General features: G+C 41.7%; 7 protein-coding genes and 1 long non-coding RNA gene across 19 annotated transcripts in view; 3 read left to right on the top strand and 5 right to left on the bottom strand.

Moving 5' to 3' along the window:
• The window catches only part of LOC107377205 (sodium/potassium-transporting ATPase subunit alpha-1), a 21,856-nt gene extending 18,684 nt beyond the window's left edge, over positions 1-3,172 (bottom strand). Inside the window, exons 1-2 of the mRNA XM_015946674.3 lie at positions 3,031-3,172; positions 2,620-2,730 (exon numbers count right to left, since the gene is read on the bottom strand). Of these exons, the coding sequence (XP_015802160.1) occupies positions 2,620-2,730; positions 3,031-3,042 (123 nt within the window). The 5' untranslated portion in view covers positions 3,043-3,172. The remainder of the gene's footprint in view (positions 1-2,619; positions 2,731-3,030) is intronic.
• Positions 3,156-4,618, top strand: LOC139064157 (uncharacterized). Its single transcript, XR_011517296.1, has 2 exons — positions 3,156-3,290; positions 4,194-4,618. It is a non-coding gene; the product is annotated as an uncharacterized lncRNA (long non-coding RNA).
• Positions 4,619-62,661: 58,043 nt separating this feature from the next.
• obsl1a (obscurin like cytoskeletal adaptor 1a) lies at positions 62,662-89,705 on the top strand. Its single transcript, XM_015946676.3, has 25 exons — positions 62,662-62,895; positions 64,961-66,248; positions 66,994-67,263; positions 70,071-70,331; positions 72,454-72,759; positions 72,850-73,116; positions 73,195-73,470; positions 78,216-78,330; positions 80,727-80,887; positions 80,966-81,238; positions 81,322-81,597; positions 81,681-81,956; positions 82,035-82,310; positions 82,399-82,674; positions 82,760-83,029; positions 83,131-83,397; positions 83,482-83,751; positions 83,846-84,112; positions 86,002-86,268; positions 86,375-86,487; positions 86,595-86,748; positions 86,906-87,067; positions 88,616-88,720; positions 88,797-89,063; positions 89,145-89,705. Exons 2-25 carry the CDS (start codon positions 65,066-65,068, stop codon positions 89,420-89,422), a joined length of 6,636 nt encoding a protein of 2,211 aa, XP_015802162.3. The 5' UTR covers positions 62,662-62,895; positions 64,961-65,065; the 3' UTR covers positions 89,423-89,705.
• Positions 89,706-94,068: 4,363 nt separating this feature from the next.
• LOC107377208 (carboxy-terminal domain RNA polymerase II polypeptide A small phosphatase 1) lies at positions 94,069-131,186 on the bottom strand. Of its 2 annotated transcripts, none has more exons than XM_015946677.3 (7): positions 130,890-131,186; positions 110,792-110,940; positions 107,737-107,838; positions 107,582-107,638; positions 107,012-107,104; positions 94,548-94,733; positions 94,069-94,430 (listed from the first exon to the last, which is right to left on the bottom strand). In XM_015946677.3, the coding sequence occupies exons 1-7, from the start codon at positions 130,963-130,965 to the stop codon at positions 94,302-94,304; spliced, it is 792 nt and encodes a 263-aa protein (XP_015802163.1). In that variant the 5' UTR covers positions 130,966-131,186; the 3' UTR covers positions 94,069-94,301. The 2 variants fall into 2 exon arrangements, with proteins under 2 accessions (XP_015802163.1, XP_070403357.1); XM_070547256.1 differs by lacking the exons at positions 94,069-94,430; positions 94,548-94,733 and adding exons at positions 97,294-97,914; positions 98,357-98,482.
• Positions 131,187-134,937: 3,751 nt separating this feature from the next.
• On the bottom strand, positions 134,938-210,059 carry spega (striated muscle enriched protein kinase a). 9 transcript variants are annotated; one of them, XM_054747615.2, is made up of 43 exons: positions 209,827-210,059; positions 206,825-207,055; positions 206,540-206,743; positions 183,441-183,539; positions 174,506-174,656; positions 172,867-173,625; positions 172,458-172,771; positions 172,197-172,343; positions 171,761-171,943; positions 164,475-164,638; positions 163,126-163,214; positions 162,834-163,009; positions 162,573-162,750; positions 161,441-161,514; positions 161,197-161,355; positions 160,920-161,109; positions 160,602-160,831; positions 160,392-160,511; positions 159,394-159,498; positions 158,980-159,186; positions 158,789-158,912; positions 158,151-158,323; positions 157,629-157,741; positions 156,939-157,107; positions 156,578-156,677; positions 154,050-154,250; positions 153,693-153,750; positions 153,528-153,605; positions 153,242-153,414; positions 153,081-153,107; positions 152,842-152,994; positions 152,717-152,759; positions 152,557-152,622; positions 143,382-145,878; positions 143,140-143,310; positions 139,460-139,582; positions 138,410-138,574; positions 136,596-137,205; positions 136,223-136,462; positions 135,911-136,134; positions 135,725-135,800; positions 135,496-135,645; positions 134,938-135,408 (listed from the first exon to the last, which is right to left on the bottom strand). In XM_054747615.2, exons 2-43 carry the CDS (start codon positions 206,913-206,915, stop codon positions 135,171-135,173), a joined length of 9,612 nt encoding a protein of 3,203 aa, XP_054603590.2. In that variant the 5' UTR covers positions 206,916-207,055; positions 209,827-210,059; the 3' UTR covers positions 134,938-135,170. The 9 variants fall into 9 exon arrangements, with proteins under 9 accessions (XP_054603590.2, XP_054603593.2, XP_054603591.2 ...); XM_054747618.2 differs by lacking the exons at positions 206,540-206,743; positions 206,825-207,055; positions 209,827-210,059 and adding exons at positions 185,985-186,014; positions 186,614-186,656; positions 189,852-190,051; XM_054747616.2 differs by lacking the exons at positions 206,540-206,743; positions 206,825-207,055; positions 209,827-210,059 and adding exons at positions 185,985-186,182; positions 186,614-186,656; positions 189,852-189,947.
• A 2,194-nt stretch (positions 210,060-212,253) lies between these two features.
• Positions 212,254-213,753, top strand: inha (inhibin subunit alpha). Its single transcript, XM_015946683.3, has 2 exons — positions 212,254-212,655; positions 212,752-213,753. Exons 1-2 carry the CDS (start codon positions 212,358-212,360, stop codon positions 213,483-213,485), a joined length of 1,032 nt encoding a protein of 343 aa, XP_015802169.3. The 5' UTR covers positions 212,254-212,357; the 3' UTR covers positions 213,486-213,753.
• Positions 213,754-216,393: 2,640 nt separating this feature from the next.
• LOC107377212 (gap junction gamma-1 protein) lies at positions 216,394-230,531 on the bottom strand. 2 transcript variants are annotated; one of them, XM_015946684.3, is made up of 5 exons: positions 230,389-230,531; positions 222,018-222,289; positions 221,711-221,933; positions 220,953-221,633; positions 216,394-216,591 (listed from the first exon to the last, which is right to left on the bottom strand). In XM_015946684.3, exons 2-5 carry the CDS (start codon positions 222,255-222,257, stop codon positions 216,578-216,580), a joined length of 1,158 nt encoding a protein of 385 aa, XP_015802170.1. In that variant the 5' UTR covers positions 222,258-222,289; positions 230,389-230,531; the 3' UTR covers positions 216,394-216,577. The 2 variants fall into 2 exon arrangements, with proteins under 2 accessions (XP_015802170.1, XP_015802171.1); XM_015946685.3 differs by having other exon boundaries at positions 230,265-230,396.
• A 5,484-nt stretch (positions 230,532-236,015) lies between these two features.
• On the bottom strand, positions 236,016-286,083 carry stk11ip (serine/threonine kinase 11 interacting protein). 2 transcript variants are annotated; one of them, XM_015946686.3, is made up of 26 exons: positions 285,938-286,083; positions 285,592-285,659; positions 285,051-285,253; positions 283,862-283,936; positions 283,691-283,786; positions 283,515-283,622; positions 283,365-283,436; positions 283,162-283,291; positions 282,977-283,080; positions 282,811-282,900; positions 282,550-282,591; positions 281,335-281,505; positions 281,180-281,261; positions 280,278-280,709; positions 280,001-280,209; positions 279,678-279,788; positions 276,756-276,978; positions 275,705-275,835; positions 275,379-275,619; positions 259,231-259,340; positions 258,601-258,698; positions 256,108-256,289; positions 243,816-243,900; positions 242,900-242,982; positions 236,667-236,881; positions 236,016-236,386 (listed from the first exon to the last, which is right to left on the bottom strand). In XM_015946686.3, the coding sequence occupies exons 2-26, from the start codon at positions 285,656-285,658 to the stop codon at positions 236,246-236,248; spliced, it is 3,501 nt and encodes a 1,166-aa protein (XP_015802172.3). In that variant the 5' UTR covers position 285,659; positions 285,938-286,083; the 3' UTR covers positions 236,016-236,245. The 2 variants fall into 2 exon arrangements, with proteins under 2 accessions (XP_015802172.3, XP_054603596.2); XM_054747621.2 differs by having other exon boundaries at positions 256,108-256,286.
• Between the last annotated feature and the right edge of the window lie 2,275 nt (positions 286,084-288,358).

Raw genomic sequence — 288,358 nt, 5'->3', positions numbered from 1 at the left:
TGCTTTAAAGGTGCGGTTCACTAATTTACTCAATACATTTACAGTGGTCTCTAGTAGGAATGAATGTCTCAAGTTGTACTCTGGGGAAAAAAAGGCTCTGGTGCGCCATTTTCAGCACAGAGAATTCATCCTGAGGAGAAAGTAGCTTCAGATGACAGGAGTTAGTCATATTTTCTGATATTTGGACATCTGATTGGAGGACATTTCTGCAACGCTGATGTTTTATCTCCACAAATAACACAGGCCTGGAGGAGTTCTGCTGTGTGGTGGAGTTGCTAATGCTAATGGTTAGCTTCTACTAGTAGAGACGTTCTCTGCTGTTTCCTGGATGCTAATCCAACAACAGCATTCCCCATCACGAGTCATGATGGGGGAATCCGTGAACGTTAACTGACATCGTGACGTAGATCTGTCAGGCTTTTCAAATCCTAGAGCAGGGGTCATCCACTCCGGTCCTCGAGGGCTATCATCCTGCACATGTTAGCAGTTTCTTTGCTCCTACACACCAGATTGAAATGAATGAGTAATTAACAGGCCTGTGCAGAGTTAAGGAGAGGATAAAATCCCTCCATTCAGGTGTGGTGCCTGGCAGGATGATGCCCCCGAGGACTGAAGTTGGTGGCACCTGCCCAAGATTTTCCCTCTATTTTCTATCTAAAGCTAATGTAGGAGACTATTTTCATGTTCAGCCTGCATGAAAAACTCAGAGTGACTGATTATAATCGGAAATAATCAGTCAAATGTTTTTTCATTGTTCTACGCCTTTAAGCCAAATAAAAAAAAAATTGTATTTTTTAACATTGTGTTTATTAAACGTGCATTTCTGTTACAACTATTGTGGCCATGCGTGCAGCATTCTCTTTGAAAGTTAGCTCTAGTGCTTATTTCCATTAGCATTAGCACCTTGAACAAATGACGTAAAAAATTACAGATTGGAAATGAACTCATCCACTGTCCTACAAGCACTCAGACAAAATATGTGTTATTACGGTGGTGCTGGCCCCCACAACGGACTGTTATTGCAAAAGGCATGCATACCAAATGTTCCATGAATAATATGTTATCACACGCCCTAAACCAGAATGGCTCCTTAAAACTGGTAGCTCTTTTGAAGCTTGCAGAGGACACTCACTGCTTTGCTTTCATATTACGATTGTTTCTAGTTGGAGCTGAACATGGACTATTCTTAGCATTTACTTAAAAAAGTTTTGCACATATAATAAAATATCTGAGTGTTAGATGTTACTATGGGAATATTAAGTAAGTCAAAGTTTATTTATACAGCACTTACTGTGGAAAACAGCTCTTACTGTTGTCATCTGGACCTTGAGGTTAAGACTTAATCGTGTAATTGGACATTTATCATTAATGAGTCAGCTAAATTTGTTCACTTTTACTATCGTTTTTCCACGGTTCAAAGGGCCACCATCGTTCAAGCTACAGCCGAAGGCTCATCAGTATTTGGTAGTAACCAGTCATGGTATTTAAAAAATATTTTTTTCTGAATTGTAAAGCTTTTATGGAGAAACATATGAACCAAATTGGTGCAAATGATATAAGTATAAGTAGATTGGCGATATGGTTGCCATGGCATTGAGATGTCCTTCAGCAGCGGCAGGACTTTGAGATCAAGTTAAAACATTCAAAGGACAATAATCATTAATATGTCACCAAGGGATGAGTTTTATCACCCAAGGGACGTTCAAAGCTATGCGACCTGCAGGATGACATTGGGCAAAGTTAAGTGTTTGGTCTTTCCAAAAATACCAAGAAAGCAAAGATTTAATGCCATTTTTTGACATTTAATAACAGTATAGTGAACTTGTTGTAAGGGAAAACATGTTAGCAACTATATGAGCTGAAATTCAGGAAAGAAATCGGAAATATCAGGTCAGAAATGAATGCTAAAATGGCGTCTTCACTTGGTCACTGGTAATGTGAGATGAAGGTGAGACTTCCACCTGGCAAACTGACCTTGTGAAGGACACTGCCATTCACATTGCTGCAGAAATCCTCCCCATCTCAGGAACAAACACTTTCTTTGTCCTTGAAATTCCAACCGTTACATTTAAAGGCAGAACGGGATCCGGGAAGTCTTTTCAAGTGGTCATGAACTTAAACCAGTTTCTCTCTGACCTTGAGGAAATGCCTTTGAGTCACGTCACATTGAGAAAAAAGCTGACTCCAGTGGAAATCGGCCAAATACACATCCACTCATTCGATTGACACGCCCATTTAAACTCTACTGAGTCCAAACCTGCAGCTTTGTATGCATTAAAGCATGTGAATGCAATGCTAAAAGTTCTAGATGTGTCATTAGAAATGAAGAACAATAACAGCAATCTGATGAGGAAATATGATGATATTGTTGGTGGAGGAATGGAAACCAACCAACATCAGCATGTCTTAGGAGGAAATTACAGCTGTGAACTATTTAATAACATGTGACTGCATATGCAGCAGTGTGAGTAGCAATCTTTATGAAATGTGGGGCAGACAGCTACATCTCATGTGACTATCCATGAGGTTTGGTACTGTATAATTGCTGCGACCAAACACAGTTAACGCAAACTGAACTGGAATTCAGGCTGAAGCAATTTACAAAAGTGTTTGACTCACCAGATCGACTTCCTTCTTAAGTTCGTCCATGTCCTTCTTCTGTTTCCCTTTCTTGTGCTTCTTGCCATTGCCTTCTGACGTTGCAGCCAGTTTGTACTCATCTTTCCCTTTCTGGGTTTGGAGAGAGTGAGACAAAACAAGCCTCTGAATAAGATCGAACACGTGGGGGAAGACTGCTCTGTCACAAGGAAGTGCAGAAAGCGGTGCCCTCTCTGCTGATCAGACACGATCTGATACCCACGTTAATCATTACAGGAAGAACGGTTTCTGCCACCAAAGTTGACACAATGCGGATTCCGAAAGGACACAGAAATTTGCGGGGAGATCTAGACAATGTTGAGCCTAACTCAATCTGTGACAGAAAGCTTGCCTTAGACAGCTCAAATCATGTGACAAAGGTCCAATACTTACTCCTAACCCCATGGTTGCAGTGCAGGTCTGAGAGCAGTCAATCCAATTGTCGATTTTAAAAACTTCCCCACTCCGCCTCTTTCTTTTTCACACGCACATATACACACACACACACACTCTCAGCCCTGTTGTCTTCCTCACTCCCAGAGCGGAGAGGATAGTTTGCTTTGCATTAGCATTCCTTTATATCTACAGCTGGAGGCCTACCTGCCCTGCGGAGGAGGAGCTTGGGGGAGGGGAAGGAAGGTGAAACTCAACAGGTGAGTTGAATGGTGGGTTACTCAGAAAGTAGGAGTATGGGAGTGACTTGCTCTGCACTTCCCTGTTATGTTCCTTCTGCTTCCCACATTCTGCCCTTTCTTTCGCCTTGAAGCTTCCCTTTTAGTTTCTCTGATTTAGTCCTCTCTTACAGATTTAGTGCTGTGCATCGTGAAATCTCACATTGGTGAGTTTACACAGCCAACAGGAACAATCAGAAAGAAAAAAAACCCAGTCAAGATAGCTGAGCTGCGAATGTGAGATAAAGACAAAGCCAGAAATGCGAAAGTCCACTTTTGAGAGGCGACTGATAAGTGTGCTGCATTTCAAAAACAAAGAAGGTGGGAAGCTGGTGGAAAAAGAGCTTTTTAACGGTGTGAGAGTGAGAACGTTAGAAGTAGGCCGGACAAAACTGTTACTCATAGCAGAGATAGCATGTGGAATGTTGAGGGAGTAATTCACTGAGCGCTTAGCTAAGGTCAGTGTGTCCTGCTAAGTAAAAAAAAAAAAAAAAACGGCATTGGCTTTTTTTTTAAACTCAGAAACATGTTCATAACGCTACAAAAATGTCCCTGGCTTTGTCGAGGATTAGTATTTGTTAACCATTTGTAGAAAAGACAGAAAAAGGTCAAGTTTAGCTGAGTTTGTGGCTGAGTTCAAGTTCTGCATTAATAGTCGGCTGGAGAAGAAGGTCCCGCCTCGGTGCTCTTACGGTTACCAGAAATCTACAGCAAGGACATAAAGTTTAACCGAGACGATATTAATGATTGATTGAGCAAAACGATTTCTTCACTGTGAACAAGTGAAAAGGTCTCTGACTGCCGGCTTCCTTTAGAAAGCCTAAAATGCAAAACATTTTGTTCGGAGAAATGCAAATGTAGATATTTCTGTTCTTTTTTTTCAAGAACAAATCAGCGTTCCCATGAGGCAAGACCAAAGGACGCCGATGACCCTGAAGAAATCAAGAAGTGCTCTTCCTGTTCGCTCAAACTCCCAAGGAGGAAGGATTACCCTTGGAGGCTGGGAGGTGGGGGTTGTAGGGATTGTTTGGAGTAAACTTCCAACTGTTTGTGCTCTGCTATGCAGGGAGGAGGAGGAGGAGGGTTGTATGTGATGTAAAAAAACGGGAAGGAAGTGCATGAGATGAATGGGAGGAATGTGAAATAGCAGAATTAATGTGGATGAAATGTGAAAATGTACCAGAAAAAAGTACATTCAGCCTACCTACTGCGTTTTTCTATAAGTACAGTTAAGTCCTTGGGAAGTTTGCCTCCCACGCTGAAAAGGTGTCATTTTTTTTCACAAATAAAACCAAACAGCAAATTATGAATAAGCCTAAGTGAATTCCTTAAGCCTCTTCATGTGACTGACAAAGTATTAGTTCCTGTCATTAGGACCATATAGGTGTTTGTTTAACCCCAAACAGAGTTTTGCCGCATATAAACAGCGTGGGAGCTGAGAAGGTAAAACGTGGCCTTAGCAATGTCACCGTAGTGGAAGGTACAAGGAGTAATAGTGATGTTAGTAGAGGAAACATTACGAGCATGTGACACGCTGTTGATGTCGTGTCATAGTCACAGTGGTGTGAGATTTAGCACTAGTAGTAGAAGAAACGGTTGATTCATTGCCTCTTTCAGGTCAGACCAGTTGCTTGAATATACAGTTGTGATGCATTTAACACATCCATCCATTTTCTGAACCCGCTTGTCCACTTGGGGTTGCGGGGTGGTGGTGGTGGGGGGGGGGGGGGGGGGGGGGGGCTGGTGCCTATCTCCAGCGGTCAATGGGCAATCAGGCGGGGTAACCCCTGCACAGAGAGAGCCAGTCCATCGCAGGGCAACACAGGGACACACAGGACAATCAAGCGCACACACACACACACACACACACACACACACACACACACACACACACACAAGGACAATTTAGACAGACCAATTAACCTAACAGTCATGTTTTTGGAATGTGGGAGGAAGCCGGGGTAGCTGGAGAGAACCCACGCATGCACAGGGAGAACATGCAAACGCCATGCAGAAAGATCCCAGGCAACAGCTCTAACCACTGCGTCACCCATTTAATACATTTGAGAAACAAAATCCAAAATTAACTAAGTAAACATCTAAGTCGAGACTTTAGGTTTTGTTGTACAAACTGTACAAGTTGAAAGAGAACCAAAACTGAAAAGGAATGATACAGCTGCTGCCATTGGCTCATGAAGGTCACCATGGGAACCAGACACCTCCCTCTCTCACCCACTGACAGAAAACGTAGTATGTGACAGGCAGGAACACTGACTATAAAGTCAGCCTTAGACATATTATTGTGTGAAAACCGGAAGTTGTTTTTGAAAAATCCTGGAACTATGAGCAGGAAAAGTCTCAACGACCTTTGACGACTGCAGAGTCCTGCAGTTTTCACTACAGCCTAAAAGGGGCATTTCCTTTTATTATTATTATTATTATTATTATTATTATCATTTTAAAAAACAACAGTTACTAAGGGCCTCCCCACTGGTTGAAAGTAATATTATAAAAGTGGTAAACAACCCTGATTGCAGCCTTTTATAGCTACAGCTAACAACAAGATATTGCTAACACTAGCCAATTGATACTGAATAAACAACGAAGTAAGAAGATTCACACTGTTGGACAAAAAAATTAATGCTTCCAAGTCCGGTACCAACAAAGCCAGGTCACCATCAGTCCATGATTTCGTAGCTTTATTTAGCTTCCTCAAATGAGTGTAGGCGGCACTGATTTTCACTCTGGTTTTAGCTCTTTACTTTGCCTCCAAAGACATTACTGTCCTACTTTGTCTTCCAGGCTCTGACATGATACCAAAAAAACTACAACTTATTTTTCTTGTGCTTTTTATTGATAGTCAGCAAACTGAAAAAGCTAACTGCTAGCCTTTATATTAGCTACTGGCACAGTAAACAGCTATTATCATAAAGCAGGTAGAGGCCTTCCAGTAGTGTGCCTACCGATACCACAAATCTGTTGAGTGCAATTTCTGGTTGGCTGTCCAATGTGAAGTTGCGCAAGTTTATAGCTAAAGACCACTGAAGCCTGGGTTTTAAACAGCAACCCACCGATTACAGGGCAAACTCCCAACCCCTGAGCCACCGTTGCTCTGGAAGTATGAACAAGTATGTTTCTAAACCTGAGAGACACAAAAGATAAAAATGTTCTATATTTTGACATATTATTTGCTTTTCAATTAAAAAATGGTGGTCAGAAGGGTTTGTTTGCAAAAGATCTAAAAATCTTTCGACAGTTTCATAGTTTGCGCACGGCATCACTGACTGTCATCTCAGAGAGATCAGTAAAGTAGGTATCACTCCAAAAATAAGAAAAGATTTCTGAACTGAATAGTAATGAATGGTCTTTGATGCTGACGTAAAGGAATAACTATTTCAGAACAACAAATTTTGGCAACCTATTGCTACAATTAGAAGAATTTACCGTATTTTCCGGACTATAAGTTGCACTTTTTTTCATAGTAGGGCTGGTCCTGCGACTTATATACCAAATTATGTATACCGCGCTGCTCCGGACCAGGAATAAGCTCCTCTGCTCTGCCATCACCTGCAGGAGCCTGTGGCAAGCTGCTGCAGGCTGGTTGTTTATTCTGTTATTGTTACCGGTACTTGTCTTGCAATGTGAAACGCTTGGTCTCAGATTTTGTAAGAAAAATAATAAAATCCCCCCCCAAAATGCGACTTATAGTCCAGTGTGACTTATATATGTTTTTTTTCTTCTTCATTATACATTTTATGGCTGGTGCGACTTATACTCCGGAGCGACTTATAGACCGGAAAATATGGTACTTTGAACTGTGGAGGCCAACGTCAAGGTGAGTTGATTCAAACACCAGGAAAACTTATTTTCACTGAAAACCCAATTTTTAAGGATTTTTTTTCTGATTACGATCCCACCATGAAACAATCTGAATGTGAAAATAGTCTCCTACACCTATCTCCTGCATTAACTTCTGATAGAAAATCGATGGTCAAACTCTAGGATTAGAAAATCCTGATGGATCTAAATCACACTGTCACTTAACAATAATGGACTCATCCATCTTGAATCAAGACGGGGAAGGCTGTAGTTGGTTTAGCGGCCTGGAAACAGAAGAGAAAGTCTCAGCTAGTAGAAGCTAACAATTAGCATTAGCAACTTCACCACATAGCAAAAATCACCCAGGCTTGTGTTATTTGTGGAGATAAAACATCAACGTTGAAGAGAAAACAGAGTCAGTGGTGGAGTCACGTCATGTTGTTGTTACCCAATCAGAGGTGAGATGTCCAAATATCAGGAAATAAGACTCCAAAACCTGCCGTCTGAAGCTCAGCTATGATGTGGGCCACTGCTAGTTTCTAGACGCACTGGTGTATTTTTTTTCCAAATAACGACTTAAGGCCTTTAATCCTACTAGAAACCACTGCAAATGTATTGATTAAAGAGCAAGTCACCCCAAATCAACATTTTTTACTGACAAACTATATCAATGAGTGTTCAATCACACTGTAGACATATGCAGTCAATAATTTGGCACTTTAGTGTATCTTAGTTAAAATTTAAGTATTCTGCCTAAAACTGTCAGTGTTGCGCCCTCTTCAGGTAAAAATTCTGCACTACATTTACATTTAAATCCACCATCACTATTGGCTAAGAGGTACACTATGACGTTAGCTGGTACATTATGATGTCACAATGTTGTTGTGAGCCTGTGTGTTTGTGTGTATTCGTTAATGGCTCCGCCCTCTCGGTCTGCCAGGCAACAGAATTTGTTGCATTTTTCAAACAATAAGTGGGAGTGGAGTATGATTAAGGGGTAATTTGCTCTTTAAAGAGCAAGTCACCCCCAAATCAACTATTTTTTTCTGATAAACTATATAAATGCGTGTCTAATCGTGCTGCAGACATGTGTAGTCAATAGTTTTGCACTTTAGTGCATTTTAGTTAAAATTTAAATTTTCTGCCTGAAACTGTCAGTGTTGTGCCGTTGTCAGGTAAAAACTCTTCACTGCATTTGAATTTAAATCTGCCACCGCTATTGGCTAAGAGGTATGCTATGATGTAAACTGGTACATTATGATGTCAAAATGCCGTGAGTGTGTGTATTTGTTAGTGGCTCCACCCTCTCGGTCTGCTAGGCAACAACATTTGTTGCATTTTTCAAACATGAAGTGGGAGTGAAGTACGCTTCTTGTAAAGGGTGACTTGCTCTTTAAACAAGTGATCCACACCTTTAACCTTTTCTGTTTCATTTTAACTCCTCCAATCACTGTTTAATTTAAAAATCTACACTAAACATTCAATAAAAGTATGTTTTTCTAATTAAAAAGCTAGCTGTGACCATTCTTGCTTCTCCTAGCGCTGCTCAAAGCAGTTGCTGTAATGGAAAATGTATTGGAATGTTGCCAGTAAAAACATTCATGGGGAAATTCCTTTCAAGAGCTTCAATAAAATGTGTGAAAAAATGAAAATATTTAAAGGGTTTAAAAACCTCAGAGATGTAGACCAAAACCAGATTTTCCTTGGTTGTAATTTTCCAAAACCAACTCTTTAACAAACAAGGACGGTAATTTTAGGGTGAAGAGTAGCACAATGTGTTCATTGTTTCCACAGGAAATATACAAAGTCCTTTGGCTAGTTAAAAAGTCTATACAAAAGAACATAAATGTTTCACCATGCTGCAGGTTGTACTTGTGCTAAAACCGGTACGAACTTTGGACCAGGTGTGATGCTGAAGCATTTCAAATGCTTAATAATAACCGTAAGCTTCCGGGATTCATAAATATTAGTTTGATTCTGACCCACAGCTGATTGAGGAAGAGACAGAAAAACAGCATTCATTCAAACAAATGATGAATCATTCCAACACTACTAACTCAGGTTACATGTACACTCTGACCCCGATGAGCTGTGAGGTTTATTTGACAAAGATATAAAAGCCAGACTACAGAGCTTGCCTGATTTATGCAACAGTATTTTGTCAGTCTAGTATTTAACAATGTTATAATGTGCAGTGCTGAGTTCTCAAAAAATGAGAATCATTTCAACAGATGATGGTAAAAAAGGCTTGGGGCCTCATTTATGAAGCTTGCTTACGCACAAAACGGGGTCGTAAAACTGCGTAAGCAACTTTCCACGCAAACTTTGGGATTTATGAAAGAAAACTTAGCGGAAAAATGTGCACAACTTTACGTTGACTAAGGACCTGGCTTACGCACATTTTGGACATGGAGAGCACCTGCAGTGCTGCTGCTGAGAAGGGTAAAATTATGAAATCCTGCAGCATTATCACTTGTACCGCTTCGTTTTCACACAGAACAAGACCCCCCACACGCACGTACACACACATGCGCGCACACTCACACACACAGCCTGAAGCGCAGAATATGGACGGGGGACAGATTGAGACAGAATGTCATGCGTCTGTGACAGTGTGTGTCATGTCACTGTGACTTGATTGATCATGCACCCTCGCTACTTGCACAAGGGAGATATCCGTTTGGGTGACTGGTTAGTGCGTGTGACTTTCACCTGGGAGTCTGGGGATCGAATCCTGATTGGACCTTTTTTTATATCTGCCACAGATCTCTCTGAAGAATTCACAACATTGACGGCTTCAGCAACGCTATGCCACTCCGTGGATTTTCTCTTATTTGATTTGCAAAAGCACTTCCTTTCATTTCTCCACCTCACCCACAGGCACCTCAACTTCTATGAAATTGAGCTTCCTTGATCTGCCTTGATCTACGTTCGCCATGTCATTGGCGGAGCGCTGCAACAGCTGGCTTATCTATATGCATGAGATGCACAAGGCACTTTTCATTGACTATTTATGGCAGTAAGTGGGCGTGGTGAGGGCGGGATGTGATTAAAAAGCAGCTGAGAACCTTTCTCGTTGGTTTCTGATTTATGAAGCGGAGATTGCGTGCAGCTGTGCATACTCCATGTTTGATAGATCACAAACCTACTTGGCGTGAGTACATTTCTTTTACTGAGCTTGAGTACGGTTTTAGTAAAGATTCTATGCAATGTTTGATAAATGAGACCCCTGGCAATGTGTGGCTCTTGGAGCGAAAATTTGTCTCTCCAGTAGATGGTTTATGTAGTTCGCCACTTTCTAACAAGTTTATGGTCAGATCTTTACCAATATACCCATTTTGGATTTGAGGAGTTAAAAAAATGATTTAAATCACCATAAAACCAATTTAGCAATTTTTAAAAGACCAACTTCACAATTATTTTTGAAAATGATCAGTCTGTCTGAGTTTAACAAGCAGGCTGAACATGAAAAAAGTCTTCCACACATACCTACATTAACCTCCAATAGAAAATAGACAGAAAAATGATTGATTCAGAAATTCCTGACAGATTTACGTCACACTGTCACTTAAAGTTCATGGACTCACCCATCTTGGCTCACAATGAAGAAGGCTGTTGATGATTTAGCATCCAGGAAACAACAGAAAATGTCTTAACTAGCAGAAGCTAACCATTACCACATGGCAGAACTCCTCCAAACTTGTGTTATTTGTGTGGATAAAACATCAAAGTTGCAAAACAGAGTCAGTGGTGGAGTAGCATCGCTATTAACTCATTCACTGCCAGCCGTTTCCTGATAAGTAAAGCCCTTCGCTGCCAGCGTTTTTAAGCGTTTTCACAGTTTTTTTAAGAGTCACAGAACGTTGCGCGCTACCAAAACAAGAGGAGACTCACCTCTTACATCAGGAAGAATCTGTGCATATCCAGTGTTATCTGTTCTTTCATAATCCATTGTCAAATTGTGAGAAGCTTTTCTGGTTCGCGCCTCACTTTTTTTTACAGCAACAGCCCAAAACGATCTCCTAACACATGGATTTTCTGCTTCCTGATCATGTGACGTGTGACGTATGAGGATGAAGATTGGCTTTAGAGCTGAGATGTTTGTTCTCACGATGCGGGGGCTCGTTCTGATGCCCCCGCACACAGTAAAAAAAATGCAAATGACGACTTTAGTCGTCATTGACAGTGAACGGTTGGATTTAAAATGACGACTTTTGTCGTCAATGGTAGTTAATGAGTTAACCAAGTGAGATGTCCAAATTTCAGGAAATAAGTCAAATCCTCTGCCACTTGCTCCTTCTACTTCTTCAAACAGGAGCATCTGAGCATTTGTTCCTCAAAGAACAACTTACAAATGATAAATGCCTTGGTTTCAAAACAATATTAGACACATGTGGTCTAAAACATTGGTGTTTCCTAGCAAAGCTATACATTTCTTTAGAAAAATACAGGTATGGGTATTTCTGAACACAGACATTTTGTTTATTTAGGTTTTAGATGACAACGAAACCTGAGGCCATAAATTGAAAATTCACCTTGTAAAGTCATCCCTCCTTTGATGAGCCCGGAAGGACAAAGAACTACAGTTTCATGGAGTTGGCTTCACAAGATTTCAACAAAAATGATGACCTATATGGTGTTAATGTCAAATCATGGTCTAAAACCAACAATACTTACATACTTACTTTGGATTCATAGCAGACTTCATCCAAAAATGGTGGCTTCTTTAAATCTCCTACCTTTTACTGTTTCTCAACTGCCAAGTTTTCTTCTTAGCCTTAAAACTACAGACGGTAAATCTGTCAGGAGGGTAGCACATCCCGAAGCAGGCATAGCTATTTGGTGTGACATATTTTAGGCTGAATTAGCAGCGAATCTGTTCTTCTGCAGCTCTGTGCAGATTTTCAAAAGTAAGCCTTTTTTTGTTCTTTGTTTGGAACAGTCTGTCCACACTTAACATGTGAGCAGCACTCTGTGACCAGCTTTGGCACCCTCAGCTGTTCTGAGTTGGCTTCTCTCTAGAGTTGGATTGGATTCTCCTAAATGTTGAAGCTTGTTTCAAAAACACATTGATGCGACAAACTAGTTCAGGGGTAGGCAACCCTGGCCCTAGAGAGCCGCAGTCCGGCATTTTTTCCAGCCATGCATGAACTTGTAGCTTCTGATTGGCTGAAAACACCTGACCCAGGTGATCAAGAGAAAGAACAATAAAGATAGTTGGAAAACAAGCAGGACCAGAGTTGCCTACCCCTGGACTAGTTTAACCAACTGAACAAACAAATGTTTGGATAATTGTGTGTTAAACCAAACTGCGTAAAACAGTTTAAACCACATGTAGTGTGAATATGAAGTTTGTGTTTTGCTCTATTGAGGCCAATGGGTTTGTTTAAGAAATCCTCAAGATGTCAACTAAAAATGATTGGAAAAGTACTGGTACTCATCATACCCTGGAAAAAAACGTCCCAGCACGCTGAGAGGTCAAAATAAAAGTGTCGGTACTGCGTACCAGTGTGTACTGGCCCACTTAAAGCACCAAGCAGGTGTGAAAAAATGCTGTAAACAAAGAACATTTTCAGAAATATAAATATTGATTCTGTTTAATCTATCTACAAAATGCAAAGTGAGTGAGCCCAAACATCCAGCATAAAGAAGAACAAGAAGTTCTGAAGGCGATGGTCTGGCCTCCACAGAGCCCTGATCCCAACATCACGGAATGTGCCTGGGATTACTAGCTATAGTGAACTAGACCAAATTCTTGCTTTGCAAAGTAATAATACATAATATAAATAATATAATAAATAATACATTTATTTAGTCTGGCTTGCCAGGCTATGGGATTACAGGAAGAGACAGAAGGATGAGAGGAAGCCGACTTAGTCCTCCCAGATTTGAAGGCAGAGGATGGTCAGACCAAATATTGATTTGATTTAGTTCATTCATTGTTTTTGTTGATTGATGAAAATAAATGATAAACACTTGAAAGCATTCTTTGTCTATAGCATTTTTCACACCTGCCTACAACTTTTACTGTAGGTATTTCTGTCTTCATTCACTTGTAAGACGACGGATGTTTTCCTCTCAAATTCTCTTTTTATTTTTTATTTTTTCCATGTCCTGTCTGGCTGTGAAGCAAACAGAATTAATGTCTGAATGCTGGTGACAAACCTTACAGATTTACTCTCAAGTGGAGCATCAAAGCTTCTGCTTTAATGTCACGCCTGATACTTAAAACTTAATTGTTATTGTTTTTTGAATGCTTTGTAATTGCGACCAGACACGGAGACAGAGGTGAAAGAGAAAGGAAAAGAAAAGGTGGGGGTGGGGGGGGGGGGGTTGGTCCACAAAAATAGACAATCAATGATGAACAAGATTAGGCTTCTAGACCTGCAGAAAGAGAAAAACAACACAACAATACAACAAGAGCAAACAATCACTGCATCAACCTGATGAGGAAATATAAAATCAACATTGTTTTACTGAACAATCACGATAATAAATCACAGTGTATTAAGTGCCAACCACAGCCTTAAGACATGTGTTGAACGTGCCCAAGTCCATACTTATGAGAGCACCAGGTGAGCACCTGTGTGTGTACACACGCTTGTAAATGTAAGGTTTCTCTATAGAGGGTGTGAGGGGCCACAGATCTGCCCCCAAAGATGTGTAAGAGATGGAGGGAGCTCCATGCCCCAGAGATCTAGAAGCTGCCCCAGAGCGCAGGGACCCCGGGGAGACTGCAACCAGAAAAGCCCCTGCCCCCTCTCGAGAGGCACAGAGGATTGCCCCGGGGGGCCTCAAACAGCAGCCGGCAGAGTCCCGGGAGATATCAGCGGCAAGCCCACTGGCCCGCCCGCAGCCTCCCACCCCCTAGCCGGCCGAGCCCGGAACCCAGCAACACGGGACCCAGATTCCACCAGGCAGCCACCGGGATTGATCAGGCAGAAGCCAAAAATTATAAAACCCCCTGACCCGGGAGCCACGAACACTCAGGCAAACCAAGGCACCGCACTCCAGACCAGTTGTGACAGGGGGAGGGGAGACGAAGATGTATAGCATCAAAAGAAGCCCCATGAGAAGGGAGGAGTCAAAGGCCCCATCTGACATATACAGTCATACACAGACACAGTCACACACTCCCTGCCTCATGCTCACACATACACATATAACCTAAGACTTACAAAAATGCATACCGGACACCCACTCATGCTCCCCATACACACCCTATTCCCTCTGTTCCCAGTACTGCTGCACATGGGGTACAACCATTACCGGTTCCCAGAGTTCGACCCTTTCTGCTGGGGTGCTGATGAGCAGGCTCCCCCGCCCAACGCTGAGCAAAGCAACCCACCACCCCAAACCCCAACATGACGGCCAGCTCCCCTCCTAGCCTCGAGCCCCGGGAAGCCAAGTGACAACAGAGGTGTGCTAAGACCAGAAGTTCTGGTCAAAGCTGACTGATAGATCCACCTCCCATTTTTCAATAGGGATTGCTATTCTATCGTCTATTTTGGACAGTGTCTTGTATACTTTAGACAGTAGTTTGGGGGGTTTTAGATTATAAAAGTCTAATACCCTTGGTGGTGTTTGTAATTCTATTTCACTGAGCTTAAATTTTTGTTTAACTACAGATTTAATTTGGTGGTATTCTAAAAAGCTAATCTTATCTATTCCAAATTGGGAGACTATTCTGTTAAATGGGATGAAGTCCAATTCTTCATATATGTGTTCCAGGTATAGGATTCCTTTATTTTTCCAGTCCGGAAGGTTCATCATTTTGCTATTTAGCAAAATATCAGGATTATTCCAGATAGGTGTGCATCTGCATGGTACTAGTGAAGACTGTCATTTTTAGATACTCCCACCATGCTGTCAGAGAGGTGCTGATACTAATACTTTTGAAGCCTTCGTGTTTTCTTATGCTTGAGCTAATAAATGGTAAGTCTGAAAGCTCTATCGTATTACTGTTCTATATCTAACCAGGACTCATCTAGTGGGTTGTCTTGCAACCATCTTGGTATATATTGCAGCCTGTTGGCTAAGAAATAATTTCCCCTCAAATTCTCAGCAGAGTGAAGAGAGTTAACACCCACGCTTTCACAAACTTTAGCTATTTAATTCTGATTCTCAAGGTTCAAGAATTTATCTAAGAAATCAAGTTTTTACCCAGCCATTGTTTTTCCTTACGTTTGAATTTTGGTCTGCATCCTTGTCTGGCTTTTGTTATTCTTTTACATTTCTAACACATTTTATACATCAAAAAGACATTTTCTATACATCCATCTATTGTCATCCGCTTATGCAGGCTTATGTCGTGGCGGCAGCAGCCTAAGCAGGGAGACCCAGACTTCCCTCTCCCCAGCCACTTGGGCCAGCTCCTCCGGGTGAATCCTAAGGCGTTCCCTGGCCAGCCGAGAGACATAGTCCCTCCAGGGTGTCCTGGGTCTACCTTTAGGTTATCTTCAAGTTGGACGTGCCCGGAAAACCTCACCAGGTATCCAGGAGGCATCCTGACCAAATGCCCGAACCACCTCAACTGGCTCCTCTCGACGTAGAAAAGCAACAGATCTACTCCGAGCCCCTCCCAGATGACCGAGCTTCTCACCCTATCTCTAAAGGGGAGCCTAGCCACTGTGCGGAGAAATCTCATTTTGGTCGCTTGTATCTGCAATCTTGTTCTTTCGGTCACTACCCAAAGCTTGTGACCATAGATGAGGGTAGGAAAGTAGATCGACTGTTAAAGCTTTGCCTTCTGGCTCAGCTCTCTCTTCACCACCACAGATCAGTACAACGCCCACCTCACGATCTCACACTCCATCTTTCCCTCACTAGTGAACAAGACCCCGAGATACTTAAACTCCTCCATCTAAGACAACTTAGATAGTCTTAGCAAGAGATTATTACAAAGTTGATGTTGAATTATTAGGCAGTAGCTGCTTTGGCACCCGGACACACACGTCATAAAAAACAAGCTATAACCTATTTATAACTACATTGCACAGAGATAAGTTCAGATGTGAGCATTAATCCAAAACAATAAATAAATCTATGAATGAAGGCCAACAGTAGAGAGTCAGATTAGGCAGTGGAAAAAGAGGAAACGGCTCTGGTACTTATAGATCTAGACATCAACAAGGAGCTCCACCCTCAAGAGATGAACCTATATTTAGGGGAATACAAGCAGGATTTCAAGTTTCTGGTTTTCTTAATAGACAAATTGTTTAATAACAGAAATCCGATGACAGTTCCCATTTTAGCTAAGATAAAACACCACATGCTGGATCTGTGCCTGTTAGTGGTTTGGTGTCACTGCTCTGCTGTTTCATGGATCACATTCTGTGTACATATAGATGTTGGTGGAAGGTAAACTGGATTTGGACTCTTGTTAGTTTCAACGCGTGAGATGATGACACGGGATGAATAATCTCAGCAGCGTTAGTTCAGACCACACAGAAACCCCCGCAGACCCCTGTAATCATACTCAAGGGTGCAATTAGAAGAATGAGAAAGAGAGACCGCGTAGACAGAGAGTGCAAGAGGTGTTGATTTTTATTCTGATTGTTGTTATTGTTTCTATTTGAACAGAAATTTATCCTAGACACAATGAAACATTTTGCTGAATAGAAATAGAAAGCACCGCCATGTCCCATTTTAGACATGTCTGTACACAATATTCTTTTCCGCTTGTATCTGACTTGCACCTATGTTGGAGCTGTTTAACACTACCCATAAATGTCCCATGAACTCTATAACTTTACGGCAAAACCTCAAGAAAAGAACAACTTAATAATCTATAAGAACAACGACCAAGTTTGGAGGTAACACATCAAAACCACAAGGAGTCTGTGCAAACACACTGTGTGTGAAATGCTAAAATGGTCATCTTTGAGCCAATATGGGCTGGTTTTCTGTTACGTTTCCATCACACACAACCACAACAAACATCCTAGATGTAGGCAGTGGTCTTCAGAACAGCGTTATTTATACAGCACACTTCATACAGTTCTGTGTGCTTTGAACTTTTCCCTTGCAAACCTAAACTGAGATGCTTGCAAAGTTTCTTGGCCTCTCAAAAAGACACATCTTTGTGTAACGGAAGGAGAATAACCACTTGCCTGATAAAATTTGCAGTCTCAATAGACTTTTGCATCGCCTAAAAAAAAGCACTATGCAAGAATAAAGAGAGTCACTGTGACACTGCTGGTCCGACCCAGTGAAAACCCTGGCAACTGCAACAAAGAGCTACTGTTTCTGCTCACTCAGACACACACACTGAGACGTGTAAACCCCAGTATGGTTGCAAGCAAGCTTGCTGACAGACTCGCACCAAAATGGTCACTGAAGGAAAGAAACAAAACCAGAAGAAAGTGTTGGGATTCTTCACAGTGTGCAGATGATCCGACACAAGAGCTGCTCCATCAGAAAAACCTGCTGGCTTGTGACACAATCTGTGAATTTCACGATCCCTCGTGAACACAATTATGAGACGTCTGGCTGACTCTCCTTTGTAAAGGTTGTCGGTCATAGACATGTTAGGAATTGTACAGTTTTATTGGTTTTACTGCGAATTATTGGTCTATTTTATGCTTTAAATGGATTTTGTTCCGATTAATACGCTTCATGTGCAGATCACACAATGGTGGAAGTGAACCAGCACATGATTTGTTGCCAGACTTAAAGAATTGCTGATGCATCAACCAGTCATGTTCTTCACATGTCTCAGTGGGAGTCCAGTCAGGGTCAAAATGAGAATGAATGATAAGAAACTATCAAAAGTCTAAAGCAGGGTGCTCAATTATAACGGTCCGAGGGGCACTCACAAAAAAGACCCAGAAGCAAGAGGGCCGGACGGGGATGGGCGGGGGGGGTTGCCGCTGCTGCTGCTGTTTGGATCGCTGGCTGTAATGCACATAACACACAAGCTTGCAATATAAAGAAGAACAACACCTGTCCCCCTCCAGCTCGGCTGAGTGACTGCACTAACCTGTTCTGTGGGACCCTCACCATGTAACCCTCATGTCCATGCTGTCTCTGGAGGAGCAGATAGGAAACAGGATCTCCTGTAACTAATCAAGGCTTCCTCCCAGTTTCTCTTTAAGCTGAATTTAACATCAGTTTATCATCATGAAACAAAAGAATAAAGTGGAAAAGAGAACTTCTATCTTCTACTTCTCTCTCCTTTTAACTTCTCCGTGTCCCTAAATAAAAGAGACACGCTGCAGCCGCCGTCACTGACCCCACCCCCTCCTGAAGACTGGATCTCCCGACATCCCAACACTCGGTCTGACTGAGCGCTCCCAGGAGAAATAATAATGAAATTATGAAAATAATAACGCGTTTGGAGGAGCATCCTCCGATCCTCTCTCTGGTGTGAGTAGACAATCTCTCTCTCTCTCGCAGTCGCTGATCGAGCGAGCGGAGTGCGCCGCGCAACAACCTGCTCAATTAACATAATTCACGGCCCAAATCCAACAGAACCAATCGGGCTGATTCGGTTCGGTCTCAGGTTACAACTCCAGTGCTCAGCCCTGCAGTACCACATAAAGGTGGACCAAAGTTTCCTACCCGGTAAATGTGGAGAACACCGCTCTGACAGATCTGGATGCTACGCTGGTGCCGCCGTTAAAACAACAAAACTATATTCCACTATAAATGATTATGGTACTCTTCTATGATACAGAATCGTTTATGCCCGCATCTCATGCATTGATTATTTGATTATTTGCCTCAACTCTATCTATCCTACACCTCCCAGTCAGCCGTCGGGGGTGGGGGGTGCGCACGGGGTTTGGGGGCCACAAATAGAGGGCTCTGGCCCGCGGGCCGCCATTTGCAGATCACTGGTCTAAAGTCTATTGCGTACTGGAAGCATCAGCGGCGCGGAATGGCGCTGCTTCAGATAGAATTAATTATAGTCTATGGGGTGATCATGCAGCAATTTTCAGGCATGTCCCAGAAGTGGCACGCCACGCCGCTGAAGATAGGGTCGGTTCTATTTTTGTCACGGGTCGCTTCTGGGACGTGATCATTTCTGCAGTTAACATAGAGCTAGACAGGAACTCACACACGGATTCAGTGTAAAAACCAATAATTTTCAAAATAAAAGTCTATTGCCGCAATGCGATTTTATATCTATTTAGATTACATCAACACAAGTGACCTAACAACTTATTTACTCCCAGTATTGTTACAGAAGTGCAGCGGTGTGTTTTCATGACTTTAATTCTGGCAGTGGAGAGGAACAACATCATCGATGGCACCAAACAGCGATATCAAACGTGATTTCCTTCTTTTTGGTTTAATGGCGGTTGGCATTAACTCAAGGGATTTTGTGATCTTGCAAGTCAAGCAAGCAGCACAGCGGAGGAGCCACTTTGAGGCTGAGACTCTCCCAGTGTGCACTGGAGTGCAGCGATAGTCACAAGTAAAACGTTCTGTGCCGCTGACGCTTCCTGTGTGCAGTAGGGGGTAATGCTTGGAAATGTGGTGCTTTAACACGCAAATCTAGATCCAAAACTCAGCACGTGTCTTTTTCACACCAAGAATTTGTTTTTACCAAATGTTTTAAAGAGGCCCCACAATTCACAACAAACACAAAACATTATTATTAATTTCAGTGAGTTTAATCAAAGGTTTAATCAATCAAAAAGTTGTTTATTTTATGACAACATAATTTGTTATAATGGATAAAACAACTCTCGTGTTAATAAATTTGAATTATTACAGTTGTCAGACTGGAAGCAGACATCGTTTTGTTTATACGTCAACATTTCAGAACATTAAATCTTTGCAACCTGAAAGTTTTTTGTAATAATTTCCTTGAAAAGATGTGTTCATAATGCTTGAAGCACTGACTCCACTGTTTTGTCCGAGGGGCAGCCATTTTCTGAAGCTTGTGAAGCCAACACGGAAGTGGCAAAAATTGCCGTTCAACCCTCATTCACTAGGGGCAGGTGCCATCCATCCATCCACTTTCTGAACCCGCCTGCCCATGTAGGGTCGCGCGGGGGGGGGGGGGGGGGGGAGATGGGGGGTGCCTATCTGCAGCGGTCAATGGGCAATCAGGTGGGGTACACCCTGGACAGAGAGCCAGTCCATCGCAGGGCAACATAGAGACACACAAGACAAACAATCATGCACACACACTCGCACCTAAGTACAATTTAGACAGACCAATCAACGTAACAGTCATGTTTTTGGACTGTGGGAGGAAGCCGGAGTACCCGGAGAGAACCCACACATGCACAGGGAGAACATGCAAACTCCATTCAGAAAGATCCCAGGCCGGGAAGCAAACCCAGGACCTTCTCGCTGCAAGGCGACCGCTCTAACCACTGCGCAGCCCGGGCTGGTACCAGAAGAGAGCAAATCCTCATTGACTCCAATGTTAAAGTGAGGGTCAAGGCCTGGGTGGAGACGTGTTTCATCCAGACTTCCTGTTAGGAAAATGCGTCTGAAAGAGGCGTCTCCTGGCAGACCGAGAGAGCGGCACTGAGGCAGTGATAGACCCCCCCCCCCCCCAACCCCCCGACCCCCACGTGTGCTGTCGGAGTTTGTCAATCTCAAAACGAGTTGTTAACGAACGTGTGCACGCAAGCACTCACACAAGACTTACTGCTCAGGAGAAAAACAAACTCTGCAGCGAAAGAGGGGAGGGCATTTTTTTCAAGGAGGTGAGCGGCTCAAAGTGCCAATGTGTCATATCGGCAAGTGAGTGGCTGAGCCAGGTGGAGGTGCGGCTGCCTCACCTGGAGACCAGTGCAGTGCAGCCACGCAGTACTTTGCTGACGTCACATTTTTCAGCTTAGCCATCAACCACAGCTGGTTCTACATAAATGTGGAGCAGAGTTTTAACCTGAAGATGGAGATATTATGGTTTTGGGCTGAAATATTACATTTAGAGTAAGTTGCACTACACTGCCACACTAATGATTACACGTGTACAGCACCATTAGACACTCATCTATACAGGTTATCAGCAAAAAAAAGTAAATTTAGGCGTTACTTGCTCTTTAAAAATGCCCCTTTCAGAGCGGAAATAAACACATTCACAGCCTGGTTCAAAAACCCATTTTAGGTTTAATAGATCTAGTTTACAGTCATGATAACTCTGAGGGGGGAGGGGGGGGGGGTTATCTTTTTGCAACTCTTCTGTTCAAGTTGAATTAAATGCCTAAAATTCTGAATAACTAATGAGCATCAGAGCCACGTGACTTCAGAGGTTGTCACGTTAAGAGCAGGAGGTTTGGATCCAAAATGCAGAAACCCAGACAACTCAGGCAGGAGCGGTTGAATAAATGAAAAGTCCTTTTATTAGGATGATGAGTAAATATCCAAAGGGGCAGGAAGCCAAACCTAAAATCTAGAAAAACTGAATTACAAAAACAAAGCTCATTTATGAGCAAGAACCTGGAGTTTCTAGAGGAGCACAGAACAACGCTGACAAAGACAATGGACCGACAAACACTGAGAGACAAGACAGGGTTTTATACACAGAGGCTGGGTGATTAAGGGAATTGGGCAGGCAGGTGAGGAAACCAGACCTAAAATCTGTAAGACAAAGCTACTGAACGTAAATAAACCTAAACACTGTAGAAATAAGACCCTGTCCACACGTAGCCGGGGATCTGCCAAAACGTAGATATTTTTCTACGTTTTGGCCTGTCATCCACACAAAAACGGAGTTTTTTCACACGAAAACGGATCTTTTTAAAAACTCCGGCCAAAGTGAAGATATGCGTTTTCTCCGTTTTGGGTGTCTGCGTGTGGACAGACAAAACCGGAGTTTTAAGCTCTGCAACGTCACTTTCCACGACAAAAAATGCTGACATCACGTGTGCGACCTGTGTTTACACTAGCCGGCATCATGGATGCCCTCAGAGCTGCGCTCGCTTTATGAATTGTCCAAACGCTTTTTGCTTGTTTGTTTTTGCAAGCGGAATTACTGCTCCTTGCGGAAGACCACAGAAGGACGAGGTTAAGAACGGGGGAAGTGCTGCCGCCTACAGGTCTGGCATGTCCTTAACAACGTATTTATCCGGGTACGTGTGGACAGAGTTTTTTTTTTAAACGAGGTGGTGTGGATGCAAGTTTTTGGAGGGGCGGATATTCATTTTTTTAAAAACCCGGCTACGTGTGGACTAGGCCTAAGACTAAAGGTAACTAAACTAATGACCTCAGAGTGACAGAACGAATTATACTGGAAGGCAGGAGAGGATCATACGTAATTGGGGAAGGAACACAATACACTAAAGGGAGATATGAACTAGATAATCTAAAATAACAGAAAACTAATGATAAGTGAAGTGACTAGAGGGAAACCTGGAGAAGCTGGGGACCAAAAGGGGCACAGAAGATTAGGGGACACATGAGGGGAACCAGGAGGGGGCTGGGGACCACAGGGACACAAAACATGACAGAGGTAGCTCAGCGGAAAGGCCTCAGCCTCAGGTTAATAGATGTTTGGCCATTTCAAATTTCTGAACTTTAGTTTTGTCTGTGTGTTCGTGTTTGGATGTTAATCATGGAGCTGTGGTTATTGGCTGCACTAACAGAAGCAGTTTCTGCTTCTTTTTATCAGTAAGTAAATTTATATTTCTATACTATTTGCTGGTTGAATTGGGGGAAGTGCTGTGTCAATTAACTGCTTGGTCAAACATGTTAGTGGGGCTGCATAAGAAACTTGAGCGGGTGCCCAGCTTCAACTGTCTCCTGCCTGGTAACCAGTGGCGGCTGGTGAAAAATATTTTTGGTGGGGCTGTGCTATTTTTTTATTTTTAAACAAACTTGTGCTTTCTGAGCTTTGTGCACAACTTCACTATTTCCTGAATTAAGCACAGCTCTTTTATTTCCTGTCTTACATCATTGGACAAACTGATTAATCCAGGTGTGTGACTATTGGCACGCTGCCTTGCAGACCAAGGTTGAAAAATACTGCATTAAATTGCACATAAAATAGCACGACCATAAATGGTAAATAGGCAATGCAAGAGGCAAGGAACAAAAACATTTTGTATAATTTCAACATTTGAGTGAACACCAAAAATTATGAGCAGGTCACTGTTACAGTAATGGTAGTAAACACCACTTAGACAAAATGCCAGAAATTTACACTGTTAAATATTTCTGGAGTGTAGTGCCAAGGTCAACTTTATACAAAGATCAAGTGGATGCATTTGTGTGTGTGTGATACCTCATTTGTACAGAAATTTTGCCCTTCTGTCATTCTGAGTGGCAAAGCTCTCGATTAGCTTTTTATTGAAGTCAGGAATGTTTGTGACAAGTTTTTTTTCCATGGAGAGCATGGCAAGAGCATTCAGCCCATCCTGTGTCATGGTGTTCCTCAAGGAAAGTCTTAATCCTCTTTGAAGTAGAAAAGCACCTTTCTGATTCGACTGTGGTCATGGGTGTGGTGACAAGAATCTTCTTTTGCATGGCTCAGGATGGTGTGAAAAACCTGTCATATGATAAATAAAAAACAACAGATAAGTACATAGGAAACACTTTCATAGGAAATAATGTCATCAGTATCCTCTTACAAATGTCATATTTCCCAGTTTTTGGGACAATAAAACATTTCTGATTCTCAATCAGATGTTTTTACATTTGAGGTAAAAACATCTGATTGAGAATCAGAAATGTTTAATTGTCCCAAAAGCTGGGAAATTTGTTTGCTGCAGCAGAAGTGTAACAAGTAAAATGGAATCAGATTGATGTATGTACAAATTTACTTGAAATACACATTTACGTGATTAAATATGTATCATAAGTATGTGTGTTGAAATTAGTTTTTACAGTTATTGCACATTAAACATGTTATTAAACAAATGTCCCGGTTTGTGGGACAACCAAGGATTTCTGATTCTGATTGTCTTGTTCACAGAAATGCAATGTACAGCTTACCTCTGCACCCAGCTGCTGTTGTTCCCTGCATGGCAACGTTAGCTCTGCTGCCTAGCATGGCTAGCTTCACCGTGTTGTTGTCCATGTGTGCCCGGGATGACTCGTGTTTCTTCACCTTCTCAGAAAAATGTTTCATGTCTGTAACTCCTGACTCATCCATGCCTTATCTGTCCCAGCCGTTTTGAATAACAAACACGGAAAGCAAAATAACGCATTAGCGTGATTGCATCCAGCTAGCCAAGCCTTCCTGGTGTACCAATTTTGGGAGAAGCCTCGTGTGTACAGTTTACCTCTCTCCTTCTCCTGCTGGCTTATCTTTACGTCGGGCTGATCTGGTCCAAGCTCTTTGACATTAAGTTTTTCCACCATAGTTCTCCTCTCGAACGGATACTGAAGAAGAGACCGAACTGAATTCAGTGGCTGCTGAGATCCGGTATCCATGCTGGTTGTAGTCACCGGCGGCGTCCATGTTACATCTGCGTCACGACCAAAAACGACTCTGCCGAGTTCTACCGAACACCAACAATCCTTTGGCGGTAGCTCCATCGCCCATCATGCTTCTGAAACGTTCTGAAACAACGTCGACGCTGATTGGATACATTCCCATTCCTACCCTTTGATATTCTTGTCAGCAATTGGACAGCTGGTCTCGTCCTGTTTGGGCGATTGAAAAACAGCACACAGCCTCCACCGCTCGGCAGAGACCGGCAGAGACCAATATATATATATATATATATATATATATATATATATATATATATATGATTTATTTTTGTTACAAAACACACAATTAACTTAGAATATGTGATTATTGTTAATTTTATTTATTTATTTTTTAAAATAAAAATTAAAAACACGGAAAAACTGGGAGGGCGGCGCCCTATCGCCCTCTACTGGCCAGCCGCCACTGCTGGTAACAGAGCTGGGACTGGTGGACCAGCTCTGATTCGAGGCTGTCATCATGCTGTCACCTGTGAATCTCTGAGGGAGATCGCAGAAACAACACAGCTCTTTTAGTTGATGTTGCTACACTTTTGAGTCGCTCAACCACATTTTTCTCGCTAATAGTTTGCTGGTTGAATGGGGGGAAATTCTATGCGTTTACACTGCTTGGCCATTCGACTCCCGGTTCCGTGTCGACAGAGCTGGGACCGTCAACAATAGTGATCTTTCACTGCGGTGGACCAGCGCAGCCCAATATCCTCAGTAAGTTTACCTAGTTAGGATTTTGTTAATAAGCAGGCCGGAGGTGCCTTCATGTTGGAGTCGCTCTACTGCATTTTTCTTGCTAAAAACGCCCGGAAAACCCCTTTTAGTTTTGGGTTAGCATGCAGCTAGTGCCCCACTGATCTCCGACAGTGGAACATATTCTGATGTAAAACACCATGGCACCCGGCTACGATCGCAGCGCTCTGAGGCTCTTTAACAGTCCCCGTCCATATTAGATCTCCACAGGCGACCAGCATGACTACAGTCTTTCACGGAAGCCAGTTTCTAATTCCGCTTGTTATGTGCCACGGATTTCACATATGATGTCCGTGAATTTTAAAGAAGCTTTTTGATACCAAGAACTTGCTTATTTTCGAATGGGGGGAGGAACACTATTTTAGTTTTTGTGTGAAAATAAGTCCAGGACTACAAATGCGCTTCACGACATTTACGTAATCAAACCAGACACGAAGAAAACAGAGGGAAAAGGGCTGTAGGTTCAGCAAAATTCAAATCCTTCCTACAGGAGAAGAGCCACCATAAATCTGGTCATGTGGTAAGTAGCAGCTACGCTACGGGAGAGGAGATTATGTGGTGACGTCACATATGTGACGTGCTGATGTAGTCATGCTAATTACGAACTTTTACAAGCTAATAAATCTCAAAGTATGTGACAAGCGTGGTTCCAAACAACCATCATTACTTTTCATTTAAATTGCAGTACAACATATGGGTGATCCAGGTAGTAAGGCACAGCGGATTAGAAAATAGTTCTTTTAGCCCCGTTGACTTGCACTCATTATTTCGTTCTTCCGGGGACCTGTGAGCTGACCGAAAAGGAAAGAGACTTAAGCCGGGCGTCCACCGTGCAACTTTTTCAATTTTTTGAGCCGATTTTCCACTCGTGCGAGAATCCACAAGATCGGGGCGAGTTTTGCGCTGAGCGTCGTGTAGTGTACAGGGGGTTACGAGAGGCGATTATCACCACGTGACCAGCTACCGATCAGCAATCGTGAGCTCGCACAGACTTCTGGTGTGTTTGATATTTTGCTCGTCCCTCGTGAGGGTATCGCACTGTTGAAGCGGCGCTGCGAGCCGCTGCGACCCAAAATGTATCAGAACCGCTCACGGCGCATGCGCAATCATGCATCAACGCCGCTCACCCGCTATTTCCCTAATAACTCACGTTGTTCGTTATTATTTCTACATGTTTTTTTTTTACTCACAAAGATTGTCAAGAAAGCGTGTTTGTCGTGTTCATGTCAAATTAAACTGATCACAAAACACAGATTTACTTTCTTTACTTTGTCTTCCTCATCCAACCCCCATAAATCCCTGTGTGTCCTCCTGCAGCGCTCCCGAAGGACAACAGGCATGACAAAAAAGTCTGACGTGTTGTGTAAAAACTGCTATTTTTAGCATATTTTTAGGTCCGACGTGTTGCTACCAGACGTACAGTGTGAGCAGTCAGGTTGCATCCGAGAACTGGGTCGTACAGTGTGAACACATGACTTGTGAGATCTGCCCTGCGAGGAAGTCGTACAGTTTGAGCTGAAGCTGAGTGCTACGAGTGAAAAAGTCGCACAGTGTCCGCCCGGCTTTAGGCTGTAACAGGTGAGCATCAGAGTGGAGCAAACTCAGCTTGAATTATTGTGGTTTTTATGCACTTTTTCTACTCTAAATGATGAATGTTAATAACTGAGATATTGCATTTTCATAGAAGAAAATGACTTTTTTTTGTTGTTGGCCTGTGAAAAAGGATTTAACTTCCAGTAAGAAAGAAACTTGAAAGGCTACAAAAGAACAGAATATAAATAGAATAGAAACCCCTTCATTGCCCCTCAGTGGCGAGCGTTTGGTGTCACAAAAGCAATTACATACATTACAGAAGCAAAAAAACCAACAAAAAAAGAGTAAATAACATGAAAAGATAAAACAAATACTTAGAAGAGTCTAAATACTCAGTGAAAAAACTCCTAAATGATTAATATATACACATTTGAAGCATTAAAAAGAAAACAAATTAGGACATAAGTAACAAATACCGGTGATGTGTATTTTATTTAAAATGTACTTGCTTGTGAGTAATTTGGTTATTCTAAATTCGGTGTTTATGCAAAAATAAGTTAGTTTTTCTGGGTAACAGCGCCCAAAAACCTCTGTTAGCTTTGCGTTAGCTCAGGTAGCTCGTAGCTACCCCCGTTAGCTCCAAGCTTCGTGTAACTCTGGGTTAGCTCGTGGCTACACTGGTTCAGACTTGAATCATTTGCTCCCACCCTCACAGCTGCACCTCTTTTCCCAGTTTTAGATTATCTGGGTATGATGTAACACGGCCAAGATGGTGGTGATCGGAACCGCCCATTTGGCTTCAAAAAGGCCCCACAGAAAGCCGTGGGTGGGGCTTGTCCAGTGTTTTTATTAATTAATAGTTTTATCTTACTGATTTATCCTCTGTTGTTGTTGGGCTTCTTGTTTGTATGGTTAAGGAAACACAGAGGATGAACTGGTGCTGTTAAGGTTGATGTCCTGATCTGAAGGTATGTGATTTAATGCAACATGCAATTGCAATAAGATGCAGAAAATTTCAAAAGGAATCTTGTTTTTCTTACAAAAATACATTTCTGACTTTTTTCCAGGAATTTCTTGATTTGTAGCACTTATCAAAGTACTTTTCATTCAAGATAGATTTTTTCTCTACTATATTTGGCAATATTTAGTAATTTTATGATTGAAAAGGCAGTGGGGAAGTGTACTTTGTGTTTAGCAAAAACACAACAAGGCTACATCTGGTAATGAGTTTCATGGCTTTACAAGGTGATTAAAATTGCAATAAAAAAGCAGAAATCAGAAACAAACGCAGAAGAAAACCTCAACATCTCAACCAGAATAAAAAAAATCACTGTCAAAACTGTTCCTTCTCAGGGGTTTCTACCAACTTTCGACTTGTTTTTCCTCACCAGTTGTGCTGCAGTCAGCTCTTTCACCTTCTCATTCACCTCTGCTTCACTAGACTGAAAAAAGAAGCTGAACAAGTTAACAGAAGTCAGGAGACGCACGGAAAGTCAGACAAGGGGCAAGAGGAAGTTGTGTAGGGAGGAGCTGAGCAGACTGAGGAGGAGGAGACTCACATGATGGCGGAGGCATGTCAGCTTGTCCTTGGAAAGGACAACCGCGTCTCACAACAAGCGGTCTCATTGTCTACTTCACCTCCGCTGTCATGGTGTATCTCTCCTCCTTATGCCTCATCTGCCCCTTCTATTGCTGTTGCACACACGCACAGGCAGACACACACACGCACACACACATTATAACAGAGACATCCACAGAATTCCTTTGCTGACTCCGCCCCCGTGAAGACTTTCCCCTGGGGCCTTACAACCTTCCCTCATGGAAAACTAGAGCATGCCCCCCCCCCAAACACACACACCCACACACACCCACACACACACACACACACACACACACACACACACACACACACACACACACACACAAAAGTTTATGTTAACGCTGGACAGCTGAAGTATGGGAGGCATTAAAGGGTGGGTGGGGGGTCAGGGGGTGGGGGTGGCAAGAGATTATCTGATATTAATAGAATCTGATAAGCTGCTGATTATAAGATCAGAAACTCCTACATCAGAATCAGAAGGTTTTATTGCCATATGTGTGAGAATTACAACCTTAGGAAGTTGCTGCAGGACTTGGTGCAAAAAAGGATGATAAAAATAAGAGATGAGAAAAAATAGGAAGTAATAATATAATCATGAGAAAACAATAATATAAAGTGGCTGCTAAATACAAGACAGTGTAGGTTCTGATCAGAGCAGATCGGTTCAGCTACAGACACAACACCGGGTCATGTGGCTGGAACCAAGCGACTGGAGTGAGCAGCCGTAGGATTGTCGTTGATGAGTCCAACTGCTGAGGGGAAGAAACTGTTGTAGGTTCTGGTCCGAATGGATCTGAGCCTCCTGCCAGATGGGAGCGAGTCAAGAAGACTGTGCCCAGGGTGACACGGGTCTGCTGTGATCCAACCTGCACGCCTCAGGGTCCTGGAAGTGTACAGGTGCTGTATGGAGGGGAGTTTGCAGCCAACGACCTTCTCAGCAGAGCGCACGACACGCTGCAGTCTCTACAATCATGTGATGGAAGAAATATTTAACAGACTCCTGAAAACCTTGACAGGCCTTGAGGGAACAGATACAGTCCCCACGGAGAAAGGGTGGAGTTATGGTAGTTTTGGTCAAATCTGTTCATTTTATATCAGCATTGTGTGTCGGGGAATCGCTTCTCAATCGCATCAAATTTTAACTCAATATATTTAAAACTTTCAAAATTTTAATCATTTTTATTGACCCTTTGCACGTGACGTCACGCCACTCATGTGACCACCCCCTTCGCCATGATGGAGGCAAAAAGACCGTTTACACCCATAGAAACTCCAGTGAAGGTAGTCTAAACAAGCCAGTTTGTAGCTTTTTATCGCTTTTATTTAGTTGATTTGACAGTAAAATGGTTTTAGCTTGCTGTGTGGTTGGTTGCACTAACAGACAAGGACGTAACTCAACTCGTTTAGTCTTTTTGATAACTTTGAAGGAGACTGAGGACGGAGATGAACTGCAGCGATCAATCAAGCGGACTAGCCCCCAAATTCCACTACCTCCACTCCGCTCCGCTCCGGTCCGCCCCCGCCTTCTGCAGCCGCTCGCTTCCGAACTCAATTTTTACTGGGACCCGCTCTACAACGGCTCCGCTCCGGTGCGGAGACCTGAGGGGGGCAAACAAGCATGCGCGGGATTTTCGAGATCTTGCGATACAGTCCGAGCAGTAAACGCAGAAGTTAGATCCAAACACCCGTTGTGTGGGAGGAACATCGAAACGAACTGTTTAATCTGCCCATCATTTGTATTGAGAGATCAGCAGTGTTTGGATCAACAAAGTGTGTCTACTTTGATAGTGGAAACTGTATTTATGGCTTAATTTTGTGCATTTAAACTTCAGCCGCCATTGATAGTTGTTAAAAGTTGTTAAACCTGTGCATATGAAACAAAAAACGCCTTTTGTTTATCGATTTATTGTGAAAAACGGAAGTTGTGCTTGCTCCTTTTCCTGTTTGGCCGCTGTGATTTCTGTCCATTTACTGCGGAGGTGCTCCGGCGTCCGGCGAAAATAGGATCGATTCTATTTTTGCCGGACGCCGGAACAGAGGGCGGCGCATGGCGCCGCACTGCCGGAGCACGGCCGCAGTAGTGGAATTGCTCTGATTGACTACAACGGGACCGATTTTGCTCCGGCGTTCGTGTCGGAGCGGAGGTAGTGGAATTTGGGGGTAACAGGCGTCAGATTTGCAGCGAACATGTTTTTGCCGGGTAAGATTAACGTTCATTTATTTCACGAGGAAGACAGGGACAGGGTAAATGTGATGTGTTTATACTAGTTATTGATAATCCTGATGGATGGACGGGTATTTCACCACGGAGGCTGCGCTCCGTCCACTGTAGTGTAAAGCGAGACAATTATTAACAATATTAAAGCTCCGATGTATGGTTACGTGTGTTGAAATTACGTTATTTATTTATATGAGCGTCGGCGTTCAGAGATCTTCTCATTCCGGTGTGAGAGCAGCAGCTGAACCCGGTAACACCACCAGCAACAGAAGCTGGTAGGGATCCGGACTTTTTAACAATCAGCTTTGGTGTAAAGTGAAACGCTGTTTATAACATAATGTTATAAATCCAGAGGGGTGAATTTAGGCAAAGTCAGCAACATGTTTACATCGGTGAACAGCTGCAGAGAGAACGTAAGCTAACGTTGGTAAGCTAGTTAACACACCGCTCTCTATGAGCCCCCGCTAGGTGCACTACTTCTTCTGATAACTGAACTGGGCATGAACTAGTTGAAGGAATGCTGGAGGAGTTTTGCTTTTGTTTTGATCGCAAAAACAATTTCAGGCTCTACTTTTCCCTTTGTTTAGTAATCGTGTCGCTCACTGTTTACATGCTTTTGCCGTCCAGCATGGTGGACCCATGTGATTAGGTGACGTCGGTGCAAAGGGTCAATATCAGCTAAGTTTAAAGGTGCAGTATGTAAGAATATAGTGAGAACTTTACAGTGAGAGAATCCCAAGAGTCTAATGTTTCAGTCCGCCAGGCGACGCCTCTTTCAGAAGAGTTTTCTAGCAGGAAGTGTGGATGAAATACGTCTCACCCAGGCCTTGACACTCACTAGAACTCCCAGAGAGCCGCCAGTCGGCACCGTTGTTTTCACCTAGCATTCTTAATCGCTTGTGAACGTTCGCCTTTGTTCTGTAAATCACTTCAGGAGATGCTGGTGCTCCCCTCACCTCCCCCTCTTGCCTGTTTTTTTCTAGCAGTCAGGTAAAGAGGCAGCTAGAGAAAAAACAGAAACACAAGACTCCTCAACAAGTGTCTTCAGTCTAGGCTACATGCAGGAAATAATGACAGAGCATACAGGCATCTGTAAAACGTTTTTTTTATTACTATGTTTGTAGCCTTTATAGCTTATGTTGCATTCACAACTTGTGAGCTTATCTGAAGTCTTCACAAAGTCCGTCATAAGTTATTTTGGGTGGGCAAGTTCAGTTGACCAGATTCAACAGAAGCCCTTTTTACAAAAGGGCCACAAAATGCTCAGGCAATCCAAGAAAGCATTGTGGTTTTATTAGAACAATAAACCTTCCTTCAAATGCACAAGCCTTTTGTGAATGCTCTGTATTGCAACTCAAACAGTTGTGGGGGAATAATGCAGATTAACTGCAGTGCAGGCTTCGATTGTCCAGGTTCCAAAAGAAGGTTCATAACAGCTGTGATGAAGCTGCTTTTCATGTGTTTACGTGGTTTAAATACTCTTCCCGGTCGGGGGTCGCCGCACATTTGCTATGTCATTTGACATCTTCCTCTGCTGTACCAAGGCGCAATCATTGTTTATAGGACAGACAATTACCGCAATATTACTACCAAACGAGGCGCAACAAATGCAGCAAAATTCGCACAACGCCATGCCAACATGGCGTGTTTGTAAAACACACTGTTACGGTAATGTTACGCTGATTTGCCGGCACAGTGTGTCTTGTAAAAAGTTAGCCTAGTGAACTAGACCAAATTCTTGCTTTGCAAAGTTTAAATAATACATTTATTTAGTCTGGCTTGCCAGGCTAGTAAAAAGGGGTTGTGAGTCATTTTCTACCAGGGCTAAAAGGGCTAAAGAGGCAAATAAAATGAGGCTGACCTAAATGACTGAGAATTTAAGTTCCCCAACCTTCCTCCACATTCCAATGGGCCATTGTCTGTGCTCTGCACAGACAATGGCTACATTTACAAATGAAAGGCAGCTAATTGTCAGTGATTGAGTTGTGATTTATGTTTATGTATTTAGCAGACGCTTTTGTCCAAAGCGACCTACAAGTGATAATCGGCATGTTGCCCTTGAGGCTAACAACAACAATAACAACAACAACAACCAATTTCCAGTCAGTCGTAGGTGGCAGTGAGATAGCATGATGAATCATGGAGAGGACAGTAGAGAGGGGGACGGGTGCAGGGAGGGTGCTAGTTTAGAAGATGCTTTTCAAACCAAGGAGCCATTTGGCTACCTCTGGTAGAGCTGAGGGGGTCAGAAACCTAGATGACTCATCCCCGCTGTTCGCCAATGGGATGCAACGTAGCAACGTGGCAGCCATCTTACCTCAGACAGCTGCCCCCTTTCTTGACATTGGGGTGTACGGTGCATGCACTATTTAAATAACTAACTTGCTCAATTTTCAACAGATTTTCAAAAGGTCTGATTTGTTATAAACACCAGAGATGTGTCTATGAAATAGGATGGGTTTGGCCCAAAAATTCCTGTTATTTAACCTCACAAAGCATTTAATATTTCATAGATAACACATTTAAATGTAAGCGACTGTAACTTAAAGTATACATAGCCTATTATTACATCGATCTATCTATATCTATATCTATATATATATATTCCTGGTTTGTGAAATAAGATTTGTTTAGAGGTGAGACTTCAAGGTTCTTCTGAGGTAAAGCCACATAAACAGAACACAGATACAAAATGTGCATCCCAACAAATAACCGACACCCAGATCACATGCCAGCCAGAACCGGCCCGCCAGCAATACAATTTCACCCAGCAAATTTTTTTGTATTTTCACTATTTCTTAACTTTTGCTTTTTTATTTATTGACTTTCATTTATTAATTATAAGTTCTTTGGAAATGCTTTCTGAAAAAGTTAGAAAATAATCAAAAGATAGATTAGGTTAACAAATAAGATGGATTACAGTAATAAGATAGATGGATAATGGACTGATCTTGTGAAGGAGATTTTCAACATTCATGAAACCAGATAAACAATGTATAGAAGAAGGTAGCAGCAGCAATGGAACAGCAGTTTCTAATTATTTTATTGACATAAAAACAATTAACAGACTGAAAAATGTACAAGCATGGGTTTTCTTTGCAACAGTTACAGATGAAAGGTGATCCCACATTGTCTCAGTTTGTCACAGCGGCGATTCGAGCATCCGTAGGCTGCACAAAGTCAGCCATGTTGACCCTCAAGCTTCACAATTAAAAAAGGTGTATTTCTGCAAACATAAATCCAGAAATGTCCTTTTTTAATATATCCCAATATAAGTTTTGTGTAACAAAACAAGATGCTTAAAAATCCTGGGCAATACAGCATTCATTTATTTAAATAAAGGAGCGACTCCCACTGAGGTAAATAGTCAACTTTGTTTTGCTAAGCAGTGCACGCACCTCGTCATCTATAAGCCAAGTTAGACAGCTAATAAATACAAAAACATCCACAAACAGCCATTTACACAACAATTGAGCTGTCGTAAAGTCGTTATTGGTTTTGTAGAACCACATAAAATATGGATTGTGGTCTCAACCTGAATAACATGCAGATAGCCTAGGCGGGACCCATGGTTCACAATTAAGCCACTTTCAAAAGCAAAGCATTAATTTCAGCATGTGCAAGTATGTTGCCCATTGTTCTAAGGTTCGTAACAAGGCAAACCGCTTGTACATCTGTTAATATTTCACCGAGTTAAGAGTGTTTTTGTTTAAGCTGATCACTCACCTTCCAGCTGCTACCATTGAGAGCGGAGGGGGTCTGTTGTCTGAGGTAAGATGGCTGCTGTTTAGCTACGCCGTCGACTCCCGCATTCGCCATCTAGTGTTTATATACAGTGGTGCGAAAAAGTATTTGCCCCCTTCCTGATTTCTTACTCTTTTGCATGTTTGTCACACAAAATGTTTCTGATCATCACACAAAAACTATACACAACCCTTATTTATTCTACAGAAAAGAGCTCTGAGAATCATCAATTATAGTGGCTGTAGAGATCCATCGAACCCATTGTTTATTAAATGTAAATTACTGAAATTTCATGATTTAAAAGACTGGAAAATCTTACAAACCATGTATAAAGCCAATTTAGGTACTCTGCCAACAAACATTCAGGGGATATTTGAAAAGAGATCTAGTAATTACATGGTGAAAGAAACTGATGTGTTTACAAAACCTAGATTTAGAACTAAAATAAAGGAATGGAACATATCTGTAAATGGTGTTAAATTATGGAATAACATTAAAAAGGAAATTTAAAAAAACTCTGTCCTTTAATATATTCAAAAAAATGTACCAAATTGAGTGTACTAAATAATTATGAAAATGTAAATTAAATCAATGATCATGATCGCTCTGGAATTAAGAACAGGAAAAAGTTTAAAATGAATCTGTATGTGTGTCTGACAAATGGAAATTGTATATAAATATATTATTTCTTCTGGAAAAGGGGACAGAAATTATAAGATGTTTTTCTTCCTGCTGCTCCTTTTTGTTCAAATTTGATTTGTTGTTATGCATATCTTATTGTTTATATGTTTTATTTGTTTTTATTTTGAATGAAATAAACAAACAAACAAAAAAAAGAAGATGTGGCGGACATCTTTTATATGGCTCTAAATTTGATCTGCCAAATAGTTTGTGAGATACAGTGGTGTGAAAACTATTTGCCCCCTTCCTGATTTCTTATTCTTTTGCATGTTTGTCACACAAAATGTTTCTGATCATCAAACACATTTAACCGTTAGTCAAAGATAACACAAGTAAACACAAAATGCAGTTTTGAAATAATGGTTTTTATTATTTAGGGAGAGAACTAAATCCAAACCTACATTGCCCTGTGTGAAAAAGTAATTGCCCCCTCCTTAAAAAATAACCCAACTGTGGTGTTTCACACCTGAGTTCAATTTCTGTAACCACCCCCACACCTGATTACTGCCACACCTGTTTCATTCAAGAAATCACTTAAATATGAGCTGCCTGATACAGAGAAGAAGACCAAAATCACCTCAAAAGCTAGACATCATGCCAAGATCCAAAGAAATTCAAGAACAAATGAGAACAAAAGTAACTGAGATCTATCAGTCTGGTAAAGGTTATAAAGCCATTTCTAAAGCTTTGGGACTCCAGCGAACCACAATGAGAGTCATTATCCACAAATGGCAACAACATGGAACAGTGGTGAACCTTCCCAGGAGTGGGCGGCCGATCAAAATGACCCCAAGAGCGCAGAGAACACTCATCCGAGAGGTCACAAAAGACCCCAGGACAACTTCTAAAGAACTGCAGGCCTCACTTGCCTCAATTAAGGTCAGTGTTCACGACTCCACCATAAGAAAGAGACTGAGCAAAAATGGCCTGCATGGCAGATTTCCAAGACGCAAACCACTGTTAAGCATAAACCACATCAGGGTTCCTTTTAGTTTTGCTAAGAAACATCTCAATGATTGCCAAGATTTTGGGTAAATACCTTGTGGACGGATGAGACAAAAGTTGAACTTTTTGGAAGGCAAATGTCTCGTTACATCTGGCGTAGAAATAACACAGCATTTCATAGCGCTTTCTTAGGGTTCTACAACCCCACAAGGCGCTTCACAACACAATCAGTCATTCACCCATTCACACACACATTCACACGCTGGTGGTGATGAGCTGGGGCGCATAGACGGAGGTGGGACTGCCGAAGGCGCCACTGGTTCCTCTGATCACCGCCAGCAGGCAAGGCAAGTGTCTTGCCCAAGGACACAACAGCAGAATTCTCTGGTGGGACCTAGGATCGAACCTACAACCTTCCGATAACAGGACAACCCGCTCTACCTCTTGAGCTACTGCTGCCCCCTGTAATATAAGTTACCAATTCAAACAATGGATCTGCACTCTAGGCGATCTTGGGAGACCTGTTTTGTACCATCATCACCTCTTCGTTCATCTATGAATGTCAAAAAACAACTTCTCACAGTTTCAGCTGTCACCAAGAGAATAATCATGATGGAAATAAAATCATCAAAAGTGATGTTTTCATCTGCCTTTGAGTGATTGCTTCTTATGCAGTACCTTCTCCACTGTACTTTCTCAGTCTTTGTCTTTTCCTCTTTAAATATAACTTTATTTCTTTAACATTTCATTTTAAAATGTAAAGTTATTTGTTTAAGTTGCTTCTGTTTTCATTCTTGCTCATCATTTGCACTGTTCATTGCACCTCTGATAGTGTTATTATTTTACTATATCGTAGGGAGGCTCATTAATGGACTCTTTTTTATTTTATTTTTTTTACCAATTTCTGATATCCGAATATTGTCTAACTCTTTATTTCTGATATAGATATAAACTGTCCCCCTCTCATGAAAAAAGAACAACTAAAACATTTTAGTTTACCAACAACACACAGCTGACGTCATACATGCTTAAATTTTAAACAGTTTCTTAACAACATGACTATTTCATTTTAAGTTAGTAATAGGAAAAGTGCAATATTTATTTTGTCTCCAACAGCAGCCGAATCTCTATCTCCCTAAGTGTGATGCTACAGTGTGTGCATTATTAATGTATTTTTTTCTTTTTCTGTATATTGCAGTTAAAGTGATTAAACATTTATAAAGAACTTCAGATAAGAAAAACAAGCCTCGGGGGAATTTTCCTGTTTTTGCTTCAGTCGTTTGCTAGCTGTCTAGCTACACATAGCCACGTACTGTGAGGAAAGCGTTCATTCACTACACAGAGCACATTTCTATTTGCCAAATAAGCTAAAACATTTCAATAACTTTATTTCACATCTGTCATAATTTGAGATTCTGAGAGGAGAAGCAGCTGAAGAGTTTGATGCATATGTATGGGATTTAAAAGTTAGGTCTGATATTTTTGGATATTACATTTACACTGATAATAACGGTAGAGCGTTTATATCGGACATACATACTATAGGGAGCCTAAGTCACGCCGCACCACGAGTCCCTGGAAGAATGAAAAAATGAATGCAAGTCAACGGGGCTAAAAACGCTATTTTCTAATTCCGCTTGTTATGTGCCACGGATTACACATATGATGTCCATGAATTTTAAAGACACATTTTGATACCAAGAACGCGCTTATTTTCGAACAGGGGAAATGCTATTTTAGGTTTTGTGTGAAAATGAGTCCAGGACGCTTCATGAAAGTGACGTCATCGAACCAGACACGGAGAAAACTGAGGGAAAAGGGCTGTAAGTTCAGCAAACTTCCCACAGGAGGAAATAACCACCATAAATTTGGTCATGTGGTAAGTAGCAGCTACGCTAGGGGGAGGAGCTTAAGTGGTGATGTCACATATGCAACATGCTGATTTCTTGTTTGTAGTCATGCTAATTATGAACTTTTACAAGCTGATAAATCTCAAAGTACGTGACTGGCATGGTTGAAACACCCATCATTACTTTTCATTTAAATTGCTGTACAACATAAATGTGATCCAGGGTGTAAGGCAAAGAAAATGAGAAAATAGCGTTTTTAGCCCCGTTGGCCTGCATTCATTTTTTCGTTCTTCCGGGGACCCATGATGCGAAGTGACTTAGGCTCCCTATAGGTATTGATACTGTGCTTCTCATATTATATTCTATTTAAGGTTTACTCTATTACTGTATGTTTAAGGAGTTTAAGGCACCAGTTTACGGAGTAGTTGTTCATTGTTAATGAACAAAACTAAAAAAGGTAATTCTGATTATTATTATTATTCACAGTTTTTTTCTTGCTCTTGGAAAGCACATTGAATTGCCTGAAATATGTTATAAATAAAGCTGCCTTGCTTTATAGAACACCTCTTTGTCAGTCGCTTCTGTTTGACCACCTGTCGTTACTTAAACAGAGCCTCCATAAAATCTGTATTGACTGGCTGACTTCTCTTATCTAAATGAGTTCAACAAGACGCTGACCGCCACAAAAGGAGCTCCATTTGGAGTGGTCTTACTGGATTTACTGCTGATGAGGCTAAATGGAAAGATGTAAATTTATAAACTTCATCAGAGTTTGCAGAGGCATCATTGTGACGTCTCATGTAGATCGAGAGCTTGTGAAGGAATGCATGTTTGCTGCTGCAGAGCTGTCAGCTCCGGACAAAAGTGAAAATACAAATATTCCCTAACTGACTTTAAAATCTTCAAAACACACAAAAGCAAAACGGAATCATTTGCTTTCCATAAACAAATAATCAGCTTTTTGCAAATGAGGGTGTGAATAAATTTCAATGTTGGAACAGTTCCTCCCTTTCCACTCAGCTGTGTACAACTAAACACTCAGCAAACTTTCAAACTAGAGCAGGAGAAATTTTCAATAAATTTAGGGTGGGACACATTTAAACCAATACTTTTGCAGTGGACTCTAGTAGAATGAATGCCTTGTCAGTTGTACTCTGGGGAAAAAGCTCAGATGTGATGGTTCCAGGAAGTACAATTCAGCCGGAAGCCTGGATGAGTTCTGCTGTGTGGCGGAGTCGCTAACGCTAATAATGCTAATAGTTAGCATCATTTGGATTAACTTTAAACTGATATCAATGCCTAGTCACACATAGACAATCTAAGACAAAAGGTCAAGAATATATTCTCACTTTTCAGACTATTTTTAGAGGTCATACTTTGACATCTGTTTTCCTAAAGAATTCATTTAACTTTCATTTTTGTCACTTGTGAAGTTGGCTGTCACAAAATCCAGAAGTTAAGACATGTGGTGCTTTGATCTCTGCTGTGCAGCTTAACATGAGGGATTAGACGAGTCACTGCTTTTACGATATAAAGTACTAACACCACTCTCTCCCATCCCCCAACTATCTCCGACAGGATTGCATTATGTAATCATATACACTACAAAGAAGTTACACATTTATGTCATACCAACTTGTATTATTCTGTAGAAAAAAGGTAATATGACATGTAATAATTTAGTTTTGGTTTTTAGCCACAAACACAATAAGAATGCAGTACTTAGCCAGTGTTTTGTCCAATCACCATACATTATGATCTATGGTCTGTCAGACAGGCATACACTGTCAGATTATAATTTTTAAGTTGAATGACACTTTGATGGGCCAGTTTACCTGCCAGATCATCATACACTTTAAGAACAACCTCATGACATCCTGATGTACCCAATAACTTTGTCTTTTTCCTTTAATTTTTAAATCAAATTTAAATTTTTGTGTACTTTTTGTCATGTTGACTTTTAATGTTCTTGCTATACTTGCTAATTGAAAGCATATCGAATTGCCTTTGTGTATGAAATGTGCAATCTAAATTAGGCTGCCTTGCTTTAATGTGCTAATTTTATCTGTCAGGTCATCATACACTTTGTTCTTAATAAAAGTATGACACCCTGATGGGCCAGTTTACCTTTCAGATCATCATACACTTCGTTTAGAACAGGGGTGTCAAACATGCGGCCCGCGGGCCGCATCCGGCCCGCAAACGGGTTAAATCCGGCCCACGAGATGGTTGTGTAAACTTTATTTTCATACTTTACAATGTAGAGTGAAAATAAACTTATCTTTGTGAGCAAGTTTCCTCTGCAATGAGTATAAATGCAACAAAGCTGCGCTCAAGGCTCACACAAGAACTTGAATCACATCCTGAAGTTGGCCGCCACTCAGGATGTGACTTCTGATATTGATGTGCTGGTGAAAGCTAAAAGATGTAAAGTAAAATGAGTCAAATATACTTTAAGTGCTGCATGAAACTGATCTTGCCATGTGATCTGTAAGCTCTTTGAATCACCAAGGAATGTTTATTATTTATTTATTATTATTATTATTATTTTTTTTCAAATTTTCAAGTACACTTCAGGTGTTGTACTATTTTGGATACACTGTCCTCAGGCTCCAGCTTTGTTTTATATTGATTGTATTAAAACAAAGAAAACAATCTGAAGTTTTTTTTAATTTACCGGTCCAGCCCACTTGGGACTAGATTTCCCTCAATGTGGCCCCTGAGCTAAAATGAGTTTGACACCCCTGGTTTAGAACAAATGTAGGACACCCTGAAGGGCCATTTCACAAGTCAGATTGTCATGCACTTTTCTAATGACCATATGACACCCGGGCTTGTCAAATTGATATATTTTAAAGCTTTATTTAAAAAATATATATATATATCAGAAATAGGTGGTAAAATAAAAGTTGGAATAAACATGCATCAGTGCATTTTTGTGGATGGTCCATCAACTGTCAAAACATATCAATGAATATGTAGCCACTCAGTTATTAAATATTTCATGAAATTACTTAATTTTTCTTGTGTTGCTGTCCGTATGCTGAGCTGACGGCTCTTTCGAATGTAGCAGAGGTTTAGATGAACTTGCATGTGCATGAATGCGCATAAACTGCATGTATGCTGCACTGATATGTATGGTGTTCTGTCAGATGTTTTAAAAGTCATTCACTTGTTTTTGTTTTTCAATACACTTGCTGTGGTCTGTATTATGAATAAAAGCTTTGGGAGTCCTTTTTTTCCAGAAAAAAAGCTCTGGTGTTCCTGTTTCAGGAGGTAGACGTTTGTCATGGGAGTGGTGGCCGGACAATAAAAATTCCTTTTAAAGTCAACTTTCCTCAACTTCAAAAACTTCCGCTTTCTGACCTGCATGAAAGGTAATACGGTTTGTATGCTGATGTTGCTTCTAAAATGGTGACATATGAGATGATCGGTGCAAATGTCCTTATAATCCCAAAACGTTTGCTCACCTAGATCTGAATAAATCAAAATAAGAAGTCGTTATCATATCTTTAATGAAAATGACATTATTTCATAATGAGGTCATGAATTATAATGAAAAACACAAATTGGACAACGATAAATAATTCAAGCTTCTGAAATAATTGAACTATATTTAAATAAAACACCAATGCAACACACTTGCTTGTTTAAAGGTGATGAGATATTTTTTGATTAGCTCAAATTAGAAACAAAGTTAATCTAATCAAATTTAACTAATAAATGTATTATAAAATAAACAAAATCATGTCATTTTGTTTGCAGGGACTGACATGAGGTCTGAGCTGTAAATGTCAAACAGAAACAAGTACTACACAACACCGATGGGAGACAAATGTTTAATATTATAGATTTCTGGGTACAAATTAATCAACACTTAGCAATGACACTGCATAAGTGGACTTTTATACACTATGAACAGGTACACTAACCAATCACTTCAATGTAAAAAAAAAAAAAAAACATACAGCTAGATTAATTATTTTATCCATGACCCCAATCCTTACCCAGACAAGGATTGGTTTTAACACCAAATAAATTATCAAATTCCCCAAAAACAGAGCAAAGGTTTTGTTTTGAAAAGCTTAGCACAGTCTAATCCTATATATGCAGACACTATAATACAGGCTGCTGTTGCCTGGCAACAGCGTCTCAATCACAAAGTGCAAGAGTGTTGATAGTGATGTTTACACGGTCTGCATGGTGATCTGTATGTGGAATAAGGTAGTAATTATTCCTCGATGACAACAGCCACGGTTAAAGACGCAGCCAAAGCAGAAGTTGCTGAGTGAATGGTGATGTAATGAAAGTTTGAGCCACTAAATTATTCAGCAGTATTGTCAAGATGAATGGATATTTATTCTAAGAAATCACAACTTTCGAAACCTCCAAATACAAAATCTTACAGAATTAGATTATTGTGAAACGGTTCAATATGTGAGACATGAGAGACATGTTCAGGGACGAGGTCCTGCCCCAAGTGGAGGAGTTTAAGTATCTCGGGGTCTTGTTCATGAGTGAGGGAAAGATGGAGCGTGAGATCGATAGGGGGATTGCTCCATCTGCAGTAATGCGGGCGTTGTACCAGTCTGTTGTGGTGAAGAGAGAGCTGAGCCAGAGGGCAAAGCTCTGGATTTACCGGTCGATCTACGTTCCTACCCTCACCTATGGTCATGAGCTTTGGGTAGTGGCCGAAAGAACGAGATCATGGATACAAGCGGCCTAAACGAGTTTTCTCTGCAGGGTGGCTGGGCTCTCCCTTAGAGATAGGGTGAGAAGCTCAGTCATCTGGGAGGGGCTTGGAGTAGATTCGCTGCTCCTCCACATCCAGAGGAGCCAATTGAGGTGGCTCGAGCATCTGGTCAGGATGCCAGCTGGATGCCTCCCTGGTGAGGTTTTCTGGCCACATCCAACCGGGAGGAGGCCTAAAGGTAGACCCAGGACACGGAGGGACTATGTCTCTCACCTGGCCAGGGAACGCCTTGGGATTCCCCCGGAAGAGCTGGCCCAAGTGGCTGGTGAAAGGGAAGTCTGGGTCTCTCGACTTAGGCTACTGCCCCCGTGACCCGACTCCGGATAAGCAGAAGAAAATGGATGGATGGTTCAATATTCTAGATTCAAAGCATCACTCTCTAATCAGCTAACGAATCCAAAACACCTGTGAAGTGTTCCAGCGCCTTTAGATGGTCTTTTAGTTAAAGAGTTTATAACCTTTTGTACCCTTTTTTTTTGTTGCGGTTCAAAATGGCCCAGGAGCCATGCAAAATGTACATAATATAATATAATATAATATAATATAATATAATAGTGTTTTTCTGTGGTTTGCCGCACAATGACATGGTGCATTACCACTACCAACATTTATATATTGCAGATGTTGAAATGGGTCGAGACATAATCCATTACTTTGTTCTTATTTTTACAAAGCTTAGTTAAAAAAAATGACTTTTTACCTCACATATTTCAGCTAATGACTCTAGCCATCATCGGAGATCGCCAGCATTGGTGGCGTCACTTCCGTTTATCCGCGGGCAGCAGAGGACAGTGCCGCCCTCTACAACCCGCGACCTCCTTGCTATCTGCAAATACCAAATCTTACTTACTTACACTTGCACTATTTGGTAGGGCTGTAGCGAAGCCTCGACGAAGTCGACGGCTCGATTCTAAAAATTTGTCGACGTCAGATCCGGAAGTCGACGCACCGCGCCCACTTGTTGCATCCCCAGGAGTTTGTAAATAGAGGAGGAATCTGCCTGTTTTTCCTGTAGTTCGCCCTCTTCTCCGCCTTCACTAACATCTCCGCCAAATACCGAAGACCCGGAACAACGTCCGTCCACTACTAGATTATTTTCCTGTTTTGCCCCTTCGTCTCCCGGCAACGGACAACAACTTCCGGGGTCAGACGCGCTGCTTCGTGTCTATCGCAGATGTAGAAAATCACCGGGAGCGTTTCTCCCTTCATTAAGGAGCTTCTTTCAGACATGAGGAGAGCTGTTTTGGTGGTAGCAGTCTCTCCTCCGTGCTGGTCTGTTTGCTGCTGGGTGTTTTTGGTTTATTTAAACTTGGTAACTTGAACTTAATGTTGGTAAAGCTACTGTTAGCATATTCGCTAACAGCTTCTTGCGTTGGGATAAGCTGTTACGTTTTGGTTTAGAGTTAATCTTTTTTGTGGTGTAGATCTCCCTTTTATTACATTTAGAGTGTTGTGGGTTTTCGGTTTAGTTTAAAATATCACCTTGAGTTTGGTTTAACCCGTAAGACCACTCGCCTCACGCACATAAGTGACCAAAACAAAGCAGCATGGAGACACTCCATCTTCTACCACCTCTCAGGCAGCAGCCTGCACTCCCAAGTTCTACACGTCACCAGAACATAACCAACCGCAACACAATAAAAGCAGTGTTATACAAAATGGAAGGCCTGTAGTGTTTATTCTCTTACAGTAAGAATTTATCAATTTTTTTGAGGAATTTATTTGAGATTTTCTGGTTTTTGTTAATTGTGCAATAGAAAAATAATCATTAGATTAATTTTCTAAATAGTCATTAGAATAGTCGACTATTCGATAAAATAATCGTCAGAATAATCGTTTTAAAAATAATCGTTTACCCCCAGCCCTACTATTTGGCTTTTTTTACAGCCCAGACATGCAGACAGAAACCCAGGGATGGTGATTTGCTAATTGAACGTGTTGAAAATCTGCCTAAGGAGAGAGAGATGATAGAATTGTCACTTATCTGTTAGGAAGGTTGAAGACTGACAACAGTTTCTACCCTGACAACATTATAGTGGTGCTGAGGGTATTTAAATTCTCTCCTACCAATTAGTACAGATGGATGCATTGCTATGGTATTACATCACTACCAGATACTACTCATTTAGTTTCCACTTTAGGAACCTTCCCCAGGAACAAGAGTAGCTTTCTGGGGCCACATTGTGGTTTCACTGCAGAAACCAGGGCCAGCGCAGATTAACAGAGGATTAAATTCAGCTCAGCATACAGTCTCGGCGAGTCGGTCGGGAGGAAGAACTTTCACAAGTTCTGTAGCACACACTGTTCTTGGAAGAGGATTTCTAGAGGTACGTGGGAAATAAGACTGGTTCCACAGTTAACCTTACAGGAGAGAAAGCTTTTAAAGAGAATGGACCAAATGTTTCAGTGGGACATTAACACTGATTGGGTTTGGTGGAGCATAAACTTTTTAAAATGCAATTAAGGGGGAACAATTTTCTCCACAGTGATGTACTTTTCTTTACTGTGTTCCAGCTCCCAAAATAACGTAGCCTCTTCAAACAGTTCATGTGTTAGTATTAGAGCTGAAACAACTAATCGATTTAATCGATTATAATCGATTATTAAAATAGTTAACAACTTTTTTAGTCATCGATTAGTTGTTTAATAATCATATTTTACCGCATAAAGTCTATTTTTAACCACAATCTGACATCGGTTACAATCTGTTAAATTTGCCGCCAGTGTGTGGCAGTAATGAGCCACTGATCTACCAGTGGAGCCGTAGAAGAAGAAATGAGCCAATAAGTGCCCTCGGTTTTCATGACGTATCACGTTACTGACGCTCATCTTGCTGTGAGAGATGGCGGATCAACAAGAAATACGGAAGAAAAATAGAAGCGACAAAACAAGAGAAACCCCGGACAAAAACCTCACGAGTATGGGAGCACTTCACTAGATGCCTTGAAAAGACCGGTGACCTGCAAAATATGCAAAAACCATGGCACGACGGAAGCACGACGTCCCTAAGTGAACATTTGAGACGAAAACGTGGGGGCTGATGCAGCAGAGGAATGTCCGGTAAGTAACAGAAAATAAACAAGCTAACGCAGATCACATTTGGGACTTAGTGTTAGCTGAGTTCGTTATAGTGGATGTTAAACATGTTTTTTTTTGCCGCTCAGTTTACGGTGTTCTACTTCTGATTGACTAGATGCAATCGTGAATCTCCTCCGTGTTGTGAATCATGCGCTTGCCAAATTCAGCACGTCTGTTTATAAGAATGTTCTCGTTAAGAGAAAAACGGCACAAACCCATAACTATGTTCCTCATTCAAAAAAGGACAACTCCGCGGTGAAAAATATACAGACGAGCTGTGTCCAGGTGAATATAACGCGGCATAGTTGTACGCTTTCAATTTTTAAATACAGGAGAAATTCAGAAAGTCCTTTTTTTAACTATTAAAAGGCTGTTTTACTATCTAACGCCGTAAAACGCCTCACAACACATTTTTGTCAAATTAAATGATCACTGTATATTGTTAATTAATTCAAATAATGTAATATTGATTTAGTGTTGTAGTGTGTGTGCTGCTTTATTTTATATGTGTACTTAATTCAGTTTATTTGTGTTTCTTATGCAGAAAAAAACAAGCAACGATGGACAACTACATGGGGAACAAGACACTCACCCCCAGCAATGCATACCACTTACAAACTCTATTCCAGATTCTACATTATTTTTTATGGAATTTACCTCTTATATTTTGATGCCAAAAAATTATTCTGGACTGATATTTTGCACTGTTTAGCTCATTTTACACCGCTGACTGTGTTCATGTGCCATAAAATAGATTGCAGTCAACTGCACAATTCTCTTATGTTTTTCTTTTTCTTAACTGAAATGTATTCATCTTTTGTATAGGTTAAATAGCTAAACAATAACAAACCGATTAATCGATTAATCGAAAAAATAATCGACAGATTAATCGATTATGAAAATAATCGTTAGTTGCAGCCCTAGTTAGTATAAAGTCCGTTTGTGTTGACTTTTCACACTTGTTCTTCCACAAATGACACCATCACACGAATTTCCATCGTCTAATAAAAATATAAATACCCAAACTATGTTAGTTGTAGGTCACACTCAGCCCATTTTCCCTTAGAGTTACAAATGGGATTTTGTTCTACAGGGGGCCTTGGGGTCTGATCTTGATTTAAACACACACACACACACACACACACACACACACACACACACACACACACACACACACACACACACACACACACAACAGGATGGATTTGACTGAAACATGGAGGCACACACAGACAGAAGCATGGATTTCTCTTTTTGGGCCTTAGGGACCGATCTTAGCCTCTTAATGATGACAGCGCCAGAAAGATGGATTTACTGTGGTGAGGAGAGATGGGAACGCCAGCCATGGGAGACATGTTCAACACACACAAACACAGCCAGCTGAAAATGATAAAAATCAATAAATAGTTTTCCTCAAACGAATCCATCATTCCAACAGGGAAGAGTAAAACTGTAATACAGCCAAAAAAGAGAAAAGTCGGCTTGAAAATGGGTCAAATGCACCAATAACAGAGACACACTCTTAGCCTCATTACTAAAGCCTGATTCATGCTTCTCCATCTGTGTCAGTGCGGACACACGCAACGTCCTTGCGGGCCTGCTGGAGAGCTCCACAAGGATGGACGGAGTCGAGCTCTCTTTTCTAAACATCCGTCCGTCGAGATGGAGAATGCAAGCTTGTGACTGGTCAGGACGCCGCTGTTGTCGACAGCGCCGCCATTGCGCCCTCAAAAACATAAAGAGAGCTGATGATATCTAGCGGCAGACACGGAGCAGCTTGAATACCTTGCGAAAAAAACTCTAAAAATATGAACGTTTAATTCCCCCGTTACTGGAGGAGTGAAAATATGCTTAGCAAGCATTTTATTTGTGGACGGAAATGACAGGAAATGTGGGTTTAGAGGTGGCGAGCGCATGAAGAGGCGGAGGAGGATGAGAGACAAATTTGTCTGTGTTAAAAAGTCTCTTATATACAAAAAACACAATATAAACACACTATCTTGGACCGATACGACAGGATACCACAGAACAGCGCTACGCCCTCTGCTGTCCTGGAGGGGAATTGCTTTGCAACACTCTCCAGCAGACGGAGAAGTATGAGAGCAAAACGCTTCCGTCAATCCGTGCGTGTCTGTCCCTTGCGGAGCTGACAGAGAAGCATGAAACAGGCTTTAGTTGCCATGATGACAATCCCCACCCCGATAACCAAAGCAGTCCGCTCAGTGACCACTGAATATTTACTGCAGAGCCTGCATTATTAGCATAAGAATATAACCGGATTTTTTAAAAGTGTATTAATCATTCCTTTTCCATTAGCCTATAAAGTTAATTCAATACAAATTGCCTATGTGAGGGTGTTTTTCAGTACAGCTGCAAATGTTCCCAAATATTTCCATTCAACCAAGTTCACCCAAATGTCGAAACTGCCAAAAATATTGGTAAAAACCTAAAAAGATTACGGCAAAAACTACAGGCTTTAATTGGCAAGTTAATTCATGAACATCTGGGAGAAAGAAAAGACAGAAAATATGTGGCAGTTGTGCCGGGAAAGGCTTCTTTCTGTGCATTAGTGTGATTGATGAATCATTTTGTTTAAATGAGTACATTTTGTTCTCATTCAAAGACACCTCTTGTTCTTTTAGAAAATACTTTCTTTATCCTCTATAGTTCAGACACTGTAGCTAAAGCATGCCTAGAGCCTTTGAGGTATTCCATTTAAAGTTCTTAAGATTTATCCTGAGTTGTTCTCAAACTCGTTGGTACAGGGCTGCCAACTTTTGAACATTTCAAAGAGTGAGACGGGGTCATGGGGTTGGGAGCGGACAATTTGCCGACCTTTTGGGGGGGGGGGGGGGGGGGGGGTAATATTGAGACTTTTTGTGCTCTACATTTTATGTATTTATTTCTACTCTGTATGGAAGAAGATTAGAGCCACTGACAAGAAAAGAAAAGAAAAGAAAGAATTCTTACCGTATTTTCACGACCATAAGGCGCACCTGAAAGTCTTAAATTTTCTCCAAAATGTACGCCGCGCCCTATGGTGCGGTGCGCCTATTGTGTTGTTGTGAGATGCGAACGTAGTAGAAGACAAGGGGCGTGGCGTGAACGTGCGGACGTGGGCGAAGACAGACCTGTGGATCTGCCACATTGTCATCAACATCCTCGCTATTTGCCTCAGACTCCGGTTGTGAGTCTTCGTCCACTTCCTCTGCTTCCAGTTAAAAAAACAGCCGTACTATCTGAATTGCCTGGTGGACATTTATCCTTCTCATCATCCTTTATTAAAGCCTAATAAAAGCCTACTAAACTGCAGAGACAATATATCTGTCCGGATCGCAGTTGGCAGCCTTGTTGGTACTTTTGTAATAATAATGGAAACTGACAGAACAAATATGGCTTTTGAAGTGGTTTAATCCATCATGGCATTTATCACTCATGTCTGGTCATAAACATTCATTAAAAAACAAGCAAAGTTGTTTATTTGTATTTTTTGTTACTCATTTTGTGCAGTAAGAGTTATAAGATAATTTAAAAAAAATGAGCCACATTGCCTGGCAGACTGAGAGGGTGGAGCCGCTAACAAATACACACACACTAGACTCACAGTGGCATTGTGAACATCATATGGTACCAGCTAACTTCATAGGATACCCCTGAGCCAATAGCGATGGCAAATTTAAATTCGAATGTAGTGCAGGGTGTTTACCTGAAGAAGGCGCACTGACAGTTTGAGGCAGAATATTTAAACTTTAACTAAGATGGGCTAAAGTGCCATATTAATGAGTACATGTGTCTACAGCATGAATAAACACGCATTTATATAAATTATCAGCAAATAAATTCTTGGGGATGATTTGACTTTAAAGCCACACTTGGCAGTTTTGCTTGCTTTTAGCACACCCTAGTGTCCATTATTAATTATCCGTGGTTAAACCAAAAGTGAAACATATCTCCTCGCTGTGCTTTCGTCATTATAACACCTTAATCTAACAACTGAAATGTCTCCTTGGCCTTTATTAGATTCTACAGGAGTGATTCATCACTAAAGATACAAATCAGCTGTTTTCATGATCTAAAACAGCGGTTCCCAAACTTATTTAGCTGCGCACCCCCTTCTATGTCCCGACCATGTCGACGCACCCCCCAGCCCCCACATCAGGGCATATATACACATATATATATATATATATATATATATATATATATATATATATATATATATATATATATATATATATATATATGAATGAAGTGGTCACACACACACACACACACACACACACACACACACACACACAGGAATAGCATGCCAAATGGTGAGGGCAGCTGACATTTTCCTGAGCACCCAGCTGCTTAGAGTTCACTCACACTACAGTAATCACACACACACACACACACACACACACACACACACACACACACACACACACACACACACACACACACACACACACACACATGAAAATCACATCAATGAATGAGAGTTTTTCTTCTTCTTTTGCCTCATTTATTAAACTGAGTACACGTGAACCGCGATCCTGTTACATAACGTTTCATTCCCTTTCCTGACTTACAGCCATTTAGTTATCCACGTGTGCCGTGAATCACAGAGCGGCATTGGGGCTTTACTACAGCACACACGTGCGAGGTGTTAGGTAACGGTCGTGCAAACTGGCGGAAAATGATGGTTGTGATATGATCTCATTCACACGTACATGAAAGAACTCTACCCTCTCGTAACAAGGACGTTCATACGTCTCTAAGCTAAGTTCAACAGGTACAAATCTTTATGGTTATACCAGAGAAAAAATATTAATAATAGAAAAATAAAGGTATCCAGTTTTATACTACAGCTAATAGTTTTGTTCTATCTAGGAATTTCTACAAGTTATAACAATAAATCTACTATGCTGGCTACAGGAACACCTAGACATATTAAAATGAAGTCGTTTCTAAACCTTAATGTCAGCTGAATTTCAACAGTTTGTTACTAATAATCTTACATAATTCACAAATTGACCAATTAAATCAAATGCAATAGCTTACAGTTGTTTTACCTTTTCAGATACACTCTGTGTATATTTAACAGGAATGCACCAATGTGAAAATGTTGGCCAATATCAATATTAATATCACTGTTACATCTTTACTGATTTTACATTAAAATAAGTAGGGGTGTAAGAAAATAAAGATCCACTCAAATATTGCAATATTTTATGTACAGATGTTGATTCGATAAATGAAAGCAGTGTGTAGATTTTTTATTGAGGATTTACGTGCAAAAAGATTTACTTTATTTCTTTTGCATAATGCAATTCAAAGTACAACTTCTAGGTGGCAGCAGTTTTTACCACCTTCGTTGTGACGGAACAACAAGATCTCGTGATAACACTAGATGTGTTTTACAAGCATCTGACCTGAGTTATTCAATTAAGTTCAGTCAAAAACTTCTATAATATTGTCTGAATTTTAGTATCGCAATAAATAATATCTTCTCTCTTGTTTTGAGTATTATCTATCTATCTAACGTTCTATCTATCATCTATCTATCTATCTATCTATCTATCTATCTATCTATCTATCTATCTATCTATCTATCTATCTATCTATCTATCTATCTATCTATCTATCCATCCATCCATCTATCTATCTATCTATCTATCTATCTATCTATCTATCTATCTATCCATCTATCCATCTATCCGTCTATACAACCCGCAACTACAGGGGGTCAGGGTTGGTTCGCTGGAGTTTTTGACAATTAAAACTTGCGCCCACATTTTCTAAGTTAATGCACATCTCTTTTAACAACAGCAGTTTTTGCATCTTTACTGTTCCCCTGCTTCAGACCTCAAACTCACTGATGCTCCTGCAGAGTTGCTGCTGCTCTAAACATTGAAAGGATATTTTCATTTTCTGTTCCTCACTTCTGATTATTTTCAATCGTGTCTGTTAGTTGCAACCACCAGGTACAAAAAGGAACTTGTTTTTTATTACTAATTTTCTGTCCTGTCTGTTTATTATCTTCCTGCATCTCCTCTCAATCCTAAAGAAAATCTGCTACCTGGCTTCATATATTTTCACCTCAAGAGTTACTGTTGAAATGCAGCTCTAAAAGATCTACCAACCGCGAAAACAGCGGAGTGCGCGCCGGCTGCACCGGTGAGGTGAAATTACCGGAGGACGAAACAGGTCATGCGCTCCGCAGCAGCAAAACGCATCAGGCACAAATAAAAGACAGAAATCATAAAAGGATATGAGCCGACATAAACGACCGCGTGTTAAGTTTGTTTTTGAGGTGGCGACACTTTGATAATGTTACTGTGGCCGTGCTCAGGACGCATCTGTCTGGAGCGTGTAAGAGCTCTGCGCCTCTCAGCTCTAAATAATCCCCGGAGAGTCAACATAGATAATGTAAGTAGAACCAGAATCGTTTTTGGGCTCCCCCTGGGTGTGTAAGCTGAGGGCTTCCAGGGGGGCCTGTCATCCTTTGGGGTGAGCCAGGCTTCCTTCAACTCACCTGCAATTCAAACCCTGTGTAGCACAAGTTGATTGCGTGAGTTGCCGGATCCAAGCAGACATTTGCCGGAACGGTCCTTTCAAAATAAGACAGTTCCCGGATCTTGTTCCGGCAAGATCTGGCTCAAATTAGGCCCTAATCACAGCCCTCAACCTCTGAAACATCAACAAACAGCAACAAACAGAAAAAAAATTGCTTGTTAATATCGACCCAGTTTCACTAATTGGACCGATACCGATATATTTCTAAATGACCAACATCACCCGATACCGATATTGATGCCGATTAATCATGCATCTCTAATGTTTAAATTCTATATTTTATTTATTGAGTATTTCTTGAACTCCAGGGACATTCTGCATGGAGTTAGCACATGCTTGCTATGCACACATGGGTTTTCTCTGGTTACTCTGGTTTTCCATCACAAACCAAAGCATGCATGTTTAGTTAATTGTGCCTAGGTGTGTGTGTGTCTCTGGCCCTTTTTATAAGACACACCATGCCGACAAATCAGCGTAATATAACCACAATGGTATGTCTATAAACGCGCCATGCCGGCATGGCGTTGTGCGAATTTTGCGGCATTCGTTCCGCATCGCTTGGTAGTAATATTGCGGTAATGGTCTGTCGTATGCGCCCTGGCGCAGCAGAGGCAGATGTCGTGATAACGTGGGGAGTTATTGTTGAGCTCCGGCTGGCAAATGTATTGAAAATGAAAGTAAACACAGGCAATAAGGTTTGCTTTTTGAACAAAATCAGCTGAGATGGCAAACTGGAGTGCTGCAGCTCTCCATGAGCCTCTCTGTTAGAGCTGAAGCTCAGATCACCAGAGACTGCACAGGGACTGATGGGGACAGACACCTTTAGGAGCTGCTTGTTAAAAAAAAAACAATGATCACGACTTCAGTCGCAATAAAAAGCATGTGATGTCAAGGATAAACGGAAAACTGCGGCAGAGCAGAGACCGCCCCACACCCCCTTTATGCCGCCATCACCTAATCTTTTATAAAATTGCCACGATTGCGCCACAGTACCACCACGGTCTGATCTTATAAACGACCTTTATCCTCACCAGGGAGCCGCGGCAAATCCCGTTTTGCAAACGCTCTGGTCCTGTAAAAACAGCTTCTATGAAGGACTGGAGACCTGTCCAGGAGGTCCACTGTCTCACCAGCTCTCTGTCACCCCACTAAGAGCGGTTGAGAAAATGAGTGTGTGGAATTGGTGGTTCTGTTGCTCACTTCTACACTAAATTATAATCATCCCTCACTGAAAAAGCACTTAAAGTGGATCTTGGCAGTTTCGGCTTGCTTTTAGCACCCCTAGTGTCAGTTAGTAGAACCGAAAGCAAAACCTATCTCCTCGCTGTGTGTTTGTCTTGTTAACACCTTGATGTAACAGCTGTAATGTCTCCTCTGCATTCCTAAGTGTCTACAGGAGTGATTCATCACTAAATTAAACAAATCAGCTGTGTTCATGATCCAAAACATGCAGGAAACGTGCTGGAAGCAGACTGCAGCGTCAGGTGTGTCAGTATGTAAGTCCCAGCAGTGCGGCCCACCAGTCTGAAGTTGCAAGTGGAATATTATGACCACAGGGGGCGATAGAGGCTGGATGGCTTTTCATTAACCCTGTAAAGGGTCACTTTAGCACTGACTCAAGAAAATTATTTAAAAAATATGAAAAGTTGCATAATTTGACTTTAATCTTTACACAGGTGCAAATCTTCACCACTATGTTTACCTGTAATAGAAAGTGTTTTGTCTTTGGTAAAAAAAAAAAAGTAATTCATTCACCAGATAAAACAGCATGAATGAATGAATCTGGTAGCCACAGCTGTACAATCGCTCAGAGACAGGATTTAGAGCCTGTCGGTTTGAAAATGAGCTGATAATGTAGGCTTAAGAAATTTAATGGAGCTTAGAGAAAGTTCAAACAGGAATTAGTACGTCTTTCAGTCACCAAACACCCTTAATTCAGTCCTCCCTGCAGCAATGCCACTGTAATCTCTGCATTCATAGTTTTAAAGCTTTTAAGAAATGACTTAGCTGCTCATTTCACCTGATCAAACAGAAGTAGCACAACTTCAGCCAATCACGAAGCTAAGCAAACTACTGCCAATGGTTTCGCCACAGTTTCAACCACGTCTACAGTAAGTAGGGAATGTTGAACAGGTGTCTGTGTTTGTGACAGATGTGAGGTGAATCACTAACAGCTGAGGGTTGTCATTCAACACATGAGCACATGTGGCAAGATCTGAAGCATTAAGGAAGGGAATCACTGTTGGAATATGGTGTCTACGACCAAAAGAGAAAGCGCTGCTGAAGAAACTCAACACTCGGAGTTTCCAGCTGGTGACTGGATGTAATGCGGTGTATGTCTAAAAAAACAGGACATATTTTCTGTTCTCCAAGATTTAAACATGATGGGATTTAGCCTTTTTTTCGGTTGAAGGGCCGAACTTTCTTTTCGATTGCATCATTATACTTCCTGCACAAGTTTTTGTGTTTATTTATTCCACAAGTGCTATGAGCAATAACGATGACAGCAGGTTGTAAGCAGGTATTGTTAGTGTGTTTCCACCTGTCAGTGTGTGTGTGTGTGTGTGTGTGTGTGTGTGTGTGTGTGTGTGTGTGTGTGTGTGAATCATTGCCTTGGGGAAGGAACAGTTGCAAACTATCATTATCTCTCCTCACTGCAATTGCAAGCCACTGAAAACTGGGCCAGTGTCGTTTTGTTTTTAAGAAAAGAAAAAGTGGAAAACTACAGAGAACATTTTAATGTGCAGGCGAGCATAACGTCTTAAACTTCAAAACAAATGGAAGTTTGAAATGAAAAGTGCAATAGTTCCATTGTTTTATGTGGCATAGAGCTTATTTAAGCTGCTCGCGATGTTTGCTTTTCTCACTTTCTGTTTTTCTCTATATTTTCTTACAGATTTTATTGAAGTTGTTTTTAGCAACGCTGCTTTTGTTGATGTTGTCTCAGCGAAAGACTGACTTGCTTTGTCTTTGAGCATCGTATTCAGTGGCAGCTAACAAAATCTCTAAAATGGTAGAATGCTAATTGACACTTTTACAATGCATCCACAACTTTCACGGTGCAGTACCTTACCCAGGGATACTTCGATATGTGGACTCCAGAGTCTGGGATTAAACCGCTCACTTTCTGGTAGGTGTACTACCGCCGTCCCATTTTACCTACAGCTGTGTTTTATTTATTATTTATGAAAAGAACAACTAGGAGAAGTTTAAAGGACACTAGTTTAATCAATACATTTGCAGTGGTCTCTGGTTGGAATGAAAGCCTTACAAGTCGTACTCAGGGGGAAAAAGGCCCAGAAGCACCTGGATCAGCATGGACAAGTCTGCTGCAGCAGGATTTTATTTATTTTCTTATTTCCTGATATTTGGACATCTCGCCTCAGATTGAATAACAACAATACGACTCTACCACTGACTGTTTGCTCTGTGACATTCATGTTTTATCTCCACAAACAACACAAGTCTGGAGGAGCTTCTGTTGTCTGGTGGAGTTGCTAATGCTGATTTTTAGCTTCTGCTAACCGAGATGATCAATGCTGTTTTCTGGACGCTAAAACAACAACAGTCTTCCCCGCCACGAGCCAAGATGGGTGAATCACGTGACTAATTGATGTAGATCTATCGTCTTTTTTCCATCAGAAGCTAAGGCAGGAGATAGATGTAGGAGACTATTTTCATGTTCAGCCTGCATGAAAAACTCAGTGACTGATTATAATCAGAAAAAAATCATTAAAACAATTTTTTCAGTGTTCCACACCTTTAAAGGGAAAGCAGACAATGCTTACCTTTCAGCAGCAACATGTCAACTCAGCTTTGCTTTAGTGATCTCATTCAGAAGAGGAAAGCAACTATGGAGAGTGGTGGTGGGGGGGGGGGGGGTACGTGTAGGCACTCACTCACAAACTGGTAGCCATAGTTACAGTAGCCCTAGCATCAGGGTGCTGTCTTTAAATAACTCTTCTAATTCTGTCTCAGTGTCCATCACCTGTGAGCTATGCATATATTTCAACCCGTTTTTAACCCTCACAGGCTCAACATAAGTTTTGATAAAAGGACGAACAACGAAGTCCTTCAAGGAAACTTCTGAGTTGGAAAATGCTCATGAAATACGTGTGTGGAGTAACCAGGTAGGTAGGTTTTACCGTTGCTAATCTGCAACTCCTGCCTCCAGAGGGTTAAACATCTGTCTGTGCCACATGCTAGATTAGTGCTAGATAAATTGTCAAGTAATTTTCTCCAATTTGAAAAGTTTGTGTTCAACCAGTTAGGTACAGACAGATATCTATTCCACCATTTTTACTGAGAAGGTTTATAAGATAAAGTGTTGATAAAAAAGTTGATAAGATAAAGTGCCCAGTTTAGAAATGGAGCCACCAATCTCAACTCAACTCAACTCAACCTGTATTTATAAAGTACCTTACAGGCATGAGCATGATACCAAGGTGCTGTACAACAAAAGAATACAACAATAAAACATATAGCGCCACAGACATGATTAAAACCACAAATGAGAATTACAAAATATAAAACATTAACAATTGCTAACCTACAGAATTAAAAGCCAGATCATAAAAGTAGGTTTTCAGCCTCATTTAAAAAACTGCTACTGATGGAGAGTCCCTAGGGGCAGTGCGTTCCACAGTTTCAGACTCGCCCTGTCCCCTCTCAACTTCAACCTGGCCTTAGGAGCCACAAGTAGCAGCTGGTTCTCAGAGCTGGGAGAAAAAGGGAAAATAAAAAGCATGAATGAAGATTTCATCATGAAAACCAGCGGAGATTCATCTGTGAAGACATTTTCCACTAGAGAATCAAACAGCTTCTACCCTCTGTCCTGCTTTCCCTTTTTAACGCTCCTTCATTAGATAACAAGCAACCAATTAAAGGCATGGCTTAATTAAAGCCAACTAACCACATTAAGCGCGGCTCTGTGGGAGTTTTTAGGCACATGACTGACAGCTGATGAGGTACGTCTGCTTCACTGAAAACAGAATACATACAGTAAACCCTCAGTTCGTTTGTCTTTTAGCATGTCAGTCAAAAACGTGAGATCAGAAGTAAAAGCGTGACGCAGGAAGTGGAAACAGTGACCGGAGCGTGCAGCAGGTGGCTGCCAGCGGCGGATAAGTGATGTGACGCGTGCATCCACAGATCTCCTCACATCTGTCATAATAACCCAGACCGTGTGATCGTATGTGAGTAACATGCACATCTGCTGCTAAAACTCTTTTCTTGTACATTGTGTGACTCTGCTTGAGCGCAAATGTCACCGGGCTGGAAATTGCTCTCATTACAGCTGAGTTTGAAGCAACGGCAAACCACAGAGCGGCTTAAAATGTTAACGGGCTACCACTGGAGTGTTTTTACTATTTATAGTCCAGAGTGATGTACAAAGACAAATGTGTGTCACTGGTAACGTCGTATGGAATAAGATAATCTGTTTCCGGAATATTTGGGTGAAAATGGACCTTTTGCCTCTCAGCATTTGAAACATCTAAACAATTACTGACCTCATGGTTTACTTTAAATTCGTCTATAAACGGCAAATTTGAAGTTTATATCAAACCATCATTTGTGATTGAAGTAGGGAAGTTCTGACCTAAACAGTTGGGCCCAAATCACAAAAACAATGTATTGATTAGTATCAAATCGGTACCACACTCATCTCCTAATCTCTATTGTTAACTTACTTTCTACGCTTTTACATTAGCTGTGCTCTTACGACACCAAAGTTTTACTTGGCCAGAGGAAAAGAAGATCAGCTCTCTCCGAGTTGTTTTCACCTTACTCCTCGCTTTAGCTCCTGGTCCTTCCAAAAACATCATCCAAAGCACGTGGTGAACGGGACTTTTCCTACGTTGTACCAAGACTTTTGGACACCCTACCACCTCACATTTGGGCTGCCCAAATAAGGTGTCCAAATAAGGTGTCCCTTATTCTCAACCACCTCTTGATGCGCTAACCACCTCTAAACCGACATTTCCCGTCATTTCCGTCCGCGAACAAAATGTTTGCTACGTAGCTTATTTACTCCAGAGCCTTAAGCTCTGGAACAGCTTAGGACCTCTCAGACGTTGCTGGATTTTAGGTCATTGCTTAAAACTTTTTTCTTTGACCTGGCTTTTAATGTTGGTTGATCTGTGTAGCTAATCTTTTACTTTTATCTAGTTTTACTGAGCTTTTATTACTTGATCGTGTAGCATTGTTTACTCTCAACCTGTCATTTTACTCATGGTTTTATTATTTTTATTGTCTACTTTTTATCTTTTTAACGTGTTCATTTAGGGTGTGTTTAATGTGGTGTTGTACTTTGGGCTGCGTGAGCAACAGTAAGTGTGCTATAAGAATAAAGCTGACCTTGACCTTGACACTGCCCTAATCTGTTGTGAAGAAGTGGAAGCTAAACCAGAAAGAGAAGCTCTCTGGAGATACTGGTATATCATTGTCCCAATCCTCACCTATGGCCATGAGCTCTGGGTAATGACGGTTGCGGTTATAAGTGGCATAAATTAATTTTCTTAGTAAGGTGGCTGGGCTCACCCTTACAGGTAGGGTGAGGAGCTCTGACATTACATCAAAAGGAGCTAGCTAGTTTGGGTTAGAGGGTTAGGGTTGTCCAACAAGAGCTGATTCAATAATGTCCCATCCAGCAGGAGGCCCACAGGTTGACCCATTTGACAGTTTGGGCTTTTCCTATAGCAGATAAAATTTTAAATCATACCCTGTACTGCGCCAAATGAAGACAAAAAAATGTAGAAAAAAGTCTTTTTTTCCTAACGTGAAATTTAAGGAGTAAAAATATTGGAATTACTCTACTTTTTGTTGGGCATCATATTGGTCAAAATCTAACTAAGATTCATTTAAATGTGTATTTTCCCTGGCAATAGGGGGCAGCACATGCTTAAATCAATACAAGCAGGCGGTATTTTTGTGTTTGAGTAAAACCTTACCAATGGATGCCCATTAGGGTCAAAAATCCCTGGAACCACAACCTCCAGCAAAATAACAAGCACGTCAGGATCCCATTCATCACTGCCAACAAGTGAAGAGGTAAATGTGTAAAACATTTATGAATGGTGAAAGTTTTGTAACCGTTTGTTGCGAATCAGTAAATTCATTTTGTCCTCATGGGCTCCAGTAGGAGGAAACATGGCATCTAATATGGTATCACCCAGAGACTTAGACCCACTCCCATGTGTTTTAGATCTGCTTTTTATGGTTAAATGTTACAAAGCCACCTTTTCAACAACTGGTCATCAGTATATTCATTTTCAACAACATGTTGATGGGTATTTCCAGAGATTAATGCTAAAACGGACATGTTGTCTCTAAGTCTGTGCGGGGAATGCAATATCTTTCCATGCTTGAACTGCAGACAAGGGCAGCACATGGCCCGCAGGCCACACTTTGGATATTCCTGTAATAAGGAATGGTTTTATAAATCTGATAAGGAGTTGAAGCCGTTGACCTTTCTTCTTAAGGTCACCAGCTCTCAGATTAACTGAGCATTTGTAAACTCTGCAGGGAAAAAGGGCCCCACCTTGAGACCAAGAGCACCTCAAAGGACGTGGGTTCTGACAGCACAGATTTTTGGAGGTCTTATTGAGCTTTCTGGGCTGCATTAGGGGGATTTAAACAATATTGGGCATGCGGTTTTAATGTTGACCCTTGTGTTTCTGTTTGTAAATTATGAAACTGGAGCCAAGAAAGGATCGCCTCCTTCTAGTTTTACAAAGAGGTTTGAACACAAAGACTGGTTTTAGTTGGCTAATCCATCCACAAATAACCCAAAGAAAAAAACGTGTTCAAACAAGATGTGTGCTTTAACTTCATTTGCAGGAGCAAACTTGTGGTTTAATTTTTCTCGGCCGGCTTTTAGCCAAACATATGTATCCTACTTTTCATACTTCAGGAAAGACTTATTTTTATTTCCAAATGAACTCCAATCAAGTCGATGTAAAATAAACACTGCTCAAACTATTATCTGTAATGTAAAAGTGACTTTTACACCCATGTTTAGAAGTGAATCTGGGAACAATGAATCAGAGGTAAAATTACTTTCAGAAGAAAAGAATATTAGGAACAAAGTAGCACCTGAATACATGCAATCTTCCATGTGCCTCACACATACCCACGCAGATGTTGTTTATACTGAAAAAAGCCCTCCTCCTGTCTTTCCCAGAATCTCTTGTTGTCTCTCACAGCATGCTTGCAGGTTACATGCAGAAGGGGGTGGAGCTAAAATGTCAGGGGTCACCTGACAAACATTTTTTTTTAATCTTTCCTTTCTCCTCTGTGTCCCTATATCACTGTACCACTGCATCACCCCCACTCCCCCTACTTCGCTGTATTCTTTTACAAATTGAAGGGATGGGGTTTGGTCTTCAAGTGCATACGTGCATCTGAACATGCTTCGTCTTATCCCGGAGTCTCTCACCTGGGGTCTTCATCCTGGTGCCGCAGCACTTTTACAGATTTCCAAAAACGTTCAAAGGTTTCCAATTAAATATTATTTTATTTAGTCAAATGCAACACCAATGCATTGGTGAGGAAAATATTCTTCTTCAAACTTTAAAACTATCTTTTTTGTTTGGGGAAGCAAATGACTTTACTACTTTTCCACAAATGGATTAAGTCTAACTATGACGTTTCCTTATTTCAGGGTATACATTAACCAAGTCATGCAAAATCCTCTGACACTCCATCCCTGTACAGAAATTAAATCTCAGAGTTGTGTAAATTTAAATAAACTTCCTAGATTTTAACTAATTCATCCCTAACTGAAGTTTAAGCTACGAGAATAATGAACTTCTGGCTCCATCTACTGGACAGCTTAAGAAAACAACACCATCAGGCAAATCAACTACTCCAAAGCCATGGCCAAAAGCTGTGAGAATTCACCTTTGGCCATGGCTGGACATCTAGGTATAGTATTCAATTCATAATCTTTCTTATTAATACCAACTTACTTTTTTCTGTGTAGTTCTACAAGTTTCTAATAGGTATTTTTGTGATTGTTTCATTGGAGTAGAACTACATAAACAAGATTTGAAACTAGGTTAACTGACAGCCTATTCTTGCAGCAAATGTCTCTGCCAATTCTCTTCCAACTGAAACCTGATCCCAGGACAAAAAGCGACGTGATTGTTGATGCAGTCATCCCTTTAAACAGCTGATTGATGACTGAATGGATAAGAATGGAGCTAACATTGGGTGGATACGTGACATAAACCGAACACAAGAGGAATCATCAAAGAAATGAATTCTGAGAACCAAAGAAATGTGTTTATTTCAACTGCAAGTTTGCAAAAGAATGAAAGATATGTGACCTGAACAGAAGGTCAAATATCTGTCGACAGCTTTCAGAGTGTCGCAGGGGCTTTGCTTCCAAAACACTTTTGAAGCGATAGCTTAAAGAGCTATTGTCTGAGAATGCAGGCAGTAAGTGTCTACAACAGATTCAGATCTGTTTTGGAGAGGGACAATTGCCGGTACTTGCAGTGGAATAACTACTACTTTACTCACAAAGCTTACCAGACTTAAACCTCTTGTTCTTCATTTACATGCTGATGTATTGAAACTAAAAACACTTGGATTGATTTTAGATGGAAACCCACAAACTCCCAGTTTACCATAAAGGCCCAGGTGGTAGAGTGCATGAAAGCCTTTAACTCCCAAGATATTGAATCCCAATGACAAGGATCAGCATTAGTCTCTTTCTTTTAGGTGAAGCGGTCTCTTATGACCATTTTCAATAAATCTTGCATCGCATCTTTCCTCACTATCCCTACATGCTGGCATGGAAGACTCGGAATAAGTTCCGAAACAATTCCACTCACTAAAATTTGACCGATTTCTGAATTTACAGCATAATTATTCTCTCTCACCTGTTTACCAAACAATACTGTTGTTGGGTCTAAAACAAAAAAAGCCCCTAAAGTCTTGTCTAGAAGTACAAGAAGTACAGTAACTAATGTGACATTGTAGGTTTTCATATCAACCTATTTATTCCAACATCAATACCATTGTTTAGCACCTCTCAATATAATCTTGTAATGCTAATGTGATTTAAACTTGAATATCTTTATTAGTCAGTATGATTGACTAATCAAAGAACTCTAGGGGGAAGGACGTCCGTCACTCCTGAGGTCTTTAGAGCTGATGGATTCAGTGCAGGTCTTGGCCTCCCAGCTATCTTTAGTGGACCATAGTCTGTGAATGGAGTGTCTAACTTTATCTGGCCCTTCGTCATGTTAGCTGTGGGTATTTTTAGGGGCTAGCTTGCAGTGGTAGCAGCTGCAAAAGAATTTATTTTCCTCTCCACTCCCTCTTTTACTCTCTAGCCTTTGGACAATGACAGAATCAGCATTGATGTGAACGCCACACGGTAATCCCTGCAAGGTAATGTGTAATTGGATGGACACGATCAAGAAAAGACACCTGTGAGCCTGACCCAACAAAAAAAATCCCTTTGTGAAGTGAACTGCTAGTTCATTGAGCCAGAATCTGTAAGCAGGTCGAAAAGACAGAAGAACAGACGTAAGCGGTCTACGGACATCTGTCTTTAAGAAGCCCACCTACAACTAAAGCAACCTGGTTGGTTTATGGACATCAGTTTTGAAGCGATCAAATGCTAAAGATGAAGTCACTTTAAAAGAGCGGTAAGTTTCACCTGTAAATGTTCATTTTCTAGTTTGAAAATAGTTTTCTGAAAAGTATCAGAAGGCTTTGTTAGTTCCTTTAATTCAATTCAGTTTATTTATATAGCGCCAAATCACGACGAGTCGTCTCACGGCACTTCACACAGTAAACATTCCAATGGAGTTCAGTTCATGATGCCAATTAGTTAATTTCCTATGTGAAGAAATGTGGAAATAAAATGTTTCTTTCTTGTATAACTAAGCCCGGTAAATGTGTATACTCCCAGTTATCAGTATTAGAGTCTAATAATAAAAAAAGCAACTATTCATTCAGAAAAAAGGGACATTTTAAATGAACTATGGTTGTTACAGCAGAACATTAAACATGGAAAAATTAAAAACACCTGCAAAAAAAGGTTTCACTTCTATTATGTACGTATTTATGCATTAGGTTGGTGACTTAATGTGTGTTCATGATGTTTTTTTTTGTCTGAGCTGTGACACATGGTCTTCAGCATGAGGCTACTTTATAAATACACTCTCCAATGAGTTACAGCACCAGCTGTGAGACAACCATGACTGTTTTGAGTTTGCTGAAAAATATCTTTCCTAACGTCCCAATGTCAAGATAGCTTTAGCCTTCCTGCATTCCATATCAGTGGTTAGCTAAGTTGGGGTTGGGACTCTGTTGTAGATCCTGAAACAAAGTGTGGGGTCTTGAGATGATCATCATAAACTCAGTTAAAGAGACACTGTGTAGTTTTTACCATTAATTTCTGGAAACATCCATCAAATTTTTGTTGAAAATAATGAAACAATGCCCAGTTGTTGAAAAATATTGACGGCTTTGTAACACATAACCCAAAAAATGTTGGTCTAAAATACATGGGAGCAGGCCTACGTTTTTGGACGATGCCATATTAGACGCCATGTTTCCTTCATCAGGAGCCCATGAGGACAAAATTAATTTACTGATTTGTAACAAACGGTTACAAAATGTTCACCATTCTTAAACGTTGTTGCTTTACACATTTACCTCGTCACTTGTTGCGAGTGATGAAGGAGAGTCGGATGTGCTTGTTATTTTGCTGAAGTTTGCACTCCCCAGGGCTTTTTGACCCTAACGGGGATCCGTTGGTAAGGTCTTCCTCCAACAAAAAAAAATACTGCTTTACGATTTAGGTATCTACTGCCTCCTATCGCCATGAAAATATACACACTGTCACTTTAAATGCAAAAAAAAAACTAAATAAATAAGCTAATTATTTATTTAATTGCACTTAATACAATGAATTAAGAAAGAATTGATAAATTTCAGTGTTATTTAACCATGTTACTGTCAGTGTTTGCATACTCATGTCTCTAGATGGGGTTGTTTTGGGGGTCAGAAGCAAAATAGTTTGGCAATCTCTATTCTAGAAATCCTCGATAGTTTGTTGGACCTTTGGCATAATTCAGGTGATCCTCTGTTAAAACCCTTGAATTAACTTTTGATGGGTCCTTTGAATTTGACAAAGAGGTCAGTTCAGTTGTCAACACAAGTTTCTTCCAGATATGACTTCAAGCAAAGGTAAAGCTCTTCATCTCTTTCAAAGATAAAAAAAATCCTCATGTTTGTTTTACAACTAACTTTGTTATAATGTGTATCATAAAGGTCTAGACTAGTCATAGCTTCATTTTCTACTGATGGTGCAAAATACTGCTGCTACGCTTCTAACAGGAACAAGAAAGCTAGACCACAAAGAGCTCCTTCTGGTGTTGCTCAAGTGACTTCCTGTCCAATACAGTTTCAGTAGGTCTTAGGGTTCTTTAAGGGTGTGTCTCATTCTATGTCATAAGTGTTTGCCTTATGTAGTTCTACGCCTCATCTATAATCCTGCAGCCAAATAACAAAATAATCTTAGATATTCTAAAATAAAATAAAAAATGCGGTGATCTTTGGAGATGCTGCCCAAAATCTGCTTAGATTAAAGAAACAAACTCTTGGATTTCTTATATTTGTAAGAATAGATGAGTCTATGGCCTTCCAAAAGACAAAATATTTTCCCACTAAATATAAACTATGATGTGTTTCTTTTTGTGCCAGAGTCAAGACTACCCAAAAACTACAGCCAACATTACAAAAAACAAGAATCTAACTTTGAAAACAATACCAGTTCTGCATTCAGGAAGGCAAAAGTTGACATTCATCATGGATATTCTTGGCGGTGCTCCTCGTGTTTTGGGCTACCCACGTCCTGTGGTGGTGCAGTGTGGAACAGATGCAACATTGAGGTGCCAAATCGGTGGAGACCCTCGTCCGGATGTTATCTGGGAACGTAAAAATGTCCAAATTCTTTCTGAAGGACGACACAAGCTTGCAGAGGAGGGAAAAGCATACTTGCTAACCATTAAGGGAGTGACCCAGCAGGATGCTGGCCAATACATCTGCAAGGCAAGAAATATCATAGGTGAAACCTACGCAGCGGCCTCACTCAAAGTGGAGGGAGAGCTCCTTGTACAAGACGGAGACATGGTTCAGTCAAGGGTAACTGGTGAAAAGCAATCAGTGAAAGCAAACGAAAATGTTAGTGGATATCTAAATGGCTACAGCGCAGTGGTAAATGGTTCGAGTGGAGAAGAAACAAATGGGGAGCACAAGTGGAACAGCAAGTCAAACGAAAAGCTAGAGGAGGTCGACTTAACGTCAAACGATAAACCGCGATTTCTCATCAAGCCCTTGTCTCTTCGTGTGGATCGAGGCGAGGATGCCGCTTTCTCCTGTAAAATCTGGGGAACACCTTTGCCCGAGGTGACTTGGGAGAAAGATGGGAAAAAGCTGCACGATATCTTTGAGAGTTCTCATTTCAGCGTGAGCAATCAGGATGGAGGATGGTTTCAGCTAAAGATCTACAGGACACGCATGCCAGACAAAGGTGTGTACACATGCAAGGCTGTGAACTGTCATGGTGAAGCCTTGGCTGGCGCTGTCCTCCTTGTTGAGCCAGTTCCAGAAAGAGAAGACAGTAAAATGTCTTCAAACGATCACAGCAGCAGCACGAAGTCACCGAAACACAGAAGTGGGCGATTCAGTTTGTCAAGGATTGTGGAGGAACCACCCCTTAACTCATCCAAAGTCAAAAAGTTTGCAGTAACAGAGGGGAAGCACGCAAAGTTTCGCTGCTGTGTGACGGGCAAGCCAAAACCTGAGATTATATGGAAGAAAGATGGAGTTCCCCTAGATCCTGGCAGACGCCATCTGATATTCGAGGACAGAGAGGGGTACTACACTCTGAAAGTTCTTTACTGTAAAGTGCAGGATACAGGGCTGTATGTGTGTGCTGCTTCAAATGCTCTTGGAAATACCCTCAGTGCTGTTCATCTGTCTGTGAAAGGTATGCAATATCATCTCATCTCTAATCAAACAGGTTCACTGATGAAGCATTACTCAGTTAATTAATCATTTATTAAAGGTGTGAATCACTGAAAAAACATATTTAATTACTATTGCTGATTATAATCAGTACCTCTGAGTTTGTCGTGCAGGCTGAACTTGAAAATTGTCTTCGACACCATCTCCTGTTTTAACTTACGATAGAAACGTTAGGATTTGAAAAGCCTGACAGAGCTACGCCACTCTGTCACTTAGCTTTCATGGACTCACCCATCTGGACGTGCAACGGGAAAGACTGTTGTTGGTTTAGCTTCCAGGAAACAGCAGAGAATGTCTGGACTAGTAGAAGCTAACCGTTAGCATTTGCATCTGTACTACACAGCAGAACTCCACCAGGCTTGAGTTATATGTGGAGATAAAACATCAACATTGCAAATCAAACAAAGGCAGTTGTAGAGTCACGTGGCTGTTATCCAATCTGAGGTGAGATGCTCAAATATCGGGACTTTCTTCTCCAGCTGAATTGTACTTCTTGATTCAGATGCAGCAAAGCTTTAAATGTCTGGAGTACGCCTTACAAGGCATTCATTCCTACTAAAGACTATTGAATAAATGAGTGAACCACATCTTTAAAGATTCATCAATTTAAACTGAGTCATGTTTTTAGTTGGTGTCCTATTTTTCTGCAATAAAAATCGAAAAAATCAAGAATCAAACTATTAATATAAAGTGCTGTTGTTGTTCAGGCTCAACTGTGCGCTTCAGACTCCCGTTAAAGGACGTAGAGGTGAAGGAAAGGGATGCTGCTGTGCTGGAATGTGAAGTACCTGATGAGATGATCCCTGCTGCCTGGTACCTTGAGGACCAGAGGCTGATGCCCAACAGTAAATATGGAATGGAGCAGAAAGGAACCAGACGAAGACTCATCATCCACGATGCTGGAACAGATGATGATGGAGTCTACCTTTGTGAGATGCCTGATGGAGCAAAGACCATTGCTGAGTTATCAGTTAAAGGTAGGCTGCATATATCTAAAATTAGATAAATTATTGTAATAGTTTCCCCTTTATACAGTTGCTAAATGTTTCAAATTTAGGTTATAAATACAATGTCCTGCACAACAACCTCCGTTTTCAAAAACCCTCAAAGTCTAGGTAAATTATCTCTGAGTATTTAAAGAGGTACTATGCAACTTTTTCATATTTTAAATGATTTTCTTGAGCCAGTATGTGCTAAAATGACACTTTACAGGAGCCCTATTCAACAGGCAGTCCAGGGGGCAGAACTGGCCCATCAGTCATTTTGGACCGGCCCATTGCCCACATACTGTACCTTTTTAGTAAATCATTTGTTTAGTAGCTGCGACTTAATTGTAAGCGCAACAGTTAACAGTAGTTTGTGACATTTTAAGGCATGGCCGTTTACGCTGCTGGTGGAAGTTTACAACAGCAGTCTCTTGGGAAAACAAGCTGCATCCAAAAGAGGAGACACAAGATTGACAGCAAAAATAGAAAATTGTAGACATACAAAATATTGAGGGAAAACCTGTGTGCCTTGTCCGTCACGTCATTTGTTCGATAGATAGAAAGAGAATACAAGGGGATTGATAGACAAAAATAAAGACACCAACTAAACAACCAGCAAAGTTGAGTGATTTTCACTTGGAAAGCTACAATAATATCTCTCTGAATTGCATTCATACTGACTGAAAAGAAAAGACAATGGACAAGAGATGGAGTACATAGAAATGAGTGGCCCACTAGCAAAAGACGATTTGGCCAAAAATAAGCTAATTAAATACCCCTGATTTACAGGGTGATGAAACGTCACTCAGACCCCCACCACCCACTGTGGCCAGAATATCGCATTTGCAACTTCAGAGTGGCAGGACGCCAACTGTTGGACTTAGGAAAAGTGGAGTTGACATGCTAGCGCTGGAGTCTGCTACCAGCACGTTTCCTGAATGTTTTAGATCATGAAAACAGCTGATTTGTTTGATGTAGTGATGAATCAATCCTGTAGACACTAATGAAGGCTGAGGAGACATTTCAGCTGTTAGATTAAGGTGTTAAAAAGACAACCGCTCAGCGAGGAGATACGTTTTACTTGTGCTTTTCCTAAACGGACACTAGGGGGTGCTAAAAACTAACGCATAACTGCAAAGTTTCACTTTAACTTTTATTAATTTTCAATTAAAGCATCTTTCCGGAGTATTTCTCTTATTCGATGGCACCATCTAGGGCTGACAAGCATATCACTCAAATTGTAAGTCGATCCGTTTTTTTAAGATGGTGACCTCACGTTTCTGTTTATAAATATGCTTCTGTAGCCGACAAACAGAGCTAAAACACATTTTACAAATATTATCCTCATGTCATGTTGTGTTCTCATATATCTATATGTCCGTGAAAAGTTCATCAACTCTGCATCAGCTGAGGTACGTCCTTTAATTTGAAGCATGTAAGCAGTAGTCTAATGCTATTGGTTAGTTCTGGTTGGCACTCAGTTTTCTATTGCATGGAGCTCTGTGGAGCAGGGGGCGTGCTTAGCAAAATAAATAAATAAATAAATAAAATGACGTATTGCTTACATTATATCACAGTACATGATGAGAATCACTTTTACTGATTTCTGACAAATCATACATCTTTTCTGAAAGAGGAAAACTCCAAAAGATACTTTAAAATAAATTCAGTTCAATTCAATACAATAAATTCAGTTTTTCTAGTGTCAAATCCTAACAAGTCATCTCAAGAATCTTTACAATGTAAACATTCCAACTGAACCTACTTATTGGGGATGTCCCATTCCAATACTGATATCGGGTCTCGGCCCAAAAACACTGTATCGGATTATATCGGACTGCATCAACAATCTCCAATATTAGCAGTACGTTCCGCTTTAAATTCCATTCCAGCTATTCTATCCAGCAGCGCCCAGATCCAGCATTCAAAGTCCACGTGATCAGAACAGTGTGTGCTAGCAAAGTAGCAAGGAACAATGTCGGCCATGTGGCTGTATTTTTCGTTTAAATCCAAAAAAGACAGTTTGGCTCAGTGCAACAGTTGTCATGCACAAGTTTCCCGAGGTGGAACAGAACCGGGGAAGATTAAAGCGTCCAACCTCATCATGCCTTTGAAGCAAGATCACAAAACATTACATGAGGATTTTTTCAGTGAGTGAAATTGAAACTTTAGACACTAAACTTGTAGCAGTTGGTCAGTGAACAATACTGTGTTTTTTTCACAATGTCCCTAACCTCGCTGTTCACATTCATGCAACCAAAGGTTAATAAAAAAAAGGTCAGTTTTTTATACTTACTGTTGCTGGCTTTAGTTTTCTGTTTGATTAATATCACTTGATCAAGCCTTTTATACATTCAACACTATGAAATAGGTAAACGTATGTATGATTTGTGCTGATATATCGGATTGATATCGGCATTGGTCAATACTGACGGCTGCAATATCGGTATCATATCAGAAGTGAAAAAAGTTGTATCAGGACATCCCTGTTACTTATAAGTTTGTTATGTCAATTAGTTAAAAGTTCCCTGTGCGAGGAAACCCAGCAGGTTGCATCGAGGCATTGACATGAGACTTTACAGCAATCCCCATACTAAGCAAGCATGTAGCGACAGTAGAGAGGAAAACTCCCCTTTAACAGGAAGAAACCTCCAACAGAACCTGGCTCAGAATGAGCAGCCATCTGCCACGACTCACTGAGGGTTTGAGAATTTCCTGGTTAAAAAGTACATATTGATTAACTTTCCCGAAAATAAATATTGCAAATAAATCTTAATGAAACTGTTTTTGTCTTACAGGTACCATTGTTCGTAAACTTCCTCGAAAGCTGGAGGTTTTAGAGGGTGAAAACGCTGCTTTCTACGTCGAGGTGGAAAATGACGATATGGAGGTCCACTGGTTCAAAGATGGTTTACAGCTACTTGAGACGCACCAAACTATCCTCAAGTCTTTTGGTAAAACTCATATTCTGGTCTTTGTCAATGTGGCCTATCATGACTCAGGAGTTGTGACATTTGTGGCAGGAAGATCCAAAACATCATCACGTCTCAAAGTTAAAGGTAAGTTTAAGATATTCTAAGTAACTTACGTACTTAAGGGTTGCCTACACCAAAAATCTGAGTAATCTTGTCTCTTATTCATGAGAAGTTATTGCAAGTCTCAGGGGCCTTAATTATAAAACTTTGCACAGAATTCTCACTACTGAAGCTCAGCAAAAGAATTTTCCCACGCAAATACATTTTCAGTTTAAAAAAACAGTGCTTATGCACAGCTGCACGCAAATCCTGCTTCATAAAACAAACACTTTCACTGGAAACAAAAGTATTCATTTTTCTCTAGTGCTCCCAATGTCACTGACACAAACCTATCTAAATGCAATTTTCAGATTGATAAATTTTTCCACATCCTGCTAAAATTAGACTGTATATTAGTGCTAATGTAGAAATCTGTTTGGTGCACAGCATTCTGAAAATGAGCTGCCACCACTTTTAATGTATGTGTTGCATAACAATAAAAACAATTATTTACTGACCCAGCTCATTTTACTCCTCTCCTTGTCGACTTTTGTCAGAAATTTTCATCAAACCACTTCTGGCATTATTGCATCCAGATGGAATATTGGGATTAGTTCTAAGGCTGCACAATATTAGGAAAACCTGCGATATGCAATAACAGTGATTAATATTGCGATGACGATATTACTTGCAATAGATAAAAACTTAACTCAGGAACAAAATTTATCAAAAACAAAGAAATAAAAAAATGACAAAAAATATAAAAATGAAAAAAGCAAAAGATGTGAGGAAAGGGAAGAAGAAAATTAACAAGAAAAAGGCAATCAGTGGATCCCAGGATAAGCAGAATCAGCAGAAAGAGCAGAACAAAGCTAACTCAGGTGTTTGCTAACCATCAAAATTAAGTGCTGTCTGCCTCGAGGGTGGGCATCTAACCTATGAGAACCCACCCAACTGGCCAAAAGTGTAAAGAGCTCCATTTGATTTGTTAAATAAACATCATGCTTCCATTTGATTGACAGAATGCATTATGTGTAGCAAACATTTAAGCTGATCATTCATTGAGATATTTATCTGTTCTTTGTGATATGCATATTGGGCATGCTGATATCGCGATAACGATATATTTGCGATATATTGTGCAGCCCTAATTAGTTCCTTCATCAGAAACTTGTCATAGCAAGTCCTTTACATGCCCTCTAAAGCCCAGGTTAAGCTTCTACGTCAGTACGAAGACACGCATATCCATTATCCATCCTTGCGAGGGCTCTACAGCAGGCTCGCAAGGATGGAACGGAGTCGAACCCACTTGTCTAAATATCCGTCAAACGAGCTTGAGAACACAAGCTTATGATTGGTCAGGACGCCGCTTTTGTCACCGCCATTGCACCCTTAAAAATATAAAGAGAGCCGAAGATTTCTAGCGATAGACTCAAAGCATCTTGGAGAATACCTCGTGGAAAAACTCTAAAAATATGAACGTTTTATTCACCCGTGACTGGAGGAGTAAATAGATGCACACGTTTTATTCGTGGATGGAAATGACGGGAAACGTGGGTTAGAGGTAGTGAGCTCATGAAGAGGTGGAGCGGAATGAGGAACAAATTTGTCCCTGTCAAAAAGTATCTGAAATACAAAAACACAATATAAACACAATAGTAAATCATGGAACAGATACAGCGCTACGCCATCTGTTGTCCTGGCAGGGAATTGCTTTGCATCACTCCCCAGGAGATGGAGAAGTCCAAGTGCAAAACGTCTCTATCACTACGTGTGCATCTCTCCATTGTAGAGCTGATGCAGAAGCAAAAACTAGGCTTAATGGAGGATTTACATATGGCTCAGGCATATTTTGGTTCTTGAGAGACGAAGTCCTGCTTCAAGTGGAGGAGTGTAAGTATGTCGGGGTCTTGTTCACGAGCGAGGGAAAGATGGAACACAACATCAATAGGTGGATTGGTGCTGCATCGACAGTGATGTGGGCAGTTTCAGTCTGTCGTGGTTAAGAGGGAGCTGAGGCGGACGCTGAAGCTCTTAATTTACAAGTCAATCTACGTTCCTACCCTTACCTATGGTCACGAGCTTTGGGTAGTGACCAAAAGAAGTATTACTAAATACTTTGTTGAGGTTGAGGGTTTGTTGATCATGTGTTCATTTATTTCTATAGCTACCAGACACTGCCCACCCATCTGTCCTTTGGGAGTCAAAATGGATGTAGACAGACCCAACAGTGCTCTACTTACCTGGGTACCAGCTCCCAACAGCCAGACCACCACACGCTCCATCTTTGTCCTAGAGAGGAAAGAAGTGGGCTCTCAAGAGTGGCAAAAGTGTTTCACCTCAGAGACTGCCACTTCAGCAGAGGTTACTGGCGACAGTGTGCCATGCGAAGGCAACTACCGTTTTCGTGTCAGCTCCATCAATAAGTATGGACGAAGTGGCCATGTGGAGTTTCCCAAGGTTGTCCATCTTGGTGAGCAGCTCAACTCATAGGAACAAAAGTAAACATGTTTTTTCCCAAAGAAAAAAAAAAGAAGATTTCTACACTTTCTATATTCTTCAGTCCCAGGGCCAAAAATTCTCTGCCGTCTTCAGGACTGTGAGACATTTGAAGGAGAAGACGTTCACTTGTCCATTGAACTTTCGGCCCCAATGCTCGGAAACTGGTTTCTGAACAGTTTACAGCTGCAGCACGGTGGGCGGTACTCAATACAACACAACAAAACAAAACACTCACTGGTGATCCATGAAGCTCAAAAAGCTGATGACACAGCAGAAATCACCTTCATTGCCAACGGAGTCCGAGATTCAGCAGTGCTCAAGGTCAAACGTAGGTGGAAGAATCTGTCCCTTTTGTTTAAATGTTTTAGATGAAGATCGCCCCTTTCATGACTTTCTTTCTTCACAGCTGCTGTGGTGAAATTCACCCCTCTGTCAGAGTCTGACAGCAATAAGAAAGTGGAAACTGGTGACACCATTGTGCTCTACTGTGAGGTCTCCCATCCATTTGCTAAAGTTTCTTGGCTCAAAGACGGTAAGGAACTCCAGGCAACCGAAGGGCTCAACATCCAGTCAGAAGGGAACATGAGACGGATTGTGATCCTGTCTGCTGATGAATCCCACTCTGGAGTTTATACGTGTGAAACCTCAGAAGACAGCATCAAATTTAACGTGGATGTCGCAGGTACAAAATCTTTTTTATTTATCTTTTGATGAAAAAAAAGCATATAGGGTTGTACACTCATGACATTGAATATGTTCTCTTGCTTTACCATTTTTAACTTTTGTTGCATGAACATCAGAACTGTATGGGTGGCGGGGCAGCCAAGTCATTGCCACATTATTTGTGCTTTAAATACACCTTTACAGCTCTGTATACTTCACACAAAAAAAGAACTCAGATGTTACAGGCTTAATATATTCAGTCCATTTGGACCATATCCTGAAGAAAACGTCTCTTTGCAAGGTTAGTGAGAACGACATCCATTGTGTAGATCTCTTGGATGATGTTTATCCAGTTTTCAATCGTTGGAGCCTCGGATTTGAGCCATTTCCTTGTTAGAGCCTTCCTGCTTGCTGCCAGCAAAATGTATAAAAGTTTCTTGTCCTTTGAATCCAGACTGTCCATTGGTACATTACACAAATACAGAGGTTCAAATGTACAAGGGAAAACCAGTGCAAAGACATTCTGTGCATGTTCGTGTTTTCTCGACCAGTACTGAGCAGTGTCGGGAACGTTACTTTAAAAAAGTAATTATAGTTACTGATTACTTTGTCAAAAAAGTAACTCAGTTACTAACCGAGTTACGAGATTATAAAAGTAACTAATTATCAAGAAAAATAACTACTTAGTTACTTTTTCATTAAAGAATGCAAGAAAAATGGGTTCCCCTCTTAATTAAACTTACTTAATTTACTATAAATTACTACAATAGTGAAATATAAATGACTAATGTCTGGAACATAATAAAATGTATGTCCAAATGTTTTTTATAAACCTGAATAATTTAAATAAATAAGCACTTAACAGGAGGAACTACTAACAGGAACGATACACTAATCTAGACTATTAAAAGGTCACTGTGTGATATTCAACAAGACCCCAATCAGATCAAATTCAAAATTGCAAATAGAAACACCTGTAAAGGTTCCTGGGCCTTTAAATGGTCTCTCAGTCTAGTTAAATTACAGAAATAAATGTAATTTTGCACAATATTTTAATTTTTCCAGCTTCACATAATTGTGTGTTTTAGAAGCATTTCTGTTGTTGCTAATCTATTAATTGTTAAATAAATAAATAAATAAATAAATAAATAAAAATCCTTTAAAATGACACTAGAACAGGCACAAATCTGATGGAGGACTAACTAGGATGTACTAACTTGGGTCAGACCCAAACACAGAAGAGATGAAGCTGGGTGGTAAACACACACAGGTAGTTCTAATAACACCTGAGCTCCATGACGTCTGAGACTGATGCATCAGTGTTACAGCGGGACTAAACACATGATCAGGAACAGGTTACAGTTGGTTGATCTATAGGAAGGTAGAAGATCGTGACGTCTGAGCGGTGAACAGGTGAGCGGACCTTCGGGACGTCCCGCTGTCACGCTAAGAAGGACACGACTGCAGATCCACACCTGCAGCCGTAGAGTATTCATCACATCTTCCTCGTTCTTGATGCGCTTGGATGAAAACATCTCCCTCTTTAGCTCCTGATCAGCTGATGACAGCATCAACATACCGCGCTGCTTAACACATGCATTTTCTTTTGATAATAGAAGACGGTAATTAATTAGATTGTTCGTTTCTGAAAAAAAAAATTTTTTTAGTAACACGGTTGTTTTAAACTGCATTATTCCCATCACTGCTCTGTTGTGTCTACAGCAGGCAGTGACTGAGACAGTGTGAACACTGAGGGTCTCCGCCCACCCGGCCAATCATCATCGGGTTTGTAAGCGTGTTACCGACACTTCTCTCTCCCTGGCTGCAGCTTAAGTGCGGCGGTCACAAAGCCTCACACTGTTGCTCAACGTTCGACATGCACATGGTAACGCACAACCTTCCATTCCCAGTAACGGTAACGGCGTTGCAACAGTGCAAAAGTAATTAGATTATTCTGTTACCTAAAAAAGAACGCCATTACTAATGCCGTTATACTTAAATGCTGTTACTCCCAACACTGGTACTGAGACAGCGCTGGGCAGTTCCAAAAGATGTGAAAGTGGTTGGCACCATCTACCCCGCATCTCCAGCAGGAGTCGCCGAGGCCCCTGTACTTTTTCTGCTCTGGGGTGATGAAAAATCGCATTATATTTTTCCAACAGAATTCACGCCACCCATTAGATCTTGTTGTAGCCCATTGTATTTCCCATATATTTCTCCAGTTGTCATCCGTAATCGTCAAATGACCTTCTTTTTCCCGCTTTGTTTTAATGTAAAGTGTGTTATCGTGTTTGCTTTACAAGATGCAGTTATATAACTTTGAAATAATTTTGTCGTGGGTTCCTGATTTCCTAGTTAGTGACACAAATGTCTCTATGAGTCCTTGATTGTCTATCACCACTTTCAGATCCTGGTAAATATAGTGTCTGACCAGTAGATATCGGAAGAAATCTGCTGGACCTAGTCCGTGTTGTCTTTGTAGATTTTCGAAAGATTGTAATGCCCCCTTGTGGAAAAGAGAGTGGTAGTCTGACAACCCCATCGCTATCCATTTCATACATCTGTCATCGTGTTGGTTAGGGATAAAATCTGAATCGTATGCACACCATCTTAGGATTTTTATAGCATTTTCCAAACCACAGATCTTAATTGTTTCGTTCCATGCCGTTATCATTATGTTCGGGATGGGTTCTTCATTCAAGTTGACCTTTATCTGCAATTTACGGTCCGCCAAGAGTGCCTTTACAGGGACATTTTTGATGTTTGCCCCTTCCACGTCCTTCCATCCAGCAGAGTAGGATGGAGAGCACAAACATATCAGAGGTCTCAACTGAGCCGCGTAGTAATATTCTCGCAAACAAGGGAGACCATGACCACCCATAGTTCAAAGTTAGTACTTGTGTTTTCTTTACATTAACCTTGTATCCTGAAAAGGAGCCGTAGTCTAGTAATAACTTAATGATTTTGGGTATATTTTGGGTGGGATGAGTTATAGTTAAAAGCAGGTCATCAGCAAAGAGAGCCAATTTTTGCTCCCTTCCTTCCATCCTCACTCCTGTTATGTCCCCTCTCTGCCTGATCCACTGACTCACTGGTTCGATAAACAAGGCAAAAAGGAGCGTCGAGATGCAACATCCCTGGCGGGTCCCGCGTTCCAGCACAAACGACTCGGCGAGGTCGCCATTGATTTTAATCCCGGCTGTAAGTTTTTTTTTTTACCCTGAAAAAATTTTGATAAAGGAACCATAAAAACCAAATTTATCAAGTACTTTATATAGAAACGTCCAACTCACCGAGTCGAATGCTTTTTCTGCATCCAAACTAATAACCAAGGTCTCTAGTCTGTTTCTGGGCATATCTCATTATATGTAAAACTCTTTGAATATTATCTTGTGTCTGTCTTAGTTTTAAAAAAACAGTCTGGTCCTTGTGTATTAAACCTGGTAAAATTACTTCCAGTCTTCTTGACAGTAGGGATGTAAATAACTTATAATCTATGTTGAGGACACTGATCGGGCGGTAGTTGCCACATTGTTGTCTACCTTTCCCCTCCTTAGGGATAAAAGAAATTATTGCATCGCTCCATGGGGGGAGATAATCTTCTCATCCATCACCCAGTTATCAACAACGTTGGAACTAAAACTTCCTGCATTGATTTATACCATTCTGGTCCATACCCGTCCGTCCCCACCATTTTCCCTCCTTTCAATCTTTTAATTGCCAAATTAATTTCTTCCTTAGTTAAGGGGGATATTAACTTTTTGTTTTGTCCCTCTGTCACCCTTGGTAACTCGAGCTCTGATAGAAGTGCATTCTGTCCCTAATTATCATCTCGGTAGGGCTGGGAGTATAGTCGTCTATAGTAGTCCAAATAACATGATTGGATATTATCCTGTTCAACTTCCATTTGTCCATTTATGGTTTTTTTTATCTTGTGAATGGTCCTCTCTGCTTGTTGTTTCCTAAGATTATATGACAAATATTTCAGTGATTTCCCTCCATAGTAACATTGCTTTGTGAAGAGTATTTTTTTCTGTACATCTTTAGTGTTCTGGTCCTCTATTCCTTTTTTCACTCTTTGTATTTCGGATTTGATATAACTGGAAATACATTGTGAATTTCTGCGTTGTAGGTCCAGCAACCTGTCCTCTAGGAGCCAGAGCTTTTGCTGGCCTTCTTTTTTCAGAAAAGAGGAAATACTAATTATCTTACCTCTATTCACTGCTTTAAATGTATCCCACACTATCGCCGGAGACACCTCATTCTTGTCGTTATATTCTAAGTATTCCTCTATTTGCATTTTCAATCGATGTTTAATATTTGGGTCATTAACTCATTCACTGCCAGCCGTTTCCTGATCACTAACGGCCTTCGCTGCCAGCGTTTCAGAAGTCATTGTCATTGAATCACTGTTAAAGAGCTACCTCCTGCAACTCCTGTCGATGTGATCCACATATTGGAATCTGACTTTAATGACCTTTCACGTAAAGCCTCATTCCCTACGCTGTAGTTCTGGTGTAATCCTCTTATCCCCTCATTATTCCATCTTCAAGGACGACTTCGCACGGTTTTAACGGGGTAAAGGTTATTAATTTCTCAGGTCTTGGAGAGAGCTCCGTCACGGTGCTGCCATCTTGGTGACGTACAAACCGGAAGTCGATCATTAAGATTTTTAGTGAATCAAATAAAATATTTACAGTGTTCCAGAAGCAAATTTACCTTTTGTTCCAGCATCTGACGTAATTAATCATCTCCATGTTTTAGGGCCTCCAGTAGAGTTCAGTCCCGTTCCAGAGGAAGAGCTTCATAAGAGCAGCATGGAGCTGGATCCTGTAGTTCTGTTCTGCCATGTTTCCAGAGATGATGCTGAAGTTGTCTGGTAAGAGAAAGGAAATTGTCACTAGTCTTAACCTTTCATAAAACAAATAAAAGCAACATTTAATGGTATACTGAGAAAGAATATTAAAGAAACTGTCTGAGAAAACCACAATATCAAAATGTTCTATATTTGTGCCTCACCCTGTTTTTGTTTTATAATTAGGTAAATTAAATTTTTTGGCAAGTCTGTTTTTAAATATATTTTAAAGCAGGGGTGTCAAACTCAAACTCACACTGGGCCGAAATGAAACTCTGGGACGGAGTCGAGGGCCAAACTTAATATTTTTTGAAAAAGTGACGGCAAATTTGCACGTTTTCTTTATCAACATGTATGCAATTTTGAACCTTTTAATTTGGAAACAAACTTATTTCTGCATTAACACTGAATGTGGAATAACCAAATTGCACACGAGCAAGTCAGTTACAAATAAAACACATCGGTGGTATTCATTGCTTGTGGTATATTCAGCATTTTTAAAATCTATTCAGGATTTATGTTTTCTTGTTTATTCATTTTTCTTATTTTTTATTCTCCTTTTTTCTCCTGTAATAAGTGTCATCGCTGCTGTGACATCTAGCTTTCCCCACTGAGGAACAATAAAGGGATTTTCTATTCTATTCATCTATCTGCAGCCTTTCCACTTCCTGTTTACTGTAGGTTAAATCTTTTCTCACGTGCCAACAACAAAATAAAAATATCATTTTATCTTAAATGAAAATGCAACATCTCACCTGTTAACTTTCATGTTTTGGAGCAGAAAAAGAGCATAAAACCAACATATTTAAAGCTCAGTTTGCTCTACTGGTTTACTGTGATGCTCACCTGTTCCAGCCAGATACCTGCATCATGGGGTTGATCTGAGCTGAGGAGGAGACTCCTGTTGTTTTGTTCATCTTCATCATAATAATGACAACATTAGATGACAACAGGTGCTCACATAGATTTGTGCTGATGAACATGTCTGAGCAGCTTGACCACGTTGTTGTGTGTCGGGGGGGAAACACGACAGCAGCCACAGAGTCGTGCTGGTTTGAGCGTGTCGCTGCTCGCTGGAGTTATATCAGCTCTGTCTGGAAGTTAGTTTGAAAACTTTCTCTTTAAGTCGTGAACACATTACTGAGCGGCTAGAATCTCCGTTTCTGGGCTTCAACGTCAGAAAACAGCTGAGTGAACTCGGCGCTGAGTGAGAGGAGTGGTTTGTCCGAGACAGCGGAGCTGCAGACACCCAACTACCTCTGACTGCCTTGGCGCTGAAAAAACACAAAGGAGGGGGCGCGTCTGCTCCGCGCTGGCGCCGCAAAGCATCATGGGAGTTGTAGTCTTTGCGGTAAAATCGGCCAGGGGCCAGTTTTAATATATTTTTTATATTTATCTCGCGGGCCACATAAAAATGCTCCGCGGGCCGCATCTGGCCCGCGGGTCTTGACTCTGACATATGTGTTTTAAAGGAATTTTCAACCTTTTCGGAGTAAAAAAAAGTTCAAAGTGGTCCTAGGATATAAAAACGTTGTTGTTTGTTGTTTTTGAATATAGGCAACTTGAGGTGTCTAATGTAGCATAACAAAAAGTCTTTGTCCTGTCCAACTTGCACTCCTATGCTATTTAGTAGGGTTGTAATGGCCACAGAGAAACTGTTAGTTCTGAGGGAAGCTGGTTTAACACAACATAGACATTGTTCACTGTAATGCTAACAGAAGAATAATGCTAGCCTGAGTTACTGCTAACGTCCTTATTGGATAAATAGAGAACAACAAAGAAAATTGTTGAAGCTCTCACGTTCCAGGATGTCATGGGATTATCCATATTTTGAAGGAATGTCAGATAGATCCACAGTTTGCACTTCTTGTTCTCTCCACTTGTAATAAAAAAACAATTCTTTCTAGTACACCTTTAAAGAGGTCCTTCACCAAGAAACCATTTTTACTTATTGATTTTGAAAATAATTGGTCACTCCTAGTTTAACATGAAGGCTGAACATGATAATAGACCCCTACACCTATCTCCTGCATTATCTACAGATTGCTGTTAGCCAATCAGAGGCGAGTTGTCCAAATATCAGGAAATAAGAATCCAAATCCTGTCGTCTGAAGCTACCTTGTCCTCCAGCTGACTTCTACGTGCTGAAACAGGTGCACCCCGCATAAGCATACAGCCAAACAAATGGAAAGATTCTAGCGCTGATTAATCGTCCTAGTCCGCCCCTGGTAGCAGCCATCTTGAATCAGGTTTACTTCAAAAGTTAATCAGTTGTAGATGTGTTTTCGGACATTTTCTATTCACTGTTTTTATTTCAACAAACAAATGGTGGAAATGATTTTTTAAAGGGTTATTAATGCTGGTGTTCAACTATCCTATGAAAGATTGACGGGTTTGTTTTTGTAAAATTTATTTCTAAGGTACAAGGATGGCTGTGGGATCCAGCCAACTGACAACATTACTCTGCAGGCAGAAGGAACCATGAGGAGGTTGATCATCCGCTCTGCAGAAACCGCAGATGCTGGAAGTTACACATGCCAGGCTGGAAACAACAGCATGGAGTTTACGGTCAACATCAAGGGTATGCCGCTGGTTCAAGCTGTGTTGACATACTGATTTGCAGAAATTTAACACATCATTGTGTAAAAATAACTTGCAGAGCCTCCAGTGATGATTGTGGAACCAAAGAATGATGTTGTGATGGAGAGCTTCATACCAGATGAGATCAACTTGCAGTGTGAGTTATCTCGTTCCAGCGGCAAGGTGCAGTGGTTCAAGAATGGCCAACAAGTATATGAAACCGATAACATCCAGCTGCTATCAGAGGGTCCTTACAGGAAGTTGACCATCCTCAGCAGTTCAGAGGAGGATAGCGGAGAGTATGTCTGTGAAACAAATGGGGACTCTGTGTTTTTCCAGTTAATTATTACAGGTAAAGCTTTTAACTGCATAATATAATAATATGTGAATGGTGAATGTTCTAAACATCACTCAAATGTCCTCCTTCTGTACCAGAGCCACCAGTAAGAATCGTTTCTCCGGGCAAATCAGAGGTGGAACTGACCCATGTTGCTTTAGAAAGACTGGAACTGAGCTGTAAGATCTCTCAAGCGGACGCTCCAGTTCGGTGGTACAAAGACAGTTTGGAGGTAGAAGAGGGCCAAAACTTAATCCTGGAAGAAGACGGGGCCAAACGGAGGCTAGTTATTCCTTTACCCACTGTGGAAGATACAGGAGAGTACATATGTGACACTGAACATGACTCGGTGGCCTTCCTGGTTACTATTACAGGTAAGCAGGAGGATATAAATCTTTTCTAAAAATACAGTGGTTATTTCTCGTTTCCAGTCACTGCTTTCCTTCTTTTTGTTTAGAGCCACCTGTAACATTGAGTCATCCTAAAAATATCCCTGACAGACTCGAGAGTTTTGTTGGTGAACCGGTTGTTCTGGAGATTGAGGTGTCACGGCCAACAGCAGAAGTTAAGTGGTGGTTTAATGGCAAAAAAATTGAGCAAAGCAATAACATCACAATCATAGAGGATGGACTTGTTCGCCGTCTGACCATCAAATCTCCAATGCCAGAGGATTCTGGGAAATACACTTGTGACGCTACTGACGATAAAGTTGATTTCCAGGTCAAAATTTCAGGTAGGAGGCAAGGACTGTTGGAATAAGCACCTTCTGGGTCTTAAAAAGTATATACTATTGATTGTTTTATTTCTTCAGAGCCACCAGTGAAGATCTTAAGAAAGTCAGAAATAAAGACAGACCTAAAGTTCCTGTTTTCAGATGACATTGTTCTGGAGTGTGAGCTCTCCAGAGCAAATGGGAAAGCCAAGTGGTATAAGGATGGCTATTGTGTTGAGGGAAATGAAAGGTTCTGTGAGGAGGAAGAAGGTGCTTTTCGCTCCTTGGTGATTCTTAATGCTGAGCTTGGAGACTCAGGAGAATACTTCTTAGATGTTGGAGAAGACAGCATTGGCTTCAAGGTTGCCGTAGAAGGTATTTCCCAGATAAATATCTGCTGTTTAAAATGAATTACTTGAGGGGGGGGGGAATAATGAATGAATCACTTATGTTCTTCCCTTAGAGCCTCCAGTGATCATTGTAGGAAACTCATGTGATCCTGATTACCAAGAAATGATGGCAGGTGATGACCTAATTTTGGCCTGTGAGGTGTCCCGTGCCAATGCCCCAGTCCAGTGGTACTTTAATGATGGGCTTCTCGCCAGTGACTCCCGTACCTGCATTGAGAGCTACGGAACCCTGAGGAAACTCATCATCTCATGTATCCAGCCCTCAGATTCTGGAAAGTATGTGTGTGATGCCGTGACTGACAAGATGGTTAACATTGTTAGAATTCAAGGTACAAACCCAAAATTTAAGTTTTTTATATCAACAAAGAGAAAAATGTCAAAAGAGTGATTTTTATTCTTTCATTTCCAACAAAGAGCCTCCAGTTTTATTTGTGAACAAAGAAGATGGCACTGTTGTGACGGGTTATGAAGCTGAGGGCTTGACCCTAACAAGTTACGTGTCCAAAGAAAGCGCCACTGTTCGATGGCTGAAAGACTGGACGCCAGTCGAAGGTGAACGGTTCAAAGCACTCATGAAAGGCAATGAACGCACACTCACCATTGACCCTTTGAGGCGCTCTGATGCTGGCGAATACACCTGTGATGTCAACACAGACCAGATACACTTCAGTCTACTTGTGAAAGGTTCAGGCTTGCATCTTATTTTACCACTTACAAAGACACTTGTAAAGAACCCAAATTTAGGCCTAAAAAGCTGTTGAAATCCTCCATCTTTTGTATTACAGAAATGAGAATCAAGTTTTTGCGGCCCCTTCAAGACATGGTGGCTCATGCTGATGGCATGGTGACACTGCGTTGTGAGGTATGCAAACCAAAAGCAGATGTTCAGTGGCTCAAAAATGGTATTGAAGTTGTCCCAAGCAGAAGATTTTCCATTCGGGCGAATGGAGTTGAACGAAGCTTGACCATCCATCGTTTAACTCAAGAGGATGCAGGGCAGTATACTTGTGAGTCCAGAGATGACCAGACCACTGCAACACTGAGAGTAGAGTGTAGGTATACATATAACCTTATTTTTTTTCTAACTTTTCCTAATATGAGTAAGCAGCTTAGTTCTCTACTTAATGTCTCTTCAGTGCCTCGAGTTGTTGAATTCCTCACAGAGCTTCACAACACAACTGTGCTAGAAGGAGAAGATGCCACCTTCAAATGTGTAGTTTCTCCTGAGGATGTTCAGTTGGTCTGGCTTATGGATAATGAGCCGATTACATTGAGCAATCGTTTCCAAGCAATACAACTTGGCTTGTGCCACACCTTAGTGATAAAAAAATGTCAACTGTTGGACTCCTCAAGGGTTACAGCAGAAGCTGAAGGAAAGATGAGCAAGGCCAGTCTCAAAGTTCAGGGTAAGGCAAGGATAAAATTAGACAACAGACAGTGTATCACTCAAACAACAAGGAGTCTGTGATCCTCATTTGGACCTCTCTTTATTATCAACAGAGGCCCAGGTCATGTTCACAAAGAAAATGGAGGCTGTTACGGCAGAAGAATTTGGTGAAGCCACCTTGGAGACAGAGATTAGCTTGGAAACCGGTGAAGTCCAATGGATGAGGCAAGGAGTGGTCATCCAATCTAGTCCTCGACATACGCTGGGCCAGAATGGTTGTAAACGCAGCTTAACAATCCACAACCTAACTATGTCTGACCGAGGAACTTACCGCTGTGAGACTCTACATGACCGGACGCAAGTCAAACTCAACATAGAACGTAAGCAGTCTATGATGCGATGTAGATAAAGAAACATATCCTTAAGCCTAATTTATACTTCTCTGTCTGCATCGGTACGGAGACACGCAAAGCCATTATGCATCTGCACAAGAGCTCTCTGACTGGCTTGCGGAGGGTGACGGAAACATGCCCAAAAGTATTCATTAAAATTGACGGAGAATGCAAGCTTGCGATTGGTCAGGATAAATGGTCAGGTAAATTCATCAAGAGCATTGCCTTTGCTCCCTCAAAATGTATAAGGATTTTTAGCAGCAGACATGGAACAGATTGAAGAACACATCACGGAAAAAGTCTAAAGGTTTATTCACCTGTGAATGAAGGAGTATAAAGATAAGCAAGCATTTTATTCGTGGACGTAAAAGACGAGAAACGTGAGTTTAGAGGTGCTGATTGCACAAAGAGGTGAAAGGCTGACAAATTTGTTCGTGTTCAAAAGTCTTTGAAATACATTTAAACAATGTAAACACTATAGTAAATACACTATTGTGGACTGGATACGTGACTGCAATGGTGGCAGGATAAATTGGAATAGCGCTACGCCCTCTGTTGTCCTAACAGGGAATTGTTTTGCCACACTCCCCAGCTGACGGAGAAGTCCAAGAGCAAAACGTCTATGTCAATGCATGCATGTCTCTTCCTCGTGGAGCTGATGGAGAAGTATAAATTAGGCTATAGACTGGGGACAAACTTGGTACTTAAAGAGATCCTTCACTGAGAAACCATTTTTTGCTTATTGTTTTTGAAAATGACTCTGCATTTAATATGCAGGTTGAACTTGTAAATTGTGTCCTACCCCCATTTCCTGCATTAGCTTCAGACAGACAGACAGACAGACAGACAGACAGACAGACAGACAGACAGACAGACAGACAGATAGATAGATAGATAGATAGATAGATAGATAGATAGATAGACAGATAGATAGATAGATAGATAGATAGATAGATAGATAGATAGATAGATAGATAGATAGATAGATAGATAGATAGATAGATAGATAGATAGATAGATAGATAGATAGATAGATAGATAGACTAAAACCCTGCTTTGAAGCTTTTAGGTGCCCAAAAAACTATATGTTGTTAGGCAAACAAACAGATAATGCCAATGCTAATCAATGATCAAAAATACAGACAAAGGTTTATCTCATGGACAAACACCACCAACAAGTGACTGTGTAAAAAATAAATAACTCAGTTAATATTTTTTGTCATTAATAATTAGAAAATACACAGATAACTGATATTATATGTAATTCATATTTATTAAGTAAACATTTGAGATTTGAATTTAAAGCACATTAAGAAAGCATTAAAAGTGTTTTACTTTTTTTTTATTCATAGCACTGCATAACCTTCAACCCACCATTTTCACTGTTGTGATCCCATCGCTCACTTTTTTTTTGTACTTTTTACCACTGCCAGATAGTTGAAATTAAAATAAAAGTTTCAGTTATCATTTTATCTGCTACAGATGTAGTCTGGTAAAGTAAAAAGCTAAATGTGTTGTGTTCCCAACAGCATGTCATTGTGAAAAAAGGTACTTAAAATAGCTCAGCTTGACCTACAAGTGTGAAGAAACAGCCTTCCAGTTAGATAACACTGAGTGACACAGTGACAATGGTCAGCTTTCAAGAGTTGCTAATGCTGTGCTAACACTGTCTTTATTTGGACTCCATTTTGTTGTCCTTGAAAGACAAAATATCAATGTAGTGTAGTGAGAAAGTATTAGATATGGTAAAGAATACTTTTACTTACACCAAATATCTCCCAAAAATACTTAAGGAAAGATTTTTTTTAATATGGTTGCAAAAATGTAACAGCTACGTGTATCATTTTTTCCATCACGTTTTATCCCCTCTAATCCAGCTCGAAAGATCTCCATCCGCAAAGGTCTAACTGACCAAGAAACCTTTGAAAGAGAGGCCGCCTCCTTTGAGGTGGAGCTCTCACACACAGAAGTGGAAGGGATTTGGCAGAAGGATGGCATCCGGGTGAAGCCAAACAACCAGTGGCGAGTGAGCACCAACGGGCTCGTGCATGGCCTCACTTTGTCCAACTTGACGCTGGAGGACACGGGTACCATTGTCTTCTCAGCCGAAGGGGTGCGCACCACTGCAAGGCTAACAGTCAAAGGTGAATACAGACAGTGTGGCTTTTCTTGATTAAAAAAACAATTTTCATCTATGTAAAGTGTTCTTTTACTTTGTGTGGTTTAATGACTGGCTATCTTGATTCACAGAGACACCTGTGGCAATCCTGAAACCCCTTACTGATGTCCGTGTAGAAGAGGAGTTACCTGCCACTTTAGAATGTGAATTCTCCAGACAAAACGTGGGAGTCCGATGGTTTAAGGTGAAGAAAATTCTAAAATGTTATCACTTTCCATGACAGGTATGATGTTTTCTCGTCTATTTCTCAAAAGGATGGAATAAAAATGCTTTCTTTCCCATATTAATCAGAACGGATCTGAGTTGAAGCCAGGGAAGAACTATCGGATCTACTCCACGGGTCGAAAGCGGATTTGCCAGATCCTTCAGTGCTCCCTGGCCGATTCTGGCTTTTATAAATGTGACACAGGAGAACTCAACACTTCCTGTTCGCTAGAGGTTTATGGTAGCTATCAACACAAAATCTTTACTATCTAAATCTTAGCTTATAGTTTAAATCCAAACTAATCTAAACTTTTTAAAAATCAATGAAGTATGAATATCAACTGTCCTGTGCCTCCATCTGGTAGGCAAAGCCAAGAATGATTGTTTTATTCCTGCAGAGCATAAGTTGGAGATGGTGCATGATCTTGAGGATCTTTACATCCAGGAAGACCAGAATGCTGTCTTCATGTGTGAGGTTTCTCTGGCGGATGTTATTGGGGACTGGTATAAGGATGGTCACAAGATTCGCCCCAGCAGCACCACAAAGATACGCACTGAAGGTCAGAATCTGAACGTATTGATAGGTGTTAGAATAGTTCTGAGAAGATGTTTGGGTACCTGGCTGTCTGCCTCTATGCCTGTCTATCATTTATTTCAATGAGAATTAGGGCTGCACGATATTAGGAAAACCTGCGATATTCGATAACAGTGATTAATATTGCGATATCGATATTACTCGCGATAAATGAACAAATACTAAAGTATGCAGTGTTGATGTCGTCTGGCGTGTGATGTCTGCTCTGGGTTCAAAGCAAACAAAAACTAATGCATGAATTCCATTACAACATAATATTTTTATTGCAAAAATATGCAGCTGCACCTGCTACTGTATTAGCAGCAAAACAACAAACTGCATGCGTGCAGGTTCTCAGTGACTTTAAAACATCACCTCCACCATAAAACTTTTTCTGATGCTCCAAATACAGAAAAACATCCCTTACCAGGGATTTTTGAATAAATAAAAAAATCAGAAAATAAGTTTAAATGTTAAATAATAGTTAACATCACTTAAATGCAACAGCAAATTCTCTCATTGCTACTGAACATTTTCTCCACTTATGTGGTTATGATATAAGGCTGTTGCTGCAATGGGAAGTGAACTGTGCTGGGCCAAACTAGGAGAATATTAAGATTTTCTGAGGGAAAGAGAAAAACAATTGTCTACCTTTCAGAAGAGGAACTGGCAAAAAAAAACTACATGGAAAATATGTGAAAACATTTGGTTTTAACCCCAAATTGAACAAGTTTACCTAGATCTTAAAAAGCAGCTCAGATGATGAAACTGCAACTATGATTCTGATAACAAGCTAACAAATTAAACTAGCTCCTCTAATACAACCGGCTAGCAGAGCTTCTGACTGACAGTTTATGTGCAGCAGCAAATCAACTATCCTGATTAACAAGGTTAAAAAAGCTCATAAATGAAAAATCACTTTGATGTGTGGAGGAACTTTTACAGACCCTCTTTAGCAGCTCAGGGTGGGACTGGGAGGAGAGTGCTGTAGCCTTTTAGCTGGAAGCTAACCGGAGCCACCACCCAGTGGAACACTAGCGACATGGAGGTAGGTGGGTTGGTTCACCGGCATGTGTCGGAGTCAGCCCCGGTAAAAATGCTTAACGACACCAAGCGGACTCGCGTTCACGTTTGAACGCAGCGCTGATTCCAGAAACATCGGCACAAAGTGCGTTCATTGCTCTGAGCCAGCAAGACGAACAAGGGAACGGCGCCGCTAACTCAGTTCGGGTGTTGCTTTCCATCCTAAGGGTCTACGTAGGGGGCGGGCGTATTACGTGAACGGACCCATCTGATTGGCCGCATATCAGAAGGGCTACATTTGATTGGTCAAATAATACTTCTGCGCAAAAAACAGAGCTGGTTTACAAAAAGTTGATGTATGACACGGATGAAAATGTTTGAACCAAACATTTATCGCCGTTTTTGACGTGCTTTGCGATGGGCCTATGGCACGTCCTGTTATCGCGATGACGATAATTTTTCGATATATTGTGCAGCCCTAATGAGAATAATAACTGGTGTCAACCTCCAGGGACCAAACACTTCCTGCTGATGTGTAACGTCAAAGCTGATGATGCTGGGGAAATCCGCTTTGTAGCCAGAGATGTTGAATCAACAGCTTATCTTGAAGTCGAAGGTGAGTCCTTTTTTCCGACACTGTTCTCGTGTTACCAATTTCAAATTAAATACGTAAAAGATTCCTCTGATTTCAGAACTTCCTCTTGCCATCGTAAAACCACTAAGAGACAGAACAGCACTGGAGAAACATCGGGTTATCCTCGAATGCACAGTTTCCTCCCCTCACAGCAGCGCAACTTGGTATAAAGACAAAGAGGAGCTGGTTTCTTCTGATCGGGTGGAGATTTTAGAAGATGGCTGCATCCATAAACTGGTAATCCAGCAGGCAACTGTGGAGGACGAGGGCACCTATATGATCGAGGTTGGGGAGCACACCTCCAAAGCTAAACTGATGGTTGAAGGTAAGCTCAAAGAAGAGCTACATTTTATCTTTATCCTTGGATATGCTGGTTATTTTCTGACATTATGGTGCTTTAATGCAGCTCAGGCTCTAGCGATGATGAAGGACCTAAAGGACGTGGAGGTGACAGAACCAGAACTGGCGTCTTTCCAATGTGAGGTATCTGTTGCTATAAGCAAGCCTCCAGTTTGGACTTTAAATGGAGTGACCCTTCGATCAGGCCCTTCTGTTCGCCTGGAAGAGCAAGGGACAGTCCACAAGCTCATCCTGAAGGACACTAATGTGGACATGAATGGGACAGTCAAGTTTACTCTGGGCAAAGCAAAAAGCAGTGCCACTCTAACAGTGAGAGGAAAGTAGAGAAATGGATGTAGAAAGGAAACAAGCTGATTCTAAATAAGTGCCCAAAACTCCACCATTCTCCTTGGACTTCTCATCCTCATGCTCAAATTTTACATTTAAATGACGATAGACTGAATGAACATTTAGGTCAGCCAAGATAAGCAATGTTTTTTACAGTGTAGATATTATTTACTGTCATTTGCATACTAATATTTTCAGTAAACTTCTTAATACATTCTTGTATTTTTGGTGAAGTTATCAATTAAAAAATTAAAATGTACAAATAAAAACATATAAAAAATAAATAACAGCATTTGTTTTATTTTGTAATATCCATAACACTAATTTGTGTTGTGTGTGTGTCTGGGGGGTGCGCCGGACCGGGGCTGGTCTTTGTTGTGAGGTGTGGCGCGAGAGCGTGTGATGATGGTCAGATACCGGAGTTGGCAGCCCTGACAAAATATACTTCAAGGATTAATCAAAACGCAAAGTAATTAAAACTATTAAAATGCAACGTAATCAAGACTATTAAAGACTTGATTCTTAATGGGTCAATAATTCAGTCCAACGGAAGTGAGCTGATTCAAAATAGTTGTTGAATTTGAGACAGCATTAGCATTAGCGTAGCATTTATCTGCAGGGTTGACGGCTTCTGTGGCTTTAGAAATCTCTTTTCACTTACCTCTTTCATAAACATGTCTGGAACTGTCAAAACTCATTTACCCGTTTATATTTCCCAGATTTTTTTTCCTTCTTCTAATTTTTCATCTTGTTTTGCACCATTGTTAGTTGCAGCAGCACCACTGTGCGAGCCTAAGCCACGCCCATCTACTTCCGGACCATGCCCCCCCCCCCCCCCCCCCCCAATAATAACAACGAATGGGAGTTTTTGAAGATGTGTTATTTTCTGATCCCGTCTGATATGAGCCATGGATTTCACATATGATGTTCGTGAATTTTAAAGATAAATTTTGATGCCAAGAAAATGCTTATTTTCAAACCGCGGCAAAACTTATTTTAGGTTTTGTGTGAGAAGATGTAATACAAATGTTTGTAGTCAACCAAAATTATTTCATTGAAACAGACAGAGAAGAAAAATGGTTTTGAGTTTATCAAGCTTCACATCCATCCTGAAATACTCAGTATGTGTTCAATATTTGTGCAATATCAGATTTACATAGTATGTCTGTCCCCTACAGTATGCTGCATAGTTAGAACCCATGTTTGTCATTTTTATTTGTGGTTTTTAGTGGTTACAATAATAGCACACTGCCTAGGTGTATAATTAGCAGAGGTGGACTCGAGTCATTATTTTAATGACTTCTGACTTGACTTGATAAAATCTATAAGACTTACGACTTGACTCGGACTTGAACGCCAATAACTTGCGACTTGAATCGACTTTCATCTGTTGACTTGATGATGACTTGACTATAATTGATATTTTAGCACAAAAGTGGCACGACATGGACACAAATCATGAATCATTCTTCGTCCTGGGTTTGATTTACTGCTAAATGCAGCAGCACTTCGTTTAGAATCAGTTTCAGTTGCACTTTCTGCTTGTTTGAGCAAATAAATGAAGCTTTAAGAAGCTTTATTTCTGGAATTTATTTATTATCATTGTCATTAAATTGAAGTAGGACAGATGACTTGATTAGGACTTGAAAATTAATAGTTAAGAACATGGACTTGACTTGGACTTCCACATCACTGACTTTGAACTCAAGTTGGACTTGGTTGTCTTTGACTTGGACTTGACTGGAAAGACTTGTCACTTATTTGTGACTTGCAAAGCAGTGACTTGGTCACACCTCTGATAATTAGTTTTCTTCAAATTATTCTCGTTGGTGCTGCTGTAACAAGTGAATTTCCCCACTGTGGGATCAATCAAGTCAGTCACATACACACTGGTGGAGGGTGAGCTGTAGTCACAGCTGCCCTAACAGAGGTGAAGCCTGCTGAGTACTGGCACCACCGGTCCCTCCGACCACCACCAGCAGGCAAGGCAGGTTAGGACACAACAGCAGAACTCTATGATTGGAGCCGGGATCAAACCTGCAACCCTCTGATTACTTGACCACCTCCTGAGCTGCTGTCCCTATGTAAAACAATTGTAAAGAAAGTAACAAAACTTTTTTTTTTAGCTATTTGAGCTCAGTTAAATATGTTAGCTTCAAATTTTGTTGGAAGAAAAACCCAATTTCAAATGATATGCACACAAAAAGGCTCTTTTAGTATTTATGAGGGGAAATGAAATTATTACATACAGTTCATACAATATTTGGTATGATAAAACAACAAAACCCAAAAAAGGTGTTACATCTATCGAATCATGAGTACAGTCAAATGAATGTTCCATATATTAATGTAATTTGTTTGCTTTATTACTGTGCAAAACATCATATACAAATCTATTTATGCGTAATAAGTACAGTATCAGCAAATGGATCCACACAGTGACACAATACTTGTTATGAATGTAATCAGATGACTAGATAAACTGAATGTTCCTATAAATACATGTTGCCGATGAGTCCAAAACAAATCTAACCAATGTGAAGATGGCTTACATTAAATACACATTTCAAAACAGTTACCCAGTTACGTGGCCCCAACAATCAGAAACTATCTATTTTTGAGTTATTCGCTGGCGGTTCTGTTCCTACCTACTTATATACGAGGTAAGCATCAGATTTCTTGTGAAAACAGCAAGAACATAATTTCCAATTGGAAAACAGGCCATAAATAGTGTCGGAGGACCACTTCAGGGCAAAAATGAGAACAAAAACAGTAATCACTCAACCACAAAATGGCTAACTCGATTGAGAAGAATTTGCTATATAAAAATAATGCAATAGCTCTTTATGTGGTGGATTTAAGTCTTCCCTGCACCATCAAAAAGCCTGCGAACCAGGCTCGTAGTCCAAGCCACCATTTTCATTCATCGGTGTCAAACAAAGGACATTGTCATCGCAATTAAAGGAGATCAAACGGAAGAGACCATGCTTTACAAATCTCATGGAAAACACGATTTACAAGGTTGTTTCTTTTTTTAAATCCAGCCTTACATAACAATGTGATTGCAGTTGACTACATTTCCCAGAAAGCCTTTGGCCTCAACATGCAGAATCCATTTGTTGCAATCAAAAAAAAAAAAAAAAGTTGATGTGCTTGCATTTTACTATGGAATTCAAGTTAAAGGTAGACCGGTTAACCATTAACCAAACAAAAGGTATTTGTAAAGAGTCCAAATTCTTCCAAGTGTTACACACAACGTTTATTTAAATGCATGAGTTGTTATATTTTGGTTCCAAAAAAAAAAAAAAACACTACGTAAAAGGGATGCATTGGGACTTGTATCGGCCTATGAAAAACGCACATCGGTCAACCTTTCATAAAAATTGTTATAGTCTTTGTCCAAAAATCCACACAATTCTCAGGCAAGTAACACAACTAACCCACAAGTACAGAGTAAAAGTCAGAGGACTTCATTTATAGTGTTCGAGTGTTTAAAGTGGATTTTTCCCCTAAATTTGAACTTGACTGAACCATTAGAACCAACGTACAAGCCTGTTTCCAGCCTGCAAGTACCGCTTAAAGAAGAAAACCATAAAAAAACAAGACAGCTCAGTCATCCAAACGTCTGTCAAATAAAACAAAAAGATCAAGATTTTGCCGAGCTTTTAAAGCGAGGAACAAAACCAGAAACACCTGAAGCTACCATGTTTGATGCACCACTAACAGTGACTAATTCCTGACTTTTTGTTGTTTGTTTTTACTCTATTTTGGAAGACAGTCCTGGTCCTCTTAACTCTGGAGTCGACTGGTCATGAGATTCACTGACAGAAAAGTGCAAGTTTTTTGCATTCTGGCTGTCAACCTGGTTTGAAATCGTCCCTATACAACCCAAACCTAAGAGCTACTCGTTCGCTTGCTTGTGCTGACGGGTTTGATATTAACTAATTAGTGCCAGGTTCTAGGGAGGACACTACTGTAGCTCTAACCTAGTCACGAAACAGTTTCAACTGGACCGATTGCAAAAATGTAAAAACACAACTTGTAAATTTTGCCTAAATACACCCTACATTCCCGTATTTCAACTTTTCGTTCATTTATTTCATCTTATTTTCTAAACATTTTGTGCACAAGTTGCGCAAAAAGATCTGCAGTGAAAGGGGTCCTTGCACTATAAACTACACAATAAACATGTAAAGTGCTGTCCAATCATTTCAGTATTCTTTATAACTTAATTATATAATGACATTACAGCCCCAGCTGTAATCTGTTTTTACTTTTAAGGATTATAATCATCTATAACACTGTCATAAATTTGCAAAAATACTTGTCCTAAAACCTCTAAAATGACACCCAAGGATCTATTTCTTTTCACTGCAGATGAAAAGTGTGCCACCTAGCAAAAGGAAAGCGTGTAATTACGCAAAACATTTACAATCTTTAACACTTCCATATCGATTGAGTGACCGATCTAAATGTGTAAACCTTTTCCAAAAACTTCTTGCTGCTTGCGATCAGTTTACAGGACCAGTGGTGGTGAAATCCAGTACCCAGGCACTGTCCAGAGGATCTGTGGCTAATGAGTTCTGCACAATTATCCTTAAACATTCATCCTTTTATCCACGTGAGCTGGTTCGTGTCAGGCCAGTTCAATGTCTGAACAGTAGGTGGCGGCGGCTTTGCCGTCAAAGTCAACGAAGGCCAAATAAAAGATCTCTCTGGAACTGAGAGGGTGGAGGCTCCGTCAGCTGTGAAGCAGCCTGTGTTCTGGTGGGCAGTGATATCTGGAACTGGAGCCCAGCTGGTGTGTGCATTTTCTTTGTTTTAAAACATTTTTAACACCGATATGTTCAGAGGTGAGATGAAGAGTTGAGCGCCGTTAGCTCGCGGTCCCTTGTTGCTTGAGGACTGTGTAGACGTTGTCCACTTTGCTCAGCCTTTCGAAAAATGGGATGAGGTCCAGCAGCTCGGTATCGGACATGTCATCAAACCACGAGATTACAGGCACCTTAATTATAATAAAATATATATATGTATTATTAGCAACAACACAAAGTTCCCGTAATTAAAATAATAGACAAGTGTCATCAGCGTAATCTTGGAATCACGCTTTATGTGAACTCACTGCATTGTCAGGATGGAAGATATAGGAGGCAGGAGAGTTGTCCACAATTATGACCTTGTTGAGGTCCCGACCCAGGCGACTCAGGTCTTTGACGTAGTTACCTCGGTGGAAAACACAAGACTCTCTAAAGAGGCGGCAGCGGAATGCTCCCCATTTGTCCAGGAGATCAGACACCGGGTCTGCGTACTGATGCAAGAACAGATTACAATTAGTGGGTAGTTTAGTACACTAACACAATATACTCACTCCTTTTTAGTGTATTAGCAATATATAAGGGTTACAATTGAGTCAGTCTGTTCAATGTAAGGGTGGACAATATGTAAAATATTCAAACTGATATTTAGTTCAACAAATGATGATGGGCGATATATTTGAGGAGATAGGTGTAGGAGACTATTTTTATGTTCAGCCTGCATGACGGTTATAATCATTAAATCGATTAATTTAATATTCATTAAAAAATGGGTTTTCAGTGTTCCAGACCTTTAATCAATTTGTGACAGCAGACCACAAGGATTTCACGAGAGATTTCATTGTTGTCTGAATTTCCTTGGCTATTCGATGCATCAGTCAACAATACACTGCGCCGCAATTGGTTCAAGCTACATTTGAAAATAGGGGGAAACACTACTGACTTATTAGCCAGTAGGTGAAGATTTAGCCTCCAAAGAGGGCTAACCCCTTCACCTGTTTGATCAGGTAAGGTTGTTGATCAAAGTTAAGTTAATACGAGGACGCTAACAGAGGATATGATGAAAGGTTGGTGAGAAAAATGAATCTGAATGAAATTTAGAATGTTTTCAACAGCATATTATGTTGCAGCATACTAAGATTTGTGGACAAAATATGTTATTGGACTCTTGTAAAAATAATTTTTTTCTAGATGGCTCTATTTTGTGAATGATATACAGGGGCACCTCCAGAAAATTTTGGAATTTTTTGGGTTGGCACACCAAATTGTCCTTGTTGTATGAGGCCAGAACAGTCTCAATAAGAATTAAGTCACACAACGTTTTCCACAAATGCACACGTTCATTCGGAAATCCACATTCTGTGTTTCACAAATATAATTCGGAGGAACACAAATGCACACGCTCATTCGGAAATTCACACTCTTTGACTCATAAATATAATGTGAAAAAATAAGTCACGCAACATTTTCCACAAATGCACACGCTAATTCTGAAGTTCACACTCTGTGGTTCACAAATATAATTTGTAAGAACACTTGTAATATAAACTCAGATCATACGAATTGCTGAACGTGCATTTACGAACAGCTTCTCATTTGTGAACCTTTCTGCGTTTGTGAGTGAAATCTGTGTGGTGCATTCACGGACAGCTTCTCATTTGTGAACCTTCCTGCATTCGTGAGAGAAATCGGTGTGCTGAATTTTGAGACTCTCCTAACGTCGCAGGTCAACAAACGTCACCATTGGCTAATGAACCTGTCAATCAAATATATGCTTCTGCCAGGGCTGTTCGCTTTCAGCCAATGGCTCCTTATGTTACAGAACAGATCTGCTGTGCGCATAAGTCGGACACAATTTCCTGCATGTGTAGCTCGGGGGTGACGATGGATGAAGATATCGCGTTAGCGTTCATACTTGTTTAATTTTCAATTTTAATTCTGGTGCCTGTTAGCAGCTGAAACACATCATCACGTGCTTGTGGATATCAAATATCGAATATGAAAACATGACTGTAATAATAAGTAAAGGTTAGCAGCTGTAGCTTCAGTGTGCTCATAGGAAACATGACAAAAGAACACAAACCACATTTCTCTTTATGGCCTATATAGTTGTCATCATTAACGTTACATGATTTACAGAATACATGTGACCAACTAACATTTCATGTTCTACCACCAGATGTTTGGATCAAAATATGAACCAATCAGATCTTAGATCAGGTGAGAGCCAGGCGTTTCCCATCATGCCCAAGGTTTTGCAGCCAAGGGAGAACAACTGCAGCGCCTTGCTCCAAAATCTGCGGCCGCCTTGATCTCAAGTGGTTATCGTTGCCTACGTATGCATGACGTCAGAGCAAGTCGGCGTCAAGTCGGACACAAATCTAACCGGTTACATTACATTACCAACGCTCCACCATATGGGTGGCCTCTTAATAATCTTATTCAGAAAAATTATGCATTTTTACTAAGTGAAAGCAAACCCGTTAGGGGCAGAGACCTCTTGAAGCTCATATTAAACATTGTCTGCAGAGAAGATAAGAGAAGCTAGTAAATCATCCGGCCTATTCCATGGGAGTGACTCTGAAAAGGAGCAAAAGCTCCAGGTCTTTATCTTGGCAGGTGTCTCTATTCTCCTGTGTTCAGGCTTTTGGTTACATCAGTTACTTTTCCTTTTAATGAGCTGCATATATTTCTAACACAGCCTTCAGTGACATCAAGAAAAAAAACTTTTTAATTGTAAAAGACATTATTCTCATTCTAAGAACAAATTAACAAACTGTGTGTGGGTATGTGTGTCCAGTTGCAACTTAACACAGACTCAGAAGCATAGAGAATCTTCTCACAACACCTAATCATCCCTTGATAAAAAAACCAGTAGATAGAATCTTGTCATGTTATTCTATTTAATAAGTAGATGGACGGAGGTATAGTACAAGTTTTCAAGTGTAATGAAGATGATCGCAGGGTAACACAGTTCCCCTTAAATGTTGAGCAAAAATTATGAAACGAGACAAAATTCAAACAATAACATGTAAAAATAAATGGATCTCCTGATAAGTAGGTGCTTCACCTTTAAATGTTTTTATTAGAGCTGGATACACAGGAAGATGCATGTTACTAAACCAACTCTAGCAATGATAGCACATTTACATTTTGAAGAATTGTAGCATAGATGAAGTGAACAGCAGCCTTTTCAAATACATTCCTGGTCTAAAATAAATCAGGCTGACAAAGACTTTAAGGAAATACACAACTATAAATGAATTTAGAAATCTATTTTGGGGTCTATCCTTTAGCATTTCATATTTACAACGGCAAATCCCTTGAATAACAATATACAGTACAGTAACCTTAAAATGGACCACTCCTTCACTTTTTTACTTCCTTCCTTCCTGTCTCTTTATTTTCTTTCTTCCTAACTCCCTACCTTCTCTCTCCTTCCTTCTTCACACATGTAATCATCTAGCCTCAAGTAAGTTCTCAACATACTGGACAGTGTGAAGATATGTGTCCACTCCCAAAAGAGTCTGAATGTTTCAACGGATTAATGTTGTCCTGCAGTTCCAAAATGTCATGATCTGTAAGAGGACTGTCCAGTACAGGGACATTGATCCCAGGATGAGGTTCAGTCATGCATCCATTCTCCTCCCATTCAATCTCTGGTGTCGGTATACCCTGGAAAAGGAAAGTGTGTATGAGCATTGTGCATAATGAATCTCAAGAAAACACATTTAATAAAGCCCTATCATGACCTTTTAACAATTACTTAACATCAATGATGTCAGGCAGAACCTAGCATCTCCATTATTTCATAAATTATTATTTTTTTAATTAATGGGCTACTTTTATGTTAAAACAGCAGTGAGAATATCACATCTGGAAGGTCTAATGCCTTGCATTTTGAACTTGCAGATGTGTCATGACTTTGTAATGTCATGACATTATAGTTGAGTGTCCATTTCAGTAGAGGTGCACACAAACAGAACTGTAATTTCAACAGCCATTTTGTCTTGAATCCAAGAAGCATAGAGCAGAGGTAGATTATCAAAGTGTTGAACATTTGATTTTTAGTTAAGGATCAACTTGACATGTGATCAGTCATTTTAACAGAACATACATTTGCCCCTGGATCAGAAACAGGGTTCAGAGCCTGGCCCAGATGCCACAGCTGATTTGGTGTCATGTTTTCCTCTGTCCTGATTGGATGGTTGTCCCACGCATCTCTAAAGACATCCAGGCTGGCCTGGATGCGAGACAAGAAAATATAGTGGCAACAAAACATGTGAAGGATGTTACTGATGTCGAGCAAGTCTTGGTCTTCCAGAGAGTGCAGGATGTTGTAATATAGACCAGTAACACTCATGAAGACATCACGCCACAGGCGCTCGATCCTGGATTTGGAGGGGGATTAAATAAAAGAAAATTATAATATACACACACATTTACATGTCCATACATCCGTTTTCAACTTGAGTTATCTTTTGAATGGTCGCAGGAGGACTGGTGCCTATCTCTAGCAGTCACAGTGTGAGACGAAGGGTGCACCCTGGGCAGGTCAACAGGCACAGGCACGCGCGCACAGACACAAAGCTTCCAAATTAGGTTAAACTCACCGTTGATTGTGTACACTTTTTCCTGCAATGAAGCTGTTGGTGTCAGTTCCACGAACTGAGAACATTAATTATGCAACACCTACATTTTCTCCGCCATGATCTCCTCTCACCATGAAAAAAAAAACATTAGAATCTTGCTTCAAACATTTTTAATGCACATCTATAACAATCTACATCAATTTGAGTCTCACAGAAATTTCCTTATGTACCTTGCTACTAAGTGAGTAAACAATGTGGCATTATTAACCCTCTGCTGGGGAAATATTTTTTGAAAGAGGGAAATGTTCACCCCCCCCCCCCCCCCCCAATAGATTTTACTATATGACCTCAAATGGCATGTTATCTTTGGTCAATAACACACTTTAGGCAAAAGCAGATTTGTAACAGGGTAACAGAGGGTAAAGTTGGGAATAACATGAATACCTCAGAGGAAAGCCATGCTCATTCACAGCTTCACTGAAGAAGGCAAGGTGGGTGTCTGCCTGGTTGTTGTAAGCTACCTTCAGGTACATGATCTATGTAATTCAAGCACAAACACTCTCATATGACACATTTTTATAGGGGTCAAAACAATCAATTACCAAATGAAAGGTACAACAGCCATACAATAACATGTTAGATAATTAAATAAGTTAAGATCTGTGAAAACCAAAAATAGCAATTATCTTCTATGAAAATATCTCAGTTATTAACGTTCATGCTTTGGAGCAGAAAAAGTGCATGACAAATATTTCAAGCTCAGTTCGCTCCACTCTGATGGTCACCTGTTCCAGCCAGATACCTTCTTTCTAGGCGTTCAAAGTCGGAAACTCGCTGAGTAAACTGGGTGCTTAGAGGAGTATCTTCAGTTGTTTAAGACTGAGGGTAACGCTGCACACGCTGATTCGACTAGCATGGATGCTAATGATGTAAACATAAAAGAGGGCTTGCTTCGTCTCGCGCGCTAACGCCGCAAAGCACTGTGGGATTAGTAGTCTTATTAGCAAAATCGCCCGGCAGGCCAGTTTAATATTATATATTTGATATTTGATTTCGCGGGGCAAATAAAAATAGACCAAGGCCTTGAGTTTGACAACCGTGGCCTAAAAAATGGTACCTAGATACGCTAACTAAACAAATGTTCACTTGAGTTTAGCTTGATGTTAAACTAGATGAAGAATGGACCAGACTTCACGTAACGTCTGGACTGAATTTAACATAAAACATTTTACTTGATCATGAAGAACGCTTCTACTCATAATTCTATAACATTGCATAAATTACAACGAGGGAATAAGATAAAACTATTACTCACAGATCGTGACCGGTCCATCCTGCTCTGCCGTGTGAACTGCAATGCGCATGCGCACAGCAGATCTGTTCTGTGACATAAGGAGCCATATGATTGGCTGAATGCGAACAGCCCTGGCAGAAGCATATATTTGATTGACAGGTTCATTAGCCAATGGGGACGTTTGTATACCTGCGACGTTAGGAGAGTCTCAAAATTCAGCACACCGATTTCTCTCACGAATGCAGGAAGGTTCACAAATGAGAAGCTGTCCGTGAATGCACCACACAGATTTCACTCACAAACGCAGAAAGGTTCACAAATGAGAAGCTGTTCGTAAATGCACATTCAGCAATTCGTATGATCTGAGTTTATAATACAAGTGTTCTTACAAATTATATTTGTGAACCACAGAGTGTGAACTTCAGAATTAGCGTGTGCATTTGTGGAAAATGTTGCGTGACTTATTTTTTCACATTATATTTATGAGTCAAAGAGTGTGAATTTCCGAATGAGCGTGTGCATTTGTGTTCCTCCGAATTATATTTGTGAAACACAGAATGTGGATTTCCGAATGAACGTGTGCATTTGTGGAAAACGTTGTGTGACTTAATTCTTATTGAGACTGTTCTGGCCTCATATTGTTGTAACTGTGGGAGAGTTTAGCCTGTGGCGATGTGCTGCATTGCTCCTTTATTTGTTTATATATATCAGGGGTGGACATTAACTTCAAAACCAACCGGCCAGCCGGGCCGGTAACTCTGAATATTTACCGGCCCCGCCAAGAATCTACCGGCCCCGCTGGTCAGCCGCCAAAACGAGTCAAAATAACAACTGAACCGTTTTAAATGTAATAAACCTTTATTTTGTACACATTCACAAACATAATAACGTATTCAAGTTTGAATTTGTTTGTTCCCTCAACAAAACACGATTTTGTCGTCGCATACTTCCGGCATACAACGCAGTACATCACCAACTCCGCTTTGCTGTATTCGAGCCATTGGCTGTGTTTGAGATGAGCCAGTTCTGTGCAGATTAGACCAGCGGTGATCGGCGAGCAGTGCATGCCGGTTTTGTGTCCGACTTGACGCTGACTTGCTCTGACGTCATGCATACGTAGGCAACGATAACCTCGTGAGATCAAGGCGGCCGCAGATTTTGGAGCAAGGCGCTGCAGCTGCTCTCCACCAGCTGCAAAACCTAGGGGATGACGGGAAACGCCTGGCTCTCACCTGATCTAAGATCTGATTGGTTCATATTTTGATCCAAACATCCGGTGGTAGAACATGAAACGTTAGTTGGTCACATGTATTCTGTAAATCATGTTACGTTGATGATGACAACAATATAGGCCATAAAGAGAAATGCGTTTTGTTTTCTTTTGTCACGTTTCCTATGAGCACACTGAAGCTACAGCTGCTAACCTTTACTTATTATTACAGTCATGTTTTCATATAGAATATATGATATCCACAAGCACGTGAGGATGTGTTTCAGCTGCTAACAGGCACCAGAATTAAAATTGAAAATTGAACAAGTGTGAATGCTAACGCGATATCTTCATCCATCATGCAGGGAAAAACTAGTTCGTATATGTACAGTCTATGATGCTAACGCGATATCTTCATCCATCGTCACCCCCGAGCTACAAATCCAAGAGATTCAACTGGCAGAAACAACTGGTTCACACCATAGTCTCTCTCTCCCTCTCCCTCTCTCCCTCCCACACACACACACACACACACACACACACACACACACACACACACACACACACACACACACACACACACACACACACACACACACACACACACACACACACGTAGAGGAAAAGAGCTGAGGAAATTGAGGACACCGGGTAGTTAAAAGAAAAACCACAGCGGAGCCGAGGCGCGCCTCGAATGGGGCGCGTCTGATCTGAACTGAGGAGCAGCGAGCAGCGGCCGGACTTCGTGAGCGATGCGCTTCGGGCGCTTCCGCGGCCGGTGTGTCCCCGGCGAAACGCCGGCTTTCAGCCACTCCCCCTGCTGCTTCCGTCTGTTTTCCAGGCGAGGCGCTGCTCAACTCGAACACAGCCATTCTCTGCACCTCCCGTCTTCTTTAAACCGCCACGAATCATTTCACCTACGCACACGCTTCTCTGCTTCATACCGTTTCGAACTGTCTCACTTCTCCTCACCAGTTTTAAAGCGTTTTGCCAGAGATTTCATCAAGAAATCCCATCCCTGTGGCGGCGGCATCTCCCTGCGTGCTTGTGTGTTTCTAGCGTGGTTCCACTTCGTCTTTAATAGTGAACTTATAGTTCACGTGACTATAACTAATCGTGCAGTACGTGCACGAATCGTACAAGTGCAGTAGGTGGCTAGAGGCGCGCAGGTTCACGTGCGCGAAACGAAAACGGCAGCTTCCTACAGGGCGGGGCCATGACGTAGGCGAAAGCCGGTGTGTAAATGACAAATAAGGCTTGGGCGCCACCCGGGCGGTAAGTCGTCATGTATTTACCGCCCGACGAGAAAATTTAGCGCCATTGGCGCTCGGGCGCTTTAACGGTCCACCCCTGTATATATATATATATATATATATATATATATATATATATATATATATATATATATATATATATATATATATATATATATATATATATATATAAAAATAAATAAATAAACAGTATGCATCCAAAACATTTGACTTAAATTTTACAAACAAAAACATTTCAGAAAAATACATTTCAGTTATTTAAAATGTTATTTAAATTTTTATTAGAAAATGTATGTTTTTTTTAGTTTAATTCACCTGTTGCTGTGTGTTCACAAAAAACTATGGAGATAAAAAAAATGTACTGGATGAGCAGCAGAAACGTATGTAATTTTTCAGTCAGATTTTTTCTTTACTCATTAATTGTATTATTTTTATTTTGTTTTACAATTATGTCTTCAATAAATAAGATAAATTTATGGTTTGAGTGAACATTAATATAATTTATTAACACTGGCTTTTGGTGGGGGGTGGGCAGCAATTTTCTAGGGGGGGGGACCCCTTGGGGGCACCATTGATGATATAAAGCTTCAACCATAAGTTACACATAATTTTGAACTTACGAGTGGTTTGACAAAAACATTTACCGTGCTTAAATCGTTGATTGCCATAAATCACTGGAACAACAAGAATTCCAGGTTTCTACTGATTTATAACATTTACATGTACGTAGAGAGAACAGCACAAAACAAATTGCAACTGGAGTAATTTGGAGGCTTGAAGAAAAAACATTGCTCTTAAAAACAATCAGGGAAGGCCTCAACATTTCTGAGATGTTTGATCAATTCGTCCAATCGCCCAACCTTAGTGAAATAATAATAATAACAACAATAATAATAATAATAATAATACATTTGATTTAAAAGCACCTTTCAGGACACCCAAGGTCACTTGACAGGAAAATACATTCAGTAAAATACATTAAAACAACAATAAAATACAACGAAGAAAAAGAATGTAGAAAAATAAACAATTCAAATAAAACCTGAGGTCATAGGCAGATTTGAACAGGTGTGTCTTGAGTCTGGATTTGAAAAGGGTGAAACTGTCAATATTTCTGATGTCTGGGGGGGAGTGAGTTCCAGAGACGGGGAGCAGAGCGGCTGAAAGCTCTGCTCCCCATGGTAGTGAGACGGGCAGAAGAAACAGCAAGATGGAGGGAGGAAGATGATCTGAGGGAATGGGAGGGGGTGTTAATACTTATAAGGTCTGAAATATATGGAGAAGAGAGGTTGTGGATGGCTTTGAAGGTATGGAGGAGAATCTTGAAGATGGACCTGAATTTAACTGGAAGCCAGTGAAGCTGCTGGAGAATCAGGGTGATGTGGTGAAAGGAAGGTGTTCTGGTGATAATACAGGCTGCTGAGTTCTGGATCAGTTGAAGTTTATGAAGGAGTTTGTAGGGGAGACCAAAAATAAGTGAATTGCAGTAATTGAGACGGGAGGTGACGAGGCTGTGGATGAGAATGGTGGCAGTGTGAGGGGTAAGGGGGGGCGGAGACGGTTAATGGAACGAAGATGGAAATAGGCTGACCGAGTTATGTTATTGATGTGAGCTTGAAAAGAAAGTGAGCTGTCGAGGATGACACCCAGACTCTTGACCTGAGGGGAGGGGGAGATTGTGGCGCTGTCAATAGTTAAAGAAAAGCTGTCAGATTTGGAGATGGTGGATTTGGTACCAACAGGAAGAAGTTCAGTTTTATTGCCTTTGAGTTTGAGGAAATGAGGTGAACCAAGATTTGATTTTCTTTAGGATATTTGACAACATTTTAATTTAATGAATTTTTATTGAATTAGAATTTTTGTAACTTTGTTTCTGTTAATTACAGTCGACTAATCTGTAACAGCTAGATATATTTTTTTCTTTTAAATTAAAACAAATACAAGCTTGGGTCCCAGGAGGTTAAAATTGCCAAACATCATGTGAAATCCATGGCACATAACAAATAGGGTTAGACAATAACGTTTTTAGCCCCATTATTGACTTGCATTCATTTTTTCGTTCTCCCGGGGAACCAGTCCTGAAGTAGATGGGCGTAACTTGGGCTTCCTATAGCTCCTTGGCAAAGAAAGCCTTTCTTTTTCATTTGACCAATTACAGATTTATCTAACCATACTGAATGTTGGCTGCTTCCAATTATCAGATGACTGTTGGCGGGTTTACTACATAATCCACAGCAAAATAAGACAAACAGATTAAAATGTGTCAAGAATCATTACTCAGCCTAAATGTATTGTTGTTTTTTGGTGAATTTGTTTCTTATGAAGCGGTTTTTAAAGGGAAATAACATGGCTGCTTTGGAAAAAAAAGGTTTGAAAAATTAATTAAAAATGGAAACGAATGTTTTGTCAGACAGACTGAAAACAGATCGTCCACGAAGACCATTTTATATGCGACACACTACTGATCACTTTAGTGTCCTATCACGGAACAAGTGTAAGTTGGTGTTTGTCAGCTGTAGAAAAACATTGGCATTACTAGTGTGAAAATTTGCTGTTGCTTCCTGTTATTTTACAGGTTTACAGGTGCTGGCCAGTAAATTAGAATATCATCAAAAGGTTGAAAATATTTCAGTAATTCCATTCAAAACGTGAAACTTGTACATTATATTCATGCAATGCACACAGACCAATGTATTTCCAATGTTCATTACATTTAAATTTGATATTCATAAGTGACAACTAATGAAAACTCCAAATTTGGTATCTCAAAAAATTTGAATATTCTGAAAAGGCTGAATATAGAAGACACCTGCTGCCACTCTAATCAGCTGATTTACTCAAAACACCTGCAAAGGCCTTTAAAAGGTCCCTCAGTCTTGTTTTGAAGGCACCACAATCATGGGGAAGACTTCTGACTTAACAGCTGTCCAAAAGACAATCATTGACACCTTGCACAAGGAGGGCAAGACACAAAAGGTGATTGCTAAAGAAGCTGGCTGTTCGCAGAGCTCTGTGTCCAAGCACATTAACAGACAGGCGAAGGGACGGAAAAAATGTGGTAGAAAAAAGTGTACAAGCTCTAGGGATAACCGTACCCTGCAGAGAATTGTGACGACAAACCCATTCAAAAATGTGGGGGAGATCCACAAAGAGTGGACTGCAGCTGGAGTCAGCGCTTCAAGAACCACCACGAGGAGACTCATGAAAGACATGGGATTCAGGTGTCGCATTCCGTGTGTCAAGCCACTCTTGAACATGAAACAGCGCAAGAAGCGTCTCGCCTGGGCCAAGGACAAAAAGGACTGGACTGATGCTGAGTGGTCCAAAGTTATGTTTTCTGATGAAAGCAAGTTCTGCATTTCCTTTGGAAATCAAGGACCCAGAGTCTGGAGGAAGAGCGGAGAAGCACAGAATCCACGTTGCATGAGGTCCAGTGTAAAGTTTCCACCGTCAGTGATGGTGTGGGGTGCCATGTCATCTGCCGGTGTTGGCCCACTCTGTTTCCTGAGGTCCAGGGTCAATGCAGCCGTCTACCAGGAAGTTTTAGAGCACTTCATGCTTCCTGCTGCTGACCAACTTTATGGGGATGCAGACTTCACCTTTCAACAGGACTTGGCACCTGCACACAGTGCCAAAACCACCAGCACCTGGTTCAAGGACCATGGTATCCCTGTCCTTGATTGGCCAGCAAACTCGCCTGACCTTAACCCCATAGAAAATCTATGGGGTATTGTGAAGCGGAGGATGCAATACGCTAGACCCAACAATGCAGAGGAGCTGAAGACGACTATCAGAGCAACCTGGGCTCTCATAACACCTGAGCAGTGCCACAGACTGATCGAGTCCATGCCACGCCGCATTACTGCAGTTATTGAGGCAAAAGGAGCCCCGACTAAGTATTGAGTGCTATACATGCACATTCTTTTCATGTTCATTCTTTTCAGTTGGCCAACATTAGAGAAACAAACATTTTTTCATTGGCCTTTAGAATATTCTAATTTTCTGAGATACCAGATTTGATGTTTTCATTGGTTGTCACCTATAAATATCAAAATTAAACGTAATAAACATCGGAAATACATTGGTCTGTGTGCATTGCATGAATATAATGTACAAGTTTCACGTTTTGAATGGAATTACTGAAATATTTTCAACCTTTTGATGATATTCTAATTTACTGGCCAGCACCTGTATGTTTGACCCTTTTGCAGTTTTCACAAACGGATGTTTTCGTGACTTTAAACAGGAAAACCTGTAAAATTTTTTATTTTTGTCATTGTTTCAACAGAAGCATGTTGCATCACTTCCTTTATTCACCAACACTAGTTCTTGTTTGACATTTTAGATCATCTGTAGCCATGTTTGTCTTGAAAAAAAGTGACTAGTCACATCTTAACCTTACCTTAGCTAAACTGGCAGTGAACAGAACACACTCGAACAGCTCTCCCATCCTCTTGAGGAACTCGTCGACGTGCGGCCGCTTTAGGACATACACCTGCAACGCACAGGAATCTTTAAACTGGGTCAGTCCTCACCCAGTTCCTCTAAAACCGACATGTAGATGCAGATCACGAGTGCCTGAGGTAAAGCTTTCCGTTAATGCAAATGATAACCAAGTCCCAAACATTACAAGGCAGAGTCAAACATGCTAGGTGTGGAAGGAAGTTGCCTTTTCAGATAAAAACAGAGAAAGTGTTTGGCTTTTTGAGATTCCTTCTGGCTTTTTTTCTTCTTCTTGCTGCGTTGGCGTCTGAGGGCCGCGTTCCTGAACCAAGTCATCCGGAACAGGCTGTACTTGTCTGAACAAACCTATCCTGGATTACTTGAATCAGGCCCAGGCCTATACGTATGTCATCCCAATCCAAGAAGCTGACCTCTAATCCCTTAAAAGTAGACAGTACCAACTTCTAAACACAAAGAGTGCATCAAAGATCTAGAAGAATGGGGGGAAAACGAGTGGTGCTGCTGTTACCTGGTGTACTGTTCCATCAATTTCCACAGGAATGATGAAATCTGCATTGTTCACGGGCTGATTTAATAAAGAAAAGGGTCAATTTCAAGATATAATCTGAGTAAACTACAACAACCCAGGGGTGTAATACACGATCAAAGGCCTCTGTGCCCTACCTTAAAGGAGCTGTGAACTAACGTCTCATCCAGGTCTATAACCACACAGATCTTTCCAGAGTCTTTTGACTTAACTGGAGGCAGCAGTGGCTTCGCCTGGATCTAAAAAAGAAAGATATCTTTACTTTCTGTACAGCACAGAGCACACAAGCTACTTTTAATAGTAGTATCCATCTACGATGACGTATCACAGCCATTATATGTTGACAAATGGCAAGGTGGGGGGTTAGAACTATTTTACAAGGCTACCAAATATTGTGTGATTACAAGAAGATACACTCCGATGTCAGATAGTTTTGAATTTGCAAGGAAACGCTAAATAAAATTATAATTCTACAAAAACAAAACTAGCAGCTTGATGTAAATTTAAACCATTTTAAAAAGAAGAGGCAAAAACTTGAAAAAAGAACATTTGCAAAAAAGTAACATTTAATTTGTAAACGACGAGGTGTGTGTGTTTGTGTCCGGGGGGGGGGGGGGGGGGATTGGGGTTTGAAATAAAAAGATCCAAAAATTCACTCCAAGTAGAATATATAAATATTAGGGCTGGGACTTGATTAAAAATTTTAATCTAATTAATTAGAGGCTTTGTAATTAATTAATCTAAATTAATCGAATTTTAATCATTCAGGAAAATGTGCTCTCAAAGCAAACCTTTTAATTAAAATTATGAGACAGAGAATCAAACATTAGACATGGTTATTACTGTAAACTAAAGCTTTTAATAAAAAATGCATTTTAATTATTCAAATGTCACTGTGTGATATGAAACAAGACCCAAATCAACTAAAATTTATAATTACAAATAGAAAACACCTGCAAAGGGTTCCTGAACCTTTAAATAGTCTCTCTGTCTAGTTGAATTACTGAAATAAATTTGACTTAGCACCAGATTCTACTTTTTCCAGTTTCACTTGTTTGTATAATAGGGAGTTTTCATTAGCATTTCTACTCATAATGTAGTAAAAACACATAAATAATAATCCTTCAAAATGACAGTAGAACAGGCACAAATATGGTCTAGGACTTATAGGGGCATTATGGAAGTTTGACAGCCAAAACATGTATATAAATAATAAATGTCTTCTTCATACATTCTCCTGCAATGCCCTGGTCCTGTAGAATGAGCCCTGGCATTTTTACTGTGATTGCCTGTTTTTCTGTAAAATCACAGAAAAAGAGAGATGCTCGGGTCGAGCAGGCTGCTTCATGCGCGTTCACGCTCAGGCAAAGCCTGTAACATTTGCCATCAGTAGCTTTAGCAGCAGAGAGAGAGGCAGTGCCACTTTGTCGCTGTTCCTAACGCCTAGTGACAAAGCTAGCTACATTTCTGAGGACCCTTGGCTACTTTCTGTAGAACTTCTAGATATTTCCTGCAAATTAGCAACAAAATAGCCATTTTCGCTCCGAACCGTTCTTTGAAAGTTGTTTCAGCTGTCATCAAGGATATAAATGTTACAGATACAAAAGACATCACTGGTGCTTTAGCTCACCTAGTAAGACGTCGGACTCTCGTGCAGAAAACCTGGGTTTGATTCTGGATGTGAACATAGTTCATTTAGAGTTTCTTTTTTACATTAATGATATATTTTTTTACAGTAAGATGCTCAAATTTTTATTTGAGACTCGCCGAACGGCATTGAATTCACAGATAAAAAAGATGTGGGTTCAACTTTTATTTTGGAACAGTTTTTCAAGCAAGGGAAGGGAATGATCTGAGCATGCAGGAGGACTGACCCACCCATAAAATTGGATTGGAATTGGATTGGATCTTAAACCTTTGTCGGCTGTGCTGAAGAGAAAGGTACAGAACCAAAAATTTTAATTAATAAGCTGCGCATTCTCCTGTCCTCTGTCCTATGGGCAACACACACACACACACACTCTCAAAGAACTGTCTCAGCTGTTATTTTCGTTAAGGAGTGTGCATCTACAGCATGCGCGCCTCGTGCACGAGCCTACTATTGAAGCTGCCATTTCCCTTTTGGCCTGAGGGGGCAATCGCAAGCATAAAAATTCAAAACTCCGTAAAGTCCCATTAAATGTACTAACTTTTAACACCAGAGCAGGCGTGACATATTCTGAGAATGATCAGGAACACTAACTGGTTCCAGTTGGATGACTGGAGGATGATGGGAAGATAAAAGATCATGGTGAGGAAATAATGATCTGACGAACAGGTGAGCCGACCTTCCTTACATGGGAAGTTCTGCTGTCACGTTAAGAAGGGGATGCTACAGACCCGCCGTGCTCGAAATATAAGCTGCAATTAAATGTGTGAATTTTTTAACGCGTTATTTTTTTCTAACTAATTAATCATAAATACCACGTTAAAGTCCAAGCCCTAATAAATATATAACATATTTATGGAGAATTGTGATAAATTTTCTATTTCCATAATCAAACTATGGTTTTCTTTAATGAAATAAAAATTGCAACTAAATGGGAAAAAAATTATAGCTCAAGTTTTACATTGCCAAAAAAAGTGTAATTTTTACTGAAAAAAATTACATTAAAAAATTTGTAAAAAATATTAAAATGACATCAGTAAATTTACAAAAGGAATATTTGCATTTAAAAGAACGTAACTAGATAATCCTTTTCTATTTTATCCAAGCAACGAGAATGAGTTTAAATTAGGGACGCACCGATATGAAAGATCCCGATGAACTTGAACGAAGAAAAGTTGCTAGATTTTAAAAGATGCAAACCTGGATTTTTACTTATTTAAGTTTTGATGACCTGTGGTCATCTGTCTAATTTTACTCATTAAAAAATGTTAATTATGATTTTTTTTGGACAATAAAATACATTTTATTTAAAAAGTTGTATGAGTAAATTTTACTAAGTCAAAAATATTGAGTTTGTTCTCAATTTAAGCTAACTCCCCAATGTCAAATGAGTTTATTTTCATTTAAATATTCGACATTGAGGGTTTGTGTTGGAATCATTAACCCTCCTTTCATTTATTAATTTTTTTTCATGTAAAATGACCCCAAGAAGGTGGTTTCACACCTCTGAGGTCAAAGTGATGATGTTTTGTAAAGCCAAGCACCTTGGAGACCGTCCCGTTCTCCTCCACTAACAGTGGGGAGTTGTTGTTGACTGGTGGAGGTTCAGACTGGTCCCGACATACGCAGCAGAACAGGTTAGAGAAGATGCCTCCACTCCGGGGCTTCTTAGAGGACGGGGAGGGAGAAGAACCTACAGAGGAAAACAACAAAATCAAACATTACAACTCGCTGGAGCTGACCAATAACATTTAAAGCACAAATCTTATGTAAAAACAGAAGATCCAGCAGCATTTTGTCATGCGTTTATCTCCTGGGGACGTGTCTCTTGCATTAGTGTCTGACGTCAGCAGAAAAAAACAGCTCCAACAGCACCTTAAAAACTTTATGTACAATCCATGTGTACAGAGCAATGCTGCACGGCCACTTTCCACTCAGGCAAAAGTCTCATTCCTCTCATTCTTGGTGAGTGTACATCATCTCACCTCAGCTTCATCACGAAACAAATCAATGTGCTGAAAGAGAAACTAAGCTGCACCCACTCACTGGAGAAAAGGCACAGTAGGCCAAAGCAGAAGCAGCTCATGATTAGTTTGCTTTTTGTTAGCAGTTACTGTCAGCAGCAGAACAAAGTGATGATTAACCAGACATATCCACTGGTATTTAAAGCTTTGTGTGTTTTTATGTTGCATCAGGAACAAAAACGTCCTGCTTCTAGTTTCTCACGTGTCTCTGGACCGTAAAAATGGGTTTATTCAGCCTCTGCATGCAATTGGATAGTTTTATTCTTATAGTTTGGGCATGTGCAAACCAGCAGGTGAGATTAAAGCTTCTTTCTGGAGTATTTCTCATATCTGATGGCACCATCTAGTGGCTGACAAGCATATCACACAAAAAGTCTATTCCTCTGTTTGTTTAGGATCGCGACTTCACGTTTCTGTTTATAAATGTGCTTCTGTAGCCGACAAATGGAGCTAAAATATGTTGTTTTACGAGTATTATTCTCATGTCATGTTGTGTTTTTCTATATTTATATTTTAGATACTTGTCCGTGTAAAGTTCATCAACTCTGCATCAACCGAGGTATTCCTTCAATTTGAAGCAAATAAGCAGCAGTCTAACGCTATTGGCTAGTTCTGGTCGGCGCTCAGTTTCCTATTGAATGGAGCTCTGCGGGGCAGGGGGCGTGTTTAGCAAAAAAAAAAAAAAAAAAAAAAAAAAGGACATTGCTTATATTTTATCACAGTACATGATGAGATAATGACTTTTACGGATTTCTGAAACATCATACATCATTTCTGAAAGGGGAAAATTCCAGAAAGCAGCTTTAACTCAATCTTCAAAATGTAGAATTGACAGCTGAAATGTCTTCCCAGCCTTCATTAGTGCATGCAGGAACCAGACTGCAGCACCAGGTAAGTCAAGGGCCTTGCACTGGGACTGGGACCCCGTGGGACCCAACGCAAATCTTCCAGGAGCGATTGGCTGAGAAGAAAACAACAGATTTCGAATTTGCTAGAAGATAGCGAGATAACTAACAAAAAGACGTCTGGAGAATACAAAACTAAAGAAACGAAAGCAAAATTAGGTATGTGGAAACAACAAAGGTAATGGAACAGTGTGTGCAAACCTCTTTTTTGTCAGCCTACAGAGTGGCAGGGGTGGGAACCAAACTGTGGGTTATGAAACACTTGATGTGGAGTCATGAGATGGTTCCTAAGATCTAATTCAACTAGAATTTTTACCATTATCAATGTAATTGATAAAACGAATGGCCATTAACTGACATAAGTAGTAAAACATGATGAAACGGTTTGATTTCCCATTTTCTTCTCAAGTTCAAACTGCAATAGTTGCACTCATATGTAGTTTTGTGCAAAAAGTTGTACTTTTGTCAACGCTATGCACACTTAAGCTCAGGTTTGAATCATTCAAACTGAATTAGGAGTTCGTCTCAGGCCACAAACGTTCATCTCGATGACTGAAATCCTGTGAATCTGTAATTAAAGCTGCTCTGTGACGTTAGACTTTGTTTCTGACCCTTTATGTTCCCTTTCCCTCCAGACGTGACTGCATTACTAACACATAAACCTCTGTTGTTCATCTCTCACACCTCTTTCATTCCCTCCTCCATTTGTAGACCCAAACCCTGTGCTACCCTCTGCTGTCATCGCTCGAGCCAAAACAGGAAAAGGAAACAGATGGGTATCGCTGGAGGAAGCTCCTCACCAGTGCGCTTCTGAGTGTGGGATACCACTGATGTTGAATAAGAAGAAATCACACATGAACCTTTTCATGCGAATGCCTCCAAGCTCATGTTTTATCTTTATTTTCTAGTAGTTATGAACATTTAAACCTGTTATCTGAAATTATAATCTTCACTTTAATAAAAAAAAATGTCCCAAATACAACAGAAAATATGAGCTGCAGCAGCTCTTCTGCCTCCCGTTTCCACTCCTTCGTGGCCTTATTTACACCCAAGAATCCTGATTCACTCCAGCATTGAAATTTTCCTTAAATCACATGCCATTCTGCAAAAAAACCCACTAGTTAGCTGCAGAAAATAAAGCATGCATTACATTTAGAAATAAGGGCCTGTGGGAAAGCCAGTGAAGCAGAATGCCCTGCAAGCGTTTGGAAAAATTCAAAGCAAGTGGTTTAAAAAGGACTTCTGTTAGTGTCAGTATTTCAGATATGAAAAAAAAAATATGGTTGTGTGTGAAAGTGACACCGACTGCAGTAAGCCTCCGGAACAGCTTCTGTATGGGGAAAGGCACGGGAAGTTCGGGGAAACAGCTAGGAGCACGGCCATTTAAACATTTGTAGGCCAGAACCAAAATCTTAAATTGCACTCAGAACTTAACTGGGATCCAATGCAGAGAGGCAAGAGCTGGAGTAATATGATCAAATCGAGATGTGCCAGTCAAAAGACGGACTGCAGCATTTTGAGCTAGCTGCAGCCTAGCAATACATCCATGATTAACGCCCAAGTAAAGACAGTTGCATAGTCTAAACGAGATGTAATAAATAAATAGATAAGCTTTTCACAATCATTCCCAATAAAAAAAAAGGACTTCACCTTATAAAGAATCCTTAGATGAAAAAAAACATCCTCGACCCCCATTAATTTAATTTAATTTAATCAATTTCCCTCTGGGATTAATAAAGTATTTTTGAATTGAATTGGATTGAATTATTGACTTGAACATCAAAATTACACTCAGAATCTATCTTCACACCCAAATTAGACACAACATCCTCAGCATCATATGAGAAGCCATTCATCAAAGACTGAGTAATTACAGGAGCACCACTCGGTGCAAACATAATCTACTCAGTATTAGAAATGTTAATCTGCAGAAAATTACAACCGATCCAATCAATAACCTCATGAAGACACATTAGAGCTACTTCCTTAGCTTTAATAGGAGCGTAGACCTGACAGTCATCAGCATACAAATTAAAGTCAAGCCCATATTTCCTAAAAATGGCCCCCACTGGGACCAAATATAGACCAAAAAGCAGAGGACCAAGTACAGAGCCTTGTGGGACCCCATATTTCAGGGAGAGAAGTTACCAATCCTAACAGTCACATAGGTCGTGTGTATATGTGTGAGCATGACGGAGGGAGCGTGTGACTGTGTTTGTGTGTGGAAATATATGTCGGGGGTGAGAAGTTATTTGGGATCTGTTGGGTTGCTGCCCGATGGGGTCTGTATTCCTCGGGCTCTGTCGGGTCCCCAGCGGGGTTGGGTCCCAGGCGTTCCACGATCAGCCAGCTCAGGGGTGGGTGGCTGCGGGCAGGCCTGAGGGCTCGTTGTAATCTCCCAGGGCTCTGGCTACTGCTAGTTGCAACCCTCGGGGGTAATCCTCTGTGCCTCTAGGGAGGAGGGTTGGGGCTTCTCCGGTGGCTGTCTCCCTGGGGTTCATGTGCTTCGGGGAGACCCATGGATCTCTAGGGCTTGGAACTCCTCCATCTTCCACATGTCTTTGGGGGCAGGTTTGTGGTCCCTCACACTCACTATTGAAGATTGTTATTGGACCTTACATATACAATCACGTGTATGCACACAGGTGCTCACATGGTGCTCTCACAAGGATGGACTAGGGCATTTTCAACACATCACATGTGTGGTGGCTGTGGCTGGCACTAAATGCACTAAGAAATCTGATCGTGTGTTTCTCAGTAAAAATAGTTACTTTTATATATCCTCATGTCGTTGGCGCAGTGATATTTTGGTCTTCTTGTATTTTTGTGTGTCCCCTTTTTTTTCTCTCTCTCTCTCTCTTTATACAGGGTTAGAAGCAGATTCTCGTTCATCGTTTACTGTTTATTTTAGTAAAACCCCCTTCCCCACATCTTCCTTCTCTCTCCCCCTTTCTCTTATACTTATGTCTCCGTGTGCGTTGGTAATTTAAACAACCAAAAATATTTCTAATAACGTTTTGGTATCGGGAGTGGCATTATAGCAGAAGCTATAACGCTCCACCTGTGATAATATAACTGCAAGGCTTGTCTTCAGCATTCAGACATCAATTCTGATTGCTTCACAGCCAGACTGGACACGGTAAAAAATAATAATAATTTGCGCTAACAGGGTTTATGCCAAAAACCCCTGGTTTGATGCGTCCTGATTTAGCCAGCTCAATCACTTCCGAATTACAGGACCGTTTGTATTCTCTACTGCTTTTTTAAGCAATCTTTGCAGGACCTGCCAGGGTAATGGTCAACGGAATAATTCAGGCCACATTTAATATGCCACATTCTATTAAAATTATGAAGGTGAGTTAACACGTCTGCTTTGGCATGCTAAATAATGATACAGGCTAGCTCTTTATCAGCAAAAGACAGCACAGTGTTGAAGCAATGCTAACAATGTTATCAGAGAGATAGTCAAGAGTCTTTGTTGTTTCTGAAATGATAACTCTTGAGTCTTGAGTCAGAAAAGGATAGAATGAGATCGCGGGATACAAGCGGCTGAAATTAGTTTTATCCGCAGGGTGGCTGGGCTCCCCCTTAGAGATAGGGTGAGAAGCTCGGTCATCCGGGAGGGACTCGGAGTAGATTTGCTGCTCCTCCACATCAAGAGGAGCCAGTTGAGGTGGCTCGGGCTGCTGGTCAGCCTTCCGGACGCCTCCCTGGTGAGGTTTTCTGGGCACGTCCAACTGGGAGAAGACCTAAGGGAAGACCCAGGACACGGTGGAGGGACTATGTCACACAAGCCTCTTTTATAAGACAGACCGTGCCGGCAAATCGGCGTAATATTACCACAATGGTATGTCTATAAACGCGCCATGCCGGCATGGCGTTGCGCAAATTTTGCGCCATTCGTTCCGCCTCGCTTGGTAGTAATATTGCTGTAATGGTCTGTCGTATGCGCCGCAGCGCAACAGAGGCGGATGTCATGATGACGTGGGGAGTTATTGTTGAGCTCCGGCTGGCAAATTTATTGAAAATGAAAGTAAACACAGGCAATAAGGTTTGGTTTTTGAACAAAATCAGCTGAGATGGCAAACTGAAGTGCCGCAGCGCTCCACGAGCCTCTCTGTTAGAGCTGAAGCTCAGATCACCAGAGACTGCACAGGGACTGATGGGGACAGACACCTTTAGGAGCTGCTTGTTTAAAAAAAACTTAACGATCACGGCTTCAGTCGCAATAAAAAGCAAGTTATGTCCAAGACAAACGGAAGTCTGCAGCAGAGCAGAGACCGCCCCCATACCCCCTTTATACCGCCATCACCTAATCTTTTATAAAACTGCCACGATTGCGCCACATTTCCGCCACGGTCTGATCTTATAAACGACCTTTATCCTCTCCAGGGAGCCGCGGCAAATCCTGTTTTGCAAACGTTCTGGTCCTGTAAAAACAGCTACAGTTGGCCAGGGAATGCCTTAGGATTCCCCCTGGGCCTCCTTGCTTAGGCTACTGCCCCCACGACCCGACCCCAGATAAGCGGCTGAAAATGGATGGATGGATGATAACCAAATAATTAAATCTTTAGTGTGAGTGTAGAGGTATGTACGATAATTTTCCAAGGCTCTATAAAATGTTGCAGATTGGAGCAATTTTTAGATGGCAGCAACATACTTTGGTTTTGGCCGTGCTCAGACTAGCTGTTAGCTCATTTGCTTTCAATGATGTAAACCAGAAAGCATTCTATAACAGATAAGAGTATTTGTTTGTTTTTACAAAGAAAAGCTGCAAAAATAAAATCCCTTTAAAATTCTACATGTTTTCAGGCACATCACTATTTCTTAAATAACTACTTTAATATAAAATTATTAAGTTTAGATGTTTTGACTAAAATACACCAAGTTAAGTTGCCAGAGGAAATAATGCATTTTTGTACAGCAGACAGAAAAATATGTATTTTTTTATTTCTTATTTGCAGATTTTCTAAAACAATAATTACATTTGAATCAAGATGAAAAACTTTATTTTTAAATCAACATTCTGCCCAACTACCTGCTCAGCTCAACCACTGTTCTTTGCAATCTGACATGAGTTCTGTAAAAAATAAATAAATAAATAAAAATCCAGCTTGTATTTTTAGCACAGCGTACTGGAGAGTAGCTTCTGAAATCCCGACTGGTGGAATTGCTCGGGTCGTTCCGTGAGGCTGTGAACAGATCTGCTGGAATGTGACGCAGCCAGATCAGGTGCAATCCAGGGTTCCTGTCAATCGCTGGCTTCTTTCCATCTTCCAGCTTCCGACTGAAACGTGGCGTTTTTATAGACTTTCAAGATGACAGTTTCATGTGTGGTAAAAGCAGGGAACCCTGGAATCTACTTCCCTTCATGGATTGAGGCCATGAATTTTTTTGAGAGTTTTGCCTGAAGTCAGGGTTTTATCTATGCTTCTGGAGACATAAATATTTCATGGTGTAAAAAATTTAAGTAAGGAGGAAAATATAAAACCAATACGATTAATCTTGAGGGCATGCTTTTTTATTTATTTTTGAAAGCATTTGCAGTGGTCTCTATAAATGAATGGCTTGTGGTTTGTTTTCTGTGGAAAAAAGCTCTGGCGGTCTTGTTTTGGGAAGTAGAAGTTAGTTGGAGGAGTGGGGGAGGCAGAAGGGACCAAGATTTGGAGTCATACCCATTAATGTTGATGATTTTTGTGCATCTTGCCTCTGATTGGCTAACAGCAATGCAACTGTCAATGGTAAAATGCTAAATGGCTTGCATTTCTATAGCACCTTTTTAGGGTTCTACAACCCCCCAAGGCACTTCACAATACAATCAGTCATTCATCCATTCACGCACATTCACACACTGGTGGTGATGAGCTACAGTATAGCCAAAACTGCCCTGGGGCGCACTGACGGAGGCAAGACTGCCGAGCACTGGCACAACTGGTCCCTCTGACCACCATCAGCAGTAAAGGTGAGTGAAGTGTCTTGCCCAAGGACACAACAGCAGAATTATCTGGTGGGAGCTGGGACTCAACCTACAACCTTCCGACTACTCGACAACCCGCTCTACCTCCTGAGCTACTGCTGTCCTTCATTGTCCTAATGGACCAAACTCCAAAGATAATTGCTACCATCTTAAGAGATTTTATAAACAGCTCCATCAACTCCACAAAAATGGCTAAATATTTGTAATGGGCTTGCTACATCTCACGTAATGTGCATTTAAAAGCATTTTTCAAAAAATCAGGAAATCACATTGTATGATTTTTAAAGAATTTATTTGTATTGAACTGTTGCACATACACCTGAGAAAATTAGTGTTAATATTTGGTAAAGAAGACTGTTTACAGTTACAGAGGTCAAAGGTTTCCTGTAGATCTTGACTAGGTTTGCACTGCTACTGGGATGTTTGACCCACTTCTCCACACAGATCTCCTCCAGATCAGTCAGATTTCAGGGCTGTCACTGACAGAGTTTCAGCTGTTTCCAAAGATTTCTGTTGGATTTAGGTCTGTAGTCGGACTAGGCCGCTCCAGAACCTTGAAATGCTTTATAACGGAGCCACTCCCCGGTTATCTGTGTGTTTTGTGTCATTGTCATGTTGGAACACCCCACACACAACCCATCTTAATTAGGGCAGATTGTGTTGAGATTGGTAAACTGAATTAGTAAAATTGTAGATTGGTAAATATGATCAAAATATAATAGATCAGAATCAGACAGAACAGCAATCTAATAAAATATTTACCAAGCACCTCCCCAAACGAGACATGAGACAATTTCCTATGATGCTCCACTTTTTTATCAAAACTTTTAAAAGAAGCACATACTTACATTTACTCAACAGCAAGCTGCACAGAGAACAGACTGGACCCATTTTTGGTTCTTCAGTGGCATCAAACCACTTCAAATGAAGAATAACAGAATGTGTGTAAATGCTTTAAAATTTTTATTTGAAGATATAATGTTTAAGTTATGCTAATAAAAGTTCCCTTTGTGTTATTTAAAGAGAAATGTCTAATTTTGGTGAACTTAAGATGTTGGCACCATGTTAAAGTATACAGCTTCAAACAAAGATCAAACAATTGTTTGAAGTGTTGTAGAAAAAGAGGCTGTGGAGACTAAACTTTTCTTCTAAAAAAAAAAAGAAACCTGTTGTTTGTGTATAAATACTACAGAGAAATGTACAACTTCAAACCAAACCAGGTGAAGTACATTAACTTTGACTTCTACCAGCACTTAAAGAGACAATGTGTAGTTTATACTCTTGGTATAGTTAATCTCTAGAAATATCCATCAAAATTTTGTTGAAAATGAATTAAACGATAACCAGTTTTTGAAAAATATTAAAGGCTTTGTAACATATAACCATAAAAAACGAGTCTAAAATACACCGGAGCGGGTCTAAATTTCTGTGCGACTTCATATTAAACACCAGTTTCCTTCTACGGGACCCCATGAGGACAAATTTCATTTACTGATTTGTAACAAATGGTTACAAAACTTTCGCCATTCATAAACATTCTTGTTTTACACATTCACTTCTTCACTCATTGCCAGTGGGTCTAAGTTTCCGGGCGACGTCATATTAAGAAGAAGAAGAAAATATCATTTCTATAGCGCCTCTCAAGATAAAAATCACGAGGCGCTTCACAAAAACAAAAAATGTAAAAATATAAAAAAGCATTTAGAAAATGTTTAAAAATATATTTAAAATGAGCAAAAATAGACAATTGGGATTTAAAAGAAAAAATGTTAAAAAAGAGAGAGAGTGACTAGGAAAGAGGGAAATCAGTGGATCCTGAGGAAGGTGGAATAGGTGAGGAGAGCAGAATAAAGAGAGAGTGGTTGAAGAAGGTCATACAAAAGTCAGCTTGAACAAGTGAGTCTTCAGCTGCTTTTTAAAGGAGACCACTGAGTCCACTGATCTCAGGCTCAGGGGGAGAGAGGTCCAGAGTCTGGGGGCCACAGCAGCAAATGATCTGTCACCTTTGGTCTTTAGCCTGGTGCGCTGCACAACCAGTAGGCTTTGATCACTGGACCTCAGGGACCTGCTGGGGGTGTAGGGACTAAGAAGATCACCAATGTAAGATGGTGATTGTCCATGTAAGGCCCTATAGACCAGAACCAGGATCTTGAAATTGACCCTGAAGTTGAGGGCCAAATTAAGCACCATGTTTCCTTGTACGGGAGCCCGTGAGGACAAAATGCATTTACTGATTTGTAACAAACTGTTACAAAACTTTTACCATTCATAAACATTGTTGTTTTACACAATTACCTCTTCACTCATTCCCAGTGATGAAAGGGAGTCTGATGTGCGTGTCGTTTTGCTGGAGGTTGTGCTCCCGGGGATTTTTGACCCTAATGGCTATCCGTTGGTGAGGTCTTACTCAAACACAAAGATACATTTCTTCACTGCCCCCCAACTGTCAGGAAAAATACACAGTCATTTCAACCAATAATGTTAATTTTACTAAACTGACTTTAGAAGTTTTAAGTGATTTGTAACATAATCTCGTCTTATACGGTTTTAAAATTAAGTAAATATCACCTCAAATGACAAAATCCCATTTGAACCATTAACAGAAACCTTCTGAAATAAAAAACAACAAAGTCTGTGAAGAACATATTTTAGAATAACTTTTGGGTCAGTTGGAGTCTTGCAAGAACTTGATTGTCTTCACTTTAGTTATTCTGCCTTAGATTTGCTTCTGTTCCTGGTTTTAGGGCTGTGCAAAGGCTGCTGTGGTGGATAACTTGATGGAATGTTTATCTATCGAAATTCAAGTTGAAAGATCTAAAAACATATTAGTTAGCTGTATTTATCGTACACCTGCATCATGCTTTGATCAGTTTATGAGAGAAATTTCTGTAATACTGGAAAAACACAAAGAAAATATTACTTTATTTTGTGGTGATTTTAATATTGATTTATTGAAGGCAAATGATCACAGTAAGACTTCTGAATTTACTGATACAATGTTTAGTTTTGGGTTCTATCCGTTGATTCTAAAGCCCAGCAGAATAAAGATGGATAGTGCCACTTTGATTGACAACATTTTTTAAGATAGATGGTAAGACACATAGTGGACTGTTAGTCACGGATGTAAGTGATCACTTGCCTGTCTTTTCAGTGCTTGAAATGAACAATCAATTTAATATTCGAGAGGAAAAGATTGACTACATTGGTAGCATAAAAACACCAGAACACATTGCAGCTTTTAAAAGAGAATTAGAAAATTATGACTGGAAAAAGGTTTATGTGGAAGACACTAATGATGCATATACAGTAATGCATTTCTAGACATATTTTTGTCAATCTATGACAGCCATTGTCCACTAAAAAAGTTTTCTGAAAATCTCAAAAAGAAAAAACTATGGTTGACAAAAGGTCTGGAAAGAGCCTGTAAAAGGAAAAATAAGTTAAATAAGATTGTTTTGACAAATAGAACTAAGGAAAATGAAGACAAATATAAGGAATATAGAAACAGATTAACAACTATATTTTGCGATACGAAAAGAAAAGTTATTATGAAAAGCTGCTTCAAAAATCTAAAAATAATATAAAGGCCACCTGGAGTGTACTTAATAAGATAATAAAAAATCTGAATAATATATGTTTTCCAACATGTATTGTAAAAGAAGGTAATGTAGTGATTAAGAATACTGAGAGTACAGTGAACGAATTTAATGATTACTTTGTTAATGCAGGTACCAATTTGGCAAAAGAGATTTCTGTACCAGGAAGACATGATGACAAATTTTTAAACTTTACTTCTTATAAATGTAACTCAATGTTTCTTGGAGGAGTCTGTAAGAGTGATATTATAGATGTGATGAGTAAATTTAAGAGTAAAAAAATCCATGGATTGTGACGGCCTTGATATGTCATTAATTAAAAAGTTCTTCATAGTATCCTTCAGCCATTAACTTATATTTGTAACAAATAATTTCAAACCGGAATTTTTCCAGATAAAATGAAAATTGCTAAAGTGATCCCATTATATAAAAATGGAGATAAACAGGTTGTCAAATTATAGACCAGTATCTTTGCTGCCTACATTTTCAAAGATTCTTGAAAAACTTTTTGACAACAGACTAAATTCTTTTCTTGAAATATATGATTTATTGAATGACCAACAGTATGGGTTCAGAAGAAATCACTCAACATCTCTAGCAGTGATGGAATTTATTGAAAATATTGAACAATTGTTGATAAAAAACAGAATGGAATAGGTGTGTTCATTGATTTACGCAAAGCCTTCGATACGATAGATCATTCTTTACTGTTACAGAAATGTGAAAGATTTGGTTTAAGAGGTGTTGTACAACTTTGGTTAAATAGTTTCTTGGAAAGCAGGTTCCAATATGTGAGTATTAATAATATGAAATCTAAACTTAGAAAAGTAACTTGTGGAGTTCCACAAGGATCGGTGTTGGGACATAAGCTATTTTTACTTTATATAAATGATATTTGTACAGCTAATTATATTTTAAAATATGTGATGTTTGCTGATGATACAAACTTATTTTGTTCTGGAGAAAACATAAAGGAATTACTGAAAACAATGGAAACAGAATTGATGAAGTTAAATAGATGGTTTGTATTTAATAAACTATCACTGAATGAAAGTAAACAAAATTTATGTTGTTTGGAGGCATTAAGAGAAATGCTGAAGTAAAATTGAATCTAAATAATGTTGAAATTGAAAGAGATATGAGACTAAATTTTTAGGAGTAATAATTGATGACAAATTTTGTTGGAAATCTCACATAGATCATGTGAAACGGAAATTATCTAAATCTATTTCTATTCTTTACAAAACGAGAGATTTATTGCACAAGAGCTGCCTTTATTTACTGTACACTTCCCTTTGCTTGCCTTATATGAGCTATTGTGTGGAAATTTGGGGGAAAACATACAAAACATATCTGGATTCAATTTTTAAATGGCAAAAAAGAGCTATTAGAATAATAAATAAAGCTGCATATAGGGGGTCCACAAACCAATTTTTTGTAGGATCAGCTATGTTAAAATGTAAGGACATTATAGATCTTAAAACTTTAGAAATGTTGTATAGAGTGGTGAAAAAGAATGTTCCAATTTGTATTTTAAGTATGTTTAAATTAAGAGATGGAAATATGATTTGAGGGGGTCTTATATGTTTGAAATACCTAAAGTGAGAACTAATGCTAAGTATAGATGTGTGTCGGTTTTGAGAGTGAAGTTATGAAATGGACTTAATGATGAACTGAAGATGCATTATTCTTTGTCATTTTTCAAGAAAATTTTAAAAATTTGCATCTTCCAAAGTTACAGAAACTTAGCTTGATGTCAAACCTTGTGTTGATTTGATTTCTTTCAATGTTATGCATCTTATCAGCCCTACTTTTTTTCTCTTGGTTAAGGATTTGATTATCTCTGTGGGAGTTAAGGATAGGCTAATTATAAGCCACTAGGCTTCAACCTATTCCTTTTTTCAGTTGCTTGATTACTTTCATGTAAAATTGATAAATTGTTGTTGTTGACCGAATAAAAAATATCAATCTATCAAAAAAATTCTGCCTTAGATTTGCTTCTCTTCCTGGTTTTAGGGCTGTGCAAAGGAGCAACTTTGATCAGATGATGAGATAATGTTTTTATTTTTTTCATTTTGCAGAAGTTTTAATACAAAGCAACTTAGACATTAACCCAACATGCATGTTTTGGGTCTGTGGGAGGAAACTGGAGTAGCCAGAGAACACACATGGAGAACAAGCCAACTACACACACAGGAAAGTCAAAGGTAGGATTTAAACCTGCAACCTTTTTGCAGTGAGGCAACAGTGTAATCAAGTGCACCACCTTGCAGCCCATCCTATTATACCCCATGTTTTACCCTAATGTTAACTGCAAAATCCATGATTTTGGTATCAATTTCTTTGGGGTACTTTTGTTGACTGACTAATCAGATATGAATAAAAATGGCATTTATGTGATTTTGGTCTCATCGCACATTGCAGGAATCCTTTTGATCCCTCACCACCAACCATCAGCAAACATCTAATTGGTCAGGTAATTTAGTCCTTTGCAATTAAATTAAAGCTGCAATGGCAAACTCTGAAAACAAGTTAGCTTAAAACATTTTTTTCATACCTTTTAACAACGTTCTAACACAGTATAGCTATAATGTGTTAGAACGTGCTTTAACAGTCATATTGTGGAGATTAAAAAAAACATGGAAAAAATTAATAAAGTTGTTCTCTCGCATTTGTCTAAACTTCCACCAATAACACGTTTCGGACCAAAAGCAACTATTAGACCACCTCCACACTTGCCTGGGACCTCCATTCCTCACACATTCACGTATTTAGCAACAGAACACCACTGGTGTGGCAAGTTCCCCGCTCAATAACATCGAGAAGGAGAAATAGTCGGCTGCTACCACTTCAACTTTAGGACAATCTACCAGAGTCCCAAAAAGAAAAACACCATTTGAAGTCACGGCGACTGGTGTTTAGCATTCTCTCGTGTCCTCTGGCGATGTGGGTTCCGGTTCACGTGGCCTAGGGGTCATAGCCTGCGGGAGGGTTGCGTGTTCTGTGACCATGTTTGCGTTTAAAAGCTAACTTGTTTTGTAGATTTGCTACTGCAGCTTTGAGCGTGTCGATATTGCGATAATTTGATATATCCAAAAAGCTCGAGCAGTCTCCGCTCCACCGCCGTGCTTCACAGCTGGTATGAGGTGTTTCCACCAAGCATGCTGCTCATTAACCTTTATCCTTAAACCTTCCAAACATCCTGCACTTGTTCATTCCACTGCTTATTGTACTGCCTTGAACTTTGGCCTTTAACCATCTAACAGAGATCCCTGGAGTCTGAAATGAGGTTTTTCGGGGGGGTTGTTATCTCCACTGAAAAGTGCACTTCAAATTCAATTTGACTTTAAAAAACACGTCTTCTGCCCTTTGTCTTAGTGGTGCAAACTATACACAATATTGACAAATGCTAATAAGTAGTGGTTTTATTCATTTGAACATGTATTTATTACCTTCCAAAACCTAATACTATATTAGTCAGAACCTCCAGCTCAACACTCTTAACTGCTGATAAAAAATTATTAATTCAAATGCTGCTCTGTCAGACCGTAACATCATGCACTGGTGATGAAATGCTTGTTTTATCAGCGCTAAGCCTTAGACTGTTTTCCTGTAATCAGTACTCACATTCTTTATCATCTTGACCTCTCCAGCTGCTGAGCTTTAGTCAGATGACAAATATTGAATGTTTCCTTTTTGTTTGTTTGTTTTAAAGGTGTGGAACTCTGAAAAACTAAAACATTCATTCATTTTTGTTTTGAGCCAGTAATGTGCCATACACTAAACGGTTACAACAGACATGACAGCATAAGATATCAGCACCATTGGGTCTAAATTTAACCTTTTAAATCTTATTATTATTATCAGTCACTGAGTTTTTCATGCAAGCTGAACATGAAAATTGTCTCCTACACCCATCTCCTGCATTAGCTTCTGAGAGAAAATAGATTTGAAAATGCTGATAGATCTACAACACGCTGTCACTTTGCTTTCATGGACTCACCCATCTTGACTCATGATGGGGAAAGGTTGTTGTTGGTTTAGCGTTCAGGAAACAGCAGAAAACATCTCGGCTAGTAGAAGCTAACTGTTAGCATTAGCGACTCCACAACACAGAAGAACTATTTCAGGCTTGTGTTGATTGTGGAGATGAGAAACATCAATGTTGCAAGTCAGCAGTAGAAGAACCATGTTGTTGGTGTCCAATCAGAGGTGAGATGTCCAAATATCAGGAAATAAAGACTCCAAATCTGGTCGTCTGAAGCTCAACTATGATGTGGCTCACTTCTAGTTCCTGAAACAAATGTGCTTTTCGCCCCAGAGTATGACTTACAAGGCATTCATTCCTACTAGAGAACACTGCAAATGTAATGATCAAACGATTGTTCCACACCTTTAAAATCTAAGACCCCAGGAAGAGAGTACAATGAAGATTTCCTGTTTCCTCCCCATTCATCCGCTTCAAATGTTTGATAATTGCTGACCGACGCACTTAAATCTGCTTTTTAAACACATTTAATAAAGTGTTAGAGAAAAGCTCTGAAGCAGCTGTGACTGTTAAACCCTCCAATAAAAACATTCAGCAGGAACGATACGACTTTAGTTAAAAAGGCAAAAATATAATAAAGAAAGATGAAGAAAACATCCAACATGATGCAGATTTCTGAGTAAAGATAAAAAGAGGAAGGGTTGTGTCCGATCCCCAGTAAAACTCAATAAGAAGTGGTTACGAAAGCAAACCGTTTAAACTGAAAACCCACACAAATAAAAGCAAGTAGATATTCTAGAAATGTTGTGCTTAATTTAGTTTTTTATGTTGCACTTAGTGACTAAACTGCACAAGAACGAACACTGAGTTTAAAATGTTTAATATGAACTAGAAAAAAAGGGTGCAAATGCTGCTATTTAACATACCGTAATTTCCGGACAATAGAGCGCACCTCAATATAAGTCGCACCTACTAAGTTTTTAAAAACACATGGAACTGTACTTATATGAGCCGCACCGGGCTAAAAGCTACAGATATCTACCGGATATCTACTGAACTGAAAACGTAGTTTAACTGAATGTAACTGAGCTGATCAGTATCAAACAAAACAGAAAAGTTATTGATTAGTTTATTCATTGTCCTCTTGCGCACTAAAGCCATTAAAGTCCTCTTCTTCAGTGTCGGACAGCCTCAGAAGAGCTTCGTCACATACCTTTTCTGTGGCGATGTCAGTGTCGCTGTCCGTGTTGCTGTCATCATCCCCGGGTGAAGCTGGCTTGAATGAGTTCTTCCCGCTGCCGTCTCCAGCGCCGAACCATGGATTCAATCATGCCTAGCTTACGTGCGGCAGCACGGTTTCCCTCCTTTACTGCCAGATCGACGGCCTTCAACTTAAATGCGGCAACATATGAACTCATACGTGTAGTTACCATGATGGGGGGGTATGGACTTGAAAAAAATTCGTCGTCATGCCGGCTGCTTGCATGTGCTAAATTAAAATGAGCACTTTCTTCCATTTCCACTTTTGACTTCCACCTGTTTCACTTTCTGCTAAAGCGCCCCCTGGCAGGTGAAGGAAGATCTTCAGTAAAGCCGCACCTCATTATAAGCCGCATGGTTCAAAGCGTGGGGAAAAAGTAGCGGCTTATAGTCCGGAAAATACGGTAAATGTTGTAAAAATCTTTGTAGACAAACTTTTATGATATAAAAGCAGGGCGACGAGAATCTGTACCAAAAGAAATGTTAAAGCTGCTGCCAGTGGCTCATTAGGGTCACCACATTAATAACCGATGTCCCATTAAGGTCTCCATGGTAACCACCGATGACCCATTAAAGTGACAGTATGTATTTTCCCTGGCGATAGGGGGCAGTGCATACCAAATCATTGCAAGCAGGCTGTATCTTTGTGTTTGAGTAAGACCTTACCAACGGATGGCTATTAGGGTCAAAAGTCCCGGGGAGCGCAATTTTCAAACAAGTACTTTGTCAGATCGTTCAACCTCCAGCCAAATGACAAGCACATCAGACTTCCTTTCATCACTGGCAACAAATGAAGAGGCAAATGTGTGAAACATTTAGAAATGGTGAAAGTTTTGTAACCCTTTGTTACAAATCAGTAAATGCACTTTGTCCTCATGGGCTACCGTGGACGGAAACATTGCTTCTAATATGGCTAGGGGTGGGAATTGAAAACCGGTTCTTTTTGAGAACCGGCTCCCATTGTTTCAATTCCTAGGAATCGTTTGCCGGTTTTGCAAACGATTCCCCTCATCAAATCCAGCCAGCGCTAGTGACATCACCGCGCACGTTGCATAGCTTATGGAAGCAGGAAACATGGCGTGTAAGCGGCACAAAAGCTCGAAAGATTGGTTATACTTTACAAGAAAGGATGATAACAGAGTAACTTGCAATAATTGCAAAGTGGATTATTTCTTCAAGGGAGTTGCGTGACATCATCAAATGTCGGTATAAAATTTTTCTAAAAAATTACCCAACTCAAGCTGGGATTGCGTAAAAACCACCAAAGATGTCAAAACACCAGTTCAGTCATGTAAAGTCCTACTTCCTGTGACTATTTAAACTCTGAATGGTATTTCTACTGTGAAGTCTACCTGATTTACAGCGCTCCAAAAGGGGCGGGGCTCTAGGAATGTTTAAATTGAATTCTAATTGGGTCAAAACAGAGTTTAAATATTCACATCACATGTTGCCGTCACTCTTTCTTGGCTGTTACTTCATGTTGGGACACATTTAAAAACGAGCTTACCCCAAAAAGTTGACAAACACCGACTGGCAACATCTGGGTTAAATGACAAGGCAGTCACTTCTAGACTAAATTTAAGACGTGGTGTTGATATTCTAACGTTTAATTAGGACTTCAGCTTTCAAGAGACACAAACCTAATAACAGAACAAGCTGTTGTGAGACTTTTTACTGTCTGAACACAGGAGAACTTTATAGATCCTTTAAATTTCTGAAGATTTTATGAGTCTTTTAGCACAACAAGCTGTTTTATGCGGCAGCTACGGCGAGTAAATACCCCAGGCGAGGTGACGCAACAGATCCAGCTACTTCTCACACACGAAAGACTAAATAAATTTAGCACACCTAAACATCTGCTCAAGTTTCACCCGATCTTTATTGACAAAACACGCACAACTGTAGTTCAGGTACGGCTAAAAAAAAAGGGTTTCACCTTCAGACTCTGGTTTTGAATGTCAGCATTGTTGGACTAACAGATCATCAGATTATTCAGTAACCTGTCTTTGTGCACAGCAAACGCTCGTTACAGTGGCACAAGTCATAAAGTCAAAGTAGAAGTATTTTGTTTGATTTGAGCTGCATTCAGGGAGGATACTACGTCTAAGAAGAACATGTTAATTAGCTTTATTTTTAAGGTATTTGTGGAACATTTTAGTATCCTTTAATATGGGCAATTGTTGCTGTTGTGCATTAAAGATTTGTACATTTTCAAAATAAAACCTTAAAGGCTGGATATACGAGTCAATAAATACATATCTTGTGCTCTTAATTTTTGCATTTTAACCTAACGGGGGAGGTGTTTCGGGCATGTCCTGCCGGCAGGAGGCCCCCGGGTCGACCCAGGACACGTTGGAGAGGTTATATCTCCAATCTGGTCCGGGAACGCCTTGGGGTCCTGCTGGAGGAGCTGGTGGACAAGGCCGGGGAGAGGACGGTCTGGAGCTCCCTAGTTGGGATGCTGCCCCTGCGACCCAGACCCGGATAAGTGGAGGAAGACGACGACGACGGCGTTAATTTTTTATTACTTTTTATAAGTATAGTAGTTCTAAATTGTTTTGGACTGCTTCTGATGTTTTACTTTTTACAGTGGTTCTTGTTTTTATTGTCGTTTTTACTGTTTCTTTCCATATTAAATGTTTGGTCACCTTCTGGGTTGTGTAAAGCGCTATATAAATAAACATTGATTGATTGATATCAGTTTACGCTTAACATAAAATTCTATGGTTCGTTACAATTTATTTATTTTCTTTAAAAAAATTCCCTTCATGCATCCAATGAAATTTCCATTAGATATAACATTAACAGCAATGCAAATATTGACAAAATAATGTTATCAATTTACTTTGGTCTTGGTTATGTTCAAACTAGCCGTTAGCCTATCAGTTCTGAAGAATGTAAACACTGTTTCCCCAAGCTGAGGATATCTAATCTAACTAACATGGATGTTTACGCCGCAAGTCCAGCCTGGGAGGTATTCACCCTCCTTCCCTCGGGCAGCAGTTTGAGCAGCTTCACAGGCCAAAACAAGCCCGGGGAAGGGCTTTTTCTCCAGTGCTGCAAGGTTCATGACCTTTGACCCTTTTCTGTGTAATCTGAATCTGCAGTGAGATTCTTAAAAATATCCCAATGCAACTTCCTCTTTTAGGAACACAAACACACATTTGGAAATGTTTATTCATTATTATGAAAATAATGCAATAAATAAAATATTTACAACAGAAATACGATATTTACCAAAAGTCCTTTTTTAGTCTTGATGCTTATTTTGTCTTAAATGAATTATAAACTCACAGATATTTTAAATGTTATAATTAGACAAATCAGACAATTATGTAGTAAAAACATCTTTTTTCCAGATTAATTGATTTAATTGAATAAATGATGCAGTTTTATAGTCAATATTTTATAAGACATAAATACAAATATTTGTTCAATTTTTTAATGAAGTACACAGATGTTATAAAGTTTTGTGATTTTCCAAGAATACATTTTTAAATATTTATTTTTCATTACTGCAGATTAATTTATATTATGCATATGTTTATTGAATATTTAGCACTTTATTGATTTTTTTTTTTAGGTTAAAGAGGCTAAATGGGTTTAAATGAGGTGTATTTTTGTATTTTTGCAGCTTTGGCCTGCAGTGACCAAAATGAAGCGTCATACGTCATTTCCTTTAACTTAAGTATCACAGGCCAAAGGGCCGCAGCGATAACCCCAACACACCCGACAGCTATAAATTTGTTGTTTGTTTTCTGTCTCGTTTTAACGAGGATTAGAGCTGCCGGTCCGCCTGAAATAAGCAGATTACAGCGCAGGCTCCGGAGTTTTCAGACTCAGACAAACTTTCCCTGACATAACCGCAGAGTTCAAACATGAAGACACTCACCCCTCGTCTCCCCTGCAGCTTTGCTGCCCTCTTCATCCCGGCTGACTTGTGTGATTATTGAGGATGGATTGTCCATCACATCCAGGTCTGGTCCAAAGTGCTAAGGCTCGCACTCTAAAGTTAGAGATCGCTCGCCGACTCGGAGCTGCTGCATGAACTTTAACGACAAAACAAAAATGAAAGGCGCCGGAAAACACCGCGACGAGTCGGCTACAGCGCGTCCATAACAAGTCCGGTGTCTTTGTCCGCTCGGGAAGCCGCTAACTTTAGGAGTCCGAAAGTTTTCAAACATTTGTCAAGGAGTTAGCAACTTTGATTCAATATGGTGCTCAACTCCGCTCGCAGTTTCAAGATACAAACATGGAGGTTTCAAGGCTTCCCCTTTCACTTAAAGTGGCGCAGTGAGGGAACGGCCGTGAACGACACCCCGCCTCGACGTGGCTACAAATTTGACCACGGTCCCTTACGGAAGTCTGAACAAAAGTTGCTTTTAAAAGTTACTCCGCGGTAAATTTAGCCAAAGATCCTGAAGTGAAACCACAAAATGACACACGACCCGCCACATACTGTAGTATCGAGATAAATATTGCGACCAAAACAACGATTTGTCTCGTTTCATGACGACTACGTAAATGAATACGGGAACACTGCGGAGGGAACTCTCACAAAGCCGAGTGATGTTTATGTTTTCGCTTATAAACGTAGTTTGATCGAAAGTGAGTGTGTGTGGGTCACTGCTGGCGTCGCGCAACGACCGCTGCGGGTAAAAACAAACTCGACGGCAAAACTTTTTTACTTTTTTCCCTTTGAAGTGGCAGAAGTAAAGAAACGCCCAGTTTGGGCTCCTTGAAACTGTCTGACCAGGTTTTAGGGAGCGTGGTGCAAAAGTACACCATGTTCTTAATCCACTTCAACTCACTTTAACATCAACTTGGTTTGTTCAGGGAGTTCAACTAACATTTTTGTCAAGGGAAAATGTACTGTGTACTTTACAAGGTAAATATGTTTCTGCCTTATTTCACATTAAGGGCTGCACAGTGGTTAGCACTGTTACCTCGCAGCAAGGAGGTCCTGGGTTCACATCCAGGCCTGGGGTCTTTCTGCAAGGAGTTTACATGTTCTACCTGTAAGTGCGGGTTCTCTCAGGGTATACTCTGGCTTCCGCCACAGTCCAAAAACATGACTTTCAGGTTAACTGGCTTCTCTAAATTGTCCTTAGGGGTGGGTGTGTGTGTGTGTTCTTGTACATACTACATACTGAGGAACATTTTGATCAATTTCCCTACAATGTGAGGACATTTTTTAAAGTGAGGACATTTTTCTGGTCCTCACTTTTTTAGAAGCTTGCCAGAAGCTTACTATAGCAGTTAGAGCTATAGTGTGAATTTAGTTTTAGTTAAGGTTAGGGTTAGATCAGCATTGGTTAGGGTTGGGGTATGGGTTAGGCATAGTGGAATCACAAAAATAAATGGAAGTCAATGGAGGGTCCTCACCATGAAGAAAGACAGATGTGTGTGTGTGTATGTGTGTGTGTGTGTGTGTGTGTGTGTGTGTGTGTGTGTGTGTGTGTGTGTGTGTGTGTGTGTGTGTGTGTGTGTGTGTGTGTGTGTGTGTGTGTGTTACCCTGCGATGGACGTGCAACCTGTCCAGGGTGTACCCCACCAGTTTGCCCGAACCTGACAAGCCGTATGGACAATGGATGGATTTCACAATAAAAGGCCTACCTTTACTCAACCACTTTTGTTCCAACTTAGATGACAGATTTAATTTAATTTTGTGCAATGTGATTTTTTTTTCTTTACTAAACTAATTATAGGTAGAATGTGGAGCTATTTAAAAAGCTATATTATAAAAAATACCTCCACGGGGTGTTCAGAAGTGTGAAGAATGAAGGTACAGTATTTCCATTAAAAGCTATATTTGAATTTTAAAATAATCAAATATTTATTTGATGGGCATGACACTGGATTTTTGTTTACATCTACCAGCCAACAGAGGGCACCATTGCAGGTTGCCAAATACAGTAAACATTCATCTCGGCATAGCAAGTCTTGCACTGTGGAAAATGGTGGGCCCTGCAAGTTAAGCTGCGTTTGAGCCTGGAAGATGTTGATAATAGAAAGGCTACCATTAAATACTGTTGTAAAAAATGATTAGTAGAAGTGAGTCCTTACCTGGTATGATCTGTCAATGGACATGGTGCTGGCTGGTCATTTCATGTATTAGCAGCTAACCTGGTACCCCGACAGCTGGAAACCTTGTTCTATTGTTGCAACTACAACCTCCACACACTAGATGTCACTATGGTGTTCATGTTCCATATTCAACTTTTAAGTCACAAATATTACTCATTTCATTGTTGTCCCTCAAAAATCCAATTTATTGGTTTATTTTGGGTCTTACATTGGGTTTGGTCACTTTACATCAATGTTAAACAGACATTTTGTTGCTGTTTCTTTAGAGTTTTGATTACATTAGTTTTTCCTTGTGTGAAATTGAAATGTTTACTCATCTGAGCATTTGTAGCTTGTAATAAAAACATAGAAATAGTTCATTTGCAAAAACAGAAACCTCAGTTTTTATAAAAACATTTTCAAAAAGCATCTTTTTATTACTTACTTCAGGTGACATCAGTCAAAATAAAGTTTGGTGACTTCAATCTGCTTTTGCAAATTAACTCCTCATACTTATTTTTTAAAATTTTTTTTACAAGAATGGCAACAAGGCCTCAATACTTAAGTTTTTAAATAGTTTCAATAAATCCCATCCAGTCAACTGAAGACAACATGTTTGAAACATGTTACTATTCCCAAAGGTATCAATAGATTATTACATACCATCTCATGAAAGCATGTTCATCTTTTCTCACATATAAACACAGCAAATTGGTACATTTGCAAATCGTCAACCATCCAAATTCATACAAAAGGAACACTGTGAAGGGGTAATACAGAAGACACTCTCATTTTACAAAGACCCCATGTTGGTTTTTGTGTGAATCATCAAGACTTTACTTCAGAGACACAAATGTCAGATTATAATCCGAGGCACTAACTGGATGATGGTGATTAGAGCAACCAGACCAACCGATGTGTAAAACTGACAAACCACAGCAAATCTACATTACAAACTGCTTCTCTTACTTCTATTAGTCAGGCTTGATCACAGAACAAGACAAAGTCCTATCCAAAAAATCTGACTCCACATCAGTTACAAACATGTTCTTATTTCATTTATTTTCTCCCTATTAATTTCAAAAGTGAGCCAAAACGTTTGGGCACACACACACACACACACACACACACACACACACACACACACACACACACACACGCAAATAAATTAACATGAAAAAAGTAAACATTTCTCAAGGAAAATAATACAATATTTGGTGATAAATTGGGCTAAATGCAGAAGAAAATTAGCAGCTTTAAACAATAACAAATGTATCTGATTCAAACAGAAATGCACCAATATTTGCTTTGGTGGACTTGCCAATACTGAGTACTGATATGGGTGCAAATAAACGTCATTACACTTCTTAGATGTTTCTTGCTGTTAGCAAATGTAGCATCATGTAGATCTTTTTCACTTTTGTCACCATTATTCGTTTAAAATACCTCAATGGCGTAGCCTAGAGAACTTGACCAAATTCTATATATTCACATACAAAGGATGGCTTGCCAGGCTGTCAGTGGTGCCTTCGCCCTTCCTCTTTTGCTAATCGACTGCAAAATTAGCAGAAATAGTGACTTTGTTGCTATCTTTAGCCTCTCTAGTGGCTCCTTTTCAAAGTAGAAACTAAATCCAGAGACCTTTTCTTGGAATTTTGGAAATTCTGACTTAAAAGCGCACATCGTTACTCATCCCAAAGCACTCACAGGCTGCCCAATTCTCCTACAGCATCCAGGCACCATAACGCTTCACCTCGCTTCTTCTCCACCTGAAAAGGTGAACGTCATGCTGCTGGTACTGCTCTGCTGAAACATTTTTATGAACAGACATGGTATCGGAGAGATCACCGACTCTTGTGTCAGTGCTTCTAGTCGTGCATATTTATACAAACCAAATACAAATGTAGATTTTCAAAACAAATAATGTGTCAGAGAGACTGTGCAATCAGTTTCAGTTGTTTGGAGAAGTTCCTGAACTTTACAGACTTAAAGAAACACCAGTGTGGTTTGTGTTTTAGATTCCTTCTCAGAATCCGGTTATGTTAGCCCAGCAGATGTGTCCAGATCTGGTTCACAGACGTGGTTTCTAAGTGTTTTCGCCATCGTCTCACTTTAGGGCAGGAACCTGCGGTGCTGTCCCGGATGAAGGAGACTGAGGCGAGCCCTGGTAGGTGCGCAGGAGCACCTTGTGCTTGGTGGCACTCTCCGTGCGGCGGCTCTGTTGCTCCACCAGGAATTCTTTGATCCGGCTGGAGGTGAAAGTGAGAGTCTGTCTCCTGAGCTTCATCAGGTACGAGTCTTGCAGCCAGGCCTGCGTGAAGCAGTCACGCGTAGTGGGACGGGCCCTGAAAGCAAATAAATACACACAGTATTTATAAAAGAGCTTTTAATACATTTTTCTGTTTGTTTATGTCGGGTACTTTAACAATCACCAAGGGTAACTGCTCAACATCTTCTTGAGAAAGGTTGAGGCACTTTGGGAAACATTTGGGTAAAGTTTAGTTGGGTCCATCTTGGCCATCAGGATTTTAGACTCAACCTGTTGAGGGTTTTTGTCTTCAAAGGGCAGTCGGCCACTAAGCCTGGATGGAAACATAAACACCAATTTATTAACCACCATAAAATAATGCATGAGTGCTCCAGGAATGAAGTGAAACTTACATGATGTACGTAACAACTCCAACAGTCCAGATATCAGCTGGAGGACCAACAACGTCACCTTTTACCATCTCAGGAGCTTGTCAAAAAGAAACATCAAAGGTTATTGTACCCTTTTTTTCTACTAAATGTGCTGTGGTGCTCCATAAATAAGTAAATGGTGCTTTAATTTCTGGGTTTAATTCTCACCCATGTACTCCAGTGTTCCCGACACAGAGTTCTGGGGTTTCAGGTTGAGGGGGTTAAAGCTCTGGGCGCTGCCGAAGTCCACAATCTTAACGGCATTGAGGTTAGTCACCATGATGTTATCGGGCTTCAGGTCTAAGTGGAGGATGCGGTGGTTGTGGAGGTACTCGACAGCCTGAAGAATCTGAACCAAATAGCCAACCACGTCATCCTCGGAGTAGCGGAACCTGAAGTGATTTAAGAAAAGAAAGGGCACGCTTTGAGTCTTTTTAGGCCGATGCATCTCAGTGTGAAGGCACACGTCCATCCTCCTACCTGTCTGTGAGACTGTACAGCAGCTCTTTGCCTGTGCAGTACTCTGCCACCAGAACCAGGTAGCGGGGGGTGACATAGGCCTCATGCAAGGCCATGATCTTTTCATTATGAAGGGACTTAAGGATTTCATACTCCTTCAGCATGTCCTGCTTGGTGTCCAAACTATAGGGAATGATTTTTGCCATGTAGAGTTTCCCAGTTGCGTTCTCCCTGCATTCACGAATGACCCCAAAACGACCCCTGAAAAAAGGAAAAATAACAGGTTTGCTCTTCAAACAAATAAGCAGATACAACGGAACAAAAGGGCAAGTGGACCTCTTTACTTTCTTGAATAAAAATGCAGAGAAATTAAAAGTGACATATCATGTCTCACCTGGCTTTTTCATCCAAGAAAGTGTATGGCTTTTGTGGAACCCCCTGTCGTAGTGCAGTGGTTGGTGTGGTGCGCCCTGATGGAGTTCCTCTGGTGGGTGTACTCGGCCTCTCTCCCATGGGGCTCAGGCTGGAGCTCTGGAGCACTTGCGGGGAGGACAACGGAGTCGGAGCAACACGAGCTGTGGCGGTAGTCGTGGGAACATAGGTGGGCACCGAGGTCACAGAGGGTTTCATTGGGGTGGAGGGTTGAGTCACAAAAGGAGGTGGTGATACGGGTGGGGTCTGGGTCATTGGGGTCACCACGTTGACTGGACTTTGGGGTTTGGGGACATCAAATGATGGGAGGGGTTTCATTTGAGGGGCTGAAGGAAGGGTGGTGCAAGTTTTTCGAGTGTCTTCCGAAGATGATTGTATTTCTGGGGTTGGAGAAGTTGGAGGGGGTGTGGTCACGACTGTTTTGGATGCAGTTTCTGAAGGAGCTGGAGAAGAGGAGGTGGATGTGATGCTGGAGTCTGTTCGGTCATCTGGTTTGATCTGAGGGACTTTCACCAGCTCAGGAGGGGCTGGGACTGCCTTCACTACAGCAACAGGAGGGAAAGCTCCTCCAGCTGTTGGATAAATAGATAGAAAAATGATTGAAGGCATGTATAGATTGTCCAATTCCCTCTCACTCTCCATGGGTTTTGTTGCCTTGCTGTTCTTCTGTAATTAATCATTTTAAATTCCTAATTCATTAAAACTTAGACAGACTAATGACCTCCAAATTCATATTAGCTCTGTAGATTTATGATTGTTTTACTTCTACAACTTTATGTTATCATAGATGTTGAGAATCATTTTGTGGCATTCACTCTCATTTCCAATATTCTTCATTTTAATATTTTTTTCTAGTTTTCTACTCAGTATAATCTTTCTATCATCAAAAAGTTTAAAAGTAAAGGTCTCTTTATCACTCGAATGTAGTTTTGTGTTCTTGGGGTAATTTGGGGTGTTTTTGTGATTGTTGGACTTATTTAGATCACTTTTTTAGTATTTTTATTCACTTCTATTTGTCATTTAAATAGTTTTATATTTCATTTTGATACTGTGATTGAATCACATGCTATGTTTATAAGTTAGCTTTATATTCTTTAGGTGTTTTATGTTTGTGTAGTGTTTTATGGTCATTTTCAACACATTTTAAGTAGCTTTCTGGAATTTTCTCCTTTCAGAAAGTATGTATGACTTTTCAGAAGTTCGTAAAAGTGATCCTCTCATCAAGTACTGTGATATAACGGAGCTCCGTGCAATAGGAAACTGAGCGCCGACCAGAATTAACCAATAGTTAGACTACCGCTTAAATGGTTCAAATTTAAGGAAGTACCTTGGCTGATACGGAGTTGATGAACTTTTCACAGACAAGGAAGTCTTTTAAATATAAATATATGAAAACACAACATGACATGAGAATAATATGTGTAAAACAATGGGTTTTAGCTCTGTTTGTCGGCTACAGAAGCACGTTTATAAACAAGAAACACGAAGTCGCCATCTTAAAAAAACGGATCCACGGACTATTTGTGTGATATGCTTGTCAGCCACTAGATGGTGCCATCGAATAAGAGAAATACCCTGTCTCTGTTTTAACATTTCACACATTTTTCTTGTAATTTATTTGACCAGTATTGGATATTTTTTACACCTTTGGTAGTTTTTTGTTAGTTGTGTCTAATTTCAGTCATTTTTGCATCATTTAATATCACTTCTATGAGGTCATATCATTAGTTTTGGTACTTTTTGTTGCTTTGTTTTCTAATAAATAGCATCATTAACCTGTAGAGTCCAGGCTGACTGGAGCAGAGCAGCTGCTGTATGGACCTTGTCCAGCCTTGTTGACACAGGACACTCTAAACCTTATGACGCCACCTGGTGGCAGGTCAGTGACATTGTAGTAGCAGTCCACTATTCCGGTGACAACAGTCACCCAATGAGAATCACCTGCAAAAATAAAGAAAAAACAGGACAGTAAGTTTTATGAGCCAGACAAAAAAATCTAATAAAACTTTGGTGTCAGACTAAAACCTTGTATCTCCATTTTGCACAATGTTAATAATTTTGCATAAACCAACTCAATTGGTCACTTTTCTAATGAAACGTAAAAAAGTAAAGACTTTATTTATTATATAAAAAAACTTTTTTTTCCTGTATCTGAAAATGTTCATTTTCACAGATAAAGGTTTCTGGTAGACAGAACAATCTGGTCGAAGCTCAGTCCTCCAGGACGTTGTCATGGAGTAAAGCTTACTAACAGCAGGTCTTCCCAGTCCATGTACAAGATGCTCTTTACGCATTATTAAATAACTGGATTTATGTCTGGATCATCCTCATTTTTTAAATAAAATGTTTTTTTTTCTCCTCTCATACTTCTTATTTATTTCTTGAAATGGAAAACAAAATGTTTCCAAGGAAATAAAGACGTCCAGTTTCCTTTTTTTTCCCCGAATCTACTGGCATGAAAAACATGTTGCAGTTTTTAAACTGCACACTAGATGACGGTGTTAGCCGGCTCATCAGATGATCTGAGGACTAGAAGCTCCTTTTTCCTTTTGAAAAATGATCTGTCATCGTTTTTAATGTGTGCTGTTCTCATGATAAATGAAAGCAGAAGTAAAACAGTGATGCACATCACTGGTGACTGGTAAAGATCAAACAAAATGGTGGAATAGATCGAAAACCAGCTGTAAATTTAGTGTGAAGAATATCCCTCCATCGTTCTCCAAATAGAGCCTGAACGTTGACATAGCAATGGCACAAATTAAATCTGAAGACAGAGGAGTGTTTCATATCTGACTGTAAAAGTTCCTTCATTTATGTCTTGCTCACCTTCTGTTTTCCTTTCCAGAGAGTAGCTGCAAGGAGATTTGGTGTCTGCTGGCTTCCACAACACCAGAGCCGTGTTGTTGTAAGTCTGCGCTACTTCAGGGGTTCCTGGCCGCTTAGGCATCACTGGAAATGAATGCCAGTGATATGATTAATATCAATTTTAACGACAAGAGGCACAGAATGTGGCAGAAAATGCAAAGAACCCCCCAAATGACGTTAATTTCTTTTTATGCAATTGCTTTGCTGACGAGGCTGCGTTCTTCAGTTTTCAGTAGTGCTGTGTCATATCATCCACAATAATCTCAGCAAATGGCCCGTAACTGTGTAGTGCCTTTTTAGGGTTCTGCAACCCCCCCACCCCCACCCCCCCACCACCACCACCCCCAGGTGCTTCACAACAAAATCAGTCATTCACACACTGGTGATGAGCTCAAATGTATCCACAGCTGCTCTGGGGTGCACTGACGGAGGCCAGACTACTGAACACCAGCGCCACCGGCCTCTACAACCACCACCAGCAGGCAAGGTGGGTTAAGTGTCTTGCCCAAGGACACAACAGCAGTATTCTCTGTTCGGAGCGGGGACTGAACCGACAACCTATACTGTATCATGTGATCTAAGTAGTTTCATATTAGTGGTATTCATTTATATGGAATCCCAGTCCAGAGTGGCAAGGAGAAACAGATAACTGACCCCTGCTTCACACTGGAAGCATCAGTGTTGTGGAATGGTTTACTCGTGTGCTTCGCTGCACGCCAGCACACACAGGGACAATCTCAGCCAGGGACCGGCTTCTGCTTAACTCGCAAGACCACAACATCCCAAAATCCCATCCGCCTTTAAACCAAAAATGAAGGAAATCACATTTGATATCGCTGTTTGATGTCATATATGATGTTGTTCCTCTTCACCGTCAGGATTAAAGCCAAGAAAAACACACAGTTGCACTTCTGGAACAACGCTGAGAGTAAATAAGACGTGAGGTCACACGTGTAGACCTAAGCTATATTGATATGAAATCACATCGCTGCAATGGTCTTTTATTTTGAAAATCACTGAACGTTTTACATTGAAACCGCGTGATTTCCAGTCTGGCCCTATTTTAACAATGAAAATTGACGTGTCCCAGAAGCGGCTCACGGCTAAAATATAGAACCTGATCCTTACTTTAGCAGCGCGGTGTGGCAAGCTGCCTGAAAATTTCCCGTTCGCAGCCAGCTTGAATCCACCCCATAGACTATAATAGATTTCATTTTAAGCTGCTGTTCCGCGCTGCTGATGCTTCCAGTGTGCTGCAGGGGTGAGAGTACTCCCTTATTTATTACTGTTATTATAAAGTCAAGTGAAAAAGAAAGCTGGACTTTTTTTGGCCTTTTGAGGCTTCCATACATTCATGGTCCACGGTGCGATCATTGGTGCATTAAGAATTGTTGTTGATATATCGACTAGAGGTGGGAAAAATGGTCGATTCTAAGATGCATCGCCGCGCATGATTCTGCATCGATGCAGCAACGTGACATAATGAGATTTTGTCCCTATGTCTATGTTCTGGAGGCGCGAGGACAATAAAGTTTTGAGGTTTTACAATTACTTCTGGGGGCAGAGTTGCAATGACATGTGCACTGCGTTGCCCTAGCGCCAATTTAAAACAGAAATGGTGGACAGGGATACAGGGCGAACATCACCAGTAATCAAATATGTACCCGTTACATTTAAATCGGATGTCTGGGCTAATTTCGGTTTTGGGATCCTAGATGTGAAAGAATCACTTAACACAGTATTTGTTTACTATTTTTAAGTTCAGTAGTATTCTATCTTAAAGCTGCTCTACCGAAAACATGATTTCTTATATAATTTAAGTAATTATAGGCAGCACACTTTAAAAATTTTTGCTCACTATAGTGAACAGATGAATGTCGAAATAAAAAAGAAATTGAAAACTATTCTACTGCTTTTATTAAAGGGACTTTTCGGACATTTGAATTTTTATGCTTGTGATTGCCCCCTCAGGCCAAAAGCGTAACAGCAGCTTCAATAGTAGGCTTGTGCACGAGGCGCGCATGCTGTACGTGCACACTCCTTAACAAAAATAACAGCTGAGACAGTCCCGTGTGTGTGTGTGTGTGTGTGTGTGTGTGGCCCGGAGGACAGAGGACAGGAGAACGCGCAGCTAATTAATTAAATAATTTGGTTCTGTACCTTTCTCTTCAGCACAGCCGACAAAGGTTTATGATGGGTCAGTCCTCCTGCATGCTCAGATCATTCCCTTCCCTTGCTTGAAAAATTGTTCCAAAATGAAAGTTGAACCCACATCTTTTTTTATCTGTGAATTCAATGCCGTTCGAGTCTCAAATAAAAATTTGGGCATCTTACTGTAAAAAAATATACCATTAATGTAAAAAAAAACAACCCTCTAAATAAACTATGTTCACAGCCAGAATCAAACCCAGGTCTTCTGCATGACAGTCACACAAGGTGAGCTACACACCAGTAAAAATCTAAGTATCTGTAACATTTATATCCTTGATGACAGCTGAAACGTCAAACCAAAGAACAGTTCGGAGCGAAAATGGCTATTTTGTTGCTAATTTGCAGGAAATATCTAGAAGAAAGTAGCTAAGGGTCCTCAGAAATGTAGCTAGGTTCATCACTAGTAGGCGTTAGGAACAGTGACAAAGTCGCTGAGTTGGCACTACCTCACTCTCTGCTGCTAAAGCTACTGATAGCAAATGCTACGGGCTATGCCTGAGCGTGAACGCGCATGAAGCAGCCTGCTCGACCCGAGCAGCTCTCTTTCTCTGTGATTTTACAGAAAAACAGGCAATCACAATAAAAATGCCAGGGCTCATTCTACAGGACCTGGGCATTGCAGGAGAATGTATGAAGAAGAAATTTATTATTTCTGTACATGTTTTGGCTGTCAAACTTCCATAACGTCCCTTTAAGTAATGAAAAATTTTGTGTGAAGAATCATGATGCATTTCAGACTCAAATCGAATCTTTAGGTAGATAATCGGAATCGGATCGAATCGTGAGGCAGTTAGAGATGAACACCACTAATATCGACCATCTCTAACTTTTAGGCTTTAAGTCTGTAAATTCTAATAATTTACTTGTGTAAAAAATATATTCTGTACACCTCATCAAACCCAGGACACTAAATAAATCCAGATAATGGCATTAGTGCTTTTCTAAATGTATTTCTCATCACATGCTGGCACCCGGTCCAGTCAAGCAGCCAACACTTAATACAAGATGAATATTTTTACAGAATTCCTCCTCATGGATCATCGGGGGAGTGTTCTTCCAGCTGAAGCTTCAAAAAAAATACCCATCTTCATCATCATTAGAATAACTGCTGCCTTGCAGAAGCTCAGTGTTTTATTCTTAGAGTCAAAACAGGCCTGGCTGCTGCAGTTAATTTCAATTATCATTAAACACAACTGGGAGAGAAAAAAACCCATCATCTATACTTGTTAGATGATTGATATGAGAAAAGCTGAAAATCCATTAAATTAATCCACTGTAACACTAATTGGATGACATTAATATTCAAATCATTCAGAACGATTTAAATTCAATCGTTCAAAACGTGACAGCAGAAAAATCGTTGCATGAAATGTAGATGAGCAGTCCGTTTGGAATAAATCGCAGATCATTGCATAAAATGAAACACTCACAGGCAAGGCAGAGTGTGCAGGAGGTGGTGATAGTGGCAATGGGGTTGGTTGCTACACATTCATAAACTCCAGCGTCCCTATGGCTGGATTTCTGTATGGTAAGGAGCTGTCTTCCATCGGTGTGGGAGACCAGCTTGAGCCGGTCTTCTGTCACCTCCAGTGGTTTCCGATCTGCAACATTTCAAAATGCCGGTGAGCGTTTGAAGGTTTTATGAATGGGTCATTGTTGGGATTGAGGTTACCTTTCATCCATGTGATTTGGGGGTGTGGACTGGCTGCTGGGAGGCAGCTCAGGGTCACAGATTCTCCCTCCAACAAGATGTGGTCTTTTAGCTTTATGTGGAACACTGGAGCAAAATCTGAGGCAGAGCGGATGAAGCCTTGACCCTTTGTTGAACCTTCTTCCTTGGGTATAGTTGAGGGTAAATCCGACCGCAAAGGAGTTTTGTCCCTCTTGGCCCTGGTCAAGCCCCATTTGTCCCACCGTGATCGCCTGTCGCTCTCTGAGGCCCGATCAGACTGGATGCTGGATGTGGACTCAATGGATTCTTTGGAAGCTCTAGCACTGGTTTGTTTTGCGAGCTGGTTCTCAGGGATACCCATTTGTTTGAGTTCACGTCCCTCAGAATGGGAACGACGGTGCCGAGGAAAGGGAGGGGTACTTATAACCTCTTCATCTACTGTTCTGTCTTTAGACTGACTGCGCACTTTGGAAACTTTGCTCTCAAATCGTTGACGCATCACCAGAACAGGAGATTCTAAGACCTTTTTGAGATCCTTTAGGTCTTTGTGACTCCCCCCACCTTCTTTGGCTTTCCTCTCCTCTGACTGACTCCTTATTTTGGCTGAGATGCCTGCCACTTTAGACTCAAACTTGCGCCTCATGGAAGAAACTGATGATTCCGCTGCCTTCTCTTGCTCGAGTTCATCCACTTGCCTCCGTGTCTTGGAACTACTCAGATCTGTTGTATCCAGAGACTTACTCCGACCAACGGCCCAGGAAACCCTCTTATTTATGGCAGCTTCTTGAACATTCTGTTGCTTTCCCCCATTTGGTTTCTCACCTTTCTTCTCGGTGGATGTTGATTTCTTCGCTTGCAAAGACAGCCTCCCAATCAGACCAAGGCCCGCTTCTCGATCCACTTCTCTTAAATCTTGAACGGATTTGGATTTTTCCGATAGTACTCTGGGTACCATTTCCAGAGGCGCCCCCCTCGGTCCTGGCCTGTAAATTTCTTCACCACCTTCAACCTCTTTACGGCTCAATATGGGTGATTTCTCATCTGATATGTTCCTGGTCAGTTTGCGGAGGCCACGGGTCAAAGACGACTCCCGCTTCTTAAACCTGGCTTCAAAGACTTCCTCTGAATCGATGTCTTTGATGTCTGTTCTGAGCACTGGATGACGGGGGACGGTAGGAAGATTGGAGCTAGATGAAAGGGAAACGGAAGCAGGAGCTTGGTCACTAGTTGCTATTTTGGCAAACACAGCTGGATGCTCGGGCGATGCAGATGTACCGGTAGACTTTGTGCCATTCTCTTTCTCACCCTTGCCATGGTTCTTCTCTTCATCTTCCACTATAACAGGTTTGGATTCAGATTCTGCTCTACCTCTCTTTTCTAGTTGAGATTTGGTCCTTTGGTCTGTTCCCTCTACATTGTCATTTTTCACATTGTTCTGGTGTATGTGTTGGTCCAGTTTTGGTTCTGTTGGGAATACAAAGGAAGTTTCCTCTCTCTGTGAGGAAGATAAGGACTCTAATGTTGTTTGTTCCATCAGCGCAGACATTGAAGTCGCCTCTTGAAGTGCCTTCCCTTCTATGTTTGCACTGCAGGCAGATGGGATCTCCAAGGGGGCTCCAAATCTACGGTGCAAGGGCATGGGCTCAGAATCTCCCTGAGTGAAGGAGACAGTTTTGCGGAAAATGTTGGTCTTTGGTGTGTCCTCTCCTGAACTCTCGGATGACGCTGCTCGGGCGAGCATTGATGGCCCTGCTCTAGATCTTCTCAAATTTCGATCAAGGGATCTAGTTTGGCTCTCGTCATCCATGCCAAGCGTTTCAAACAAAGGTCCCCGCAGCCCGCTCATCTTTTTATCAATATTTCCCCCTCTTAGCAGTCGCTGCCTCATCAGCTCCAGTTTGAGGGCATATTCCTCCTGACTTAACTTTGTAGCCCCAGGGCTTGAGCTGCGGTTTGGCAGCTCCATAGAAACAGCCTTTTTCAGACTCTTGCTACTTGTCTCCAAGTCCTCATTTGCATTTTCCTTTTCTGTGTATACTTGGAGAAGCAGTGCCGAATCAGCAGAGCTGCCTCTCCTCATGGTAGCCCGTCTTGGTCTTGTCTGTGATTCGTTGGACTCAACACTTGATCCTTTTTTAAGAGCATCTCGTTCATATTTGCCTAATGTCTCCTCATTTGGAGTTTTATCTGATTCGCTTGTATTAGCCCCTCTTTCATCACCCATGAGGTCCCTTTCCTTCCTACTATTAGGGAGATCAACTTCATCCACTGGGATCTCATTAAGGGAGATCCTGGAACCAGAGAAGACCATGGACAGGGGCATGGGAACAAAGGGAAGCTCATCCGCATCTACGTCTGAGTCAGAGGACGACGAGGGTGCCGGGGAGCCTTCTTTCAAATGCCGGGCCACGGCAATGGAAACATGGGTGGATGAGTCACTCAGAAGCTCTGGGATGGACCTCATTACCATTTTGGATTTGTAGCTGATGAGAGAGCGCTGAAAAAATAAAATCAGAGGGTAGCAATGAGAGGGGATTTGTTTTATGCAGTTTATTAGCCATCTAAGTCACCGCTTTGAATCTCTAAGAAACATGAGAAAATGTCTTTTGGCTTCCCAAGAGCCCTTATACAGACCATTCTAAACCCCCTAAATCAGCCTTGCTGTGAAAAGAGCCATTTACCCTTCCCACTTGGCCAGGACATGAATATGCTAATGAGCTGCTTGCTGATTGGTTGGTTTAAACCAGAAGGCCTCAGACACTGGAGACAGCAAACTGGACGGGGAAGGGCTCCACATTGTGACATTTTTATCATGTTTCTCAGAAAAGAAGATTTTCTCTGGCATTTTTAAACTTTCTCATTTACATAAAAAGTAGGTCACACACGGCTTTGACTTTTCTGTACTTTTGACCCCCCAAGCTGTCTTTATTCACAAACAAGAAAAATGTTGGTTTCAATTCTTTGTCCCCATTAATGGTTACATACATTACATTTATTTATCAACATGAGATGTCTTAAATGACTGGACTTATGTTAGATCAGTTAGCAAGTTATCAGTTAGCAAGTAAACAAAGTAGGTCACAAATGAAAGTTTAGTTCAAATTTAGCCTCTTTTGCATGTCATTAAATTAAAACTAGAAGGATAATTTGGAATGGTCACGATAGTGCCACTTTATACATTATAGGATTAAAATAAATATTTATGAAAGTATTTAAAGGGGCCATTTTATGAAAAATCACCAATTTGGAGCTTTTTACCACGTGGTATTTTTTATGAAAAATACCACCAAACCAGTTTTTTTTGCTGCACTCATGTATTTTCCTGTCTCAGCTGCAAATTTAGAGATTTATTTTGAAAATCCTGATAACCCTTGATGGAAAGTAAGTGCGTCAACTGGCCCTGCTTCTTTCCTCAAAGCTAGTCTCTGAATTGAAACTCGCCTTGCCTGGAAGTAGGTCACTAACTCCCACTTTCTTCTAGTTGCGGGCATAGAGATGCTTCACTTGAGAATGATAAATGGCCAGTATTTGTATACTTCTTAGGGTTGTACATCCCCCAAGGCGCTTCACAACTCAATCAGTCATTCACACATTCGCATTGAACTTGCAATATTCCAATTACTGAACAACACACTCTACCTCCTGAGCTACTGCTGTCCCTGCATGTGACCTTCATGTCACAGATGATTGTTTTAAACCACGACCAGTATCAGAGTGGATATTCTGACAAATTATTTCTGCGTTGGGGACAAAAACCCTTGATAAACCATGTGTCCTGTCAACAAAGATGCACATAATAGCCAGCACAGGACATAAGTGTTAGGTGACTATTGTTTTGGAACAGACTTGGTAGTCCAGTGGTTAGAGTGCCAAGGCAGTCGCTTTAACCACTGGACTACCAAGGCCCATACAACAGCAGACTTGACTAAGACACTGTTGTAGGTGCATTTTGTAAGAGAGTGTGTGGGCGGAGCTTCACTGAAATGAGCCATTTCATTTCCGGGTATGAATTCAGGCTGACGATAATAACCTACTTGAGATAAAATTAAATCTCAGTAGTGCCATTGGTAATATTTTTCCATATACTGTGCCTACCTTTGCTCTTAAAGATTTAAAATAGCATGAGCTGGAAACATATATATATATATATATATATATATATATATATATATATATATATATATAGAGAGAGAGAGAGAGAATAGAATAGAATAGAATAGACTTTATTGTAATTGCTCATGGCAATTAAATTACAGATGGTCTGCCATCAACAGTGCACAAGACAATAAGTGACAATAAATGTCAAAAGCCATAAAGGACTAAAAACAATTTAAAAACATTTAGCAAACAACAAGAAAGTACAACCCATGATTTGGATCTGCTAAAACAATAAAATGATTTAAAACAGATGAATCCACATTACTGATGGGGATGTGGGGGGTTGAATGGTGCTGTTGTGTTGAATGTTCTGATGGCCCAAGGGAAGAAGCTGTTGGAAAGTCTGGTGGTGTGTGATTTAACTGACCTGAAGCGGCGCCCTGAGGGCAACAGTTCAAACAGGCAGTGGGCAGGGTGGGTGGGGTCACGGAGGATAGCAGCGGTTCTCTTCAGGCAGCGGGTTCTGGAGATGGCCTCCAGGGATGGCAGGGTGCAGCCAATAATCTTATATATATATATATATATATATATATATATATATATATATATATATATATATATATATATATATATATATATATATAACTCGAGCTCGATGTCTTTGATGTCTGTTCTGAGCACTGGTGACCTGAGCTTCAGAGATCCGCATTTAATGTTTTAAACACCACCACGGGTCTCCAGAGCCCAGCGCGGACAGACCTCCCTGTCCCGGTACCAACCGATGTGGGCTACAGAAGTCCCATCTTTTCAGCTGCACAAAACGCCCTCAGGCACGCAGATAGAGGTTTTGTTTCTCTTATTTAGAAATCCGTGGACTCGATGTCCAGACAGGCTGGAGTTGGTACAACCTTCACAAATTATAGTTCATCAAAATGAACACCATCCAAAACTAGAAAAGACACACACTAACTCGATGACCTGACCCCTCTACACTAAAACCACTCACTCTCCACACTGAGCTGAGGCAGCACCTAGCTTCTAACTCCCTTCGTCGTGAACTTGGCAGAGGACCGTAAGGACACCAGAGCACAGTAGGTGGTAGTAAACAGTCTTTATTAGCTTGAAGCTAAGAGGAGATGTTACCGGAGTGGAGTTCAGGTAAAGGCAGAGCCCAGGACAGACGTGGGTCGGAACCAGGCAGAGACGAAGCAGCTTCGAGGAGCAGGCGAGAGACGTGGTCGAGGACAGGCGTGGATGCCCAACTGGGCGCAGAACGATTTCCAGAATCTGGAAACAAACTGTGGACCCCTGTCAGACACAATGTCTTGGGGCAGGCCGTGAAGGTGAAAGACCTAGGCTTTAACAAAGTCCTGAGTGCCCTTAGAAAGCGTGGGCCACTAAAATCTGCTCTTGACCAGGTTGATGGTACGGGTGATACCTGGGTGACAGAACAAGCGAGAGCAGTGGCAAAACGAGAGTACCTCAGTCCTCGTGGGGTCAGGGATGTAGAGACGATCCGTCGGGCACTGAGAGGGGGCCAGGTAGAGATGTTTAGTCTCCTAGAGTTTACCTTCCAGGACAAGGCAGAAAGCACCCAGCAGGACCCCCTTAGGCAAGGTGGTGGAATCGGTGGGAAGCATGACCTTGGAGGACTGGGTTTCCATGATGAGTGACAGGGCGTAGGGTTTGGTGTTCTTGGAACCAGGTCTGTAGGACAAGGTGAAGTTAAAATGACTGAAAAACAGGGCCCACCTGGCTTGTCGAGGATTGAGGCGCTTGGCAGTTTGCAGGTATTCCAGGCTCTTGTGGTCCATCCAGACAAGGAAGGGGGTGATGGCTCCTTCCAACCAGTGCCTCCATTCTTCTAGGGCAAGCTTAACTGCGGGCAGTTCTCAGTTACCCACATCATAATTCTTCTCAGCTGGTGAGAGGGTCTTGGAGAAGAAGGCACAAGGAAGGAACTTGTTGTTACCTCCACGTTGACTCAGAATGGCGCCCACCCCGACTCCCGAGGCACCCACCTCCACAATGAACTGACGTGAGGAGTCAGGAGAGTGGAGTACTGGAGCGGTGGTAAATAGATTCTTGAGTTGGAGGAAGGCTTGGTTAGCAGCATGATTCAATGTAAAACTGGTCTTGCTTGAGGTGAGGGCATGAAGAGGTGAGGCTATCGATGTAGTCCTTGATGAAGCGTCGGTCAAAGTTGGCAAATCCAAGAAAGCGTTGTAGCTTTTTCTTGTCAGTGGGAGTGGGCCAGTCTGTGACAGCTTCCAACTTGGCAGGATCCACGGAGCCATGGTCAGGGGCGAGGATGAATCCAAGAAAGGATATACTGTCTTTGTGGAACTGACACTTTTCGGCTTTTATGAAGAGATTATTTTGTAGTAGCCAGAGGATGACAGATCAGACGTGCTTCTTGTGAGTTTCAGGGTCTGGAGAGAAAACAAGGACATCATCAAGGTAGACGAAAACAAATTTCCCCACCATGTCACAAAGGACGTCATTGATCAAAGCTTGGAAAACTGCAGGGGCGTTGGTGAGGCCAAATGGCATTACGAGGTATTTATAATCGCCTTCTGGATTTTTGAATGCTATTTTCCATTCGTCGCCTTCTCTGATGCGGACAAGGTGGTAAGCGTTGTGTAAGTCGAGCTTGGTGAAGGTCCGGGACCCTTGGATGTAGTCGAAGGCAGAGTTAATGAGGTGAAGTGGATAGCGATTCTTCTCAGGGATGTTGTTAAGTTCCCTGTAATCAATGCAGGGGTGTAAGGAACCGTCTTTTTTCCCCACAAAAAAGAAACCTGCTCCGGCTGGGGACGAGGAGGGGTGGATTATCCCAGATTGAAGAAACTCGTGAATATATTTTTTCATGGCTTCTTGTTCGGTGAGAGACAAGGAAAACAGACGTCCTCTAGGTGGCGTGGTTCCAGGTAATAGGTTGATGGGGCAGTTGTACGGGTGATGAGGCAGCAGTCTGGTAGTTCGAAGTTTACTGAAGGCTTCTTTGAGATCGTGATAGTCGATGGGCACCTTGAAGAGGTCAGGGTACTTTACCATGGGGTCTGGCGAATCAGGGAGACAAGGCGAGGCGTTGGACAGGCATTGCGAGAGGCACAGGTCTGACCATCCAAGAATTTCCTCTTTATGCCAGTCTATGTGGGCGTTGTGGGTCTGGAGCCATGAGAATCCCAGGATGATGGGAATATCAGGGGACTGGATGGCCATAAAGTGTAGAACCTCCACGTGGTTGCCGCAGATTTTCATGGTGACAGAGTCAGTTTCCTGGGTGGCTTGATTAATAATGTGTCCATCGATGGCTTGAACCTTCTTTACCTGGGTGATGGGATGCAGAAGAAGTCCAATAGAGGTGGCAAAAGCAATGTCTATGAAGTTAATGTCTGCACCAGAGTCGATAAAAACATGACAGGTATGTTCCTGGTTAGCGTGGGAAAATACTGCCGATGTGAAGGGTCGTGCAGGAGACTTGGGTTTAGTACAAACCAATAGGGGGCTCCTGTCCCCTATCGGGTCAGCTCTTTTACTTGACATGTGTGAACAGCATGGCCAGAACCTCCACAATAAAAGCACAGTTTGTGAGTTTGTCATCTGTCCCTCTCTTCTACCGACAACTTGGTTCGCCTAATTTGCACAGGTTCGTCACAGGGGGTTGGTTGAGGATTAGGAATACGTGGTGGTCTTCTGATCCTGTCTCTCCTTTTCATCAGGCGGAGATCGATGCGGGTAGCGAGATCTTCAAGATCCGCCAAGGTCATCAGTAGGTCTCGGGTCGCCAGTTCATTCTTAATGTTATCTGAGAGACCATAATTGAAGATGTCCATGAGGGCTGCATCATTCCAGGGGCTGTCAGCAGAAATGGTGGGGAAATCCCTGATGTAATCAGTCACTCTCCGGGTTCCCTGTTACAAAGATAAAAGTTTTCTGGAAGATTCACGGCTTGGCAGGATTGGGTTAAAAACCCTTATGAGTTCATCAGCAAAAGTCTGGTACTGGTAGCAGATGTGTGAGTCATTGGCCCAAGCAGCTGTTCCCCACACCTTGGCTTGGTCTGATATTTAAAGTATCAGTAAGCCACTTTGGATCTGTCTGTAGGAAAAGAGGAGGGTTGGAGTTGGAAGTGCATTTCACATTGTGCGAGAAAGGGACGACATTGTTGAGGATCCCCCTAAAACACTTCTGGTGGAACCAGCCGTGGCTCGTGGACAGGCGAAATCCGGAACTGAACTGGTTGGGTGGAAGCGTTGGGTCGCAGTAGCTCCAGCAGTTCGCTGACTTTGGATTCCAAGCCAGGGATGGCTGTCTCAACTCCGCGTTGCCATTCCTTTGTTGGCGTCGGGTCAATGTTGGTCAGATTATTCTGTCTTGAACTTGGCAGAGGACTGTAAGGACACCAGAGCACAGTAGGCAATAGTAAACAGTCTTTATTAGCCTGAAGCTAAAAGGAGATGCTACTGGAGTGGAGTTCAGGTACGGGCAGTGTCTAAGATAGACATGGATCGGAACCAGGCTGGGACGAAGTAGATGCGAGGAGCAGGCGAGAGACGTGGTCGTGGACAGGTGTCGGTCGTGGAGGCAGGCAGAGTTCTTGGCGAAGGTCAGGCGTGAAATGAGGTCGGTAGATGATGATCAGGCACGATGAAAAGGCTGGAAGATCTACTAGCAGACGCGTTCAATAATCTGGCAGAGTGCTGGTGATTGACTGTGGAATATGTAGCTGGTGAGGCAGGTGTGTGGCATGAGCTTGATGAGGGGACCAGGTGTGATGCATGAAGGCTGATGAGGTGGATGGAGGTAGCATGGAGGTCAGGACATGACAGGATCATGACACCCTTTGGTTATGTCAGAGGTTCAGATTTAGGAAAAAGAGCCTTTTTAGAAGCTTTGCACAGAAAAGCCACTTTTCACTAGAACAACTCTGCTGTTATGTATTTTAAAACAAAATATCCACAATAAGCATTTCAAATAGTATTTTTTGGACAGCATTTTATATGAATTAGAAGAAAAAAAACCTGCAAGTTGCTCTTTACCCTTCATCTCTAACACTCTCATGTGAGTTTACCTGCCAACGCCTCCTAGATAGGACCTCCTTTAGCGAAGCTGTGCTGATGCTCTTATTCGTTGTTGACTGCAGGGCAAACAGGTTACACCACATTAACCTTGGCAGGGATAGAAATAAATCTACTAACAGTTCCAGGCAGATGTTCTGACTGATGGCTCACCTTAAACCAAGGATGACGGAGGCATTCAGTGGCGCTCGGTCTCCTAGGAGGGAGAGGCGATAATGCATGAGACGAGGAAGAAACCGACAGTTAAATCTCAGAAGTTCAAACCATAGCAGGCGTACAGTCTGTCCACCACCAAAAACTTGATGACAAATCCCTTTGCTTCTTTGCAGAGGTCCAAGAACATGCTCTCCTCAAAAGCCACATTGTAGTTGCGGATGTTTAGGGCGGTGGCTCTGTCGTTCTCACCAGCAAAGGGAGACACCCCAGTAAGACTAAAACAGGAAGAATTAAACACATTTCTTGAGGAGTTCTTCAGGGATTGAGGCTAAATGCTCAACTATAAAGCTATTAAACATACCAGAGGTAAGCAATGACACCAACAGACCTGTAGAGGAGCATAACAGATTCATTGGAAGAGGATTTTGGGGGGGGGGGGGGGGCAGAAAACACTGTGGCTTGTGAGACAGTATTTCCTGCAGCGCAGAGCCAGTACTCCATGCTAAGGAGCAGGTGGCTTACCATATGTCTGTTGCTGTGGAAACTGGAGTTTGGTTTACAATCTCTGGAGCAACATACTCTGGTGTGCCATATTTGCAGTAGTACTCCTCTGACGCATCCAATTTTATGGCATTTCCAAAGTCACAAATACGGATATGGTCACTTCCTGGAGCTGCCATTAAAATGTTTTCAGGCTAAAAGAGGCAAAAACAGAGAAATAAGCAAGTTTGTTGAAATAAATTAAATAATTTAAAATAAAATAATTTAAATGTGTGTGTGTGTGTGTGTGGGGGGGGGGGTGTAATACCTTTACATCGAGGTGAACGATACTGTTTTGGTGCAGATAACGAAGACCCTCCAGAATCTGCTGAACAGAATTGCGAATCTGAAAGAAGTGAGAAGTAATTGAATTAAGTCTACATTGGTGTTACATAATATATCAGCGCAGTGCGCAAAGCAGAAGCAGGCAGACCTCCCGCTCCATAACGGTTGTTTTCTTGGCCATCCTATCCAGCAGCTCCTCGTGACATCTTTACACAATAGTTGAGGAAGAATGAGAAAAACACAGGGAGAAGATTCCAAGAAGTGGGTGCAGGAGAAATAAATTATAAATGAGCAAAACTCCCACACAGGCTATCTATTGCTAATTCCACAGAGCAGCAGTGAGTCAGAGAGGAGCAGCTGCTTCGTTCATGGCTCCAGGGCACTGCAGAACACATTAGGATCAGTGGTTTGGATCTCGCTGTGGAGAGATGCTTAGCCGAAGGTTTGCTTGACAACGAGGTAAAAAGATTTGAAGCAGCACAAGCCAATGACAGCAAAAGGATACAGCTCTGTAATGAGCACCACCACATTCTTCTTCTCAAAGGCGTCGTGAAAGTAGAGAATCTTCTCGTTGTCCAGCTCAGAGAGCAGCTCCATCTCTCTAAGGGCTGAGGCTTTTCTTTTTCCTCGAGCTGAAATGAATTTGGCTGCAAATTCAGTCTTCCCTTCCTTAAGCGTGACTCTCTTCACATAGGAGAAGGCTCCCCTGTAACAGCAAACAGTTGTGCTTATCTTTGTGCTCGAGCCAAGATTCATCAACCTGCACCATTTGCTCCCATTACCTGCTTCTTCTAAGTATCACAAAGGCAAATAGCTTTCCTCACAGTTCTTAATGCAGGAAGAACAAAGGAACTCCTCCTCAGGGAGGAATCACATTAGGAATATCATCTCAGAATCAGCAGGATGCTTGTTTCTCCTTTACAGACACGTCTGTTTATTTCCATTTAACAAATATGTGTATAATATAAAAAAGATACTTTATAACAGCTTATGCGGCTTTGCTCTTTATCGTCCTGTTAAGACTCACCACTGCCATATGTATGAACGCCTTTCATGTTGTCCTTAAACGCTAGGCATCAATGTCATTGGTAGTTACTAAGTATTTTCAAATGCATTTATTTAGAATTTTCATTCTATTTAAAAACACAGTTATTACCCATTCATTCTCAGTGTCATACCTGTTTTAACGACCAGCTTTCTTTAGTAAGTCCTGGTTTAAAACAGCAGCAGGGGATGCTGTTTCTGTTAAAGCTCCTCTGGACTGGAATAAGCTACCCGCAGATTTAAGGTCAATTTCTTCATTTTGCTTATTGAGTAGGTCTGTTTATGTTTATATTCAGCAAAAATATAAACATAAACTGTCTAATTAACGCGAGCATTCTCTAAGCATTTGGAATGTGACTTTGCAACGTTTGCATTTATGCGTATGTGTTTGTGAATTCGTGTGAATTTATGGCAAAATATTTATTGTACATGCCACAGAAATATTTTTTGTTGTTGTTGCTTTTAATTTGTGATTATTGTTTAAGATTTGTTTTTAAATCTTGCTTTTTTTAGGTATAATGTAGGAGGACCCGCTTGAAAGCGAGATGGCTCATCTCAAGCAGTTTTATCCTCCTAAAATATAAGTCAATAAATAAATAAATGCTATTCCAGAGAACGAGCAGTATAGCTATGTCTTCTGTAATGTTAGGGATGTCCCGATACAACTTTTTCACTTCCGATACGATACCGATATTGCAGCCTTCGGTATTGACCGATACCGATATCGATCTGATACGATATCAGCACAAATCATACATACTTTTACCTATTTCGTAGTGTGGAATGTATGAAAGGCTTGATCAAATGATATTACTCAGCTGGAGAACAAGAGCCAATAACAGTGAGTATGAAAAAAGGACAATTTTTTGTTAACCATTGGTTGCAAAAATGTGAACCTTCACGAACCGCTTACATCAGAGATTTTTGATGCCGTCCGATATAATCCGATACACTGTTTTTGGGCCAATATGGAATTACTTTCGATATCGATATCGGAATGGGACATCCCTATGTAATGGTAAGTAATAAAATAAATTTAAACAATTTTATATTTGATAAATTATTCATGATTCCGTCAGTGTCTCACTCTCATTTCCTAACATACCTGACACCTTTTTGAGAAGTAACAGTCTAGCCGCTTTTTCTTTGCTTCTATTGCAAAGGCTTTAAGAATTAGATACAGATACACTCCTCTTGATTGCACTTGAAAAAAACACACAAATCTGGGCCTCAGTATCAAGATTGGGAATCACAAATCTAAAATTATGGTTTATTTAAGGTTCTTATGGAAACAATTCTGCATTTTAAAACTGTCCTCATGATAAATGATAAATGAGCCGCACTTGTATAGCCCCTCTCAGAGTAAGGACTCCAAAGCGCTTTACACTACAGTGTATCATTCATCCACTCACACACATTCACACACTGAGGACTTCTTGTTTTATCTGTTGATGGTGTTTGCTCCTTCTCCACTAATTTATCAGGACAATTTTTCTTGCAAAGAGAATTGAGATCATCAGCTACAATTATGTTTCATCTTTGGGTAGTTTTCCATTTTGCATAGGGGAAGAAATCTGAGTTTCATTTAAAATCTTTTGTTCGTCTCTCTGGCTGGAAAACAGATTTTGTCATTTGCCTGTTTCTGCCTCTCAGACAGCTCTTCGGCTCACAGTGAACGCTTCCCTCTCCGCTGAGACAGAACAAAACAAATAATCTGCTGGCTAATGCATTCAATCCACTCAGGCTGGTGACTCATCTCTGTTTCTGTCTGCTGTCATTAAGCAGGTGCAACCCCCTCAACTCCTCTTCCACCCCATCAACTCCCCTAGCTCGACCCTGGGTGCTCAAACAGCTATTAACATCCTCGCTTTGTCTGAAGAGATGTGAGGCTACACACACACACACACACACACACACACACACACACACACACACACACACACACACACACACACACACACATGCACGCATGCACACACATACACTCACCTTCCTATCTCTTTGTGGATATCGTAGTAATCCGTCAAACGCCTCATCTTCCTCAGAATGGTCCCTTCATCCTCCATTGGCTCTACTGCCTCCTTTTCTCCTATGTGAAGCACCAACACATGTTTAATGTGGTGTGTGTGTTTGCGCGTGTGTCTGAACATGCCAACACAGCGACAGATGGTGTCATGTAGTACTTTCAAAACACTTTGCGCTCATATGGAGCAGATTTAAGAAATAATGCTCCGTCAGCTTACTCCGGTATTTAAGAGTTTCACAAAATTATCAGCATTTCGTAGACTAAATCTCTGTGTTTGCCGATGACGCTTTTGTGTACTGTTGATATTTTTCATGGGCTCCAAACCTGTAGAAACTGTGAGCTCAGCCTTGCAGGAGTTGGAGCCAGCCACATTCTTTGCGGTGCAGGTGTACACACCCGAGTGTTCGGGTTGAGCGTTGAGGATGACGAGGGAATATTCAGGATCATCGTACACAAAAGTGAAGAAGCTACTCTCGGAGAGAAGGAGCTCATCCTGCAACACAGCCAATCAAAGTCAAGCAATTTAAAAAAACTATTCGCTGACACTCACAAATAAATGACTATTAGAAACGGCTAAATCAGTAGCACTGCCATAAGCGGTAAAGAGATAAAATTGCCAAATGACAGACATTTTTGTTTTATTTTGTGATTGTGACAACTCATGTGTCGCACCTTTTAACACAACACCCAAATCAATCAAAAAGGTAAGTTTTTTTATGTTAATGTTTATTTATTTGGCACTTTTATCCAAAGCGACGTACAATTTTTAACTTGTGGGGCATGTTGTGATCTGTATGGGAAACCGGAGTACCCGGAGGAAACCCACGCATGCACGGGGAGAACATGCAACTCCACGCAGAAAGGCCGCAGCCGAGTTTCGAACCTGCAACCTTCTTGCTGCAAGGCAACAGTGTTAACAACTGCTCCACCATGCAGCCATACAACTCTGTACTAAAATAGTTATTTCTAATAGATGTTAAGTGTTAAGTTCCCATAGTAAGAGGAATACGTTACCTTAAACCACAGAATGTCTGGATCTGGTTTCCCTTCAACCACAACAGCCAGACGAGATGTTTCCCCAACATGAACATCCACGTCTTCCATGATGGTTTCAAACTTTGGAGCAACTGCAGAACAAGAAGTGAATATTTATACCAAAGAGCACTTCTAACAAGTTCCTTGAGATCTCACTAATGTTCTACATTGATTTAATTCAACTGAATTCAATTTTATGTAAGCAGTGCCAAGTCCCAAGAGTCATCTCAAGGAAATTCACAAAGTAAACATTCCAACTGAACCTACTTGTTATTGAATTGAGTCCAGTTCATTATGCCTCCCAGCAAATACCATCGAGTCACTGACTTGTGTCAGAGACTTAACAGCAATCCCCATACTAAGCAAGCATGTGGCGACAGTGGAGAGGAAATGTCCACTTTAACCTAAATCGGGTCAGTATGAACAGCCACCTGCTGTGACTCACTGGGGATTCGAGAAGACAGAGGAGACATTTATGACACGATCTGTGCCTGAACTGACCTGCCATGGCCAACTGAAGGGTGCAGAGGTCACTACCAAAATGGTTGCTGGCTGTGACCACGAGCTGACCTATGTCAGCACTCTTGACCCGCTGTATCCTCAGGGAGTGCTGATCATCGTCTGGCATGCTCATGTCATACATTCCTGGTCTGCTGACCAACACTGCCCCCCTCCTGAGGAAAACACAGCTGTAACAAAACGCTTGGACGTAGGTCTAATATCAATCAGTTGGTGGAAAAACGTCACGTTTTCCAGTCAATTCGTTTAATACAGTAGCTCTTCCCTGGACACTAAATTAACAATAGCTTTCCCCGTCATGAGCCAAGGTGAGTCTATGACTGCTAACTCAACAATGTGACGTGCAATTGTCAGACTTCTCTCATTTGAGCGTTTCCCTGTTTATTTTCTATTGGCGACTAATGTAGGAAATATGGATAGAAGGATACTTTCTTGTATAACCTGCATGTGAAGCTCAGGGTAATCGTTCATATTTCAAAAGTAACACTTAGAAATGGCTTCTCAGTAAACTTGGTCTTTAATGACTTTATCTCTGAAACCGTTTCTTCAACCCTAACCCTAAAACATAAATGACCACAGGACCTTAAATTGTAACGCCACATCCTCAGAAGAAAACCAACCTTTTCCACGTGACGGCTGCATGTACATGATTCAGTGTGATGGTGATGTTTGCCGGCTGGTTCTCCACCACATACACAATGTCAGGTTTTTCCAAAATAACTGGAGCTTTCCTTAAATATGGCCCTGAAACATTCAAAGATTAGAAAGATGCCATGCTAAACTCGAGATGGCATCTCTGTAGTTTCTGTACCTCTGTCCAACAGCTGGACCAGATCAGTGGGGACTGATGGTTTACTCAGTGTCTTCCCGGTTGAAGTCAAGACTCTGAAAGCGTAACGGACTCCCTTGGACAGAGAGGTGACGGTGTGATGGGTCTCCTTCAGGTTGGATGCCACCACAGACCACTGGATTGAGCCCAGGGACTGCTGTTGGACCACATAGAGCAAGGAGCTGGAATCTGTCGGCACACAAACTGTTTTAACAACTAAATCTGAGTGACAACTAAATAAAACCATTGTTCTTGTTTTCAAGTCTGAGCTGATGAGATCTCAAGGGACATAAAGACATCCTTGGAAAAAGTATGTAGGACAGGAATGCTATAAACAGAGTCAACTTTCTGTGAAAGCTTATATTTTCTTTCCAGAAATGGAGGAAATGAACCCACCTAATGAACAGTCGAGCTTTTTTGGAGGCTTCCAGCTGAGGGTTATAGTTTTCCCAGAGATGGCCTCAATCACCGGAGGACCATCGGGAGGGTCGGGAACGATATCTGTTTAGAAATAATTAGACATCAGTGAAATGTTACAACTCACATGCTGGCGAAGGTTCTCAGCCATCCAGGTCATGGCAACCCAAAGGGGTCAAATGAAGGCAACGGGACTTCTTTGGTTTCTTGAAGATGTTTCACCTCTCATCCGAGGAGGATTTGCCAAATCTAACTGGAATACGGGAGCAGTCTATTGTTGCTTAACTCGTTCACCGCCAATGATGACTAAAGTCGTCATTTACATGTTTTTTTTTACTGTGTGGGCGTCGGAAAGAGCCCCCGCACCGTGAGAACAAACATCTCAGCTCTGAAGCCGAGCTTCCTGATGTAAGAGGTGAGTCTCCTCTTTGTTTTGGTTGTTTTGTTTTGGTTGTTTTGGCGTCTACATCATCCTAGCGTGCGACATTCTTTAAAAAACAGTAAAAACGCTGAAAAATGCTGGCAGCGAAGGGCTTTACCGATCAGGAAACGGCTGGCAGTGCATGAGTTAAAGAGCTGAGACTACCTATGAACACCCCTCCTCCCAATCCCATGATGAGTTGTTTATGTCATTAGGTGTTGAAATGGTGGTTTTGATTAGATGCCGGAGGGTGTGATCTAGACTGCTTTGGAATTAGGTTCAGAGCTGCACTGTAGGTGTTGGAAAGGTGAAACCTGAGGTCTCCTCCTCTTTCCCGTTCGACACAGAGAGCTTCTTTTACATCTCTGTCCAACAGTAATGAGCAGACAGCTTGAGTTTATAAGCTTGACTCCGGTATTCCTGTCAGAATGATCAAAACTCCTTAAATAAGAAACGTAACGTCTTCAAGAAACCAAAGACGTCCAGTTGCCTTCATTTGAACCATTTGGGTTACATCTCATAAATAGGAGCTTCAAATTGTGAGTTTGACTCGTACCTGTCACGTAGAGATGAGCGTAGCAGGCGGATTTTCCAACTTTGTTAGCGATAACAGCCTTGTAGACGCCGCTGTGGCCATGACAAGTGCTCCGAATGACCAGATTATGGACATCCCTGTCTAAAGAACACACACTCAAGCATTTTATTTCCCACCCTCCCTTAAGCAAAAGGCTTTAGTTGTTTTATTTTCCTTTATTTCGTTGCTTACACTGAGTCATTTTGCGTTCCTCGCTGCTCTCGATGCGTTTCCCGTTGTGGTACCAGGAGATGGTGGGGTATGGCAGGCCTTCTACTTTACACTTCAGTACTGCCTCCTTGCCTGCAACCACTTCCACGTCTGCCAGAGGTTTGACAAAGTCTGGCATGGTCCTCCTCTCTGGCTCGCTTTCAAGCGTTTCAGGCTCCTCGGGGATGGATGGCATCTTCTCTAGCTTGGCCCTAACAGGTGAATGAAGAGTATAATTACAAAAATGGGCCTGATTTAGTGTTGGGTTCCGCTGGTTTCTGTTTGAGGGACTCCACTTACATGTGGGAAGAGATGGCGGCTCTGGCTTCTTGCACGTACAGCTCAGCGGTGCTTTCAGACTTTCCATGAACATTCTGAGCAATCGCTGTGTAAAAGCCCTCTGTGTCGCTGCTGACATGGCTGATGACAAGTGAGTGGCGCCCCCCCTCCTGAAAGATGCGGACGTTATCACTCTCCTCCACTCGTGCCTCTGACGAAACGTTTAGGTGGGAGAAAACTAAATCAATGATTCTGGCTGTTCTGGAATTTTCCATGGAAGCTTCATGAGGTTTCTTACCGTAGTGCATCCATGTGACCCGCGGAGCAGGTGAGCCGCTCACCTTACAGTCAAACCGTGCAGTGCGACCTTCAGTGACCTCCAGGACATCCAGCTTGCGGGTGAACAATGGCTCCCTGGAAGGAGTGACTCTCAGATTTGCACTTGAAGTCAACTCCTCTGCAAAAACAGATGTTATGGATTTGTTTTCTGAAGCTTTTTAAAATCATGGTTCGTCTTTGAGCAGTCATAACTTCTGTTTCACCTTTAGCTGTGCTCAGCTTACAGGTGTACATCCCACTGTCATCCTCATGGACAGAATTCAGCATGAGACGACACCTATGAAGGAAACATTATTTTAAAAGGTACATAACGGAACGCCAAAAAACAATGAAGGTAAATAAATGAAACTAGAGAAAGTGAAAAGACTACAGGACGGTTCAAACATGCCTCATACACGCCAGTATGAATCTCATAGACATCATGTCAGTTCTCTTGTTCGCTCTTCCTTCTTCCATCTCAGGAACATTGCTAAGCTGAGTCCCATTCTGTCCCGCTCTGAACTTGAGACAGTTCTCCACACCTTCATCTCCTCACGCTTAGACTACTGTAACTCTCTTTTCACGTGTCTGAGCAGAACCTCCCAGAACCGTCTACAGGTGGTTCAGAATGCCTGTGCTCGGCTTCTGACCAAGTCCTCCAAACACACCCACATCACCCCGCTTCTCCTCCAGCTTTACTGGCTGCCAGTCAACTTCAGGTTTCAATTCAAGATCCTGGTTCTGGTCTATAGGGCCTTACATGGACAAGCACCATCTTACATTGGTGATCTTCTTAGTCCCTACACCCCCAGCAGGTCCCTGAGGTCCAGTGATCAACGCCTACTGGTTGTGCAGCACCAGGCTAAAGACCAAAGGTGACAGATCATTTGCTGCTGTGGTCCCCAGACTCTGGAACTCTCTCCCCCTGAGCCTGAGATCAGTGGACTCAGTGGTCTCCTTCAAAAAGCAGCTGAAGACTCACTTGTTCAAGCTGACTTTAGAGCGACCTTCGGTTGGTCCTCTTCTTCATCACCAGCTTCTTTTCATGCCTCTGCTTCTATCAATTCTGTCTTTTTCACTTTCCCATGCACACCTTTTCTCTTCCTAATTTCTATTCTCGTTTTTGTCTTAATTTTTCACTTTGTTCTCTCATTTTTATGATCACTTGACATTTTTATTTTCATTGTTCTTGTGACGTGCCCCGTGATCTGTGTCTTAAGAGGCGCTTCTTCTACCAGTAAGTGTCTCCTGTGCACCAGATAGTAATTTGTGCACCAGATGGTATGATCGTTCTAGATTCTTGTGAAATACTCGTCATTCTGAACTGTAAGTCACCTAGACTCGACACAAACTCACCTCTTTCCATCAAAATGCATCTTGCAGTTAAGCAGCGCTGGCTGGATGAGCTTCCCATTAGACAGCCAATCAACATCCACATCTGGAGGTCCAGTGATGTCGCACTCAAACATGGCTGACTCTCCAGCCTTCACCAACACGTTTTGTACCTCTCTGGTGATTTTTAGGTTTACGTGTTCTGCAGTTGTTGATGAGACCAAAGCCGAACGTGAACATGAAAGCATTTAAACATGAATCCATCTGACGTCGCCTTTAACCCACCTAGGACCTCCAGCCGGCACTCTGCCTGCTTGGTTCCACACTCGCTCAGGAGCTTACAAACATAAAGCCCAGAGTCAGACTTCTGGGCTGAGCTGATTCTCATCTCAAAGGAGCCATCTTCAGCCTCTCTCACAGTGAAACGACCTCCCGTTCTCACCGTAGCGGAGTCCTTCAGCCTGGACAACACAAAGAGGCTGTCACCATCACTTATAGCCGGCTGTGAGAAGCGACCTTCATTTGAATTAAAGCTTTGGGCATCTCATAAAACCATCAGGATGGAACGCTGTCTCACCACAACACCGTGGGTTTGGGCTGCCCTCTGACTTTAGCTGATAAAACCACATCCTGGCCCTCAGTTACTCCCTGGTCGAATGGCGTCACCTTTACGGAATCAACACATGGTTACCCGAAAATCTGATTAGACATTAATATAAAAACAAACACATGGAAAACAACCACGGCACATTTTTATTTTCCGCTGTTTTAGCGATCCGAGCCCAGGCATCCCGAGCCACAGCTCCTTCCGCAGGATCCAAAGGTGTAGAGAGAACATCTCTAGGGAGTGATGGATCCACCTGGGGTCTTCTAATTATGAGACATCCCTGGAAAACCTCCAGAAGTCCTGGGTTCATTCTTTTTGATGAGGAGGATTAGCAGCTCTGTTCAGAGCTCCTCCCAGATGATGGAGCCGATCACCTCATCTCGCTCATCCTACAGAGGACACGAGCTTCAGCCACTCATATCCAGGATTTTGAGCATGATCCAGATCTTTTGACATTAGAAGGGGTAGGATGTGGACACTACTATCACTGCAGATGAAGATCTGCTCCACTGGTGTATTAACAACAAACGGCAAACCAGAATGCTCCTTTTAAAGGCGAGGTTGGGTCGATCACACCGTCCTTTCCAAACATCCAAGAGTAGACGTTTACACTGTCCAGTCCCCCTGGGTGCTTTTAAATTCTTATTTATTCTTAAGAATTGGAAGAAATTAGAGTTTAGGAAAATTGTCTTTTTTTTTTGTATTTTATTCTATTTCAGGTCTGTTTCTTAGTTAAAATCCTACAAATGTTAAAGCTAGCCTTCTAAAACTGGACAAAGCTACTGAGGGAGCACCGCAGCCTCCACTTTGACAGTAGCTGATCCATGAAGCTTCTTACTAACATCTGCTTTCTCTTTTTCTGCATCTATTTCAGTATTATTGTCCTCATTATTATTATAAAATAAAATGGAGGTAAACCCTCCAAATTCCAGAACAACGAACATTAGCAAGAATAAAAAAAGCAGCTCTAGATGGTTGTATTAACCCTTTGATGCATAATGGTCACTACAGTGGACAGGTACTCAAAAGTGTTATTTATTTATTTTTGCTATTAAGCACAGCTGTTGAAGACTTTATTGCATGTGAGCCCCTCCATTTGGACTTCAGTAAGGCAAGCCAACATATATCATGTTCAGATTGCACGCTGTCCACTGAGATGGACATGTAATAAAGTATTTGTAAATTAACAAAATGTTACAAAAAATATTTGTTGAAATTTGTTTAATTCACACCTAAAGATGAATGAAAAAAATTGTTTAAAAAATCATGGTTGAAGATCTCATAATTCATGCATCAGAGGGTTAATCATTCTTTCTTACCTGAAAGGATGGAGGTTCTTTAAAGTGAAGACCTGGACTCAGAGACGACGAGCCTCCGACCTCCATCGCCTCCTCCTGAGGGCTGAGATTCTCCTCATCCGACTGGACCGGACTGCTCACTTCCACAGATACAGCTGGTTTTCCATGTCGAAGGTGGATTGGCTCTGGTGGAACAGTGTCAAATGAACACAAGTAAAATCCAACCGCTTGAAATTTTCAGCAAAACTTTAAAATTTAAAAGTATAAAAAGTCTGATGGGACGAGCAACAATGCACCTCTGGTTCAAACATACAATGAAAGGCACGCAGGAATGATTTTGTCTGTGTTATTGCGTGTTTTCAAGAGCAAAATATCACACACCACCGGTAGGATCTGAACAAACTCTCAGTGATGTGTCTGGGTAAATGTTGGAGTTCTACTAAATGTAAGATCGCCACTACAGTTTAAGAAGTAAAACATGGGTATAAATTAGGCAATTTAATGAATATTGACGTCGAATCAGAAACATTCATAATCGTAGTCCGATAGCTAGGTTTTTTTTATTGCATCTTTGGATATAGTGTCATGGTCTGCCTCTGCCCCTTTCTTCATGTGTCTCCTGGTGTCCTCCATCCCTCTCTAGATTCCCCTTTGTGTCTCTTAGCGCCCTCATGTGTCCTTTGTCTGCGTTTCAGTTAGGTGTCTTATGTTGTAAAGTCAATTCCTCCCAGGTCCCGTGCCATTCCCCTGCTCAGTGTTTGTATGTATGTGTTTGTGTGAGTCCTTCCCTCAGTTTTAGGTTAAGGCCCTGTCCACACGTAGCCGGGGATCTGCCAAAACGTAGATATTTTTCTACGTTTTGGCCTGTCATCCACACGAAAACAGAGTTTTTTCACACGAAAACGGATCTTTTTAAAAACTCCGGCCAAAGTGAAGATCTGCGTTTTCTCCGTTTTGGGTGTCTGCGTGTGGACGGACAGAACCGGAGTTTTAAGGTCCGCAACGTCACTTTCCGCGACAAAAAAAAATGCTGACATCACGTGTGCGACCTGTGTTTATACTAGCCGACAGCATGGATGCCCTCAGAGCTGCGCACGCTTTATCAATTGTCCAAGCGCTTTTTGCTTGTTTGTTTTTGCAAGCGGAATTACTGCTCCTTGCGGAAGACCACAGACGAAGGACGAGGTTAAGAACGGGGGAAGTACTGCCACCTACAGGTCTGGCATGTCCTTAACAACGTATTTATCCGGGTACGTGTGGACAGAGTTTTCTTTTAAAACGAGGTGGTGTGGATGCAAGTTTTTGGAGGGGCGGATATTCATTTAAAAAAAACGGCTACGTGTGGACTAGGCCTTAGTTTTGGGTTTGAGGTTATCTGCCCTCCATTGGTTCTGTTTCCCCCATTTAGATAATTGGTGTCACCTGCCTTCCCTCCAGCCCTCACTCCACACACCTGTTTCCTGTTTCCTTAAATGTTCTCCCTGTGTACTTAAGCCCTGTCTTGTCTCTGTTTGGTGTCAGTCTATTGTTTGTATGTTGTCAGCGTTTGTCCGTGCTCAGTGTGAGCTTATTGGTCTCCAGGTTTTTGGTTCTCTGAGCTTTGGGAGTCCTGTGCTCCTGGACTTTTTGGACTATGGCTCGCTGCCTTGGATTTATTTCTGCTCATTTATCCTGCAAATAAAATGATTTTTACTTTGAACCAACTTCTGCCTCGTGTCATCCTGGGGTACTGCATTTTGGGTCCAAACATCCCCAAATCGTGACATATAGTCACCCAGGTCACGGTAATCTAAAGGCGTTTGAATGACGGCAACTGGACTTCTTTGGTTTGGTTTCTTGAAGACGTTTCTTCAGAGTTCATTCTTATCCAAGGAACTTTCATTTCTGACTGGAATGCAGGAGAATCTACAGCCGCAGAAGCACCATCATCCCATATGTGACAAGAGTCTCAGAGAAACAAAGAAGAATTTTCTCCAAACAAACAGACAGAAATCGGTCCATCCAAACAGAAGCTTAGTGGCGTCGTTTATACAATCCAATGTAGTGAGGACTATCCAGATCTTTACATCGGGGAAACTAAGCAGTTACACAAGCGCATGGCACAACACAGGAGACCGCTTCAGGTCATGACTGCAGTCCACCTACACCTGAAGGACAAGGGTCACACCTCTGAATATGACAAAGTACACATTCTGGACAGAGAAGATCGATGGTTTGAGAGAGGAGTAAAAGAAGCCATCTACGTCAAACGTGAAAAACATGCATTAAATAGAGGAGGAGGACTTAGATTTCTCTATTCCGACACCTATAATGCAGCTTTGAAACTTTTTCAAACCAGTTTCAGTCCAGGTCACACCCTCCTGCATCTAATCCAAACAACCATTCCAACACAATAGGACATAATGACATAAACAACTCATCAGGGGTTAGGGAGAAAGGGTATTCATAGGTAGTTTCAGCTCGTTAAACGACAGCTACAGCTTATAAACGACTCTCCCGTATTCATGTCAGAACTGACAAAGCTCCTCGGATGAGAAGAGAAACGTCTTCAAGAAACCAAAGAAGTCCCGTTGCCTTCGTTTGAACCCTTTGGATTATTTTTTTAAGAATGAACCAAAACGCCATAATTTCTCTACATGAAATAGCTTAAAGCATCGAAAGGTGGGCTTTTAATTTTGTATCAATAAAACATAAAGTGAAAATAACATCAAATCTTTATTTAGAAGCTTATGAAACGTTTCACTGAGTCACGTGTGCACAGGAGAGTAGAGACTTCTCTGAAGTGACTTTAGCTGCACAGATTACAGGTTCATCTCATAATCCCTGAACCAATCATTCACTTATTCCCTTGAGAGGAAAACCTGTTGTAACTCAAAGCTCAGTTTTTTGCAGTTAAATTTGATTTTCCGAGAAAAAAAAATCTAATTACGTTTCTTGTTTTTATGTTTTTTCGCATTTCGGTTAAAAAACTGGAATAAGCAGAAAACAAAGTGGCAACAGCCTGAAAAAATAAACAGAAACTAAAGATCCAAACACCAATGAAACATATGCAAGTAAACCTTTTAGCAGCTGAAGATGCTCCAAGATGTAGCTGAATTTAAAGTTTTGTTCACATTACAAAATACATTTTGTAGGTGGATATTTTAGCTGACTTAAAAAAAAGGTTGTAAGGAATCCAAACCTACCTAAGCTCACATCTCTGCACGGCGTCTCACCGGGGGAATAAATCCCACGAGTGTTTATATAAACCTCCAACTCTTACACAACCTCCCTTTTCAGATTCATCCTCGCGTCCAGATTATCTAACACCAGAACCGTCGGTGGCGTAGACCAAAAAAATGCCAAATGTCTTTCAAGTTTATTCAAATTTTGGTGATTTTTCTCAACTCTCCCTTAGAGAGATGACATAAGAAATGCTTCAGATGTGACGCCTCACACAATCCCACCACATTCAGACATCTCTCAGCCTCTGGGTGTGAAACCTCAGCTGATGAAAAACTTGATGACTGCGGCGGTAATCTCACGCGGGGTAAGGGGGACGTAAAGCAGGCCGAAATCATCCGACAGAGCAACAGGGTGGCTAAAAATACCCCTGCGAGTCAGACTTGGGTGGCCTAATAAGGCAGTGGAGGCCTGGAGATGCAGCTCGCTCACATTTGTTGGCAAAAGTTGCATTTAAACAAGAGCTGTATCAACGCTCACCTGGAGCGGCACAAGCTCTTTTAGCTTTGTTTAAATAACTAGAACCTTTTACTTCTTCAAAAGGACCCGATTTTTGTTTACTCCTGACTTTGAATGTCAAAGCTGCCTTTAAGTCTCAGGAGACCTTTTCTGTGACAGGGTGGGTTTTAAAGTCACACCAGGGGGAGGAGGACGGATCAGTGCCTTCAAGAATTAAAGGGTTGCCATGGCAACTGTTGCTTCCAGAATCCCGGGATGGGATGCTTTTGTTAGACAGAATGTCAGACGGAGGACGGCTGGCAACAGATTTAACGAGTTGACGTGTTTCAAAGACTCACAGTTCAGAGCGCCATAATTATTATTGTTGTTATTATTATTATTTGTTTGTTTGTTTTTACTCGCTGCAGCTTAGAAAATTATACATCAACATGCTCACAGGGGTGGACTGAGACGATAGCCTCCTTCCCATTAGACGCAAATGCGGCATGTAGCGTAAGAGAGACGTTTCACCTATGAGCTCCTTTTTGACCGGGAGCGATTCTGATGCAAGACAGGAACCAAAGCGTTCCACACAGCTGATCACACGAGTTTAATCACGGGAGGATTGCAACATCATTGATCCACTCACACACACACATTCACACACTGGTAGTGATGAGCTACACTGTAGCCACAGCTGCCCTGGGGTGCACTGACAGAGGTGAGACTTTCCAAACGCAGACGCCACCGGTCCCTCCGACCCCCACAGCAGGCAAGGTGGATCAAGTGTCTTGCACATGGACACAACAACGGTCTGGTGAGAGCAGGGATCAAACCTGCAACCTTCCGATTTCTGGACAACCCGCTCTACCTCCTGAGCCACTGCTGATCCTATGTACTGCGTGTGACTTTAATTTTGACAGATAACTGGACGTTTTACACTGATTTCCTGATTTAAACCACAGCGTTTGATGTGCTATGGAAACGTAGCGCATAAAAAATACACTCAAAATGTATTGATAGCATCCCCTTCGCTTGTGGGACGCGTCAAAAACGTTACACTTTGCTGCAGATAAAAAGGAAACGGTTCACTGTGACAGAGGCTAAATGCCGCGACGTACGTTCTGCAGCCGTTTGGTGACGCTTTCACATCCGGTGCAAAGGAGGTTTCAACCTCTCTGAGGGGGTAGGAGGAAGCTGACTGTTGCTGAATAGCAGAGGTGTGACCAAGTCACTGCTTTGCAAGTCACAAGTAAGTCACAAGTCTTTCCAGTCAAGTCTCGAGTCAAGTCCAAGTCAAAGACAACCAAGTAAATGTCAAGTCGAAAGTCAATGATGTAGAAGTCCAAGTCCTTAACTTTGAATTTTCAAGTCATAAACCAAGTCAACTTTCCAACTTCAATTAATTGACAATGACAATAAATAAATTCCAGAGTAAAAGCTTCTTAAAGCTTCATTTATTTGCTCAAACAAACAGAAAGTTAAACTGAAACTTATTCTAAACAAAGTGCTGCTGCCTTTAGCAGTAAATCAAACCCAGAAGCAAGAATGGTTTATGATTTTTGTCCATGTTGTGCCACTTTTGTGCTAAAATATCAAATATGCTCAAGTCATCATCAAGTCAACAGAAGCAAGTCGATTCACGTCGCAAGTCATTGGCGTTGAAGTCCGAGTCAAGTCGTAAGTCTTTATAGATTTTATCAAGTCAAGTCAGAAGTCATTAAAAAAATGACTCGAGTCTGACTCGAGTCCAAGTCATGTGACTCGAGTTCACACCTCTGCTGAATAATGATGCAGCAATTGCTGTAATGTGGATAAAATTTGCCCATAAAGCTGTTGTAATTTCCCCCACAAAAAAACAAGATTTCATTGCAACCAGTGATGAGGCCCCGCCCCCTTTGGAACTCTATACACCAGGTAGAATTCACAGTAGAATCAGGTCACTAAACATGGGACTTTACACGCCTGAACTGTTGTTAAACAAGTATAAGATGGCTGTTTCTTAAAAAGATCAGTGATAAAATGTTTTTTTTTTTAACTTTAAGCTAATGCTTGTTGAGTTAGAAAGTTGACCAGTTTCATATGTGCAGGGCTGCCAACTTTTGAACATATGAATGCGTGGGAGCATGGGGGGTGGGGGTGCGTACCACTTCACCCTGTTCACTGAGTGGAGGGTGGGGGGCAGGTTGATTAATCAGCGTGAGATATTGAAGGTGTGGCGTGAGAGCGTGTGAAGAGGGCCAAATGTGTGTGAGAGTTGGTGGCAGCCCTGTAATTGACGCAACTCTGCAGCTTCCTGCTAACCAAAAACCACACTGTTATAGGTGGCACTGTTAGCTGTAACGCTAGCAGTTATCATTTTCAGTTCACGAATTGTCAATAAAAAGCACAAAACGAAGAAATAGAAGAAGCTTGCTTTTTCTGTTGGCATCATGGTGGAGCATGAACGTAAAAGTAAGAGGGTAATGTCTTTGAAGGTGAAGCAAAGAGTTAAAACAAGAGTGAACATTGAAGTGGTCTATGCTAGTTTGAGGAAGTTAAAGGAGGCTTAATCAGGGGGTGTTTCTCAATGCCTATATGTCTTGGCCCCGCCCCAGTTGCCTAGGAGATTTGTCATCATGAACCTCCAAGACGGGTTCCAATGTTCATGTTCTACCGATGCCTGTGTTCTCCGTTTGTTAGCCGTTTAGCTAGCTGAACGAGGATACACGGGAGGTGTCTTGTAGCCTAGCCTTGGTAAAAAATTACCCAGAATACACCGCGGTATTTTCAAAAGGACGGCGGATCCGAAGCCGGCAGCTACTTCGGGGGGAAATTTCTGTTTAAAAGTAAGTCAGCTAATTTAAAATATTTTTTTAGATACAAAGAAGTTATCTATGGTTGGTTAGTTGTTTGGTAGTTGCGGCTTTGGTGGATAGCAGGTAGTAACTCGCTTATATTTTTAATTTAAACATATACACGATCTAAAAAGCAAAAGTCTCATTCTATATTTATATTGAAACTTATACGTATAAAATACAACGTTGTTTCCCGTGTCATGTGACGTTACGTGACCGCCGTGGAAGCCGCGGTCACGTGATGCAAGTCTGTTTCATTTAATCGTTTTCTTTGACCAAGGAAGGACAGTGTCCTCGTAAGCAAGGCGCCTGGCCTCGCAAGACATCGCCTCACAAGGCCAGGCGCCTTGACATGGACTGATGACCTAGCATTGTTGCTACAGGACGCGTAAGTAATCATTTTTTGTCCAACAGTGTGGCTCTTTTTACCTCATGGTTTATTTTTGCATTAGCTGGCTCATGTTAGCTCGTTGTTAGCGCTAGCCACAGCAGGGTTGTTTACGACAGTTGTTATTGCACTTTCAACCGGGTGGAGGAGCAGAAAACAGCTCAGTGTTACTTTAACGTTAATTTATGTTTATCTGTCAAATAAAAATAAACATATAAAAATTCAGTTGTAAGAAGTGAAATTTATTAGTGCTCCTACTCGATTTGAAAATTCCAGTACTGGTGCATCCCTAAAGGTAACTCTAATGAACCAATGTCAGCATTCACACCAACACATGTTTCTTTCAGTTTAGATTTTTACAGTAATTATTTGAATTGTCGTAACTTAAATATCCTTTCCACGTGTGTCTGAATCAGACTCACCTGACTGAATGTAGACGGCGGCGCTGCAGGACGCGCTCCCTGCTGCGTTGACAGCTGTGACGCAGTACGATCCCGCATTGTGCCGCCTCATCTCCTTTATCACCAGGCTGTGCTGCTTGCCCTCAGACTTAACAACATAGAAGGCATCGCTCCGTAGCGCCACATTATTCTTCCTCCATGTCACTGAGGGAAAAAAGGAGAAGAAAATGCGAAAACGTGCTGCAGAGTGATGCTCTTTGAATGAGGCTCTTTGTTTTGGTCTCTGCAGCTTTGACACACAGATTTTTATAAATATTCATGCTCTCATTGGGATTCCTGCTGGGAGAAGTCACTTTAGAAAGTCCTCTCGCTAAAATCCAATGAGGGAACATTCTTTAAAGGAACAAAACACTGAAAATTTATTTAAACAGAAAAGCCTAACAATTGGATCTGGCACCTGTAGGAGCCGGGCTGCCGGCGATGATGCATGTCAGCGTGATCTCAGAGCCACATGAGGCTGTGGTGTCCTGGAGAGGCTTCTCAAACACGGGGCCCTCCACTGGCTCCTCATCAGCCGACATGCAGGAGTCATCAGATGATCCACCTGAACAAAACAGAGTTTAGCTAAAGCTAAAATGAGAAGCTTCAATGAGCTCGAGCTGTTTTATTTTAATCTAATCAATTCTCTTTTTTAATTCAGGCTCCTATCATCTCTTACCTTCCCCTGGAGATTTGGACTGTTTCGGGACACCTTTTCTGGTTTTGCGAACTCTTTCATCCGTTCTCTTGCTCTTGTTTGCACCACGGTCCTCTGCCATGTGCTCATCCTCCACTAGGATTGTGGGAGTGTTCGCTTGCAAGGCCGCCTCTGCCCTTCTCTTTTTTAGCACAGGGCTGACTGATGGAGCAGGAGACGGGGTCCTTCGTGATGGTTTGGATTGTTCGGTTCCGGTAACTGGGGAAGCTCGTTCCTCTGGTTTGTTTTCCGTCTTGTCTGTTTCTGGGCGTGTTCCCAGATGTTCTGATGTTTTGCTGGATTCATAAACCAAAACAATTATAGCACATGTTAGATTTTTAAAGTGAAAGTAAAAAAACCACACATATTGGTGCAATCATGTACGTGGCACCTGTTGAAGCTTGTCCTTGTTGCTGTTGGTTCTCCTGGTAACTGTTTAACGGGTGCCGTTTCCACAGTAACAACGTTTTTCCCTCGCCACGAAGAGTCGTCCACCATCAGCGTCATGCTATCCTTTTCAGGCTTGCTCCTTTGATTCCCTGAACCTCTGCCTCCAACTCTCCCTTCCTCCAGAGCTCGCTCCCTCGCCTCTAACTTCTGCACCACTTGGCGAGGAATGGGCTCAACTTTCCCAGGTTTCAGACAGTCTTTCTGAGACAGCTGCTCAGTAGAAAAGGCCTTCTTCAAGCTCGACTTCCCTACAAGCTTCTTGATTCTCTGGAGCTCCTCTGCAAACTTGTTCTGGTAGTTCTGAACCCTCTGAGAGTAACTCGTCTGGTCTTCCAGGGAGGAAGCCCGTTGTTGAAATGCTGCCCTCTTTTGGGATACACCCACCTCTTTGACTCCTATCTTCCCTCCACTGTTATCCAAGTTACTGGAAACTGTTCCACCTGGGAGATCCACACTCCTCCTTCTCTCCTCAAAAGCCCGAACCTTGTCGAAGATTTTAGGTCCTGCACGAGCCATTTTGGGCGTCATGATGTTGTCACCGCCAGATGACTGGGGGTTCTTACAATCTTGTTGGTCTGAAGATTTTGCTTCATCGTGCTCTTGTTTTTGAGGACTGATCTTCTTTTTACCTACAACCAAAGGTGGCTGAGAAGAGGGGTCTCCAGAGGACAGCCTCAGAGATTCATTACCAGTTTGAGTCCTGGAGGAACGAGGATTGAGGGGAAATGGAGGTGTGAGTTTTGAAATCAAGCACAGAAGAAACGCTTCGGAGGAGACCCGTGTCCATTGGGGTGTTCTGCCTAATGATTTCATGCTCACCAAAAAATTCTAGGTGTTCTGTGTCTAATCAAGTGAGCAAAAATAAACAATAACTTAAGACTAGTTTGCTAGAAAACCAAACAATAAGCATAAAGTTGGCTTTACATTCAAATACAAAAAAAATCCCTCATGCCTAAGAGGAACCAATGAGTTTTGCAAACTAGTGGCAACGCTCATGCTAATATCAACCCGGACCAAAGCCAGCAACCCATGCACGCCACCGCAAGCCAACAGAAATATGGCGCTAATCCAAATGTGAGGGGGCTCCTCTGGAAACATGCAGACATTTAAAAAGCAGAATCACCGTTTTAAGAAGTGCTAAATCAGCAGATTATAAATATTTATAGTGTTGACGTTAATGTAAGGTTGTTAGATTGAAACCAAATCACACAGCAATCGAACGAGTCAAAGGAAAGTGTGATCAAAATTAAAATAATGACAATTTAAAAAAAATGTGGAAAACTTGCGTGTTGGATGAAATGTGCAATGTGTGCCAGTTTTCTTTGCAGTTTGGGAATTTGTGTTGAGTCCGTTTGTTCTTTTCCAGGAAATAAAAAGCCATTTGCTATAACGGCATGGAAAATGTTCTCCCTCTGTAGAGGCTGAACATGCTCCCGTAGTAGTCGCTGCCGACAGAAACACTTTCCTCTGACCCTTGCACAGGTCGGGCCAGGTTAGCGTGAGATGCCCGCATAAGGGGTTCCACACCAAGGTGACGAACAGGGGGGGTCCTCTCGATGGGACCCCCGCCGAACGCTTGCCTGGCTGAGTCTGTAGGGTCCAAATGTGGCCCCGGAGGACGAGAACCAAGAGCGCGAAGCTCCCGCTCCACCACAGGGTCGTAGGTCCCAGGGAGGGTGGCCCTGCGATCCGAAGTGTCAGGATTGTAGTCCATCATCCTTCCTCCCTCACCTGCAGAGGGCACAAAGAAGACATGCTTGTCATTGGAGGCCTCTGTGCTACCGTGAACCTCTACCTATCCCAAAACACTCACAGGCAGCCCAGTCCTTGAACCATCTTTTTTGTAGGACTCCCTGTGTGTTTAGTTGTGTTTTTCATTTTATTATATACAACTTAAACCTCACAGTAAAGGCTCAGGGTTTCCAATCATTACAGCAAGAAAATAGTCACCCATCTCCTTTTCTTGGAGTTGGCTTAAACAAAAAAATAATTCATGGTGAAAGGTTTAAATGTGGCATGAAAGTTTTAATTGACAGAAGAAAGTGTTCTGTGTACTTCTATACATTGGGACAGCTCACTGAATCAACATATTCAGGCATTCAGAAAGATGCAGATGATTAATTTTAGTTTTAAGGAGGTTGACTGGCCTACACATAGACATCATCCTGATGGAACACCTTCAGGAGGAACCAGGGTGAGGCCTTCGTGTCCTACTCCTGACCTCACATTCTGGAAGAAGCCTCAGAAATGCCCATTCCTAAATCTTGGACAATGCCTTCCCAGGAGAGCTGAGCGGCTCACTCATCCATGCTTTTACCAGAGCACCAGAATTCCTTGATTTGGTGAGATGTCTCTGTCCTTTTTAGCAAATTAGAATATTTTCATTTGAATATCGTCTCCCCTACAAAGACACTCCTCCATCTGAGAAGTTAGCAACACTGGAAGTCTTGAACTGCTGGAGAATAACGCAGATACAAAATAACGATAGGACCTTCACCAGGAAGAGGATAAACGACTTTCTGATGGTTTTAAACCAGGATATAAAACAGAAAGGGATTTGGAGGGGTTTACTGCTAAGAGAGAGCCTCCTCGCCATCGCAAATCAGCTAATGATTGACGTTTTAGTGACGAGCAACAAAGATAGACATGCTGGAGCAGCAAAAAAAAGAAGAAAAAAAAAGAGCCATCAGCATCTTGGGTCAATGAAGGAAATCCTGAACCAGCAGCAAGCTCGAGAAAAAAAACGTCTGACTGTTTTAGACCGACTCAGAGCACAAGAAAGGAATACACACCCAAATTGAACACACAGTTTTGGTTTGTGTTTTATTTGTTGATTTAGCTCCTGAATCACTACCTGAACAAACAAAACACTCCAATTATCCTTCAGTTTGATAATCTATTACAGGGAAGGGTGAGACGATCCGAACACAAAAGTTGTAGCAGTTGTGGACGAGGGTGTCAATATTTTCAATCCATACCGTCAGACATCTATTTTGCTGGTTAGGGATGGATTGTAGAGCCGTGCTCACTCGGTGAAAACGCTACTCCAATAAATTCAGTTTCAGGGATTGCTTTCTGCCTCCATTGCTAGAAGGAAAATCTCATTAGGCTTCAGAGAATAGGCAATTCAACAAGCGGGCATAAACACTGAAGCAGTCAGAGGAATAAATCTGCTGCACATTCAGGATTAAGTCAAAGACTTCAAATGCTTATTTTGATTAGCGAGCGAGCACACTAAGAAAATTAGCCAGCTGTGATATTAGTTATTGCTCTAACATAAAATAAAGAATAGTGTAATCCGGAGTCTCATTGAGTCTGAAAATCCACAGAAAGGAATCTTTGGATGCACAACTGCAACTTACTAGGTTTTCATCAACAGCCTGAAAATAATCAGTATAAATCAAAGTCATGAAGTTCTTTGCACAAAATCACACAAAGAGGTCTCAGCAGTTTTCTTGACATTTTCAGTACCTTCCAGAATGAGCCGTTTTATGAGTGGCTTTGTCACTTTAATGCAAGAAAGCAGTTGCTGGCCATGCCCACCCACCCCCTAATAGGAAGCCTAAGTCACTTCCGGACCACGGGTCCCCGGAAGAACGAAAAAAAAGAACGCAAGTCACCGGGGCTAAAAACGCTATTTTTCTAATTCCGCTTGTTTTGTGCCATGGATATCACACATGATGTCCGTAAATTTTAAAGACACATTTTGATACCAAGAGCGTGCTTATTTTTGAATGGGTGGGGAGGAACGATATTGTAGGTTTTGTGTGAAAATAAGTCTCCACGCCCAGCAGCCAGGCTCCACCAGTAGCCTCCACGCCCAGCAGCCAGGCTCACCAGCAGCCTCCAGGCCCAGCAGCCAGGCTCCACCAGCAGCCTCCAGGCCCAGCAGCCAGGCTCCACCAGCAGCCTCCTGGCCCAGCAGCCAGGCTCCACCAGCAGCCTTCAGGCCCAGCAGCCAGGCTCCACCAGCAGCCTCCTGGCCCAGCAGCCAGGCTCCACCAGCAGCCTTCAGGCCCAGCAGCCAGGCTCTACCATCAGCCTTCAGGCCCAGCAGCCAGGCTCCACCATCAGCCTCCACGCCCAGCAGCCAGGCTCCACCAGTAGCCTCCACGCCCAGCAGCCAGGCTCACCAGCAGCCTCAAGGCCCAGCAGCCAGGCTCCACCAGTAGCCTCCACGCCCAGCAGCCAGGCTCCACCAGTAGCCTCCACGCCCAGCAGCCAGGCTCCACCAGTAGCCTCCACGCCCAGCAGCCAGGCTCCACCAGTAGCCTCCACGCCCAGCAGCCAGGCTCCACCAGTAGCCTCCACGCCCAGCAGCCAGGCTCACCAGCAGCCTCCAGGCCCAGCAGCCAGGCTCCACCAACAGCCTCCACGCCCAGCAGCCAGGCTCCACCAGTAGCCTCCACGCCCAGCAGCCAGGCTCACCAGCAGCCTCCACGCCCAGCAGCCAGGCTCCACCAACAGCCTCCAGGCCCAGCAGCCAGGCTCCACCAGCAGCCTCCACGCCCAGCAGCCAGGCTCCACCAACAGCCTCCAGGCACAGTAGCCAGGTTCCACCATCACCTCAATACCAGCCACCTGATCCAACAATCAGGCTCAGCCTGGGGCTCCAGGCTCCAGATTCACCGGCAACCAGGACTGAGAGAGAGGTAAGCCTAATACAATGGCCCCTCCCAGAAAAACAGAGAAACTCGAGGAAGATATGGAGGAAATTAAAAAAATCATTGAATTTTATGTCAGCCGAGCTGTCTAAGCTAACAGTACAACAGGATCAACTACTGTCATTAATGGATGAGGTTAAGACACTGAAATTCAAGCTTGCAGAAAAGGACAAGAAGATCATGGTATTGGAACAGAGGGTGGATGAACTGGAGCAGTATACCAGAAGGGATGACTTGGTGATAACTGGTTTGGAAACTAGACATAGGACTTATGCCACAGTTACTGGAGATAGAAACACAACTGAGGATGCTCCACAGGAAGAACTCCAGTCACTAGAACAACAAGTGTTGAGCTTCTTGCACAGTAAGAACATTCATATCCAAAGTGATGCAATATCAATCTGTCATACCCTTCCGAGAAAGGCAGACAAATTAAAACCAGTCATCATAGTGCGATTTACCAGTAGGAAGTACAGAAATGAGTTGTTGAGGCAAGCAAAAAAAACTGAAAGGTACAAATGTGTACATAAATGAACACCTGACGAAAAAGAATGAAACAATAGCCAAAGAAGCAAGGGTGCTGAGGAAACAAAAAAAAAATCACAGCCACGTGGACAAGAAATGGTGTTGTATGGATCAGAGAGCAAGAAGGTCTAAATGCAAAAATGATCAAAGAGTTGAAAGATCTGGAAGTGTTGCAGGGTAAAAGATGATTTATTGTGTAGCACTGACTAAATAATGGATAGTGGAAACAGTTTAACAATGGATATGGAAGTACAAATGAATTCATAAAGAATAAATGGATTCCCATGAGAAAATATATGAACTTGACAGTAAAATAGACGAAAGTTTATTTGAGTTAAATATAAATAGTAATTATTATGCAGAAGATCAGCTAAATAGTGGGTTAACTAACAATGATTCATTATCAATCATACACATAAACAGTAGAAGTTTAGTTTCCAAGATGTCAACAATAAAGGACTATTTAGGTAAATTTAAAAGTAAATTCAAAGTCATTGCCATTACTGAGACTTGGCTTTATGATGAAAGGATGACTGAAGTACAAATAGAAGGGTATGAACTTCATTTTGTAAATAGAATAAATAAAAGGGGTGGTGGTGTTGCCCTGTACATTAACAATGATTTAAAATGTAAATTAGATAAGAAAATGACTATGATGGAAGATAATGTTATGGAAATGGTAATAGTAGAAATTATCAACGACACATCAAAAAATATAATGATCAGTTGTGTATATAGAGCACCCGGTTCTTGCATCAGGTCATTTACAGATAAAATAAATGAGTTTGTGGATCATATTAAAAACAAAACATTGTTTATGTGTGGGGACTTTAACATTAACTTAGAACATCCTGTGGCTCTTAGAACATCAAGTGATTTTTTTGATATGATATATAGTTTAGGTTTGGTGCCTTTGATAAACAAACCTACCAGGATCACAACCCAAAGTGCAACAATAATTGATGATATATTCACTAATAGAAAGGAGGACGTTGTTAAAACTGGGATATTGATGACAGATATTAGTGATCCTTTACCTATTTTCGTAGTGTCTAAATATCACAATAACAATAACAATATCATAAAACATAATTTTATTAATTATAAAAGAAATAAATCAGTTAAAGCCCTGGAGGACCTAAATAAAGATCTTAAAATGCAGAACTGGACGGAAGTCTATGTCAGTGATGTGAACAATGCATATACATCCTTCATGAAAATACTGCTGAAATCGTTTAACAGTAGTTGTAAATTAATTAAAATAACAGGTAAAAGGGACAACCAACCATGGATGACTAATGGAATTAAAAATGCATGTGCCAAAAAAAAATTGTCTGTATATGAGATTCTTAAAGTTACAAACAAAGGAAGCCGAAGACAGACATAAAAAATATAAAAATAAATTAGTAACAATAATTAGAAAACAGAAGAAAGAGTACTATGGTGAGCTATTGAATAAGAACAAAGACAACATCAAGACTACGTGGGGAATAATAAATAATGTGATTAACAGAGATAATACAAATGCAAGACTCCCAAACTACTTTGTAAAGGACAAAGACATTTATGAAGTTAAAGAAATTTCTAATGAATTCAATGATTTTTTTTATAAATGTAGGAGGGAGTCTGGTGGAAAGCAAACCAATAATTCACGATACAATGAATACAATACCTAGAAATGTCAATAGTATTCTCCTTGACAAAGTAGATCAAGAAGAAATAAGAAACATTGTAAAAAACTGGGGAAGCAAAAGATCAACTGATTGTAATGATCTGGACATGGTGACTGTAAAAGCTATAATTGAATCTGTTATTAAACCATTCACTTACATCTGTAATCTGTTACTTGTTACAGGAGTCTTCCCTGATTTAATGAAAATTGCCAAGGTGGTTCCATTATTTAAGAGCGGTGATAAACAGAGTTTCACTAATTACAGGCCAGTGTCACTGCTTCCACAGTTTTCCAAAATATTAGAAAAAGTGTTTGCATTAAGGTTGGACAAATTCATTGACGAAAATTCAATTTTAAATCATGAACAGTATGGCTTTAGGACCAAACATTCAACAGCAATGGCAGTTATGGATTTAGTAGATAAAATTTCATCAGCAATTGACAATAAAAACCATTTCATTAGTGTTTTTATTGACTTAAAAAAGGCATTTGATGTCATTGATCATTCAAGGTTACTTCTTAAATTACAACGCTATGGAATAAGAGGGGTGGCGCATCAATGGGTTAATAGTTATTTACGCAATAGAAAACAGTTTGTTCAAATAAATAATGCTAAATCTGAATTAAAAGATATTTATTATGGTGTGCCACAAGGGTCAGTCCTCGGACCTAAACTGTTCATATTGTTTATTAATGACCTGGTAAATGTGTCGAATTTACTTGGCACAGTTTTATTTGCGGATGATACTACATTGTTTTATTCAGGATTAAATATACATGAAGTAACGCAAGTGATAAACAGTGAATTGATTAAAGTTAAAAAAATGGTTTGATATAAATAGACTGTCACTGAACCTGAACAAAACAAACTATATACTGTTTAATAACAGAAGAAGCTGTGATGTATCTTTAATGATAGATGGAATGGAAATTCAAAGGGTAAAAGAAACCAAATTTCTTGGAGTCATGTTCGATGAGTCTCACGTGGAAATCACATGTAGGTTATATAAAGGGGAAAATTGCCAAAGCCATAGGGGTATTATACAGAGTCAAGTTTCTACTAAATTTATCGGGGTTATTAACATTGTATCACTCACTGATTGAACCATATTTATTTTATTGTTTAGAAATTTGGGGAGCCACTTGCAAAACTTTTACACAACCGTTGTTCATTTTGCAAAAAAGAGCATTGAGAATCATTAATAACAGTAACTATAGAGATCACACTAATCAGTTATTCATTAGATACAAAATACTGAAATTTCCTGACTTGGTAGAGTGGAAAATATTGCAAATAATGTACAGAGCGAATACGAGTAATCTACCAACTAATATTCAGAAAATGTTTCATAAGAGAGTAAGTGGGTACATGTTAAAAGGAACTGATGTCTTTAAGAAACCTAGATTCAGAACCAAAGTTAGGGAATGTAACATTTCTGTAAATGGTGTAAGATTGTAGAATGCCATTAACAAGGAATTTAAAGAATGAACTACACTTGCTATATTAAAAAAATGTATAAAATCTAATGTATTTAGTAATTATGAAAAGGAGAATTATAATGTCAAAGATTAGACCTGAAAATATTAGAAAGTGACTGAGGTTACACTGTGTTTGTTTGGCGGATAATTTTATTTCGTAAAAAGGGGCAGAAATCATAAGATTTTTTCTTCTATCTGCTCCTTTTCATTCAAATGTTTTTTTTTTCAATATGTTAATGTATCCTGTATTTGTTTGTGTTTATTTTATACATTGTGAATGAAATAAAAGATTAAAAAAAAAAAAAAAAGTCCAGGACTACAAATGTGCTACACGAAAGTGACGTCATCGAACCAGACACGGAGAAAACTGAGGGAAAAGGGCTGTAAGTTCAACAAACTTCCCACAGGAGGAAAGAGCCACCATAAATCTGGTCATGTGGTACGGAGCAGCTACGCTAGGGGAGAGGAGATTCTGTGGTGATGTAATATGCAAAGTCCTGACTTCTAGTTTGTAGTCATGCAAATTACTAACTTTTACAAGCTAATAAATCTCAAAGTTTGTGACTGGCATGATCTCATCATTACTTTTCATTTAAATTGCAGTACAACACATGTGTGATCCAGGGCGTAAGGCAAAGCGGATTAGAAAATAGCGTTTTTAGCCTCGTTGACTTGCACTCATTTTTTCGTTCTTCCGGGGACCCGTGATCCGGCCCGTCCTGATAGGCTCATGGGTCTCCATAACAAAGAAAAAAAAGGGAAGTGAACAAAGCTAAAAAAATAAGAGCTGTTTCCTGATCTGCTTTCCCTCATGCCCTAAATCACATATATATTGTACTTCAATTTAAATGAAAAGTAATGATGAGTGAGTCGACTATGTGTTTCGCACACTTTGAGATTTATTTGCTTGTAAAAATTTGTAATTAAAAAGACTACAAATTAGAAGTCGCATATATGATGTCACTGCAGGATCTCTTCTACCGCAGCGTAGCTGCTACTTACCACATGGCCAGATTTACAGTGGGTTTAGACACATTTATTGCTTCCTGCAGAATTCGAAGATCAATAATCTTTTCATTTTTGTGTCTGGTTTGATGTCTATTTGGTGAGACGAACATTTGTAGACCTACACGTCTTTTCACACAAAACCTAAAATTCACCGACATAAAATGTGAAATCCATGGCACGTATCAAATGGGATCAGAAAATAACTTTAATTTGCCCATAGACTCCCATTTTTATTTTATTTTTGGAAGTTGAGGACTCATGATCTGGAAGTAGATGGGCGTGGCCTCGGCTCCCTATAGGCTTCTAACAAGTGATGGGCTCGGAAATTCTGGAGGGGCTCGGAGTAGAGCCGCTTCTCCTTCAGTGAGGGGTAGTTCAATGCTAATTTTCCTTATTGTGACATCACAATATGGGACATTTTTAAACCACTCATGGAGACATTTTCAAGCAGCTCCAGATTTTTTTCTCATTCTGGAAGTTATTGAAAATGTCAAGAATAAATCTGCTGAGATTCTTTGTGTGAGAGGGTTTTGTGCAAAGAACTTCATAGGCACATAGAACTATTGTAAACTGTTGAAAAGACAGTATACCATGACCCCTTTAAGGACTAAACTGTGCAAACTAGATATTTGTAGGACTTGAAAATAAGAAAGGCAAACTGTGTCTCTGGAGAAGCTCATTAAAAATAAACAGCATTTGGTATTTTTAAAGAGAAATAAAACATGTGTTCATTTCTATTCTAACGTGTGAAAATCACAAAGCAGATTCTACGTTTTTCTAGTTCCCGATGGAGCCACACAGCGAACCTTGCTGAAACTAGGGCAGTGTGTCACCTTGCTGCCTCACACCCCGAGGGATTACTACACTCTCCTGTATCAGATTTCATCTAACAAACATTGTGGGCCAAGCTGAAAACAGCCTCCATTAAAACCATCAATCTACATTCTAACATAATTTTGTACAAGTGTGTTTTTGGCAGCAACACTGCTGCTGCTGCAGTAAATCCAGCTGGATGTGACTCAATAAAAATGTTTTAAGAGCAGCTAAAGTTGCTAGTGCTGCACTCTTAAACATATCTTGCAAGTGGTGTTGGCTTGTAGCTGTTATAGTTTGGATTTAAAAATGAAAAAGGCTGAAATGTCAGATGAATAATCTAAGATACAACACCTGGGACTCCTTTCCGTCCAGTTTTGTCCTGGTGCCTCCCGAGCCCCTCTTTGGTTTCCATCTGAGGTTCTGTGGTCTCATCCTCGGTGGTCTCAGAGTCTGGAATAATGTGAAGGAAAACACATCAATTTACACATGATGGATAAAGGACAAACTTCAGGAAAGGATTTTAAATCTTTTTCGACAAAGTTTAAAGCTCTGAGAGGAATAAACGGGGCTGTGTTTGCTCATAGGGGATACATTTGTAGACTAGCTTGTGTCAAAGCAGCTCCTGACTTCAGGAATATGACCTAAGGACCTTAACGTGAGCAGAACCACAACGACACCAGCATAGACGATCAGGGGGTTCATTTAAAGACTAGCTCTCATTTTCAAAAAGACAATCTCAAAGGCCTTACGTCTTTAGTTTTAAATTCATTAGTTTATACATTTTATTTTGAACATAACAAATCTCAATCAGTGAGCTCCAACCCTAGTCCTTGAGATCACTTATCCAGCATGTTTTACTTGTTTCCCTGCTGCAACACACCTGGTTTGGGGGGATTAGCACACTTTTGCAGAGCTTGATGAGCTGCTGAGCTTGTAAATGAATCACAGATTCAGGTGTGCAGGAGCAGGGAAAAAACTAAAGCATGCTGGATGGAGGATGTAGAGCAGGGTTTCTCAACGGGGGCTGTAGCGCCCCCCCAGTGGGCGTTCAGACTATATAAGGGGGCAGTGAAAGTTTTTTGCCCATGAAGGGGACGCTGAGATGCTAATGGTGGGCGCTAACGATGCAGGACATTCATAACAGACAATGGCTCAGAATAAAAAGAAGTGTTGACAGTACAATGTGGACTACCTTCAGTATGGATGTATTCCTTCACCCAGGAATCCACAACTCCCCATGTGCCTGCTTTGTGAACAAGTTTTTTCAAACGACGCAATGAAACCCTCCCGGCTTAAGGAGCACTTGTCCAAAATGCATCCAGACAAAGCTTCAAAGGAACTGAACTATTTTCAGGTAATTAAAGAGAGACACTCTAAAAGAGGTAGCATTAGCAGTATGTTTGCTCGAAGCTCGAATTTACTGGACCGAGGATATTTAGCTTCCTACAATATCTCTTTGCTAATAGCTAAAAAAAATTTATGATACTTTTTATGACATATTTGTATTAAACAGTTTCAAACTCAAGGATGAATTTCTTTATTATTATTTTTTAATTATGATTTTTGTATCAAAAAACTTTCCGTTTCTCTTTCATTGGTGGGCAGTAAAGGATTTCAGCATGACTTAGGGGGGTGTTTAGCTGAAAAAGGTTGAGAAACCCTGATCTAGAGGATCAGGGTTGGGGAGCACTGGTTTCAATCAATCAGACTGCCAGTTGATAAAATAAAATGTCAGAAAAAAAATCAAAATTTTCTTAGAAAATGACAATTCCTGCATTTCAACTTTAGTAAAACAGAACGAAAATATGTTTTATGTGCGATAACATAAACCCTAAACTCTACTGATGTGATGCAAAAAAATCCCACAAAACATGAAAGAACCAAAAATGTGACATGTTCTGTGCTGACAATTCATTTTAAACTTTAGAGAAGTGAAAAAAATTAGAGACCACAAAAAAGATGACAGGACAGAACTTAGTGTAGAAGAGTTTTGATTTAATAATGAAAAAAGAAAAGGATACAAATATAATGCTTGTGTAGAGAAATAAAAGCAAAGTTCCTGAAAGCATATGGATAAGACAACTTCATAATTGAGATGGATGGGTGGATGGATGGTTTTTTGGATGAATGTTGGATGAATGAATGGTTTTTTGGATAAATGTTGGATGGATGGGTGGTTTATTGGATGAATGTTGGATGGATGGATGTATATATGAATGGATGGTTTATTGGATGAATGTTGGATGGATGGGTGGTTTATTGGATGAATGTTGGATGGATGGATGGATGTATATATGGATGGATGGATACATAGATGGATGGTTTATTGGATGAATGTTGGATGGATGGATGGATGGATGGATGTATATATGGATGGATGGATACATAGATGGATGGTTTATTGGATGAATGTTGGATGGATGGATGGTTTATTGGATGAATATTGGATGGATGGGTGGTTTATTGGATGAATGTTGGATGGATGGGTGGTTTATTGGATGGATGGATGGATGGATGCATGGATGGATGGATGGATATATGGATGAATGGATACATAGATGGATGGTTTATTGGATGAATGTTGGATGGATGGATGGTTTATTGGATGAATATTGGATGAATGTTGGATGGATGGGTGGTTTACTGGATGGATGGATGGATGGATGGATGGATGGATATATGGATGAATGGATACATAGATGGATGGTTTATTGGATGAATGTTGGATGGATGGGTGGATGGAAGGATGGAAGGATTATTTATTGGATGAATGTTGGATGTATGTATAAATGGATGGATGTCAGTAAGCAAGCAAGCAAGGAAGGAAGGATGGATAGAAAGAAGGAAGGATGGATGGGGAGGGAGCAGAAGATGATTGAAGACAGACAGGTTTACCATAGCTTTGCTTTCGGCAGGAGCGGAAAACTTCGCTTCCATAGTGGCAGCAAGAGAGGGCAGACGGGATAGCACCGTTACTATGGAAACCAGCATCTCTCTCACCCACACGACCAATCCTCTTCGTACCCATTTAGAGTCTAACACCACCAGCCAAACTGCCGGTCGGCTGACAGAAATGTTTACTGGTTAGAGAGCCTGTGAGGGAGGAGGACGACAACCACAGAACAGGTTGCACCTCATTGCGCCGTACATCAAGTCAAATCCTCATTCCAGAAGCTAATGATAAGCTAACGCTGAAACAGGCAACGTATCGGATGAAGTTTAAAAGCTTGCACTCACAGATATGATTTACTCTGCGATGTAATTACTAGCTACTTGGAGTTTGTGCAGCAGGTTTTGTACAAAATATGACCAAATATTGCACCATAAACCACTCTGAGGATTTTATGCAGAGAAGCTGTAACGATTACAAAAACACTGCTTTGTGGGGGTGGATAACAAAACCCACTTGTACAGCTCAAACAGTAACACACACAAACAAACACGCTACAGCTCTATAGAAACCACCCTAAAGGCTCAACCAAACAGTGAAAGGATGTAGAAGCTCATACTGAGGGACAACACACCATGGGTGAGCCTTCCAAATGTCCGAGTGGAGTGCCCAGTTCTCTGAAACAAGAGGAAACAATGTATTATTCAACAGAAATCACAGTCTCTGGTTTACACAGAACACTGGAAGTGCTAAATCAAATGAAACACCTCTGCTGCCAAATGTGGGATTGGCAGAGATATCCGTCAGTCTGAACAAAGAAATATCGTCTCAGAACTTCAGCAAGGCTGGAGATAAGCTGGGCTGCATGGAATACTCATATTAGAAAGGGATATTTCAGGTATTTGGAAGTGAGTCTATTGGTGAAAGTTGAAATAAATTGTCTTTATTATTGTCTTCCTCTATTCAGAGGAAAGGTGATTGATGAGCTAAAGGCTAGTCCGAGCAAAGGGTTAGGGTTGGTATTTACGTGGAATAAATGATGGAGGTATAGAGTTACATTCATTCTTGGCAATATATTTTGCCACCTTAACCATCTGTCAGTACGGTACACTTCGTTCTCAGGGCAGCTGCTAGCTCATCAGTCCCAAATAAAGATGCACCAGTTCTGGATTTTAGGACTGATATCTGTTCTTGTGGCTCAGAGGGTTTTACTGTATGTAAAAGTGAAATAATACACTAATACTAACTGATCGGTTTTATAAACAGTTAACGAAATTCTTGAGATTCACTGGAAGAGACAAACGGCGAAGATCTGGACTCAGATCTTAAAGCTGCTATAACAAATGTGGAAAACTTTTTAAAAACACTTTTTTTCATGCTTCCCAACAACATTTTAACATATTATAGCTATAAATATATTGTGGAGATAAAACACCCCAAAGAATATTAATGAAGTGGTTCTCTCACATTTGTCTAAAAACCTCCACCAATAACACATTACGAACCAAAAGCCACAATTACGCTACCCTGGGTCCTCCACTCATCACACACTCACGTATTTAGCAACAGAACACCACTGGTGCGAGAGGTTCTCCGCTCAGTAACATCAGAGGAGGAGAAACAGCCGGCTGCTACCACATCAACTTTAGGACAAACTACCAGAGTCCCAAAAAGAAAAACACCATTTGAAGTCACGGACAACTAAAGACGTTTGGACCTAGAAAACGATGACTGGTGTTTAGCGCTATCTTGTTTTATCTGGCATCACGGGTTTCTGGTTCCGGCAGAAGCGATTCAGGGAAGATACCTGAAGGGAGGGCTAACGCTACGTGACCTTGTTTGCGTTCAAAACCCAGCTTGTTTTCAGATTTGTCATAACAGCCTTAAGTACGGTGGCCCAGAAGGCTCAACGACATACAAAAGCTACAACAGAAGTATTAATGAAATCGAAGTTTGAGAACACTAAAATAAAACCGCATAAAGTAGACGTTGTGGTTCGCCAAAACGTATGTTAACACTTAACAATACAAGAGATGTTCACTATCAGTTTTTTTATTGTTAAATGTACCAATATAGTCTAACTCTTCATTTCATCATCATCATCATCATCATCATCATCATCATCATCATCATCATCATCACCTTTATTTATAAAAGCACCTTACAGACATATATCATGTCACCAAGGTGCTGCACAAGACTAAACTAAAAAGATAAAAACAAAGAATATATAGAATATAATTTCTGTTAAGATTTATACCATAATACACAGGGTCCCCGCCATAAAAAAGAAAGACTTAGCTAACATCACACATCCTATCATGCATGCTTTAAACAATATCATTAACAAAAAAAATGACGGATACTTTAGTGTGTGTTAGGCCAGTTGTGAAAAACAATCAAAAAGACTCAAACACTAGACCTTGGATCTGTCATATTTCAACGTTTAGAGTGAGAGGAGCAGCTGAAGAGCTTGATGTATATTATGTATGTAAAAGACGAGTGATTAAAAGAGCAAAATCCGAAAGCGATAATTTCCAATATTTCGTTTTTAAGCCAGTATTGGATGATAATATCTTACTTCTATAGCTAAAACCTACATTTCACCAAAAAGGCGTTAAGGACCGTTGGTCCTACTGCTGGCGTTGCGTCCAATGGTCAAGTCCTGACCACTGTTGTCTCATTGATTTACATGCTTGTTGTAATCAGCATAACTTCTATTTTAGTTAAAGCTGTTGATTGTATTTGATTATATTGTGTTTTTTTTTATTGTTGTTCTATTGTTTTGTTTATGTTGCAGCTTTGGAAGTTTGTTGGCCTTTATGGACTGCCGTACCTTTAATCATAAACGCACTTCAAAATGCTTGAAATATCCCTTTAAAGCCTAAGTTTTTAGATTTTTTTCAAACTTTCTAAAAAATTTCCTTTGAAATGAGCCAATGTTCCTCATCAGGCTTCCACGTCCAGTTCCTGGGATTGAGGCAGCATCCAGGCGCATAACGCCGCTTCCTGGCAGTTGAGCGAACCCACTGAGAGCTCCTTGGCATGACTCACAGCTTTATAACCAATGGAAGGACAAAAGTAGCAAAAGTGGAATGACTCACTCAACCCACCCCCTAGGCCCCCCCCCCGGCTTTAACGTCCAGCTCCCCTGCCAGTCGATGCTTTTTAGTGTCACACAATTTGATAAACGGCAGCTCCCCGTATCCTCCTAGAAGCTTCTCTCTTCACCACTGTCGTGTCCTCGAGGCAATCTTATCAGCCAGCCTCAGAATGCGAATTTAGGGGAATAGGTCAGGAAATATTCAGCGTGTTTCATCAAATTCCCACCAGTCTGCTGCTGGATGATACAGAATTCCTGATTATTGCTGCCCCTGACTCCTGGCCTGGTTCCCAAGTCTCCATGGAGTGTAGCCCACTGACACACTTTCGTCTGCCCCAAATTTGGGAAACCTGAATTACTTATTAAATTTTAAATGAATTAATTATTTCCCAGGGCTGCCGAAGCAGAATGTACATTTCAACGCACATCATGTGTGCAGGATGGAAAGAGAGTGTTAGTAACGGAGGACGTGGAAATAGGAACCGATAAATCTAAATAATTGTTTCTACGGAGCAACAACACTTAACTTATTTGATCCACTATTAATATTTGTCCTCAATTATTAGGAGTTGACAAAAAAAACCACCAAGAATCAAATTTCTACGTCAATTTAATGTTTTTCTTTAAGCAAAATCCAGTTTTTAATGACGATTTTCCATTTGAAAAAAGTAAATAAAGGGTGTGGCGTGTTATTCAAATATAATAGAAAACACTCAAAAAAAATGTATGAAAATTATAACATTTTCCACGTGAAAAAGAACAAACTCACCTGGAATCTCTTCTTGGACCAAATCTTCTTCATCCTAAAGCAGCGTTTTGTTTTTCAAATCAGCGAGATGACCTGTGGCTTACACAAAAACATCCGTGCAAATGGTAAATGAAAAAAACAAAACACCCAGGGTGTGGTGTGAGGAAAAAAGAATTAAGACTGAAAGGAGGATGCAGCTCCTGTTTGTGTGTTTAAGGAGGTCGAAGCCAAAGCCAGGTGTCTTAGTGTCTGATGAGAAGAGCGTCTCTCTCTTGACGTAGAGGCTGATTTAGAGAGGGTCAGATCTCAGCTGCTTTCTCTCCTTCCAGAGCAAAACAAAAGGGAGGAGGGGGCTGGAAGGCTGAGAGGGAGGCGCATGTGTGTATGTGTGTGTGTGTGTGTGTGTGTGTGTGTGTGTGTGTGTGTGTGTGTGTGTGTGTGTGTGTTTGCGCGCGCGTGCGTGCGATGTGTGTGATCCAAGAGATGAGTGATGAGCAGGAGAGAGAAAAGAGGTTGGAAAAGACAGACAGAAACTGAGGAGAGCGGGGTTTCAGGAGCAAAAAGATGGGAGACAAGAAAAAGGGGCAATGCAAAAGAGAGGACAGAGGGAGGAGGAGGAGGAGGAGCAGGAGGAGACAGGGTGGTGGGATTCACGGGGAGGATCACGGAGCAAACGGACCGATCAGGAAAAATAATGTAAAGGGAAAGAATTATAAATAGAGAAAAATTCACCCCTTCAGGTTTGGCTTCGTGGTGGTAGGGTGTCCATTAAATTAACATTACGTTGATCACAGCCACACACACACACACACACACACGCACACACGCGCGAGAGAGAGATCAGCAGAAATCGCTTCAATAGAACCTGTCTGACAGAATGAAATAGGCTAAAAGATCTTTGAGAGTATCCCATCATGTCTCCTACTAAAGAAATCCAAGAACAGCGATAAAAAGCAGCCACTGCAGACCTCAATTCGTTTAGATCAAAAGTCATTGTTCTGTGGACCGATGACACAAAAGCAGAATCTTCTGGAAGGTGTGTGTCCTGTTCCATCTGGAGTCCAACTAACACTAAAACAACACACCAGCAATCAGACACAGTGGTGGTAGTGTGATGGTCTGGGCTGCTGAAACTGCTCTCTAGCAAAACACCTTGAAGGAGAATGTCTGACCTTTGACTTTCAAACAGGTTGTTCATGCTGGAAAATCCTCCAAAGTGTCTGAACTTAAACTATTCTGTAAGGAAGAGTGGGACCAGTTATCACAAACCACCGACGGGATCACAGCCAGTTATTACGTTTCGGGGTGAAATGCTCTTACTTTGTACACAAACGCCAGGTCGGCTCGGATACATTTGTTTTCCTAATTAATGACATCAACATTAGAAAACGGTACTTTGCATCTTCTCAGGTCGTCTTTGTCTGATTCCTAAACGTGTTTGCTGATCTTTACTGAAATCTGGACGTGTCTCTGGGAGGTTTTTGACCCTTTTTCCTCACAGGGATATAAAAATAACCTGCTTTGAGCATCATAACGGGATGTCTGATCTGATTGATGATCTCGCAAATACAGAATAAATGTGAGATGTGCCCCTGCTATGGTTTGAGATCATTACATCATCTACTTCTGAATTATCCTCTTACGGCAACTCGATGCAATGGATTAGAATCAAGCTTTTCACCTAGATGAGGTGGACTGCTGTTTCCAGATGTTATTCTAACCAACCTCCCGTCCGCCTCGCACTCCTCCCCCATCCATCACCAGCGAGGGCTGTTCCGTCCAGCAGCAAGTGAGGCAATCGATGCCAGTGCTTTATGCGTGATATGGGATACACCCCCAAGTAACCGCTCAAACGCCCTGCAGTCATCATCCAATGTGGTAAAGTGTTGGCTTTGTGCTGCTTGGGGCTCTCTTTTAAGCTCGCTAAAAGCCACATCCAACCAGTTTCAGCCAGTTCCTGCTATGATTCCATGGAACAGCAGCCATTAGGAAAAGATAATTAGATTGCAGTGGTGCATGTCATTTATTCTTTGAGCCCTCATTGGACCAGAGGGTGGTGCTGCTTAGACATTCAGCACAAGTCTCAGACATAACTGCACAAACATTATTTTACAGATAACAGAGGCTCTGTTGGCTCTTCCAGATGGCTTTTCTGCAGCACGCACTGAACAGGCATTAGGAGATTTTGGACAGGTGCATTGGGCTACGGTTTAATTAGCTTAAAACAACGAGAGCGTAAGCAGACTTCACGGAAACACATTGATTTTATGACGGTGGTTGCTTTCTGTGGGGCGGCCTTGATGGATGCCTTCCAGGGATCCAGCTTTATCAGCAGCAAGTCTGGCATAATCTTCCTGCTACAGAAAACAGATTTTGCAGCTGTTACATCACGCGCTCTTATCACACGGGTTCTGGTTTTCGGCACCGACTAAGCCTGTTCACACCAGACGGATAATACCATGTGTTCTGTATTTATTACTTTTAATCTGATCAAAGTGAACATTGTGTTTGTGAGATGTTTAGCTTGCCAAGCAAAGATGGAGTTATAGCCGTTTTGATCAAATAGAGTTATGCACAATATAAATGTGTGCTTTTACTCTACGGATATGTTTGGAATGATGCTGAGATGTTAAAGACCAAGTCTACTAGGATAAACGATTGCCTTTATTATGTTATATGTGGGGACAAAAAGCTCTGGCGCTCCTTTTTTAGAAACTAAAGGTGAGTCAGAGGAGTGGGGAACAGAACACAGCAACATTTGAAATGTAATTCCTGATATTTGGACGTCTGTCCTCTGATTGGCTAACAGCAATGCAACTCTACTACTGACTACGTTTACTTTGAAATGTTGATGTTTTGTTTCCACAAATAACACAAGCCAGAAGGACTTCTGTGTGGAGGTAAAACATCCACACTGCAAGTCAGTGGTAGAGTTGCATTGCTGTTATCCAATCCGAGGCGAGATATTCAAACATCAGGACAAAAGACTAAATCCTGCCGTCTGAAGCTACTTTCTCCTCCAGCTGACTTGTACTTCCTGAAACAGCCCCATGCCTGACAAAAACTCTGCTCCATGACAATCCTTGAGGTTTACCAGCATAAAAGGTTTTATGTCTTTCCTTAACTTTTAGAATTATTGCATACTTATGAATACAAATGTAAATGTTGATTATGAACTGCTGATATACTTGGTGCAGTTGGAGCTATTGTATAATATATGTATGTATGTATGTATGTATGTATGTATGTATGTATGTATGTATGTATGTATGTATGTATGGATAGATGGATGAATGTTTGATGGATGGATGGATGGATGGATGGATGGATGGATGGACGGACGGACGGACAGACAGGTGGTTTATTGGATGGATGGATGGATGGACAGGTGTTTTATTGGATGGATGGATGGATGGATGGATGGATGGATGGATGGACAGGTGGTTTATTGGACGGATGGAAGGATGGATGGATGGATGGATGGATGGATGGATGGATGGATGGATGGATGGACAGGTGGTTTATTGGATGGATGGATGGATGGATGGATGGATGGATGGATGGATGGATGGATGGATGGACAGATGGACAGGTGGTTTATTGGATGGATGGATTGATGGATGGACAGTTTTAAACATTTTCTAAATGCTTTTTTATATTTTAACATTTTTTTTATTTTTGTGAAGCTCCTCGTGATTTTTATCTTGAGAGGCGCTATATAAATGATATTTTCTTCTTCTTCTTCTACAGGTGGTTTATTGGATGGATGGATGGATGGATGGACAGTTTTAAACATTTTCTAAATGATTTTTTATATTTTAACTTTTTTTTTGTTTTTGTGAAGCACCTCGTGATTTTTATCTTGAGAGGCGCTATAGAAATAATATTTTCTTCTTCTTCTTCTACAGGTGGTTTATTGGATGGATGGATGGATGGATGGATGGATGGACAGGTGGTTTATTGGATGGCTGGATGGATGGACAGGTGGTTTATTGGAGTTTGGATGGACGGACAGACATATTGTTTGATGGATGGATGGATGGATGGATGGATGGACGGACAGATGGTTTATTAGATGGATGATGGATGGAGGATGGACGGATGGACAGGTGAATTATTAGATGGATGGATGGATGGATGGATGGATGGACAGGTGGTTTATTGGATGGATGGATGGACGGACAGACATATTGTTTGATGGATGGATGGATGGATGGATGGATGGATGGATGGACGGACAGATGGTTTATTAGATGGATGATGGATGGAGGATGGACAGATGGACAGGTGGTTTATTGGATGGATGGATGGATGGACAGTTTTAAACATTTTCTAAATGCTTTTTTATATTTTAACATTTTTTTTATTTTTGTGAAGCTCCTCGTGATTTTTATCTTGAGAGGCGCTATAGAAATGATATTTTCTTCTTCTTCTTCTACAGGTGGTTTATTGGATGGATGGATGGATGGATTGATGGATGGACAGTTTTAAACATTTTCTAAATGCTTTTTTATATTTTAACATTTTTTTTTGTTTTTGTGAAGCACCTCGTGATTTTTATCTTGAGAGGCGCTATAGAAATGATATTTTCTTCTTCTTCTTCTACAGGTGGTTTATTGGATGGATGGATGGATGGATGGATGGATGGATGGACAGGTGGTTTATAGGATGGCTGGATGGATGGACAGGTGGTTTATTGGATGGATGGATGGACCGACAGACATTTTGTTTGATGGATGGATGGATGGATGGATGGATGGATGGACAGATGGTTTATTAGATGGATGATGGATGGAGGATGGACGGATGGACAGGTGGTTTATTAGATGGATGGATGGCTGGATGGATGGACAGGTGGTTTATTGGATGGATGGATGGATGGATGGATGGATGGATGGATGGATGGATGGATGGATGGACAGACAGGTTGTTTGATGGATGAGTGGATGGATGGACGGACAGATGGTTTATTAGATGGATGATGGATGGATGGATGGACGGACGGACAGGTGGTTTATTAGATGGATGGATGGACGGACGGACGGACAGGTGGTTTATTAGATGGATGAGTGGATGGATGGACGGACAGATGGTTTATTAGATGGATGATGGATGGATGGATGGATGGATGGACGGACGGACAGGTGGTTTATTAGATGGATGGATGGACGGACGGACGGACAGGTGGTTTATTAGATGGATGGATGGATGGACGGACGGACAGGTGGTTTATTAGATGGATGGATGGATGGATGGATGGATGGATGGATGGATGGATGGATGGATGGATGGATGGACGGACGGACAGGTGGTTTATTAGATGGATGGATGGATGGATGGATGGACGGACGGACAGGAGGTTTATTTGATAGATGGATGGATGGACGGACAGACAGGTGGTTTATTAGATGGATGGATGGATGGATGGATGGATGGATGGATGGATGGATGGATGGATGGACGGACAGACAGGTGGTTTATTAGATGGATGGATGGATGGATGGACAGACGGACAGGTGGTTTATTAGATGGATGGATGGATGGATGGATGGATGGATGGATGGACGGACGGACAGGTGGTTTATTAGATCGATGGATGGATGGACGGACAGACAGGTGGTTTATTAGATCGATGGATGGATGGACGGACAGACAGGTGGTTTATTAGATGGATGGATGGATGGATGGATGGACAGACGGACAGGTGGTTTATTAGATGGATGGATGGATGGACGAACAGACAGATGGTTTATTGGATCGATGGATGGATGGACAGACAGACAGGTGGTTTATTAGATGGATGGATGGATGGATGGATGGATGGATGGATGGATGGACAGACGGACAGGTGGTTTATTAGATGGATGGATGGATGGACGAACAGACAGATGGTTTATTGGATGAATGTTGGATGAATGAATAGATTGACAGACAGACAGATGGATGGATGATTTGTGGTAACTTTGAGTTTCTGTCATCATACCTTCATTTTAAAATATGACACCAAAAAAGAGCCGACATAGCCAGAGCTTAGTTTTAGTACAGATTCCGTTCAGAGTGTGAGGTACGTTGGGCGTTGAAAATCACCGTGGACAATGTTGACCGTTACAATGCAACCTGATCCTACCACCTAATCCTGACAAAATCCCACAGGGTTCCTGTGAACGCCTGTGTTGCAGCCTGACAGAGCATAAACACACTGTCATGGAGAACACAGAGAGACAACATTAGCTTCATGCTAATGGGTTTCCTCAGCTGTCGCGGTCGAATAATCAAATTAATTGTGCTGCAACCACAATCCACGTTAATATAAAGTCTACAGAATGTGAAGTCATCAAGCAGCTAGACCGTTTCTTCTCTTGTGTGCCAACGTAAGCACGATGCAATCTGCAGAAAATGTAAGGGTTGAAATTTTAAAGGATGATTTCTAAATTTGTGTAAAATCCAATAATGAGTTGGAAAGGTTTTTCTACATCTACCTGAGGTAGCTACTAAAACTGATGTGCAAAAGAAATGTTGGTGAAAAATTACAAATGGTGTTCAAGACTTTTAGAGAACAATCTTTGCGAGGCTTCTTGTTTTTGCTTTTGTTCGGTGGTGGAATTTAGATGGCTTTTCAGAAAACTGTAAGACATATGTTCTCAGAATTGCAAGGAGGAATCTATTAGGATAGCAATAATCCAGAAATACTGCATGTTTTTTCTTAAGCTTGTCACTGTTTCTTCTCCAACTAAATGTTTTGGTCTACCGAAACACACGGTTTATCCCAGAGAAGTGTGACTGGGATAAAAATAGATGTAAATGTACTTTGAAGATTAGGATCACTCAGGCTGGATCAAAATATGTACAAACGTGTCTGATAGTCATCAGAAACACAAAAACAGTGATCTAAAAAGGCTCTGTCAATACTGAAGATCGTCCAGTCTCCTAGTTAAAATTTACCCTGCAAACAGTCAGCGCCACATGGACGTGCTGATCACGTCTATATTGAGTCGCCTGTAGGACGTCCAAACACTTTGCATAGTGGGTAAAAACATTTCATTTCTGAATCATTCATTTAAAGGGGTGGGACACTGAAAACCACATTTTTAATGATAATATCTGATTGTAACCGGTCTAATTCTTCATAAGGGCTGAACATGAAAATAGTCTCCCACACCTATCTCATGCATTAGCTTCTGATAGAAAATAGACGGTGAAACTCTAGGATTAGAAAATCCTGACAGATCTACGTCACACTGTCACTTAACATTCATGGTCTCACCCAAGTTGACTCATGATGCTAAAAGTTGTTGTTTTAGCTTCCAAGAAACAGCAGAGAACATCTTGGCTAGTAGAAGCTAACTGCTAGCATTTGCACCTTCACCACACAGCAGAACTCCCCCACGCTTGTGTTATTTGTGGAGATAAAAGCACACTCGTTGTAGAGCAAACAGAGTCAGTCGTGTTGTTGTTATCCAATCAGAGGCGAGATGTCCAAATAGCAGGAAATAAGCCTCTAAAATTTACCGTCTGAAGCTCAGCTGTGATGTGGCTCATTTCTAGCGCCTGGAAATGGTGCTCTTGTGCATTGTTTACCCCCCAGAGTAGAACTTACAAGGCATTCGTTCCTTCTAGAGATCACTGCAAATATATGGATCAAACGAGTGTTCCACACCTTTACATTTGCTCCACAAGACCCACCTCTTCAGTCGTGACATCGTTTTAAATTTCTCCTGAACCCCAATTTTGCTTTTGAGCCACAACATTAGAAACATGAGATGCAATCCATTCACAAGAGGAAACAAGGCCATCGTATTTAGTATCTGTCAGCTGTAAATTCTGTTACACAACACTCTGTCTACATTTGTTAAAACAAATTCTGAAAACAATATGTTGTTGTGATCTTTGTTTATTGGTGCATCTCCCACTCACCTCTCAGCTTCTTGCTTCTTGGCCCACTCACATTTTGCCTTGCACTCCTCAAAGATTTTCTTGCTTCTAGAAGCTCCTTCCTCAACATGACTGCTCTTCTTTCTCCTTCAAAATAATTGTCTTTAGTAATACTCAATTTGTTTTAGCATTTTTCCTTCAATGCACCACTTGATATGAAATTTTTTTCAAAATGGTCCTTAAATTTATTCCAAAGGCCAGCCGGTTCCATCTTCCCTCAAAGTTACGTCATCAAAAAAGGATTTTCAGCTGCACAAAGTCATTGGATGGACAGGGAAGCCCTAAGTTGGCTACTGGACCTAACTTTCATCTTCAGCCCATGCTTCTCCCCCTGAAGTGCCAGTCCTGACTGCCAGCCTGAGCTGTCTATTTCAGGTATGACATACTACGACCCCCTCCAGCTGCACTTTCCCTCTGGCCCCCCTCAATCCCAAAACTAGAACATGTCGCTTGACGGAAACAAAACAACCTTTTGCTGTCCTCTGTTTGCGTACTGACCTTAAAACTGGAAGTGATTATGACCCAACAGACCTTTATGAGATCAAACAGAAACCTGCAGCTGACTGATTGCACCTAAAGAACTGTTTTTCTTTCCCAAAACCAGACGGTCATTTGTAGAGTTTGTCCACAAAAGTTAAATATTTGCTTAAAGCTCCTGTTATTCCTTAAATACGTGTATTCACAACCCTGTTTTACAGATCAGGGGGGTATGTGAGGTTCAAGATACTTTGAGATGTGATGGGAAAGCTGGTATCGAACCACCAGCCAGTTGACAAGTGGTCATTCTTTGCAGTTATACCCACCGCAGAATTGCAAAACTTGGGATCTTGCAGCTCTACTTTGCATAAAATCCTGACCCAAAATCAGGTCATCTGCAAGTCTTTTAGCATCATGGTCTCCACAAACGTGCTGTGTATGATCGGAGGTGGTGGACAGTCGTCCAGCCACACCAAAGCCCACTCGTAAGTAAGCTGAGCCCAACCAATGATTGTTTAATTGTATTGTTACATCTAGGTGGCATCCTGACTGAACCATGTTCAGTCACGATTCCAAAGATGACAGCTTTACCCCAATGGATCCCTAGGCCAAGCACATGCATTAAATATCTAAATATGCATTTATTCTCACGTGAGCATTGTTACTATGGCAACAACACAAAATTAGTACACTAACTTTCCTCAAACCTGTCAAAACAACACATTCTCACACCCAAAGCGTCAAAATATGACGCGTGTGGCCAAGCCCCAATATATGACGATTCGGGATGCCCCAGCGCGTCAGGAGACGACGATCAGGGACACACTGATGACGCACCGTCCCAGAGCGTCGGTATCAGACGCCGGTGGTAAGACGGACATTAGAACGACTTGTGAACTACTTAACCTTCCCCTCACCCCAAACCTAAATTAAGGTCACAGTTACTGACCTTAAGGTTAGGATTGGGGTGAGGGGAAGGTTAAAGAGTCGAATAATGTCCGTGTGACTGCCCGCGTCAAACAGTGACGCCAGCAGAGCCACGTGAACCAGCGAGTCCCTGATCGTCGTCTCCTGACGCGCTGGGGCATCCCGAATCGTCATATAATGAGGCTTGGTCACACGTGTCATATTTTGACGCTTTGGGTGTGAGAATATGTTTGTCAAAAAGCTGTTAAATCAATCCAACACTTGGTCAATTCAAATTCACACTGATGGTAAAAGCAATGAAACTAGTCCAACCAAGGGAAGTAGAAGAAGTATCGAACCAAAACCTTATTAAAATACTGTGTAGAATTAGCAATTGTTGGAATGCCTTGACGCAAAAGTGGGTCATCAGGCAAGACTTAAAAACTATCAATGAAGGTGACCGACGCACCACCAAAGGCAACTGGTTCCAAAGTGTAGGAGCCAACACAGAAAAAGCACGGCCCCCCCGTGGCTTGCGCTTGGAGCGAGAAACCACCAACCGCTCTCTGTTGGCGGAGGAAAGTCATAATCAAGACTGTGTGACTGTTTATTGCATAAATGCCTTCATGGGATTCTTTTAATGAAAATAAATGGGCAGGAACCAAATATTGTGGACATTGGGGTACATTTTTGGTTTTCCTTTAGGTACGGAATAGGTTGTTGCTGGGGGAAGGGGTACCCTTTCGGTACTTTAGTTTGAAGGTACATTTATGTCTTAAGAGGTACATGATTGTACTTCAAATCGTACAACTTCATCAGGTACAAAAATGGACCAAGACTTAAGGGTACAGAAATGTCTCTAAAAAAGGAACACCCCCAGCGACAAGCATTTGTACCCTTTTAGGTACAATTTGCTACCCCTATTTCTGAGAGTGTGCTTTTTTATTTTCCTTTTTTTTAAATTGAATTGAGGTTATTATTCAGTCTGAAGGGGGCCTCGTGTTTTAAAGTTACCCAAAAGTCCCTCAACACGACTTTAGGATGATTAACGCACCCCAGAGAGAACCGGACATTGATTTTCCTCATCTGGAATCCTGTATCTGATCTGACCCCTCATAGTGCAGATCTACACCTCATTCGTAAACGGCTTTTTATATTGAAAGAAAATAAATTCAAGCATCAATTTCAACTGCAAGCCTTTGCAAAACACCACTGACACAGAATGTTTTAGTTTACAAACCTACTCAGTCTCAAACTGTACATCAGTTCCACAAACTAAAACAAACCTTTCGTCTAAAGCCCGGAAACTGCTTTCCCTTGTTTTTCTCTTTTGACAGTCTTCTAAACAAAACCAAATTTACTTGCAGTTCCCTGAAAATTGGAGGATATAGTCTCACTGTAAATGCAATTTGCTCCTCCATGAATAATTTCATACGCTCAGATTGTGATACTCTGCAAAATCTCACTAAGCATCAATATTTGTATTTGTGCTGCAAGAGTTTTTCCAGGAGACCCAAAACTTTAAAGGAACAACCGTTAAGTGTCACATTTCTCAGTTTTTGCTGAAAATAGCCCAGATTTGTGACGTTAGAAGTCTCTTTTTGCTTAGTCGGCCTTTAAACGCTTGATGGCTTGTCACATCAGAAGCTCTACGCCAGAGGATGATGTCAGTGAGGTGATCCAGACTTGTGACACAGCACTCCTCTGGTTCCTGATTGGACTGATGTCTTTAAGTGACATCTAAAAAAAAAATCAGACCCCGTTGTCTGAGTCACTGAGTGATGCCTCAAAAGCAGCCAGAACAGCCATTAACAACCAACTGCAAACACACAACATCAGCTGATACACCACCAACAAACACAAACACAGCCTCCTCCTGGCTTCCTTTTCATCACAGTGACAGTGATTGTGGGTGACAGCACCACGTCTTGACCGTGCACTGTGCAGATGCTATAATTATCTGTGATGTCTGCTGGTGCAATAGGAGAAGGGGGCCGGCGGCGTCCACACATCATCGGAGCACGAGCACTCGAGCCGGAGCGCCACATACCGGGCCATAAATAACCACAAGGAGACCGAGAAGAGGGGGAGATGCATGAGGCAGGCGGAACGCAGGGAGATAAGGAAAACAGCTTGAGCCTAGGACATTTATTTAGCTGTCTACTGTCTGTTAGCCAGTAATGTAATGGGATTACATTAAACGCAACCAGGGCTTTGGGTCATGAAAAACCCAACGCTTCGCACAAGCACCAAGGCCCAGAAACACCCAACTGATCTTAGCTTCAGTGCTTTCTTTTGTACTGAAATTAATCTTGTAATGTCTATAATAATTTTGCCTTTAATTGTCAAAGATTTAAAGCATGAAGGCACACAATGACCAATTTACACCTCTTACTTATTTAGCTGAACTTAAACCTGATCATAAAACTAAAATACAAATTAAATAAAGTATCGATCCAAATTGTTCATCATGTAATAAAGCAAAACATAATTTTTTTGTTGCATTTTTCATTTGAGTCAACAAAAATGATAATACAACAAAAATAATGTTATCAGGAAACTTTAAACAGACAATGTGTATTTTTACTATTAATCTGTGGAAAAATCCATCGAAATCTTGTTGAAAATGAATAAAATCATGCCTGGTTGTTGAGAAATAGTGCCGGCTTTGTAACATATTACCATAAAAATCGGTACTAAAGTACATAGGGCGCGGGTCTAGCGTCTTTGGGGGACGCCGTATTACACCGGGGACACACCGGCCGCCAAAGCGCCGCCGAAGTGCCGCAAAGCGCCGTGAAACGGGGGCCGCCTTCATTCTGCGCCCTTTTTAGCCTATTCTATAGACCACATGAGCCGCCGAAGAGCCGCGCAACGGCGCCCCAGCCCGGGCTGTGCAGCGATCGTTTCGGCGTCTGCTCTATTTTTTTCGCGAGCCGCAGGTGAACCGCGTCAATTCTGGCAGGAAGTCAAAGTCATCAGAGGCAGGCCGGTAAATTTAACAAAATAAAGCATTTCAAAATACAATTCCGCGATAGTCAAATGTGTTCATAAACAGACACTGCATAAAAACCACACAAATACACACACAGCAAACTTGTGTGTGTGTGACCACGTGAAGGGGGTGTGGTTTTGGGTGTCTTTCAACCGGAGCAAACAGGACAGAGGCAGAAAGTCGTAGGCCAGCTATTAACAACTGGTTCACACCATAGGTTCACACACACACATACAAACACACACACAAACAGCAAGGGGGAGGGGGGTGTAGAGGAAAAGAGCAGAGAAAAGGCAGAGAGGAAATGGAGGCCACCAAGTGGGCAAAAGAAAAACTACGAGGCGCGTCTCGACCGGAGCGGAGAAACAAGTGTCTGGCCTGAAGTGAGGAGCAGCGAGCAGCGGCCGAATTTCGTGAGTGCTTCCCCTCCCGGCGCTTCGGCGGCCGGTGTGTCCCTGGCCTTAGAAGTCTTGTTTCCTTCTGGCCGGTTCGGGGTCCTGCACCTGTCGATGACGTCACACTAGATGATTCGCTGGACGTACAACTTATGGAAGTTATGTTACCACGTTTGAAAACATTTAGGTAGTAAGAAATAGTAACAAATTTAATAAACTCTGTCCAAAACATACGTTAAAGAACAGAATCAAAAAAGAGATGCAATGTATTCTGGCCGAGCGGTATGGCCGTAGTGTGATGATGTCATTGGCAGGTTCAAAACGCTGAGCAGATCCACAAACTACAATGCCAGAAGATTACAATCAGCATTGCCTTCTCTCGATGGAATTAACTGAAGGACCATCAAAGTCTGAGGAATAATGCCGAGGGTCGCAGCTTTCTGCTCCACAGGCAACATTTAACGTAATGTGTTTTTAAACTAGCGACAGTCACAGTGATATGGTGTAAAACTACCCTGAAATTCACGTACTGCCCCCTAGTGCCAGGAAATTACACACTGCCACTTTAATTGAAGGTGATATATATATATATATATATATATATATATATATATATATATATATATATATATATATATATATATATATATGTGTGAGGAATTCGAGTCAGAGGAGGGAGAAGAGCTGGCCGTGGAAGAAGAGGAGCAGGCCAACGAGGGAGAGGAGAAGGTCCAGGAAGGAGAGCAAGACAACTTTGCACCATCATTACGGACAACATGCGAGCAACAACCGTTGTCCATGGCACGGTCCATGGCCTGACAATGGCTGAAGCAGGACTGAGTCCATCCAAACCTGAGTAGGTTTACCGTGGCCACCATTACCAGGGCATTCAGACAACACAACAAGTATTGTACTCTATTGCTTTCTTTGTCACAATACAGTTTTACAAGCCTGTGAAAGTAGTGCATTGGTTTCAAATCAGTAGTTATTGTAAAACATGCCACTTGACAACACGTTTCTTTCTTTAGAGTTGAAAGAGTGCCACATAGAGGGGGGAGGGTTGCCATTTTTACAGCGGCACAAGAAACCCTCATTGTGGATATGGTTCGTGAGGACAACCTCATCAGACTCCGGGAGATCAGAGACAAAGTCATTGCCGATAATGTCAACTTTGAGAGTGTTGACGATGTCAGCTTGGCCACAATAGACCGAGTTCTTCGGCATCAAGTATACATCAGTGTTGACAGTGCAGTTAGTGGACATACTGTGTTGCTCAGTGGCCTACCTTACTTCTGGACAATACTGTGCTTCCTGATAGACTGTTGTTCTGAACACCTGTGCACTTTCACATTTTCACAGAGGATTTTACAGTTGGACGCAATGGCCAGACCTCATGAGTAGCTCTTCCTGGATGAGGCTGACTTCAACCTGTGGAAATGAAGGCAAAGAGGCCGTAACATCATTGGCCAAAGACCCATCACTGAGGTTCCAGCCCAATGGGGGGGGGGGGGGGGGGGGGGGGGGCATGGATTCGGAGGGGCTTGTCCACTGGCATGCTGTCTTTGGGTCTTACAACACCCAACATCTCTTCACCTTCCTAGAGGAGCTAAAAGACATCCTCCTGGACCGCCAACAACACCATCCTGGGCCTGCACATCACATTTATGTGATCATTTAAGACAGTGTCTGCTTCCATAGAACAAACCCAATCAGAGTGGTTCACCACCAACAACAGTAACCACTTTTCAAATCTGTCTGCCACCGTACTCCCCTTTCCTACACCATAAAGAGGAGTTCTCATTGTGGAGATGGAAGGTTTATGACAGACAACCATACTCTAGAGAGAACCTCCCAAGGGCAATGGAGCTGGCCTGTGTTGACATCCCAGTGGAGGCCTTCCATGGATGGATTCGCCATTCCAGGGTGTTTTTCCCATGGTGCCGGGCAAGACACAAAATAGGTTGCAATGTGGATGAGGTGATGTGGCCCGATGCAGCTCAGCGACATGATGCCGCTCAGTGATGGTGGTGTGTGGTGTGAATAGTTAATATAAAAACTTAACACCCTGATCATGTTTTCAGGAGTACTGTTGTGTGCAATAGTTGTGTTACAGAATTTTCTATAGATTACACTCACTTTTCATATGAAACTCATAAATCTAAATACCTAACACTCTGCAGAGATCTATGAAGATCTGTTGCTGTAAAGTTTCTAGTACAGTAAAATGCATTGGCAATTATGAAACGAAGAACCTTCTCACAAATTGAGCGTTGTGTTTTCAATAGTTTTGCTGTGGTGTGTATTGATGTGTGTAGTCTACATTTTTGGAAGCTTCGCGCTGCTTTTTGGTGTGAAAGTTTGAGTTTTGTGAGAAGGTATGGTTGTGTTTATGTAGCTTTAGAAAAGGGTGTCGTGTTTAGACATTGGTGAACATGGAGGACACGTTTGTGAAATGTGTTGTAGCATTTGAGGAAAAACTGTAATAATTTAACTTTTGTTGTAAATTCATACCTTAGTAAGACACACGGACTAAAATATGTTTCACTAGATCAAAGTTAAATAACTGAATGGCCCGTGTTGAGTCACATGCCAAATGAACCGTGTTACTGGAAGAGCTGGTGATGTCCAACAGCTGTGAGTTCAGCTTTATTCACAGGTTGAAACCAACCATATTCTGCTCTTCCTCTTTTTCTGTGTTTTATTTTTTTTTTTTATTTTTTTTTTTATGACTTGTAGAAACATTTCTGGTTCAGGAAATAAAACATATCAACACACCAACAACACAAATATAAGTAAAAAAAAATTATCATGAGTGTTTGAGTCAGCTAGTATTGTCAAAGCACTCAGCAGAGAGAGCTAAATGCTAACACAGAATAGTCCTCACAGAGTTTGGACCTTCCTGATTTGTAATTGTATCATACTGCTGTAATAGCAAGTAATAATAGTTAGCTGCATCTTTTTGGGGGGAGTTAAAGCTTGAAAAATTATTGTGAGGGAAAAACTATGTGATGTGCACCACAGAGTCGTGTGTTTTCCCCTCGATCTGCCATCTTCAGATGAGCTAAATTTTTGAAAAGCAGAAAAACACGTGTTAGCCATGAGTGAGGACAAGTAAGAACCTGTTTGTAAAACAGAATGCAACAAAAACTTTTTTTTTTAGGAACCAGAAAAGAAAATCAAACAATTTTTATTTGATGCAATGCAAAAAAAAACAACAAAAAAAAAAAGCTGTCAATCTGTTAAATGGACAAACTTTTGTTTTTTTAATATGCTGTTAATCAGGATTTTTTAGGCATAAAACGTTTTTTGAAGATGCCGTACAAATGGTAGTTTAAGATTTAGGAACAATGTTAAACCTGATTTTTTTTTGTCTTGCAAACTTTAAAACAACCAAACTACAGCTCCATTTAAAATAATAGCAAATAAGCTAACCGGAAGAAAGTTTCTGTATAGACGTAAGATGGAAATGCAGTGTTTCACCCACATGACATAAATAATTTAAGCATTCTTTGTTATGATCGTACTGTTTTTGTTTTCCGATACCATTATCTTTAGTTCTTCGTTGTACACAGTGTGATAGAGTTTGTTTTTACCTTTGCCAGCATGTTTCGACGTCGCTGCCGTCTTTTTCTGGGGAGGCGTGGACCCAGGACCATGAACAGGGACTAAGGAGTCTACACGCTGGACCATTCAAGGGACACTGATCAGCGGAGAGGGTGAGGGCAGCAGAGGGCGATATTGTCCTCTGCTGCCCTCGGATAAAAGGAAGTGACGCCACCAACATCCGGCGGTTATCATGACGAAGATGGCAGTGACGTCAAAACATATCGGCAAAGGTAAAAACAAACCGTCATCACACTGTGTACAACAAAGAACTAAAAAAAAGAAACTTAAGCTTAATTTTTTGTAAAATCTAAAATTATTAATAATCCTGCAAGATTTGTCTCTATCTAAAATTACATTCAACCTATGCTCTGGTGTGTTTCTAAAGAGCCACTTGTTACCTTCTCCAAGGTCCATGACTGCCAGCACAGCGCTGCAGCTGGCCTCTCCCAGGTCGTTGGTCGCCACGCAGGTATAGAGTCCGGCATCAGCGGTGCGACAGTCCCGGATCCACAGCCCTCCAGAGTCCTGAGCCTCTGAGACAGGTAGAGGCTCATCGTTGTGGTACCAGCTCATCAAAGGTTTAGGATGTCCAGACACGGACACTATAAGTCGGATATCACAACCTGTTCCCACTGCAGCTTTGCGGAGTTTACGGATAAAAACTGGAGCTGATGGAGTTTTACCTTCATTGTTTTGACCAACAAGGTCACTGGTAAGTTTGGCCTTCTTGGATGGGATGTTTGGACAGGGACTGGATACTGGGCGGTCTGTCATCTTAATTCCTTTTAGTCTTATTTACAAACCACTTTTTATCTGATAATCGACTTGTGTCGAGTCATTGACCATCTCCTCTAAGAGACTCAAGACGTCCGAATCCTCTGGAGGTGTTTAAATTTGGACCTCTGCTCCTGGAGCTGTAATGGCCACAAAACACAAAATTTAGAATAGTCTGAAATTAAACACTAAAAATCATCTTGATCAATTGTATTAAATATGAAAGAAATTGTTGAGATTCATTGGAAAAGATAAACAGTAAAGAACTAGACTCAGAGCTTGAGTACGGTGGCTCTCAAGGTTCAAAGGTATACAAAAGCACCAAATACAACCTAATACAGAGGTAAAAAAAATAAATTGAAGAAAATGTTGCTTAAAAGCTTCAAACCAACTTTTATTTGCATTTAAACTATAATTGAGTGTCTAATGGTGCTGTAGACATCTGTTGTCAATAGTGTGGGATTTTATGTAGAGGAGGTTATCAGGTTGTCATGAAACAGCACCCCAGAGAAGTTAATTAGATGTTTGACACGCTCAATAATTCACTATGAGTTTTCATGCCGTGAGCTTCGCCAGAGAGATACGTTCCAGTGGTTCGCTTAGGGACCATCAACAAATTTCTAGTCATTTCACGTAAATGATTCGTTTAGCTGTGGAGACCAATGGAAGGTCTTAGCAGAAACATAAATAATGAAAAGATTACCTACTTTATAAACATAGAACAGGATCTGATAGTCACATTTAAGCAATTTTAAAGTAACTTTTACAATTTTAAACTACAAAACTCAGCTTTAAGGTATTTGCATAAATTTAGATGAAGCACAAATTACAGCTGACCACAACTTTCATTTCATGCCAATTTACTGTTTCTATTTTGTTATTACTTCTGCTGGGGGCTGTGTTATGGCATTTTTGGTTTGTTGAACCTTATGGGTCACCGTACTTAACAGACCGGTTAGCTATATTAGGTATAGGTGTGAGTGTACTTGATATTCCAGTGAAGTGTGATTGACACGGAGAGCAACTTTGCAAACTGATCACTTTTACCAAAAGTTTTCCTTAATGCTCTAAGCAGCTTTACTTGCAAGTATAGCAACAACATTAAAAATCAACATGGCAAAAAGTACACACAACTTTACGTTTTGATTAAAAAAATTCTAAGAAAATGACAAAGTTAAAGGGTGACCAGTTGCAATGCAGAACATTCATGCAAAGGCTGATTAATACAGGTTTTCAATTGGGATTTAAAAGTTTCTAGAGATGGAGCAGATTTGAGGTCAGGATGAAGCTGATTCCATCTGTGAGCAGCATAGTAGCCAAAAGCAGCTTAACCATGTTTGGTTCTGACCCGAGGTTCTACCAGGTGACTGTTTCCTAAGGATCTTAGAGCTGCTAGGTGTATATACAGGAAGCGCATCCAACATGTATTCTGGCCACATGTCATTGAGTGGTTTATAAACTAGTAGAAGCACTTTGAAATGGATTCTGTAGTTTACTGGTAACCAGTGTAGAGATCTAAGAACAGGAGTGATGTGCTCAGTTCTCTTGGTTCTTGTTAAGACTCTAGCAGCAGTTGCTTCACAGCTTTTTTGGGAAGACCAGTCAAAGGACCATTGCAATGGTCCAGCCTGCTGTAGATGAATGCATGAATCAGTTTCTCTAGGTCTTTTCTGGACTTGAGACCTCCGAGTCATGCTATTTGATGCAGATGATAAAACGCTGATCTAGTTATAGCCTTAATGTGACCAGTGAAGTTTCAGGCCTGAATCAATTATGACACCAAGACTTCTAACCTGAGTCATTGGGTGTTTCTCAATGCCATGGAACCTTGCCTTGATGTCATGGCCCCGCCCCGGTTGGCTAGGAGATACGTCATCAGGAACTTACAAGACGTGTTCCAATGTTTATGTTCTATAGAGGCGTGTTCTCCGTTTGTTAGCCGTTTATCTGGCTGAGCGAGGACACACGGGAAGTGTCTTGTAGCCTAGCCTTGGTCAAAAATTATCCAGAATACACCGCAGTATTTTCAAAAGGATGGCGGATCAGAAGCCGGCAGCTACTTCGGGGACAATTTTCAAGTTTAAAAGTAAGTCAGCTAATTTAAAATGTTTTTTTTAGATCCAAAGAAGTTATCTATGGTTGGTTAGTTGCTTAGTAGTTAAAGCTTCGGTGGCTAGCAGGTAGTAACTCACTCATATTTTTAATTTAATAAACATATACACAATTTAAAAAGTAAAAGGCTCATTATATATTTATATTGAAACTAATACAAATAAAATATAACGCTATCTCCCGTGTCACGTGACTTTACGTGACCGCCGTGCAAGTCGCGGTCACGTGATGCAAGTCTGTTCCATTTAACCGTTTTCTTTGATCAAGGAAGGACAGTGTCCTCAAGGCGCCTGGCCTCGCAAGACATCGCCTCGGAAGGCAAGGCGCCTTGACATTGAGAAACACCCACTGTCTTTATTCTTCTGGAGTCAAGCTCCAGTGATCATAGTGCAGAAGATATGATGCTTACAGGGAGAAAAGCTGTAGTCGGGTGGTGAACCTTTGTGACTCTTAGGAATATCTGTAATTTTGGCCATTCTGGTCTCTGGGATGCTGACTGATCAAACACACGTCTTGTAAATGTACAAAGCTAACAGCTGACTAGAGTTCAGATGATCAGAAATTGGCTTAAGGAATTTGATCCATTTGTTTTTGTAAGAAAAAATAAAATGTTGCTTCTATTTAGACTTTTATACACCCTGCTCTTTCAAAATAAAAGATTTGATCATTAATCAAACCGTTTAATCAGATTTGTGTTACAAGTGTGAGTTTTAATGCTCTAAAAACAAAATGTTATGTCACACAAGCAAAAATAAAGTACTAAGAGATGGACTTTAGTCAAGTCACAAATGCGACTCACCGTCTTTGTGTTCCGAGCCAAATCCAAAAGAAATTCCTTTGGACATCCCCCCAAAGTCCAAGTTGAGGTCACACGATCCATGGAGCCGAATGTTTCATCTCAGGTCATTTGTTAAAGCTGCTGCCTGTGTGTCTTTTGGCAAGCAAAGTATGAAGGTGCAAGTCCAGCACAGATCACGAAGCATTAGCAGCCACCCCTATGGTCCCTTTCAACAGCTTCAGTCCTCCAGAACAACGCGTACAGACTCAGGCACGTTATTTCCTCTAAATGTCAAACTACTTACGCCTTCTGTTGTCTTCACGTATTACTTAAAAACTCCCTTTTTAACCTTTCTGGGCCTCTGAACACTTAAATTAGCTCATGTTCTCAGTCTCCCACATTACTGCTCCCTCAGGTTGGAGAGGACAGCTGCTCAGATAGGTCACATTTCTCGGACTGACTTGTGTGACCTCACACTCGTACACGCACAACACACACGCACACTCCAAGTCCTTTAGATAATACCACCAACCACTAGCAGAGAAAAAAACTGACTGCCGTTTAAACCTCTCATCGTTTTATTAATTGGGTCAGCTAGCACAAAATGAGTTCGGATCTTAAAATTGACATTTGAAATGAGGAAAAACTGCTTTTAAAAGAAGAAGAAAATATCACTTCTATAGCGCCTCTCAAGATAAAAATCATGAGGCGCTTCACAAAAACAAAAAATGTAAAAATATATAAAAGCATTTAGAAAATGTTTAAAAAATATATTTAAAATGTGGAAAAACAGACAATTGTGATTAAAAAAATGTTAAGAACTCACACATGTCACCATCTCATGCTAATGCATCCATCCATACATTGTCTGAACCCGCTTTGTCCACGTAGGATCGCGGGGAAGGCTGGTGCCTTTCTCCTGTGGTCAAAGGGCAATCAGGTGGGGTACACCCATGACAGAGAGCCAGTTCATCGCAGGGCAACACAGAGATACACAGGACAAACAATCACACACACACACACACACACACACACACACACACACACACACCTAGGGACAATTTAGACAGACCAATCAACCTAATAGTCATGTCCTTGGACTGTGGGAGGAAGCCGAGTACCTGGAGAGAACCCACGCATGCACAGGGAGAACATGCAAACTCCATGCAGAAAGATCCGAGGCCGGGAAGCGAACCCAGGACCTTCTTGCTGCAAGGCAACAGCTCTAACCGCTGTGCCACTGCGCAGCCATGCTAATGCGTGCTTTAATCTAAATAAAAATATTTCCCATTTATTGAAACAAAAGAAAGCTACAAATTATTTTTCTCTTTTAAATGGACCACCCCAACAATAAATATTCCACATTGAAAAGAAAGTCTTGCTTAATGTTTTATCGCCATCTGCTGGTCATGTCTCAACTTACATCCAAAATGTCCTGAAAACATCTGTTTTAAATTAAAATAAACATGTTTGGTATTACTTATGTTTTTAGACCATTAATGATGCATCAGTTAACACCAAAAAAATTATACGTCCCTCCTTTTCAAACTAAGTTGAAGTCAAATTAAAAGATTACAAATGTTAGCCATGGCTCATTTTTGCTCCCAATAATTGAAGAAATTTTTTATGTTGAATTGTTATGGAAAGCCATGGAAAAATGATTCAAAGTCATATAAGTGTTTTTTATGTGTCAGTCTATATTAATGTCGATGGTCAGTCTTTCTTTTTCATACTTTGCATTAAAAACAGACAAGACACAAACTGCAGATACAAAACATGGACACAGGGGTCGCTGTTCTGCAACATTTTCACATTTTATACTTAATGGGATTTTTAGCCAATACATTTCGTTTTTTTCCTTTAAAAATACTCATTTCTTTACTCATTTTTCTAACCAAATAAATGATCAATTTAACTTTTTTTATACTATTCTCACCATGCTTGTAAAAAGTTTGTATTTTTACAGTAAAATCTAAGAAATCTGGCTTTAACGAAAACGTCTAACAAGAACTTTCAGTTTTCTTACTCAATATTTTGTTTCTAAACAAAATTTTTGATACTGGAGTCATGGAAAACATTAATGAAATTCTCAAAATACATGTTTAAATTTCTTCTTCAATCAAAAATGAGTTCTCAAAAGCACCTCAACTAGAAAGGAGCACTTTTAGTAGAGAACACAAATGTTTTAAATGAAGTTTGTAAAAGTTCCTTTTAACTAAATGTTTCTGAGAGACAATAGTTTTCTAGGAGGGATTTAACTTGGTGAGATAAGGAGGCAGACAGGAGGCCTTTTAAGCCCGCAGAAGATACATTCATCATCATTTAGAAGAAATAAAAGCAACATGCATGAATTATTTGTGTATTTAATGACAAAAATATATTCTACTGGGTGGACATTTTTTATTTAAATCATGCAGAGAGCTTCTGACTGTGAAAAACCTGCAAATCAGAAGTTCCAAGGTCATCCTTTATCATCATTTGTGAGACAGTAACAAAACGCTGCAGCTTGCAGACTTTTCTCAGACCCAGAGAGCAACAACATCAGTGCAGTCATGGTGTCCTGTGGTATGCCTCTCCTGGTTCTGCTCTGGATCCAGAGTTTGGTCCAAGCCTACAAGCCAGAGGAGCTGCCCAGGGGAGTCATCTTGTCCTGGTTTAAAGAGCGGGTTCTGGAGAACTTGGGTCTGGAGAAGCCACCTCTTACCAAGGTACGGGGTCCTGGAGAGGACACAACACCACCAAACGTGGAGCAGAGACACAGGAGGGTCCTCCGGACCACCAGAGCAGTGAGGGAGAACCATGAACCCAGCAGGGACCGGGACACGTCTCAGGTGATTCTGTTCCCATCTGGTGAGAAGCTTTTTTTTTTCATTTGAGTAAAATAAAGTTTTGTAATTTACCTTCAACTTTTCTTTAGGAACCTTCTCTTTACTTACGTTCCTGCAGACTCATCTTTTGCCCTTGTTGACTCAGCCATGAATAAAAGCACCAGAAGCTACTTCACCTTCTACTTCCAGCCCTCTAAAAACCTTCAGGCCGCTGTGGTCACATCTGCTCACTTCTGCTTCTTTGAGGGAGGAGCTGGTTCGTCTGCCTCACTCTTCATCTTCTCAGCACAGCAGCTCTACCAGGCAGCACAAACTCCAACACTGAGGAGCTCTGATGGATGGAGCACCTTCAGTCTGGATGGGCCGTTGATGAACTCCATTGCTGAGGGTCCATTTCTGCTTCAGGTCCGGTGTCTGGCCTGTCAGTGGAATCGTGACCCAGAGCAGATGGCCTTTCTTCATCTCCACGTCAAGCCCAGGGGTCGTACCCGTTCTCCCCGTGATGCAGCAGTAACCATCCCCTGGTCTCCTACAGCCCTACACCTCCTCCAGAGGCCCTCACAGGAGGAACCTCAGCACGACGACTGCCGCAGAGAAGAAATCGAGATCAGCTTTGAGGAGCTGGGCTGGGACAGCTGGATCGTCCAACCGAAGGTGCTTACCTTTTACTATTGTCATGGGAACTGCTCGGCTTGGGATCGGGCCGCCGCTAGATTAGGGATGACTCAGTGCTGCGCGCCGGTTCCAGGGTCCATGAAGTCCCTGAAGATCACGACAACATCTGATGGTGGGTATTCCTTCAAGTATGAGACCCTGCCCAACATCATGCCTAAGGAGTGCACCTGTGTCTGAACCCCAAAGGTTCCCCGAAATCCCTCCCACTGAGAGACTTCCCGTGGTGACCTGCAGATGTGATGGATTTTTCTTCAGCAGAAAATGGGGAAATTCACTCGTTTAATATTTTAGGAGTTTAGCGTTCGTATTAAATCGTCTCAGATGAGAGTTGTGGAACTGTTCATTTTCTTTTACCTAACCCAAACCAAAAGATGTGATTGAAATTTCTTTGTACATGTCGAGTTAAAAATGTCTTTGGATTCTGGAATAAAATAAACTGGTCAGACTTCGTGATTTTAAAAACAAATTTTTTTCCCCAAAAAATATTCAAAGCTGCAAAAGCTAATCTGCAAACAAGCTAGCACCATTCTTTTTTTTCATGCCTCTTGACCACAAATCCGCCTTTTCCTGAGTCCTCCACTCTTTTCCTGCTTTTAGCAGCAGAACACCACTGGTGTGAGAGGTTCTCCGCTCAGTGATAAAGGAGAAACAGCCAGCTGCTACCACTTCAACTTTAGGAGAAACTATCGGAGTCCGAAAAAGAAAAACACCATTTGAATTCACGAACAGTTTAACCCTCTGGAGGCAGGCGTTGCAGATTAGCAATGCTAAAACCTACCTACCTGGTTACGCAACATACATATTTCATGAGCATTGTTTAACTCAGAAGTACCCCTGAAGGGCTTGAATGTTCGTCCTTTTATCAAAACTTATTGAGCCTGAGATGGTTAAGATATTTGGACCTAAAAAACACCATGTAGTGTTTAGCGCCATCTGGTTTCCTCTGCCAATGTGAGTACCTACAATCGGGGGTGGCCTACAGGGATGATCTAATCTGACAGCCATAATTATTAGTTCTGACACTCATAATTTGTAACGTTGTGTCTTTTATTGTAAGTTTAAAAAACAATTAGTTATAATTATGGGTTTGTAAATTACAGTTGTGAATTTAAAAGTCAGTTATGAGTCATAAGAGTTCTAAAGGAAGCTCTACAATTAAAATAAAGCCTTAAGTAATGACCGACTTTTAAACTTGAATTTAAATCTTTAACATAAATCTCGATACAGAAAGTTATGGGACACCACCTCCCTGATCACGTTTACACAAACCATGCGTTTTAATCTCATTTCAATTTCAATCTCATTTTTAAAACAAAGCCAATAACATTTACACATTTAATTATAAATTATAAACGGTTTTAAAATTCCAAAATAAAATTCACAACTTGAATTTTTTTTTAAATCCATCTTGAATTTGAGGTAAACATAGTGAATGCATAGTTCTATAATGACGGAAGCATAGCTATGCGTTAAACCCTCCCAGAGTAACAAGGACCAATTTTGGTCCATCACCCCTAAATCTTCCACTGGTCCTTCTATGAAGTTTTTCTGGGGGCACCGCTGCCAATATTAACCATGTTAAATAGTGTTTAAAGTTTTGATTCCATAATGAGATCTAAAGCCATAAGTATCTATTATGAAATAAAGCCTTAGGGGACTCGTTCATAATGAGTTGGAAGTGGTGATATTCACAGAACAAGTCCAACAATGGTAAAGAAGCATCATAGTTAACTCATCTAACAGATCATCCATACTAGTGAGGAATGGATAATCACCTCATGGGCCCTTTTTCTTCAGTAGATGCATTTAATATTTTACGAATAACGAAGCTTGACATGTAATGTTCACAGGAAACCTACTTTAAAACGGGTCATTTGGCCTTTTGATTAACTCTTTAAAACAATTGCATGCTAGTTTTCCCCTCTAGATGGCAGTGGAGAACCACTTCACATTTTTTCCCCCGGAATAACTTCAACTTTTTATATAATTCAGCATAAGCAGATTCACCAGAAGTGAGATGGTCAATAAAATAAATTTCAAAGTTTATCCAGAAAACTGAGACAGGAGGGCTTTAATTCAAATATATTTATTTACTCTTAAGACAAAAATAATCTCTACAGGTACAAAAACTACAAAACTTGCAACAGGAAAACCCAAAAAGGTATGAAGCAGTACCATAATCAGAACGGAATGTTTCACAAGTGGAAGTGAGATGATAGGAACGCAGCATCAAGCTAACCTTTGGTACTTCTGCAGCCGCTGATTGTAAAACTAAGTGAAAAGTCACAACTACTGTATGAAAAACTACCGGTCACGCGTCGGGATGGAGCAGAAACCTCCCACCCTGGTTAACTACAGCAATAACTAACTGAAGCTTGTTAAAATGGAAAATGACTCAAAAAAAAGTTGGTGCCATCTTGTGATCCACGAGCCTTTTTCCAAATAGTTATGAATATTTTCTAAAACTAAGACAGAAAGGATTCTACAAACATCCCATTTGTAAAGCTGTAAAGGTGACAATGGATTAAACGCTGCTGTGGCAAAACCAGTAGGAACAGATTGGTTAAAGGAACTGGTTTAAATGACAAACTGGTTGATTTCTGCAAAGTAGACTTCAGAGAAGTATTCAAGCATTGCCCAGGTCTAGATGTTGGCCGATTTGAAGTACATGTACAGATTTTTAAATATCCTTTAGACATTTGTCATGTCTTGCAAAATTTGAACGTAATCATTAAAGACTGGGTTAAATCAACCTTCAACCACTAAAAGCTGCTGCACACGCTCAGAAGATACAGATGTAACGTTTTAGACTCCGTACAGCAAGCCTCAAAGAGACAACATTCAGTGACAGTTCATAAAGAGAATGAGCCTTTTGTGAACAAAATAAGTTTAAAGCATAGAACAGTCCTTACATGGATGAGGGTTTTATTGCATGGCCAATACAACAAAAGCGGGCAAAAGAACAAGGTGTATATGGGATTTACCCGAAGGCACGGCTAAGGTTGGGATGAAGCAGGAAATAAAAAATAAACCTCCAGATGTGGCAGGATTTCAAGTTTAGAGTCATGGAGATTAAATCATTTAAACGGCTCCGTCAGCATTCTGTTTGGGACTGACCACTAATACTGAAAGGCACAATTCTCCCGTTCACACGCGCTCACACACGTTCTGGTCTCCCTCAGTGGTCTGACTGCATTCCCATATGTGCTTCCACCATGTGTTTAAGGCCAGTAGGAACCAAGGACGGACGTCAGAGGCAGGAAGCACGCTCAGGCGCGGATTCCTCAAAGGAGAAGACAAAAAACACACTTAGAACATGTGCACAGAAAACCAAAAGTTAGACGTCTGTTCACGCTAGATTTAATGTTAATAGCTTAAGTAGGCCTACCTACTGTTTTTATAACTTTTAAAGTATTAAATTGTATAAATGGACCACAAATATTTTCATAGTTGCACTCAGTTGGTCCACTACTGCGTATGACAAACTCAAACATATGAGCAAAATACCAAAATATCAATTCTGCCTTTCCTGGGATCCACTTATACCTTAATCTTGTTTGATAAATGTTGTTTTGCTCTTGTGAAGGTCCTCTCGACTTATCTTGAGGCGCTATATAAATAATCATTTCTTCTTTAAAATCCATGTAATTTTTAATGCAATCGAGCTCATAAAAGGAAAGACTACAGAGTCAGCTTACGAGAACGTAGACTTTTGGCTTTACTGCATTTTTATAATTACAGAAGAGGATTGGGGCCACTAAAACAAAAGTTGCCTACTTAAATAGAAAACAAGTCTGAATTTTAAATTTTTTTTGTGGCCCCAATCCTCTTCCATACATCGTTAAATTTAGGCTTTAATTTTCAAATTGCACATTACTAACTGCTCAGAGACAGTTTGGGTTTGAGGTCAAACAAAGTCAGGCCTCAGATGATTAATTCTTTGCCAAGTAAAACCAAAATATCCTTTAGCATTAAAATAGGCCTGTGCCATGTACCTTCATACCAAATGATTGTGTTCATTTCAATTATGATAGAAATTTTCATAGACCACTATACTGTTGAATAAACAAGACAAACACCAGAACATGTGAAGATTACATTTAGCATGCAAAGCTTGCAGAGGTAAAGAGTTAGTTAAACAACAACATGCCAACAACTTCCTGATAACTGATTACAGAAGCAGACAGTGATGCAATGGTGGACTACAGCGCCTCTTCAAGGAAACCCATTTAAATAGCTAATGACGGGACCAGCCACGGCCAGAGGCACCAATTCCAAAAGAGGAGCTACGTCTGTAGTTTGGAAGTTTTCAGCTTTAAGGTCAGATCTGAACAAAACTGCTATCTTTTGCATGTGCTCTCGAGCACAAGTAGCCAGTGGTTTCAACACTGGAAACTTGCTTGACCACCTCTGCCGAAAACGCATTTGATTACCAAGAAATAGTTCTATTTTGACTGCATTAATCATTCTAATCTTTAAATTAATTACTGCCAACCATATTTTAAGGAGTTATGCATTACCCATGTCTGGCTTTAAATGGCCCTGTGGCTGTCACGTGGACTGGATCACATTTTTTCCATGTCCAATCTACAGCATTCTATTTTTCTGAGGGTAATGCGAGTAAAATCATTCTTGTTAGAAAAAAATTAAAAATAAAGACAGTTTAATACAGGAAAACCAATAGGTTAAAAAAAATAAACAAACGTGGCCATACCACCCAACCCTACATTAAACATTAACAAACCAATCAAAAAAAATTCAGACATTTTTTAGGACTGGGTTTAGCGTTAAAGCTAAAGATTGACTCAAATCTACCCATTTACAGCAAGAGGAGAAATTTGACAGCATTTTCCCAACAAGATTTAAGATAATCGCCATCGCACAGGTGTACAACGGCGTTGACTTGGCGCTCTCTAAAGACAGCTCACGTAAAATAAAAACAAGGCTAAACTAGAACGAACACACACACACACACACGTTGACATGGTAATAAAAATGTAAACAGTCACACATTAAGGTATCGGGATTAACTAGCTAAATATAAAAAGGTGCTGTAGTGCACCAATTGCTCAGCAGAATCAGTTAGTGCGACCTCCTAGTTAGCGAGTTCTTTTACCAGACATAAGAAGTTTGAAGAGATGGTTAGCAGGATGGGTTAGGTCCTTTAGTAGGGCTGCACAATATTAGGAAAGCCTGCGATAACAGTGATTAATATTGCGATGACAATATTACGTGTGATAACCAAAAGAACTTAACTCAGCAACAAAAATGATCAAAAAGAAATAAGAAAAAAAAATGAGAAAAGCAAAAGATGTGAGGAAAGGGAAAAAGAAAAAGGCAATCGGTGGATCCCGAGAAAAGCAGAATCAGCAAAGAGTGTAGAACAAAGCTAACTCGGGTGTTTGCCAACCATCAAAACTAAGTGCCATCCACCTCAGCGGCGGGAATCTAACCTATGAGAACCCACACAATTGGCCAAATGGGTGAAGAGCTCTGATTAGTTAAAAAAAAAAAAAACATCATGCTTTTGATTGAACGAATGCGAATGCGTGCGATGTGTAGCAAGCATTTGAGCAGACCATTCATTGCGATATTTGTTCTTTGCGAAATGCCTATTGTGCATGCCGATATCGCGATAACGATATATTTACAATTTACGGTGCAGCTCTATCCTTTAGGATGTTTTGGTTATACAAATGATATTTCTAAGTGGGTCATTGCCACAACATTTCCACCACATGTCAATATCAACTCAGCTTTTTAACTCATGCCAAGACACCTAAACATTTAGGTCCATAAATTGAGTTATGTGTAATAAAGTGGGGACTCAGGAAAAACGTTTTAAAGACATGAAGATAAGGTGCAAAATGGCATAGAAAGCCAGAAGATCACCTGAAATCTGTCAGTATTGAGAGAGAAACCCCACCCAGAATCGGTACTAATTGATATCAGCTCCTTTAGTCCTAATTGATGACCTATAAAGGCTTCTCGTTACCCAGGAGGCACACAGGAAAGACTTCATGAAGGGTAAAAGCAAAGAAATCTCCCAAGATATTCATAATCTTATTGTTGAAAAGCAGTCTGACAGGAATGGTTACAGGTGCATTTCCAGAATGCTGAATGTTCCTGTGAGCACTGTGGGGGTCATTAACCAGAAATGGCATCATCACCATAAACCGGCCGTGATCTGGTGCTCCACGTAGGATTCCTGTCCAAGGAGTCCAAAGAATAATCAGGAGAGCTCTCAAAGAGCCAAGAACCATTCGGTCAGAACTTCAGGAAGACCTTGCATCAGCAGCTTGTTTTAAAGAAAACTAGAAGCAAAAATGCCTTGAACAGCTGTGGCATCCATACATGCTCACTACCTAAGACTCCACTGCTGGAAAAAATAAAAATAAAAAGCATGTTGAGGCTTGATTAAAGTTTGTGAAACAGCATTTGGAGAAGCTGCAGATCACTGGGAGACTACAGTATTGTCAGATAAAACCATTCAACACACCATGTTTGGAGAAGAAGCAACACTGCTCACCACCCTAAGGACACCATATCAGCATTTAAGTTTGGGGGTGGAAGCATCGTGGTACGGGGCTGCTTTTCAACGAGGGGTACTGGCAGACTTCACATTATTGAAGGCATGATGAAAGGGGAAATGTACCGAAACATTCTGGATAAAAATCTGCTGCCATCTACCAGAAAGCTGAAAAGGAAGATAGATGGTGGACATTTCTACAACATGATGGCAACAAAAGGCCAAAGAAATAATGAAAGAAAACCAAGTTGCATGAATGGCCCAGTCAATCACCTGACCTAAATCCCAAAGAAAGTCTATGGAGAGAACTTAAGGAAACCGAAGGAGCCTTTAAGATTTAAAGAGCGTTTGTGTGGACGAATGGGCCTGATCACCCCTGAGCAATGCAGGCAACTGGTCTCTCCATACAAGAGGCGTCTAGAAGCTGGAATCACCAACAAAGGCTTTTCTTCAAAGTATTAAATAGTGTTCAGTACTTATTCCCGGTTTCATTTCACCAGACTCAGCCTGTATACTTAAATGTTCTGATTCTTTGTATTAATTCAATATTTTGCATAACAAAATCTGGTGCTAATTTTGTGTCAATAGCCCACTTAGAAAGACCCTTACTGAAAAAAATGCTAATGTGTAAAATACTTATTCTCCCCACTGTAAATGTGATGTATCAAACGAGGAAACAAAATGGAATCAAGGGTCAGAGATCGCTAATCTAAATAGTAATCATCCCTGGTGGTTGGATCACATAAATGTTCTTGTCTCCCCAACGCTGAAAAGCGCACAATTCAAATTGCATGAGGCTCTACGAGATGGGCTCAACAAGAGAAATTGACACATTGCCTACATTACATCTTAGTAAAGAGTAAAACTGAAATCCACCCCGTCCCCCAAAAATAGAAATAGTGTACATAATTTCTGAATAGGTGAAACTCTTGACTGTTGCTGTATCCCCACTTGTAGTTTGGTAGGCTAAAACACGATTTTAGATTACATTTTTAAAGAGTTACTATAAAAATGGCACCTGTACTAGAGATTCTCCCTGTCTATGACATGGACAAGTGTCATTGATCCTTGGTCACCAACAACGAAGCCTAGTGACGATAACGAGTGATCCTTACCTTTCTCAGTTGATTCTCCCTGCTTCTCTTGGGCAAAGTTGAGGCGGTTCTGCTCAGCAGCCGTTTGTGCAGCTGTGTGGACCTCTGGGCTGCTACTGCGAGAATGACTTCCTTCATCCGCCTGGTACGCTAGATCCAGATGCTGCTGGGCCAACTTTAGGTGTCTTCTCAGCCGCTCCAGCTCCCTGGAAGAGGGCCCCTCATCCCCAAAGCTCTCCCGTCCAGAGTCACCCATGGGCAAGTCTCTCAGCTCCCCTTTCAGTTTCTCTTTCTTCATGGTGGCGTGGTATCCTGGTGGGGCCGTGGGTATAGAGCGTGCAGATGACGGGCGGTGGGTACGAGAGTTGTGGGCTGCGCGCTTGCGAAAAGTGTCCCGGATCCCACTGACCCCCAAGTGGATGATTTCCAAGACTGTGAGTAGGAGGCAAAGGAACGAGACGACGTACATCACCAGCAGGAAGATGGTTTTCTCAGTAGGGCGGGACACAAAACAGTCCACTGTGTGGGGGCACGGTGATCGGGTGCACACATAAGAAGGTATCACCTCCAAGCCGTAGAGAATGTATTGACCAAAGAGGAAGGCGACCTCGAAGGCAGAGCGCCACAGCAGTTGACAGACGTAGACTTTCATCAGGCCATCACGCAAAATCCGACGTCGACCATCGTGCTTCTTCTCTGTGCCTTAAAAACACAACACCAATTAGAATCGTGAAAGTTAAAAACATCAAAAATATAAGCTGCAACAACAGCTGCCTGACTTTTATCTCCTTTGTCTGGTTTGTCTGGTTCAATCTCCTCAGCTATCATCGGGTCTTCCTCTCCGTTGTCCTCTGCTTCTTCATAGTCACGCACCGCCCCGCGACTGATTATGGGCATCCTCTTCTTATTCCTAACAGGCCGGTACTCAGAGTCATCCATACGCGCAATCTTGTGCATGGCAAAGCCCAGGTACATGATGGTCGGGGTGGTGATCATGATCACCTGGAGACAAACCCATAAAAAGGTTTAGACCATTCATTGAAGGACACAGCATTCATCTAGTATCATGTTCCACAGACAGCTCACCTGAAAAATCCAGAATCTGACGTGTGAGAGAGGCGCAAATGCATCGTAGCATACATTCTCACATCCAGGCTGTTGTGTGTTGCAGACAAATTTGCTCTGCTCATCATAGTAGATGGTTTCACCACCAACGGCCGTCAGGACGATGCGGAAGACGATGAGAATCGTGAGCCAGATCTTCCCCACAAATGTGGAGTGGTTCGAGATCTCATCCAGCAAACGCGTTAGGAAACTCCAACTCATGGTGCCAAGGGAACAGGAGTGCTAAATCAGATCTGTATAAATAAAAACAAAGGGAATACAGAATAAGGAAATACGTATTCTGTCTTCATATTACCAACAGTAACTCATCCTTTAACCCTCCCACTGTCTTCATGGGTGACCTCGCAAGGAAAGTTGACCATTGAGCAGGATTGATGGTTTATCCCTTGGGTCTATGTGGCAGGGGTGAGGAGTGAGCACGACCTCAGGTTAACACCAAGAGTCAAAAGGTTTGATTTTGTGACAAACTAGAGGTTAATTGGCTCACCAAGGTAACCAATGGTGGTTCATTAAGGTCACTGGTAACCACACACTTGCCTCTTAATCCCAAATGGCAAATTTAATAGCAGGCAGAAAAGTAAACCTCAGACGTACAGGTGCTGGGTAAAAACTGGACATTGACAGCAAACCAGACAGCTCTGGACGTAGTCTGAGATGTCTCGACGCATCCTGGCCAGTAAGCAACCTGGCTCAGGGCACCAAACGTGGCCTTGACACCTTTGTGTCCAGCAGGAGGAGAGTCATGTGCTTGCGTGATCTCCTCCTCCTCTCCCCCCCCCCCCCCCCCCCCCCCCGTAGGGACTGAGGCCCACAAGAACAGGCGACAATGGAGGCTTGGAGATGCGCATTAGCAACCCTTCAACCATTTTCAGCGTGACACGAACACGAAAGTGCACGGAGCTCAGGAACGGAGTCAAGCGCGACAGAAGGTAGATGAGCTGTTGGGTCAGAAAGGTGCAGGATCATCCTGCTGATAGCAGGGTCCTGGGACTGAAGACTGACAAGGTCGTTCTCAAAGACCGGTTCAACACCTGCGGTTAAAAATGGTCCAAAGCAAAAGTGCGTGGACATAATTCATGTCTAAACATAACAGGCTGTTGACTTTATTGTCATGCTGTCAGTTTCCACAGTACTATGACTTAAGTTCATAACAGTTAAGTAAATCCACTGTTATGTGAATCCAAATTCCATCATCATTTTCAATTCCTAGAGATTTAGAATTTTTACAAATTTTTCACACATTTTATGACTGATTTAAGGTAATTTTATACTTTAACGATACTAATCTCCAATTCCTTCTGTGGTACATTCACATATAGGTTTGATTACTAACACTGATTAACTTATTGTGTTTCTTCTTCATTTTTATATTGTTCTTTTAAAGATGTACTCCAATATATACATATCTGCATTATTTTTGATTACCAATGATGACGTTACATAAGTTATGATTTCCTTCCATTTCAATTGTTGCCAGTTATGAGCTCTTCCGTTTTTTTTTTAATAATATTTTTGCTCCAAAGCTTTGATTGTCCCTTACATATATTATAGGGGTTTGTTTATTTTGTTCTTTTTGCAACACTTTCAGTACACGTAGTTTACTGCATCCACTCCACTCCTTTAAGCTGACCTCTTTTCACATAATCTCCATACACATGCAGGTACATATAGTCCTAGTGTTTTTCTATCTATTTTATCTATGTGGGTCTACGGTCAAATGCCCTGTGTGTGTGTTTTGATACTTTGCTGAGTTTCGGCAGATGTCCTCGCTTCCTGGGATAACATCACTGCTTCACATGGTTCTGCTGCTCTGGGTTCCGGTTCTTCTGAAGTTCTGGATGTCCTATGGTTTTCCTGCTATGGTTTCCTGGATCGCTACGAATAGCTGGGATCTGGCCTGTTTCGGCTTATGGCTCTGGTTTCCTTCTCATCATGGTCCCTGCCTGCGGATTTCGCTAAGTGGGATTACAATTTCCTGATTGGGATATCTATCGACTATTCTTTTGTGTGGGGCTTTGCTTTTCCTCACAATAAGACACATGTTAAGGTTAAAACATTTTTGTATCTGAAGGACGTTGTGGCTTTCTGAGGGATGTTGGTACATGCTCAGAAACGTGTCAAATTCTGATTTGCCAAACTCGGCCAGAAATCATAACAAAGTAGTTTAATAAAACAAGAATTACTTCAGAGTAATTCAGTTTCCAGCAGAGTCCCGATTCAGCCAAATCGGGAAAGAAGCCTCTTTTGAAGCAAACTCCTTTGACCTTAAGTCAAAACCTTCTGCGACGCTGCAAGTGATTACAGACACAGCAGCTCTTTTCAGAGCGACTTCAACTCTCAGACATCCACCTTGGACCCCTAACCTGCAGACCCCGGGTTGCATCTCATGGCCCGGGAAGCTGTACTCAGAGGAAGCCACTAATCTCTGAGTATGGTGGTTTCGACATCCAGTGACCTCACCACTGACCGCAAACCTCCGGACCGCTGGGAGCAACTCATACCAGCCAGCATACTAGTGTCTGATGAGGTTTATAAATAAACAACTCTATAGTTATAAACAACAACTAATTCTTTTACAGCCAGATTTCATAATTTCTCTCAGATACTAAAAACGGTTGCTACAACATCTAGCTTCCATCAGAACACCTCACATCCACCACACCACATCTCATTCATATCTTGTCATGTATCATTAGTTTAGGAAAAATAATGAAATTCATTTTATAAACTATATACTGACTGAATTAATACGGAGTGTGTTTATGGTCCCTGAATAAGCAAAGAACCCAAGAATCTTCTGATTAAACATTCAAAGATCAGATTAATATATCATATTGATATGGAACATCACTTATTGGTCATAATTAATGTATTAATTGCTACAAGACATTCTGAAAAATGTCTTGAATGGTGAGCAGCAGAAAGCTCAGATGGTCACGTGTTAAAAGACTAGAAATTTTAATAAAAATAATTCTACAAGTGAAAACCTGATCGAACAAAGACATGTCCAAACACCAGTTCAGTCATGTAAAGTCCAACTTCCTGTGACCCATTTCAATTGAATGATGTCTCTGTGAAGTCTACCTGAGCTACAGAGCTCAAAAAGGAGGCGGAGCTTACTCGCCCATTTCACCTAAATCCTATTGTTCACCATCGGGGAAATTTCAAACTATTGCAAATTTTGGCATCATGACAATGTTACCAAAAATCCTAGTGCGTTATTCCCTTTACTTTATAGATATGACTCACAAAACCAGGCAGATTGAAATAAAAACGCTTCCAGGAATCATGGATTGCTTTCCTTATTAAAGGTGTCGTTGACTGAAATAACATTTCTAATGATTATTTCTGATTAGAATTGGTCGTTATGACCACCTAACATGAATTGTCTCCAACACCCATGTCCTGCATTAGCTGTTAAGAAAATAGACGGGGAAATTCTAGGATTTGAAAAGCCTGATAGGTCTACATCACACTGTCACTTCACACTGTCACTTAACATTCATGACTCACAACGAGGAAGGCTGTTGTAACATGCAGAAAATGTCTCAGCTCGTTTAAGCTAACCATTAGCAACCACACCACACAGCAGGACTAGTCCATGCTTGCGTAATTTGTAGAGATAAAACATCCATGTTGCAAATCAGCTGTAGAACCACATTGCTGTTATCTAATCAGGGGCGAGATGTCCCTAAATCAGGAAATAAAGAGTCCAAAACCTGCCGTTTGAAGCGTAGCTGTGATGTGGGCAACTTTTTGGTTTGAGAAATGGTCTACAGGTATTTTTACCTCCAAAGAACGAGTTACAAGGCATTCATTCCTACCTTAGACCACAGCAAATGTATGGATTAAAAGGAGTGAACCTCACCTTTAAGCTTCTCTTTACATTTACAGTGACATGATTGAAAGCCAGGTTAGAGTGATATGCAATATAAAATCGTTTATAAACAGGAAAATAAGGATGTGAAATGTTTTAAGTTTCACTTTTACATGTTTTGGTGGTTTTCCCACACAATGTTGTGCAGTCGCTAATGCTAACAGGTAGCTTCTACCATCTGAGACATTCTCTACCGTTTCCTGGATGCTAAAAACAGCCCACCCCGTCGTTAGTTGAGATGGATGAGTCCAGGAATGTTAAGTGTCAGTGTGACGTAGATCTGTCAGGATTTTCTAATCCTAGAGTTTCACCGTCTGCTTTCTATCAGAAGCTAATGCAGGAGATAGGTGTAGGAGACTGTTATCATGTTCAGCACGCATGAAGAACTTTGAGTGACTGAACATTTTCATAAATAAGTGAGTAAATGGTTGCTCAGTGAACCTTTAAGTGTTTTTTATTTATTAATTTTTGTCCCTTAAATGTGTGTGCTGGCTTTTGTTTGCTGCCTCATAAAAGTCGTCTGAATATTTGGGGTTTGAAATCCTCTTGTTAGACAAAACGGCACATTTTGAGACCTTTTGTACTGGGAAACTAATGAATGTTTTTCTCCAAAGCTTTATAGACCACATGAATAAGTAGGAAAACAATTTGTTCCCAACTTCGCCAGTGGGTTTTTATAAGCCCTTGTCATTACTTTAACGGTCCTAATTGGGCTAATAAAGTACCCCAAACTGTCAAACTACCATTTTTACACTCCTGCATGATTATTAAAAAAAAAAAAAAAAAAAAAAAAAAACAGGTTTAAGGAGGAGAAGGTTCCAAGTCTCCATCAGGGCAAAGAAATGAAGCTGTTAAACTTTATACAGATGTGAACTAATGCTGTTGGTAGAAGGTAGTGAGCCCTGGTAGTTTGGTAAATCCACATCTTCACAGCTCCCTGGCATTCCAAAGCCCCATGCTGATTCATCAACAATCAAAGCACCAGCAGGCAGTGTGCAGCCAGAAGACCCACTGAGGGTTTGGACTGCAGGGATCACTGCAATAAAAGAGCCAATACTCTCAGGAATGTATTCATCACCTCACTACCTGAAATGCTGCAGTGTAAAAAAAAAAAAAAAAAAAAAAAAAAAAAAAAAAGATTCACCTTTATTCTGGCCAAAATTCACAGCAACAGTTCTGCTCGGTTTACACCCAACAGATTCAATCGAATGACCAAAAAATGAGTGCTCTAGATGTAGAACACTCGCACGATCGGTCTGCCTTTTTCCACAAACGAGAGAATAGAAACAGCGCTTAACAGATTCATTCTGACATTCTTTTAATCTAAATGTGCTTGCATCAGAAATCCTGAGCCTTGAAGGCTCCAAGAAGCTCCTGCAGCAGCAGCAGACAGAAAGCCAGCATCTGTGGACTCATCACATCTGATGCACCAGCATCCACAAAAAGCAGCTTTCATGACAGCAATAAAAACATCAAGCCTGCTAATTATAAGCTCTGAAACGCACAAGTCTGTTATGAGAGGCTAAAAATTCAAGATTCATCTGGTTACAGAGGAACGGTGTCATTAAGTCAAACAGCCCTCTGCTTCCTCACTGGTGGGAACCTCTGAGACGTTCGACCAAACCGAGACCTCCATGACCCTGGAGGAGGCGGCGGAGACGCAAACGAGTACAGCTGCAGGGCAACATCTGCTTTAATGTATAAGTAAATCCTACAGGTGTGTATTGTTCTCACTAAATATCATTTAGCTTGTGATGACAGTTAATGAAAATCAAAGGACTAGGACTCAATTCATCATGGCCGCCAAAGCCAATCTGCAGCATCAAAATACAAACATGACTTCATCTCAGTATATTTTAGACATTGAGTTAAAGTTGTGTGTCCTAGCAGCCATCAGCCATCCATCACACTCAGCGCACCAACAGATGGAGTCTGTTGGTGCACCGAAATTTCAATTTTCAAGATACTCCTGAAGACCCTGCTCTTCAGAGAGCATCCTCTTAACTAGCACCCTCCCTGCACCCGTCCCCCCTCTCTACTGTCCACTCCTTGTTCCCTCCTCTCCATGATGGATGTCAAGTTGTTGTTATTGTTGTTGTTAGCCTCAAGGGCAACATGCCGATTGTCACTTGTAAGTCGCTTTGGACAAAAGCGTCTGCTAAATACATAAACATAAACTTTGTTTAGGACGTTAATGTTATACGTTTGGATGGACTAACCTTAGATTTAACAGCTGATTTGCTTATGGAGTTAGAGATTTTAGACCACTTAGACATGCAGCTAGCTTTGAAAATATAATCTGAATTTTGCAAATGATGATCTAAAATTTGGCATCAGTAGAAAAGGAAAAGTTGAATAAAAATAAATCACGCAATAAGCTTTAGCCTATTTCACAATCAGCTACAACACCAGATTTCATTTCAGTCCATCTCATTTAATAATAATTTGGAGTTTCATATTTAGTTTTAAAAGAACAAAATTTTGATTTTACAAACTAAATATTTAGATCCCATCTAAATATTTAGTTAAAAAAATAAATTTAAAATTTCCAAACAAAATTTTTTAGATCCCATCTATACCTTAATATTGATTTTGCTAACTAAATGTTTAGCTTCAAATTAAATATTTTTCAATAAATATTTAGATCCCAGCTAAATATTCATTTTGGGGTTAAACCAAAATATTGATTTTGCAAACTAGATGTTTAGCTCCAATATAAATATTCAGCTGGGATTTATAAAATAGAAAACCCTGACAGATCTACGCGACCCTTTCACTTAACATTCCTGGACTCTCCCACCTTGACTCTTGACTGAGTTAGCCGTTAGTTTAGCGGTCCAGGAAACAGCCGAGAACATCTCACTAGTTGAAGCTAAACGTTAGCATTAGCAACCAAACCACAGCAAAATTCCATTAGACTTGAGTTAATTGTTAGAAATATCAACGTTACAAAGTCAACAGTCAGTGGTAGAGCTGCATCAGTGTTAGCCAACACATCGTGAATATTAATGAGCGAGATTACTTGTCATTTTCGGCCCTCCTCCACTCAAACCAACTACTTGTCATTTTCGGCCCTCCTCCACTCAAACCAACTACTAGCTGAAACAGGAGCGCCAGAGCTCTTTTACACAGAAACCAAAGCAGCCGTTTGTACTGCTAGATTTATTTAAAGACAAGTCAGAACTTCAACAAATCGATGTATAACTTGGTTAATTTCACAGATTGTGCTGAACTTTGTTTCTTTGGTCGTTGTGATGCACCCCCCCCCCCCCTCACATTTAATGCCCATGTGTAAGATCAAAAGTTAGGCGTACCAAGACGACTAAACCAACAAAAATAGGTGACAACTCAAAATGTTATTTGTATTGAGCAGTTTGTTTTTTGCAGCCAACTCAAGTGTTCTTTAAGGATTTGACCATATGGCTTCTTAACACCAAACTCTGCTAAATCTTGAGGATCAGTCAACATATCAAGAATTTTGTTTAAAAGCCAACAGAGGATAATTTTTAATTGTTGGAGAGCAAACTTTTCCCCTTCTACCAAGCTTTCCAGCACCTCATTTTCCTCCACTCCAGAAGAAGCTCATCACCCAACAATGTTTGCAGCCAATAAACTGGTTCCTGGCTCAGGTGAACGCAAACATTTATTTGCTTGTGTGTGAGCTAGACCCAGCTCTGATTTAATAGCCCTTTTTCCTGCTTTCTCAGGAGGAGATGGAGGGGGTTGAAGAATTTTGGGTAAAGGATCTGGACAAAGCAAGAGAAGGCGAGTTAACATTCCTGCCTAACCAAAACCAGAAAGCCTGGATTTTAGGGTTCATGGAGCAGACAGAGGGCACTTGAAATCCCAAAATGCAGTCTGGGCAGCAAGACAAGAATCTCCAAATGTCAATTCTAACCTCCTCTCAACTAAACTCACCCAGAGTGGACTTTAATCCTCATGTCTCCTCTTCTGTTTTAAATATGCCATCGGGAGCGGAGAGGAAATTCAAAAAGGACCCAGTGGAAGAGAGTGAACACGCTTTGCTGAGTCAGAATGAAATGTTTTGGAAATTGTGGCATTCTTGGAGGAACAAAACTAAGTCATGCCAAGCTTTAGTGGGGAAACAAATCCACGGACTTAGAGTGATGACGTTTGGAAAAGAAAGTCAGACATAGTTGACTTTAAACGGCTGTTAGAAACAAGCAACGAGGGGAAAATTGATAAATAGGGGGAAAAAACTTAATCTAAGATTTAATAGAACATTATTAAAACGGGGGTGAAATTAGCCGACATTTAGTTTAGGGGTTTCCTTCAATAAAAACGCGTGGGGTTTTAAACAAGTTACTCACCGCTGTCCGGCACGCGCTGCTCTAGAACCAGAAACCAGGACCCAAACGTATCGTTCAGTCCAGAACCCGGACCGCAGCAGAGCTGACTAGCATGAGTAAAACCAAGTGAAGTGACTTTTCTCACCGTGTGCGTCCGCCACGCGCCGGGTCTCTCCTCGCGCTTAATTGCTTCACCAGGTTTTTCCAATTAGCACGCGCGCTCTCATCTGCGTCCTTGTCCGAGTCCAGCCGCCTCTATGAACCCATTCAGCCCCTGTGATGACCCCCGAGTGTCGGGGTCTCGAACCAGAGGACAAAATGAGATCTTTGATGCCTGTGGCCTCCTCCTCCCGCACCTCCTCCACGTAACTCGGCCCCATTCAAGAAGAGGAGGCCCTTCAAATGAAACCTGAGATTGCGACTACTGTTCTACTGTCACAGAAGGACCACTAGAATCCAACGACAGGTCTTCTAAATCACACCGGTGGAAGAAACAACTGGAAAAAACAGTCTTAGTTAAATTATTAGATTATGAATGCTCATAATAAGTACTGAGTGGTATTTGTTGTACATGTATTAATTGTCACAGTATTGCTACAGTAGGTTTTTATTTTACATACAGGGGCAGATCTAGTGTATATTAAACATAACATTTTGATTCACATCTCTGAAATACACTGGATCACTCACAAACATCATCTTTTTATCTACTTTTTTTTTAAAGATTGAACTGTGTTGCATGCCCTGATATCGATGTCTAAGTTATTCCATAGTTTTACTCCTTCTACTGAACAACTCTGACTCCTAACATTTGTTCTGACTTTCTGTTTTACAAATTGTCCTTCCCCTCTTAGCTCATACTGTGTCTTTTTGACCTGGAACAGCCTCTGAACACAATCTGGAATGATTCTGTTATGTACTTTTAAAAAGTACTTGTGCTGTTTGTAATTTGACCAGGTCGGTAAATCTGAGTATATTTAGTTTAATAAAATGGGGTGCATGGTATTCAGAGTTAATTAATCCTATTGCTCTTTTCTGTAATAAAAATATGGGTTTTGTGTGAGTTTTATAAGTATTTCCCCAAACCTCCAAACAGTACATCATGTGTGGAAGTAGGCTACTAATGTTTGGTGTAAGAGATTAGGATGAAGCCAAATTCAAGATGGCTGCCATGGATAATCTACATTACCAACCCCAAAACAGCTATGAATCAGTCAATTTTGCAAAACCAACAACAAAAAAGTGGTTATTTGCAAAAGTTTATAGCATCTAACATTTTAACTCGTAACAGTTAGTCAATCCAACTGAAGATGGACACCAGAGCTAATCCACACGAGCTAACATGGCTTTAACTCGGTCATTTTGCAGAAACTGAGCTAAATGATGCGTTCGCTGCCGAAGGTCACACTGAGCATGAACATGTAAAAGAAAAAAAAATTTATTTAGTCATAGATTCATTCATTTACTGTTGAAACTTTGCCCACTTGGTGCATGGATTCATTGGAGGAGCTTCTGATGATTTATTCCTCTGTGGGCCTTTTATGAATTCCTTTGGTTGCCATTTCATGCCTTTTGAAGTGAATTTTATCATGTTTTTATTGTCATGCTTTAGATGTTTTAAGTGAAGCAGCTTTTTCTTTGAGTGATTATATGTTTCTGCCACCATTTGGCGTCTTTGAAGTCACTGATTGTTTAGTTTTGTCACTCGAGCGAGTTTTAAATGTTTGCTGCACAGCTCTGTTGTAGTTATCGTTTTGTGTCTGTGGGTGTTAGACATCTGTTGCCAATTTGTATTTTCCAGTTGCTTTGTGGCTCTATGTTCCTTTTTCTGGTTTCAGAAAAATCAAGCATCTTTATAAAAATATTCAAGGTTTTTGATGGATTTATTCATCTTCTGCCATTTTCTCTTGTCATTTCATGCATTTCCCCCCATTTTTACAGTCTTTGAGTATCAGTAAGCCAACAGTGAAACAATAAACTAAAGTGACTGGTCCTACTTTCTGTTACATAAAAAATCCACTTTAGTGCATTTAATTGCCATCATAGTAGGTCCATAAGCTGCAACAGCCCCGCAATAAATCCAACTTTTATGAAGGTTGTAATGTTCACTTTTGGATTTATGATTCAACTTTATAGCAACTGTGGAGGCTGTTGTGTTGCTTGCTGTGTTTAAAGAATCACACGCAGCCAGTCGTGTATAATATTCAATCCGTCCTCCAACTCTGAGAATTTATGCAGAAAATTCAGACTTCAGCTTCCAAATTGCCCCCGGAGAGCTTCAACAGTTCATTGCAGGGCTTTCGGGGACTCATGTGAGGCCCTTTCTGTTGGCACTTTGCATGCTGGGAAATAAAGTTATTTAAAGTCGCATTTGATAAAAAATCTTTCACCGCATTTGAATCTGTTGATTCTTCAATGCGAAAGCAGTTTTCAGGGAACAGCATAATTTAATCATTTGTTTTTGTGCTGAGGAAACGATGGACCACAGTCTGGCGGCCCACCGCTCTGACGGAGGAGCGCTGCGTGACTGCAGCTTTTACACGAGGAGGCCCACCATCCAAGAATTTGGTCAACTCTGGCATTCAGCAAAACAACAGATTTTTGCTGTCATGCACAGAGCAGCTGGAGTGCTCCACTTACCAGAGGACATGAATTGTTTGGAGGAGCCAAATCAGGTACCAGATGTTTGCATCTACCATTGGTCTGAACCTAACTCACCTTCACCTTCACTCTTTGACATTTTCGGAAGGTTCGATCCCGGCTCCAGACAAAGAATGCTGCTGTTGTGTCCTTGGGCAAGACACTTAACCCAACTTGCCTGCTGGTGGTGGTCAGAGGGACCGGTGGCGCCAGTGCTCGGCAGCCTCGCCTTTGTCAGTGCGCCCCAGGCCAGCTGTGGCTACATCGTAGCTCATCACCACCAGTGTGTGAATGTGTGTGAATGGATGACTGATACACTGTAGTGTAAAGCACTTGGGATTCCTTACTCTGAGAGGCGCTATACAGGTGCGGATCATTTATTATTTATAATTTTTACAAACCAATGGGACTCCTATTGGACCCATTTTGGTCGAGTTTTGAGTTTAGCTCATCAACCGGGTAGTTACAGGACTATTGGTGCTTGCTAATGTTACTTAGCGGTGGCGGTCATCTTGAATCCAGAAGTAAAAATCTGAGACAATCTGAGCCCAAAGGAACACAGAACAATAGTAGGAACATAACATGGTGGGAGGAGTCACCATGGCTCAGAGGCTCAAAATTCCTCCTTCCACCCCTGCAGAGGGATTATTAACTGCTTCATTAAGAGGCAGGAGTCACTGATATATAGCACTTTTGCTTTCCGCCCACCCGTGCAGCCAGCAGCTTCTCCTCCCTGCAAACACACATGTTGCGGTTATGTTTTCAGCATCGAGACCAGATTGCTCACTTCCTCCTAAAAACATAAAAAGAAACAGTTTGCAGCATAAAATCAGAGCGCACAATAATGACTCATGGATTCTTCAACGCTGAGTTTTTAGGATCATTAATTTCACCATGGCATCAGCCAAAAACAACAACAACAAAGATTCAGCATTTCTTCACCTCACAATTTAGTCCTGGAAGAATGACGCACAGGTTCAGGCACAGATTTCAGAAAAAAAAAACTGAAATAGAAGAGAAACACTTGGAGAAAGATGGTAAAAATGCTGCCAGAAATCAGAGCTATAAAGTACAATTAATGACGTACAGTATTGTTTTATGTGCCATTGCATTCCTTCCGTGTAGGCTGGTCTTATTTTGTAGGTTTGAAATTTAAATTCAATTGGAAAACTACATACATTTTCCTAGAAAAGACAAATTAGCTGAGTCAGCATTCAAAGAAATTTTAACCACAGCTTCCTATGGGCACTCACTTTAAACGGCTACATTAAAAACTGAAAATGGTAAAAGAAAAAAAAAACAATCTAAGCATGTAAAATTAGATCTTAAGATAAGTGACAGTAAATGTGGCAGTTTAAAGCTAAATAATTAGCCAAAATGAAAATTCAGATAGCCGAGAATTACGGCTCGGCAATATGGCCTAAAATCTATATTGCGATATAACCTGAAGCATGTGCGGTAACAATAAATATTGTGATATTTTTTTTCCTGTTTATATATGTCAAAATGACATGCTTTTAAATATCCTCATATGTGCCACTTGAGGCATATAGGCCTCCTCCTCTGCCCACTCCATGCTTGCAGGCACTGCCATTCTGCTGTCCCAATGTCAGCAGGGTGCACATCTTAGTGACGTCATGTGTTATCGCGGCATTGCGATATAGCCAAAAACTCTTATCATTACCCAATTTCTACCTTATATCGTTTATATTGCCCACCCCTACTGAGAATTGAAAGTACCTTACCAAAATAAAAGTGCTATAAAAATCCCTTAACATCTCATAGGTCCTTTGATAATATGATTAATTTGTCTACGCTGTAAACCCAAATTATGTAAGCCAATATTTAAAATGTTCTTAGAACTCGAACATGTTGAGTTAGCTCAACTTCTACTTATTTTTTGAGCACATAGAACTCAAAAATTTCAATTATTCTGAAAATTTTTTATTAAACGTAACTTGGTAAAGAACAAGTTAACTGGGATATTAATAAATGACACAGAGTGACACCTGGATCCCACTAGCTGCGAAGCGAATCGCTCATGAAATTTGTGCGCTGTTCGTTGCTCTTCTCTCCACATCAGGCAAGAATTTTTGACTAGCGCTTCTGCTCACGCCTGCTGTTTTCCAAGGTCATAACCCCCAATTATGTAGTTACATTGGATTCATCAATATTGAGTTTGAAATGTTTAGAAATTTTTTCATACTTTGATTTTATTATAAAATTTTAGATTTAATTTATAACTGGTTTTAAATATTTTTGGTTGTTGTTAATCTTCAACAAAATTATTTAAATCTTAATGTTGGAAAAGAAGAATCTGTAAATTTCTCAATGCATGACTTTAATCAGCACCCCATAGGTACTGATGTTTGACCTTTAGTCTCGTTTTAGAGAGGCAAGAAATAAAATCAACCAGAAAATGAGCCGTTCTTAATTGTGTGAATCAGATTGAAAGCAAACCAGGCTGCATCAGGATGCGGGTAAGTAGTCACCAGTCATTTGCGTGTGTGTAAACACGCTGCTCTTTACTGGTTTGTGGATAAAAAAGGGAAGGTGGGGGTGCTCGGCCACGTGGCTCCAACCAAAGGTGATCCAGATCTGCAGGGAACATGTGCACAGCATATGGACGGAATGGGGAAAAGTGGAAATGGGTAAAAGAGCAGCTGAGGAGAGCTTTTTATGGAGGTTTTCCATTTGGACTTGTGTAAAATTCTCATTAATTATCCTGATGAGACACATAGTCAGGTGTGAGAGGTGTTCCTCTAGACAGCCAACAGCATTCACAAGGCGAGAAAAACCGTTCAGAATCAAGATTAATGAGGACACATGAATCAACTCAAGTTTTATAATCAATGATGACACATTTCTATAAAAATAAAAGAGCACTGATTCGTTAAGAAAACAACAAACACATAAGTTAGAGTTGTACACCTCAGTGAGAACACAAACAGCTGTGACCGTTTCAATCACTTCCAGGAACAAACAGAAGCAGCTGCTGCTGATGTTTAGGTTCCATCACTTCACTGGAGAACCTCAGCGCGTGACTCTCACCCCCGACTCTTCATGCTCCAGATTCCTTCAGGTGATTAAAGAAACCAAACAACGCATTAAGGTGCGTTTGAACATCTACACGACTAAACAAGGCACAATCCATTTCCAGCTGGAGAAACGTTCAGTGGGGATGTTTTTTTTTTGGAGGAAAATTTATGCAAGAGGAGCTTTTATGGGTTTGTGTGCCACATGAATGAGTGCAATCATTTCCAAGCTCTTGGCTTAAAGCAACAAGCGTAATGGGACCAGACTGAGTTCAGAATGGAGAGAGAGGGAGAACAAAGGCGCTCGGGTTCGCTGAACTTTTCTCATTATGTTGCTTTTTCCTGCAGACTTGTGTGCAGCTTCACTCCGAACATGGCCTCCCACTGACTCCTGACCCAGGCCAGCAGACCCTGGAGGAGTTCAGAGCTCTCAGAGTGCACACACCACGTCTTCTCCTGTTTCACCGTCTGAGGGACAACATGAGAAAACGACAAATGAGAGGCAGAAACATAAAAAGCCGATACCTGTGATTGTTGCAGGTTTGGCTCTCAGGCAGGATTGGGAACCCGTTTTCAGGTCGCCTGTGTGGAGTTGGAGTAAGGATGCTGCAATGACCCCCAGGCGACCTTGGCCTTCATTATGTCTTCCTACTGAAGTGGAAGGAAGTTTCTGAGAGGCAGCTCAGCCTGTTTTGTTTGGTATAAGGCAGCAGCTGCATGAAAAGATGCTTCACTAAAATGTACTGACCTCGTCATAAAGCTTAAAGTCCATCCTGCACTGGTCCACGGGCCACAGCAGAATCGAGCTCACACAGCTGATGGGTAGCGTTTCAAAAATGGTGAAGCTCCCGCTGCACGCTTCCTTCTCCGTCGCTGTGGAGACGGTCCTCCTCCACTGGTGGTCTTCCTCGAGCAGGTAGAGGGTTTCTCTGGTGGCCAGAACAGTCAGAGGCACCCAAATGTCTGAAAGCAAAATAAATATAAACTTTCAGTTAAAATATGTTGAATATTTCATTTCACTTTTGGAATAATAAAGATATTTAGAATTTCAAATCATTATATAAAATCTATACATTTACTGTATATATATATATATATATATATATATATATATATATATATACACACACACATACACTCACTGGTTACCAGTAAACTGCAGAATAGATTTCAAAGTGCTCCTACTAGTTTATAAACCACTCAATGGCATGGGACCAAAATACAGTGGGGCAAAAAAGTATTTAGTCAGCCACCGATTGTGCAAGTTCTCCCACTTAAAATGATGACAGAGGTCAGTAATTTTCATCATAGGTACACAACATAGGTACACTTCAACTGTGAGAGACAGAATGTGAAAAAAAAAATCCATGAATTCACATGGCAGGATTTTTAAAGAATTTATTTGTAAATCAGGGTGGAAAATAAGTATTTGGTCACTTCAAACAAGGAAAGTCTCTGGCTCGCACAGACCTGTAACATCTTCTTTAAGAAGCTTTTCTGTTCTCCACTCGTTACCTGTTTTAATGGCACCTGTTTGAACTCATTATCTGTATAAAAGACACCTGTCCACAGCCTCAAACAGTCAGACTCCAAACTCCACTATGGCCAAGACCAAAGAGCTTTCGAAGGACACCAGGAAAAGAATTGTAGACCTGCACCAGATGGGGAAGACTGAATCTACAATAGGCAATCAGCTTGGTGTGAAAAAATCAACTGTGGGAGCAATTATCAGAAAATGGAAGAAATACAAGACCACTGATAATGTCCCTCGATCTGGGGCTCCACTCAAGATCTCATCCCGTGGGGTCAAAATGATCATGAGAACGGTGAGCAAGCATCCCAGAACCACATGGGGGGACCTGGTGTATGACCTGCAGAGAGCTGGGACCACAGTAACAAAGGTCACCATCAGTAACACACTACAACGGCAGGGAATCAAATCCTGCAGTGCCAGACGTGTTCCGCTGCTGAAGCCAGTGCATGTCCAGGCCCGTCTGAAGTTTGCCAGAGAGCACATGGATGATACAGCAGAGGATTGGGAGAATGTCATGTGGTCAGATTAAACCAAAGTAGAACTTTTTGGTATAAACTCAACTCGTCGTGTTTGGAGGAAAAAGAATACTGAGTTGCATCCCAAGAACACCATACCTACTGTGAAGCATGGGGGTGGGAACATCATGCTTTGGGGCTGTTTTTCTGCTAAGGGGACAGGACGACTGATCCGTGTTAAGGACAGAATGAATGGGGCCATGTATCATGAGATTCTGAGCCAAAACCTCCTTCCATCAGTGAGAGCTTTGAAGATGAAACGTGGCTGGGTCTTCCAACACGACAATGACCCCAAACACACCGCCCGGGCAACAAAGTAGTGGCTCCGTAAGAAGCATTTGAAAGTCCTGGAGTGGCCTAGCCAGTCTCCAGACCTCAACCCCATAGAAAATCTGTGGAGGGAGTTGAAAGTCCGTGTTGCTCGGCGACAGCCCCAAAACATCACTGCTCTCGAGAAGATCTGCATGGAGGAATGGGCCAAAATACTGTGTGTGTAAACCTGGTAAAGACCTATAGTAATCGTTTGACCTCTGTTATTGCCAACAAAGGTTATGTTACAAAGCATTGAGTTGAATTTTTGTTATTGACCAATTACTTATTTTCCACCCTGATTTACAAATAAATTCTTTAAAAATCCTGCCATGTGAATTCATGGATTTTTTTCCACATTCTGTCTCTCACAGTTGAAGTGTACCTATGATGAAAATTACTGACCTCTGTCATCATTTTAAGTGGGAGAACTTGCACAATCGGTGGCTGACTAAATACTTTTTTGCCCCACTGTACATGTCACATCTCATTCCTGTATATACACCCAACAGGGCTCTGAGATCCCTTGGAAACAATCAGCTGGTAGAACCTCTGGTCAGAACCAAACATGGTGGAGATGCTTTTAGTTACGATGCTGCTCACAGATGGAATCAGCTCCCCCATGACCTCAGATGTGCCCCAACCCTAGTGTTGTTTAAAACACAACTAAAACCCTAATGTACTCATCAGCATTTGAATTACTTGTTTCTCATGAGGTGTCATCTCTACTGTAATCTGCGCTGTAACTTAGTCTTCTCCTTTAGCTCTAAACTGTGTGTATTTAAATGTGTGTTTTTATGTTGTTTTCATATCATGTCCTGATAATTGTAAAGCATACTGAGTTACCTCAGAGTTTGAAATGTGCTCTATAAATAAAGCTGCCTTGCCTATATACACTCACCTAAAGGATTATTAGGAACAACTGTTAAACTTCTCCCTAATGCAATTATCTAATCAACCATTCAGTTGCTTCAATGCATTTAGGGGTGTGGTCCTGGTCAAGACCATCTCCTGATCTCCAGACTGAATGTCAGAACGGGAAAGAAAGGCCATTTAAGCTATTTTGGGTGTGGCATGGTTGTTGGTGCCAGACGGGCCGGCCTGAGTATTTCACAATCTGCTCAGTTACTGGGATTTTCACCCACAACCATTTCTAGAGTTTACAAAGAATGGTGTGAAAAGGGAAAAAAACCTACCACACCAAACCAGAACCTTCAAGCATGTCTTATTTTGCATGAAAAACTATCAATATTAAATAATTCTACAAAGTCTTTTAAAGCACTTAGCCTTGCTGAATAATTCAGGCAAACACTATATAAGCATCTCTTGCTTACCTCACAGTTTCATCTTATTCCAAGGTAAACATCTGCCAGAGTGAAAAATAGAAGTATATTTCACTTAATTAAAGCTCACCAGTCAAGGTTTGGATCTTAAAGAATCACAAAGTGTACACTTCTTATATCGAGTTTGGCTGGTTTTGTTGTCAGAAGTTATGCATCGCTGATGCAAAAAGCCTCACTCAGTTACTGAGTCTGAGTAGAACGCTTCACATTTAGGAAAAACACAGATCCAAGCATGTTGTCAAACTCCAGTGACGTGCTCAGCTGTGTGCAGCCTCAGGTTACCTTAAATATTTCTGCTGCAGCCCCGATACATTGTGCCCTGACCACATGCATGCAAATACAGTCATCTGTCAAAGCTTCCGAGAAGAAACTGTATATTTCTGCCTCATTTACTGGCAGAAGTTAACGTGGCTTGTTGACAGGCGCCCCACGTCAGCGGCTGGCCACAAATCACCTTCTGTTTTCCACATTTTCTTTCTTGTACTTCTCTTCTATAATTTTAAAATGATCCTCTTAAGCATTTGCCTCTTTTGCTTACCAGGAATTCCATTATATTTTTATGTCGGTGTCCTGACTGGGACTTGATTTTATACTTGTTGTCTTCTACATGGAAGATAAATTACCATAAAACACTCAATATCAGCAACAGCGGTAATTCTACAAAGCTTTTTGGCAAAGCAAAAATAATAAAAGGGACAAAGTAGCAACAACGTTTAAGGTTGAATACTGACAACATTTGAAGCAGTCCTAAAGATTTTCATGTTTTTGGGGAGGCTTTTAGTTTTCACAATGTTACAAATGTTCTGAGAGATTTGTAGGCTGCAGTTGATAAGGTGTCTTAGATTTCCTGACCTCAACTTTCCTCTACATCATCTACTGCTGGCTAGCCTAGTGAACTAGACCAAATTCTTGCTTTGCAAAGTTTGGTCTAGGAACGCTCCACTGGAATCTCTGCAGCCCATAACAGCCTTCTGGCTGGCCAATCACAGCTCTCTAGTGGGGTTTCAAACACAAAGAGCTGTGAATGGTCCATAATGGTGGGCCAATCATAGTGCTCTATCTGCTTAGTGAACAAATCACAGAGCTTTATCTGCTTTGTGGGCCAATCAGGGCACTCTATATGCCTGGTGGGTGGGATGATGCAACAGAGTGAAACAAGATGGCGACAGCTCATTTTAAATGGCTTTTACATCAGTTTTGGACTATTAGAACTTGGGCTTCATTAGAATCAGGAGCAGATAGATGTATTGAAGTTTTTTCTTTAGAAAAAAAAGATGCGTTTTCTCCTTCAACTGCGGACCGCCTCATTTACCGATAGCTGTTGCGGTGAGTATGTCACATTCACTGTCCAGTACCATGTGGAGATCATTTGAAAGACAACAGTAGAACCCGCCCCACAACCGAGAGCCGTCAATGGAGCATTGCCAAACTAAATAATACATTTATTTAGTCTGGAAGCTAACTGTGCGCAGCAAGGCAGTTTCCAGATCCCGGACGAGCCCCCAAAGTCAGACATAAATTGCCACCAAAGAAAAAAACCTCATTATCTCCATAGCTGAGCTTAACAGAACAGAAAATAAACCAGAGACCTTTTGGGATACATGCTGCACTCTTTCTTCTTGCTTCTTATTGCGTGAACTGCTGAAATCTCGTGTGGTGATTTTGTGACCTCTAGGGATGAGATATGTAGAATGCATTTCCAGCAGTTTTGTGTATGAAACACTCTGGTAGGAAGGTATGCGCCACTGAATATGCGTGTAAAATGCTTCAATGACGTTATATGCCACAGTAGAAAGGGCCAGGTAAGAATACTCGCTTTTCACAATTTTAGCCCTTTATACAGGACGCACTGCGCCAGAAAATCTGTGTAATATTACCTCAATAGTGTGTTTTATAAACGTGCCATGCCGATATGGTGATGCACAAATTTTGTGGCATTCGTTCCGCCTCGCTTGGTTGTAATATTGCGATAATTGTCTGTCTTATGAACGACAATTGCGCCTTGGCGCAACACAGAGAAGTGTCAAGATGACATAGGGGGTTAATGCTGAGCTCCAGCCGGCAACTTATTTGAAAATAAATATAAACACGGGCCGTAAGTTTAGCTTTTTGAACAAAATCGACTGAGATGGCAAACTGGAGCAATGCAACTCCTGGAGCTGCTCTCAGGTGGTGCTGAAGCTCAGATCACCTGGCTGTTCACGGGGACTATAGGGGACAGACACCTTTAGGAGTGGCTCGTTAAAAACCCTTAACAAGTACGGCTTCTATCTCAATAAAAAGCAGGTTATGTCCAAGATAAACAGAAGTCCATGGCAGCGCAGAGACCGCCCCCATACCCTCTTTATGCTGCAATCACTAATCTTTTGTAAAAAGGACACAAATGCGTCACATTATTGCCACAGTCTACCACTTATAAACAACCCAAGTCTCCCTGATGCTGCCACAACGTTGCGGTAAATTGACAGCATGTTTCGTAAATATGGGAAGTTGCGGCTCAGTGAGATAATGATTATGTAAAAAAAAAAAAAAGGCAGTCTAAACAGAGGAATTAATTATGTTAAAAACATTTTTCCTTGTTTGCTGGATTATTTTAGATTACAGAGAACTAGACAGCAGCTTAGAAAAATCATATATTTTGAAATGGCATCAAATGGACTGGTTTTCCAAAGGAAGCTTCCGGATCCCGGACAAGCCCCCCCAAAGTGGGAGATAACAAAAACCTTAGAAATGAAATTCCTTAGAAAATCTGCTTGATTTATTTGCAACTGCATCATATGCCTTACATCACCTGCCTGTGTATGACACACCTTAAAAAATAAGTTTTTTTGTACCAATTCTGTGTGATTGCAACTGAATATCTTTCAAGTTTGAGTGTCAAACAATTTTCCCTCATTTCCCTTTTATTTTAGTTTCCAGAGTACTAAAAATGAGCTAAAATAGTTCTAAAAAATATAAAAATGTTACTTTTGTCAATTTAAAAAATCCCATAAATTTGGAATATTCTAATAAATCAGATCTCTGCTTGAAGCTCCTGGTGAATCGCTAAAATTTAGGAAATTATGGTAAAAAAAACATACCAATTTCCCGAATACCATACTTGAAAGCATCTACTGAAGTCACGACACACAGAAACAAAAGCCTCTAGTCAAGCCATGCACGTCGCTGCACCTGACATGAGTCCTGAAATCTTATCACTATCAAAGCAAATCTAGCAAATGAGGCTTAGATTGAAAAAAAAGCAGATGTTTCTGCTGATAACAGAGACAGATGCTCTTACCTTGCAGGACAAAAGCCAGAAGGTAGAAGAACTGCAGCTGTCCGTCCTCCACATCTGCCTGGATGTCTTCACACACGAGAGGCCTGAGAGATCAAACAGAGAGTTAGCGTATCATAAATAAGCAAAAGGATCCAATTGCACCTAAACTGCAGCTGTCAGGTGGTGCTGCGTCAGATGGAAGCACTTCAGCATGGTGGGATGAACTTCACAGTAACTGCAAAGCGAAGAAGGGGATAACTGACATAATGACGTCTGACAGGACTCGTGTTGCGCAAACATTGGGAGTGTGTTATGAGTGTGCGATTAGCTGCCTCACAACACACGAAGGAGCCGCTTTGCTTTGATTTGTTTGATTGTTGAATTGAGGAGGCCAGATGAGAAACTGAGAAATCTGAGGCATTTGTAGATGGATAAAGGCTGGGAAAGACTGTCAGAGCAGCAGAACTGAAGGGAATCGAACATCTTTCCTTTGGGAGCACTGCAAACACACGATTCATCAGAGGAAATAAAACATGCTGTTTGCACATGAGAATGTTTCCATCGGACAGAAGTTCTTTTCAAAAGCAAAGAAAAGGCAAATTTCAGCAGTTACGAGGAAAAAACTAATGAAAAGGGGTAAAACGAGGACTTGTGGTGACAAACTACACAAAAAGACAAATGCAGTGCGACACATGCTACCAATTAACATGTGGTTCACCAGCTAATTTAGTGAGGCTGTTTTACTAAATGAAGACTTAAAAGAGACTGATTGTAATTAACTAAAGATGTGTCAGAAATGTGCCGCGTCGGAACTTCTCTTTAACCTACGTGACCCAACCACGCATAAATGTGTGCGAAGCTCTTCAGACCACAGCGCCTGGCGTCGGCGTGAATAAAATCAGAGTTCAATCGCAGCGGGCGCTTGGACGCTTCGTACCAGAGGTGGTGCTGGGAGGAGAGCCGGGTGGTGGAGATGGACTGCAGCTTGCTGTCTGATTTGTGGGCCATCTCACGAACGACTCCTGAGAAAACAAAACAGAAATATTAGATTTTCCGCCCAAAAATTCCAAATATTCCCCAAACCCCCGTGATTTATTTGTTTTAGTGAGGGTGAAATATTATTCTAAAAACATGTTTTCAAAAGATTTTATACTGTTTGAAGTGTGTTTCTGTGCAACCCTGTTTCCAGAGTTTCCCAAAGAGCCTCAATTTAGGGAAACAGAGGTTACAGGACTAACGAGCTAACAGGACAGCTTCGAATTTTCAGATTGAAGCTTTTTTTTAAGTCAGCACCAAATTGCTGAGCGGCTCAGACTAGCCATTATAGAATATTATTATAGAATATTTTTGATCACAAAGGAACTATTACAGAACAAGCTTCTCAATAAAATCAGAACATTATTATTTAAGTGCATGAATTAATACATCTGAACTCGAGGAGTAGGAACTAGGAAATATGAAATGCTAGAACCAGACACAACTTTATACATTTATTTTATTTTAATTTGATGAAACAGATATTTTCTTAACGTTCTTGGCATTTTACCCCACAAAATGTTAAACAAAACAATGTTGATTAAGGTGTGTGTGTGTGTGTGTGTGTGTGAGAGAGACAGAGAGAGAGAGAGAGAGAGTTAAAAAAAAACCTGACCGGAGCGGAGGCAGTGACTGACGCAGCACGTCAGTTCTGTCTTGACAAATGCACCACGTAAATTACGAAAAAATTAACTTTAAATATTCAACCGAAAAAGAGACGAGCTGAAGAAAACCTAGGGAGTTCTGAAGAAACGTGAGTAACAGTGAAGCAAGCACAGAGAGATCCGTTACTGTCTGTGTGTGTGCGTGCGCGGATGAGCCAGACGGACTGAGCTCCCGGCTGCAGTTTTGTGTGTAGGGAGGGGCGGGCGCTCTATGTGACTGGCCAATCACAGGGCGTGAAGACAGTCAGCTACCCAATGAGGATTTTCCTTTAGCACAATTACAGATATTTACGAGTTTAACTCATTTCATGCTCGTATTTGTCAAAAATGCTTTATCCGTACCGGATACTCATCTGAAATACGTATCCGGCTCATCCCTAATAATAAATAACAGAGTTGTACATTTCTTAACCTCGATTTAACCGTGATTTATTGATTATCGTCCCAGCCCTATCTGTATAGATAAACTGTCTCCCTAGACTGTGATCCTGTCTAGGTACTTGGCTTCCAACAGAGCTGCCCTTGTCCTTGATCTTGTGAAGTACCTGGACAGGATTTCAAGGCGTAGTCATGAAGAGGAGCGTTTCTGGTGTTTACCGCTCAGGATTTCGTATTTGCTTGTTGCAGATGACGTACTTTTGGTAGCATCTGCAAACCATGACCTGTAGTGTGCACTGAGATGATTTACAGCCGAGTTTGAAGAAGTTGTATTATGGTCTGTTACTCTAAATCTGATGGTTTGACTCTTAATTTGAAAAAGGTTGGATGGTCCCTCGAGGGTTGGGAAACGTCTTTGCCTCAAGTGGAGGGGTTCATGTATCTTGGCGTCTTGTTTTTGAGTGATAGAGGAAAAGTCCCATTAGTCATCATCACACATTGGAGAAATGACATTTCCTCATATGACCCATCCCCGTGGAGAGCGGTGAGCTGCAGCTGCACTCAGGAACTATTGGTGTTTTAACCCCTAATCCAACCCCTTAAATTTGAGTGTCATGCAGGGAGGCCTCCATCCATCCATTTTTGGCCGCTTGGGGGAAGAGCACTTTTCTCTCCCCAGCTACCTGGGCCAGCTCTTCCGGGGGAATCCCAAGGCACTCCCTAGCCAGCCGAGAAACAAGTCCCTCCAGCGTGTCCTGGGTCTTCCCTTGGGTCTTCTCCCAGTGCCCGGAAAACCTCACCAGGGTGGCATCCTAATCAGATGCCTGAGCCACCTCAACTGGCTCCTCTCGACGTGGAGGAGCGGCAGGTCTACTCCGAGCCCCTCCCGAATGACCGAGCTTCTCACCCTGTCTCTAAGGGCCCCAGCCACCCTGTTGAGAAAACTCATTTCAGCCACGTGCATCCGCAATCTCGTTCTTTCGGTCACTACCCAAAGCTCGTGACCATAGGTGAGGGTAGGAACATAGATCGATCGATCTACGTAAGCAGGGAAGCATTGGGTCCAATTTCTAAAGACTTTGGTATGATTCGACCGGATTTGAAGTCTGATCTCACAGTCCGAAGGTGGACACTCATACCACTGAGAAGGTAAGTAGAATGAAGCCGGAGAAGAACCGATGGATGCTTTGGTCTATGATGAAGTAGAAGTGGCTGACACTTTCTGATGTTTCAATCCTCATCTATGACCACGAGATGTGGATTGTCACCAAGAAAGTCAGATTCTGCAAATGGCTGAAATGAGCTTCCTACTCAGGGCTGCTTGGCTCAGCCTTAGAGATAAGATTAGGAGCTTGGTAAAAGGGTGGGAGTTAAAATTAGAGCTGCTTCTCCTAATCAAAAGAAGTCAACTGAGGTGGCTCTGGCTTCTGATTAGGATGCTTTGGTTGTCTCCCTTTGAAGCTTTTCCAGGAAGGAGACAGTCAGGAGGACCCAGAACTGACTTGAGAGGCTTCTTAGCTTCTGGTACCAGGGGATTCCGCAGAGGAAGTGTCACTGGGAAGAGGAAGGTCTAGGCTTTCCTCCTGGACCTGCTGCCGAGGTGACCCGATGTTGGAAAATGGACGGAGGCCTCTGCAAAACGACTCAGCGTGGTATCAAGGACCAACTCAACTTTCAACTCAACTTTATTTGTAAATCGCACCTTACAGGCAAAAAGATGCCACCAAGGCGCTACACTGACCAACTACATCTTTAGGAAAAATACCTGAAAGGAAACCAATGTGTTTAATCTAGTAGCATATTTATGAACTGTTTTGCTCCAGGGTAAATTTGACTCCATTCGGTTTTAAATCAGAATCCAAGCCATGTCCAGTTCTTGTGAAGAAGGCAAGTTCACTGTTATTGTGTTGGGGTCTCGTGACTGTAATACTCTGGAAGGACATGTGGCTAACATCGTTCAAGTGTCTAACGCAACTCAAAACATGTTTTTTTCCAAAACAAACTCAAGACGATGAAAATATGAAGATTGAAAATAAATAAATTAAAAACAGCACAGGAAACAAACCCGTGCTTGGACTAAAAGGGCGGTGTTCCTGCCAGGACTCATCACGTTCTGTTTCTGATGCGTGAACACATTTGAGTCTGCCGTGATATTTATTTCCCATATTTTCTTTCAAACAACTCCCAACCCCACATGCCTGGATTTAGCAGATTTACAAAGCAAAGCCGACAATGTCGGTTGTCATGTCGGGGCGGCTCTGTGCGTGGAGCGCTCTCTGGTCCAGCTTGGATTTTTCCATACTGTGCAGGAAGCCAGTAATGAACTGCAGTCCTAAATCAAACCTACATTCTTTTCTCTCTGGCTATTGTGGAAAAGTAGATTGTGTACTTTTGTGTCCTCGAAGCATTCAGGAAAAATCCCACAACCAAATATTCAAAAGATGATTCCAAACCAAAGTAATGAAAGCAAGGACGGAGACTTATCTACAAACCAAAGATTTATTAAGCCACCACAGGAAATTTTATAATAATAATTAAAAAAAAAACATCCAAGATTCCTTCTGACGTAGGTCTGAGCTGCATTAGAGTTTAGTGCAACTGCCAGGAAAGTGAGGCTCTTTGAAGAGGTCAAACACTTTTACCTCTTCTCACGATCATGAGACATTTAGGATGAACTGGTAAAGTTCTGGGTTTGTTTATCGGATCGGGCAAAAGAAGGGTGAAAGCAGACAGTAGACGTATATGCTCTGAAATGTCACACCCAAGCTCCCGAAGGACAAAAGCAGAACATAGACTCAAGAGTCCTTCTGCCATTGTAACCAAAACAAGGAAGTCTGCTCCGATTTCAGGAGTAACATTTCAGACTCATTGAATCGATGTGTGAGAATGTAGGGAAGAGGATCTGCCGGGTCAGGAAACAGAGCGTAAACGAGTAACTTAACTGTGGTGTGGCATCACGGTCAGTCTTTATGGCGAGAGGCCTTTTAAAAACATAACTTTAAAGGAAACACTGAGGAGGAGACATTAAGTCGACCACAACAGGCTCCGCCCCTTTTCTGTTTTGCTCTAATTAGGCCACAAATGGTAAACCTGATTATTTCTATGGGATTTGACCTAGAATAAACCAAATCTTAACTCCAATCTTTGCTTTTATCTGTTGAGTGAAATATTTCTTCAGCTTAAATAAAAAAAAAAAAAAATTTTGATTATTCTGGCAATCCACTTTCGCTCACTTTTCCTTGAAATGTATTTATTCATTTGCGAAATTTAAACGTTCTCATGTAAATTTCATCGTACAAACATTGATGCCATGATATCATGAATGTTGTTTTCTTTAGGTATTCTGTCAGAAATCTGACAATAAGACCAGATGCGTGACACTATTATCCACTGCGAGCTGCCACAGTGTTATTAGTGAATAAAAACTGTTAGCCTGAAATGCTAATAAAAATATTAAAGTTTTTTTTCTCATACACAGCAGCAGTAAAGTTTGAACTAGCTGTTAGCTCACCAGAACAGTCAGAACTAATCTACTTTCTTCAAAATGAGGTCAACCAAAGAGTTGCGTTTAGTTCTGGAGTTCCTCAAGGATCCATCTTGGGTCCAGTTTGGTTCGTACAGTTCTCTTTCTTAACATTCGTTTCGATGTCTCACTATGGGATACGCCCCTCCGCGGATTCCTCAGAAGCACTTATCTCAATACGCCAATCCTGACTGGCCAGTGACCGTGACGTACGCGTCCCCCTGCTACTATAAGTAGCAAGCGTCCCAACGTACGCACTATTCAATCACCTCTTCTCGCTTCGGTGTTCGCTTATCTCTGAGGTAAGTTAGCTCAACTGTTCACAGACGGAGCCTTCTAATATTCTCTCCGTCGCCGAACGTTAACTTACCGTCCTTCTGTCCTGACCTTCACCATAGGCTCGGGGCATAACGAGCAGCTTCACACTCCAATGCATCTGTTCGTTCTATGCTAACACACCAGTTAGCCAACATGGAAGCCGCTCCTCCCACCAGAGGAGTCGACGGCGCAGGAGCTCGCCTCTGTACCTGTGGGAACAAAATCTCAAGCAAAGACCCGCACAGGGTCTGCTCGAGCTGCCTCGGGCTGGAACACGCCCAGCTGGCATTGGAAGTCCCCGGGTCATGTGAGAGCTGCGCTTGCTTCACCCTGAAGAGCTTTCGCCGGCGGCTAGCGCGCCAAGCTAGCCTGTCGGGGAAGGACCCTTGCCTGCCGGCCCCTGGGCCACCGCCTGGGGACGCCAGCGAACATGTCCTCCCGGAGCCGGAACCGTGTGCCGAACTCAGCTGGGGCTCACAGCTCGAACTGGCCGGTCCGAGCCACCCCACCGAGGACGTGTTGGAGTTGGACTACGGAGACGACGAGGACACCTCGGAACTCCTCATTTCAGAGGAGGACGACGTCTTTCTCCCCATCGCTCAGGCCTCCATGCCTAGCTTTCCGTCCTCTCCCAGGGATGGAGCGGCTTCTCCGGCCGCCCACCTGGACATGCAGTCAGTCTGCCGACGCGCTGCGACCAGGCTCAACATCCCCTGGCCCACCGTGGTCACTGAGGCTGTCAGATCCCGCTACGAGGGAAAGAAGCTGCCTCAGGCCACGAGGGCGGCAAAGCCCCTCCTTCCCGCCTTCCCGGAGCTACTCCAAGAAGTGAGGTCCTCCTGGGACAAACACCCGTTCAGCTCCAGGTCTCCTGTCCAAGGAGCCTCCTCGCTGGACTTCGAAGGGATGGAGAAGGCTGGCATGCTTCGCATGCCGCCGATGGAACCGCTGGTTGCAGCCCACCTGCACCCACGGCTCTCGGCGACTTCCTCCAGGCCTCCCGCTCTCCCTGCGAAGGCGGACCGCTTCCAGTCGGCGCTGAACGAGAGGGCGTACAAGGCTGCCGCCATCTCGGTCCGAGCTTTGAATGTCTCCTCCATGCTCTCGGCGTACCAAGCCGAGCTCTGTGAGGACATGAATACGAAGCCGGACCCGGAGGTGTGGGAGGAAATCACCGTACTGACCGACATCTGCCTGCGTGTGCAGCGCTGCGCGGTCCATGCTACGGCTAAAGCTATGGGCATGATGGTGCTTCAAGAACGTGCACGATGGCTGAACCTCACCAACCTCTCTGAGAGAGAGAAGGAGGACATTTTGGACATGCCAATCGTGCCTGAAGGCATTTTTGGCTCTGCCCTGGCATCAATGCAGCAACGGTGTGCGGCCAAAAAGAAAGAGGATGAAGCCCTTCATCTCTGCCTTCCCCGTAAACCCTCACCGGCGCTGCCGGCTCGGCCGAACCTGCCTCAGGCAGCTGCCCGAGCCCAGCCTCAGTTCCGGATCCCAAAGCGCCCGAAGCCTCAAGCTGTCCAACCAGCTCCTTCGGGCTCAGAGCCTCGACCAGTTTGGCCTCAGGGATCTGGCAACCAAGCTGCTCCGCCGCCGGGACAATCCACCAGACACGGCAGTCAGCAGGTGAGGAGAAAGAAGTGGGCAGCCTGTCGGAGTTCTTCCCTCCCGACGCTGCAGCTGGCGGTTCCCCGTTCGCCGGCGCCTCCGTTCGATGTTGCCATGGTGCTTTCTCCCCCCCTCACGGAACCCCTCCGGCAGAGTTCCCGAGCGGTCCAGGGTGGGGCCAGGACGTGCAGCCGGCGGTGCCGGCTCAAAACACACGTCACAAGCACTCACATTGTTTTTCACAAACATGTCACGCTCAAGGAGCATTAAAAGGTTCGCTGTCGCATCCAGACAAGATGTCAAGGGCGCAGCAAAAATCAATAAAAATGTCACCCATGAGCGGTTCCAGGCGGGGGCGGCGCCACGGGTCGTCCCCGTAAGCCTGGGCCGTCAAAGCACAAAGCCCCCGCGCATGCGCAGTGGCTGCCACGAGCACTGCTGCCCCACAACCTCTGGAGGGAGCTGCTGCTCCGTGTCACGGCTGTGTCACCGCTCTCCACTCACATGGAGGAATGGACAGCGGTTTCTGCTTCACGTTGGGTGCTGAGAACTATTTCGAGGGGTTACAGACTCCAATTCGCTTCTGTTCCTCCTCGATTCTCCGGCGTAGTGTTCTCCCACGCCCAGGGGACGTCAGCTCACATCCTTCAGGGAGAAATCTCCTCCCTGCTGGAGAAGGGAGCGATATGCATTGTGCCTCCCGATCGGTCTCAGAGTGGTTTCTACTCCAGGTACTTCCTGGTCCCGAAGCGGGGAGGGACCGGGATTCGCCCGATCCTGGATCTGAGGGCCCTGAACCGATGCCTCAGAAAGTACAGATTCAAAATGCTCACGCTCTCATCCCTTTTGCGTCTGATTCACCAGAGCAACTGGTTCACCTCAATCGACCTGAGGGACGCATACTTTCATGTTCCCGTGTACCCTCCACACAGGAAATTTCTGAGGTTTGCCTTTCAGGGAGTGTGTTACGAATACACCGTGCTCCCATTCAGCCTCTCGCTGAACCCGAGGGTGTTTATCAGGTGTACGGAGGCGGCGATCGCCCCTCTGAGAGGGAGGGGCATTCGGCTGGCCACGTATTTAGACGACTGGCTCCTGCTGGCACGGTCCAGAGAGGAGACAGCGTCAAACACGCTGGTTGTGATCCCTCACTTGTGTGGTCTAGGTTTCAGAATAAACTGGCAGAAAAGCGCTTTACTCCCCTCCCAGAAAATAACCTTTCTAGGTCTGAATCTGGACTCAGGGGCATTCACGGCCCGTCTCTCTGCATCGCGCGTGAACGCGCTCTCGTTCTGCCTGGCGCGCTTCCGCCTACACAGTTCGGTGCGGTTTGCGTTATGCCTCAGGCTTTTGGGTCTCATGGCATCGGCTATTTCAGTGGTACAACTCGGCCGTCTACACATGAGAGATTCTCAACGCTGGGTGGCTTCTCTGGGTCTCTCTCCAGTGCGCCACAGAGCGCGCAGGGTGACGGTCTCTGCAGCGTGCGTCGCGGCGCGCCGCTGTTGGCGTCACCCCTCCCTCTTGGCACAGGGGGTGCCTTTGGGGTTGGTTCTCGTGAGGAAAGTGGTCACGACAGATGCGAGCCTGTCAGGTTGGGGGGGGGGGGGGCTCCTGGAGGGTCGCTCTGTCAGGGGTGTGTGGAGCAGAGAGCTCTGGGGGGGACACATAAATTATCTGGAACTCCTCGCGGTCTTTCTGGCCCTGAGGCGCTTCCTGCCTTTTCTCTCCGGCCATCATGTCCTAGTGAGAACAGACAACACCATGACTGTGGCTTATATAAACCACCAGGGGGGGCTGCGCTCCATGCGGTTACACACGCTGGCACGCAGACTGATCCTATGGTGCAGCAGGCATCTCCTCTCAATCAGAGCCACCCATGTCCCGGGTGTTCTGAATCGGGGGGCGTATCTGTTGTCCAGAGGGACACCCCTGTACGGGGATTGGAGCCTGCATCCAGCAGTGTTGGAACAGATTTGGATCCGGTTCGGCACAGCCGTAGTGGATCTTTTTGCCTCCAAGGAGAATGCTCAGTGTCCTCTGTTCTTCTCCCTGTGCGACCGAGACGCTCCACTCGGCGTGGACGCACGCGCTGGCGCACGACTGGCCACGGGGACTGCTTTACGCTTTTCCCCCAGTGGCCCTGATACCACCCACCTTGCTGAGGGTACGAACCCAGCTCCACACTCTCATTCTGGTGGCCCCATACTGACCAGCCATGCATTGGGTGGCAGACATTTTCCAGCTCCTGGAGGGCCAACCTTGGAAACTTCCGCTTCGCAGGGACCTGGTGTCCCAAGCGGGAGGCTCGATCTTCCACCCTCATCCAGAACGGCTGGCCCTGTGGGCCTGGCCCCTGAGGGGTGCGGGCTAGTGTCAGCAGAGCTGCCCCAGGCAGTCATTCGAACCATTCAGAATGCTAGGGCCCCCTCCACTAGGTCCCTATATGACTGTAAATGGAGGGTGTTTGAAGCCTGGTGTCAGGGCAGGGAGGTCTCACCCTTCCAATGCACGGTGAACGTCATTCTGTCTTTCCTGCAAGACTTGTTGGATGGGAAGAAGGCTTTCTCCACCATTAAAGAGTACCTAGCAGCCATTTCCGCCCGACACTTGGGTTTTGGGAAGAAACTGGCAGGTCAACACCCCCTGGTGTGTAGCTTCATGAGGGGCGCGCGCAGGCTTCTCCCTGTGTCTCGACCCCTGGTGCCCTCATGGGATCTGTCCTTGGTGCTGTCGGCCCTCTCCGGGCCTCCATTTGAACCTATGGACGGCCTGGACCTTAAGATCCTGTCTCTTAAGGTGGTGCTACTCCTGGCTTTGGTATCTGCAAAGCGAGTTAGTGACTTACAGGCTCTCTCTGTGCACCCATCCTGCACCCAGTTTGCACCAGGTGACATGAAGTTGTCCCTGAAGCCCAACCCTGCCTTTGTGCCTAAGGTAGTGGGCTCCTTTTCTCCTATTATCCTCACAGCTTTCTACCCACCACCCTTCTCCTCTCCTGAGGAGGAGCGGTGGCACAAGCTGTGTCCGATTCGCGCGCTCAAGGAGTATGTGAATCGGACGGAGAACCTTCGCAGGGGGGACCAGGTTTTTGTGTCATGGGGTGGGCCTCGTAAGGGGAAACCCGTCACAAAGCAGAGGCTTTCCCACTGGATTGTGGAGGCTATTTCTATGGCTTACTCCTGTCAGGGCATTCAGGCTCCTGTTGGGCTCAGGGCCCATTCTACTAGGGGCCTGTCTGCTTCTTGGGCCCTTTTTCGGGGGCTGTCAATCCAGGAGATTTGTGCTGCAGCAAGTTGGGCTTCTCCACTTGCATTTGCACGCTTCTATAAGCTTGATGTTTCAGTCCCTGCAATGACTCACACGATTCTGAGTGTGGGGTCTTTGGCGGGCCAAGACGTATCCCTGTAGGTTGGTGATCGCTGGATAAGCTGTCTGGCAAAACGGGAGTCTCCATATCCCATAGTGAGACATCGAAACGAATGTTAAGAAAGAGAACTTTAGGTTACTGTCGTAACCCCGGTTCTCTGAGTAACATGAGTGAGATGTCTCACCAGACAACCCTTCTTGCTGGGCGAAGCGAGAAGAGGTGTTTATCTTGAATAGTGCGTACGTTGGGACGCTTGCTACTTATAGTAGCAGGGGGACGCGTACGTCACGGTCACTGGCCAATCAGGATTGGCGTATTGAGATAAGTGCTTCTGAGGAATCCACAGAGGGGCGTATCCCATAGTGAGACATCTCACTCATGTTACTCAGAGAACCGGGGTTACGACAGTAACCTAAAGTTTTCCTCTGAGTCATTCTCCATAAAGACATACAATTTCCCCACTCTAGAGTGTAGTGTAGTGCCTTTGATGTGGAATAAACCATTTAAAAAATATATAGTGTGACTCGTCTATTGCTTTAAATGTACATTTCATTTTGAAGTGTGTTTCTGTGTAAAAGTAATAAATTCCTATTTTACTCTTCCGGGACTGCATTTTTACTCAGAAATATAAAAAGGTCCTTTAGGATTGATGAGCTAACAGCTAGTGCTTTGACTAGCTGTTGGCTCGTCAATCCTGCAGGCTGTATAATCAGTAATGTAGTAATTAAATCTTTTACACAAAATACATGATGCCATAAAAACTTGTTTGAGGTGAAGAATTAAACTAACTAATGAATAAAAGTCTATAGTTTTTCTTTTAAATAGTTAATCTTCCAGGCAAAGAAATAAGAAAATCAAGTATCAGATCCGACCACCCAGCTGTGGGACTGATGTAAGAGTTTAGTAGTTTATTTTAGGACAAGTGAAGCCAAACAAACTAGTTTAGCTACTCTCTGAACTCCTGATGAGGAACTAAAACACACACTAATTGTTCATTTCTGCCAGGATAAAGCGGTATAAGAATATAAGGATCAAAAGCTTTGTTGTCTCTTTAAAGATTTAAAAAAAATGGTAGAATTAAGTCCGTGTTAGTTTAGTAGAAGCAGTACAGCGAGTGTCAGACAAGATGAAATAACGTGTTTAGAGTTTAGCGAGGTGCCATCCAAGAACGCCATCACCAGTAAGCAAAGGAGACAGGCAGAGCGTGTTTAGAAGTGAGCTGGCACCCGCGGCGCTGCTCTGGTGTATCTCAACCCTGCAGCTTCATTTCGTTTCAGACTCTAACTGCCTCCAGCATCAACAGTAAACCTCCTGACAATTCCCACATGAAAGCAACAAGCACGCCATCTGATACAGGTTTCAGATTCCTTCCTTTCAGTCTCCTCTTGTTGGAGGACTTGCCTAAACGCGTCTGGAAAGCTAACAAACTCCTAACACAGAAGCTAAAGAAACGTTTCCCATTCTCCCTGGTTTGCATCTTTGTCCACCGATCTGGCGACGTGCTCCCGCCTTAATTTAGCATCAAATTGGACCCTAAACATCCCACCAGAAACATCTGACGGATTTTATCTTTTGCACCTGGAACGTCAGAAACAAATCCTGATCTGGAATCATTTTCATCCAAACTGGGGAACAATGAGGAAGTAAATGAGTTGTTTGTGGATTAAGAGGAGAGTTTTTCTAGCTGTGAGTGGAAAACAAAACTAAACATAATGGGCTCTTCGTTTACCCACGCTCCCGCTCCGCATAAAGATTCATAACACTGGGAAGGAGCTGAAAACATCCCTCCCTCTCTTGTTCTTGGCAGGGGAAGAAAGTGGCAACGGATAAAAAAACCTCTACAGATGGTTTTTGAAGGTCCTCACCTGCTGAATTCCCTTCTATTAGAAGATTTTAAAGCTTTTATTGGTGGTTTTTAATCAGAAACTTAAAGTCTGAACTTTTTTCGTACTTTTCAAGGTGACTTTCTGTGTTTTTTTTTCAGGCACCGGGAGCATCAGATTGCTTTTCCATATTTCTCCAGACATTCCGAACCTGAGAAGGAGCCCCCTGTCTAATAAAAAGTTTTCCTCTCAGTCCGGCCCTCCCCTCGCAGACAGACAACCTGCCACCGCTGAGGGGGACGGGGTTGGAAACGTGCGTCATAAAAACACACATATGGTGTGGTGGTAGTTTCTGTGGGAAGAACACGCTGTTCCGTTACCTGCCGTGGGAATTCAAGGGCATCCTGTGAAGTTTTAAAACAAATCCAGGGTTTCCCAGTGACCCTCGATGGATAAGACCTTTCTCTTCTGTGCTTGTGTTTGACAACGGGTCGTTTTACCTGTCAGAAGGCCGAAGAAGCGCTTGCAGCGCAGGCTGTCCCTCACGAGGAGCGTGTAGGCCACACCCCCTTCTCCAAACTCCATGTGGATGCTCTGTGAGCCCAGTCCCACCTCCAGGTAGCTGAGATCCACAATAGGGTAGCTTTCCTTCTTCTGCAGCCAATCAGAAAGCGGGTTCCTGCTGGAGGGGGAGAGGAAACAGTTCTTCGGAATGGTCAAAATGCTTGACTGAAAATGTTTACATTCAGGAAAAGAAACACTTTTCCTCCAAATTTTCTCATTAACGCCAGGGACACACCGGCCGCGGAAGCGCCACGAAAATGGGACCGCCTTCATTCGGCGCCCTTGTTAAGCTATTCTATAGACCACATAGGCCGCCGAAGCGCCGCGAATCGCCTCGCGCCGGCGCTCCAGCCCGCGCCGTGCAGCGATCATTTCGGCGTTGGCTCTATTTTTTTCGCGAGCCGCAGGTGAATCGCGTCAATTCTGGCAGGAAGTCAAACTACACATAAGAGGCAGGCCGGTAACGTTAACAAAATAAAGCATTTCAAAATAAAATTCCGCAATAGTCAAATGTGTTCGTAATCAGACACTGCAGAAAACCCACACGAACACACACACACATACAAACACCTCGAACTTGTGTGCGTGTGTGAGCACGTGAAGGGGGGTGTGGTTTTGGGTGTCTTTTCACCGGAGCAAACAGGACAGAGGGGCAGAAAGTCTGAGGCAAGCAGTTAAGATGGATGACTTTAACTTAATTATGGAAGTTGAGAAACACAAGGAGCTGTACGACCCCCGAAAAACATGGTTATTTACGTACCCATTTCTGAATAAACTGCTAGGATACAGCTGCAGAAATGGAGCGGGTTCCAAGAGATTCAACTGGCAGAAACAACTCATACCATAGGTTCACACACACACACACACACACACACACACACACACACACACACACACACACACACACACACACACACACACACACTCAAACGTAGAGGAAAAGAGCTGAGAAAAGGCAGAGAGGAAATGGAGGACACCAAGTGTTTAAAAGAAAAACTACAGCTGAGCCGAGGCGCGCCTCGACTGGGGCGCGTCTGATCTGAACTGAGGAGCAGCGAGCAGCGGCCGAATTTCGTGAGCAATTCGCTTCTCTGCGCTTCGCGGTGCTTCCGCGGCCGGTGTGTCCCCGGCGTAAGACAGTGAAGGGAGAGAGTATTTGATTTTATGGGTTTTGAAGGTGTGACTCAGAAATCTGAGCAGGTTATGTAATATCATATGCACTCAGGCGCCACCTTTTGCATCACTGTCTCCTTTTGGCAACAACTGCCAAATCTGTAGGGCTAGCAATCCTCTTCCTAACCTCCTCCACCAGCTCCTACTGTCATTCCCAACCGGGCCAGCCTAGGGATACAATCCCTTGAGAGTCCTGGTTCCTCTTGCTTTAAAGGTGCAGTAGATGTTTTTCTGGAGCTTGATGCTCTTTACCAACTGATGGCAACCAACAGCTGAGATGTTTTGTCCAAAAAAATTGAATAATCCCTTTTGTGAAGGTCCTGTTCTTAATGACTGAACAATAACCCATACATCAAACTGTCCTGACCGTCCCTTCCCCCTCTGTGCAGGAAGTTCACGTCCTCAGCTCGGGACGGCTGAACCGAGAGAGATGCCAGAGCCAAGCTAACTATGTTAGGGTTAAGTCGGGCAGACGCTGTGCAACTTTTTCACATTTGTGTGCGAGAATCCACAAGATTGATGCAAGTTCTGCGCCGAGCATCGTGTAGTATACAGGGGGTTACGAGAGGCGATTAACACCACGTGACCAGCTATGGATTTCTAGCGTGTTTGATATTTTGCTCGTCCCTCCTGAGCACATCGAACTGTTGAAGCGAAGCGGCGCTGCGAGCGGCTGCGACCCAAAAAGCACCAGAACTGCTTACGAGCGTCAACACCGCTCGCCAGCTATTTTCCTATTAACACAAGTCGGTCGTTTTTATTTCTTCACTTTTTTTACGCACACAATGACAAGGATTGTCAAAAAAGCACGTTTGCCGTGTTTATGTCAAATTAAACTGATCACAAAACACTGATTTAATTCCTTTCTTACGTCTTCCTCACCCAACCTCCATAACTCCCCGTGTGTCCTACAGCACTCCCAAAGGACAACAGACCTCAATAACACATAAAAAGTCTGATGTGTCGTGTAAAAACTGATATTTTTAGCATATTTTAAGGTCCGACGTGTTCTTACCAAACGTACGGTGAGAGCACACGACTGGTGAGGTTTGCTCTGCAAGGAAGTCGTACAGTGTCTGCTCGGCTTTAGGGTTAAAACCAATACACTTAAAAAATCCAAACTCCTTTCCAATTTAAAAACTTAATTATAAGACAGTGAATATTTATGTCAAAAGAACTGAAAAATCCCTTTCAGATCCTATAATTCCCAAAATTACTCACTAAGAGATAAAGGGTAGAAAAACAAATTTACTTACTGCATATCTGATGACATTTCAAGAAAATATATCCGCTGGTTCGACACAACCAGCAGCGAAGGAACCTCCCCCACCTCCCCAAATGTTACAGCCGACATCTGAAAAAAAAGAAAAAAAAAGGGATGAGAAAAATAAGCAAAGGGGCTGCATTGGATTTCTAATGATATGATAAATAATGGCTGCTTTTATGAGTGGTAAATGTTTTTATTATAAGCCTCATTAAACTATAATTTTAAACACCAAACCATTAACATCTGTATTTTCAGATGACACAACTTTTCCCTTCTGGGTTTTAAAAACAAACCTCATTCATTTCCCCTCAATTGACCCAAGAAAAAGGAAAGAAAAAAGTCCACAAGTGAGATTCAGGGCAGCCGCGGTCAGCGGAGAAATATGCAGAACTAAGATGAATGGAGCGAGAAATCCCATTTCCAGCTGTGGTTCTGATCAGCAGCTCGATGCTTCTCGTCCAGGTGTCTCACGGAGAAAAGAACTCGCCTGCTGGTTTGAAACATTTCCACTGAGCATCACGTTTTTATAAAACACAACAGGGAAGCTAAACCTATTCCAAAAGACAGGAAACAATACACGAAACGACCATTAAGACATCTGTGTTTTGTTCTGACAAACCTTCAGGAAGGAGTGAAGTTCCTCGTCCTCTTCGAAGACCTCCACTTCTAAGAAAAGCTTGAGGCGATGGTCCACGGCCTCGTAGTCCTCGGAAAGAAGATCCAAATCATCTATGGACAGAAGGTCTGGATTGAAACAGTTCTACACCCGAAAATAATATCACACATCTTGTGTTTGGATGGAAATGAGCAGAAAACCGTTGAAATGTAACTACTGATCAAAAAAGCTGCAATATAAATTCAGTATTTAACATAATTTATATATCAGTATTTGTTTTATATTGGCATACTTAATACTATACATTTTGTATGTACTTGAGGGACTTTTCGGACTTTTGATTTTTATGCTCGCTATTGCCCCCTCAGGCCGAAAGCGTAACGGAATCTTCAAAAGTAAGCTCGTGCACGAGGCGCGCATGCTGTATGTGCACACTCCTTAACGAAAATAACAGCTGAGACAGTCCCGTGTGTGTGTGTGTGTGTGGCCCGGAGGACAGAAGAACACAGCAAATTAATAAAAATAATGTGCCTCTGTCTCTGCAGCTGCATTTTCTCGTCGGCCGGCCGGCCGAACGTGCAGTGTGTGTGTGTGTGTGTGTGTGTGTGTGTGTCTATGCACCAGTAACATTCATTCTATCTGTAACTTTTATATCCTTGATAACAGCTGAAACAACGTCAAACCAAAGAACGGTTTGAAGTGAAAATGGCTATTTTACTGCTAATTTGCAGGAAATATCTAGAAGAAAGTTCTACAGAAAGTAGCTAAGGGTCCTGAGAAGTGTAGCTAGGTTCATCACTAGGCGTTAGGAATAGCGACCAAAGTCGCTGAGTTGGCACTACCTCTCTCTCTGCTGCTAAAGCTACTGATAGCAAATGCTACGGGCTATGCCTGAGCGTGAACGCGCATGAAGCAGCCTGCTCGACCCGAGCATCTCTCTTTTTCTGTGATTTTACAGAAAAACAGGCAATCACAGTAAAAATGCCAGGGCTCATTCTACAGGACCAGGGCATTGCAGGAGAATGTATGAAGAAGACATTATTTATATACATGTTTTGACCGTCAAAACTTCCTTATAGTCCCTTTAAATAAAATGAATATCAAATATCATAGAATAATAGATATCCTCGATTTATCACATGTATACAATATACCTAATCTACTCAATATATCGGTACCGGGTATCGGTTTTGATTAAATAATTATGAAGATTGCAATGTGATGATCCAACAAACCTCCTTTAGGTTGCTCTAATCCCTTGCAGGAATAAAATGTGTCGGTTTAGGACAGGCGTGGGGAACCCTGGTCCTCGAGGGCCGGTATCCTGCATGTCTTTGCGCCAACACTTCTGATTCAGTGGTTGATTCACCTGTTCAGCAGCTCATCAGGCTCTGCAGAAGCCTGTTAATCACCTGCTGATTGAAATTAGGCATGTTGAAGCACGGTTGAAACTAAAATATGCTGGATAGCGGCCCTCAATGGACCAGGGTTCCCCACCCCGGTTTAGGATAAGAGTCCAAATCGTCCAAACTGCTGGCACTATTTCTCCACTCAAGACTTTTACGTTTTATTTTCCTCAAACATGATGTACAAAATAACTTGATATATTGTAGTTATTTAACACAGGAAGTGTAAAATACTTGACATATTTATGTCCATTATATTTATAAAAGTCAATAATGCTAGACATATTAAATGGGAACAATGTAAAGTTAAGTAGAATGACATCCAGTGGTCAGATTTTGGTACTGTAGTCTATTTTCTAAACAAAAAGTTACTTCATGGCCGTTGCCAGTTACAGATCAACACCAGAAGATTCTAGATAACAAGCAAAGTCATTCACATTAAGTTGATAAGTACATGAATACATCTTCATATCTGGTGTTTTCACTCTTTGGTGTTTAAAGGACAGGGATCACTTACTACAGTACACTTATTACAGTAATAGGCCTCCAGCATAGAGAAAGTGTTCAATTCAATTCAATTCAAAAATACTTTATTAATCCCAGAGGGAAATTGATTGCTGTAGTAGCTCAGGATAATAATAATAATCAAGTCGTCAAAGAGTTATTGTATATTACAATGTTGTTGTTTACGGTCCTGCTGTTATAGCTCAGAATCGCTCATTTAAGAGTTAAATGCCGCTATTGACTTATTCACTCAAACACACATTTCACAGTAATATTGAGTTCTTGGTAACTGATACAATAGCTTAGATAGAGATATTTTCACAGCTGACTACTTCTTATTCACCGTTAGCTTTGTTAGCTCAACCGTAGCCTCTAACCTTCTTTACCCAATATTAGAGTAAAACAAAAAGATGCTGTGGCTTCTTAGGGATACAACAAATTACTTTTGGGTCGCTCCTATGTACTGGTTTCGGTTGTTTAAACAACTCTGGAGCTTTTTGCCTGCTGGTGTTGAATTACAAATCCCGGCACTGCGGTGTTAGCTCGGCAACTACATGCCTCTTTTGGCTTTTGAAAACAGGAAAAGCGGACACCCCCACAGCTGGATGAGAATGAAATCTGTTTCAATGTAACATTCCTTCCAACATGATTGACAGATTATCCTGTTCTGGGATTATTTCACTGTAGAATTCCTATATGTTGCTCTTTTAAATGTATTTGATATAGTGAGTGTAGAAATATACTCATATCAAATATGCACTATACTCCTATGCTCAAACATTTCAAACGTACTCAATATACTCAACCTCATTCTTTTCTTAATCCTGTAAATGGATGTATCTCAAATATAGAGTATACATTTTCTAATTTTCTACTAGGAGTTCTGTTTTCCCACATGCTTCTAATGTACCGCAGATTCACTCTCCCTTCCAGAAAACTCAGCTAAGCCAGATTAGTCCCATCTGGAGAATTCTCAAGCATGCTTTGTTATCACCAAGAGACATGCTGTGGCAGAAAAGAGCTGAACAGAAGATGGAGACAGCAAAATAAAAGTCAGTTTGTTTCAGAATAAAAAACTTAACATCCCAAAAAGTGTTACGCAGACGGATCTGCTGGGTTTGGACTTGGACAGCGTTTTCACCATAATTACTTGCTTTTTCACTACGGAAGCTGTGCAGGTCAGAGACCCACTGATGACAAGGTGACAATTAAGCATGCTAACATGTGTTGTTACTGTACAGCTGACAAAACAAATCAGGCTTTCCTTAAAAAAATGTAAAAAATAAAAATTAAAAAAAGAGTCCTGTACGAGACTATTACGAAACCACTCCCACAGTCTGATACTCCTGCAATATTAGCATCCAACCCACCTTCTACTTGCAGACCTAATAAACCAAAATGACGTGACTTACATTCTCAACTACAATAGAAGATTGTTTGATTTAATATGAACAACCATTTTTGTATGTCTGATTTTCCACCATTTTCTTTAGTTTTAAACTCTAATTTTAATTTTATCACAAACTGCAGTTGTACTCTTGCCTGGCCTGCCAGACTCATCCTCTGTTTAATTCTACACAGAGAACTAGTCTGGTTACTCACAGGCAGAGAGACGCATGGGGGTGGGACTAGCCAGCCCAAAAATAACCAATCAAGAAAAAGATGGAAATAGGGAGCCTAAGTCTCCTCCCCTTCCGGTCGGCTCACGGGTCCCCGGAAGAATGAAAAAATGAATGCAAGTCAACGGGGCTAAAAACGCTATTTTCTAATCCGCTTTGCCTTACACTCTGGATCTCACACATGTTGTACTTCAATTTAAATGAAAAGTAAGGATGGGTGTTTCGACCACGCCAGTCTTGTACTTTGAGATTCAGCTTGTAAAAGTTAGTAATTAGCATGACTACAAACTAGAAATGTGACGACGTGTGACGTCACCACACAATCCCCTCTCCCCTAAAGTAGCTGCAACTTACCAAATGACCAGATTTATGGTGGTTCTTTCCTCCTGTGGGAAGTTAGCTGAACTTACAGCCATTTTCCGTCAGTTTTCTCCGTGTCTGGTTCGATGATGTCACTTTCGTGAAGCGCATTTGTTTTCCTGGACTTATTTTCACACAAAACCTAAAATAAGGATTCCCTCTGTTCGAAAAAAATCTTGGTATCAAAATGCTTCTTTAAAATTCACAAACAGCATATGTGTAAACACATGGCACAAAACCAGCAGAATTAGAAAATAGCGTTTTTAGCCCCATTGACTTGCATTCATCTTTTCTTTCATTCTTCCGGGGACCCATGATCCGGAAGTAGATGGGCGTGACTTAGGCTCCCTATGCCGACTGCGTGACACTAGATTTTTAGCTGTAATCAAAAATGGCATCTGGCGACGGCACAATCATCTTTCTTCAGAAGAAAGGTTTGTAGTTCTTCTTTTTGTGGTTTTAAAGACATGTCCAAGTCATTTAGAACAGAGGAAAGAGTCGCAGCAAACGCCACTTCAGATGCCGTCTTCATTGTTTGTGAGAAACTGAGAGTCACAGTGTGTGACATACGCTGCTCAGGGCTGATTGGCTTGGTTTGAATTCTCAGAGGGTGGGGTTATTTGAATGGGAGTTCCTAGACTCAAGGCTTCCCATAAGGAGGCATGAGGATGGCTGGCCAGGCTAGTTGTACTCACCATCCTTCCTATTGATATTCTTGGGACTTGCAGTGTATTTTTACCAACCTCAGTTGGACTCATCTTGCACCCTGCTTCCACTCCAGTGTGTTTACGACTGCCTATTCCCACATAATCAACTTTGGGTCCCGTGGTACCTCAGTCACAATGCATGGCACCAGGCTAGACTCCTATCTCCAGCTACTTCCACATGCTCCTCCTGTAGATCCTCAAGGTGGTTCCAGGCCAGGGTTTTGGTCTTTCCAGCTTGTCCTGGATGTAGCAGCTTGACTCTACACCAGGGGTAGGCAATCCAGGTCCTTGAGTGCTGCTACCGTGCATGCTTTAGTTGTTTTCCTGCTCCAACACCTGTTTTTAATCAGTCTGTGACTAACAAGATTCTGAAACTGGTCAAATGTATTTGGTGTGTTGGAGCGGGGAAACAACTAGAACGTGCTGGATAACAGCACTTGAGTTGCCAACCTCTGCCCTACACAGTTGGGGTGGTTCTCCATTACAACTGAGAAACATGGTTTTGCGTATCATAGTGGAGTGGCCTCCAAAATTTGAAAAGTAGAGCAAGGTGATCTGTACCCAACATAACAGCGCAATCTTTATTCGACACAAACACATAACACATTGCAACAATGGAGAACATGGTTATGATGCTGAAAATTTTGCTTAGTTGAACACTCTGGGGCAGCCAATGACTCCACCTCCTTGCCAATCAGTGGCCTACAGTTGCTGACATTACATATTTTGCCCAGCTAGGTATGCATAGTATCACATTAGTCCAAAGAAGTCCAGTTGTCTTCATTTGAACCCTTTTGGATTACCATGATCTGGATGACTGACAACCTTCACCAGCATGTTTCCAACAGTACTACTCAGGGTAACTCGAATGAGTGCGATCTCCCTCCCCTCCCCCCCCAAGTTTCCAGTACGTGCTTCATTGTGGTTCCTAGCGAGCTGACGGTCAAAAAACATGACATCAGCCTCTGTCGGTCACTGATTGCTGGGTTTCACCCACGTGATGTCTGCAGCCGTGCAGACCTCAAATAGGGAACAGGAAGTGTTTTGCTCCGCAACAAAACACAGATACAATCATACAACACAGCGTGATGGATGAAAGCGTTTTACTAGGGCTTTACAAGAGCTGGCACAGACACGATTTCATGAAAAAAATACATCTTTTAGGTTACGACCTATACAGCTTTAAAAGTCACACTTTTCATATACTGTGGAGGATTTACCCAGCGCTGAAGTGATCGGCAACAAACTACCTTGTGCTGCCTTCCTAATATTACACTGCAAACCAAACGAAAGCCTTTTAAAAGCCTGGGCGCCTACCGCTACTTTATTTCAGGTTGGTTGACCTTTTAGTGATCCGGTGAAGCTTTAATTGATGATCGTCTTGTTATTGGTCGGGTAAGTAGTGAGTTGTGCTATTTTTTCATGAACTCATGATAATAATGCTAATGCTAACGATCAGTGTGTGCTAGGATTTACTTGCAACTAACTTTTTATGCCTTTTAAAATCCAAATTTCTGGTTGGTTTGTTTGATTTTAATAAGGTATAAACACCACGTTACAACACTAAGCTAACTGCTAAAAACATTAGCACTCTGAAAGCACTGAAGCGATTGGCAAAACAAGCTCTTGCTGCATGCTCATATTGCACTGCAAACCAAACGAAAACCTTGTACAAGCCTGGAAGCCTGCTGCTATTTTATTTCAGGTTGGTTAACCTTTTATTGAGCCAGAGAAGCTTTAAATGACAGTCGTCTTGCTTTTGCTTGGTAGTGAGTTGTGCTACTTTAATACATTAGCAAATCATAATAATGCTAATGCTAACGATCAGTATGTGCTAAGATTTATTTGCAACTAACTTTTTATGCCTTTTTAAATCCAAATTTCTGGTACGTCTGGTTGTTTTAATGAGGTATAAATGCCACGTTACAACACTAAGCTAACTGCTAAAAACTTCAGCACTCTGAAAACTATTTGCAGTGAGGACATACAAAACAGTATAAAACTGTGAACCTGTCGTTTTTATGGCTGTTTCTAAGCAACTGTTTAAAAATACACTCTGTAATTTCTTACCCGTTAGAAAGTGATTGCTGTAAACTCCAGTATTGCCCATTTCAGCTCCTGTTTGAAGCCATAGATTACTGATCCACTTCTGTCATCTTCTTTCAGTATGTTTTATTTTTGAAATTAAACCCATTGACTTTCTCTCCATAGCAGCTTCGGACCCATCTCTAAACTTCTGTTCATCTCCAAGAACTTGGAAAAGGTTGTGGCTAAACAACTCGCAGCTGCTCTTGATGAAAGTAACATCTATGATTGCTTACAGTCAGGTTTCGTAGAGCTCATTCTACTGAAACAGCTCTTCTTAGGGTCTCTAATGACCTTCTGACTCACAGTGATGCAGGGGACTGTTCTGTTCTGGTCCTGTTGGACCTGACTGCAGCCTTTGACACTGTTGACATCACCTATACTGGAGAGGCTCAGAGACTAGGCAGGCCTATCAGGATCTGCTCTGGAGTGGTTCTCCTCTTATCTTTCTGAGCACTCTTTCTCTGTGAACATCTCCAATTTTCGGTCCCCCAGCACCTCCCTCACCTCCCCAACCCATGGTGTCCCACAAGGTTCTGTGCTGGGGCCTCTGTTCTTTCTCCTCTATACGCTTCCTCTTCAGCACATCCTGAGCTCATTCAAAGGAATCTTCTACCATCTTTACGCAGATGACATCCAACTGTACATCTCCTTTAAGCTCCATGAGATGTCTAAGCTGCAGCTGTTACACACCTGCTTAGACTCTATCAAAACCTGGATGGTGGGAGCTTTCTACAGCTGAATGAAGATAAGACTGAGATCCTCATCTGTGCCCCAGACAAGCTGGTTCCCAAAGTCAGAGACTCTCTTGGTCAGCTTGCTTCCCACACCAAACCTTCTGTCAGGAATCTTGGTGTGACCTTTGATCCAGCTCTCACCCTGGATTCTCATGTCAGTTCTCTCGTTCGCTCTGCCTTCTTCCATCTCAGGAACATTGCTGAGTCCCATTCTGTCCAGCTCTGAACTTGAGACAGTTATTCACACCTTCATCTCCTCACGCTTAGACTACTGTAACTCTCTTTTCACGTGTCTGAGCAGAACCTCCCTGAACCGTCTACAGGTGGTTCAGAATGCCTGTGCTCGGCTTCTGACCAAGTCCTCCAAACACACCCACATCACCACGCTTCTCCTCCAGCTTCACTGGCTGCCAGTCAACTTCAGGGTTCATGTCAAGATCCTGGTTCTGGTCTTTAGGGCCTTACATGGACAAGCACCATCTTACATTGGTGATCTTCTTAGTCCCTACACCCCCAGCAGGTCCCTGAGGTCCAGTGATCAAAGCCTACTGGTTGTGCAGCACCAGGCTAAAGACCAAAGGTGACAGATCATTTGCTGCTGTGGCCCCCAGACACTGGAACTATCTCCCCCTGAGCCTGAGATCAGTGGACTCAGTGGACTAGCAGCAGAAAACTCACCTGTTCAGGCTGGTTTTGGTGTGACCTTCACCACCCTCTCCTTGTTATGTTCTTATCCCCCCCCCACCCCACCCATCCATTGATTTCCCTCTTCCCTATTCAGTTTCTCTCTCCCTTTCCTCACGTATTTTTGTTCTTTTCTCATTTTAAACAGTTTAAATCATTTTTGAGTTTTTTTTATACTTCAATATTTGTTTTTGTGAAACGCCTTATGATTTTTATCTTGAGAGGCGCTATATAAAAGATCGTCTTCTTTTTTTCGTCTTTGTGGCGCACTACATTCGGGGCTCGAAACAAACACTTGTCTTTGTCCCGATTAGAGCGATGGTAATTACCGTAGACCGCACAGAATTTCTGCATTTTAACGCCCAATTACCAAAGTAAACAGGGTTTTGTACAGCCTGACTCTTCGCTGCTTGCAGCCATTTCCAGGTTCGGACTCACACAAAAATTTCAGTATCATCTCAGTTGCGCGGTGTTAAGTTTTTGTGTGAAGCTCTATTTTGTTGTCAGGTCAAGAATGTGAGTGTTGGGATTGAGTTGTGTTAACCAGGGTTTTTCCCCAGTGCTTCATAAACCTGGTAGGCCGCCAGGCCTTGTTTGGCCCCTAGCCAGGCCAAGCGTCCACCCCCGCCACCCCCCTTACCCGCAGACACGGACGACGCACACAGCAAAGCAATCCGTGCCCACCCCCGGCCCCTGCTCTCACGGTCTGCCGGGCGTAGCAAGTTTTCTGGGGGAAACCCTGGTTAACCTGTGCTGTATAGAGCCAATTTTGGCTGAGTAGTTATCTTGGAAAACCCCAAATTGATGCAGGTACTAAAAAAGGGGCCTGGACCCATTACTAGCGGGCTACTAGGCTAGGAACCGGGTAGAACCAAGTCGGGCTGCATTGAGTAGGAGCTCGTGGAAATGGGCAATACAGCATCTTAGCATATTGCCGTTTCAAATAACTGTTAACTAAACAGTGTTCTGATGAGTCAAGTCCATTGTCAAGTCTCTGGTTTGGTCTCATAATGTGTATTTATATGTTTTTAAAAGTTAATTTCACCCTCAGGCCCCTTGTAGTTTTGACGTGAGCTTTTATTTGATAAATTAAAGCTTCAAACACATTTATTTATTTTCTAAAGGAAGTTTTAATTGGATGTGCAAAACTTTTAATCTAATTAAGAACAAACACACAAAAACCATTTGAGTCTATCATTTGAAGGGTTGTATTTTTTTCATGCTTTTTAAACATTTACTGCTTTATTTCTGCTTTACAAACACTTAGCTGGAATCTGTTACCATGACTTTTTACATTTTCAGGTTCAACGTGTGTTCTGAAAGAGTAATGAGTGAGTTGTTTTACCTCAAATGATATCTCTCATTAAAGGTTAAGCCATAGACTTCAGGCAGCGGTGAGAGTACTTACATATTTCATGGTTTTAGTGAAATTACAGCCAGATTTTACTGCAGCAGACCACGGCATTAACCGATGGGCTTCAAGCAGAAAGGTTTATAAGAGCTATAAAACCATGACAGAACAGCAACAGAAGTTACTTGAACAGTGATGAATGATCCCAGCTAATGAGAAATGATGGAGGCTAAAATAAACCTTCGATTTGACAACTTTGAACCCACACGTTTTCCAATTTAAAGAAAACAAACAGGAACAAAGTAGTTTAAAGAGTTAGAGAAAAATGGGTGCCTCCAAAATAAAAGACTTCATTACGTGTTTCGGGCTGAGGATGAGCGGTGTGACTCTGTGGTCTCACGAGGGCAGATTACATGGTAGTGGCTATACAACTACACTCCTACAAATAAAAAAAGATAAAGAAGGCTATCATTAGGACTCAGCCCTCCTCCTCTCTCTGCCTCTTTCCTCTCCCATCATTTCCACTAATGACTTCAATCTGTCTTGTTTTGAATGTGGTTCGTCCAAAAATGGCAGACAGATGTGGGCAGGTCAGATGTTGTCACAGTAACACAAAGAACCCTGAATAATTACAAAATCCAGGCGATCCAAATAACTTTTCAATTGAAACTTAAATCTGTCTCTGTTGGAGACTAAGCAGCTGACATCCACAGCTGATGTGCAGAATCTGACTCATGAGTAATAAAATGCCACTTATATTTTACTGCTGTTTAGGCTTTGCTCCAATAAACACTACTGCTAACATCACAATGATGTAAAAGTCTGCAGACGACATGATTGGTCTACTAATCATAGCCTGCTTTCTTTTTTTAGTTTTAAAGATACAATATGTAAAAAGTCTAAAGAGAAATAGACTAATGTCTCCATCATGTTGGAAGGTGGGTTACACTGAGACAGATTTAAGTCTCAGACAGCTGGGGGGTTGTCAGTTTTTCTGCTTTCCAAAAAGCCTGAAAGTTTGCGACGTCTGCGCCGGCAAACGCTGCTTGCTGCTGCGCCGGCATTTGTAAATCAGCAAGACCAGCAAAACACAGCAGGGTGTTGTGAAGGTCCTACGCCAGTAAACAGTAGGGCTGAACGATGTGACAAAAGAAGATTTTCTAATCACAAAGGCTGTGATTTGACTGGCAGAAAGTGGTTAGCACAATGCTAATATACATTGAAAAACCCATAGGTATGCTAATGCTAATATCGCTGAATAGATTCTTACAAATTACGAATTAGGAATGTGCCAAATTATTACATTTGGAGTCCAATAAAAAGTAAAAACTGCCATTAATCAAATAAGTACAGACAAATATTTTAGTAAAGCTAGAAAACTGTACTTTAACTCCACTGAATTTTGGCTAGCAGCTGTGAACATAACTGAACTACGGAAGCTCTGCATGGACAAGACGTCAAAAACTCTAAACACAAAAGACCTCAATAAATGGGACACACTTCTTTCCTGCAAATACCGTAAATCCTCTAATACAGGCCCGGGCCTGTATTTGACTCAAGCTCATCAAGCTCCAGGCCTTTATTAGAAGGAGGGCCAGAATTAGAGGCAGGCCTCTATTTCTATTTGAGCAAAATGAACTAATGGTTCGCTGGAGTTTTTGACAATTAAAATTGCGCCCACATTTTCAAAGTTAAACACATTTCTTTTAACAACGGTAGTTTCTGCTTCAGCCCTCTCCCCCCTCCCCCTGCGCAGCGGCTGCAAACTCACTGATGCGCCTGCAGCCTCTCAGAGTTTCTGCTGCTCTAAACATTAAAATAATTATTTCATTTTCTGTTCCTCACTTCTGATTACCTTCAATGGTGTCTGTTTGTTGCAACCACCAGGAACAAAAACTAACTTGTTTTTATTTGACTATTTTTCTGTCCTGCCTGTCTATTATCTTCCTGCATCTCCTCGCAATCCTAAAGAAAAACTGCTACCTGGGTTCATATATATTCACCTCATGAGTTACCTTTGAACTGCAGTTCTAAAAGATCTACCGACTGCTAAAACAGCGGAGTGCTCGCCGACCACATCAGTTAGGTGCATCACCGAGGACAAAACAGGTTATGCGCCCCGATCCACAGCAGCGAAACACATCAGTCACAAATTAAAGAATAAGACAGAAAACATAAAAGGAAATGAGCCGATATGAACGATCGCGTGTTAAATTAGATTTTGAGGTGGCGACACCTGATTTGCTAATGTTACTGTGGCCGTGCTCAGGATGCAGATGTCTGGAGCGCGTCAACAATCAGAGCTTTGCATGCACAAGCTGGTTAAGGTTAGGATGGGGGTGAGGGGAATGTTAAATTGCAAGAGGGTAAACATCAAAATTTGGTAAAATGTCTGTTTTACGGCGGGTGTCAGTGCCGACGCTCTGGCACAGCGTGTTGCCTCCAGACGCGCAGGAGCTTGTCACCTGCTGACAGCAGGCTGCTGTCTTTTCAGAGGACTGCATCTTGCCGGTCATTATCACGTGACAGCTACTAGTCGATGACAGGCATAAAAAGTCACTATCGAGCGGTGAAGTGGACTAGTGACTAGTTCTTACAACCCCTACTGCTCCCCAGAGTGTTCTGCAGCATAATCGGCACGTTCTCTTTGAACTTTATATAAAATTTTCGCCTCCTCTTCGTCTCCGTACGGTTAAAGTTACCCTCGCGGTCTATCACTGGCAAATCAAAAGTGAGACGGATGACACAACCGCCCCCCGTACTTGCTTGTTACCACATTCCACCCAGCCACAATAAAAAAAACGGCCATTATTCACCTCCGCCAACTCCGATACCGGCCAAAATATGATACCCGGCAGTTAATTAAATACAGGCTAAAATTAGAGGATTTATGGTAAATTTTCACAGTTGATGGTAATACCCATTCTCCTTCAAGGGATGTGCTCCTGGCTGCAAAGCATTACACCTTCAAATACAAGATGTTGTCTTTACTTGTGAGTGTTCATGTATGTGTAGACAAATAAACTTGTTGACGTAGATACATAAACTTGTTTATATACAGTACAAGTTACATAGATCCTTTTTTTTTGCTTCCGTTAGTTGAAAAATGAGAAAAGCCCCTGGAGAAAATAATTGTGAATTAAATTGCAATTGCAATAATGAAGAAAAAAAGTCGCAATTAGATTTTTTTCTAAAATCGTTCAGCCCTAGTAAACAGGAGCGACCCAGAAGTGATTTCTTGTGCCCCTAAGAAGCCACAGTATCTTTTAGTTTTACTGCTATATCAGATGAAGAAGGCTAGAGGGCAATGTTTAGCTAACAATAATAATTGGGGAATTAGAAGGAAAAAAAGAGAAACTAATTGGCTCTAAAAAAATATCTCAAACCACTTTTTCTATTACCAACAACCGGTAGCTCATGACACACTTGAAAGTTGCTTGCCTGGAAGCAGCCAGCAAGCCATCCTGACTTGTAATTGACAAGGGGTGGTCGTTTAATTTGTTGGCAAGCTGTCCCCGTTTTCTGTAAGATCTAATCTAAAATTAATTGTGTTAAAGTAAAATAAAAATCTGATTATTGCACAAAACTTTTGAACAAACGTGTTCTACTAGAAATATGCGGATCAATCGATCGGGTTGCAGCACAGATCCCCATTTCTGTCAGCTTTGAAGAAGAAGAAAATACAATTTCTATAGCGCCTCTCAAGATAAAAATCACGAGGTGCTTCACAAAAACAAAAAATGTAAAAATATAAAAAGCATTTAGAAAATGTTTAAAAATATATTTAAAATGAACAAAAATAAGCAACTGTGATAAAAAAAATGTTAAGAAAGACTAGGAAAGAGGGAAATCAGTGGATCCTGAGGAAGGTGGAATAGGTGGGGAGAGCAGAATAAAGAGAGAGTGGTGAAGAAGGTCATGCAAAAGCCAGCTTGAACAAGTGAGTCTTCAGCTGCTTTTTAAAGGAGACCACTGAGTCCACTGATCTCAGGCTCAGGGGGAGAGAGTTCCAGAGTCTGGGGACCACAGCAGCAAATGATCTTCACCTTTGGTCTTTAGCCTGGTGCTGCACAACCAGTAGGCTTTGATCACTGGACCTCAGGGACCTGCTGGGGGTGTAGGGACTAAGAAGATCACCAATGTAAGATGGTGCTTGTCCATGTAAGGCCCCATAGACCAGAACCAGGATCTTGAAATGAACCCTGAAGTTGACTGGCAGCCAGTGAAGCTGGAGGAGAAGCAGGGTGATGTGGGTGCGTTTGGAGGACTTGGTCAGAAGCCGAGCACAGGCATTCTGAACCACCTGTAGACGGTTCAGGGAGGTGCTGCTCAGACACGTGAAAAGAGAGTTACAGTAGTCTAAGCGTGAGGAGATGAAGGTGTGGAGAACTGTCTCAAGTTCAGAGCTGGACAGAATGGGACTCAGCTTAGCAACGTTCCTGAGATGGAAGAAGGAAGAGCGAACAAGAGAACTTACATGAGAATCAAGGGTGAGAGCTGGGTCAAAGGTCACACCAAGATTCCTGATGGAAGGTTTGGTGTGAGTAGCAAGCTGACCAAGAGAGTCTCTGACTTTGGGAACCAGCTTGTCTGGGGCACAGATGAGGATCTCAGTCTTATCTTCATTCAGCTGAAGAAAGCTCCCAGCCATCCAGGTTTTGATAGAGTCTAAGCAGGTGTGTAACAGCTGCAGCTTAGACATCTCATGGGACTTAAAGGAGATGTACAGTTGGATGTCATCTGCATAAAGATGGTAGGAGATTCCTTTGAAGGAGCTCAGGATGTGCTGAAGAGGAAGCAGATAGAGGAGGAAGAGCATAGGCCCCAGCACAGAACCTTGTGGGACACCATGTTTAAGAGAGGTGGTGGAGGACCTAAACTTGGAGACGGCCACAGAAAAGGAGCGCTCAGAGAGATTAGAGGAGAACCACTCCAGAGCAGATCCTGATAGGCCTACCCAGTCTCTCAGCCTCTCCAGCAGCAGGTGATGGTCAACAGTGTCAAAGGCTGCAGTCAGGTCCAGCAGGACCAGAACAGAACAGTCCGAGCCCAGATCAGTCTTTGATCAGGGCTGCAGCTGCAGGTGGATGAAGACGCGCTTCTAAAGAAGACGGGGGAACGTCGGCTATATAGGCCTGGCTTCAGATAAACCTTCTCAGTAAAATAATCTGAGTGACAGTAAAGTCCCATCTGTGATAACAGCTCGTTAACGCAAGTTAAATGCTGTTCGTTTATTAGCACATGATGAAGTCCTCCTGCGCATCCATGCTGCTCATTACCAGAACTGTACTGATGTCACAAGTTACTAAAGAGCCAATCAGCTGGCAGAGCTGCTGCTGAACGTGTGAGCATGCAGAACCTCCTAAACTACGTGACTCAATATAAGGAACAACGTAGAATCCAGCTGCTGTTATTCATTTGTTGTTTATAGAAACTAAATGTAATATTGTGTATTATTTATACATCACTGAGTATCAGAATACTCAGTAATGTTCACAGACCTTAGGAATGAAATCAAATCAATATTAGAATTAAAAATGACTGACATAGTTTCTTCATTAAAAGATCAGTTACCTGTAAACACTTTTTTATACTTGATATTGTCCAGCTGAAGCAGACATCTGCTTATTTATAATCTCATTTTCCATCACCTCTGGGTTTAGTGCATTCACTTAATATTAATTATAAACTATAAATGAGGTCACTCTGGGCATAGAACGCGTTTCTGGGAGCAGAAGCAGCAGCTCAGCTGTTCCCGACAGGAGAAATCCTCTCATCAGCAGCAGGTGAGCAGAGTAACACCGGCCCGAAAAACACACCCAACTGCAATCGGGCCACCGGGAATTTCCCTAGCTGGGTCCTGGTTCCGCCAGCCGTTGGATAAAAACACGCAGCTTAGATCTGTGGCTCGTATTAAACCAAAACCAGAGTGCACCACGGGAACGAGACTGTAATGAGCACACGTGTTTTTTACAGCTTGGGCGGGGCGGTGGAGAAACGGGTTTCAACAGCGGAACCGACCGGAACGCTGACGTAACACCATTGCACAGAGGTGCAGGTTTCAATTAGCAACAGCCGGGGGGGGGGGGGGGGGGGGGGGGGGGAACACAGAGGGACTGGACTGGTAGTAACGTTTGAGCTAAACTGCAGGAAAGGTGTGGGTGTATAACCTCCTCGTTAGAAAAATTGTGGGTGTTAAAACACCCAAGTCCCCCCACGGGTGTGACAGCCATGCGTGCGCGCAAGGGACCGTTTTGTTGCCGTGCGCTGGAGTGGGTTTACATTCGCGGACCGTTTCTCTGCCATGAGGGCGAGGAAAGGAGCAGGGGCTTCCCCCAGCGTCATGCCCCGCCCCTCTCCCCAACCCTACCGTGTCCACTGACACGAACGGCGCAACAAAACTAGAGCCCTCCATCAGCTGATACTGGTGAGAAACAGCAGCAGAACGTGTACAGCAACCCCCCCCCCGACCACCAGGCTTAACTCATTTTCTGGGGGGAAACCTTGAGGGAGTAATAGCGCGCACAACGTTTCGGCGCCATGCTTCGGCCGCGAAAGCGGGGGTGGAGGGTTGATTTCATAGCTGTGGCGCAGCGCCACGCCTGAGCCTATGTAGGGGGTAACACTGCACTCCTCTGCCAGCGCCATCCCTGCAACACTGTAGTGCCAACCAGTGCACGATTAAACGTAAAACTCACCATTTGGCGCGGACGGTCCAGTAGGCTCCACTGGCGGTGGCGTCTCCCCTGTTGTGGTGTAGTGGTAGCTTCCTGCTAGGTCCTCTTTGCTGTGGAAGTCTGTGTTGTAGAGGCTGCTGGTATCACCTGGAGCATCTCCGATGAAGAAGGAGCTCCCCTGGGCTGTGACAAAGGTTTGCTCCTCTGAAGTGGTGGCAGTCTCTAGCATGGGGCTGTAGCTTTTACCGTCGGTGTCATCGTGCTGTGGTAGAATAAAGATGAATAAATCGATAACCGCGCCAGTCTTTTAGTTAGCAAATCCAACAAGGAGAAGCGATCTGAAACACCTTGTTGTGGTTGTTCACTGTGATGTCAAGATACGTCTCTTTGCCATCAGGCGTACTGCTGTAGGGCGGGGTTTGTTCAACCACTTGGATCACATGGTCACTTCCACATTTGGGACAAACGTGGATTATTCCTGGAGGAAAAAAAAAATACAACAAAATATGTCGTTTCTAAGAAAACACGTGCCTTAAATCTTTATCCTGCAAAAGGTTTCCTACATTTTTATTCTGAAAATTCATCCTTTCCATTTAAGGAAAATGATGTTTAATGAAAGCATTAAATCTCATATTGACGTGTCAAAATACTATCCCCTTATTGAAAATGAGTAAAATACGTTCCGTGTCCATGTAGAATAAGAAAGAACATGCTTAAAGCATCTCCAGACTACAGGTTTCTATAAGTTCAACCACGTGTGAAGTAACGGGGGCTTTGATGGCTGAGATTTCAGGTGTTGGGAGGTTAAACACACCAACAAAGACTCGTCGCTTCTAGAAATCCCAACAAACACGCGTCCAACAAAGCCTGCACACTGTCTGTGCGTGCCTCTGCAGATCCTTGAGTAGGTTTGCTGGGAGGTGGAGAGACAGCTGCTAGAGCGGTTATCAGTCTCAGGGCTGATTACAGAGGTAGGAACGCCAGGGAACCGGCAGCTTGAGAATAAAGGACAACTGATAAATAACTCCAGGGATGCTGGAGCCAAGCAGGTCTAGAGCCAGACTTTTGTGTTAATCTGCAGCGGCTGACGTCACTCAACACAAGGCGACCTTGCCTCGTGTTTTATCAGCGGCTTGGACCAGAAAACCTGCTGACAGAGGCTGAATCCAATGTTAGCTTGTTCCTGCACGGGTTAGTGCACGTGACTTTAACCAAACCTTTCCTTTTAACATTCAAGAAATAAATTGTTTTATTGTTCTTCCTTCAAATTGGCTAATTATGTTCTAGAAATTATGAGGATGTAAAAAAAATAATCTCAATAAAATGCTTAAACTAGAAGGATCTTCGATGCTACTTTAAGAAAAATGGTCCTTTACGTTTAAAACGATAAACTCTTACCTTTGCTGTCATTATAAAAACTTGTGTCCATCAGCCCCTCCCTAGACCGTTCTTCCTCACCCTTTGGTAACGTTAATCTTCCTCCAACATCATCATCATCCTCGCCCCGAGGCGTGAACTCTGACCTGCAGCGAAGACACTGCAGATGGACACAGCAGGGGACCAGCTTCGAGTCACGGAGCTGGTTTTCTTCCACTACACGACTCAGAATATCAGTCAAAACCTGGAGGGCAAAAGGGGAATATCATTTTATCTTAATCAAGTCTTTGAGATTAGAGTCCGAGTCTAGTCCCTGAATGTAGAAAGTAGAGTCAGAGTCAGGTCTCCAAACTCTGAGATTAGAGTCCGAGTCCAGTCCCTAAACGTAGAAAGTAGAGTCAGGTCTCCAAACTCTGAGATTAGAGCCCGAGTCTAGTCCCTAAACGTAGAAAGTAGAGTCAGAGTCAGGTCTCCAAACTCTGAGATTAGAGTCCGAGTCTAGTCCCTAAACGTAGAAAGTAGAGTCAGAGTCAGGTCTCCAAACTCTGAGATTAGAGTCCGAGTCCAGTCCCTAAACGTAGAAAGTAGAGTCAGAGTCAGGTCTCCAAACTCTGAAATTAGAGTCCGAGTCCAGCCCTAAACGTAGAAAGTAGAGTCAGAGTCAGGTCTCCAAACTCTGAGATAAGAGTCTGAGTCCAGTCCCTAAACGTAGAAAGTAGAGTCAGAGTCAGGTCTCCAAACTCTGAGATTAGAGTCCGAGTCTAGTCCCTAAACGTAGAAAGTAGAGTCAGAGTCAGGTCTCCAAACTCTGAGATTAGAGTCCGAGTCCAGTCCCTAAACGTAGAAAGTAGAGTCAGAGTCAGGTCTCCAAACTCTGAGATTAGAGTCCGAGTCCAGCCCTAAACGTAGAAAGTAGAGTCAGAGTCAGGTCTCCAAACTCTGAGATTAGAGTCCGAGTCTAGTCCCTAAACGTAGAAAGTAGAGTCAGAGTCAGGTCTCCAAACTCTGAGATTAGAGTCCGAGTCTAGTCCCTAAACGTAGAAAGTAGAGTCAGAGTCAGGTCTCCAAACTCTGAGATTAGAGTCCGAGTCTAGTCCCTAAAGGTAGAAAGTAGAGTCAGAGTCAGGTCTCCAAACTCTGAGATTAGAGTCCGAGTCCAGCCCTAAACGTAGAAAGTAGAGTCAGAGTCAGGTCTCCAAACTCTGAGATTAGAGTCCGAGTCCAGCCCTAAACGTAGAAAGTAGAGTCAGAGTCAGGTCTCCAAACTCTGAGATTAGAGTCCGAGTCCAGTCCCTAAACGTAGAAAGTAGAGTCAGAGTCAGGTCTCCAAACTCTGAGATTAGAGCCCGAGTCTAGTCCCTAACCGTAGAAGGTAGAGTCAGAGTCAGGTCTCCAAACTCTGAGATTAGAGCCCGAGTCTAGTCCCTAAACGTAGAAAGTAGAGTCAGAGTCAGGTCTCCAAACTCTGAGATTAGAGCCCGAGTCTAGTCCCTAAACGTAGAAAGTAGAGTCAGAGTCAAGTCTCCAAACTCTGAGATTAGAGCCCGAGTCTAGTCCCTAAACGTAGAAAGTAGAGTCAGAGTCAGGTCTCCAAACTCTGAGATTAGAGTCCGAGTCTAGTCCCTAAACGTAGAAAGTAGAGTCTGAGTCCAGTCTCTAATAGTTGAGTCAGAGTCAAGTCTTCGATTTGAGGTTTGAGTCCGACTCCAGTCTTTAAACACTGATTCAGTCAAGTCTTTGATATTTAAATCCAAGTCAAGACTCAAGTCCGTGAGATACAAGTCCCCGCCAAGATTCTAAGGCCCTGTCCACACGTAGCCGGGGATCTGCCAAAACGTAGATATTTTTCTACGTTTTGGCCTGTCATCCACACGAAAACGGAGTTTTTTCACACGAAAACGGATCTTTTTAAAAACTCCGGCCAAAGTGAAGATCTGTGTTTTCTCCGTTTTGGGTGTCTGCGTGTGGACAGACAAAACCGGAGTTTTAAGGTCCGCAACGTCACTTTCCACGACAAAAAAATGCTGACATCACGTGTGCGACCTGTGTTTACACTAGCCGACAGCATGGATGCCCTCAGAGCTGCGCTCACTTTATCAATTGTCCAAGCGCTTTTTGCTTGTTTGATTTTGCAAGCGGAATTACTGCTCCTTGCGGAAGACCACAGACGAAGGACGAGGTTAAGAACGGGGGAAGTACTGCCGCCTACAGGTCTGGCATGTCCTTAACAACGTATTTATCCGGGTACGTGTGGACAGTTTTTTTTTTTTAAATGAGGTGGTGTGGATGCAAGTTTCTGGAGGGGCGGATATTCATTTTTAAAAAAGCCCGGCTACATGTGGACTAGGCCTAGATTTAAATCAAAGTCATGTCTCCAGTCTCTGAAATTCGTGTCTCTGTCATGTTCTTGAAGCTGAAGTCCAAGTCAAGTCTACACTTTGTCAAAGGAAAGTCCAAATTAAGCCTCAAGTCCTTAAGGTTTAAGTCCTAGACAAGTCTTGGGTTTTAAAGGGGGCAAGTAATCAAATCGGAAGGCTCAGAGTTTTGAGTCCAGTCAAGTGTTAAGTCTTTGAGTCCATCATTTAAGTCCATGTTTAGACTCTTTGTGACTGAAGTTTGGCTCTAGTCCAAGTCTCTGGCTCGAGTCCTTCTCTGGTTTAAACAAACAAAATAATTCCCTGCATACATCATTTTCTTGTTTTTAAGATGTTTACGTTGCTGCATAGAGAGGAGTTGGAATCAGCTTGAGTGAACATGAGGAAACAAACTAACAAGGTGGTGTTTGATATCGAACATGGGAACAGTGGAGGCTGACTCGATCAGACTCGTACATCCTAGAGAAGAATTCAGTGGGCGGGTTCCCCTCTCAGGCTGCTGTAAAAGCAGTGTTTCCCTGCGTGTTCCTCACAGCTCACGCATGTGGACGGCTTTCTGGCTGCTGACCTGCACCGTCTGCTGTGGGTCATCATCCAGCAGGACGTAACACCTCCTCCTTTTTGCCTTGCTGATGTAATCGAAATAAAGCTCCAGCGCTGGAAACGGGTCTTCTGTATCCTGAGGAGAAGAACAACCACTCACCAAGTCCCCTTAAAGCAGATTCTTTTTTTTTAGTCTGTTCAAAATTCATTTTTACCTTATTGATAAATAGAGTTGCAAAAGTGGATAATTAAATAACTTTAACGCATAAAAATATTTAAACTAAGCTTCATTTGGTTAACTCTACAGATGACACTGGCTCACTGTTATCCATGCACCGATCATATTACCCCTCTGGTCCAGGCAGCCTCCGTGGTCTCCACCCGGGACAGGCTGTCCAGCTCCAGCCGACACCGTTCCTGCCCTCGCTGCACATCCACTTCCAGAAGAAGACCCTGCTTGACGCATAAGAACACCTCTGTTTTCTTCTCCGGAGCCTCGCTGCCCCTCTCCTCCTGATCAGGCAGAACTCCGACCAGCAGCGGGTGACACAGGTCCACTGAGACGGGACAAATTTAAACTTTAACAAGAATGGGAACTTTGAGCTTTTGTGTACCTAAACGTCACCTCCAAGGCCTTCTTCTTCTTCTTGGTTGCCATCTCCACTCGCGGCTTCCTCAGACCTCGGGGAATCTGGACCGGAGGGAAGTGAGAGCTCCACTTCCTGCTTCGCCACTAACCCGTCCACCATGCTGGTGGTTTCAGCTTGCTGAGAGCTTTGACTGAACCACTGTAAGGTGGAATCCTTGTCCAAGTCCACATATTTAGTTTCTGAAGTGATGACAGGTGGCGGGGGGACCACTTGGACGTCCAGAAGAGAAGACATAAACGGCTCGACGGGAGGACATGTGGTGGAGGCGCTGAGGCCATTGGAGAGAGTTTCAGAGTCTGCAGGTTCTGATTGGTCTAGATGGTGCTGGTATCTCAGCCAGTCTTCTCCCAGCTGGTCTCTGAAGCTGGACATGCGCTCGATCTCCTGCTGGTGAGGGAGAACTAAATCTGGTGGGGGGACAGGACATCAGTCCAGTAACTCCGACTGATTAAAGAGCAAGTCACCCCCTACCAGAGTCTAACTCCACTCTCACTTCATGTTTGAAAAATGCAACACATGCTGTTGCCTAGCAGACCGAGAGGGCGGAGCCGCTAACAAATACGCACACACACAGGTTCACGACAGCATTGTGACATCATAATGTACCAGTTTACATCATAGCATACTTCTTAGCCAATAGCGGTGGCAGATTTAAATTCAAATAAAGTGCAGAGTTTTTACCTGACAACGGCACAACACTGCCAGTTTTAAGCTGAATGTTTAAATTTTAACTAAGATGCACTGAAGTGCCAAATTATTGACGACACGTGTCTGCAGCACGATTAGACACTCGTTTATTTAGTTTATCAGCAAAAAAAAGTTTATTTGGGGGTGACTTGCTCTTTAAAGAACCCCAAAAAAGGCGGCGGTAACTCACCGCGGGTGGAGGACACGCGTCTGGGTTCATGATCCGTATCACTTGGCTCAGATATGCTGGCTGTCCTCACTTTGGCCTTACTCTAGGACAACAAGGATGCGTTCAGGTTCTCTGTGGAGAAGGTTTTTTCGCGTGTTGACTAGAGAGAAACTCACCCTAGATTTCCTTTTGCGTAAGTGTGAGACCCTGACTTCTCCAAAAGACATGCTGTCGCTCAGCTCCCCCGCCCCGCTCGACACATCCTGGTAGCTCCTTTCAGATGAAACAGAAACTGGAGGCAGCAGGCTCTGGAGCTGGTGAGTCGGCTGGCTTGTTTTTGGTAGAACCTGCAGGAAAGGAAGCAGACATATTTAAAGAGCAAGTCACCCCCATATCACATTTTTTTTGCTGATAAACTATATAAAGGAGTGTCTAATCATGCTACAGACACGTGTAGTCAATAATTTGGCAGTTCAGTGCATCTTGGTTAAAATTCAAATATTCTGCCTAAAACTGTCAGTGTTGCGCCGTCGTCAGGGAAAAATTCTGCACTGTATTTGAATTTTAATCTGCCACCGCTAGTGGCTAAGAGGTATGCTATGATGTCATCTGGTATATTATGATGTCATAATTCCATTGTGAGCCTGTGTGTGTGTGTATTTGTTAGCGGCTCCGCCCTCTCGGTCTGCCAAGCAACAGCATTTGTTGCATTTTTCAAACATGAAGTGGGAGTGAAGTAAGTTTCTTGTAGGGGGTGACTTGCTCTTTAATGTTTTTAATGGTGTAAAAAAAGACAAAGTACTAAAAAGCTGTTTTAAAAGTCTGTAAGTGTTACCATGGTGACTCCAATTAGCCACTCGGTGTTCCCGTGGCAACTCCAATTAGCCACTTGGTATCAACTGGTGACTAATGAGCCACTGCCTGTTACCATGGTGACCCTAATAAGTTACTAGAGCTGTTTTTCCAACAGCAACACTCAGCTTAAAACAGCTCGGTACAGCATGGGTTAAAACCGTTCACCTCAAACTACAGTGGTGTGAAAAACTATTTGCCCCCTTCCTGATTTCTTATTCTTTTGCATGTTTGTCACACAAAATGTTTCTGATCATCAAACACATTTAACCGTCAGTCAAAGATAACACAAGTGAACACAAAATGCAGTTTTGAAATAATGGTTTTTATTATTATTTAGGGAGAGAACTAAATCCAAACCTACGTTGCCCCGTGTGAAAAACATTTCTGTTGATCTTGGTTCTTTTTTGCAGTTTAAGCACGAAAATATTTGGTGTTGTCTAAGATTATTATATAATTAATGTGAATTAGGAATGAGTTTTCTGGTCTAATAAGGACTCTTTTTGTTGCTTCATAAAGAAATTATGTTATTGACTTACGGATAACTCGGAGGACGACAATGCAATACCATCCAGTCTCAACTAGTAACAAAGAGAAAACAAAAACACTTACAATTTGAAGATTACAAAATGTTCCCATAATTTAAAAAGCCCTGCTATACGGTTATAGTGGGTTTCAACAACAAATGCTAGCACCTGGCTGCTACTTACCTGTGTAGAATCTCAAGTCAGGGTTTGATCCAGCTCTAAAAACCAGAGATTTTGTTTTGTCATGTTGTGATATTTAGTGTTTCCACTCACTCTGAGGCCGACGGCTTTCCGGGAGAGGTGTTGGACTGTGCAGGTCCGGTGGGTTTTCTGGAAGCACAACGGGTTTCCCTCCAGGTTCAGCTACAAAATTGACACAAATAAACCGAGCATGTCCGGGTGATCTGCTGGCCTTTAAAGAGGAAGTGCGTGCCCTTACTGTGACGAGGCCGTGCAGTAAGGAGAGAGGAGCGAGCTGGGAGTGCTCCAGCAGCAGGTTGTAGGCTAGGTCTAAATGCTGGAGTGAAGACAACTGCTCCACACCTGGTTAACGAGAAACAACACCTTGAAAATCTCAGCGATTTCAGTCCTCCGTCTGTGTTTTTAATAGAAACTGCAGAGCACCGTTAATGGTTTCCAGCTCGTTGTTCCTGAGGATGAGTGTGTGCAGCTTGGCCCTGGCACTCGGGCCCAGAATCGGCGCCCTCTGCAGGCAGTTGTATCCCAGGTTCAAGAGTCCCAGCTCACTAAGAGGCTGAAGGGAAACACAAACTCAACCCAAAGTGTGACGGCTACAAGGAGAGTTTAAACAGATCAACTTATCCCACCTTTAGAAACTCAGAACAGTCCTGAATCTTGTTGTGGCTGAGATCCAGGCATCTCAGGACATTTAGTAAACCCTGCAGGAGGAAAGAAAAACGACCTTAACCTAAAATCTACTACTAAATATCACAGCTTCGCACGAGGATGTGTCCTACTAGTGACTGATCGAGGCGGACGATGGAGTTGTAGCTGAAATTCAGGGTGTGAAGCTCCAGCCATGGCAGTGCAGAGCTCAGGTCACCTCCACAGAGAGAGAGAAGCTCCTAAAAAACAGCAAATGAGTCACAGAAATGATTTTAATATTTAATTAGCTGCTTGAGAGAGAACATACCTCCAGGGAGCTGAGGCTCTTTGTGCAGATAAAAACCTCCAGCTGGGAGTAAACTCCTCGCAGTCCCTCTAAGAGGGATGGAGGGACTCTCTTTAGCTGGTGAGACACATCAAATGTAATCAGCGATTTTAAAAAGACACACAGGTGACTCGTGGCGTGTTTATAACTTACTTCTAAATACTTGAGAGACTTGAAAGGGAATATTTTCACCGCAGCCTCCAGACTCGCTCCTGGTGGGTTGATGAGCTGCAGTTAAAGTTAGATTACAGGGTCAGAGTGCAGAAGTCGGACCTGCTGAGGAGAAGTCTTCAGGGACTTCTGACAACACACGCCATCTTTAAACCACAAGGGGGCAGCATGGCACCAGATTTATTATGATCAATGATTTAAAAAGTGGCTGAAGGATTTCTTATCTGCCCCAGTTTATCCAGAGGAAGTATGAAAACCCTTTCAAAGTAAAATGTTCCTAATGTTCTGAATTAGGCTTCGCAACTCTCTAACTGCTTTTGCTATATTTCTTGTTTTCACATTTCAGTCTGATTTTCCCCCTTTTTTAGAAACGTTTCTCATCGCCTGCACATCAAGTGACCAAGTATGTTTACTCTAAAGGGTTGGAAATAAAAATCAAACATTTGAAATAATTTTTTTTAAATTGAACACATTTTGGCCAAATGAAGATAAAATACAGCAAACAAAGTGTTATAATTCGACTTTGATTTAAATACTTCAAACAATTGTTTGTGTTCTTTGGGTGAAGTTCGTCAGCTTTCTTTTAGTAAAATAAAAGTATTTGAATTAAGAGCATAAAATTCCCAATTTGCTGTTATTATGTTTTAGTTATTTTATGTGTGTTATCTTTGCGTATCTGCGAACGCGTCTTACTGCTGCTCTTGGCCAGGATACTGACTCTGAGAATAAATTCAATATTATCTTTCTATATTGGCCCTAATCCTCTTCCATAACGAGTCTCGTTCTGGTTAAATAAAGATTTTTATCAACTAGTTGATTGACTTTCTTAATTAAAATAGAGTCAAACTACATTTTTTATATCGTATTTGTGTCCCGTTTGTCTTTCTTCTGTGATTTTGTTGAAAAACAACTTTTAATTGTTCACATGATGTTCCTCCTTTGTAGCTTTCAGTTCAGAGATCCTGGTCTTTCAGTTTGTTTGTTTGTTTGTTTTCAGCTACTTCTGGGAGGGGAAAAAACCTTTGGATCATTGTCAAAAAGATCCACTATGATCAGTTTAGACCAGAAAAAAATCCATGACAAGCTCCACACACTCAGTATTTTACTTTCACTTATATCAATTAGTCAAATCAGAGGCTGCTTGTAGAGACTTGTTCTGATTTTATCCCACCTTTAGGGACACGGTCTTCTGCAGGACATCAAACAGGAACTGCAGCTGAAGCAGGGAGGTGGTGTCGGCGGGGTGGGATGGCAGCGCTAAGAACCCGTGCTGCTGGCTCCGGGGCAGCAGGTGCTGCTCGAAGAGCCTGGTGAGCTGCTGCAGATGAGCAGCAGGTAGCGTCAGCGTGCTGCTGCCGTCCAGAACCACGTCACCTGGAGAGAAGAAGAAACGGTCTGACACTGTTGATCTGCAGCAAGTGACTGATGTTTTTTACAAATGAAAAAATATTCAGCTTGTGTACGTGTATGACCTTCAGACCCTCCTGACACTCAAGCTTCAAACAATCTATAAACTACAACTTGTACATTTTAATAATACTAATTTTGAAACAATCATTAGTCCAAATAATCAGATTAGGGGTTTCAGGTGATTTATGTTAAATTTTTCTCCCCGACATGTTTGCCTCAAACTTTGCTGGATTGAAGAACAATCCTCCACCTTGATTATATTTTAAAAACACTTGAAGTGCAAATGTTTTAATTAAACGTACCACAGTTTCGTAGAAGTGTGGCCAAGCTGTGCACAAGAGGTGACTGGCCAGGATTAGACACAGCCATCCTGTGATGTTTAGGGGAAAAAGGTAAACAAGTCAGGCTTCGTGTTCGAGAAGCTAAAGGAAATGATGCTCCAACCGCACCTACTGGTTAAAGTAGCCATAATATATTGTAATACGGTATTTAACAGTGAAACAACATAATACACATGTACTATAATTGCATTAGCCAAAACTATCCTGAGTTATTTGGCGTTAATATCCAAACTTCACCCACCGCAGCTAAAATGAGCAAAGCTAATGTTTCTTAGCTTTTAGCAGGAAAACAGCACAAACACCTTACCTGTGCGGCGTCAGAGAATAGAGTTAGCTAGCATCCAGTTGTTTTTTTTTTTTGTTGTGTGAGAATTAAAGCATGTTAATTCGTTTAAATAAAGAAAAAAAGGCTTATTTTAACGCCTGCTTATTGATGTTGACATCTTCGCACGGTCACATGATTGTTTGAAGTCTCTACGGTGGCCCCGATGTTCCAAAAGTGTTGGGTCGAGGTCCGTCGTTTAAAGCTGTTTCACAATCTGTCTAAAATGTACGAATTTTAACGATAGAGTGATAAAACTTTCAGAATGTCTTTACCGTGACGTAATGAGTCAGATGTGTACATTTGATCAATGTGAACCAAACAAAATACTAATAATCTATTCTAAATTGTGATTTAGATTAGTTTACTATTAGTGAAATGAACAAAAAGTTGTGAAACATAATTAAGACATTTGTTTTTATATCTTTCCTAGAATACTTTGGCTTTAGTAAACAAACGCGGTAAGCAGGTAGTGAAGTGGGTTGTTGGTGGGGGGTACATATCATGACATAACACCAGTGTTGCATCGAGATATTTCACCCTGTAGAAAACAGTTGTTCACCAGCTTTTCACTTTAAATTCTTTTGGTTTATATTATGACAATTAAAAATACTGAAAAGATAGATAGATAGATAGATAGATAGATAGATAGATAGATAGATAGATAGATAGATAGATAGATAGATAGATAGATAGATAGATAGATAGATAGATAGATAGATAGATAGATAGATAGATAGATAGATAGATAGATAGATAGATAGATAGATGATAGATTAAAAAAATTGCTAATAAAATCAATCAATTCTCATCTACTTTGGTTGATTATCAACAGAATTGAAAGTGTTTTTTTTTCTTACTTTTCCAGTTGAAAACAGCAATAAGAGCTAACAAAGACAAATATATGCATTAGAAAAGAAGACAAAAGGCCTATGGGTGTTGGTGTAAACAGTGATATGTAAAAAAAACATTGAAATGAAAATATGCAATGAAAAGGACAGTTCTAAATATAGAAATAGTATTGAACGAAGGTAAAAAGCGGTGTATTCTTCCATTTAAATATTCTGGTTAGTGTCCAGGGTTTTGGGCGACAGAGGTCAGAAAAGAATGAGGCGAGACCAGAGAGTTCAGCATCCGATTGGATGAAGCTGTCCCTCAGTCTGCTGGTCCTGGCCTATAGGTCCCCCATACAGCTGCCAGAGGGGAGACTGATAAAGCAGTTGGGATGGGTAGAATCACCCACAATACTCAGTGCTTTGCGAGTCTGATGGCTTTGGTAAAATTTCCTAGAATGATGGAAAACGGGAACCGATGATCTTCTCAAGGACTCTCACTATGTACTGCAGAGTCTTCTGTTTGAATGTGGTGCAGCTGCTGTACCACACAGTCATGCAGCTGGTGAGCATGCTTTTGGGGATCCATGGTAGAGAGTGGGCAGGCGCTCTGGCTCTTAATTGTCTCCAGAAGAAGCGGGAACATATGTCGACATAACACCACTGGCCCTGTCTTTTTCTATTATTTACAAAAAGCTCATTTATGAATGAGTTTCAGTCAAAACAGGAAAAAAAAGAACGTGTATTTTTCTACTTAATTGAACAAATATCTCCCACTGTTTTAACAGTAAACTTTACTGTGTGTAAAAAATATTACTTGATTAATCAATTTCTAATTTTTAAAATAAACTGACCATCACATCTGTGTCTGTGATTCTGCAGGTGAACACTGGGTGGCGTCCTCTAGCAAAGCACACATATCTTTAAAGACAGCCACATACTCTCATTTTGAGCAGAAAAACAAGTATTTCTTCCATGTATTATACTACAAGTGAAACACAACGTTGTGATACTGAGACTTTTTAACTTTGATTGAATCATTTGTAGCTTGTTAACAGTCACGTTTGTTTCCCTAAGTTCAAAGCTTTGATGTTTTGTTTCTAAACATGCACTTTAGTAGGTGCACCTGTTCAGGTGTTTGGGCATCCAGGTGTGCTAACAACAGCAGGATGAAGTTCAAACTGAGTAAAAAGCTCATTTAAAACACTTTGAACTCTGTGTTTCAGTTTGTGCCAGATGTGCCGCTCTGCCATTTTCACTCACAACCATCTCTAGTTTTCAGCAAGGCACTAGCAAGGTGTGCCTAATAAAGTGGCCAGTATGCATGGACTAGACCCCCCCCCCCCCCCCCCTCAGGAGGGCCGTTTTCCGGTCACAGTCTGCGTTTTTTATGGAGAAGTTTGGCTCAGTGTCTTGCATTAACAAATAAAGCAACAATATAAACTTGCTCCTGATGTCGAAGTGCATCCCTTGTTGCTAAGCAGCGAACAAAAACTTGGCCATGCATGCTCACAAACAAACGTACATAAGCATTTTCTCCATTTGGGACCTGTGAATCTAACATTTCCAAGCA

The sequence above is a fragment of the Nothobranchius furzeri genome, chromosome 2 (genome assembly GCF_043380555.1).
Source record: "Nothobranchius furzeri strain GRZ-AD chromosome 2, NfurGRZ-RIMD1, whole genome shotgun sequence".
Taxonomy (NCBI): Eukaryota; Metazoa; Chordata; class Actinopteri; order Cyprinodontiformes; family Nothobranchiidae; genus Nothobranchius; species Nothobranchius furzeri.
The sequence above is the reverse complement of the archived record's forward strand: the minus strand, read 5'-3'. Positions and strand labels throughout refer to the sequence as shown.

What these genes read in the sequence shown, in the direction of transcription:
- obsl1a (XM_015946676.3), top strand. Translation starts at nt 65,066, where the DNA reads ATGGATATTCTTGGCGGTGCTCCTCGTGTTTTGGGCTACCCACGTCCT. An exon ending in GATGATGCTGAAGTTGTCTG is followed by an intron (nt 78,331 to 80,726) that starts GTAAGAGAAAGG and finishes TTTATTTCTAAG; the next exon opens with GTACAAGGATGGCTGTGGGA. An exon ending in TGGGAGTCCGATGGTTTAAG is followed by an intron (nt 86,488 to 86,594) that starts GTGAAGAAAATT and finishes CATATTAATCAG; the next exon opens with AACGGATCTGAGTTGAAGCC.
- LOC107377208 (XM_070547256.1), bottom strand. Translation starts at nt 130,965, where the DNA reads ATGGACAATCCATCCTCAATAATCACACAAGTCAGCCGGGATGAAGAG. An exon ending in TTGATGGAACAGTACACCAG is followed by an intron (nt 107,105 to 107,581) that starts GTAACAGCAGCA and finishes TGTGCGTTGCAG; the next exon opens with GTGTATGTCCTAAAGCGGCC. An exon ending in TTTCTGATCCAGGGGCAAAT is followed by an intron (nt 97,915 to 98,356) that starts GTATGTTCTGTT and finishes TTCCTTTTCCAG; the next exon opens with GGTATACCGACACCAGAGAT.
- spega (XM_054747614.2), bottom strand. Translation starts at nt 206,915, where the DNA reads ATGACAGACCGCCCAGTATCCAGTCCCTGTCCAAACATCCCATCCAAG. An exon ending in AAGAACCTCCATCCTTTCAG is followed by an intron (nt 163,215 to 164,474) that starts GTAAGAAAGAAT and finishes GATTCCGTAAAG; the next exon opens with GTGACGCCATTCGACCAGGG. An exon ending in TAAGCTGAGCACAGCTAAAG is followed by an intron (nt 161,356 to 161,440) that starts GTGAAACAGAAG and finishes CTGTTTTTGCAG; the next exon opens with AGGAGTTGACTTCAAGTGCA.
- inha (XM_015946683.3), top strand. Translation starts at nt 212,358, where the DNA reads ATGGTGTCCTGTGGTATGCCTCTCCTGGTTCTGCTCTGGATCCAGAGT. An exon ending in GGTGATTCTGTTCCCATCTG is followed by an intron (nt 212,656 to 212,751) that starts GTGAGAAGCTTT and finishes ACGTTCCTGCAG; the next exon opens with ACTCATCTTTTGCCCTTGTT.
- LOC107377212 (XM_015946684.3), bottom strand. Translation starts at nt 222,257, where the DNA reads ATGAGTTGGAGTTTCCTAACGCGTTTGCTGGATGAGATCTCGAACCAC. An exon ending in TCAGATTCTGGATTTTTCAG is followed by an intron (nt 221,934 to 222,017) that starts GTGAGCTGTCTG and finishes GTTTGTCTCCAG; the next exon opens with GTGATCATGATCACCACCCC. An exon ending in ACCAGACAAAGGAGATAAAA is followed by an intron (nt 221,634 to 221,710) that starts GTCAGGCAGCTG and finishes TGTGTTTTTAAG; the next exon opens with GCACAGAGAAGAAGCACGAT.
- stk11ip (XM_015946686.3), bottom strand. Translation starts at nt 285,658, where the DNA reads ATGGCTGTGTCTAATCCTGGCCAGTCACCTCTTGTGCACAGCTTGGCC. An exon ending in CACACTTCTACGAAACTGTG is followed by an intron (nt 285,254 to 285,591) that starts GTACGTTTAATT and finishes TCTTCTCTCCAG; the next exon opens with GTGACGTGGTTCTGGACGGC. An exon ending in AACTTCACTCCTTCCTGAAG is followed by an intron (nt 258,699 to 259,230) that starts GTTTGTCAGAAC and finishes CTTTTTTTTCAG; the next exon opens with ATGTCGGCTGTAACATTTGG.